The sequence below is a fragment of the Pan troglodytes genome, chromosome 19 (genome assembly GCF_028858775.2).
Source record: "Pan troglodytes isolate AG18354 chromosome 19, NHGRI_mPanTro3-v2.0_pri, whole genome shotgun sequence".
Lineage (NCBI taxonomy): Eukaryota > Metazoa > Chordata > Mammalia > Primates > Hominidae > Pan > Pan troglodytes.
Window position 1 is genome coordinate 49,411,213 of NC_072417.2, and position 278,506 is coordinate 49,689,718.

Consider the following 278,506-nt stretch of genomic DNA (forward strand, 5'->3'; position numbering starts at 1 on the left):
ACATTTTTCTGTTGTACATTTGGCTCATTTCATTTTGGCAATTATGAATAACGCTGTTAATATTGTTACACAAATCTTTTTGTAGATGTAGTTATTTATTTATTCATTACTTAAAGTTATTTCCTAGGGTAATAGGGTCAAAGAGAAGGTATAAGACTAACTGTATAAGAACTTGTCTAATAAATTTCCCAAGTAGTTACATCATTTTATACCTCCCACAAGCAATAAATGAGAGTTCTGTTGCTTCTTGTTCTCACCAACACTTGCTATTGTCAAATATTTTTATTTCCATTATTTTCATGGGTATGTGGTGACAGCCTGCCTTCCTGAAGACTGGATATGTTGAGCAGCTTTTTACATGTTTATAGACATGTGTTTATTGTACACTTTCTTTTTATAGTGTCTAAGTCTTTGTTCATTTTTATTTTTAAACTTTTTAAATTGCAGGCATTCAGGATACAGTTCTTTGTGAGATATATGTATTGATAATATTTTCTCGCAGTTTGTGGCTTGATTGTTTAATAATTTCATGGTCTTTTCTGTTAAGCAGAAATTTTAAATTTCTACAAAATCCAATTCAGTATTTTTTCCCTTATTGTTAGTGCTTTTTCTTTGCTGGCTATTAAATATTTCCTTACCCCAATGTTGTAAATATTCCTTTATATTTTCTTCATGCAGGTTTATGATTCTACCTCTTATTTTAGCTCTATTGCCCATCTTGAATAAATTTTTGTGTATCAGGTGTAGTGAGAATCAAGGCTTACTTTCTTCCATATAACTATTCAGTTCCTGCACAGTATGTTGAGAAAACTTTTCCCATTAAGTTGCCTTATTGGTCTTGTCAAACATCAATGACCATGTCCGTAGGAGTTTACTTCTGGAAGCCACATTCTTTTTATTGATATATTTATCTAGACTCACTGAAATACCACACTGTCATCACAACTATACTTTTGTATAGTAGAAATGATTTTATTAAAGCTAAAATTTTAGACACCTCAGCAAATATGGAAGCATGCCCAATGAGTTAAAGTTGGAATTCCACAACGCTTTCTGATAAAACTACTTTGTTTTTCCTGACGTTCTGTGACTTACTTCATATTCTTCCATAGAGTGTTTTTAAAAATAAAAGTTGTATATATTTAATGTGTACAGTGTGTTTTGATGTATATATTCATATTGAAATGATGACTGCATTGAAACAAATTAACATATCCATCTCCTCATGTAGCTATCTTTTTTTTCCCTTTTTTTTTTTTTTTTTTTTTTTTTGGTGAGAGCACTTGAAACCTACTCTCTTCACAAATTTCCAGTATATATTATGGAGTTATCAAGTGTAGTCACACTAGGTGTTAGAGTTCTAGGCTTAAAGACTCTTAAGTACCATCAGGACAAAATTCCATGATGATCTGGTCACCTGTTTCATTTCCAACGCTTTGCACAGGGTCTACAATATAATAAAAGCTTAATATTAGTTGAATAAACAATTGAAATGAACTGGGAAGAGGGGTATTGGCTATCCTCTCCTCCACATTCAGTATTTCCATAAGTCTAGGCAACAGCACTATATCTCAATACACAAGACTTACATGTCAAATAATTTCATGGGTTACTATCATAGTCATAGAAATTCTGAGGATGCCACAGCAGCTCTCTCCCCAGGTCACATCACTTTTTTGACTCCTGGTTTTTCTTGTAAAAGCAGTATCCTTCCATGTATCAGTGCAGTTATAACCATTTTGAGACTTTTCTTTAACTTATTTGTATTTTCATGTACTTTTTATATTAATTTTTTATATTTATGTATACACTACTATACAATATACTAGATATACAGTAAATGATTATGCATTCTATTTTAATTATCTAGATCCAGAATGTGGGTAAAACTGAGCACTATAATGAGAGTTTAGTAATCTGGCCTCTAGTTTTGTGTCTGCCAGTAACTTACTTTGTGAGGGAGTCTTATCTGGGCCTCAGTTTATTCATTTACAAACTTTGCGGATTTGAACTAGAACCAGATGCCCTGTGGCAGTCTCAGAATTCTCTCTCTCCAGAACTCTGCTGCCTGGAGGATGCATACTAGGAGAAAGACATCTCAGGATGAGATTGTGCTCTATTATATGTCATGTTTGCTTTGCACTGAGAGGCCTATTGTTAATACTGCCAATACCTACAGCATCTCAGACACAGTGAGAAGCAGCAATCACTTCCTTCTGAAGGACAGAGACCACATGTATCAAAATCCCTGTCTCTGGATCATCTGGCTGCTGATTGTATGATACTAACATCCACACTCAATTAAACTCGGCTCCCCTTAGGAAAACAAAGATCCAAAAGAGGCAATGTCAAAAGAATTGATATAATCCAAATCCTGATGCTACAGAGAGAAGCTGGTTGGGGAAGTTGAAGAAGGAAAAGACACAGGGGTGTACTTGTGATGTGGGCTGTCGATTCCACAAATAGTGAGAAGTTTTCTGAGATGTGACTTAGGAAGACAAAGGGGCCCAAAGAGTTTTGGGGAATTTCTCTGAATTCTAGAGAATCTTGGGTGTGAATGAAACAGTGAACATCTAAGAGGGAAGCAAGTACAGCCCCTCCTTGGTTCTGTAGTGGTAATGACATGGCAAGTAGGAGGTCTCAGGGATTGTTTTTTCTGGGTAGTGCAAAAAGATGTAAAGCCCAGGCTTGACGCAGCTCCTTATCCAGTAAAAAGGGGTCCAGCTCTCAGAGTGCCTTCCTGTAGAAATCAGAACAAGTGACTCTGATCTCTCACAGGAATTGCGGGCCATGTAAATTACTGAATTAAGGGTTTAACTCTGGTAGCTATTTGAGTTGTATTTTTAAATTTACATATAAATGTACATATATAAATACTCATATATAAATGTATATATCATATAAAATGTGTTTTAGAAAATACAATGAGATTGGTGCAAAAGTAATTGCGGTTTTTCCATTGTTTAAAATTGGCATTTGATATTAGAATACATTCTTAAATAAATGTGGTTATGTTACACATTCTCATGCATGTCTTGTTTGTTTGTTTTTTTTTTGCTAATGACTTATTACTTGCTGTTTATTTTATATTTATTTTAGACTACGGAAATGATGTTAGACCAAAAGTAAATTGGAGCTTTTCAAAATGGGTCATAAAGCATTGGAGACAACTCGCAACATAAACAACACATTTGGCCCAGGAACTGCTAATGAACATACAGTGCAGCGGTGGTTCAAGAAGTTTTGCAAAGGAGACAAGAGTCTTAAAGATGAGGAGCATAGACCAGGTGCGGTGGCTCACGCCTGTAATTCCAGCACTTTGGGAGGCTGAGGCGGGCGGATCACGAGGTCAGGAGATTGAGACCATCCTGGCTAACACGGTGAAACCCTGTCTCTACTAAAAATACAAAAAAAATTAGCCACGCAAGGTGGGGGCCGCCTGTAGTCCCAGCTACTCGGGAGGCTGAGGCAAAAGAATGGCGTGAACCTGGGAGGTGGAGCTTGCATTGAGCGGAGATCGCGCCACTGCACTCCAGCCTGGGTGACAAAGTGAGACTGTCTCAAAAAAAAAAAATATGAGGAGCATAGTGCCTGGCCATCAGAAGTTGACAACGACCAATTGAGAACAATCATTGAAGCTGATCCTCTTACAACTACATGATAAGTTGCTGAAGAACTCAACGTTGACCATTCTATGGTCATTTGGCATTGGAAGCAAATTGGAAAGGTGAAAAAGCTCCATAAATGGGTGCCTTATGAACTGGGTGAAAATGTAAAAAATCGTCATTTTTGAAGTGTTGTCTTCTCTTATTCTACGCAACATCAACGAACCATTTCTCAATTGGATTGTGACATGTGATGAAAAGTGGATTTTATATGACAACCAGCAATGACCAGCTCAGTAGGTGGACTGAGAGGAAGCTCCAAGGCACTTCCCAAAGTCAAATTTGCACCACAAAAAGGTCATGGTCACTGTTTGGTGATCTGCTGCCAGTCTGATCCACTACAGCTTTCTGAATCCTGGCAAAACCATTACATCTGAGAAGAATGCTTGGCAAATCAATGAGATGCACGGAAAACTGCAATGCCTGCAGCCAGCATTGGTCAACAGGAAGGACCCAATTCTTCTCCATGACAATTCCCAACTGCATGTCGCACAACCAATGCTTCGAAAGTTGAACGAATTGGTCTATGAAGTTTTGCTTCATTCGCCATATTCACCTGACCTCTTGCCAACTGATTACCACTTCTTCAAGCATCTAGACAACGTTTTGCAGGGAAAATGCTTTCACAACCAGCAGAATTCAGAAAATGTTTTCCAAGAGTTCGTCGAGTCCTGAAGGAAGGCTTGTTATACCTACAGGAATAAACAAACTTATTTCTCATTGGCAAGAATGTGTTGACTGTAATCGTTCCTACTTTGCTTAATAAAGATGTGTCTGAAATTAGCTATACGGATTTAAAATTCACAGTCTGAAACCGCAATTACTTTTGTACCAACCTAATATGTATATATTTGTGTGTGTGTGTATATCTAAAGTTATAGTCTTCTCTAAGTAGTAGGTAAAAAGAGTGAAATTATTTTCAGTTATTCTTCTGTTCTCTAGTCTTTACTCACTATCTCAACCTCAACATCCATGCCATTTTAGACTCAGCTTTTGTCTTTAGCTCCTTCACCTATAGCTTGAATATGAGTTTTCCGTATCCTGAGAATAAAACCCTTTGCACTGCTGGGAGTAGCATCTGGGCAGCACCTAAAACAAGGATCCCTATAAAGAAGGCCTGACCTGGGGAGACAGTTGACAGACAGAAAACCTGAGATAAGGGAGGCAAGACTTGCATATGGAAAATCTCTGGGAGACTCTGGAGAAGAGAGGACTAGATATGCTTAGACATACATTGTTTCTAAGGAAACTGTGTATGTCAGCATAATAAGCTTTTGATGATAGGTTAATTTGGCCACTTCTTTATTTATCTATTTTTAACTTTTAATTAAAAAGTAAACTTTAATGTAGAGAATGCAAACTTGGGGAAGGCAGAAAGATCACACACAAGGCTATCACTTCACAATTGGAAGGTTGCACAGCAGCCGGGCAGAGGTGTTCCTCACTTCCCAGACGGGGCGGCTGGGCAGAGGGCTCCTCACATCCCAGACAACGGGGGGGCCGGGCAGAGGTGCTCCTCACATCCCAGACAGGGTGGCCAGACAGAGGCGCTCCTCACATCCCAGATGGTGAGGGTTGGGGGACCAGGCAGAGGTGCTCCTAACTTCCCAGACAGGGCGGCAGCTGCGCAGCCGCTCCTCACATCCCAGACAGGGTGGTGGCCGGGCAGAGGTGCCCCTCTGCCAGACGGTGGGCACCCGGGCAGGGGCGCTCCTCACTTCCCAGACTGGGTGGCAGCCGGGCAGAGGCAATCCTCACTTCCCAGACGTTGGGCAGCCAGGCAGAGGCGTTCCTCACATCCCAGTCAGTTGGGCAGCCAGGCAGAGGCGCTCCTCACTTCCCAGACGGGGTGGCTGGGCAGAGGGGCACCTCACTTCCCAGATGGTGTGGCGGCCAGGCAGAGGTCACTTCTTTATTAAGAGGTTGACCAGAATTTGGATTCATGAGCAAATAGATGTTAAAGCAGCTATCCTACTGTAGAAAAATAAATAAATAAATAAAATAATACGTGTGTGTGTGTATATATATATAGAGAGAGAGAGATGGAGTCTTGCTCTGACGCCTAGGCTGGAGTGCAGTGGTGCAATCTTGGCTTACCACAACCTCTGTCTCCCGGATTCAAGCAATTCTCCTGCCTCAGTCTTCCGAGTAGCTGGGACTACAGGTGTGCGCCACCACACCCAGCTACTTTTTGTATTTTTAGTAGAGACGGGGTTTCACCATGTTGGCTAGGCTGGTCTCGAATTCTTGACCTCTGGTGATCCATCCGCCTCGGACTCCCAAAGTGCTGGGATTACAGGCATGAGCCATTGCACCTGGCTGAAAGACTATTTTTAATGATCCAGACCATCTGACCTCAGGCACAGCAGCTACCTTGGCTGTTACACACCTTTACCAACTTGGAATTAACAATGGTGGTATGACGTCTTGATCTCCTGGAAAAATCTAAGAATTAAAAACCACAGGTGCTAGTGCTGGTTCTGAAAGTTGAAGTTCATCCCTTCCCCTCTGTGACAGCATTTCACGATGTGTAAAGATATTTTTGTGCATGACAACAAACAGATACTGTTTCCCAGGATAATAGCTTACTGACCAAAGACAGTCATAGAACAGGCTTCAAGATGGCTCACTAGAGACATCTCAAACTCACTTTCTCCACAAAGAACCAAAATAGTGAGCAGATAGTAACACTTCAAATAGATCGTCTGAGAGAGAACACTGGAATTCAACAGAGAAGTGACAGGAAGCCCCAAAGCAGGGAAGGAAAGATAAATGAGGCAGCCTGCTGGGTTGAGACTGACTGGGGACCTGGAGAGTCTCCCCATTGTGAGGAAAGAGTAAATCAGAGACCCCCAGCGGTCCACATTTCCACCATAGACTCCTGCAAACATAGTCACTGGAGAGTCTCTTGACTATAGCAGGCCCTGAAGCTGATATAGGGAGCTTCCTGAAGACCACACAATGCTCCAGCAAGGAAGCTCACAGTGCGTCCCTCACAGCCCAGAGTCCTATGCAGTTACAGCAAGGTGCCATTTTAAGAGCTCATCCCTCAATAGACTGCAAAGAACCAAGGCATGGGCCACCAACAGTGACTCCATTGCCTCTGGCAGTGGAGCCACCATGCATTTTCACATGCCCAGATTCCCCTGCCTGCAGCTTCTGACACTCTGGGTTGCTGCCACCAGGGCTGAAGTGGCAAGTGGGAGGGAGGTTGCTGCTGCCGGGGCTGAGGAACAAGTAAAGTGAGGGCTGCCAGCACAAAGGCTGAAATATGAACAAAGTGCACGTTCCTCACCTGCCTGCCTGTGGCTGCCACTGAGAGCAACACTGCCCTCTTCAGTAGCAGCTGTTGCTACCCCCCAGTTGAACATTCTACCCAGATTCTGGGGACCACCCTGACTCTGCCTACCACAGCCAGTGCCTGCACTGCCAGGGAACTGAGGACAAGCCCCCGTGGCCTAGCTTCACTCCCTGCTCCCAGTGCCAGAGCATGTAATAAAGTGGCCTGGGGACCACCAAGGCCAGTCCACCACTGTCGGCCTGGCAGCATCAACCTCCCTCCCACTCACCACTTCAGCCCTGGTGGCAGCAACCCAGAGTGTCAGAAGCTGCAGGTAGGGGAATCTGGGCATGTGAGCACTCCTCCCAAGTGCCTGCAGTTGGACACACCCACCCTGCTACTACCACCATGGCTAGAATCCATCTGCGTGTACCACCTGTGGGCCTGGAAATTGACCCACCTAGCCCAACACAGCCACTGTGCAGTGTGCACCACTCAAGACTCGGAGAGTTGTCCCACCACTTAACTGCCATTACCTGTGCTACATTTGCTGTTCAGGAGCCCAATAACTTACCTACTTCCTCCATTATAAGCATCCAAGCAAGCTACCTAGAGACTCAAGAATTGGCCCACCTGACCTGCTAATACCACTGCCTGCATATGCCACCCTAGATCCCAAGGACAGGCACACTCAGGCCACCCTTGCCACCACTGGGTTCTGAAGACTGGCCCACCTGACATCCCTGTCTCAAGCAAAATTCACTGCAGCCTTCACTAACAATAACCCCTTAAGCCACCAAGAAAATCACAGACACCATTGATTTTGTTTACAGAGGAACTCATACAGAAACTACGCTACTGCACGCACCAAGAATCAAAACCAAAGTGTCCTACTCAACCAAGACCATAGATATATCTTCAAGAAAAATCCTCTCCTATGAAAGCAAATTCAAAAAAATTACAGGAAGCAATTGTTTCACCAAATATGCATATATCAACATAAGGACATAGGAAACAGAGAAGAGCAAGAAAATAAGGCATCTCCAAAGGAACACAACAATTCTCCAGCAACAGATCCTAATTGCAAAAATTACAAAATCCTAAAGAAAGGATTTAAAATATTGATTTTCAAGAAGTTCAGTGAGATACAAGAGAATACTACACAATACAAATTAATCATAAAAATAATGCAGAATATGAATGAGAAATTTGCCAGAAAGATAAAAATCATTAAAAAAAACCCAGAAATTCTAGAACTAAAAAATTGAATGAAATATAAAGTACATTTAAAAGCTTCAACAATACAGTGGATTAAGCAGAGGAAAGAATCTCAGAACTTGAAGACAGGTCTTTAAAAATAACCCAATTAGGCAAAAATAAAGAAAACAGAATTTAAAAGAATGAGCAAACACTATGTGATATATGGGACAACAAAAAGCCACCAAATATTCAAATTCTCTGAATACCAGAAGGTGAAGAGAAAACAAAAGAGTTCAAAAATGAATTTAATAAAAAATAGATGAAAACTTCCCAAGTCTAGCAAGATATTTAGACATTTAGATACAGAAAGCTCAGAGATTCCCAAACAGATACAGTGCAAAAAGGTATTCTCTATGGCACATTATAGTCAAACTGTCAAAAGTCAAAGGGAAAAATTTGGAAAATAGCAATACAAAAGCATCTAGCCACTTATTAAAAAAAAAAAACAAAACAAAACCCTAACAGATGATTTCTCAGCAGAAACCTAACAGACCAGAGGAGAATAGCACGATACATTCATAGTGTTGACAGAAAAATCTGTCAGCCAAGGATGACTCAGTAATATTCTTCTTCATAAATGAAAGAGAAATTAAGTCTATCACAGACAAGGAAAACCTGAAGAAATTGATCACCACCAGATGGGCCCTACAAAAACTGCATGAGTCTTACACCCGGAAGTGAAAGAACAGTATCTACAATCATAAAAACACATGACAACATAAATACTCCCGGTAGAGCAAACATATGAACAAGGAAGAGAAAAGACTCAAATATTACTACTACTGAAAACCACAATGACGAATATTAAGAGAGAAAAAAAGGAACAAAGTATATACAAAACAACCAGAAATGAATTAATAAAATGAAAGAAATAAGACCTCACATATCAATACTAACCTTAAATGTAAATAGATTGAAATTTCCTCTTAAAGAATATAGTATAGACTGAATGAAAGGATAAAAAAAGTCAGCAAACTAAGCCCAATGTTAGCAGAAGGAAAATAATAATAGAGATCACAGCAGAACTAAATAAAATAGAGACTTAAAAAAATACAAAGGTGAATGAAACAAAAAGCTGATTTTTGAAAATATAAACAAAATTAATCAACCAGTTGTGAGACTGGCCAAGAAAAGAAAGAAAGAAGACCTAAAAAAAAAAAAAATCAGAAATGAAAAAGGAAAGATTACAACTGATACCTCAGAAATACAAACGGTCATTAAAGACTATTATGAACTATTACACACGAACAAACTGGAGAACTGAGACAAAATGGATAAATTCCCGGACACATACAATTTACCAACATTGAGTCAGGAAGAAATAGAAAACCTAAACAGACCAATAATAAGTAATGAGATGGAAGCCATAATAAACGTCTCCCAACAAAAATCCAGGCTGAATAGCTTCACTGCTGAATCCTACCAAACTTTCAAAAAATAAATAACACCAGTTTTCCTCAAACTATTCCAAAAAATGAAAAGGAGAGAATTCTCCTTTCATAAGAATGTAACTCATTCTTACAAAACCAGTATTACATTGTTACCAAAAGCAGACAAGAATGCAACAACAACAAAAAAGAAAACTATAGGATAATATCCCCGGTGAACACAGATGCAAAAAATCCCAACAAAAATACTCACAAACCAAATTCTACAGCACATCGAATAAATAATAAACCATGATCAAGTGGGATTTATCCCAGGGATGAAAAGATGGTTCAATGTATGCAAATCAATAAATATAAAACATCACATCGACAGAATAAAGGACAAAAACCATGTAACAATTCTTCTCAATAAATGCAGGAAAAGCATTTCATAAATTTTAACATCCCTTGATGATAAAAATTCTCAACAAGCTAGGCATAGAAAGAACATACCTCAACATAATAAAGGCCACATATGACAAGCCCACAGCTAACATCATTCTGAATAAGGAAAAGCTGAAAACCTTTTCTTTAAGAACTGGAACACAAGATACCCACTTTCACCACTCTTATTCAACATAGCACTGCAAGTCCTCGCCAGAACAATCAAGCAAAAGCAAAAAATAAAAAGCATCTGGTTGTTTTGTGTGTTTGTTTGTTTTGTTCAAAAGGGCAGATTAGAGGCATTGCTAGCATACCTTTCCCACTTGGAGGGACAAAATAGCGTGTAGCGATTCACACTGTGAAATTTTTTTCAAGAAGCAACACAGGAACTGAACAGTAAAACTGAAGGAATTACATACCCTTTGAAGGAAGCAGGAGGCTGCAGCCCACACTGTGAGTCAGGTGAAGGCTTGCAAGTCCCCAGATTGTGAGAGAAGGAGAGACTGCCTCTGAGACATACACCCCCACTGGGGACCCTGAAAGTCCAGGCCACAGGGGAAGGCCCTAACCCCACCCAGCACAGGAACCAACTTTGGGAGGGTTGTGGAATATAAAAGTAGGAGCAGCAGTGGGAAGGCCCTTGCATGCATTCCCAGATCCCAGTGCGAGCTGGGGACAGCTATTCCTTACTGTTCTTCACAGGGGTTCCTGCAGAGGACTGCCAAAAAGTTCAGGAAGTGGTCACAGGTTGAAAGAAGTCCCCAGCTGGGTATCATGATGATGTAACCTCGGATGGGGATGAACTCCCTTGGTCAGGGCTGGAGTGAGGGGGAGAGTGAAAAGTAGGCTGCAAGTGTAGGAGTCATGAATGGAGGAGCCAGGCGTCCAGCTTTGCAGCGGATGGGGAGGGGCGTGGCCTGAAAGCCGCAATTTCTGTCTTCACAGGGAAAGCTTATGACTCAGGGTAGTTTCAGGCTCACTGGAACTCAGCTCGCTCACAGTAGTCTGGCTCCCAGGGACTCCCACTTCTAGGGGAAGGCAGAGTGCACCACACCAAGGAAACGCCCTGTGGGACAAAATAATCTGGATGGCAGGCCTTGAACACTGGATCATTTTGCTGGTGTAGTTTCTTTCAGCAGAGGCACAGTTGCAGTGCTGGACCCAGCAGAAAAAGTCTTCAGCTCTAACCCAATAGTCAGACAGCCCTGATGCACATGAGGGGTCTTGGAGAAGAAAAAATCTTTCCTCACTTGTCTACCACTGTATGCACAGTGGTGCTTCTTTCACAAGATCTCAGCATGAGTGCAACTATAGACAGCCTTTCTGGGATCTATCAGGGTGACTGCATCCCCACAAAAGGAGCACCCTCCAGGTTCAGGCTTGCATGAGAGACAGAGTCACAGTTCTTCTCTGCTTGGAACATCAACATTCCTACAGATGAAAAGGGGTGCCTATCTGATGTGAGTAGCCAGAGCACTGAGACAGGAGTGTGTCTGAGAGGTGGATACCTTTCCTGCTGACCCAGCTGGGGAGCTGAAGTAGCTCCAACTCTTTCCCCTGATAAGAACTTAGTGCTACAGACTGAGGCCTCCTCCACCCACCTCTGTCAAGGTTGCAACTTCATTTATCCACCTGCTTTATCTGCAACCAGTTCCTACCCAGGAATGAATCCTAAATCATCAAACCAGTAAATAAAACATTGAGGAAAAACAAATAAATAAAAAAAGTGCATGCCATGGGGGGATAAGATAAGCTTTAAAATACCTCGATCATTCCAACTCCCTAGAAGATAGTGAACTTGCTCATACATTTGGCACATTGCTACTACAGCCAGCATGTAAGAAAGCCATCATACAAAGACTTTCTGTAATCAAGGAGCTCTTATAAGAGTCATCACCCCTGAAAGCACCAATAACTGAATTAGACTATAATTAACTTTGTGCATTAAAGTCTTGTCCTTAAGGGGAAAAAAGCATTTAAAAACAAACAAGCAAACAAACTCAAAGAAACACAGTCAAATCATACGTACATTCAAGAATGAGAAGAAGACAGAAAACTAACTCTGTTAATGTAACAAAACAGGATGCTATAACACCCACAAAATCTCACACTAGCTCTCCAGCAATGGACCCAAACTAAGATGAAATCTTGAAAATACCAGATAAGGAACTCAGAAGGTCAATTATCAAGCTACTCAAGGAGATATCAGAGGAAGGTGAAACCATCATAGAGAAATTTAAAAAGCAGTTCAGGATATGAATAAAAAAATTTCTAGAGAGAGAAATATCATAAAGAAAAACCAAATCAGAAGTTCTGGAAATTAAAGACACACTGAGAGAATTACAAAATGCAGGGGAAAGTTTTAATGATAGACTAGAACAAGTAAAATAAAAATTTCAGAGCTTGAAGACAAGGCTTTTGAATTTAATCAATCAGGCAAAAATAAAGAAGAAATCAAAAGAAATTAACAAAGTCTCCAAGAAATAAGGGATTATGTAAAATGGCCAAACCTGAGAATAATCAGTGTTCCTGAGAGAGAAGAGAAAATAGTTAAGTCCAGAAAACTTATTTGAGGGAATAATTGAGGAAAACTTCTCTGGCCTGGATAGAAATCTAGATATCCAAATCCAGGACACTGCAAGACAGAGTTTCGCTCTTCTTGCCCAGGCTGGAGTGCAATGGCACGATTTTGGCTCACTGCAACCTCTGCCTCCCAGGTACAAGTGATTCTCCTGGGAAATTCATTGCATAAAGATCTTCAGCAAGTCATGTAGTCATTAGGTTATCTAAAGGCAATATGAAGGAAAGAATTCCTTCAGCAGTAAGAGAAAGGCATCAGGTAACCCACAAAGGAAAACCAATCAGACTACCAGCAGACTTCTCAGCAGAAATCTTACAAGCTAGAGGGACTGGAGTCCCATCTTCAACCTCCTTACACAACTGTCAGCCAATAATTTTGTATCCTGCAAAACTAAGTTTCATAAATGAAGGAAAAATAAAGTCATTTTCGGACAAATGCTGAGGGAACTTGTCACTACTAAACCAGTATTACAGCAAATACTAAGAGGAGTTCTAAACCCTAAAATGAGAGCCCAATATGCACCAAAATAGAACCTCTTGAAAACTTAAAACTCATAGGGTATATAAAACAATAACAATGAAATAAAACTATCTAGGTAAGAATTAACACGATGAAGAGAACAGTACCTCATATCTCAATATTAATGTTGAATGTAAATGGCCTAAACACTCCACTTAAAAGATATAGAATGGCCGAATGGATAAAAAAATCACAATCCAAGTATCTGCTGTCTTCAAGAGACTCACCTAACTTGGAAAGAGTCATATAAACTCAAGGTAAACGAATAGAAAAAGGTAGAAAGGTATTCCATATAAATGGAAACCAAAAAAGAGCAGAAATAGCTGTCTTTTTTTTTTTTTTTTTTTTTGAGATGGAGTTTCACTCTTGTTGCCCAGGCTGGAGTGCAGTGGTGTGATTTCTGCTCACTGTAACCTCCGCATCCCAGGTACAAGCGATTCTCCTGTCTCAGCCTCCCAATTAGCTCGGATTACAGGCGTGCGCCACCACACCCGGTGTACAGAAAAAATACAAATTTTTTTTGTATTTAGTAGAGACGAAGTTTCACCATGTGAGTCACGCTGGTCGCAAACTCCTGACCTCAGGTGATTCACCCACTTCAACCTACCTGGGATTAACAGGCATGCACAAAAATAGCTATTTTTATATCAGACAAAACAGACTTCAAAGTAACAACAGTAAAAAAAAAGACAAATTAGCCGGGCATGGTGGCAGGCACCTGTAGTCCCAGCTACTTGGGAGGCTGAGGCAGGAGAATGGCGTGAACCCCAGGGGTGGAGCCTGCAGTGAGCCGTGATTGCGCCACTGCACTCCAGCCTGGGTGACAGTGAGATTGTATCTCAAAAAAAAAAAAAGACAATGATAGTCACTATATAATAACAAAAGAATTAATTTAACAAGATATTATAATTCTCAATTTATATGCACCAAACACTGGAGATCCCAGATTCATAAAACAATTACTACTAGACCTGAGAAACAAAATAGACAGCAAAACAATATCAGTGAAAGACTTCAGTATACCACTGGCAGCACTAGACAGGTCTTCAAGACAGAAAGTCAACAGAGAAACAATAGACTTAAGTGACACACTAGAACAAATGGACTTAACAGATATTTACAGAATATTCTACTCAAGATCTGAAGAACATGCATTCTTCCCATCAGTACATGAAACATTCTCCAAGATAGACCATATGAGTGGCCACAAAACAAGTCTCAATAAATTTTAAGAAATCAAAATCATATCAAGTATCTTCTCAGGCCACAGTAGAATAAAACTAGAAGTCAACTCCAAAAACAATCCCTAAAATTATACAAACAAATGGAATTAAATAATCTGCTCCTGAATGATCTCTGGGTTAACAATGAAATCAAGATGGAAATTTAAAAATAATTTGAATTGAATGATAATAATGACACAAGTTATCAAAACCTCTGGGATACAGCAAAAGCTAAGAGGAAAGGTTATAGCACTAAATGCCTACATCAAAAAGTTTTAAAGAGCACACATTGACAACCTAATGTCACACCTCAAGTAACTGGAGAAACAAGAACAAACTGAACCTAGAGCTAGAAGAAGGAAATAAATAACAAAGATAAGAGCAGAACTAAATGAAATTCAAACAAAAAAATTAAAAGATCAATGAAAGAAAAAGCTGGTTATTTGAAAAAAATAAACAAAATCAATAGATCATTAGCTAGATTAGCCAAGAAAAGAAGAGAGAAGATCCAAAAAACCTCAATTAGAAATGAAACTGGAGACATTATAACTGACACCACAGAAATACAAAAGATCATTCGAGACTACTATGAATACCTTAATGTGCACAAGCTAGAAAACCTAGAGGAAATGGATAAATTCCTGGAAACATACAGCCCTCCTAGATTAAACCAGGAAGAAATAGAAACAGACTAGTAACAAGCAGCAAGATTGAATCAGTAATTTAAAAATTGCCAACAGAAAAAAAAAAGCCCAGGATCAGATGGATTCACAGCTAAATTCTACTAGACATTCATAGAAGAACTGGTGCCAATTCTACTGAAATTATTCCAAAAGATTGTAAAAGAAGGAATCCTCCCTAAATCATTCTATGAAGCTAGTATCACTCTGATACCAAAACCAGGAAAAGACACAACAACAACCACAACAAAAATGACAGAACAATTTCCCTGATGAACTTAGATGCAAAAATCCTTAACAAAACACTAGCTAACTGAATCCAACAGCACATCAAAAAGATAATTCATTATGATCAAGTGGGTTTCATCCCAGAAATGCAGGGATGATTTAACCTATGCAAGTCAATAAATGTGATACATCCCATAAACAGAATTTGAAAACAAAAACTATATTACCATCTCAATAGATACAGAAAAAGCATTAAAGAAAATTGGTAGCTTTTTTTGATAAAAAGTCAACAAACTCAGCATAGAATGGACATATTTGAAAATAATAAAAGCCAGGCCAGGAACAGCAGCTCACGCCTGTAATCCCAACATGTTGGGAGGCTAAGGTGGGAGGATCGCTTGAGCCCATGAGTTTGAGACCAGCCTGAGCAACGTAGCAAGACCCTGTCTTTTTCTAATAAATAAATAAAATAAAATAAAATAAAATAAAATAAGCCATATATGACAAACCCATAGTCAACATCATGCTGAACGGAGAAAAGTTGAAAGAATTCCCCTTGAGAAAAGTAACAAGACAAGGATGCCCACTTTCACCACTCCTATTCAACATAGTTCTGGAAGTCCTAGTCAGAGGAATTAGGCAAGAGAAAGAAAGAAAGGGCATCCAAATTGGAAAAGAGAAAGTCAAACTATCACCATCTGCAGATTATATAAATTGTATACCTAGAAAATTCCAAAGACTCCTTCAAAATATTTTTAGATTTGATAAATGAATTCAGTAAAGTCTCAGATTACAAAATCAATGTACACAAATCAGTAGCACTGCTATACGCCACCAGTAACCAAGCTGAGACTCACATCAAGAACCCAATGCCTTTTACAACAGCTGCAAAAAATATTAAATACCTAGGAATATACTTAAGCAAGGACATGAAAGATCACTACAGGGAGAACTACAAAACACTACTGAAAAAAAATTACACACGACACAAACAAATGAAAGTGCATCCTATGCTGACAAATTGGAAGAATCAATATTGCGAAAATGACCACACTGCTCAAAGTAATCTGCAGATTCAGTGCAATTCCTATCAAAATACCAATACCATTTTTAACAGAATTAGGAAAAACAGTTCTAAAATTCATAGGGAACCAAAAAAGAGCCCAAATAGCTAAAGCAATCCGAAGCAAAAAGAACAAATCTGGAGGCATCACATTACCAGACTTCAAATTATACTACAAGGCTATAGTTACCAAAACAGCTTGGTACTGGTATAAAAGCAGGCATATAGACCAATGTAACAGAATAGAGAACCCAGAAATAAAGCCAAATATGTACAACCAACTGATTTTTGACAAAGTATACAAAAACATTTATTGGGAAATGGACATCCTATTTAATACATGGTGCTGGGAAAACTGGCAAGCCACATGTGGAAGAATGAAACTGGATCCCTACTTCTCACCTTATACAAAAATCAACTCAAGATGGATCAAAGACTTAAATATAAGGCCTGAAGCTATGAAAATTATACAAGACAATGTTGGAAAAGCTCTTCTAGACATCGGCCGAGGCAAGAAATGTATGTCTAAGACCCCAAAGGTAAACACAACAAAAACAAAAATAAATAAATGATACCTAATTAAACTGAGAAGCTTCTGCACAGCGAAAGAAATAATCAGAAGAGTAAACAGAAAACCTACGGAGTGGGAGAAAATATTTGCAAACTATATGTCTGACAAAGGACTAGTAACCAGAATCAAGGAACCCAAACAAATCAGCAAGAAAAAACAAGTAAGTCTATTAAAAAGTAGGCAAAGGACATAATAGACATTTCTTAAAATAAGATACACAAATGGCCAACAAACTTAAGAAAAAATGCTCAATATCATTAATTATCAGGGAAATGCAAATTAAAACCACAATAAGATACCATCTTACTCCTGCAAGAAAAACCATTATTAAAAAGTCAAAAAAACAATAGATGTTGGTGTGGATATGGGGAAAGGGGAATGTATGTGACAAATACTCACATGTCCTCAATAAATATCTAAAATATTATATATCAATTAAAAATTATAGTTGGAAGATTCCAAATGGAGATAAAGGATTGTGGCTAACATTGCCAGTCCAGCTTCTCTGCATTGAGTTGACCACAGGCTGTGCTGGGTGCGAGCTCTCTCCTTATCCCACGGTCACAATCCCCATCGTATTAGCCAGGCTGGCTTCTGTCTCTTTCCTTGGTCCTGGTCCAAAGAACTCCAATTTTGTAGTATAAAAGAGGTTTAGATAACTTTCTACTGTCTCAGCAAGATTGTCAGTGTATACAAACATGGAAAACTGAAAACCAGGTTTTCAGGTTACTCACAAAATTGAACATCCTTTATGATATTTTATAGGGAAGAATTTTCATTCTTTTGAGTTGATGTTTATCACTGAAACCCAGCCCACTGAATGGCATCATTTTTCTGGAAAACTGTCTGCCAGTAACTTCCCCACTAAGATAAATCTATTATAAGTATTATTTAGAGTTTTCTTAAATTTATTTGCAGATGTAAGACATTGAGCATTTCTTGGGAAATGATCCAAAAAAAAAAAAAAATTCCACTCTATTGGAAAAAAATCCCAGCTCCATTGCTACAAATACGGGGCGATTTTGAGCCAGTCACTTCATTTCTTGGGGACTCAGTTAATACATTTGTAAAATGAAAGTGTTAAACTAAAATAACTGAGACTTCCCAGCTGTAGCATTCAATGCTTCTATGTTGTCAGCATTTGTTGATGTTTTAAATAATATTACTTCATTCCCAGAGGCTTCCTGATCTGCCATACCTCTCTCTCCAGATTCCTCCACAGATAAATAGTTCCAGGTGGGATTCGTTTAGATTTATTATTATTTTAATAGCTACCATATATCCAGTGCTTACTATGTGCAGAATATATGTTATCTGACATAATCCATATGTAATGCAAGTATTAGACTAGTCTTGCCTTTCCCCATATTTTGGGAAAGGGGAGTTTGTGTTAAAACTGTTTCTTGCTCCTCCTTGCAGCTGCTGCTTTGGGTTGCATGTTTCTCTCTGTTGCTCTTGGCTCCCTCTTGGACCATACTGGCTGTGCTGCCCACCATTGCCTAAAACTCTGGAACTCTGACCTCCCCCTCCAGGTGATGCTGTTTCTCCTGTGATATTAGCAGGAGATGAGGAAACGGGACAAGAAAATTTCCCTTGCTCTTGTATCTCTCACTTCTTCCAAGCCTACCATACCAGTCTCTATTTACAACAGATATTATAGAGATGGAAATTTCTATACAATAGAGGAAAGAATAACTTAAAACTGCATGTAAAATATGATTTTCATCGAGCCCCAAAGAAAAGGCAATAAATAAATAGAAGACAGTTGGGTGAATGGATGAATAAATAAAGTAGCTCTTCATCATAGCCTTCGGGAAGCAGCCTAGTTCAGACTCCTGTTCTCAGTCTCCCAAGCCTGGCCCAGTTCAAACTGTTCTCAGTCTCCCAAGTCTCCCTTCCTTCATGCTCAGAGAGGTATATTTTTTAATTATTGTTTCAAATCTCTGCTTGTCTTTTAAAAATCCACATCTGCAGTTTATGAGGATTGATATCACCTTGGATTTCATCATCTTTTTCTTCCAGGGCAAACCATAGGCCACACTATCCTACAGAAACATGTTTTCCTAAAAGCTAAGGCATTAAGTTGAGAAATACATCATACGTTGTTTCAGCAGAGAAATTCAGTTATGAGTCTCCAAAATATATTAGACAACTTCAAGGTTGGTTTTAATCCTTTGAATCCAATCCCATTCAAAGTCTCTTCTCTCTCATATGAAGTCTAGATATGTCTTTTTTATTCTTCGTATGATTTTCTTAACTATAAGGCTAAACACTTACACATATCTCCCAACAATAGACAATGTTTTCATAGAACATATGGTCTACATCGAAAATAAGAAACTTTTTTTCTGTAAATGCAGCATAACCTATATAGATTCCTTGGTTCACAATACTTTCCATATTATTTTCCTATGATTTTCTTAACTATAAGGCTAAACACACATATCTCCCAACAGCAGACGATATTTTCATAGAGCATATGGTCTACATGGAAAATAAGAAACTTTTTTCCGTAAATGCAGCATAACCTATATAGATTTTTTTTTTTTTTTTTTTTGAGACGGAGTCTCGCTCAGTTGCCCAGGCTGGAGTGCAGTGGCGCGATCTCGGCTCACTGCAAGCTCCACCTCCCGGGTTCACGCCATTCTCCTGCCTCAGCCTCCCGAGTAGCTGGGACTACAGGTGCCCGCCACCACGCCTGGCTAATTTTTTTGTATTTTTAGTAGAGACAGGGTTTCACCGTGTTAGCCAGGATGGTCTCGATCTCCTGACCTCGTGATCTGCCTGTCTCGGCCTCCCAAAGTGCTGGGACAATATAGGTTTTTTAGTCCACAATACTTTCCATGTTATATACAGCAGTGTCAGCAGTCTTTTATCTTTCCTTGAAACATTCCCAGAAGAAATGGGTGTGTATAAAATCATTCTCATTTTCTGCTTCCTTAAACCACAAAACCATCTATATCAGATAGTTGCCTTCAAGTAAAAAAAAACAAAAAAACAAAAAAAAAAACAACAACAAAAAAACAAAACCGAGAAGAAGCTTTGAAATCAACCTCTTTTTTCACTTTGTGAAATTTTTTCTTCAAATTTGTGGACTAAATATCATCTCCAATTATCTCTACGAACACAAGGGTAGCAGTATAAAGACTCATTATTTCCCTGTATTTGGTGCAGATTTCAAAGGATTAGGGGAAAGGGTTGGCCTAGACTTCCCTTTAAGTTATATTTATGATAAGCTTTGGGGTAGCAGTTACTATTCTAGACTTAGGGAAGTGAAGGTAAGAGTTAAAATGACACACCAAAATCATACATACGGTGAGTAGAATTGCTGAGATGTCACCAAAGTTAGTGAGTTGTTTAAGTCCATTCACTACAATATAGAGTTCAGATTGTTTAGGGACATCTTTTTCCTTCAAGAATGAAGTAAATTTTTTGTCTCTCTTTCCTTTTCTCTGATGTCTCCTTTTCAGCTCCTTCCTCCTATTTTATCCAGTCCTTGCTTAATGCTGCCTTACTATGATAACAATGTTAAATACATTTGTGTTGGTCTCTTTCTCTATGAAATTATTTTTTAAATCACATTCTGTCGAAATAATATTAGGATTTAACCATTAGACAGAGAATGATTTTGAGAAGAGGTAGTTATATGTCCCCCAAATGAAATCTGCCCTTTCTGCTTTTATTGAGAAATCATAATTCACCTCACTGATTTGGTTTACCTCAATATTTCAAATGACAGAGGTGCTTTGACCAAGAGTAGGGAGATTCCTGCTTATAAATTTACTAATTGGGGTATTTTTTACATACAGTATAATGCTTTGATTTTAAGCATATAGTTCAACAAATTTTGACAAATGTTCATACCCTTCTAACATCATTCAAATCAAGACACAGAACATTTCCATTGCCCCTGAAGCATTCCATGTGGCACTTCCAGTCAATATCTCTCTTCCAGAGAAATTGTTGTTCCAATTTCGGTAACCAGAGATTACTTTTGCCTGTTCTGGAACTTCATATAATGGAATCATATAGTATAGACTCATATTTGGCTTCTTTCATTCAACACAATATTTCTGAGATTCATCCATGTTTTTGTTTATTTTTTGCTTACTTCAAGTATATAAAAATATTCTTCCCATATTTTCATTATGAAGCTTTATAATTTTTAGCTCTTACATTTAGGTATATGTTTCATCAGATTAATTTTTGTATAGGACATAATAAAAGGGTGAAGATTAATTTTTTATAAAGATATCCAGTTTCTCTAACGTTACATGCTGAAAAGACTTTTTCCTCTACTGAATTTTATTAGCATCTTTTTAATAAATCAATAAACTTCACAAATATGAATACAATTCTAAGTTCTCTATTCTGTACAATGAATCTATTTGTCTATCCTTATGCCAATAACTAATTGCCTAATATATTGTAGTTTTACACTCTGTGTTGAAATCAGGCAATGTAAATCTCCTAACTGTATATCTTTAACCTGCTTCTAACTTTATATCTTTAAAACTTGGTCATTCTAAGCACTTTGCACTTCCGTATACATTTTAGAATTAGTTTGTCAATTTTTACAAAAATATCTGCTTGTATTTTGCTTGAGATTGTTTGAATCTATAGATTTTGATGGGGAGAAAAATAATGATTACAAGATTGAATCTTCAAATCCATGAACATGGTATATATCTCCATTTATTTAGAACTATAATTTCTCTATGTATAGATGCACATCTTTTGTTAAATTTATTTATTTGTACTTGGATTTTAACTATTAAGCTATTATAAATGATGTTGTTTACTTAATTTCATTTCCTATTTATTTCTATTTCTTGTGTATAGAAATACTTACACTTTTCATTCTAGCTTTTTTTAAGTAGATTTCCCTGGATTTTTACATTCACAATCATGCCATGTATGAATAAAGACAGTTTTACTTAATGTAAAATTTCTACTTGTTCCTGTTCTTTGTGCTTTCTTCTGTTTTATTGTTTGTTTTGTTTTTTTGGCTTACGGTACTTTCTGTACAATGTCAAACAGTAGTGGGAAGAACAAAGATTGTTGCCTTCTTCTTGATGTTAGGGTGTTCAATATTTTATGTTAAAGTATAATGTGCATAACACTTTATCAGATTGAGAAAGTCTTCTACTTTCAGTTTTCTGAAGGATTTTTTTTCCCCTCATAAATGGGCAGTGACTTTTATCAGATGTTTTTTCTATATCTATTACGCTGAGATGATTATGTAATTTAAACTTTATATTAATATGGTGAATATATTGATTGACTTTAGAATATTGAGACAACTTTGCATTCTAGAGACTACCACCACTTGGTTATAATGCATTATCCTATTTAATCTTAGTATTTTTTCCTCTAATAATTTTTTAGTTACATGGTTTACATTTCTTAAACAGTTGCTTTAAAAATTATCATATACACCCTTAAATTATAACTATCTCAAAAATATTTAATTACCTCACAATTTCAGATATTTATGACAATATATTTCCAATTATTACCCTCTGCCTTTTGAGGCCTTATTATTTTACTTCTACATATTGCATACAATCTATGTTCTTTTGGGGTTTTTTTTACCTTACATAGTCAGTACTCTTTAAGGGTATTTAATAATTTATGTGTAGAAAACAAAAAATAATTTCCAAAATATTTTTAAATGCACTCTATTCTTTCTTATAAAGCTGAGTTTTTATCTGATGTCACTGCTTTTAAACCTATGTAAATTATTTTATTATTTCTTGTAGGATAGTTTTGCTGGAGTTTAATTCTTTCAACTTTTGTCTGTTTGAAAATATCTCTATGCCACCATTAGTTTTTGAAGGATGTTTTTAGCAAATATAACAGTTAACTGTTCTTTCACACTTTAAAAATATTATTCTATTATCTTCTGGCTTCCATTATTTTTGATGAGGAGTCAAGTAACATTGTTATCATTGTTTTCCTGTATATTCAGTTTCTTTTTTCCCCCTCTCTGGCTACTTTTAAGTTCATCTTTTTATCTTTGTTTTTCCGCAGTGTGACTGTGATGTGTCTAGAAGTAAATGTCATCCTACCTTGGAGTTTTCTAAGCTTTTTGGATTGGTAGCCTTATTTTCCCATTTATACATAGCTAGATTCTATTTGCTAATTGTTAAGAACCTCTCTATGTTCATGAAAGATACTATTCAGTGATTTTTTTTTCCGTATTGTTTTTCTCTTGTATTAGTATTAGGGCTATCCTGCCCCCAAACCAGAAGACAAGAGTTCTGTTGTTGTTGTTTTTTAATTGTCTGAAAGAGTTTGTATAATATGGAAATTATTTCTTCCTTCAAGAAAAATTCACATTTATGCCATCTAGACCTAGCGTTCCTTGTGGAAAAGATTATATTTTGTTTAAGTGTATTTAAAAGACACAGGGATATTCAAATTTTCTATTTTGTGTCTGTGTGTGTGTGTGTGTGTGCCCAATTTAAAAAATCTGTGTTTGTCAAGGGATTTGTTTATTTCCTCCAAGTAATCAATATTGTTGGCACAAAGTTGTTAATAATACTCTATTGCAATCTTTTTAATAGCTAAAAAATCTGTGAGATGGCTTCTTTTTTATTCTTGATACTAGCAAATTATGCTTTTCCTCTTTTTCTGATGGCTTTTTCTAGGAGTTTATCAATTTTATTAATATTTTTACAAACAAATTTTTAGTTTTGTTAATGTTTTCTATTATTTACCTTGCCTTTTTTCATGATTTTTGCTCTTTATTTTTTTCATCTATGTTAATTTGTTCTTGTTATGTTAGTTGTTTTGGTAAACTAAATAATTGATTCTTATTATATATATGCCTTTTAAATTTGTCATATATGTGTGTATACATATATATGTCTTTAAACTTATAAGTTTGCTGCTAAGTACTGCTTACCTCCATTACACAAATTTTGATACTTTGCGTTCTTCTTACTGAGCTCAAAATACTTTCAAATTTCTATTTTGATTTTTTCTTTAATTAATGATGTGTGTGTGTTTTAATTTAGTTATAAATTTATTTCTGTTTTTAAAAAATTCTATTGGGTTTTCAGAACATATTCAGTAGGATTTTAATTTTGAAAATGTGTTGAGATTGTTTATAGCTAGAAATATTGTCTATCTTGGTGTATGTTCTAAGTACATTTGAAAAGACTCTATAATAAAAATATGGGGAAACAATTCAAAAATATCAATAAGACCAAGCTGGTTAAAAGTGATTTTCAACTATTCTATATCCTTGTGCTACTCTTTGATCTATTACTGAGAGAAAACTATTAAAACTTCTTTTATGATTAGGAATTTGTTTGTCTTTTCTGGTATATCACTGTTGGCTTCAAATATTTTGAAACTATGTTAGTCACAGCATATACATTTATGTTTGTTATGTTGTCATGACAAATTGATCCTTTTATTATTATAAAATATTCCCCGTTATTTCCTGCATTACTCATTTTTTAGTCTGATATTAATGCAGCTACAACAGCTTTTTTTGTAATTAGTGTTTTTAGGGTATGTATTTTTCCATCTTTTAGCTTCAGTGTATCTGTGTTTAAACTGTACCTTTTGTAAAGACCGTTAGATTATCATTCTTTTTTTACTCAGGCTGCCAGTTAATAATTTTTAATTAGACTTTTCAGTTAATTTATATTTGATGTATTTGTAGATATGGTTGAGTTTAATTCTACCATTTTGCTATTTGTTTTCTACTTGACTCACCTATTTTTTGTTCTGTTCTTCTTTTATTGCCTTCTTATGGTTAGATCACCACATGCATCTTTAACTTAATTCAGTCTATCTTAAATTGGTTTATATTACTTCACAAACATTATAATTTATAGTAATGTAATTCTATTTTAAATTTATTGCCTGTAATTCTAGCACTTTGGGAGACTAATGCAGGAGGATTGCTTAAGCATAGAAATTCAAGACCATCTTGGATAACATGGCAAGACTGTCTCTACAAAAACCAAAAAATTTAGCCAGATGGTGTGGCACACACCTGTGATCCCAGCCATTCAGGAGGCTGAGGCAGGAGAATCATTGAGCTCAGGAGGTCAAAGCTTCTATGAGCCATTATTGTGCCTCTTCATTCCAGCCTGATAACAGAGTGAGACTCCATCTCAAAAAAAAAATTTTTTTTCTTTCTTTTACATGGGATAATTTCCATTGCACATGTTTTTGAATTAATTTTTTGCTATGTCTAATCTGCTGATAAGCCAATTCTATAAATGTGTTAATCAACATCTATTTAATAAATCTTTTTCCTTTTGTATGGTAATAGATTTACAAATAATATGAGGATAATACAGAGAGTTCCCATATACCCCAGAAGCAATTTTTCCTATTATTAATATTTTACTTTAGTGTGGTACATTTGCCATAATTAATGAACCAATGTTAATACATTCATATTAACTAAAGTTTGTATTTATTTGGATTCCCTTAGTTTTTATCCAAGTTATTTTTCTATTTCAGAATTCCATGTAGGCATCCAGGAGACCATATTGTGTTTAGTGTATTGCCTTATGTTCCTTGTGGCTCTGGTAGTTTATCAAGAATTTCTTCATTTTTTATGTCCTCGAAGATTTTGAGGGATACTGGTTAGTTATTTTGTAAATATATCACAATCAGACAGGGTTATGAGTATCTGGGAGGAAAACCACAGAGGTAAAGTGCCACTTATCACATCATACCAAGGCTTAATACTATCAACATGACTTATCAATATTGATGTCAAAACTGGTCATTCGGTTGAAGTGATGTTTTTCAGATTTCTTTGCTGCGAGGCTATTTTTTTTCCTCTTTGTATACTCCATTCTTTGGAAGGATGTCACTGTGTACAGCTCTCAATATAGGAAGTTATGCTCCATCTCTTTGAGGATTATTTGAAATTCTGCATAGGAGATGTGTCTATTTTCCTCCATTTACTTTTTGTTCAATCATGTATCTGTATCAGCATAAACTCATGAACATTTATTTTATACCTTGGGTTATAATCTAATTCTACCTTATTTATAATATTTTGTTGCCCAGGTTGTTTTAGTTCTGGCTACTGGAAGTTATTTCATTTGGCCCTTTTATCCATTTAACATATTCCCATAATTGTGTGTGTGTTTGTTTGAAAGCACTTACTTCCTTTTTCAGCACTTTTTACTTTTACTATGAGATGCTCCAGGCTCATCTAGTATATTTCCTGCCTTAATCCTAGAATCACCAATTTCTCCAAGACTTGTTTTTTTGTTTTTTTTTTAAATTATTGGAGAATAGTACTGAAAACCAAAATCTGGGCCAGGCACGATGGCTCATGCCAGTAATCCCAACACTTTAGGAGGCCGAGGTGGGCGGTTCACTTGAGGTCAGGAGTTCGAGAGCAGCTTGGCCAACACAGTGAAACTTCATCTCTACTAAAAATATAAAAATTAGCTAGGCGTGGTGGCACATGCTTGTAATCCCATTTACTTGGGAGGCTGAGGTGGGAGGATCACTTGAGCTTGGGAGGTGGAGGTTGCAGTGAGCTGAGATCGTGCCACTGCACTCCAGCCTGGGCAACAGAGTGAGACTCCATCTCAAATTAAAAAAAAAAAAAAAAAAAAAGGAAGAAAGAAAGAAAAGGAAACCAAAATCTAGATGCTAGATGTGCTCATTCCATTGGAGTGGTATTGCATCTAGGCCTAGTTGATAAGTCAAGGAGATATATGTAGATGTATGCTAAGCCATGTGTGTGAAACATATCCATAAATATTTTTATATGTAACTATTTGTATCTATTTAAACTAAGCGTGAGTTTTACTGATGTCTCTCATTCTAATATGTTACCCTGTTGATCATTCTAATCTCCTCTCCTTGCTTAAATGTAACTTCCTATTCAAACAGTGAGAAATTTGTCTCCCACAATCCATCATCCATCCACTTAATTTTTAAATTCCACTATACATGTACAGTTGATCCTTGAACAACATGAATTTGAACTGTGTGGATCCGCCTATATTCAGATTTTCTTCCGTTTCTGCCATCCCTGAAACAGCAAGATCAGCTCCTCTCTTCTTCCTCTTCCTCAGCCAACTCAGTGTGAAGAAAATGAGAAGATCTTTATGATAAACCACTTCCACTTAATGAATAGTAAATATATTTTATCTTTCTTATGATTTTTCTAATAACATTATCTTTTCTCTAGTTTTTTTAATAAAATGGTATAGAATACGTATAACATACAAAACTTATGTTAATTGGCTGTTTATGTCACCAGTAAGACTTCCAGTCAACTTTAGACCACCAGTAGCAGTCAAAAGTTATATATGGATCTTTGCTGCATGGTGGTTGATGCCCCCAACCCCTGCATTGTTCAAGGGTCAATTGTATCGTGGTTTCTGAATTGTTAACCCATACTATTGTTGGAAAAGCTTAATCAAATAGAGTGCATTGCTTCTGCAGAGTTCCTTTTGCCTTTAGTGTTACAGATTCTATTCATGCCAAAAGTTAGTCCTTATTCTCCCATCCCATTCAGAGAGATTATTTCATATATTTGTAATACAGCTTTGTTTTTTGTTTGTTTGTTTGTTTTTAGAAAGAGTCTCACTCTGTCACCCAGGCTGGAGTGCAATGGCACAATCTTGGCTCACTGCAGCCTTGACTTCCTAGACACAGGCAATCCTCCCACCTCAGCCTCCCAAGCAGTTGGGACTACAGGCACATGCCACTATACCCAGCTAATTTTTTGTATTTTTAGTAGACCATGTTGACCAGGGTGGTCTCAAACTCCTGGCTTCAAGTGATCCACCCACCTCAGCCTCCCAAAGTGCTGGAATTACAGGTGTGAGTCACTGCGCCTCGCCATTGTAATACAGTTTTTCTTCTTCTTCTTTTTTTTTAATTGAACTTCATTTTATTGTACTTCGCAGAAACTGCATTTTTACATATTAAAAGTTGGCCTAGACCGAAGCCCAGAATAATTTGCTCTAGGTTTTATTCTAGTATTTTTATAGTTTTGGGTGTTAATTTAAGTATTTAATCAATCTGGAGTTCCAGGAGCTGCTGGAGTATGTAAAAACTCTTGCAGCTCAGTGCCTGCCTGAACAGCTGCTGACTGGAGCAGCTGCCATGGGTCTTCCCAGTTTTGTGCTAGGGATCCAAGGTCCTGGTAGTGTAGGCACACGAGGGAATCTTCTGATCCACAGATTGCAAAGATCTGTGGGGAGTGTAGAACCCTGGGCAGGTAGCACAGTGTCTCACCACTCTCTTGGCTGTGGGAGGAAGGTCCCTTTGCCCTGTGCAGTTCCTAGTTGAACTGTGGTCTCACCCTGCTTTTTCATTTCTCTCCCAATAAGAAAATACGGTTACCTCAGTTGGAAATGCAGAGGTCACTCACCTTTTGCATTTGTCTCAGTGGGAGCTGCAGACCAGCACTGTTCCTAAATGTCCACCTTGGACCCTCCCCCTACCTGTAATACAGTTTCTTTTGTCACATTCTATACTTCATTCTGGAATTTCCTTGACCTCCTAAATTTTTAAAAAATTTGCATACTTTAAGATTCCATGCTGTCAGGTAGTGTGACATGCTACCTGACTTCAAACTATACTACAAGGCTACAGTAACCAAAACAGCATGGTACTGGTACCAAAGCAGATATATAGACCAATGGAACAGAACAGAGTCCTCAGAAACAATGCCTCACATCTACAACCATCTGATCTTTGACAAACCTGACAAAAACAAGCAATGGGGAAAGGATTCCCTATTTAATAAATGGTGTTGGGAAAACTGGCTAGCCATATTCAGAAAACTAAAACTGGACCCCTTCCTTACACCTTATACAATAATTAACTCAAGATGTATTAAAGACTTAAACATAAGACTTAAAACCATAAAAACCCTAGAAGAAAACCTAGGCAATACCATTCAGGTCATGGGCATGGGCAAAGACTTCATGACTAAAACACCAAAAGCAATGGCAACAGAAGCCAAAATTGATAAATGGGATCTAATTAAACTATAGAGTCTCTGCACAGCAAAAGAAACTATCATCAGAGTGAAGAGGCAACCTACAGAATGAAAGAAAATTTTTGCAATCTGTCCATCTGACAAAGGACTAATATCCAGAATCTACAAGGAACTTAAACAAATTTACAAGAAAAAAACAAACAACTCCATCAAAAAGTGGGCAAAGGATATGAACAGACACTTCTCAAAAGAAGACATTTATGTGGCCAACAAATACATGAAAAAAAGCTCTGGTCATTAGAGAAATGCAAATCAAAACCACAATGAAATAGCATCTCATGCCAGTTAGAATGATGATCATTAAAAAGTCAGGAAACAACAGATGCTGGAGAGGATGTGGAGAATAGGAATGCTTTTACATTGTTGGTGGGAGTATAAATTAGTTCAACCATTGTGGAAGACAGTGTGGTGATTCCTCAAGGATCTAGAACCGGAAATACCATTTGACCCAGCAATCCCATTACTGGGTATATACCCAAAGGATTATAAATCATTCTACTATAAAGACATGTGCACATGTATGTTTATTGCAGCACTGTTCACAATAGCAAAGACTTGGGACCAACCCAAATGCTCATCAATAATAGACTGGATAAAGAAAATGTGGCACATCTACACCATGGAATACTATGCAGCCATAAAAAGGATGAATTCATGTCCTTTGCAGGGACATGGATGAAGCTGGAAACCATCATTCTCAGCAAACTAAGAGGAACAGACAACCAAACACTGCATGTTCTCATTTGTAAGTGGGAGCTGAACAATGAGAATACATGGACACAGGGAGGGGAGCATCACACGCTGGGGCCTGTCTGGGGGTGGGGGGCTGGGGAGGGATAGCATTAGGAGAAATATCTAATGTCGATGATGGGTTTATGGGTGCAGGAAACCACCATGGCACATGCGTACCTATGTAACAAACCTGCACGTTCTGCACATGTATCCCAGAACTTAAAGCATAATAATAATAATGATTCCATGCTTTGTGCTATAAGTTCTATGAAATTTGACGAATGCATAGTTTCCTGTATCTACTACTGTGATGTAATATAGAATAGTTTCACCATTCTAAAATAATTCCAGCTTCACCAATTCAATTCTTTCTTCTATCCCCAAACCCTTGGCAAACACTGAATTTTATGACTGCTACAGTTTTGACTTTTCCAGAATGTCATATAAATGGAATTTTGCTGTATGTATCCTCTTCAGACTGACTTCACTCACTTAGAAATATGCACTTATGATTCATCCATGTCTTTGCATAGCTTGTTGATAGCTCCTCCTTTTTTATTGCTAAGTAGGATCCCATTGTATGGATATACCATTGATTATTTACCTGTTGGAGGACATCGTAGCCACTTCTAAGGTTTTAGTGGTTATGAATAAAACTGCTATAAAAATCCTATACTTTTCTAGGTGAACATACATTTTCAAAACAGTTGGGCAAATACCTAGGATCAGTAAATTATGATAATACTATATTCAGCTTTGTAAAAAACTGCCAAGCCATTTTCCAAAGTGGCTGTACCATTTTGCATTCTCACCAGAAATGAATGAGTTTCCAAATGAAGTTTCCTCCAAATGCTCACCAGCAATGGTTATTGTCATGTTTAAAAAAAAATTAGACATTTTAATTAAAGTATTATATCACTGTTGTTTTAATTTGTATTCTCCTAATGGCAAATAATGTTGATCATCTTTTGGTAAGCTTACTTGCTATCTATCTTCGTTGGTGAGGTGTCTCTTAAAAACCTTTTCCAATTGTAAAATTTAATTGTTTGCTCCGTATCGTTGAGCTTTAAGAGTTCTTTATATATTTTGGATATAAATCCTTCATCAGATATGTTTTGCAACAATTTTCTCTCAGTCTTTGGCTTGTCTTTCCCTTCTATTAGCAGTGTTTTTTGCAGAACAGACGATTTTAATTTTACTAAAGTCCAACTAACAAAGATTTTCTTTCATATATTATGCTTTTAGTTTTCTACCTAACCTCTTCATCAAATGCATGTTTATCTAGATTTTTAAAAATATTTTCTTCTAGAAGTTTTAGAGTTTTGTACTTTACATTTCAGTCTATGATCCATTTTGAGATAACTTTTGTGAAATGTCTGTTTTTAGATTCATTATTTTTTACACATAGATGTTCAATTACTCTAGTTCCATTTGTTAAAAAGCGTTCTTTCTCCATTGAATTGACTTTGTGTCTTTGTCAAAGAACAGTTGTCTGTATTTGAGTCTATTTTGCACTCTTTATTCTGCTCTATTGATCCGTGTGACTATTCTTTTATGCTCTTTTGATTATTAAGTTTTCTTGGTTACTTTAGCAAGCATTGACTTGAGTAGTGAGATTATCCCAATTTGTCCATCTTATTCAGTATTGCATTGGTTATTCCAGGTCTTCTATCTTTCTATATTACCTTTAGAATAAAATATTTGGTATCTATAAAATAACGTAATGAGATTTTCACTGGAATTGCACATATTTATAGATCAAGTTGAGAACTGATACCTTAACAATATTGAGTCTTCCAGTCAATAAACCTGAAATATCTCTTGACTTATTTTTCCTTTGATTTCTGTCATTGGTGTTTTGTAGTTTTCTACATTCAGATCCTGTACATATTTTGTTAGATTTATACCTAAGTATTTCACTGAAGGAGGGGGATGATTTTTTCAATAGTATTGTTTTGTTTTATTTGAGTTTCAAATTCCAGCTGTTCATTGCTGGTATATGTAGGAAAGCATTGCCTTTTGTAAAGTTAATCCTTATTATTCTCAGATTCCATACTTTTGAATTTGTTTACTCACTAACATTTATTTGTAATTTCAAAATAAATATTTGCTATGCTTTCATGGTCATTCATGGGCATACACAGAAGAACAAAAAAATTGAGCCACCCAATATGCATACTCTAGCTGAGACTGAACAAAGCAATGCTGTTGTGCCTTCCTGTTAGGCTCCCATATTGTAAATGAATGTTCTTTATGCAGTCTACTGTCACTTTTTAAAAAAAAATTTGTGCTTTTATGTTGGTGATTTCACTTCCAAGTGTAGTTCTGAAATGTTTTCTACTGTGCATATTCTGTGTTAGATTTCATTCAAGCATAAGTTATACTGTAGTTGGCTGTGGGTTCAATGTTAGTGATTTAAAACTGTGGTACATCCAGAAAAGAAATGAAGAGAAAATTCACCTATTTTATATGGAAGGCTACTCTGGAAATTGCTAAAGTAACATCTATATAGTGTTTGATGAAGTTTTGAAAAAGGTGGAAAAGCAGCTACATTTCTGAATTTATGAAATGATGACTAATTTTTAAAAAGTGTAGTAGACAGCATTGTTGTGAGGCTGAAAGTCAAATAAATTTATGGTGACATTGCCCAGGGTCAGGAAAGTGCCAAAACCTTATCAGCTAGTGTTTTAGTACAAAGAAATGCTGCATATAATTAACTATTTATAAGAATTATGTATTAAATTAGGTATTTTAAAACAGAAACACACATAAAACACGGTTGTTATTGGTCAGTTTATGTAAGTATTGTCACCAGAAGTTTGTAGGAACCTAATTCTGCGTTTGTCCTAAGAGCAATAACACCGTATTCATTAATTCAATGTTCAAAATGACTTTATAGAAAATAACTACTGTGAATAATGAGACTTGACTCTATTATCAAGTCACATCCTTCAATGTTGCTATAATCACTTATTCATTCCAGGACATATTTCCATAGATTCTTTGAGATTTTCAACCTAGATGATCATGCTATATTTTTTTCTTTCTAATCTGTATATGTTTTATTTCTTTTTCTTGCCTTATTTCACTATCTAGGAATTCCAGCACAATGCTGAGTAGAACTAATGAGAGAGAACATCCTTGCCTCACTCCCAATTTTACTGGGGAAACATCCATTAAGTGTGATAGGTTTTTGTAATTGCTCTTGATAAAGTTGAGGAGGTTCCCCTCTGTTACTAGGTTATAGAGCTGTTATAAATGGGTATTAAATTTTTTGTCAAACACTTTTTCTGTGCACGCTGATATGATTATATAATGTGTTTCTTCTAAAACTGATAATATGGTGGATTGTATTGATTGATTTTTGAATACTGAATCAGCTTCACACATCTACAGTAAAGTCTACTTGGCCATGATGTACAATTCATTTTATACATAGCTGGATTTGACTTTCAATATTTTTTTGAGAATTTTTGTAGTTATTTTTATGAGAGATATTGATCTGTAGTCTTCCTTTTTTGTAATATCTTTATTTGGTTTTGCTATTGGGGTAATGCTGGCTTCATGGAATTAGTTAATTTCAAAAAGTATTATAAATTTTTTCAACATTTTTTGCAGAGCAGGTGCATTTTATAAAAATGTTTGACAGAATTGAAACATCAGCCTGGTGCTTTCTTCTTTGAATGATTACTAGTTATTGGTTCAAATTCTTTCATAGATATAGATCTACTCTGGCTATCTACTTCTCTGTGCCTGAATTGATAGTTTATATCACTCAAGAAATTGGTACATCCAATTTATCAGATTTGTGGCCATAAAGTTTTTCTTGGCATTCCTTTAGTATACTTGTGGTGTCCATGAAATTAATAGTGATGAGCCCATCCTTCATTTCTGATACTGATAATTTGTGTCTTTTCTTTTTATTTTCTTTGTTAGTCTGGCAAGAAGTTTATCCATTTATGGATCTTTACAGAGAACCAGCTTTTGGGTTTGTTGGTTTTCTATTTTGAATTTCATTGATTTCAGTAAAAATAATCTAATTTTTATTATTTCTTTCTTCTGCTAGCTTTAGGTTTAACCTGCTATTCTTTCTCTACTATCCTAAAGAAGAAATTGTGATTATGAATTTTAGGTCTTACTAGTTTTCTAATACATGCATTTGATGCTAAAAATTTTCCTGTAAGCACTGCCTTTGCTATATTCTAATTTTGATAAATTATATTTGCAATTAAATTTTTTTAGTTTGTCATTTTATGCATGAGTTATTTAGAACTGTGTCATTTAATTTCCACATGTTGGGGACTTAACTAGCTATTTTCTGTTATTAATATCTAGTTTAATTTCATTGTGGTGTAAGAACACACTGCATAATTTCTTTTCTTTTAATTTTCTTAAGGTTTGTTTTCTGGCTGGAATGTAGTCTATATTAGAAAATGTTCTACATGAGCTGCAGGCAAATGTTTATATTGCTGTTGAGGGCTGGTGTATTCTATAAATGTCAGCTAGATCAAGTTGATTGATAGTACTGTTCAGTTCAACCATATTTTTACTCATATTGTGCCTGTTTTATCTGCCAATTACTGAGAGAAGGTTGTTGAAGTCTTCAACTCTAATAGTCATTTTTCTATTTCTCCTTTCAGTTCTATCAGGCTTTAATTCATTTATTTTGACATTCTTTCACATTCGGGATCTTTTTTTGGCAAGTTGAACCCTTTATTATTATGTAATGCCTCTATATATTTCTGACAATCTTCATTTTTCCAAAGTCTGCTTTGTTTCAAATTAATATAGCTACTCCAGCTTTCTTTTGACTCTTGTTAACACGGTATATCTTTTCCATTTCTTTACTTTTAGCTTAAGTTTTTATATTTAAAGTGAATTTATTGTAGATAACATATAGTTAGGCTTTATTTCCATTCTGATAATTGCTGTGTATTAAGACCATTCATATTTAAAGTAACTTTAATTCACATTTAAAGTAATTATTGGTATAGTTGGATTAACATCTATCAGATTTATATCTGTTTTCTACTTGTTGATTTTGTTGCTTGTTTCTTTTCTTTTTCTTTTTTTCTTTTTTTGAGATGGAGTCTCACTCTGTCACCCAGGCTGGAGTGCAGTGATGCGATCTTGGCTCACTGCAAGCTCCACCTCCCCAGTTGACGCCATTCTCCTGCCTCAGCCTCCCAAGTAGCTGGGACTACAGGCGCCCACCACCACACCAGCTAATTTTTTTGTATTTTTAGTAGAGACGGGGTTTCACCATGTTAGCCAGGATGGTCTTGATTTCCTGACCTTGTGATCCACCTTCCTCGGCCTCCCAAAGTGCTGGGATTACAGGAGTGACCCACCACACCCGGTCTGCTTGTTTCCTTTTTTCCCACTCTTCTTCTGCCTTCTTTAGTTTTAATCAAACATTTTTTGTGATTCCATTTTATTTTCTCTCTTAGTATATAAATTATACTTATCTTTAAAGCTTTTTTGTAGTTGGCTTAGAGTATATAATACATAGTTTTCCAGCTTTATTTAAGTATAATTGATAAATAAAAATTGTATAAATTTAAGGCATGTAACATGATAATTTCATATACCTATACATCATGAAAGGATTACCACAGTCATTACAATCCACATTTTTAAACTAATTCAAGCCCTGCTTTAAATAACACTAATCTGTTGTACAAATAGTGGTGCAATATCATATTACAGAGTTTCCTATTTTTTTTTGTCCCATTGCTTTGTCCCATTGCTGTCATTCATTTTACTTATCCGTATTCTGCTCTGCTATCCACCAACAGAGACCAAGCTGAGAGTCAAATCAAGAACTCAACCTCCTTTATAATAGCTGCAAAATAAAATACTTAGGAGATGAGAGACCTCTACAAGGAAAACTACAAAATGCTGCTGAAAGAAATCATAGACAATACAAACAAATGGAAACACATCCCATGCTCATGAATGGTAGAATCAATATTGTGAAAATGACAATACTGCCAAAAGCAATCTACAAATTCAATGCAATTCCCATCAAAATACCATCATCATTCTTCACAGAACTAGAAAAAAATAATCCTAAAACTCACATGAAACCAAAAAAGAGGCCACATGGGCAAAGCAAGGCTAAGCAAAAAGAACAAATCTGGAAAAATCACATTACCCAACTTCAAACTGTACCATAAAGCCATACTCACCAAAACAGCATGGTATTGATATAATCATTCAGGAGCAGGTTAATCTCCATGTATTTACGTGGTTTTGAAGGTTCCTTTTGGAGTTGACTGCCAATTTTATTCCAGTGTGGTCTGAGAGAGGACTTGATATAATTTCAATTTTCTTAAATTTATTGAGACTTGTTTTGTGGCCTATCATATGGTCTATCTTGGAGAATGTTCCATGTGCTGATGAATAGAATGTATATTTTGCAGTTGTTGGGGAGAATGTTCTGTCAATATCTGTTCAGCCCATTTGTTCTAAGGTATAGTTTAAATCCATTGTTTCTTTGTTGACTTTCTGTCTTAATGATTTGTTTAGTGCTGTCAGTAGAGTATTAAATTCCCCCAGTATTATTGTGTTGCTGTCCATCTCATTTCTTAGGTCTAGTAGTGATTGTTTTATAAATTTGGGATCTCCAGTATTGGGTGCATTTGTTTTTAAGATTGCAATATTTTCCTGTTAGACAAGTCTTTTTATCATTATATAATGTCCCTCTTTGTCTTTTTTAACTGTTTTTGCTTTAAAGTTTGTTTTGTCTGATATAAGAATAGTTACTTCTGCTTGCTCTTGGTGTCCATTTGCATGAAATATCTTTTTCCACCCGTTTATCTTAAGTTTATGTGAGTCTTTATGTGTTAGGTGAGTCTCTTGAAAACAGCAGATACTTGGTTAGGGAATTCTTACCCATTCTGCCATTCTGTATTTTTTTTTAAGTGTAGCACTTAGGTCATTTACATTCAACATTAATATTGAGATGTGAGGTACTATTCCATTCATTGTGCTATTTGTTGCCTGAATACTTTTTTTTCCATTTGTTTTTGCTTTATAGGTCTTGTGAAATTTATGCCTTAAGGACACTCTATTGTGGTCTATTTCAAGGATTTGTTTCAAGAATTAAAGCTCATTTTAGCAGTTCTTGCAGTGCTTGCTTGGTAGTGGGAAATACTCTCAGCCTTTGTTTATCTGAAAAAGACTGTATCTTTCCTTCATTTACGAATCTTAGTTTTGCTTGATACAAAATTCTTGGTTGATAATTGTTTTGTTTAAGGAGGCTAAAAATATGGCCCCAGTCCCTTCTAGCTTGTAGGGTTTCTGCTGAGAAATATGCTGTTAATCTGATAGGTTTTCCTTTATAGGTTACCTGATGCTTTTGTTTCATGGCTCTTAAGATTCTTTCCTTTGTCTTGACTTTAGATAACCTGATGACTATGTGCCTAGGTGATGATATTTTTGTGATAATTTTCCCAGGTGTTCATTGAGCTTCTTGTGTTTGGATGTCTCGATCTCTAGCATAGGCCAGGGAAGTTTTCCTCAATTATTCCCTCAAATATGTTTTCCAAACTTTCAGATTTCTCTTCTTTCTTGGGAACACCAATTATTCTTAGGTTTGGTTGTTTAACATAATCCTAAACTTCTTAGAAACTGTTTATTTTTCAAATTCTTTTTTTTTTTTGTCTTTGTTGGATGGAGTAAATTTGAAAGCCTTGGCTTCAATTTCTGAAGTTCTTACTTCTACTTGTTTGATTCAATTGCTGAAACTTTCCAGTGTAGTTTGCATTTTTCTAAGTATGTTCCTCATTCCCAGAAGCTGTGATTATTTTTTATTTATGCTCTCTATTTCACTGAAGATTTTTACCTTTATATCTTCTATCTTTTTTTTTAATTTCATTAAATTGGACTTTACCTTTCTCTGGTGGCTTCTTTATTAGCTTAATAATCAACCTTCTGAATTCTTTTCCTGGCAATTCAGAGACTTCTCCTTGATTTGGATCCATTGCTGGTGAGCTAGTGTGATCTTCTGGGGGTGGTAAAGCAACTTATGTCATCATATTACCAGAATTATTTTTCTGGTTTCTTCTCATTTGGGTAGACTATATCAGAGGGAAGATCTGGGACTCAAGGCCTGATGTTCATATTCTTTTGTCTCATGGGGTACTCCCTTGATGTGGTGCTCTCTCCCTTCCCCTAGGGATGTGGCTTCCTGAGAGCCAAACTGCAGTGACTGTTATTTCTTTTCTGGATCTAGCCACTCAGCAGAACTACTGTGCTCTGGGCTGGTGCTGGGGGTTGTCTGCACAGAGCCCTGTGATGTGATCAGTCTTTGTGTCAGCTGTGGATACCAGCAACTACACTCATGGAGGTGGAGGGGAGTGAAGGGGACTCTGTGAGGGTCCTTGGTTATAGTATTGTTTATTGTGCTAATTTTGGGTTGGTTGGCCTCTAGCCAGGAGGTGGCGCTTTCAAGAGAGCATCAGCTGCTGTAGTATAACAAGGATCAGGGGGTGGGTGGGGCCATAGAGTTTCCAAGAGATTACGTTCTTTGTCTTCAGCTACCAGGGTAGGTAGGGAAAGACCATCAAGCATGAGCAGGGTTAGGTGAATCTGAGCTCGGACTCTCCTTGGTTAGGGCTTGCTGAGGCTGCTGTGGGGGATGGGGGTGTGGTTCTCAGGCCAAAGGAGTTACGTTCCTGGGGGAATTATGGCTGCCTCTGCTGCATCATGCAGGTTCCCAGGGAAGTAGGGGAAAGCCAGCAGTCGCAAGTCTCACCCCACTTCCACACAGCCCAAAAGGCTGGTCCCACCCCATCTGTACCCCCTACCCAACAACACCAAGTTTATTTCCAGGCAGTGGGTGAACAGGGCTGAGAACTTGCCCCAGGCTATCAGCCTCCCAGCTGAGAAAGCAAGTAAGGCTTTCAGGTTTCAGGCCTTCCCACCTGCTGTGGTTTCTGTGCTATGTCTGCACTCCTGATTCACCCACTCCTCCAGGTTCTGTCCAGGAAACTTCACATTTGGTCAAAATCATTACAAAGTTCAGCTGAAAGTTTTCTTCTTCCTGTGGTCTTTTCTCAGTTCCTCTGACAGTGCTTCCCAAAGGGCTTTTTCTCACTTTGTGGGACAAAGTCAGAAATGGCTTCCCTGAAGACCGAGAGAGCCCACAGGACTCTTTCTGCTGCTTCTTCTACCCCTGTATTTTTCTTGGCTCTCTAAATTAGTCTCAGTTCCAGGTAAGGTCAAATCCTTCTCCAGCGATCTGGACCTTCAGGTTCCCCAGTGAGAGTGTGTGTTCAGGGACTTTCACACTTTGGGCCCTCGTAGTTTTTCAGCTGTCTCCCAGAGCCTGCAGGAGCAATCCACTTCCTTCAAAGGGTCTGTGGATTCTCTCAGCTTTCCTGAGGTGGTTCTTGGAGCGAAAGTTCATGATGTGAGTCTCCACATGCTGTTCTGTCTGTCCAAGTGGGAGCTGCAAGTTAGTCCTGCCTCCTATCTGCCATTGTTTTTCCCCATGTATCCTCCTTGTATTCTATTTCACTTCTGCAGACAAGAAGTGTGAAGCCCTCAGGAGGAAGAGCTACTTGAATATAAAGCTTACCTGATTTTCTTCTCCTTTCATATTTCATGTTTCTTCATGATTCTGCCATCTTTGGATTGTTCTACAACACTATCAAACAGTATATATTGACATTTGGTCAGTAGTTTATAATTGCTGTTGGTAGGATGGTTGTCTCATGAAGTGGTTCACAAAGAGAGGAGGTGAGATATTTAATTCCAAGAAAATCTGGCATGAACTACTTGGGGAATAAACCAATATCCAGAATTTGGGCCTCCCCTTGGTAGACCCCAAAACCTGATTATATCAGGTGGATCTATTAATATTAACTAATCACAAGACTAACAGATAAAATTAGAAAGCCATTTTATTAATTTCCCAAGAAAAGTAATAATTGGACCAGAGTCCTCAGAGCTGCATCATTGGCAACTTTCTTTTCCTGTAGGCAAGCCTACATGGGAAGTGAAATTACAACCAGGAGTTTGTTTGTTGAGCATAAAATCAGAAAAAAGGCAGTTGTTTGGATGCTTAATATAATCAAGCTAATAAAGCCTCAGGTATAGAGCTTCACAGAATGGGTAGCCCAGCAATGGAACCAGGCTCCTCCAAGTTCACGAGCTGAGCTTTGTCTTCCTCCAATGGCACCTGTTTATCTCTGTACCTCTCCTTTTTATGAACTTTTGTTGCTGTCCTGTAACTTTATCTAATGACACTATTCTTTGGTAAGAATATTAATAATGTTAACATTATTGAAGATGGTTCTGGCCTAGATGCCATTTTACCCTTTTCTTGTAACTTTCCATACCAATATTTGCATTGGATTCTGTTTTTATTCATTCAAAGTTCAATTCTAAGAAATATATTCTACTTCCATAAAGTTCAAACTTTTAGGGATGGTTTCATAACATTTCTCAAGCAGGGACTACAGTATCTACCTCTTTGGCTTTGAGGATTAAATGGGATAACGTATGTAATGCTTCTGGCACTAACTTGATAAGCCTTGAAAAAAGCCTTTCGTTTCCTTCCCCTTACTTAATGAAAACAGGTGTTGAAGGAAACGCATCCATTTTTCTCCTGTATGTTCCCCATATGATAATCGTTTTCTTAAGTTTTGGCTGGCCAGAGAAATAAGGGTGCCGAAAGCATTTTTCAATCATAACTCTGGATGGAGATTAAAACAAAACAAAATCTTTAAGGCTTTTAATTACCAAGACTTATTCACAAGACACTGGTAAATCAGAACCTTACAGTACCTTAAATATCCGCATTGGAACATCATATGTTCTGGCTTATTTTAATCATTAGAACATCTAAGCCAAAGCTCTCCGTGTTTATCTTGCTGTGATCTTGGTGGTGAATTTTAAAAGTGAGCAGTCAACCCCATCAGCAGCACATGTAAATTACACATATGATAACTATATATATATTATGACTCACATCTTATTTTATATACACTGATATTTACCGTAATAGTTAAATGTCTGCCATATGGAAAACACTAGGATGATCGCTTTAAATGTCATTCCGTGTAATCCTCACAGTTCTATTCACTCAGGTTGGTTTTCATTTTCCAGATGAGGAAACTGGCACAGAGTAGGCTCTCTCTATAAGTGTTTGAATGAACACGTGGATGAGAGGGGTTGGAAACTTTCTCAAGATCACCTACCCAGCAAGTGTCAGGCCAGAATGTAGACCACTCATTTCTAGTTCTAAGGCCTGCATTCATTGCACTGCTTCACAATTTCTCTTAACATATTTTTATCTTAACCAAGGTTTACAAAAATCATGGCTAAATGAATGATTCTAATAGTGAAGATCTGGGGACCTGGAACAGATTCAGAAAGAGCTATTTGGAAAGAAGAAAGCTTTTGGTGATGTCCGTCAAAAATAAAACCCACCTCCTCTTTGTCCTGTTTCCATACCAGGAAAGATACATTTCCATGTGAACTTGTGTAATTTCATTGCTAACGCAATTATTATTTATACCATGGAAGAAAGAGTCTGGAAGCCTTGAGTCAATCATAGAGACTCTTTGGTCTTTAGTTTCCACATCAATCAGAGATGAGCATTAGCTCAGATTATCTTTAAGGTCTGAGAGTTCAGGGCTCCACACTTCAATCACATCCATTCTTTTCTGTGACTGGCTTTACCAGCTATGTTCTAATGGAACAGATTGACAACAGCAAACACAGAGTCAAATTTCCATTTAAAACGCAAGTCTTGTTATTTTGGTACCAATTACAAGGTTATGGATCATGCTTAAAGGTGTTTAATATGCTGTAATGTTTAGACACACTTGGCTCCAACATTTATGAGGGCTGTTTGTAGCAACAGGAAGCATGCCCTCATTCCATAAGTATGCAAGACTGCAGTAAAAACAGTACAGATGGGCCGGAAAGAAAGAACCTCAAACTGCCTACAAAGAAGGGCAACAAGTATTTTGGACTGCACTGTGTTTTTACCTACTGCCAAATCTCTCATCAGCCAGAGCCTGTTTTTATAGGGGCATATTTTGTTGTTGCTTTTTTAGTTTATTTCAATCCCTGATGTAGAGTATTTGTAAAAAATTGTGTGAAGGATTTTACGGCCTTGTATGACTATATTTTATTCAGGAGTTATATATATATATATGTATTTCTTAATGAGACCACAGTTTCTGGAGAGGGTTGCTGATTATCTCTTCTTACCAAACCAAGGTAACAGGTGGTAGAAAAGTGCCTAAGGATACTCAGTGATGCAATGGTCAAAGGATGGAAAGTGGTCTCTTGACTCCAAATATTGTAGATGTGTTGGGGTCCTGGAAGGGTTGGATTCCCTAGGCAACCTCAGCATATCTCCAAGGAAAAACTTCTATCCAGATATGCTTTTAAATACCAAGAAGGAAGTGAAATGTATAGTCCATTTAAGAACCAAATTCCTGGCTGAAGAACCAAATTAGATTCACAAGTAATGGGAATGCTAGGGAAAAAGACCAGCTTGCAAACGACCAGCCATGTGCATGTGCCTGTAACAGAAAGAAGGAAAGAGAAAGAAAGAAAGAAAGAAAGAAAGAAAGAAAGAAGAGAAAGAAAGAAAGAAGAAAGAAAGAAATAAAGAGAAAGAAAGAAGGAAGGAAGGAAGGAAGAAAGAAAGAAAAAGAAAGAAAAAGAAAGAAAGAAAGAGACAAAGAGAAAGAGAAAGAAGGAAGGAAGGGAGAGAGGGAAGGAGTGGGGCGGGGAGTGAGGGAGGGAAGACTGAGGGAGCCGGGAGAGGGAGTGAGGAAGGAAGGTAGCGGGGAAGGAGAAGACCCTCACTGGCTTGGTTGCAGGTGCTTGAGCTGAAGGCATCATGTTGGTGGAGAAGCATGCAGGCATACAAGGACTACTAGTTTAGCATAAAGGGACTAAAACATATAAAATGTCAGAGTGTGTGTGTGTGTGTGTGTGTGTGTGAAAGAGAGAGAGAGAGAGAAACAGCATCGTTAGAGGTGACAAAGATTGAAGGAAGCAGACGAAGTCAGCCTTAACATACAAGGTTCAATTTAATTCAGTTAAACCTTTTCAGCATGCTTCCAGGGATGGTGCTAGGCACTGGGGAGGCAACGCAAAACAAGGTATGATAAAGCAAGATAAGACGTTTATCTTGAGAGCAAGCAAATGTCAGCAAACTATGGCCAGTGGGGCCAAATGGCTTTTTTAAAATACTGCCAGTGAACTAATTTTTTTTTTTTTTTTTACATTTTTAAAGGGTTGTAAAAAAAATGAAAGAAAAATAAAACACAAAAGTTAAAAAGTAAAAGAGCATGCAAAACCATATGTGGCTTACAAAGCTTAAAAGATTTTCTGTCTGGCCTTTTACATAAAAAGTCTGCAGACTTCTGCTCCATAGAAAAGTCAGATTATTGGAAGTGAATTGCAAAAAGACAAGGGCTAGAATGGGGTGAACGTGTGGTTTATTAGGTCCAATAGAGAGATGATTTACCCAGAGGCTTCTCAGAGGAAGTGGCAACTCACCTGGGATCTAAAGAATGAGTAGAAAATAGATAAAGAAAGACGTGGACCTGAAGAAACAATATTCAAAGCAAATGAAACAGCATGGGCTAGGTATAGAGAATTGATGGGTGTCTCAGAAACATAGATGAAAAACGAGGAGTTGAAAGCAGTAAAGCTAGAAACTCAGATGGGTAAACTGGGATGTCATTTCTTCTTCCAGGTCCAGGTTTTATTATTCCTTGAGGACTTAACCCCCAGCTCACAATCTGCTAGCAGTCAAGACATGTGCCTTGTCATGATGTCAAGGGAGAGTACTGAAGCCAGCACAATGGTTGACTTAGAAAAGTGGGCCTGTAGATTTAGGTAGGCACAGTGTGTCCTTCAGTCTGTGACAGGCACTGGCCTCGTCAGCTTGCAGCAGTTTTTCTCCATTCATATTAGTCCACCACCCAGACCACAAGGCTGCCAAATCCCTGAGTCATGTGAGTTTTTTTCCCTCTACCTCCCAAACTCAAAACCTCATTATCCTCTCTTTCTTCAGCTTCCTCAAGGAGACTGAGCTGCTTCTCTTTTTTAAATCCCTAAAACACAAAGATCTGATGAAACCCTCTTTTCTGGACAAAGATACTCCCTATTACTTTGTTTGTCATCAGCCACATGAGGCTTAGACTTAGGAGATATTGGTGGAAATAGTAGAAGGTGAATATATTTGGAAGACTTGCAGCAAATTTACATGCCGTAGTGACTGACTTAGGCTGTCAAGAAAATGTATCTTTATTTTCAATAATTCAGCTGGAGATGTGGCTCCAGTCCAGTCTGCCAATTTATTGTAGGCATTTCAAAGGAAACTAAGTCACTTTTGGGATTACATGAGGTCATTTAATGAATGAACCTTGGTCAATCTGGGCTTCAACTAGGTTAACTGAGATTTCTCTTTCAAGGAGACAGGCTTATGTTCATCAACACTCACCTGCTGGCCTCCGCTTTAGTAATCTTTATCATTGCTACCTATTCCTGTAGCAGAAACATCCACATTCTCCACTCCACTCTGATCTGTAGCTCTTGAAGTCACTCCCTGACCACAAACACTAGCTCTCAGCCAGTTCCGAGCTACGCTTAGGGTATACAAAAAATATTCAGGGTTCTCCAGTGTCTCGTAGAAAAGTTTCAGACTCATTCTGTCCAAAGACATCTGATCATTCTTGCTTTCTTAAAAAATTGAGGTAAAATTTATACAACATAAAATTAACAACCTGTTTATGCAGTTCAGTGAATTTAGTGCATTCACAGCGTTATGCAGCCATCACCTCTTACATAGTTCCAAGGCATTTCATTACCTCAAAAGGAAACCCTATACCGATGAAGCAGTCACTCCCCATTTTCTTCCTCTCCCAGCTCCTTGCAAGCAGTAATCTGTGTTCCGTCTCTGTGGATTTACTTATTCTGGACGTTTCGTATAAATGGGGTAATATATGTAAACTTCAGTGTCTGGCTTCATTCACTCTGCAAGATTTTAGAAGTCGGTCCATGTTATACCACATGTCAGTAACTTATTCCTCTTCATGGCTGAATAATATTCAACTGTATGGATATTTTGTTTTATATTTAGGTTGTTTCCACTTTGGGCTATCGTGAACAGTGCCGCTATGGACATGTATGTACAGAAATTTGAGCAAGTTTTCCATTTTTTTGGCTATGTATTCAGGAGCGGAATTGCTGGGTTATGTGGTAATTCTGTTTAACATTTTATTTTTTTTGAGACAAAGTCTCACTCTGTTGCCCAGGCTGGAGTGCAGTGGCATGATCTTGGCTCACTGCAACCTCTGCCTCCCAGGTTCAAGTCATTCTTCTACCTCAGCCTCCTGAGTTGCTGGGACTACAGGTGCCCACCACCATACCTGGCTAATGTTTGTGTTTTTAGTAGAGATGGGGTTTCACCATGTTGGCCAAGCTAATCTTGAACCCCTGACCTCAAATGATCCACCTGCCTTGGCTTCCCAGAATGTGGGATTACAGGTGTGAGCCAACACTCCCCACCTTTTGTGTTTAAATTTTACTGAACCTTCATACTACTTTCTACAGTGACTGTACCATTTTATATTCCATTATTGTTTTTTCAGACCTAAAGACACTTTTCTTTCAATTTCCTGCCTCCTTGGGCTGCACCATTGAAACTGAAGCACGTTCTATTTTGTAAATTCAGCCGACCCATTGTCTATTGCTCTCAGAACCTAGAGCATAACGGAACAGCATGTATAGCATAGAGACCAATAAGAATTTACAATATAGTCATGTTCTTTGCATTTCTATTCAATTAGCTGGCTAAACTTCATCTCTTTGATAGGAAACACTAGACATGTCATTGTGGTTTTTTTCCTTCTCTATTTTTATAATACAGCTGACCCTTGAACAACAAAGGGATTAGGGGCACTGATCCCTGCCCCATGCAGTTGAAAATCTGAATATAAGTTTTGAATTCCCAAATGCTTAATTACTAATAGCCTATGGTTGAATGGAAGCCTCATTGATAACACAATCAATGTGCATTTTGTATGTTATATTTTTATACACTGTATTCTTACAATAAAGTAAGATAGAGAAAAAATGTTATTAAGAAAATTAAAAAGGAAAGGAAATATGTTTACTATTCATTAAGTGAAAGTGGATTGGCCAGGCACTGTGGCTTACGCCTGTAATCCCAGCACTTTGGGAGGACACACAAATAAATTGTCCGGTGCAAGTGCAGCGGCCATATGCGCTTCCTGTGAAAGAAGGCCGGTTTGACATCTATTAAACAAATCCATCTCAGCATTCTTAACAGCCTTTATATTGTTTGATATCAAGCTCAGTCACTTAAAAAATATGCCTCTGTCTTTGTAAGACTACCTAAGGGTTGGAGAAGACTTACGTAATATTCAACTCAGCAGATAATGTATATAAAAATTATTGCATATGATTTAATGATCTTGAATCAATTTTAACTGTTTATATGTCACACTTGGGAAAAAGCAGGACAATTATAAAATTTAATAATGGCATCTCCATAAAAAGCAATAATTCATATTCTACTTTAAAAATCCTTTCTCTTATGTAGAGGAGTAAGTGGCATCCTGGTGGCACCAGAAGGATGTACTGGTGAGCTTGTGTAGTGGTCACTAAGTTAACGCGTGTTGCTTTATTTGACTGATACTGATGTTGCCATCTTAGCTTCCGGCAGTTAGGTGGGCAGAAAACCCAAAGTTAGTAACTTTGGACAGTTGCATCAATGTTAGTAACTCAAGGGCCAAAGTGATGGATTAAACGGCCAGTCCAGGCAATCTCTGGTTCACCCTCATGATGACAGAGTGCTTTTAGGTAGTGAGGCAGTGCTTAGTCTCAAGGCAGCCTCCCTTCCCCTCATGCATTACCTGGTGTTTGTGGGCAGGAGTGTGGATCCTGTATACATGCCTGGGATTGTGGGTGTGGGGAGGGGCCTCCAGTGTGCTGGGGTATACCCTGGGGCCTCTGTAAGTGCCTGATCCATAGATGCTCCCTGTGGCCTGGTCACAGGGGTCACCAGGCCCCTGGTGGCTTACAGTGTGGAAGTTGGAGGCTTCACCATAATCTGTGGCCTGAGCTTGGCCTCAGGGAATATTTCCGGGTGGTGTCAGCTGTATCTCCTCCTTACTCAGTGTCGTAGGGGAGCAGCGACTCTCTGGAACAGTGGGATGGGTGGTAAAAGAATTTACCAAGACAGTTGTAGGTAAAGAAAGGCAGATTCATTGGACACCACAGAGCTTACATGTTTGTGGTGATGTGGGTGTGAACATACGATTATCGACAGTGCATAATGCTTGATGAAAATAATAGATGCTGATGTTATTGTTATATGTATTGAATATCCTATATTTTTTATTGTTATTTTAGAGTATATGCTTACTACTTTTTTTTAAGTTAACTGTGAAGCAGCCTCAGGCAGTTTCTTCAGGTTTCCAGAAGAAGGCATTCTTATCAAGGAGATGACAGCTCCATGCCTGTTACTGCCCCTGAAGACCTTCCGGTGGGACAAGATGTGGAGGTAGAGGACAGTGAAATTGATGATCCTGACCCTGCTTAGCCTTAGGCGAAAGTGTCTGGTTGTGTCTTGTTTTTTTAACAGAAAACGGTTTAAAAGTAAAATAAATAAATAATGAAAAAAGCTCGTAGAATAAGGTTAAAAAGAAATAAAATATTTTTGTATAGCTATATAATTTGTGTGGCTTTTTGTTTATTTGTTTGAGACAGGGTCTCACTCTGTCACCCAGACTGGAGGGCAGTGGCACAATCACAGCTCACTGTGCTCTCAACCTCTTGAGCTCCAGAGATCCTCCCACCTCACTCAGGAGGACGTCAGTCCTCCAGGTAGACATCAGTCCCCAGGTGGACCCTGGACTCAAAGTGTATACCAGGCCCCAAGTTGACAACCAGGCCCCAGATGGACACCAAGGCCCTAGGTGGACAGCAGGCCCATGTTGAACACCAGACTCATGTGGACATCAGGCCGCAGGTAGACATCACGCCTTAGGTAGATACGTAGGCTCCAGGTGGACATTAGACCCAAGGCTCCAGGTAGACATTAGATCCAAGTCCCCAGGTGATCATCAGGCCCAGGTGAAAACTCAGGCCTTAGGTGCACATCCGGCCTCAGGTGGACACCCAGGCCCCAGGTGATCACCAGACCCCAGGTGGACACAAGGCCTTAGGTGAACAACAAGACCCAGTAGGCCATCAGGCCTCAGCTGGATACAGTCCCCAGGTGAACATAAGGCCCCCAGAGGGACATAGGCCCAAGGCAGACATCAGGCCCTAGGTGGACATCAGGCCTGAAGACATCCGGCCCCTGGTGAACATCAGGCACAGGTGTCCAAGCAGACCCTGGGTGGACATAACAGTGTACAGGTAAGGAGTTGACCTGGGGGGACGGTGAGTAGTCAGCAGCCCAGTGGAGTCCTGAGTAGGTCTAGGGGACAGAACCGTAAAGAAGCGACCTCACTTCCTGGATGATGACCACACGAACAGAACTTAGAACTCTGGTAACCAGGCACCCATATCCTAGAGTCAGCGCTGTAAACAGCTCACTTGGTGGGAGACGCTCAAGAGAGCAAGATGTTCTCGTGTTGCTTCCCCACTTTGAGAGGTTGCTGCTTCAGGAACGGAGGGAGTGAGAGCCTTTTCCGACAATGCCGAAGAAGGCTCATCCCTCACCCCAGATGCCTGTCGCCCGTTGTAATAAGGCGCATCCAGGTACCACAGGACAGCCTGGGGCAGGCCCTAGCAGGCCAGGCCACACCAGAGATCCCATTGGGGCTGCAGCTGCACACTGTCCTTGTCCAGGAGATTCGGGAGCTCATTGAGGCACAGACATGTGGTGAGGTGGCCTGCAGCCTGGAAGACTTTGCGGGGGTGGTGCTTAGGGGCTGGAATTCCCTTAAATTCAGTGAGGTCGTTTCTGTGTTTGGAAATTCCAGTGGAAAGTGACTGATGCTGGTGACCCTTTCTCCTTTCTCAGCTCCTGGTCCATGTGCAGAAGTAAGAGCACTGCCAGCACCAGCGGTGGAGCCAGAGCCAGCATGGGAAGAGGCCCCTCCAGAGAGAGCGCTGGAGCTGCAGGGAGCTCCAGCCAAGGACCAGACCAATGAGGAGCTGCCTGAAATCACGGCACGTACTGTAGCCGCTAGCCCTAACCCTGGAGCTGAAAGCGTGGCTGGAGAGAGAAGTGGGAGGGAGGGGGTGACCAGCACAGCCCCAGCCAGCAGCTCCCATGCTGCCCCTAGTCCTGGGCACGGTGGCAAACATGCAGGCAGAGAGCAGGGCATTTGGCCTGGCCTCCTGTACCTCGCTGGAGAGAGGCTTCTCTCATTCACTAGAACCACAGCCCTGCTGCTGCAGGTCCGTTTATTCTCCTGATCCTGGTTTATCTGTGTGCAGGAGGTGCCGGAGAACATTAAAAGAAGGCTGGGAAGAAGAGTTCCAGCAGCTACTCCTGCTCCCAGAGGCAGCCTCCTCCTCCAGGCATGGATGCGTGTCCACAGCTGGCCATCCAGGCTGTTTGCCCCTAATGTGCTGCCCGGGACAGGCCCTTAACAGGCGGGCAGTGGGTGAGGGGACCAGGAGGTGGCTCCAAAGGGTAAAGCAAACAAAGCTTTTAAAGACAGCCGTTGTGCCCCAGGCTCTCCATGCCACCACCTGCCCTACCATTTATTAAAAGTGTTAGAATTACAAGTTGATGAAATGAGATTACAATAAAGTTTGATTTCTGAAACTTCATGCCTTTTTGAACTCCCTAATGTTAGATGGTGTTTTTGAGGCTATCCTGAAAATCTCTGATAGTTGTGTCTTTTGTTGTGGTTGTTTGTGTGGCTGAATTACCATCGAGTCATCTGTTATTGGAAACCTTTCAGGTATGGCTTTTAGAAGACCTTGACCCACTCTTGCCTGTTTTGACTCTCTGGTTTATTGTGGAAAGAGGGATGATGTAGGCTCATGTCTCCGGCAGATCATTCACCTTTTGCCATCAAGGATTTGGCATCAGAGTTTCCAAGAATTATGTGTGCAAATTGACATGCTGGTACTTTAGCTAATCTGGGTGTCAAAACAGAATGCCATAGACTAGGTAGCATAGAAAATTGATTTCTCACAGTTCTGGAGATGGTAAAATCCAAGGTCAAATTGTCAGCAGATTCCGTGGGGCTGACTTCCTGGTTCATAGACAGCCATCTTTTTCACTGTGTCTTTACATGACAGAAGGGATGAGGGAGCTTTCTGCAGTCCCTTTGAAGGGGCACCAATTCCATTCATGAGGTCCCTGCCTTCATGAACTGAATCACCTGCCAAGGCCCCACCTCCAAATACCATCACATAGAATTAGAATTCAACACATGAATTTAAGGAGGACAATCACATTTGCTTCACAGAATCAGGTCACCCCGCACCATATGCACTCACAAGAAATCTCTAATCTCCTGTTAAGTATTTGCTGGTCCCCTCTGGGTTTAGGGAATTATTTTCCTTTAAGAAAAATGATCTTTCATGTGATCCATGGTTTATTCATAGAAAGGGACTGTGAGTTCATACACTTGCTAAAAAGAAGGGCAATTGTGATACGAAAATGAGAGTGACCTCTCTCCCTCTCTTTTTTTCAACCAACTCATTGGACTGAGATGTTATAGGGTCCCTTGGCTGGGCAGTAGGACGTGAGTAGCCACAAACGGCAAATACAACTTCTTGGTCAGTTTGGAGTAGAAAAGGTGACATTTTGTCAATGAAAGAAAAAGTAAAGCAGATGGAGAAGTTCTTAGTTCGCATTCTAGCTATACCACCCCTTCCCTATCAAACCCCACCCCCAGCTACGGAACTAAGACATAAAAGAGTAAACACCAAGGCACTGGTAACCAACTGACTCTTCTGAATGCTCTTGCTATCTCCTACAATAATTCCAGGCTGAGTATAGCGGTCAGGAAAGTAGCAGGAACATGATGATTCACTGTGGAGGTCAGCCAGGGCTAAGACAGGGTTGCCCACTGGGGCTAGAAATTAGGAAGGGAGAGGCTAAGTGAAGACCAGCCCTAGCCTCCAAGTCAGCAAGCAATGAGACTGTAACAAAAGCAGGCAGAGAAAGGCAGGGGAAGAAAGCAAGTACGGGGTGAGAAGAGAACTGTGCAGTGAAAACAGCCAATCTGATGGCAGAGGGAGACTGGTGCTTAGAAGCTCATTTGGTGAGAGAGAATGAATAGAGGAGGCACAGAGATGGGGAACACTTAACTAGTGAGAGAGATGTAGACGAATGGGAAGAGAAATCTCGCAAAAAGGACACATTCATGCAGATCCTCAAAGATGGACACGCAGTCATCCCTACATGTAGAAATATGCTCAGTTACACATATAAAAACACAGATGCATGGAGAGCAAGCATACACACAGACACATATCTCTACACATGCACTCATGTGTTCCCAGATACACACACACTAAACATGCAAAACATGACAGCATTTACACATAGATATGCACCCTCACATGTGTGCAAATGTTACATCCTCACACAGAGACCCACATTCCAGTGTGCACATATCCACACAGGTACACAGCCATAGAACTGACATACATACACATCAACATATAATGTGCACATACAGACAGGCACGCGCAGATATATCTATGCACATAGACACATGTACTCAGTCATGCAGATACACACACTCTCTAACACAAAGGTGACCAGTGTAGATGAATATTGTGAGCTCAGTGGCTTCCCAGACCTTCATCTTTTCCCTGCTCTTGTTTCAAAGGTGCTCAGCAGACTCCTGGCGAGGCTGTGTGAGGCAGGGGCAGGACCTTCAGAGTCCTCACAGCTTTGTGAGGCAAAAGTCTGAGTCCAGTCCTGGCCTCTGCCGCTCACCCACCACTGGGCTATTAATGCCCTGTCTGTAGGCGAGAGATTCTGCATAGACTAGTCTTGGGATTTTTTCTAACTGTCCATTTTTCTCCTTGGCACACCCACTATCCCACTGATAACGGCATACACTCTGCAAGGGAAACCTGAGAAATGTTTTTGAGTCTCCTCAGACAATAAGCATACCCTCCCACCCACAGCTACCTCAAGTGCCCATCAAATCAGAATCAAAATTATAAATACTTACGACTTTACAGTAATTGGCAACACATATACTATAGTACTTAACAGTACCATAAATGCATCTGTTTCTCTGGTGAAGCAATCTCTGAGATGGAACAGTGTTCTGTGTTTGCCAAGGGAGACAGGGCCAATGCCCAGGACACTCAGGACATAGGGGCAGAAGGTGGCATATCGTGGGGGTTTCTGGTCGATCTACAAGGCCCAGTTTCTCCATGAACAGTGGGCTGTAGTGAGAAGCTTGCCAAGGTATGCATATCGACTGGAGTTGGACTCTCCCCATTCTTAGCCCTGTGATACTTTGGCCTCAGCCACAGGTGCTCAGAGTCCTCCCAGGGTGGACAAATGTTTCAGTGTTTTTGGCCTGACCTGATACTACCTGGGGACCCAGGCTGCCGGGCCGGTGAGCTATCTGCTTTCTCAGCCAAAGGGCTCTCGAACCAGCAGCATCAGCTTTTTCTTGCCTTTGTAGATCGTTTGTGGTTGTTGATGAACAGGGCAAATTGCAGGTAGCCATCCTAAGGCAGCAGGAGGGTCTCCCGAGCCTTGCTTAGAAACTCAATGAACTGTCCATACTGGCAATGGCTAATGTGTGTTAGGTGTAGTGTGTGGTGTTGATGTAAGCATTGCATCAGCAACTGGTGCCATGGAGCTCTGTCAGTGGAGATGAGCTTTCCAGAGCTGTGGTGGCCCGGGGTGCCGGCCAGGCCAGGTGCAGTCACCGTGCAGCCTCGCACACAGGATGTCTGAAAGCACCATGGCAATGTGCGCACTCTTCACCACCAGGGGGATGAGAACTGCCAGCTCATTCTTGCCCAGAGAGTGGCTGAGGGCACAAACCCAGAGCACATCACTGATGGCTGGGTGGGTATCCTGGTTATGAGCCACGTTAAGATGGCTCATGGCCAATGAGACCAGCTTGAAGGCGTGGAGCGTGTAGCCCCGGAGCTCCACGTAGCAGGCAATGGTGACACCACCAAAATCAACTCTGGCTAAGTCCAGCCAAGGCAAAGCAAGCAAGGAATGTGCCGGGAGATTCTAGGTTAGCTCACAGAACCAAAAGAAGAAGTAAAAAACCACATACTGGAAAGGACTGCTTTGGATATGAAATTTAGGTAGCCGAACTAATGGGAAGCCCTTGGATGAATGAATTCCCTCTGCTTCCATCCTCAAGTCACTCTACTCAAGATCCAAATTTCCTTAATATATAAAGAGTTCCTACAGTCAATAAGACAAATGAAACTGCAATCGAAAATATGAAATAGAAAAAATGTCCACGAGTATAGACATGAACAGATAGTTCACAGAGCAGGAAGTAGAAATGGCCCTTGAGCTGATAAACAATGTTTAGCCTAATATATAACCAGAGAAGTGCAAATGGAAACTATAGTTCAAGCCCATTTTTCACTTATCACATTGGCAATTATCCAAAACTGTGATAACACTGTGTCACTGTGGGTGTGGGAGACAAGCTCTCTCCTGCATTACTGGTGGGAGTATAAACTGGTAAGGCCACTATCAACATTTTTTTTAATGCACGTGCCTTTTGATCTGAAAACTTACTCCTAGAAATGTACAGGGACACTTGCAAATGTGCTGATGGCCCTAGTACAAAGATATTTATTGTGGTGTGTTTCTCTTGTAATAGCAAGATTGGAAACAATCTAAATACCCATCAATAGAGGTTGGTGAGCTCCATAATAATGTAGCCACTCAGTGAACTCTGCAACTGTGAAAAAGAAGAATGAGGTAACTTTACATACTGCAGCCTGGAATGATCTTCCAAATAGACTATCCCATGAAAAAGCATGGTGCATGCATATTTGTGAAAGCCTCCACTTCTGGTCTCTGAATTCAGAACGCTCACCTTTGTCTTGTGTGGCTACTGTCCACTCTCCACCGGCAGGTCACAGAAGTGTGACCCCTCGCACCTTTCTATGTGCCCCTTTCCTGGCCTGAATGGCCTTGGTTTCCAACTGTCCACACCTATGACTCTTTGCAGCAAGACTGTCATCAGGCTATTGGAGCCCCCTGGTCCTTTCTGCAGAGAGCTGGAAATGTCCCCCTGCCGCAGGATGGCCCTTCACTAATGACTGACATGTGTATCCTTAGCTCAGGCTGGGAAACGGAGATGTGACTCCACTCCACAGTCCCCAGAGGGACCTGCTTCTGTAGGATTTTGCCTGGGGCCACAGCCTTGCATGGCTTTTCCCCTCTCTGTCTGCTACCCCCGTTCCCTTACCGCTCTCCTTGGGTGCCGTCCTTCATCAGTCACTGCCATACAAATCAGGATCTACTTCTGGGGAACGTGACCCAGATAGCTGCCCCCTTACCCTGCTCCTTGCTTTTTGCAGGTAGGGTGTGCCTGTGTATGCATGTGTATGATGCAACATGGGCACCATGGTTCTTCCCGTTTCACAGGTGGGGGACCTAGAGCTCCACGGCTCGCCTTAGGTCCCAGGTAGGAAGTGGCAAGCGACTTTGAAGCCAAGTAGTCTGGCTCCAAGGCCAAACTCACATCCACTGTTATATAGAAAATAGCCTAGAGAAGGAAAGCTCCAAGTGCAAGGAAAATCTGCATTATCAAAGCAGGCTAAGCGGGGAAGACCATTTATTTTCCCAAAAGATTCTATTCTGTGGTCTTCCCTTCATAAACACACATCCCACTGTCAGATGCATATCCTAGAGCTAGAAATGGGGCATTCAAGGTAGACAGAGCTCCTGGGAACAGCACGTTTGCAGAGATGGGAAGTGACCCTCCCACTGGTTTTGGTTTCTCCATGGCTACGGGCAAAGCCTGCCTGCTCTGCATCCGGGGATCTTGGTCGGGTGTTGGAATCGGTGGGTGGATTGCCGGTACATTTGCACTGTGTCCTAGAGAGCCTCTATGCATTTCAACTCTGATTCTCCTTCACCATCTACGTGCAGCCCACAACCGCAGGACCCCGCCCCTGGCCCTGAATCTCCCATGTCCTGGCGCCAAGCAGGTGAGTCAGCCTAGGAGGAGGCAGGGCTCCCGGAAGCCAAGCCCACGCTGGGATGGTGAGAAACAACTTTCCTATGCAAGGAGGTGCCTGAGCACCCGCTGATGATCAAGCCGGAGCCCCCTCACCTCCCCGAAGTGTGGTGAAGGAAAGACAGGCTGGAAAGAGGCGGCAGTCTTCACCTGCTGTGGTTGAGTTTCTCACTCATGCCAAGTTTTACATAAGCTGGGGACCATGTGCTTCAAGGCTAGAGGTCTTGGCGGGCCCAGGGCCTTGGAGGGGCCTGGATGACCAAGGGGTCTGAGACTTAGGCCCTGGCTCTGCATGGGGAATCTTGGGAAGGTTGGAAGCCCACAGCCCCTACTGAGAATGGAGCCACGGGCCAGATCTTTTGCACAAATCCCACCTGTGCTCCTTGACCGCCCCTCCCCACCGGGGCCACGGTGACCAGGCAGGCAGAAGCCTCCATCCGTTCACAGGACCAGCATCCTGGGAGGACCCTGGCCTGAGCGAGCTGCTGCAGGGGACCCTCATGCTGGATGGTTGGCTACTTGGCACCCTTTTCTCTGTGGAGCAGGGATGACATTTGAGAGCCACCAAAGATGGGCAGGAAAAACAAAGGCCACCACAAAGGAAGCTGAAGGCAGAAAGAGATGCAGAGAAAGTGGGAGAAACTCGGCTGTGCTTTGTGGGGGCCCTGCAGGGACATCGGCTCCTGAAGGGATGAGAGAAAGGGTCCCCTGAACTTTGACACTCTGTTCTTCTCAAGGCCTGGCCAGCCCTGTGGCTCCTTAGAGGAATCTGGGTGCCTTCTGTCCCTAGTACCTGACAAGCCCCAGGTGAGAAGACCTGAGTTCACCTGCACTGCCACATGTAACCTGATGGCCCCGGCACCCTTGCAGGGTCCGAATAGCTGCCCTTTCCACCTGTTTCCCGGATTTTCCACACCACCCAGAGGCTCCTATTCAACCCCACAGCCTACAAGTCAGCCAGGGGCCTTTGGCCACATGTACTGATGATGAGAATCACTGGATTGTAAGCTGCAAAAGCTCAAGGATGGTGTTTTGTTCCCCGCTACCCCCTGCACCTGAGGCCCAGGGAGGATTGCTGCTCGGATGAAGGAGAGCGAGTGTTCGTGGAGCTCTTTGCAGAAGCCACGGGAAGCCCTTCCTGTACCTTCTCAGGCTTAGTTCTCAGACAGCCCCACTTTCCAGATGAGGAAACGGAGGCTAAGAAAGGAGAATAAACTTGTCCAGAATCAGTGGTGAGGCTGGGATTTGAACCCCATCCTGTTGGACTCAACACTTCCTCTGAAGAGACAGCATAAGGGAGCTGCCTACTTCTGGCTTCGGGAACTGGCAGAGAGGAGCAGAGCTGGGCCAGACGCGTCACTTCCCAAGCTCTGTTGCACCCAAGGGTTCCCAGGGTCCTCTTCCTCCATTTGGCTCTTTTCTTCTCTGGACTCTCCCACCTTCGAGGATTGGACTCCTTGCAGGGAGAGCAAAGGAGAGAACAGAGGAGGCCCATCTGAGGAGAGTGTGCTGGAGCAGATGGGGCACACAGAGAGCCCCCAAACCTGAGCCTCACCTGAAGAGTGGCAGCTCACCCAGGCAGCCTCCTCTTAGAGCTCCTGAATTCTGGAGCATCAAATAGAAATGTGAAAAACAGGCTGGGCGTGGTGGCTCACACCTGTAATCCCAGCACTTTGGGAGGCTGAGGCGGGCAGATCATTTGAGATCAGGAGTTTGAGACCAACCTGGCCAACACAGTGAGACCCTGTCTCTACTAAAAATACAAGTAAATAAGCCAAGCATGGTGGTCCACACCTGCAGTCCCAGTTACCTGGGAGGCTGAGGCAGGAGAATCATTTGCATCCAGGAGATAGAAGTTGCAGTGAGCTGAGATCGCGCTGCTGCACTCCAGCCTGGGCGACAGAGTGAGACTCCGTGTAAAAAAAAAAATGAGAGAGAAAATTAATGTGACAAAAGCAAAACATTTCCTGTAAAGGGCCAGACAGTTAATATTTTACAGCCTCTATTATAACTAATTAACTCTGCCACTGTAGTTTAAAAGTAGCCACAATTACATTACATTGTTATTGATTACATTAATCAAATGAATGTGGCTTTGTTCCAATAAAACTTTATTTATACAAGCAGGCATAATTTGTTGACCATTATATTAAATAATGATAAAATAAAGCTATCATGATTAAAAACCATCTAAAAATTATATCTGAAGATAAACTTTTATAATTTTTCTGTAGTGTTTAAAGTCCAAAGATATTCAATCCAGTGCTAAGAAGTCTCTTTATACATGTCCTGCTTAATAATGAAAAACAGGAACATATTATTGGCAAAACATTTATTCTTTCTTATTGCAATAATAAAGTGGATTAAATAGTACAAAGAAAAAAAATGTTAACAATGGGTGAATGTAGGTAAGAGTATGTGGCAGGGTGTTTTTTATTCTTGCAAATTTTGTGTAGGTTTGACGTTACCTCAGAATAGCAAATATAAGAATGATTCCTGCAGACACACGAGTGATTTCAGCTGTTCACAGGGCTCAGGCAGGAAGCAGATCTCTTGCCCTCCCTCTGATCCAGGTCACTTAGTCCAGTCCCTGAAAGCAGTGGATGGACAACCATGCCACCCTCTTTCTTCAAATACACCTTATTTTGTATCCTGCCCTTTTTGTGTAGCATTAGATCATGAGCATTTTCCTCTGCTATAAATGTCCCCTCAAATATGTTGTTTCTTGTGACTCCCTAGTGTTCTACCCATGATTTCCTCAGCTGCTCCACCTTGGTGGAATTCAGTGATTCTTCTGCCTTTTCACCACTGTAAGTGATGCTTTGATGAACAGCTTTGTAGGTTCATCTGTGCTGCACCTCTGACCAGTCTCTTCTGGAAGAGTCTAAGGAAGGAGACAGAGGCATGGACCACTGGCTTTTGAAGGCATTCGGTGGGTCCTGCCACGCCGCCTTCCAGCATTCCAGAAAGGTGGTCCCAGTGAACAACTCACCAGGGCGGGGCCCCACTCCGCGGCACCCCAGCAAGGCCAGCATTCGAGACCAGCCTGACCAACATGGTGAAACCCCGTGTCTACTAAAAATGCAAAAATTAGCCGGGCATGGTGGCGGGTGCCTACAATCTCAGCTGCTCAGGAGACTGAGGCAGGAGAATTGCCGGAACCTGGGAGGTGGAGGCTGCAGTGAGCCGAGATCACTCCATTGCACTCCAGCCCAGGTGACAACAGTGAGACTGCATCTCAAAAAAAAAAAAAAATTAGAATAATCTTGTACATGTTATTAACTTTAATTTTGCATGTAACTTTTTAAAAATGATTAAACTTTTCTCAGCATATTCTCATCATTAAATATTATTTAAGACATTATTTTAAGGCTAGATAGTATTTTATCATATAAATAATTCATATTTACTAGTCCCCTGTTGTTGAACATATATGTATTATTGAACCTTTATGTTCTTTCCAGTCTTTCAATATTCAAATACTTTTTTCATCTCTTTCTTATTACTTACTTAGGAGAAATTTCTAGATGTTGAATTACTGAGTCAGAGTATAAACATTTTAAAGACTTCTAACATATTCAGCCAGATTGCCCTTCAGAAATATTATACCAATTTGTTCCAGCAGTCATGAGAACACGCACTTCCCTGAGCTCTTGCCAACACTTGATATTATATTGTTATTGCCTTCCAATCTGTTAATCATTTCTTTTTCCTTCTTTTTACCCTTTTTGCTTGGAAATATCTTCCCTAGCCCAAGATCAAATAAACGATAACTTTTCTCATTTAAAAAAAATAATTATTTAATCAGTCTAGAATTTGGTTTTTGATTTAAGAATCGTGATGATTGTATGATATTCTGCCCACCAACCAGAGCAGTGCTGGAGAGGTGCAGAGATGGCCTCCTGTTTCCTGTTTCCTCCAAGTTCTGGGTCTGTGATTTAGGGATCTGCTGCTGAGAGAGGTTCAAAACATCTTCCCACCTTATTTCATGGACTGTCATTGTTTCAAGAAGCAAATTATACCATCAGCTCCAGGAAGATTTTCTCCACTGCTTCATCTGTTTTAAGATCAGTCCATTGCAACTTGATTCGGCATTCTGCCATCTGATGGGCTTCGTGGTGGGTCATGTGAGGAGTTTCTATTTTTGTCTGTGTTCTAAATTTGCAGGTATTTTATTTAAAGTATAAAAGTAATTTTAATAGAAGTTACTAGCCAGGCTTTGCATTCGGTTTTAATATCTTGTAGAATAAGAATAAGATTACTTTCTCTTTTTTTGCTTTAAGATTCCTCATTACACTTTTTTTTTTTTTTTTTTTTTTTTTGAGACGGAGTCTCGCTCTGTCACCCAGTCTGGAGTGCAGTGGCACCATCTCAGCCCACTGCAAGCTCTGCCTCCCGGGTTCACGCCATTCTCCTGCCTCAGCCTCCCGAGTAGCTGGGACTACAGGCACCTGCCACCATGCCCCTCCTCCCAAAGTGCTGGGATTACAGGCGTGAGCCACTGCGCCCGGCCTAGATTCCTCATTACTCTTTTGCATTATGTTTAATCTCCCATGTGGCCCTTTTTGAAGTTCTTCCCTAGTCACTCATCTGTCTCTTTTATTATATTTATATATTTATTATATTTATTTATTTATTACTTTGATTGGCATTTGCATTATATGTATTAACGAGAAGTAATTTTGCATCTTAAAAATGTCTTATTTTTTCCTCATCATAAAATTACATGTTCATTACAGAAGATTTAGAAAATACAGAAAAGTATAAAAAAGAAAAGTATTACCTTTAATCTTACCACTTGGAGGAAAAAAACTGCAAACATTTTACTGTCTGTCCTTTCAGATTTTTTCTTAGTTTATACATGTTTGAGCATGCATAAAACTTGCATTGATATGATTATGATATTTCATCTTCCTATCCAGAAGAATAGAGTATGTCTTTCCACATTCCATGACAAAGAACCAGTTGGATTCATTTATTTATTCCACTGTTAATCTGTTTTGATTAATTCTTGTATCCTACTTCTTGGACATTTCTTTGATTTCTCACTAGTTTCTTGAGTAAAATTGTTTGTTCGTTTCACTTTCTTCTTTCTTGATTGATAATGAAAGCATTTAAAGATATGAATTTGATTTTTCTTGTAGCTTTGGCTAAATAGAGACAATAAAATCTAGAAACTTCTGAAATAAATTAAACCTAATTTAGAGAAAAATGGAAAGTGTACATTTTCCATAGAGTACAAGGCACAACATAAATGTTTAAAATTAAGCTGTTATTAATATTATAAAATCAAGTTACTATTCATATATCGATATCTTATTGCATGCTAGCTAGAATTATCAAATACTAACAGCAGGACAAAAAAGTCCTCACTAGTAATTTAGGCGAGAGTTTGAGGTAAAGATGTGGGCATGATATCACATAGGGTTGCTTTCATATCTATCAAGACCTTAGGTCTGTGATTTTGTGCTTTCTCATATGCACAGAAACTGATTTGTAATTGCAGTGAACTTGTAACATACTAACCCTCCTGCCTTTTTACATTACCATAGAAAAAGCAAAACCCAAACCTCCTAATCAAACTGATAGCTTATTTTATCTCTACCTCAGAATATCAACTATAATGATATATATAATTTTGGGTCTGCCGCAGGGGCAGAGTCCTCATGGAGAACCTCTGCTAGAGCAGGGTAGAAGTGAAATGTGGGGTTGGAGCCCCCATACAGGGTCTCCGCTGGGGCACTGCCTAGCAGAGCTGTGAGAAGAGGGCCACCATCCTCCAGACTCCCGAATGGCAGATCCATCAACAGCTGTACCATGTGCCTGGAAAAGCTGCAGTCACTCAATGCCAGCCTGTAAAAACAGCCAAAGGGGCTATGCCCAGCAGTGCCGCAGGGACAGAGCTGCCCAAGGCCTTGGGAGCACACATCAGAATGCCCTGGATGTGAGATATGGAGTCAAAGGAGATAATGTTGGAGCTTTAAGATTTAATGACTCCCCTACCAGATTCTGGACTTGCATGAGGCCCATTGGCCCCTTTGTTTTGGCCAATTTCTCCCATTTGGAATGGGAACATTTACCCAATGCCTGTACCCGCATTGCATCTTGGAAGTCACTAACTTGCTTTTGATTTTACAGGCTCGTAAGTGGAAGGGACTTGCCTTGTCTCAGATGAGACTTTGAACTTGGACTTTTGGGTTAATGCTGGAATGAGTTAAGACTTTGGGGGACTGTTGGAAAGGCATAATTGGTTTTGAAATGTGAAAAGGGCATGAGATTTGGGAGGGACCAGTGTCAGAATGATATGGTTTGGCTCTGTGTCCCCACCCAAATCTCATCTTGAATTTTAATCCCCTGTGTCAAGGGAGGGACCTGGTGGGAGGTGATTGGATCATGGGGGTGGTTTGCCCCATGCTCTTCTCATGATAGTAAGTGAGTTTTCATGAGGTCTGATGGATTTATAAGTGGCAGTTTCCCCTGCTCTCCCCTCTCTCCTGCTGCCTTGTGAAGAAATTGCCTGCTTCCCCTTTGCCTTCCATCATGATTGTAAGTTTCCTGAGGCCTTCGCAGCCATGCAGAACTGTGAGCCAATTAAACCTCTTTTGCTTATATATCACCCAGTCTCAGGTATTCTTTAGAGCAGTGTGAAAATGAACTAGTATACGTGAATTCAAATGATAATAGTTAAGAGACTCATGTCCAAAAGATAACAGGAGCAGTTTTAGAACAAAACTATAATGAAGGATCTAAAGTGCTGTACTGGGTTCTCTTGACTTACCCAGTGTGCAATGTTATGACCTTGGGCAGCCCCTTTACACTGTGCAATGTGGAATTCAAATGCGATGGTGGATGGAACCTTGTCCTGAACCTAATTCCATGGGAAGCATTTAACATTTCATCATGACATATGCTTGTTGTAGGCATTTGGTACATACCTTTTATTACCTCATGGAAGTATTCTGCTAAGAGGGATCTGGTTTGTTTGTGGTTTTTGGTTTGTTTGCTTGCTTGTTTTTTAGAGAGACAGGGTCTCATTCTGTCACCTAAGCTGGAATTCAGTGTTGTGATCCTCACCCACTGCAGCCTTCAACTCCTGAGTTCAAGCGATCCTCCCACCTCAGCCTCCTGAGTAGCTGGGACTGCAGGCACATGCCACCATGCCTGTTAAATTTTTTAATTTTTTTTTTCAGAATGGGGATCTCACTCCATTGCCCAAGCTGGTCTCCAACTGTTAGCCTCTAGTGATCCTCCCACCTTGGGCTCCCAAAGAGCTGGGATTACAGGTGTGAGCCACTGTACCCAGGCAAAAGATAACTTTGGAACACCACCTGAGAATGTTACTTACAATGAATCCTGTCCTCATTCTCATTTACTTATTTGGATGGAGTTTCCTGAAATTTGTCTCACTATCATCTAGGATCCTTTTTCTTTCTCCAACTGGGAGATTGTGTCTGGTTTGGAAACTGCAAGCCCTGTTCAGGAAAAGGGAAAAGACCCAAGGCACACACCCAGTCCCCAGGTGATCATCAGGCCCAGGTGAAAACTCAGGCCTTAGGTGCACATCCGGCCTCAGGTGAACACCCAGGCCCCAGGTGATCACCAGTCCCCAGGTGGACACAAGGCCTTAGGTGAACAACAAGACCCAGTAGGCCATCAGGCCTCAGCTGGATACAGTCCCCAGGTGAACACAAGGCCCCAAGAGGGACATAGGCCAAGGCAGACATCAGGCCCTAGGTGGACATCAGGCCTGAGGACGACATCTGGCCCCTGGTGAACATCAGGCACAGGTGTCCAAGCAGACCCTGGGTGGACATAACTGTGTACGGGTAAGGAGTTGACCTGGGGGGAGGGTGAGTAGTCAGCAGCCCAGTGGAGTCCTGAGTAGGCTTATGGAAGGAAGGGGCCTAGGGGACAGAACCGTAAAGAAGCGACCTCACTTCCTCGATGATGACACACACGAACAGAACTTAGAACTCTGGTAACCAGGCACCCATATCCTAGAGTCAGCGCCGTAACCAGCTCACTTTGTGGGAGACGCTCAAGAGAGCAAGATGTTCTCGTGTTGCTTCCCCACTTCGAGAGGTTGCTGCTTCAGGAATGGAGGGAGTGAGAGCCTTTTCCGACGATGCCGAAGAAGGCTCATCCCTCACCCCAGACGCCTGTGGCCCTTTGTAAGAAGGCGCACCCAGGTACCACAGGACAGCCCGGGGCAGGCCCTAGCAGGCCAGGCCACACCAGAGATCCCATCGGGGCTGCCTCTGCACATTGTCCTTGTCCAGGAGGAGATTCGGGAGCCCACGGAGGCACAGACACATGGTGAGGTGGCTGCAGCCTGGAAGACTTTGCGGGGGCGGTGCTTTTGGGCTGGAATTCCTTTGAACTCAGTGAGGTTGTCTCTGTGTTTGGAAATTCCAGTGGAAAGTGACTGATGCTGGTGAACCTTTCTCCTTTTTCAGCTCCTGGTCCGTACGCAGAAATAGGACCACTTGCGGCACCAGCTGTCAAGCCAAAGCCAGCATGGGAAGAGCCCCCTCCAGAGAGAGCGCTGGAGGTGGAGGGAGCTCCAGCCAAGGACCAACCCAGCCAGGAGCTGCCTAAAATCATGGCACCTACTGTAGCCACTGGCCTTAATGCTGGAGCTGAAAACGTGGCTGGAGAGAGAAGTGGGAGGGAGGGGGTGACAAGCACAGCCCCAGCCAGCAGATCCCATGCTGCCCCTAGTCCTGGGCATGGTGGCAAACATGGAGGCGGAGACCAGGGTATTCAGACTGGACTCCTGTACCTCGCTGGAGAGAGGCTTCTCTCATTCACTAGAACCACAGCCCTGCTGCTGCAGTGCCTGTTTATTGTGCTAATGCTGGTGGGGTATATCTCTGTGCAGGTGGTGCTCAAGAGCATTAAAAGAAGGCTGGGAAGAAGAGTTCCAGCAGCTCCTCCTGCTCTCAGACGCAATCTTCTCCTCCAGGCATGGATGTGTGTCTGCAACTGGGCATCCAGGCTGTTTGCCCTTAATGTGCTGCCCCGAACGGGCTCTTAGGTGGGCAGGGGTTGAGGGGACCAGGACGTGGCTCCAAAGGGTACAGCAAGGAAAACTTTTAAAGACAGCCGTTGTGCTCCAGGCTCTCCATGCCACCACCTGCCCTAGCATTTATTAATAGTGTTAGAATTACAAGTTTATGAAATGAAATATAAATAAAGTTTGATTTCTGAAACTTCTCACCTTTTTGAACTCCCTAATATTAGATGGTGTTTTTGAAGCTATCCTGAAAATCTCGGATAGTTGTGTCTTTTGTTGTGGTTGTTTGTGTGGCTGAATTACCATCGAGTCATCTGTTATTGGAAACCTTTCAGGTATGGCTTTTAGAAGACCTTGACCCACTCTTGCCTGTTTTGACTCTCTGGTTTATTGTGGAAAGAAGGATGATGTAGGCTCATGTCTCCGGCAGATCATTCACCTTTTGCCATCAAGGATTTGGCATCAGAGTTTCCAAGAATTATGTGTGCAAATTGACATGCTGGTACTTTAGCTAATCTGGGTGTCAAAACAGAATGCCATAGACTAGGTAGCATAGAAAATTGATTTCTCACAGTTCTGGAGATGGTAAAATCCAAGGTCAAATGGTCAGCAGATTCCGTGTCTGCGGAGGGCTGGCTTCCTGGTTCATAGACAGCCATCTTTTTACTGTGTCTTTACATGACAGAAGGGGTGAGGGAGCTCTCTGCAGTCCCTTTGATAGGGACACCAATTCCATTCATGAGGTCCCTGCCTTCATGAACTTAATCACCTTCCAAGGCCCCACCCCCAAATACCATCACATAGAATCCAACGCATGAATTTGAGGAGGACAATAACATTTGCTTTATAGAATCAGGTCACCCCGAGCCACATGCACTCACAGGAAATCTATAATCTTCTATTAAGTATTTGCTGGTCCCCTCTGGGGATTTTCTAAACAAAATTGTCTAAACAAAAATTTAGACAATTTTTGTTTTCTTTAAGAAAAATGATCTTTCATGTGATCCATGGTTTATTCATAGAAAGCACTGTGAGTTCACACACTTGCTAAAAAGAAGGACAATTGCGATACAAAAATGAGAGTGACCTCCCTCTCTCTCTCTCTTTTTAACCAACCAACTGGGCTGAGACATTGTAGGGACCCTTGGCTGGGCAGTAGGACTTGAGTAGCTACATACGGCAAATACAACTTCTTGCTCAGTTTGGAGTAGAAAAGGTGACAGTTTGTCAACAAAAGAAAAAGTAAAGCAGATGGAGAAGTTCTTAGTTCGCATTCTAGCTATACTACCTCTTCCTTATCAAACCCCACCCCCAACTCAGGATCTAACATGTAAAAGAGTAAACACAAAGGCACTGGTAACCAACTGACTCTTCTGAATGCCCTGGCTATCTCCTACAACAATTCCAGGCTAAGCATAGGGGTCAGGAAGGTAGCAGGAACATGATGATACACTGTGGAGGTCAGCCAGGGCTAAGACATGGCTGCTCATTAGGGCTAGAAATTAAGAAGGGAGAGGCTAAGTGCAGACCAGCCCTAGCCTCCAAGTCAGCACGCAATGAGACTGTGACAAAAGCAGGCAGAGGAAGCTTGACGTAGAAAGGCAGGGGAAGAAAGCAAGTACGGGGCGAGAAGGGAAATGTGCAGTGAAAGCAGCCAATCTGATGGCAGAGGGAGACCGGTGCTTAGAAGCTTGTTTGGTGAGAGGGAATGAATAGAGGAGGCACAGAAATGGGGAACAAACATTTAACTAGTGAGAGAGATTTAAGACGAATGGGAAGAGAAATCTCGCAAAAAGGACACATTCATGCAGATCCTCAAAGATGGACACGCAGTCATCCCTACATGTAGAAATATGCTCAGTTACACATATAAAAACACAGATGCATGGAGAGCAAGCATACACACAGACACATATCTCTACACATGCACTCATGTGTTCCCAGATACACACACACTAAACATGCAAAACATGACAGCATTTACACATAGATATGCACCCTCACATGTGTGCAAATGTTACATCCTCACACAGAGACCCACATTCCAGTGTGCACATATCCACACAGGTACACAGCCATAGAACTGACATACATACACATCAACATATAATGTGCACATAAAGACAGGCACGCACAGATATATCTATGCACATAGACACATGTACTCAGTCATGCAGATACACACACTCTCTAACACAAAGGTGACCAGTGTAGATGAATATTGTGAGCTCAGTGGCTTCCCAGACCTTCATCTTTTCCCTGCTCTTGTTTCAAAGGTGCTCAGCAGACTCCTGGCGAGGCTGTGTGAGGCAGGGGCAGGACCTTCAGAGTCCTCACAGCTTTGTGAGGCAAAAGTCTGAGTCCAGTCCTGGCCTCTGCCACTCACCCACCACTGGGCTATTAATGCCCTGTCTGTAGGCGAGAGATTCTGCATAGACTAGTCTTGGGATTTTTTTCTAACTGGCCATTTTTCTCCTTGGCACACCCACTATCCCACTGGTAACAGCATACACTCTGCAAGGGAAACCTGAGAAATGGTTGTGAGTCTCCTCGGACAATAAGCATACCCTCCCACCCACAGCTACCTCAAGTGCCCATCAAATCAGAACCAGAATTATAAATACTTACGACTTTACAGTAATTGGCAACACATATACTATAGTACTTACAGTACCATAAATGCATCTGTTTCTCTGGTGAAGCAATCTCTGAGATGGAACAGTGTTCTGTGTTTGCCAAGGGAGACAGGGCCAATGCCCAGGACACTCAGGACATAGGGGCAGAAGGTGGCATATCGTGGGGGTTTCTGGTCGATCTGCAAGGCCCAGCTTCTCCATGAACAGTGGGCTGTAGTGAGAAGCTTGCCAAGGTATGCATATCGACTGGAGTTGGACTCTCCCCATCCTTAGCCCTGTGGTCCTTTGGCCTCAGCCACAGGTGCTCAGAGTCCTCCCAGGGTGGACAAATGTTTCAGTGTTTTTGGCCTGACCTGATACTACCTGGGGACCCAGGCTGCCGGGCCGGTGAGCTATCTGCTTTCTCAGCCAAAGGGCTCTCGAACCAGCAGCATCAGCTTTTTCTTGCCTTTGTAGATCGTTTGTGGTTGTTGATGAACAGGGCAAATTGCAGGTAGCCATCCTAAGGCAGCAGGAGGGTCTCCCGAGCCTTGCTTAGAAACTCAATGAACTGTCCATACTGGCAATGGCTAATGTGTGTTAGGTGTAGTGTGTGGTGTTGATGTAAGCATTGCATCAGCAACTGGTGCCATGGAGCTCTGTCAGTGGAGATGAGCTTTCCAGAGCTGTGGTGGCCCGGGGTGCCGGCCAGGCCAGGTGCAGTCACCGTGCAGCCTCGCACACAGGATGTCTGAAAGCACCATGGCAATGTGCGCACTCTTCACCACCAGGGGGATGAGAACTGCCAGCTCATTCTTGCCCAGAGAGTGGCTGAGGGCACAAACCCAGAGCACATCACTGATGGCTGGGTGGGTATCCTGGTTATGAGCCACGTTAAGATGGCTCATGGCCAATGAGACCAGCTTGAAGGCGTGGAGCGTGTAGCCCCGGAGCTCCACGTAGCAGGCAATGGTGAACAGCTGTGAATGGGTCATGCCACCGGCAGCAGCTTCGGTGGCAATCTGGCAGGCTGCCTCAAAGGCAATGTGGTCTTTCTCACAGAGTGTAAGGGCTGACAGGGCACAGCTCTGTGGATGCTTCGTAGCACACTGCAGGGCCAATGTGCAAGCACAGCTAGCCAGTGTGGATAGTCAAGACTGAGGCGCAGGATAGTGGTGTGGGATACGGCTGTGGCAGCTACAATACTAGCAGCCTCAGTAGGGGTGAAGAGTGTGTGCCAGCTCTGCAAGATGCTCCCTGAGGCCCACACACCTGTCGGGGAGAGCCTGAGCTCAGCTGTGGCCATCTCAGTCCTGATTCAGTTCGGCCCACATTACCGTGTGGGGTTTGAACTTGGCCTGCAGAGATGAGTTCTCCCTCCTCCTCAGCAACCTTGACACGATCTGAGGCAAACCAGGGCAAGAGAAGCATCCCAGATGGCCAAACCTTGTTTGGGGTCTCTTCCTATCCCTTCCTTACCCAGGTCAGAGGGTTGAAGGTTTCTGCAGGTGCTCTCAGCCCCTCACAAGGATGGAGCAGTAGATCCTGGGGTTTGCTTAACCCGAGGCCAGGGTTGCAGATCTGCCAGGGGTTCTAGCTGAAGTGGGGCCTGTCAGGGTAGAGTCTTGTGCTGGGGCTTTGGGCTTTAGAAAGGGTCCTGAGCCTCCAAGGTGTCTGGAGTTTCTCACAAGCATGGACAGGGACGGGGACCAAACCACCAGGCCCACTACCTCCCAAGGGCACACTTGAGTATTGGCAGCTGAAAATTCATTCTCTTAGACATGTCTCTGATGAGAGGGTCAAAGTGCTGCTGACATCAGCATGTGGTTGGTTTAAGCAGTGAGGACAGAACTTGGGCTGGCTGAACAGACGCTATCTTCTCCCACCAGCAGCCGCATCCTTTCTTAGGCCATCAGGAATAGGAATATGAGAGCTCCAAGGATTCGTTCTCCTGTCCCAAGAGTAGGGTATAGAAACTCCTTTCCCGTGGGAGTAGAGGGAGGTGGGCACTACCCACTTCTGTAGCACAGGTCACCAACCATCGTACCATCTCTCCGCGTCTCCAGTTAAGGGATGATAAGGTCATCGCATCACCTGTAACCCAGGTTCCAGGGCCACGTTGAGCAGGGTGCTGTCAGTACTACTGTTAGTGGGAGTAGCAATCTTGAACGCATTTTGGGCCAGTTTGAAGATGAGCGGGGAAGAACGAATGTGCTTCTGCATTGCTTCCGGAATTGTTCAGAGCCTCAGAGTGTCTCCTTTGGCAGCAGTCAGCATGGTGGAGGCCAGTTCCCACCGCTGTGATTCCAAGTGTCCAAGCGAGAACCAGGGAGGATAATGGCTGGGCACCAGAGACACCATACAGTGAGTGAGGGATGTGTGGCCTGCACAACCTGAATTTTCTGAAACAGGTAACCTTATACACGTAAGCCTAATTTATAGGCAGGGTCTGGATCACAAGACAGCAGAGCTGAGAACAAATACTTGGCAGAGGTATGCATGGAAACGCTCTCTCGGTGGATGACTTCTCCCAGATCCCTGAAAGGGTCCCCTTCCAGCAGCAAGATGCACTATTTTTGGAGTGTTTGCACTGGGTCATCATCCAATTGCAGCTCTTGGAGTTGGCTGAGGAGCTGCTCCTCATTACGGCACACCTTGTCCTGTGCATAGGAGCCTTCAGGCATTACCCTCTGTGACCCAGGCCCATCGATGCAGCCTCCAGGGCCAATGACAAGTAGGACTCACTGCTGTTTGGGGAGCTTACAGCCACAGGTACATGTTGGTACACAGGGGGTCTGCTTTCATTCGTATCTAGATACCTGTCATCATTCAGGAGGCAGGCCTCAGTCAAAGTGAGAAACAGGCAGCCGATGGGATCCAGGGGGTGGCCCACCCAGCCTTCCAGGTTTCTGATGGTTGTGGTTCCTCTCTGCAGCACTTCTTTCTTCTGATGCTTGTAGATTTTCAGTTGCCACCGCTGCTGAACCTCAGAGTATTAATAATGGCCACTGTGAGTCTGAGGGCCTCTTTTGGATAACCATGGGAATGTGGGGCATCAACCCGAGCACAGGCTGTTGCACATGCTCAAACCACAGTGGCTGGCCTTGGGAATTAAAGAGTAGTCTTGGCCAGGCGTGGTGGCTCATGACTGTAATCCCAGCATTTTGGGAGGCCGAGGTGGGCGGATCATGAGGTCAGGAGATCAAGACCAACCTGGCCAACGTGGAGAAACCCCGTCTCTGCTAAAAATACAAACAATTTAGCTGGGCGTGGTGGCGGGCCCCTGTAGTCCCAGCTACTCGGGAGGCTGAGGCAAGAGAATGGTGTGAACCCAGGAAGCGGAGCTTGCAGTGAGCCAAGATCGTGCCATTGCACTCTAGCCTGGGCGACAGAGCGAGACTCCGTTTCAAAAAAAAAAAAAAAATAGCTGGGCATGGCGGCACGTGCCTGTAATCCTAGCTATTCGGGAGGCTGAGGCAAGAGAATTGCTTGAACTCGGGAGGTGGAGGTTGCAGTGAGCCCAGATCGCACCACTGCACTCCAGCCTGGCAACAGAGCTACTAGACTGTCTCAAAAAAAAAAATATTGCACAGATCCCTGAAAATACAATTATATAGATTTTCTTTTTTGTTTTGTTTTGTTTTGGCTTGGTTTTTTGAGATGAAGTTTCGCTCTTGCGCCCAGCCTGGAGCAGTGGCGTGTTCTCGGCTCACTGCAACATCCACCTCCCGGGTGGATTCTCCCACCTCAGCCTTTCAACCAAGAAGCTACTTTTTGTTTGTTTGGTTGGTTGGTTGGTTGGTTGCTTGTTTGTTGAGACAGAGCTTTGTTCTTGTCGCCCAGGCTGGAGTGCAATGGTAAGTTCTCGGCTCACTGCAACATCCGACTCCAGGCTTCAAGCGATTCTCCCGCCTCAGCCTCCCGAGTAGCTGGGATTACAGGCTCCCACCAGCAAGCCCGGCTAATTTTTTTGTATTTTTAGTAGAGACAGGTTTTCATGATGTTAGCCAGGCTGGTCTCAAACTCCTGACCTCAAGTGATCTGCCCGCCTTGGCCTCCCAAAGTGCTGGGATTGCAAGCATGAGCCACCGTGCCCAGCCTGATTATATACATTTTCAATAAACATATATGAAAATGGTCTCAGGCATTTTAATAATTAGAAGACCAAAATCAATAAAAATGTAATAACATTACCCACTAACCAGAATATATAAAAGAAAGACTGACAAAATTAGGTATTGGAAAGAACATCTAATTAGAATGCTCTTAAACTTGTGGTTGGGTTGTATATTAGTCAAAAAAATCTTTGGAATTAAAAAAATTAATTGATAAATTGTGTGTATTTGTGGTGTACCACATTATACATATATACACACACACAGACAAGCATTGTAGAATAGTTAAATCTGTGTGTATCTATATAGCCACAGACATACATTATAGAATGGCTAAATCAACCGACATAGCATATCTGTTAGCTTAGATACTTATCTTTTTTTTTAAATTTTTTTATTTTTAGATGGAGTCTCCCTCTGTCACCCAGGCTAGAGTGCAATGGTGCAATCTCGGCTCACTGCAACCTCTGCCTCCCAGGTTCAAGTGATTCTCCTGTCTCAGCCTCCTGAGTGGCTGGGATTACAAGCGCCTGCCACCACGCTAGGCTAATTTTTGTATTTTTAGTAGAGATGGGGTTTCACCATCTTGGCAAGCTTCTGACCTCGTGATGCACCCACCTCGGCCTCCCAAAGTGCTGGGATTACAGGCATGAGCCACTGTGCCTGGCCAATCAATACTTATCTTTTTGCGTGTGTTTGGTGAGAACATTTAAAATCTGCTGTCTTAGCAATTTCAAATATTACCACATTTTTTTTTTTTTTTTTGAGACGGGGGCTCACTCTGTCTCCCAGGTTGGAGTACAGTGTCACGATCTCGGCTCACTGTAAGCTCCGCTTCCCAGGTTCACGCCATTCTCCTCCCTCAGCCTTCCGAGTAGCTGGGACTACAGGCGCCCACCACCACGCCTGGCTAATTTTTTGTATTTTTAGTAGAGACGGGGTTTCACTGTGTTAGCCAGGATGGTCTCGATCTCCTGACCTCGTGATCCACCCGCCTCGGCCTCCCAGAGCGCTGGGATTACAGGCATGAGCCACTGCACCTAGCCTAAAAGTACTCATTTTTTATTCATCAATAATTAGTAATCTGACTCGTTTCAAAAATTTGGTTATTATTGACAACCTCTTTGAAGATCCATTTCACAAACTCAACAGAGTGCCACGATTAAGAGCTAGGGATCCCCCAAACTATCTCAAGCATCTAAAAAATTGCCATTTTTTAAAGGCTTAAATTGTAGTAGTAAAGGGGGAAAAAACCCATAAATCATCTAAAAAATTGCCATTTTTAAAGGCTTAAATTGTGTGTGTGTACACACACACACACACACACACACACACACACACACATCATTGACCTTTCTTAAGACTTCAGAGGGTGGAACTTTCGGATGTGACCACAGAGAGGGAGAGACCGGGAACGCGGAGCGCGGCCGCCAGCACCCCCGAGCCGCCGCCGGACCCCCGCCGCCCCGGGCCGCCCCCCGCCCCCCGCGGTCCCAGGTCTGTGCGTCTGGGGACGGTTCGATTCCCCGCAGAGCCGGGGGAGGGACGGGGGCGCTCAGGGGAGGGGGCCTCGGGCGCCCCGCCCGCGCCTGCTGCCCCGTCCCGGCGGCAAGGCGCTCCTGGCCGTGACCCCCGCTGGGGGCCGGGGCCGGGGTCCATGCGCCGGGCCCCCATCCGGCCCGGCGCCTGCCGCTGACGGCGGCGGGGGTTGGGGGGCGCGCATCTGGCCTCCTGCCCACCCCCTGGCGTCGACATCACGGGCCGTCGGGGGCTGCGGCCCCGGGCTGCGCCCTACCCCGCGGCCAGGCTCTGGAGGGACCCTGGAGCTGCCGCCGGCCTCAGCCCATGGCCCGGAGGTACGATGAGCTGCCGCACTACCCAGGCATCACGGATGGCCCCGCAGCCCTGGCTGGCTTCCCAGAGGCAGTGCCCGCGGCACCAGGGCCCTATGGCCCTCACCGGCCTCCCCAGCCCCTACCCCCAGGCTTGGACAGCGACGGCCTCAAGAGGGACAAGGATGAGATCTGTGGACACCCGCTCTTCCCCCTCTTGGCCCTGGTCTTTGAGAAATGTGAACTGGCTACATGCTCTCCCCGTGATGGGGCCGGAGCTGGGCTGGGGACACCCTGCGGCGGTGACGTCTGCTCCTCTGATTCCTTCAACGAGGACAACACTGCCTTTGCCAAGCAGGTTCGCTCTTAGAGGCCCTTCTCCTCCAACCCAGAACTGGACAATCTGATGATCCAGGCCATCCAAGTGCTGCGGTTCCACCTGCTGGAGCTGGAGAAGGGAAAGATGCCCATCGACCTGGTCATCGAGGATCGGGATGGCGGCTGCAGGGAGGACTTCGAGGACTACCCAGCCTCCTGCCCCAGCCTCCCAGACCAGAATAATATATGGATTCGAGACCATGAGGATAGCGGGTCTGTACATTTGGGGACCCCAGGTCCATCCAGCGGGGGCCTGGCCTCCCAGAGTGGGGACAACTCCAGTGACCAAGGAGTCGGGCTGGACACCAGCGTGGCCTCTCCCAGTTCTGGTGGAGAAGATGAGGACTTGGGACCAGAAGGGGAAGGGGAGTGAGATCTCTCACCCGGCGGGAGCAGGAGCAATAGAAAGCAAGCAGGGAGGCGCTGCACACTTTTAAACAACCAGATCTCACAAGAACTCACTGTCGCAAGAACAGCACCAAGACAATGGTGCTAAACCATTCATGAGAAACCTTCCCCATAATCCAGTCACCTCCCACCAGGCCCCACCTCCACCACTAGGGATTACAGTTCGACATAAGATTTAGGTGGGGACACAGATCCAAACCATATGACCTTCTCTCTACTAAAAATAATAATAATAAAAGCCAGATATGGTGGCACCACCTGTAGTCCCAGCTACTCAGGAGGCTGAAGCAGGAGGATCACTTAAGCCCAGGAGTTCAAGGCTGCATTGAGCTATGATGGCACCACAGCCTAAACAACAGAGTGAGGCCCTGTCTCAAAACAAAAACAAACAAACAAAAAACCGATTTGGATTTGTATTTCAGTCTTCTGTTTTCTGTTCTTTAATACCCTTATTAAAGAAACCAGATGTGAGGTGGCGCAGCGGCGGTCAGGTGAGCGACGCGGGAGCGGTCAGCAGGTGGCAAACCCACGGCCAGGCTTCCGTGGCAAGCAGCCCTAGAGGAATGGCCGTCCTGTCCCTGCGAGCCCCTGGGCCCTGGCAGGCGATCCAGGTGGGATGCTATGGAATATGATGAGAAGCTGGCCCGGTTCCCGCAGGCCCACCTCAACCCCTTCAACAAGCAGTCTGGGCCGAGACAGCATGAGCTGGGGCCCTGGGGAGGAGGCCCCAGACATCACTCCTGAAGAGGCCCTGCCTGAGCTGCCCCCTGGGGAACCGGAGTTCCGTTGCCCTGAACGCGTGATGGATCTCGGCCTGTCTGAGGACCACTTCTCCCGCCCTGTGCTGCGGCAGGTGATCGAGGAGTGCAAGCAGGTGATTCTGGAGCTGCCCGAGCAGTCGGAGAAGCAGAAGGATGCCATGGTGTGACTCATCCACCTCTGGCTGAAGCTCCAGGAGCTGAAGGACCCCAATGAGGATGAGCCAAACATCCGAGTGCTTCTTGAACACGGCCTCTACGAGGAGAAGAGCAAGAGCGTCAAGCAGACCTGTGATAAGTGTAACACCATCATCTGGGGGCTCATTCAGACCTGGTACACCTGCACAGGGTGTTATTACTGCTGTCACAGCAAGTGCTTGAACCTCATCTCCAAGCCCTGTGTGAGCTCCAAAGTCAGCCACCAAGCTGAATACGAACTTAACATCTGCCCTGAGACAGGGCTGGACAGCCAGGCTTACCGCTGTGCTGAGTGCCAGGCGCCCATCTCTCTGCAGGGTGTGCCCAGTGAGGCCAGGCAGTGCGACTACACCGGCCAGTACTACTGCAGCCATTGCCACTGGAACGACCTGGCTGTCATCCCTGCATGCATTGTACACAACTGGGACTTTGAGCCTCGAAAGGTTTCTCGCTGCAGCATGTGCTACCTGGCGCTGATGGTGTCTCGGCCCGTGCTCAGGCTCCAGGAGATCAACCTTCTGCTGTTCAACTACGTGGAGGAGCTGGTGGAGATTTGCAAGCTGCGCCAGGACATCCTGCTCATGAAGCCGTACTTCATCACTTGCAGGGAGGCCATGGAGGCTCGTCTGTTGCTGCAGCTCCAGGATCGGCAGCATTTTGTGGAGAACGATGAGATGTACTCTGTCCAGGACCTCCTGGACGTGCATGCCGGCCACCTGGGCTGCTCACTCACCGAGACCCACACGCTCTTCACCAAGCACATCAAGCTGGAATGCGAGCGGTGCCAGGCCAAGGGCTTCGTGTGTGAGCTCTGCAGAGAGGGCGATGTGCTGTTCCCGTTCGACAGCCACACGTCTGTATGCACCGACTGCTCCACCGTCTTCCACAGGGACTGCTACTACGACAACTCCACCACGTGTCCCAAGTGTGCCCAGCTCAGCCTGAGGAAGCAGTCGCTCTTCCAGGAGCCAGGTCCTGACGTGGAGGCCTAGCGCTGAGGAACAGTGCTGGGCACCCCACCTGGCCCACCGGGACCCACCCTGCCAACGTCAAGTTGTTCGTTCTGCTCTGGAGACCCCTGGGTTGCAGCCCCTGGACCCCTCCACCCCTGCTGGGCCAGAGCGGGTGGGCAGTGTCAAGGCCCGTTGTCTCCCAGGTGCTTGCTGGGACTCAGGGTGGCCGCACCTGGCTGTCACCTGGGTGTGCTGCTGTGAGGGGTCCTTGCGTGGCCCCCATCCTTCCCCCAGTGCAGAACTCCATGGGCAGGGAGTTGGGGGGATATCTCACCTCCCCCATGGCACAGAGCCCTCCACACCCCTGGACCAGAGCATCCGGGCCCTAGAGATTCCACAGTTCCCATCCTGACCACCCTGGAAACTCATCAGGCCAAGACCCCGAGAGAGCTTCAGAGGAGTGTTGAGTAACACCTGAGGATGCGGCTGCACACACTCAGCCAAGGGCCGAGTCTCACCTGCAGTGGGGTTTCGGCTCTGCCTGGGGGCTCCATCACTTTCAGCCACTCATCGCCTTGGGGATTTCTGGTTGTCCCCAGCTGGGGCTGTTCACAGTTGTCACCTGTAGACCTGCCTCTCCCTGGCCTGAGGTTCAAAGGCCTCATTGGGTGGTCAGTCCAGTGGGGTCACCTGTTGTTTCTGTACAACAGCAAGGAAGGGGACCATGGAGCTTTTCCCTGCTGGGTGCTCCTGCTTTGGCCCAGCCCAGCTTTCCTGGTGCTCCAAGCTAGGAGGCCATGGCCCCAGCCTAAGGAGGGTGTCCTGGTCTCCAGGTGTGGAGCAGGGACTGTGCACTGGGGGAGGTTCCAGTTAGGTGATGGGATCCTGCAGTGGTCTGGTGGCATTTCTTGGAACCAGATTTACCCGAGGAGCTCTGTCCTGCTGCCTGTGGAGGGCTCCAGATAGCTCAGAAATGACCAGCCAATGGCCTTTTGTTTGGGGGCCTGAGATCAAGAGCTGAGAGTATTCACTCAACTGAGCCCATTCAGGAAGATCAGGGCAGGGGCGTGTGGGAGGTCCCTCACTCCACGGGACAGAGGCCCCTGGACAGCAGAGGAAACCTACAGCTCTGGGTGAGGGGATACTTGGCTTTGGTGTTTGCACTTTACAGATCCTGCGGTCCACGAGGGGCCTCAGGAGAGGACGTGTCAGGAGGTGGCTTCCCAGCCTTCTGCCTTGGGCAGTGGGGGTGCTCCTATCTGTCCTTTTCCCCTACACCCTGGACTGTGCTTGGCTGTTGGTGCACATGGTTGGCACACACGGTGGGCAGAGGGCAGAGAATGCCACTGCTTGGATATTTGTCCTCTTTGACCAGAAAACCCAAGAGGAGACACCTCAGTCAGCAGAAAGGCCGCCTGGCTCACTGGCTCATTCCAGGAGTGGGAGAGACGGCAGGGTCTCCTCTTTGCCCTCCACCATCAGGAAGGGGATGGTGTCCTCTCCCCACTGTGGTGGCTTTAGGCAAGGTTCTTACTGTCAGCTCTGCCTCAGTTTCCCCATCTGGAAAATGGGGGCAGGGGTACTGACCTACGTCAGGTGGAACAGTGAGCAGGGAGTCCTTTAGAGAGTGTGATGTGAGGTTGGATCAACAGTGTGGGTTCCTGTCCTGCTTCCCCTTCCTCTTTGAGGCTGAGGAGGGGGTTAAAGGCCAAATGCTGTTTCCCAACACCCCAAAGTCTGCACATGTCTCTTGAATGCATCACATTTCTGTCATATGGATATTAGCCATTCCGAAATCTGCGTAATCAACTTCACATTATTCAAGTTACAAATCACTGTGTGCATAGAAAAACTGTGCTGGTATTTGCTGGACAAAGGGTTGGGCCCCTTTTATTTTTACCTGCCACCCAGCATCTCCCCCACCTGCCCCTTCTGGGTGACACAATCTGTAAACAGAATCATGTATGGGTCTTTCTATGGGTCCGTAGCACAGCAGGAAGAGCCTGGCGCCGCCAGCACCTCATGGAAGACCACATATGGGTGGTCCCACAGCATGGGACCAAGCTGGCCTGAGGGATGCCCAGTTGTAACAATGCTGCTGTCACTGTCTCATTAAATATATGTCCTTTAAAAAAAAAAAAAAGAAAGAAAGAAACCGCACAGCTTATCTTCATTTTGGTACTCCAATCTCAATATCATTTTTTAAATTGCTTCAGCAGTGGGAAGAGATTCCCAGGGAGATATTGTGATATTCGCCAGCCAAAGCTTTATTACTAAGATTCCTGTTGAGGGAAAATTCAGATAGAGGAAAAGGCTCATATTTATTGTAAGAAAGTTTAAGGGTAGTTGCCAAAAAAAAAAAAAATCCCAAACTCAGTGCAAAATTACTGTTGCAGTATTTTTCCATTCTTATATCTGTAATAATAAGCAAAATGATCAATGAGCCACATTTCAACCCTTAAAATAAGTATACTTACCAATTACTCAAAGAAGCTCACAGTAATCTCCAGGCTATCTTGAACAACCAACCTGCTAAAGATGCCACAGGTGCCTCAACACTGAAGGAATCAGGTCTATGCCAGCTCAGCTACTTCCTAAAGTTAAACCTTGGAATACACACACATGGAGTTTCTCTACAGCTTTAGGGTGCACAGTGGTTGTTATTGTTGCTAGACAAGTCCTTGAAGATTATCCTCTGACTCAAAGCTTTAAAGAAAAATCTTACTGGAAAGGAATTCTTTGGTGAGATGTAGATCAGCATGGCACGCTGTAGGCAACATTTAGGAAAGAAGGCTGATTTCTTCTCTCTCATTCCAAATGCCTTTGTGATAGCTGCTTGGGCATTGCCCAGGGATTCCAGCGGTCAGAGGTTCTGTAGGATGGTTTTTCTTTTTTTTTAAATCCTGCCTCAGGTTTATTTGTACAAATAGCACAGGAGGACACCAGCCCCACACATATAGCAGCCCAGGGGTCACACCAGTCCTTCTGTTCTCAGATTGACAGAGACCTCTACTCTGAAGGCTTCGTGGGGGCCTGGACACCTTTGGAAGCCTGAGCTAGAACTGAAGCTGGAGCTGCAGACTGGGCCTTGGTTTGATCCTTGGCCTTTGGCCGGCAGAACCTGAAGGATGACATTTCTAGCAGAGCTCCAGGGAAGTCTTGCTGGACAGGGCATCTCCTCTGCCCCACCCTTGCTCCTCGAGTCCAGGCTCTTTTCATGGAGGCCCAGTGAACATGGCTGGAGCTCTGAACTTATGTGCTGGTGGACAAAGGTCAGTGACAATCACAGGACACTCCTCTTAACCTATGCATGTAACTTACCAGTGGCTCTTTGGAAATATGGCCTCACCTCTGCTGTCTAGTTCACAGTGACTTGAATGCTTGGGTGTCAGGTTTGGACAGGGTCCCCTGAATGCCTGGGTGTCAGGTTAGGACAGGGTCCCATTTCAGGAGCTAGCAAATGGAAGAAAGCAGGAGGGCAAGGCAGCAGGCAGGTGATAATGTAGACTGTGGCCAGATGGAGTAGGTTCCAACCTTGGACCACCATTCATCTGCTGTGTGAACAGAGGGTGGACACCTTTAAGTGGTAGGGGACTCTGGCTGGGCACAGTGGCTCACGCCTATAATCCCAGCACTTCAGGAGGCCAAGGTGGGTGGATTGCCTGAGGTCAGGAGTTTGAGACCAGCCTGGCCAACATGGCAAAACCCCATCTCTACTAAAAATACTAAAATTAGCTGGGCATGGTGACGGGTACCTGTAATCCCAGCTACTCAGGTGGCTGACTCTGCATCTGTGGCTGGGGTGGGTGAGGCTTTGTTTGGTATTTTTATTGCCTATTTTTCTTTTTTTATGCTCAAAGCTACTCCTGGGCAAGTTCCCTGACTCTTGAATCTTTTTCAAAATTTAGCTCTTCTGTAATATTTAAACTTAGCTAAGTTGGCCACTATGCAAGCCTCCTGGATTTCCTTCCTTCAAGATATTATAGCATGACTCTTTTGCTAAATTTGTATTCTCATGCAATATTAGCATGAGGAAAATTTATAACATTTTAAAAAGTGAATATAGCTACTGATAATGAATGTTAAGCTACATTGACATTCATTTTGGAATTAGTGATCACCTACTAAGTTGAACTACATGAAATTTCTGTGGTGTAAATCTAGTCGGTTGAGTACGGGTGACTTCATATGGTTGAACCTACAGGTGACCCTGGATCACTCCTCCACTCCTCATTTTGTAATCCAAGAAAAGGAGGCTCAGGATGTGAAGTAACTTACTCATGGTCACATAAATTATTAGGCGTTGACTTAGAAACATATAACGTATTTTCTTAACTAAGGGAGTGAAAAATTCTTATTACTACTCCATTTACGAATTGCCTTGGCTATTCTTGCATGTAAATAGATATACATATATATACACACACACACACACATATATATGTGTGTATATATATATATATATATATTTTTTTTTTTTGAGACAGAGTTTCGCTATTATTGCCCAGGCTGGAGTGCAATGGCTTGATCTCAGCTCACCGCAACCTCTGCCTCCCGGGTTCAAGTGATCCTTCTGCCTCAGCCTCCAAAGTAGCTGGGATTACAGGCATGTGCCACCATGCGCAGCTAATTTTTGTATTTTTAGTAGAGACAGGGTTTCTTCATGTTGGTCAGGCTGGTCTCAAACTCCCAACCTCAGGTGATCCGCATGCCTCAGCCTCCCAAAGTGCTGGGATTACAGGTGTGAGCCACTGTGCCTGGCCTCTTGCATGTAAATATTTTGAGATACAAATTGAATAATTTCATTTTACTTGAGGGATAATTTAGGGGAAAGTAACATCTTTGTAATAGTGAGTCTTGATACCCAAGGATGCAATGTATTTAAGTCTTCTATCATGCCCTTCAGTGGTGTTTTGAATATTTCTTCATGGAAAGCTTAGGACATTTTTAATTTTTTTGTTTCAGATTCAGGGGTCAATTTTTCCTTTATTTTGAATTAATTATGCATACATATGAACAATTGTTTTCTGAAGTTACTTTCACAGGGAAGACCTTTACTGAATTTTCTTAATGTTGTTTTTCAAGGTACTGGCTTATGTTTCCAAGAAACAAATAAAGATAATTTTACTTTGTTTTTAATGTTTATGCTTCTTGTTGTATTCCCTTCTCTAATTTAATGTGCCTGATAACTTTTGAAAGTAAGAATAGAGACACAGGAAAGAGGCCAGAAGGTTGGAATAAGGGCTAAAAAAAGAAACTTATTGCCACCAAAATAAAGACGAATCCAGGTTAATCCTCTCTGGTATTGACTTGTGAGAAAAGATGGACATCGGCATGTAGGACCTTAGAACGACAGGAAGAATGAAGAAAAGAGCCTCAGAGCACAGCCTGGTGATATCATAGAAAACATGTATTTAAGGCATTTCATCTCTCAGTGACGACTTGCTTCAGGTCCTTGCACATGCATATATGGAGAGAAGGGTGTCAAAGCACAATCTCATGTTTGCTCTGATTTTTCTCTCTATGAATTGTTTTTAATTTCCTTTTTTCAGAGACCAACAGATTTGTAGAAAATGAGGCAAGATTATTTACAGAACATTAGCTTCTGTATATAATGTTTATATTTATATTATGACATTTTGTTGACATGGCCAAAACGATTTTACCTTTAGGTAAATAGAAGAACTGCTTGATCGAAAAGATGCCCACTTTTCAAGAGCACAGTTGAAGGGAACAGTTGAAGGTGATAACCACAATAACATAATGGTAGGAAGAACAGAAATTGCTGTGTGCTTGCTTTATGCCAAGCATTGAGCACAGCTTTGAAATGGTTACATCTCATTTAATCCCCACAATAATAATGACTGTTTTATAGATGAGGAAACTAGAGTTTACAGAAGGGAAATTACTCAAATCTACAGTTTATAACTGGTTTTTATTTTCACAGCCAGGTCTGTAGGACTTTAAAGCCCCAGCCTAGGCACTACTTTTGTCCTAAAGATGTGCATTTATTGTCTATGATATGTAAGAGACCATAAATATTGGTCTCAATACAAATTAATTTTCAAAGATCTATCAACAAAAGTAAGCTTGGTAAAAGATGATTTTAAACAGAACATTCAGTAAAGATTAAACAAGACGCATAATCCAATCAAAGAAAATGTGTTAAGTCCTCACAGGGGCATTTTCTACAGATTTACACATAGCTTTTCCATGTTGAAAAGGAAACTATATAATTCTTGTTTAGCTTCCTCCATCTAAAATGACACAACGTACCAAATAACTTAAATTAATGGTTAGATTTGGTTAATTATCAAGGCTTCCTCTTTGAAAATCATAAATTTATTTTACTTTTTTTTTCTTTTTTTTTGAGGCAGAGTTTTGCTCTTGTTGCCCAGGCTGGAATGCAGTGGCGTGATCTCGGCTCACTGCAACCTCCGCCTTCTGGATTGAAGTGATTCTTCTGCCTCAGCCTTCCGAGTAGTGGGGATTACAGGCACCCACCACCACACCCAGCTAATTTTTGTATTTTTAGTAGAGACAGGGTTTTACCAGGTTGGCCAGGCTGGTCTCGAACTCCTGACCTCAGGTGATCCACCTGCCTCGGCCTCCCAAAGTGCTGGGATTACAGGTGTGAGCCACCGCACCTGTCTAAAAATCATAAATTTAACTTGGATATGGAATTAATTTGGCCCTCTCTTTATTTCAGTGAAAGACGTATGAAAAATTGCCCCCTTATCAACACAAAGGGTATCTCCTGACCATTATTTCCAGGTATGCACAGTCTCCTAACTATGCCTACAGAAATCATTCTGAACTCCATCCATTTCCCAGGGAGAAAACAGAAGCGCCTTGGGCAGAGTGAAAAAGAAACCACCTGGAGAGGAGGCCCTGCAACATGAACCCATCTTTAGGCCCAAGGGCATTCTGACATCTGAAATCAAAGTCATGATTGCCTCCATTTCTAGAAAATGTTCCAGAAATATTTCCAGGAAATATAATTATTAAAGCACAGGCTTTGTTGTCTTTAGGCTTGGAAAGGTCTTTGAAAGTTATTTGGATTAAATCATTAGAAATTTACTAACACTGATGTCAAGTTAATGGTTAAAAACAAAGCTTTGTCCACCCCCAGGCCCAGGAGAAATGTGTACATATGTTCACCAAGAGACGTGTACAAGTATTTTCACACCAATATTATGAGCCAAAAACTCAAAACAACCCAAATGTTCACCTAAAGTGGAATAAACACAGTATTGTGGCGTTCCTGTAACGAACTACTACTACGCAACGAGCACAAATAAACTCTAACTCCCAATAATGTGACCGGATCTCACAAACATTGTATTGGAATACGGAGGCCAGACCCAAAAGAGGATGTTCTACATGGGTGAAATTTATAGAAAATTCAAAAACAGGCAAAGCTGATACATGGTATTAGACAGGGCAATGATTATCCTCAGTGTAGAGGGAGACAGTGACTAGAATGATGCATGAGGGAGGTTCTGGGTTTCTGGGAATGTTCTGTTACCGTTCGTGTTAGGAGGAGGGGTGCAAAGGGTAGTGACGAGGCCCACCCTCTGGACCCTGCAGCATGAGAGAGAGCCTTGATCCTGATGGCAGAAACCGTCCCCCGAGCCCAGGGCCACCCATAGGACAGACACCACAAAGCCACATTCTGAGGCCAGTCTCAGCCATTCTTGCTGCCCTCCAACTCTGTCCCAGCCAAAGATGAACCTCCAGGGGTGGGGAAGGATGGACAGACAGCATCCAATGCATTCTGAGAGCCTCTGCACCTGGGTGGATGAATCTTTGTGTCCAGGGCTGGCTGTCAGTAGATCCAGGCTTTCATTCCTAGAAGTGGTTAGTTTCCAAGATTTTCAGAAAATAATGTCTAATTATAAAATTTTAAAAATATATAGAAGAGTTTTTGGCCAGGTATGGTGGCTCATGCCTGTAATCCCAACACTTTGGGAGGCCGAGGTGAGTGCATCACCTGAGGTCAGGAGTTCGAGACCAGCCTGACCAACATGGAGAAACCCCGTCTCTGCTAAAAAATACAAAATTAGTTGTGCGTGGTGGCACATGCCTGTAATCCCAGTTACTCAGGAGGCTGAGGCAGGAGAATCACTTGAACCTGGGAGGCGGAAGTTGCAGTGAGCCGAGATCATGCCATTGCACTCCACCCTGGGCAACAAGAGTGAAACTCTGTCTAAAAAAAAAATATATATATATATATATACACACACACACACACATATATATATATATAGAGAGAGGAGTTTTATAATAGCAATACAAAATGAAACCATCATGTATTTCACAGATAAATTTAAAAACTGAATTAAAAAGTATATCAAATCCCATATTTTTTCAGTTTGCTGTTCTGAAATAAAGTAATAATGTGAGGTTTAAGTAATGTCAATTATTTTCACAACTATAATACCATTCAGTGTTTATCCTGTGCTCTGTACTCTCTTTATAATTAAGGATCTATACAGATCATTACAAAACACTTGAGTGGGCTAAAACCATTAGGGTCCATTCTGGAACTATCGTTTTCAATTTGCTCTCCCAACTTGCATATTCTTATGTGTTCAGCATTTCTTATTAACCCTGTATTTTTGTCCACTCATTTTTCACTTCTTAAATTTCACTCTATCTTACTGATAATATTTCAGGCTTCTTCTGAGAAAACTAGAGGCTGGGCATGGGGGGCTTATGCCTGTAATCCCAGCACTTTGGGAGGCCAAGGCGAGCGGATCACTTGCATCCAGAAGTTCAAGACCAGCCTGGGCAACATGATGAAACCCCATCTCTACAAAAAATACAAAAAATTAGCTGGGCATGGTGGCACACTCCTGTAGTCCCAGCTACTCGGGTGGATCACTTGAGTGCAGAAGGTCAAGGCTGCAATGAGCCATAATCGCACCACTGCACTCTAGACTGGGTGCCAGAGTAAGACCTTGTCTCAAAAAAAAAAAAAAAAAAAAAAGAAAAGAAAAAAAGAAAAAAAAAACTAAATTGGAAATTGCTCAGTTTACTCCCTTATAACTGCTGTAGTATGGATGTTTTTATGCAACAAGAGAGCTAAGAAATCCTTCTAACAATTTCCTGAAGTAGATCACAAATATCTTACTACTCTACAAAATTTTTATTATTTCTTATACTTAATGATATCGTTATTGATATATCATTTCAAGGCAAGTAGTAACAGTTGTCACTGGAGAAGTTGTTTATATAAGAAGTGAAATAATCTGTTAAACCTCACTTTAAGTGTGCCAGTTTTGATGCTAGGACTAAGGCAATGTGTTTCCAAGTGTAGATCTGTGCCAGTTGTATCAGAATCAAGGATGCTTATTAAAAATGCAAACTCTCACATCTGTAATCCCAGCACTTTGGGAGGCCGAGGTGGGTGGATCACCTGAGGTCAGGAGTTCGAGACCAGCCTGAACATGGAGAAACCCTGTCTCTACTAAAAATACAAAATTGGCTGGGTGTGGTGGCACATGCCTGTAATCCCAACTACTTGGGAGGCTGAGGCAGGAGAATTGCTTGGACCTGGGAGGCAGAGGTTGCAGTGAGCCGAGATCACGCCATTGCACTCCAGCCCGGGCAACAAGAGCAAAACTTCATCTCAAAAAAAAAAAAAAAATGCAAACTCTCTTGGGCCCTTTCTCAAATGTGCAAACCATAATTCTGTGCCATGGCCTGGGACCTGCATTTTGACATGTCTCAAGTGATTTTCTTTCACACTGAAGTTTGAGAACCCTTGATTTAAGATTTCTACCATTAGCTACTACAAGGAGAAGAGGAAAATAATTGTTGATTTTAGCCAAAAAGAACAAATTTGTCTTTATAATGTGAGTCACTTACTCCTTGAAAATGGCTTAGAAATCCAGAAGACCTGGCCTCTACTCCTCACTCTGATTTAATGTGTGAACTTAAGAGTCTCATACATGTATTTTCTTTCTTTCTTTCTTTCTTTCTTTCTTTCTTTCTTTCTTTCTTTCTTTCTTTCTTTTCTTTCTTTCCTTTCTTTCTTTCTTTCTTTTTTTTTTTTGAGATGGAGTTTCACTCTTGTTGCCCAAGCTGGAGTGCAATGGCAATGGCACAATCTCTGCTCACCGCAACCTCCGCCTCCCGGGTTCAAGTGATTCTCCTGCTTCAGCCTCCCAAGTAGCTGGGATTACAGGCATGCACCACCATGCCTGGCTAATTTTGTACTCTTAGTAGAGACAAGGTTTCTCCATGTTGGTCACCCTGGTCTCGAACTCCTAACCTCAGGTGATCCACCCACCTCGGCCTCCCAAAGTGCTGGGATTACAGGTGTGAGCCACCGCACCCAGCCCAGACATTTATTTTTTCTAGGCTCTGCTTTCTCTGATCTGAAATAAGGTGGTTGGGATTTTATTAATCTATCAAGTACAAACATTTTCTTTCTTCCCTTGAGTCCACTTCCAGGCAGCAACAGGACTTGATTCTGCAGCAGATCCTGTCCTCATGAAAAGTGCTGGCTGAGAGCCCGGTGGCTCATGCCTATAATCCCAGCACTTTGGGAGGCCAAGGCAGGAGGATTGCTTAAGCCCAGGAATTGGAGTCCCAGCTACTCGGGAGGCTGAGGCAGTGAGCTGAGATTGTGCCAGTGTACTCTAGCTTGGCGACAGAGTAAGACTCTGTCTGAAAAACAAAACAAAACAAGAAAAACGAGAAACTCTTGGGAGCTTTATGGCCTTGCCCATCACCTAAGAAACCAAAATACTTACCCTGGCCATCTGAGGGCAAGCTTAGAGCCCCCTACTACTACCACAGCCGGTGCTCTCTTGAGAGCACCACCTCCTGGCTGGAGGCCAACCAACTCAGGTCATTACAGCAACTCATGACAGAACAACTCTGATCCCAGGAAGCAGAAGACAACACCTAATTCCACTGCCTGCAACAACTTGGCTAACCAGAGGTCTGGAGCGTGTCCACCTGACAACATCACTGCTAGCATAACAAGCATTCAGGAAAGCCAGCACACTAAACATATCTACAACCAGAGACTCTTCATAGAGTCTACTTCACTTCCATGCCACCTCCACCAGAGCAGGTGCTGGTACCCCTGGCTGGGACACCAGGAGATGGATCACATCACAGGACTCTTTGCAGACATCCCCCAGCACCTGCCCAGAGCCCGACAGCCCCGTTGGGTGGCTAGACCCAGAAGAGCAATAATAATCACTGCAGTTCAGCTCTCAGGAAGCCCCATCCTTAGGGGAAGGGGGAGAGCACCATCTGAAACGATCACCCTGTGGGACAAAAGAATCTGAACAGCAGGACTTGAAAGATCACAACGGCTTCCCAGCAATGGATCCAAACCAAGAAGAAATCTCTGAATTGCCAGATAAAAGTCTACACATTGGGTACAATGTATACTGTTTGGGTGACGGGTGCACTAAAATCTTAGTAATAACCACTAAAGAATTTATCAATGTAACAAAAAACCACCTGTTCCCCCAAAACTATTGAAATAAAAAATTCAAAAAAAAAGAAAATCTGTTCTCCAGCTACAACAGAAGAAAATTACCAGTTAAGTAAGTGAATTTGGTGAAATTCACAAATATGTGGAAATTAAACGACATAGTCCTAAGTTATCAATGGGTCAAAAAAAAGCACAAAGAAAATTCAAAATATGTTGAGATTACTTAACGTGAAGATGCAACGTACCAAAAAGTAGGGGATTCTGTGAAAGAGTGCTTAGAGGAAAACAGGTATCAGTCAATGTCTATAGTAAAAAAGGAAGAAATATATCAACAGCCTAATATTTGTTAAAAACATTTAGAAGCAAATGAACTACCTGCACAACCTGAGGCAAAGAGTGTATCTGTTGGGGGAAACAATATACATGCTGAAAAGCCTAAGTGGAAAGACTAGGGAATTAAATGTTATGAGATTAGGGCTTTGAAAAACATCCACCAATTCCTGGGAATTTACAGTTTCATGTCAATATTCAGGATGATGTATATAGTCTTACAACAGACCTAGAAGGTGAAGGGGTTCATCAACACTAGACTTGCCTTACAAAAAATGCCAAAGGGATTTCTTTAAGTTGAAAAGATAGGATGCTAATAAAAAACAAAAAGATATAAAAATATATATCTCACTGTTAAAGGTAAGTATGTAGACACAAACAGGATAATGGAATGCTATGTGATAGTGGTATGTAAATAATTTTAAGCAGAATGTAAACATTAGAAGGCAAAAAGCATTGAGAATATCTGAGGCCACAAAAATTTGTTAATGGATATACAATATATAAAAAATGAAATTCTGATCTAATTAACATAACGTGTGGAGGAAATAAAAGTACAGAGTATTTGTTGTTTGTTGGTTTGTTTGTTTGTTTTGAGTTGGAGTCTCACTCTGTCGCCCAGGCTGGAGTGGAGTGGCATGATCTCAGCTCACCGCAACCTCCACCTCCCAGGTTTAAGCAATTCTCCTGCCTCAGCCTCCCAAGTAGCTGGGGTTACAGGCGTGTGCCACCACACCCAGATAATTTTTGCATTTTTAGTAGAGACGTGGTTTCACTATGTTGGTCAGGCTGGTCTCAAACTCCTGACCTCAGGTGATCCACCCGCCTCAGCCTCCCAAAGTGCTGGGATTATAGGCATGAGCCACCACATCTGACCAAGTATAGAGTGTTTGTATGTGATTAAAGTTAAGTGGTTGTCCACTGAAAACTGATGACTATGAAGTATAAGAACTTTTATGCAAGCCTCATGGTAACCATAAAGAAAAACTTTTGGCTGGGCACAGTGGCTCATGCCTGTAATCCCAGCACATTGGGAGGCTGAGGCAGGTGGACCACGAGGTCAGGAGTTCAAGACCAGCCTGGCCAAGATGGTGAAACCCTGTCTCTACTAAAAATACAAAAATTAACTGGGCGTGGTGGCGGGCACCTGAATTCCCAGCTACTCAGGAGGCTGAGGCAGAGAATTGCTTGAACCCAGGAGGCAGATGTTGCAGTGAGCCGAGATCGTACCACTGCACTCCAGCCTGGGTGACAGAGCGAGACTCTGTCTCAAAGAAAAAAAAAAAGAGAGAGAGAGAAAAAGAAAAACTTTCACTAGATACATAAAAGAAAGAGAAATTGATCTATATAATCACTAAAAACAAAAAATCAAATCACAAAGGAAGATAGAAAGCAGAAAGTGAGGAACAAAAAAAAATTGCTGAACAGAACATCATTAACCAAGTGGCAATAGTAAGTCTTAAGTATAATTACTTTACATGCAAATAGATCAAATGCATCAATCCAAAGATACAGATTGTCCAAAAGGATAGAAAACCAAGATCCAACGATATGTTGTCAACAACACTCACCTTAGACTTAGTAGAAGGAAATAAATAAAAAGATTAGAGTAAAAATAAATAAAGCAGAAATGAAGTTGTATACTTTAAATACACATAAGGTTTGTCAACTATATCTCAATAAAGCTGTAAAAAGAAAATGAAAAAATGGTGCAAAATTTTATCCGTGCAAGAAGAATAAGTCCCAGAGATCTATTATACAACATAGGTCCTACAGTAAATTTTACAGTACTTTATACTTAAAAAACTTGGGGCTGGGTGTGGTGGCTCATGCCTGTAATCCCAGCACTTTGGGAGGCTGAGGCAGGCAGAACATGAGGTCAAGAGATTGAGACCATCCTAGCCGACATGGTGAAACTCCGTCTCTACTAAAGATACAAAAAATTAGCTGGGTGTGGTGGCACATGCCTGTAGTCCCAGCTACTCAGGAGGCAGAGGCAGGGAAATCACTTGAACCCAGGAGGCGGAGGTTGCAGTGAGCTGAGTGCGCACCACTGCACTCTAGCCTCGCAACAGAGCAAGACTCTGTCTAAAAAAAAAAAAAAAACACACAAAACACAAAACAAAACAAGACAAAACAAAACTTGCCTAGAGGTGTATTTTGTGTTGTGTTTTTATCACATAAAATATAAATAAGAGCACTAGGGAAAATTTTGGAGTTATTGGATATGTTTACAGAATAGACTGTGTTTATGGTTTTACAGATACATACTTATCTCCAAAACTATCCAACTTACATATTAAATATTTACTGCTTTTTATAAGTCAATCATTCTTCCATAAACTCATTTTGTAAAAGGCAGATAAATAATAGAAGGAAAAATAGAAACAAAGAACAGGTGCAATGAATAGAAAACAAATATGGTTGATATTAATCCAGTTATGCCAATAACTAATCAATGGTCTAAATTCATCTATTAAAAGACAGATGTAGAGTGAATCAAAAAACAAAATGCAACTATATGTCATCTTCAAGAAACACTCTTTAAATATAAATACACATATAGTTTAAAAGTAAAGGTATACGGAAACATATACTATACTAAGACTAATTTTAAAAAAGCTTGTTTTGAGACAGAGGGGACTTTAGAACAAGGAAATTCATCAGGGACAAACAGGAACATTTGTTAATTTTAAAAGGGTCAATTTTTCAATCAGTGATATCAATGTACATGTATATGCCTCAATGTATATGCCCAATGACAGAGCATCAAAACACAAGGCAAAAACTGACAGAACTGCAAAGAGAACTAGATACACCCAGTATTTTAGTTGAAGATTTTAATACCTTCTATCAGTAATAGACAGACATGGCAGACAGAAAAATCAGGACTGCCCTAGTTGAACTCCCCCAGCATAATTAATCAACTGAATATAATAGATATCTATAGAATACTTCCACCCAGCAACAGAATAAGGGAACGTCTACCAGGATACACCACATTCTAGGCCATAACATATACATTGAACAATGCAAAAAAAATAGAAATCACAAAACATATGTTCTATGTTTTCATACCCAATGGAATCAAACTAGAAATCAGTAACAGAAAGATCTGGAAAATCCCAAGATACTTGGAGATTTAAAGTATATGCTTGTAAGTAAAATATGGGTCAAAGAAGACAACACAAGATAAAATAAAATTAAAAATAGTGTGAGGGTCTCTCATAGGGGGGCATATTGTGATGGTAAGACAGAAATCAGTGGCATCCTTGAAACGGTTGCTGGGAACTGAACTGCACCATCAGCAGAGAGGGCATAGTAGGTCCATTGGTGGCTGAACTATTAGAGGAGATACTGCGAGTGAGGTGCAGCTGCAGATTTGAGGCAGACTCACCAAATGGTGAGGGAAGAGCAGCAAATGAGTCATAACCAGGGTCTGACTGTAAGGTGGCAGGATGTCAGCAAAGGCATGACTGGTGAGCTAAAAGGCTGGCTACTGGGTGGTGTCTGAAATGACCCTGTGATAAAAACTGTCCATGACCTGAGAGCCGAGTAATTGGTGAATAGGCCTGGAGAAGACACAATTATGTGAGGAACTTTGGGAAACCTGGGACAGCAAAAGCCACGGCACACTGAGGCTTGGAAAAATGGTTCCATGGGGATGTAAAAGGAGTTGAAAGGTCTGGGTGGTAGTAGGCTTGGAGTTGCTGCATTGTGAGCAATGGCAGGCTAGAATGGGACAGGACCGAGAGGACTCAGAACTAAGCAGTAAGGTCTAAACACACTGTGTGTGCTGGAGGTGATGTCATAGGCACAAAAACTTGATCTTGGAGGTGGCCCAATCAACCATTTTGGGTCCTATCCATCTCTAATGGCTGCGAAGCACAACTGAGATGCCAAGTGTCTCTAGGAGGCACAGGCTGCAGAAACAGTGATAAGGGTGGCCTAAGGGTTAAACTCAATGTGGCCTGAGGAGGGTGAAGAGCCTGAAGCCGACTGGTTGTAGATTTTGTCTGCCTTCCTTACTCTAAATATAGCCTCACAATTTGGACTCGGCGGGGAAAGTGTGGGAGCAGGGTGAGGGATAAAAGACTACCACACATTGAATACAGTATAGACTCTTCGGGTGATGGGTGCACCAAAATCTCAGAAATCACCACTAAAGAACTTATTCATGTAACCAAACACCACCTGTTGCCCAAAAACCTACTAAAAATTTTAAAAAGTAACAATAGCTTAACAGTGTTGAAAAGAATATAAGAATACAATAGTTCTTTCCTGATACAATTACATTTTCAATTTTATTAATTTAAGGGAGTATATTTGGGAATTCAGAAAGGTCAAGGGATGAGTACTCTTTAGATTTTTTAAAGGAAACATCAATTAGAATCATTTTGTTTTGCCATAAATAATGTCATATGCTGTTTAGTACACTGGAAATTTTTCTTCTATTATGTGACAAAAATCAAAGATGTATTCCAAAAACTAATTTTCACAACATCAAAATTTATAATATGAGTAAATTATAATTTTAAAATTTTCCCTTAGAAATTCATGCATTCACAATGTTGATCTCCAGAACAAGGATTGAATACATTAGTCAGACATCAGTTTCTTGATGTTTTGAATAATATAGTCTGGCAATTTCTTCTGTTTCTTAGCCTTCTGTATATAATACATGGATATTGTCCATATTATTGAAATGCAAATTTATTGAAAGGATACTAGCATGTCCACTGAGATTTATAGTGTATCAGTTTTGGAAAAATCCCATCTCATTATATGAAACTGTACTGAAATAAGAGCAAAACATTTGCAAACCATATAGCTTCAAGTAATTAGTGACTTGTTCAGGTCTGCCCCTTAAATTTTTCTGTTTTTGGAAGAAATCAATGAGTACAGACTGTTGAACTTGGATACTCCACATTTAAAGAATGCCATTTTAAATTCCATTCTTCCTGTAAAACTAACGTTTTACATCCAAAAAAATAAGTAAATATAGCCCCACAATTTGATGGAAATGGCAGGCTGTTGTATCATGTGGGATGATGGCTCATTCCCATTGAGTTGTGTGGTTAGTTGTCAATATGAGGGCCCATTGAACCTCTCCCTCTTTGTTATCAGGCAGAAGGACATTATCCACATAGTGCCACAAGTGGACATCAGGTGGCAGTCAGAGGGTAGCTAGATCTAGTCATTGCAACCTTGAGCCAGCAGAGGATTGTTGAGGTAGTCCATCAGATGCCTCCTAATGGTGTACTGTCAGCCTTCAAATCTGAAGGTGAACTGCACCTGATCTTCTTCACAAATAGACACAATAGAACATGTTTGCCAGGTCAGTAACAAAACCAAGAGGGAGAAGCATTCTGAACTTCTTCCAAGACAATGACAATGCTGGGTAAGGGGACTCTAAAAGGAAGTACAGCCTTGTTGAGGTTGCGGTTTTTAGCAATGAGCCTTCATTCCTTTCCCTGGCCTTGAGAAAGGGCCATTGGTGAGTTAAAAGGTGAGATGGTGGGTTTCAGAACACAAGCTCTATTAACTGGGCAGACCCCCTCTGTGCCTTGCTTGGGTGATATTATGAGGTACTGACCACCTGGAGGAGTCTGGGGAGCTGTAAAAGTTCCCAGTAGGCATGACCTACTTCCGTGCAAAGAACTTGGTGGGGTGAGACCCTCAGTTGGGGAACTGAAGTGCCAGAATGTCCAGGCCAATGATAGGAAACGGTCACTGAGAAATGGGCAGGAGAAACACTGGTGCTCAAGGGAGAAGGATGAGTCCTACCTTAACAGTGAGCATGACAGGCATCCTAAGGGCTCATCTTCCTCTCAGTCCATCAATGGGCACAGGAAGGCTGGTGCACTGCATGGGCAAAGCAGAGATAAGAATGACCCATTATCCAGTGTGTAATAAGACTATACACGTCTACAGGTTTGACCACCAGACTTGGATGTGATAATCTGATTGACACAGGAAAAAAAGCATTTGGCTAAATCCATCATATGATTAAAACCCTAACCAAACTAGAAATTGAAGAGTACTTCCACAATCTGGTCAAGTGCATCTAAGAAAACCTACGATAAACATCCTCAACTAAGTTAGTGGGTAAAGAATGTTTACTCCATAAGATTGGAAACAATACATAAATAATCACTTTGACCACTTTCATCAACATTCTACTGGAGGATTTTGCTCAAGAAATAATGCTAGGAAAAAAATCAGCCAATGGCTCTTCAAAACACTTAACGTGGAAAGGACACCCTATTCACTAAGTGGTTCTGGGAATAGTGGCTGACCATATGCTTAAGAATGAAACTGGACCCCTCTCACTCACCTGTACAAAAATTAACTCAAGATAGATTAAAGGCCTAAATGTAAGACCTAAAACTATAAAGATCCTAGGAGAAAACCTAGGAAAACTCTTCCAGACACGGGAATGCTCATACATTGTTGGTGGGTATGTCAATTAGTTCAACTTCTATGGAAAAAGTAGGGAGGTATCTCAAAGAACTAAAAGTACAACTACCTTTCGACCCAGCAATCCCACTACTGGGTATCTACCCAAAGGGAAAGAAATCATTATATAAAAAGGCACTGCACTCCCATGTTTATCGCAGCATAACTTACAACAGCAAGGTCATGGAACCAAGGTAAGTATCCACCAACGGTTCATTAAATAAAGAAAATGTGGTGCATATACACCACAAAGTACTAGGCAGTCATAAAAAAGAACAAAATCATGTCCTTTGCAGCAATACAGATGCAGCTGAAGGTCATTATCCTACGTGAATGCAGAAACAGCCAAATACTGCATGTTCTCATGAAGATGGAGAGAATACACTGTGGGGACTCAAAAAGTTGGGGGGAAGAGTTGAAAACGTACCTACTGGGTACAACCTCCAATATTTGGGTGATGGGTATGCTAGAAGCACACCCCCCCCCCATTGTGCATGTGATATACATATAACAAACAAGCACGTGTACCTTCTGAATCTAAAATAAAATAGAAAAATAAAAAAGCCATAGAAAAACATCCCGGGAATCCAGGGAGCAGCGGCTACTGCCTCCACTGCTCACTGCAGCCCGCAGGTTCCACGCCGGCAGCTCCTGCCTGCGGGCAGTGGAGCTGCGGAGAATGGTGGGATGGGTCTAGGTGCCAGGGCCAGAGCCCAGGAGGGGCGCTGGGTGGGGGTCTGGCCGGCTTCTGCCTTGCACCGGAGCAGGGGTGCCTGGTGAAACAGGCAACCTGATGCTCTCTGGGCCCTGCCCACGTTCCACTTCCATCCACTCTCCTTTGCATCTTTCTGTGCCTGGGGCCCCCATAGGAAGCGGTCACATCCAGACTCACCAGGCCTGAGATGCTGGAGGATGGAGAAGCGCTTGCCACGGGAAAAATCCTCCAGGAACACGTGAACAAAACTTCGCCTGCACCTGGGACATCCTTCTGTACGGCTGGCCTACGAGGCAAGTGTTCTGCACACGCTCCTTGGCTAACTCCAGTGCAGAGGAGCACATGAGCCCAACCTCCACGGCAGGTGCAGATCTTTGCCTCCCTTTTATAATGTCTGTATTCAAACGACATATCCTGGAAGCCTCTTTCTGATAGGATGAGAGCAGACTCTGTACTACAACACAGATTGGATAAGTCTCCAACTCCGATTAGTGAAGATTATCCAGTCAGAGATGGAGACTATTATCCAATAAAAGTTGTCAAAAAAAGTTCCTTCTCACCCAATCAGAACCAAGCTTACAAGTACAGCGGTTGCATACAGCCATGATAAAAGGGAGGCGAAGGCCCATTCCGCCATTTTCTTTTCGTGGAGGTTGGGCTCGCGTGCTGGTCTGCGCTGTGGTCGTCATGGACCGGAAGCGTGTGTGGCGCGCCTGCCTTGAGGCCAGCATCAGGGAAGGGTGTCCCAGGTGCAGAGGAAGCGTCCTTCACGTGTTCCTGGAGGACTTTCGGCTCGCAAGCGCTTCTCCATTCTCCCAATGTCTCGGGCCTGGTGAGTCTGGATGTGAGCGCATCCCACGGGGCCCAAGGCACAGAGAGAGAGAGAGGAACGGGGTGGAGGGAGGGAAGCGTGTGCAGGGGCCAGGAGCGCCAGGCTGCTCGGGCTTCCCGGCCCCCGCAGCCCGCCAGGAGCTGTGGCCCCGCTTGGGCCAAGGCAGAGGCCCGCCCTCCTGCTGCTGGCGCTGTCACCTCTCTGTGGTCCTGCCTTCTGGGTCCCTGAGGGCCTTCTGTCATCTGGAACTGGAAATAAGTTAGTGAAGCGAAGTTTTGTGAATATTTATTGGCCTTTGCGTCTGTGTCTTCATTTTCAGTGCTGGCTTTTCTGTTGGGTCATTTGTGTTCTTACGTTGATTTGAAGAATTTAAAAAGGTATTCTATAAATTAATCCTTTACGGGGTCATTTCTAGTGCAGATAGTTGTTTCTTAGTCTGGTCATTGTACCTTAATTTTATTTAACATTTCTTTCTTGCTGTACAGTATATTTACATATACTGTAAATCATATGTTTTTCTCCTATTTTTCTGCAAATAGGATATTTTACATGAGCTATTTTTGGATGTTAACCAATCCTGACTTTTTTAGTATATCCCACTTGGTATCCATGTGTTACATTTTCATATGTGGTTTAATTCATATGTTTTTTTTTTTGAATATTTGTATTTCTGTTAATGAAAGAGAGGGCCTATAATTTTTTTTCTAATGTCCTGTTCAGATTGTGGTGCCAACGTAATGCTGGCTTCAAAAAACAAACTGAAAAATATTTCCTGTATTTCTTCTCTTTAGAAGAGTCTGAGAAATTTAGGTGTTTTCTTCCTTAAATATTTGGAATATTTCTTTAGTCGAGGTATGGAATTTTCCATGTGGAACAGTATTTTTGTTGGCTGGTTTGACTTCTAATAATTCAAATCCTTTGGTATATGTAGGAGTTTTCTTGTTTTATGTTATTTCTGTGCCCATTTTACTAAGTTTATTTTTATTTTTATTTTTATTTTTGGGGGGACAGAATCTCGCTCTGTCTCCCAGGCTAGAGTGTGCAGTGGCACGATCTCGGCTCACTGCAGCTTCCGCCTCCCGGATTTCTCCAGCCTCAGCCTCCTGAGTAGCTGGGATTACAGGTGCGTGCCATCACGCACCGCTAATTTTTGTGTTTCTAGTACACATGGGGTTTCACTATGTTGGCCAGGCTGATCTCGAACTCCTGACCTCGTGACCCACCTGCCTCAGCCTCCCAAAGTGCTGGGATTACAGGTGTGAGCCACCGTGCCCGCCTGTATTTTTTAGTAGAGATGGGGTTTCGGCATGTTGGTCAGGCTGGTCTCAAACTCCTGGCCTCAGGTGATCCACCCACCTCAACCTCCCATAGTGCTGGGATTACAGTCGTGAGTCACCGTGTTCGGCCTAGGAAGTTTATTTTTCAATGTAATGTTATTTGAATCTCTGTTGTCAAACTTCTAGTCCTAAGTATTTCACAGAACCCTCCTAGTGTCTTAATAATACACTGCTCTATAGAGCAGGCTTCTCTTTTGGTTCCTGATAGTGATCTTTTGTGTCTTTTCTCTTTGCCTTAATTAGTTTCACTAGTGGTTTATTAAGTATATTAATATTTATAAACCAACTTTTTTTTTTTTTTTTGAGAAGGAGTCTTGCTCTGTTGCCCAGGCTGGAGTGCAGTGGTGGGGTCTCGGCTCACTGCAAGCTCCACCTCCTGGGTTCACACCATTCTCCTGCCTCAGCCTCCTGAGTAGCTGGGACTGCAGGTGTCCGCCACCACACCCGGCTAATTTTTTGTATTTTTAGTAGACACGGGGTTTCACCGTGTTAGCCAGGATGGTCTCTATCTCCTGACCTCATGATCTGCCCGCCTCAGCCTCCCAAAGTGCTGGGATTACAGGTGTGAGCCACCGCGCCCGGCCTTATAAGCCAACTTTTATCCTTGATTTGTTTCTGTTGCATTTTTTTCCCTATTTCATTGATGTCTGCTCTTCATTACTTTAATTCTGCATTCTTTCATTTTGACTGTTTTTAATTCTTCAGAAGGAGATTTAAGTGATTGATTGTCAATGTCTTTTTCTATTCTAACACATTCCCTTAAGGCTGTAAATTTCTCTCTAAGCAGGGATTTATCTGACAGCCCACATTTTCCGTCAGATGTTTCCAAACCCTGTGTCCGCCGCCGCATTGACCTCCCAGTGTCTCCACCCTGTATCGCCTACAGCCATACCAGGCCTTGTGTGTCTCCATCCTCGTGCCTGAAGCCTGTATCTTCTCACCAGTATCACCATCCCGTAATGACTGAAGCCCATGTCTGCCCTTGTGTATTGTCACCTGGTCTGTCCTCTGCCTGCACTTTATGCCTCTCCATTTCTTGCTCCTGCAGCCCCTGCCAGCCCTGTGAGTCTCTATCCTGTGTGCTTGCAGCACATTGCTTGCCTTGAATGTTGTCGTCTCCTTAGCCTTCAGGCAGTAGCAGTCCTCCAGTGCCTCGATCCCTGTGTTTGCAGCCCATTCCGATGTTTTTGTCTGTCTGTCCCCTGAGCTTCTGCCCATGCCAGCTTATGTATGCTACATTCTCTGTCCCCCTAATCCATGTCCACAGTCAGTGTTTTCATCCATGCTTTTTGGGCCATGTCTGCACTCGTGTGTCTCCTTCCCCTGTGCCTTCAGCCCATTTCTTTCCTTTTTCTGGATCATTTCTCCCAGGAGACTATGCCCCAAACTCCTATCCCCAGTGTTTGTACCTGCAGCCAGTCTCTTTCGTTGGGTATCTCCGTCTGTTGTTACTGCAGCAGAGGCCTGCCATTGAGTGTGCCTGCTTCCCATGCCTGTCTTCCTGTGTCTCCAGCCCTTGTCCATGCAGCCCACATTAGGACTCTTGTGACTCCACCCTTCAGCCTACAGCCACATCTCCCTTCAAGTGTCTTTATCTCTGTGCCCTCTGCCCACGCCAACCTTCACCTACTCCTCTGTCCTGCACCTGTACCCATGTCTGTCCCTGGTGTGCCTCTCTGCCATGCAGCTGTAGCCAGCGAGCTCCCTTTTTGTCTGGATCCCCTGTGACTGTAGCCCAGGTCTTCTCTCCTGTGACTACAACCCGTGTCTGCCCTTGAATGTCCCCATCCTCTGTGCTTGTCACCCGTTGGCCAGGCCTAGCATGTTTCCACTCTGTGCCTACACCCATGTCTGCCTCCAGGGTCTCCACTCATGGTGCCACAGTTTGGTTCCCGGTCCCTATCCTCCTGGGGTGGATTCTGGCATTGTGTTGGGAGGGAGAAGGTGACCCATGAAAGGGAAGCCTGGAATGATGTAATGGGCAAGGAGGCTGCCATTCAGCAGGCTGCACAGTGGCAGAGAAGACATGGCCAGTCAGAATCCTCCCTGCATCGGGGCACTCACGTGGGTCTGTGCCTGGTGTGGGGAGTAAGGGGAAGCTGGAGCAGGAGGTTTGGAGCCACCTGGCCCGCTTGGGCCTGAGACCCTCCCAACTACAGGGGCTCCGTCACTTCCCCGGTGGTCCTGCCTCCTGGGATCCTGCCCTGCAGTGTTTCTGCAGGGATCCTCTCACCTGGAACTTGCAGTGGTGGGTTTCATGTGAGGTAGAGTTTAGCAAATGTTTATTGGCTTCTGTGCCTTACTTTTCTTCATATGCTTTGCTCATTTTGTGTGTGTTTTTGTAGGGTCCTTTTTTAATATTGATTTGAAGGATTTATCTTAAATCTGCAAATTGATCCTTTATTGGCTCATTTTTGTCATAGATACTTGTTCTCTAGTTTGATCATTATTTTCTACTGGTTTCATACTAGTATATAGTAATCTGGTTGATAACAATAATGTATCCAGTAAGTTATTAATTGTAACAGTTTTGGGGTTTTCAGGGATTGTCTAGGCATGTAGTAGTGTCATATACACATAATGACAATTTTTTTGGTTTAAAAATTAATCCTAATGCCTTTTTATTTCTTACTGTATTGTTTCTCCACTACAATGCTGAGTAAAGAGCATCCTCGTCTGGTCCTGCACTGGGGGAAAAAGCTTCCCATAATTCTCTATTAATTATGTTTTTGTTATTGGCTAGTATTAGACTTCATCAGATATCAGATTTCATCAAATTAAGGAAGTTGCTTTTTTTTTTTTTTTTTTTTGAGATGGAGTCTCACTCTTGTCACCCAGGCTGGAGTGCAATGGCTCGATCTCAGCTCACTGCAACCTCCACCTCCCAGGTTCAAGTGATTCTCCTGCCTCAGCTTCCTGAGTAACTGGGATTACAGGCACCTACCACCATGCCTGGCTAATTTCTGTATTTTTAGTAGAGACGGGGTTTCACCACGTTGGCCAGGCAGGTCTTGAATTCCTGACCTCAGGTGATCCCCCCGCCTCTGCCTCCCAAAGTACTGGATTACAAGTGTGAGCCACCATGCCTGGCTGGAAGTTGCCTTCTTTTTTTTATTATTTTTAATTTTTTTGAGACAGAGTTTCACTCTTGTTATCCAGGCTGGAGTGCAATGGCACGACCTTGGCTCACCGCAACCTCCGCCTCCCGGGTTCAAGCGATTCTCTTGCCTCAGCCCCCCGAGTAGCTGGGATTACAGGCATGTGCCACCACGCTCGGCTAATTTTGTATTTTTAGTAGAGATGGGGTTTCTCCATGTTGGTCAGGCTGGTCTCGAACTCCCGACCTCAGGTGAACTGCCTGCCTCGGCCTCCCAAAGTGCTGGGATTACAGGTGTGAGCCATCGCGCCTGGCCAGTCCTCTTTTTATATTTTACTCAAGTTTTTTTGTGTGTTTGTGGTTCAGTTTTAAATTTTATTAAATGCTTTAAAAAACTTTTCAGCTAAATGATCTTACTATTTTCTCCTGTATTTTTCTGCTAATGGGATGACTTACACAATTCATTTTGAATGTTAAGGACCTTGCATTTTGGTGTATATTCCATTTAGTATTGATCTACTGTATTTTCATAGGTGACTTCATTCATATAATATTTTGCTTAGAATATTTGTAGCTCTGTTTTATTTATTTATTTTTGAGACAGAGTCTCACTCTGTCGCCCAGGCTGGAGTGCAGTGGTGCGATCTGGGCCCACTGCAAGCTCCACCTCCTGGGTTCACGCCATTCTCCTGCCTCAGCCTCCCAAGTAGCTGGGACTACAGGCGCCCGCCACCATGCCTGGCTAAGTTTTTTTTTTTGTATTTTTAGTAGAAACAGGTTTTCACGTGTTAACCAGGATGGTCTCGATCTCCTGACCTCGTGATCCGCCCACCTCGGCCTCCCAAAGTGCTGGAATTACAGGCATGAGCCACCACGCCCGGCCCCAGCTCTGTTTATTAAAAAGGAGATACATACTGTTTATGAAAGAGGTGACATAATGTGTCCTGGTCCAATTGTGTCCTCAATGTAATGCCAGCTACACAAAAAAATTTTAAAATATTATCTTTATTTTCATTTTAATGTTTTTCTTTGTATGGACTATTCTATAATTATGAGCTGGGAATTTTTCATTGTTCAGTTGTTTTTCTGATTTTTGGTAGACTGGACATTTTCCTGTGTTTCCTGACCATTTGCATCTCCTCTTCTGCTCTGTGCACTATCACCCTGCTCCAGCTGCTTCCCGGAGCCTCCCTCCTTCCTCTCCACCTGCCCGCATCCTCCTTGTCCTTCAGTTTCTTCCTAAGGGCCCATGGGCTTTCTTTGGTTTTTACGTTCCTCTCACTCCACCTTTGACAGTTGCTGGGCTTCCCATCCCCTGGGAGGTTTCAGAGGATGGGGCAGACAGAGGAGTGCAGTTGCCATGCAGTGCAATATGGGCCGTAATGTTCATCCTCCATGGCCTGTATTGAGGACTTGCTGTGTGCCAAGAATCTGCTCTAAGAATGTAACTGTGCTCCCTCACTTCATGCTCATAACCACCTGTGAGATGGGCAATGTTCTCATCCACTTTTACACAGAGAACACAGAGGCACAGAGGAGTTTCATAAATTGCTACCAAGGCCTTCCGCTGGTGTGCAGCAGGGTCAAGATTCAAACCCAGGCTGTCTGGCCCTGGGGTTCAGCCTCTCAAGTGCTCTGCTAGATGTTGGACAGGACAAACGAGACACAGAGAATGAACACCACCTGACTTGGGCTGGGGAAGTCAGGGATGGCTTCCTGGAGGAGGTGACACCTCAGTGGAACCTTGAAGGAGGAGCAGGAGGAGCTGACCAGGCAATTAATAAGTATGTCCAGGAAAAAGGAAAGGCCTGAGTGATGCTGGGAGGCTGGAGAGCTGGCCTTGGGTGTGTGGCGGAGGGGGGCAGGAGATCAGGACCAAGGGTTTGGCCAAGGCCAGATCTAGAAGACTCGGGCCATCCCATAGTTGATACCTTATCCCAGGGCCAGGCAGGCCTTCCACTGCTCTGTGCGCACTGGTGGGCAGTGCCTCATGGGATGCTAGGAGGCTACACCCCAGCCACCCACGTGGGCTCCTGAGACCCGAGGTGCAGGCACGGGGCTGGGAGGGGTTGCAGCTGATTTACATTCAACAGATTGAGGGGAAAACTGCAGGTGCCTCGCTGTGCAGATGGAACCCACCGCCAGATGGACCCCGGAGACAGCCTAGATTCACAGCCTTTCCCTGCTGCTCTGTCCCCACACCCCAGGCGGGGAGCAAATCTTTTCTCTGATCATCTTTTATGCTCACCACCCATATCCCAGACATGTACCCGACCAGGGGCTCAAATACATACAGTTTCTGAGCGAGCTGGATAAGGCAGTGACCAGAGGCTGCCTCGACACAGGATGAAATTGCCCAGTGCTCTGGCACCACGAGTCGGAACCCAGCCAGAACTGTGACCTGGCAGTGGCAGAAGCTGTCTGGTGCTGCCAAATCAGCTGTGGCCAATTGTTCATTGACCCCCTCTGGGACCTTGGCTGAGCCACTTCCCCTCAGCTGTAAAATGAAGAAGACTGTCTTTCCTATTAGATATCCCTCAAAAACACAAAAGTGCTTTGAACCTGCCAGACTCCCTCTTGAAGAGTCACAAGAAAAGGCTCTGAGAAGTCCTGCAGTTAAAAAAATTTTTTGACTTCCTTTAACCCAACATTTTTCAAGCTAATTGACCACAGAGCTCTTTCTTGGTGCAACACCTGTTAACCGGCCAAGTGTGTGAGGAGGCACAAGTAGAGAGCTCTGAGAATCACCCTCCTTGGCTGCTCTCTGGTCTCAGGGTGCAGGAAAGAGTCTCCGTGCTACATCCCAGTCTGCGGTAGTCCAGGGTGTGAGCCCAGCCCACAGAGCTAGTGTCAGAGAGGAATTCCCTTTCTTCCCTTTCTGTTAATGGAGCTTCTCCCTCAAGCTTCTACTCCGCCTGGCTGGTGTCAGTCTTAGGGTTTTCATGCTCCTCTTTGGGCTTGATGGGGGTTCTGGGATTTTATGTAGGTCGAGATAGCAGTAGAGGAGGAAGGGCATGGACAGCTTCTCTGATCAGTTGGGCATCTGCCATCAGGTCAGTCGGGCATTATCTCCCCCTCAGGTCCGGTGGCTTTGGTGGCTTCCAGGCCATGAATGGGCCCTGGAGCCTCCCCAAGGCTGCCCTTGTCACATAGGATCCACTGCCGGACTTTACTCAGCCACTGCTTCACACTATGGCAGGGTGGGTGGTAGCTCCCACCTTCTCCACTCCCCAGCCCAAACTGGGGGAGAATTAGGAGTCTGTTTTTAATTTTGTTTGATCCTTTGATTTTAGATTTGCTTTTGAATAGATAGTATAGTCAGATGGTTTGAAACTCAGAATGTATTGAAAGATTATTAATAAAGTCTTTTTTCCCTCTTTGTCCACCAACTGCTCCCTTCTCGCCTCCCCTCGAATAAGCAGTTTTCTTAAGATGTAATTTCCATGCCATAAAGTTCACCTGTGTAAAGTGTACAAGTCTGTTTTTTAGTGTATTTACACAGTTATGCAACAATCACCCTAACTAATTTTAGAACATATTTTTAGAACTAATTTAGAACTAATTTTGATCACCCCAAAAAGAAACCTTGTCAATCTTCATTCCTCCCCTACCCTAGGCTACCACTAATTTATTATCTGTCTCTATAGATTTGCCTGTTTTGGACATTTTCCATAAATGGAATCATACAATATGTGATGTATTGTGACTAGCTTCTTCCACTTGGCATAATGTTTTCAAGGGCCATCATGTTGTAGCAGGTATCAGTACTTGCTTCAGTTTTGTGGCTAAGTAACATTCCACTTTATGGATATGTCATATGGCTTTTCCAGTCATCGGTGGATGGACATTTGGGTTGTTTCTACTTTTTTGGTCACTGTGATTGTTAATAATGCCTCCATGAATAATAATGCCTCCATGAACTTTTGGGTTCAAGTTTTGGGTGAACATGTTTCATTTCTCTTGAGTAGATGGATACCTAGAAGTGGAATTACTGGGTCATATGATAATTCTACATTTAGCATTTTAAGGACCTGCCAAACTGCTTTCCAGAGCAGCTGCACTATTTTATAATTTACTTCGTGCACGAGGGTTCCGATTTCTCCACATCTTCACTGACACTTGTTGTTGACCATCTTTCTCACTCTAGCCTTCCCAGGGGTATGAGGTGGTATCTCAGTGTGGTTTGGGTTTGCATTTCCCTAGTGACAAATGATGTTGAGCATCTTTTCATGTGCTTGTTGTCCAGTCATATGTCTTTTATGGTAAAATGTCTCTTGAAATTTGTCTTTTCATTATTCTGTTATAAGCATTCTTTATATTAATATATTCTGGATACTAATATATTCTGGATACTCTTACTTAGCAATGAAGACTGTTTGCAGTATGGGTCCAACCTGCGTTCCAGTTGGAATGTCCTAGTCACCTATGCATCCACCCAACAAATACTGCCAGAGAGCCTACCATGCGTATATATGGCAGAGTCCCTGGCCTCAGGAAGCCCACGGTCTAGTCCAGACACACGACACCACCCACGTTCTTTGAACTTCCACTTCTCTCTAGATTTCTTGAGCCAACTAACAACTCTCAAGTACTTTGCCTATTCAGTATTGTTTTTTACAGCCCTTAATTTCATTTTGCACACTACTTACTGTTGAGTTTTAGGAGTTCTTTATGTATTCTGGATATCAACCCCTTAGCAAATATGTGATTTGCAAATATTTGCTTCTATTCTGTGACTTGTCTTTTTACTCTCTCAGTAGTATCCTTTGGTCCTATTAAAATTAAAACAAGTTATAATTTTCATGAAGTTCAATTTATCTAATTTTTTTCTTTCATTGTCTGTGCCTTTGTTGCCATATCCAAAGTATCATTTCCAAATTCAGTTGATGGAGATTTTTCTCCTGTGTTTTCTTTTAAAACATTTATAGTTTTAGCCTGTAGCCCATTTTGAGTTAATTTTTGTATATGGTGTCAGATAAGGATTCAGCTTCATTCTCACGCATATGGATAGCCAGTTTTTCCAGCGTAATTTGTTGAAGAGACTGTCCTTTTCCCCATTGAGTGGAATTGTTAGTGTTTTTTACATAGAAGATTATGTTGTCTGTGAACAGAGATATTCTTATGCTCTCCTTTCCAGTGTTTATATCTTTATTTCCTTTTCTTGCATAAGTGCTCTGGCTATGTTGAAGAGAAGTGACATGTGTGCATCCTGATCTTGTTCCTGATCTTAGGGGAAAGCTTTCACTCTTTCACCACTGAGAATGTTGTTAGCTGTGGGATTCTCAAATATGGCCTTTATCATGATAGGGAAGTTACTTTCTACCCTAGTTTCTTGTGTTTTTATCATGAAAAAGTATTGGATTTTTAAAATTGTTTTTTCTTCATCAACTGAGATGAACATAGTTTTTTCTGTAATTTTTTTTCCTTTTTTTTTTGAGATGGAGTCTCACTCTGTCACCCAGGCTGGAGTGCAGTGGTGCAATCTCGGCTCACTGCAACCTCTGCCTCCTGGGTTTGAGCGATTCTCCTGCCTCAGCCTCCCAGGTAGCTGGGACTACAGGCACCCGCCACCACACCCGGCTAATTTTTTGTATTTTTAGTGGAGATGGGGTTTCACCATGTTAGCCAGGATGGTCTTGATCTCCTGACCTCATGATCCACCTGCCTCAGCCTCCCAAAGTGCTGGGATTACAGGCATGAGCCACCATGCCTGGCCTTTTAATTTTTTTAATGTGGTGCATTTTACTGATTGTTTTTTTTATGTTGAACCATCTTTGCCCTCCAGGAATAAATTCCACTTGGTTATGGTGAATAATTTCTTTGATATGCTGTTGGGTTCACTTTGCTAATATTTTATTGAGAATTTTTGCATCTAAATACTTAAGGCATATTGGTCTGTAATTTTCTTTTTTGTGATGGCTTCATTGGGCTTTGGTATCAGTGTAATGCTGACTTTATAGAATGAGTTAGGAAGTGTTCCCTCCTCTTTGATTTTTGGGAAGAGTTTGAGAAGAATTAGAGTTGATTCTTTAAATGTTTTGGTGGGGTTCACTAGTAAAGCAATCTGGTCTTGTGCTTGTCATTTTTTTTTTTTTTTTTGACAAAGTTTTGCTCTTGTTGCCCAGGGTGGAGTCCAATGGTACAGTCTCGGCTCACTGCAACCTCTGCCTCCCGGGTTCAAGCGATTCTCATGCCTCAACCTCTTGAGTAGCTGGGATTACAGGCATGTGCCACCACACCTGGCTAATTTTTGTATTTTTAGTAGAGACAGGGTTTCTCCATGTTGGTCAGGCTGGTCTTGAACTCCCGACCTCAAGTGATCTGCCCGCCTCGGCCTCCCAAAGTGCTAGGATTAAAGGTGTGAGCCACCACACCTGGCCAGTAGGTTTCTTATTACTGATTCAGTCTCCTCACTTCCTCACCAGTTGTAGGTCTATTCAGATTTTCTGTTTCTTAATGTGTCAGTTTTGGTAGATTGTGTGTTTCTAGGAATATGCCCATTTTATCCAGGTTATAAAATTTATTGGTATACTGCTGTTCATAGTATTCTCTTATAAGCTTTTTTATTTTCATAAAATAAGTAATACTATTTCCAGTTTCACTTCTGATTTTAATAATTTGAGTCTTCTCTCTTTTTCTTAGTAAATTTCCTTTCTGATTTTGATAATTTGAGTTTTCTCTTTTTCTTAACAAATTTCATTTCTGATTTTGATAATTTGAGTCTTCTTTTTATTAGTCTAGCTAATGTGTTGCTAATTTTGTTGATCTTTTAAAGAGCTAGCTTTTGGTTTTGTTGATTTTCTCTATTGTTTTTCCATCTGTATGTTGTTTATCTCTGCTGTAATCATTATTTCCATCTGCTAGCTTTGGGTTTGGTTTGCTCTTCTTTTTCTATTTCCTCAAGGTGTATAATTAGGTTATGATCTGGTTATGTTTCTTCTTTTTCAGTGTATGCGTTTACATAAACTTCCCTCTTCACATTGTTTTATTGTATCCCATAACTTTTGGCATGTTGCCTTTTCATTTTCCTTTGTCTCAAGATATTTTCAAATTTCCCTTGTCATCTCTTCTTTGACCAGTTGAAGAAGAGTGTGTTTAATTTCCACATGTGTGAATTTTCCAGTTCTCCTTCTGTTATTGATTTGTAGTCTTATAACATTGTGATCAGAAAAGATACTTTGAATTATTTTAAATTTTTAAGAATGTGTTAAGGTTTGTTTTGTGGCCTAACATGTGGTCTATCCTGGAGAACGTACTGTGTGCACTTGAGAGGAATGTATATTCTCCTGTTGTGGGGTGGAGTGTTGTGTATATGTCTGTTGTGTCCAATTGGTTTGTAGTGTTGTTCAAGTCCTGTATTTTCTTATTGATCTGTCTGGTTGTTCTATTATTGAAAGTGAAGTATTGAAATATCCTCGTATTAGTGTAAGAGTATTTCTCCCTTTCATTCTGTCAATTTTTAAAAATATACTTTGGGATCCTGCCATTAGGTTTATATAAATTTATAATTGTTATATCTTCTTGCTGTGTTCCTTTTTATTTTTATTTATTTATTTTAGATGGAGTTTCACTCTTGTTGCCCAGGCTGGAGTGCAATGGCTCACTGCAGCCTCCACCTCCAGGGTGCAAGCGATACTCCTGCCTCAGCCTCCCAAGTAGCTGGGGTTACAGGCGCCTGGTACCACACCTGGCTAATTTTTTGTTTTTTGTTTTTTAAGACAGAGTCTCACTCTGTCACCAGGCTGGAGTACAGTGGCGCAGTCTCGGCTCACTGCAACTTCTGACTCCCTGGTTCAAGTGATTCTCCTGCCTCAGCCTCCCAAGTAGCTGGGATTATAGGCACATGCCACCATGCCCAGCTAATTTTTGTATTTTTGATAGAGACAGGGTTTCACCCTGTTGGCCAGAATGGTCTCGATCTCCTGACCAAGTGATCCACCTGCCTCGGCCTCCTAAAGTGCTGGGATTACAGGCGTGAGACACCGTGCCTGGCCAATTTTTTGTATTTTTTAGTAGAGACGGAGTTTTCACCATGTTGACCAGGCTGGTGTCGAACTCCTGACCTCAGGTGATCCACTCGCCTCGGCCTCCCAAAGGGCTGGGTTTACAGTCCTGAGCCACCTGCCTGGCTTCCCTTTGTTAATATATACCTTAACAATGTATATTTTCTCCCATTCTATAGGTTGTCTGTTTACTCTGTTGATAGTTTCTTCTGAAGACAGTGGAATACTGTGCAGCAACTAAAGTAGCCACCTAGCAGGATGTGTACCAGTATGGATACATTTTGAAAACACAGCTAAAAGCAAGGTGCAAGGGCATAATAAGCATAGATGGTGAGGGATAGAGCATATTACCATGTTACAAACCCAACACTCTAAAAGCACAATATAGTATATATAACATTGTGTAAAACACTCAAAACACCCAGAACAATACTAGGCATTATCATGGATACATACATATATAGTAAAAGTGAAAAACCATTCAAGGGATGACCACATAGCAATTTTAGGATAATGCTTATTACTCTCTGAGGTGGGAGGGTACATTGAAGCTTTAAAAAATTCTTCCTAGAATAAAAAGATTTTGCAAGTGTGGCAAAATTTAACTATTGTTAAGTCTGGGTACCTGTTTATCATTATTCTTGGTAGTTTCCTGTATATTTAGAATATTAACAATCAAAAATTGAACAGGTGGAAGGACTGTACTGTGCCACTTTTCTGCTTCTGGTATGTGTGTGTTTCAGTGCTCTGTGCCTTCCACTGTGGTTCTCTATCAGGTTCATAGTGTATTTCTCTAAAGAAACATTGTAACTTACTGCTAAGTATCTTATGGCTAAGGAGATTGAAGATCAGCCTTGCTTCAGGGGCGTTGTTCACAGCTCAGCAGCAGAGGGCGCCACCCCATAGCTGATGTGCGGTGGGGCGGCCACACCAGGCAGCCCTCTTGGTACAGGGCCAGTGCCTCCCAGGGAAGCACTGCTCCCTCAGCTGCAGGAAAGAGGAATATTTAAGTGCGTGCAGATTTCCCTTTCGCTTGTAGGAAGGGGTACAGAATCCAGCCATTTGGAAGCATACATCATGTTTCTCTGACTGTTCGTGGCCTCGGCTGTTTCTGAGGCTAATAATGCAAGAAACAGCACATGCCAAAGGCGTCTTTGCCACTGTGTCCATGAGCCTGCTGCTGACTTGCCAGGGGTTTTTTGTGATGTATTATTTTAGATTGAGGGGGTTCGTGTACAGGTTTGTTACATGGGTATATTGTGTCATGATGGGGCTTTGGCTTGTAGTGGACTGATCGCTGCGGGAACTTTGTTGTTAAACCGACCAGGGAACTTTCCTTTTATTTTAAGTGGAAAAAGATTATTCATACCTGAAGGAGATGTGTAATCACCAAGCAGAACAGCTAAACAGAACCAGCCTAAAGCTGCAAGAAGCATCATCAGAGAGTGATGCAGAGATCAAAGACATGAAAGAAACCATGTTTGCACTGGAAGATCAGGTGGAACAGCACTGGGTTATCAAGTTACACAGTACTCAACTTATCAGTGAGCTAAAAAATAAGTGGGGTCAAGCCCAGGTGAAATGTGGATTGGAAGTGAGTAGGACACTAAAGAACCCAGCAGCAGTGGGTGACTGTGGGAAGGTTTTTGACCGTGTGTTGGCTGGGGTTTATGAAGAGTCTTTCATTTGAGTGTGCTATAATCTCCCGGGAAGAATGTCACCTAAGAAACAATCATTAATCTCTTAAACTAAGTTGAAAACTGGATAACAGAAGAAAAGAGTAAGCAACATAAGTGACTGTGAAAAATAGCAAATGCTTTGTTGTTTGTTGTTGTTTTTGTTGTTGTTTTAGAGAGAGGGTCTCAGTCTGTTGCCCAGACTGGAGTGCAGTGGTATGACCATACTCACCACAGCCTCAAACTTGTGGGCTCAAGCGATTGTCCCAAATCAGTCTCCCAGAGCACTGGGATTACAGATGTGAATCACTGTACCCAGCCACAAATGTTTCTTGTCTGTGCTAGATGTGCTGTGTGTGAGCCATGCTGCTGCCACTGTCTCTAAGCAGCCTGATCGGCTTAGAGGCCACAAGTTGGGACACTTCAGCTGTGACTGTGTGAGAGTTCACAGGGACTTTTCCTAAGGACATTCTGTGGGGTAGGAATGGGTTATTCAGAAGAAATACCTTGCCAAGCATTGACACTGTGTTGTCGCCAAGCATTGACACTGTGTTGTCTCTTGGAGCTGATAGAGTTGGATGATAGGTGTCAGAGTGGATGAAAAATGTGTGCTCTTGGTCTAAGGGAGAAAACAATTCCTGCATGTGTGCCATTGATGGTAGGATAGCAAGTAACTTACAGATGTTGGCCACTTAGTTGCTGAAGAGGCATCATTATGTGGCTTATGAGCTCATTGTTTACTTTGACTTGGGAAAAGAAATTTTTAAAAGGGATTAAACGTTGCCTGCTTTGTCCAGATGACCCTTATCAAATTATCACATCTAATGTGCTTCGCTTTTGTGACAAAAGACTTAATGGACATGGCCAGGTGTGGTGGCTCACGCCTGTAATCTTAGTACTTTGGGAGATCGAGGTGGGTGGATCACCTGAGGTCAAGAGTTCGAGACCAACTTGGCCAACATGATGAAACCTTGTCTCTATTAAAAATACAAAAATTAGCCGGGTGAGGCGACGGGTGCCTGTAATCCCAGCTACTTAGGAGGCTGAGGCAGGAGAATCGCATGAACCCAGGAGGTGAAGGTTGCAGTGAGCTGAGATCACACCATTGCACTCTAGCCTGGGCAACAGAGTGAAACTCTGCCTCAAAAAAAAAAAAAAAAAAAAAAAAAAAGGTTTAATGGGCAAAGCATTTAGGTCACACCAATCATTACTAAGAATAGCCTGGTCAGTTGCCTGAGGAGTTCCCCACACCGTGCAGTTGATCCGCCTTATTCACAGATTCACAGATTGCACATTTGTGAATTCACCTGCTTGCTAAAAATTTCTTTTTTTTTTTGATGGAGTTTTGCTCTTGTTGCCCAGGCTGGAGTGCAATGGTGCAATCTTGGCTCACCGGAGGTTATCCTGCCTCAGCCTCCCGAGTAGCTGGGATTACAGGCATGCGCCACCATGCCCGGCTATTTTTGTATTTTTTTAGTAGAGACGGAGTTTCTCCATGTTGGTCAGGCTGGTCTTGAACTCCCAACCTCAGGTGATCCACCCGCCATGGCCTCCCAAAGTGCTGAGATTACAGGCATGAGCCACTGCGCCCAGCTGCTCAAATGTATTTTAACCCCCAAATCAACACACAGAGTACTTCCACTGAGTCATTTTTGTCATTTTTGGACATGCACAGAGAAGTGAAAACGTTGAGTCATCCAGTGCTTATGCTCCCCACTGAGGTCAGACAGACACTTTACCTTCTCATACTGTACATATGTCTTTTCCATGGTCTGTTTAGTACTGTGCTTTTAGCATTTTTTTGCTTGGTTTTGGTGACTTCGCTGTTTAAAATGGCCCCAAGTGCAGTGCTGCAGTGCTGTCCACTGTCCCTAAGCGCAGGGAGGCTGAGAGAGACCTGCAGAGAAGACACGTATGTTAGGGAAGTTTCTTGAAGGCATGAGCTCCTGTGCTGTTAAGCCTGAGTTACTGAATCGACAACACAGTACATCAGAGAAAGGGAGAGGAAGTTCGACAATATGTATGTAAAGCTGCCCTGACATGCTAAAGGGACATCTGTAGAGTGTGATGCAGCTGTGGAAAAGATGGAAAAGCAGCCAAATTTATGGATTCATGAGAAGACAGCCAATTTTAAAAAGCAGTGGGCAACATTATTGTGAGACTGAAAACCAAAGACACGTACGTGCACATCATCTCAGGTCAGGAAAATATTAAATCCTTCTTGGCTAGTGCTGGTCGGCTCCTAGGTTTCAAAAGGCTGTAAGGTGTGAGAATGGTTAACGTTGCAGGCAAGGCAGGTTGTGCAGATCAGGAGACTGAGGAAAAATTTAAAAATACTTGCTCAGTGTTAGGAAGAAGGAAATGGGAAGAATGAGTTTCCACTGCTGATGAGACTTGCTTGTTTTAGGGAGATATTGCCAGATGCAACTCTGTGCACGAACCTGAGAACTGACTGTGTATTCCAGATATTGATTAGTTGGTTAGAGTGAGAGTTGACAGCACCTGCCTCATTTCTTCTTGAACATGACACGCAGTAGAACTGTGGAACCTCAGCATTCAGTGTCGGTGCCATCCAGGCTGTTCTCAGGATACAGCTGAAAACCTGGACACCATTATCATCAGTGTATCCTTCCAAACCCAGCACCATGATTGTGAAGAAAAGTCAAAGAAGACAAGTTCTGTTCTGTTTTGTTTTTGTTTTTGTGATATTTTGCTGTTGAGAATGGGGTTGTATTGTCCCTAAATCCTTAAAAGTCAGCACAGACACACCAAGAAAACCAGTGTATAATTAATGTCCACAGCAAAATTTAGGCCCACCCCTGTGGTTATATCATCATATATCCAGGACTGACAATAACCCAAGCCATCTTTTGAAAAGCTGTTAAACTTTTTAAAAGGATTTTGAAGTATTATTCAGATATCTTTTTGCTCAGAGACCCCGAGACACACGGATCCAGCCCTAGACCGATCACTCTTTCCCATGAGATCCTGATGGGAGAGAAATGGACTGAAAAATGAAAGGAAATTAGGGGGTGTTTTCTACTCAGCAGAATAATCCCAGACGCAGACTCCCAGGCCCACTAGAACTAGAACTGCTGGGGTAGGACCTGCCCACAAGCATCTTTTTAGCCTTCTCTGGTGATACTGATTCACAGCCTTCATAGAAAACTGCTCTAGGTTAGAGCATGAGGACCTATTGAGGAATTTCAGCTTGGTGACTGACACCATCAGATTTAAACTCGAATGACTCTGATAGCCATATGGAGAGAATTGGAGGTGAGGAGAACGAGGGGCTGCAGGTGTCCTTAAGTAGGGAGAGGCAGGCAAGCCACCTGGGAAGATGTCAAATGCACACATCCTCGGGTTCTGTCTGCCCTTGGAGATTCTGCCTCCAGGTGTCTGGAGTGTGGACTAGAACATCGGTGCTTTTGAAAAGCTTCACCAATGATTCAGAGGCTTAACTGCCATTGAGACCCACGACTCTGGAAAGTGCTTTACAAACCACAGGAGGAATAAGCAGTCATGTGCTCTGTTATGTGAAAGCCTCTATCTCACAGCAATAAAGGACACTCAGGATGATTGCGTGTGAGTGCGAGGGAGGCCGGGCTCGGTGTGCAAGTGTGTGTGGCCAAGGAGGCCTCTTCCCATAGTGCTATTTGGTTGTGCATCCTGTCTGCTGAGACTGTAACCTCAATATGCACCATGTATTTTTCAGATCATCGTGTTCCCTATTTTGGAGGAACTTGCTGCTTCCAGCCCCTCTTTGCAGGGTAAATTGAAATTGCTAAAAGTTGCATTTAGAGTAGAATGCATTTAGAGTAGATTTGAACACCTGCTGTGGCATGTGGAGCTGCCCCTTTGCTACCTGACTTATCTTCTCTCAAGAGTCTCACAACTCTTCCAAGGCCTGTCTGAATTGTCTATTTCTAGGTAATGTGATCAAGCTGGAGAAACAGAAGTCAGATCTGGGGAGGCAGCTAAAGACTCTGACTGAGCAGATACAGGGGAGATGTGGCAGGAGCCTTCACCACCATCTTCCTATAAATTACCCCTCCAAGGTCTGGATCACTCTCTCTATCCTGCTTTATCTTGGAACATTTTCATGACATGGGCCCTGAAACTGTAAGTTCTTGCCAGCAGGAAGTAAAATCAAGCAGTCATTTGTTGTCAGGATGGAGAGCTCTCATAACCTGAAGGTGTAATTTCCACCAGTGCCTTTTCCTAGCAGCAAGACACCGTGAAAGCAGGGCCTCACTAAGCACTGCTGGCTGTTCTTTCTTGGTGACTGATACAGGGGCTCTGGAGTCTCTGCCCAGGCACCAGCCCTGGCAGGCATCTGACACAGGGTTGGGCTCTGGCATTTTCAGAAGAAGACCATGGAATGGAGGTGGTTCCAGCCGGATCTGCAGACTGCGGTGGCAGTGGCCAACAATGTCAGGTGAGAAGCCCAGCAGGAGCTGAGCACTGTGAAGAGGAAACTGCTGAACTGCTGGAGGAGGAGAAGGAGGAGGAGAATGCCTGGCTGCAGAAGGAGCTGGGGGATGTGCAGGGCTGCAGCAGGGTGGTTTCCAGCAGAGCTGCCCCTCCGTGAGTCTAGTGGGCACCCAGGCCATGCTTGCTTTTCACTTAATTACTGTGCATGGGGCTCCCTGGTAGGGATGAGACGCTTCATGTCTCTCTGTGCAAGGCTCTGCTGTTTCTTTTCTGGGATCAGTCTGCATTACCAGTGCTACCGCATCACTAGGAACATTCCATCCAGTGCCCAGTTTCTGCCATGCTTAGCAGCATAAGGGGCTGCTAAGCTTCTCACTTACATATGAAGGGCAAGTTCTAGCCAAGTATCCTGCTAGGCTTAAAGAATAGAAGTCCTGTCTAGGATGCTCCTTGAATCTTAGTATTTATTAGTGCAGGGAGTGCACACTGATAAATACGAGCCCACCACCTTGCACAGGTCACTCCCATGCAGTGGGAGAAGCTGGAATCACTCCTGAGGGGAGGAGCCACCAAATAAGGACACATTCCTCCCGGCCCAGGGATGTGCCTACTTATTTGACAACACCCATGGGCTACTTCAAAAGGCCTTGACATAACTCACTTTATTTTAAAAAGAGTGGAAAACATGCATTTGGCTGATGTATGACATTCCCCTCTGCTCTGGACGGGAAGAAACACATAGCCTATCAGCCCAGAGAGCTCTGCTAATAGTGACATTTAAGAGTATTTGGGACTACAGTTGCACCAGACAAGATCATTACTTTATAGCCGGACCTCTACCCTCTGGCCACCGAAGGATGTGGATTTTAGGAAAACTAGATTTTGCAGTGTTCCCTGTTGAAACAGCAGTGAGGCCATTCAGGGTGGCCTCTGTGTCTGCTGTTGTTTGTTTGCCTCTGTCTTGCTTCCCTATTGTCTGTCATTGGAAGAAGATCCCAGTCAGAACTTGTGTTGCTTCTCATGGACGCTATTTTAATGATAAATGGTAAAAGGTAAGTCCTAAGTTTCCATGGTAGCCCTGAATAACCAGGTTCTTGTATGAGCTGCTGCATTTCTTATGTATACTGTGAGACACGGGCCATACCATGCAGTGTGAACCCTGGTATTCTAGGAAATCTCCGCATGCATCCTGGCAGTTTAGGACTCCCTGTGCTGCATCCTGCATCTTCAATCTTAACGTCATTGTTTTTTTAAACACAGAATTTTCTTTTTTGATTTTCCAGTGTTTTGCAACATTACTTTCTCAATATAGCAGTTTAATCCCTTACCCCAAAACATTTCAAATTTTGGAACTGACACCAATGAGAACATGTCATGGTACTGAAATCAGGCATCATGATGATTTTGCCTGCCATTGTGTTTGGCAGGAAGTCAGACAAGTGCCAGTGATGGTTTCTTGTCTGATTTTGCACTTCTCTGGCAAGCTGTCACCTCTGAAGAGTTGACTACTGGGCAATTACTCGCTCATGGCTCGGTCACTTCTGGAACCTACCCCATGAGCAAGAACTAAAACCAACTCACACCCTCCAAGCTCCCGAAGCCAGCCAGTGTTTCCATCTTGGCTGAATGAGTTCTTGATTGAAACTCAATTTGACTTTGGCAGTCATCTAATGAGAACTCAAAAGTCATCCTTGGTTCAGCCACAGCAAAAGAACTTGCAGAACATTCTCTGATGAGATCTTCAAGTACAACTGAGAGAAGGTGAGAACACCCAAAAAGCACCTGGATCCTGACACGGGATTACCTGGTTCTTAAACTGTTTGCCCCCATGGGCACTCGCGGGGATGGTTGCAGCCATGCTGATAGGCATGAGATGAAGCACCCAGGCAGGAATGCAAATCAGCATTTATTGCCGGAACTCAGTGACTACACAGTGGGATATTATCTAACTCATCAATGATCTTCAGCCCTGTTACACTTTCAAAAATATTTTTATTTCAGAGTTAGAATAACTGATGTTAAGGTATATGGGGAAGGAAGGTGGTAGCCTCGTCTTTGCAGCCAACCAGCAGTATCTCATTCTCAGCCTCATCTTTGCAGCCAACTAGCAACATCTCATTCCCAGCCCCGTCTCCTGCCTCTGTTAAAAGAGGTGGGAAAAGTGAGTAGTTTTCAAGGTCCGTTTAAGCTCTGCTATTCTCTGGACTGGTTGTTCAGCTGACCTTTCCCTGGTGGGAGAGTCAGAAATTCCTGTGCCAGCCTTAGCATCTTTCTGATGCAATCCTTTGAACCTCTTTGACACAGTGGTTTCCCCATTGTTGATGAGCAGTGCATGACACAAGGCTTCTGTAACAGCAGCGGGGAAAGACCTCTGCATTTACTGTGTTTGTTTATTTCTCTTGTTCTGAAACAGTAAATGCTGTTATTTCAGGGTGACTTACCTAATTCTTACAGTGTTTATATAACACCAGTAAACATCCATGGAAAACATCTTTAAAAGAGATCATTAAACACACTTAACATCTGTGCCTAATTAATGCTATTGGTATCTAAATAGAATGTCTGTGATTCGAATGTGTTTTGCCTGCACCACCAGTTCTTGGGTTGTCCCCTCTCGGAGGTGAGCAGTGTGGCAGCACAGCATGTGCAGACTCCGCTGGAATTGGCTTAACTCCGTGTGTGCACATCAGTGTCAGCCCGAGCGTCACTGCATGTGCCCGCACTGCCCTCTGTGTTGCTCTGATGGCTCTAATGGGTCACAGCCGCTCAGCACATGTTCTCCAGCTGCTGCGGAGAGGGGAAGGGCAGAAGTTGGAGGTATAGATTCTTGGGTCCCTAAGGTCCCTTTTCAAGCTCTCTTGCTGCAGATGCTCTGGTACCGAGCCCCTGTCCCAGGTAGAGGGGGCCCATTCCGCTAAGGATTCCTAAACAGTTTCTGAACAGACTTCACCTTAGCACCCATGATGAACAGGGGCTTCTGGCATTTAATTTGGCCCTTAATGTAGAACCTGGTCCTCTCATATCCTCTTACTGTAGCCAGCCTTATCTGTTGACTCACATAGTACTTTTTTTTTATAGTTTACATTTATGACATAGATACACAGTCTATAATTCTAAATAGCTGTGTCTGCCTCCCTATTCCCTAATCCGCATCTTTACAGATTTGAACGGTGTGGACATAAGCTTCTCTTAGGCCTTTAGGATTTTTAGGTTGAAATTATGAAAGAAAAAAAGTTTTTTGGCCTTGACAGTAAAGGGAAGCACAAGCCTCTCTGTAAATTCTGGAGGGGCCTGTGGTGTTCATCATGGGCATCTCTGCTTCACCGCACAGTTCTTTGTTGGAGAAGTTCTGGTGGAGGAGCCTAGTACAGGCATTTGTAGTCTGACATTTTTTTATGTCCGAAAACCTTTGGCTTCCAAAAAATTGGAGCAGTAGGAATTAAAACCCATTGGCCTATCCTGGACATTAGCTTGTCCCTGTAGGACAGTGTAAGCTGGAAATTCTTGCGTTTGTGAACTAAGACCGTGTTGCCTTAGGGTAACTCCTTTACAGCCTCTCCCTCCCCATTTCTATTTTCACCTCTCCGTGGGCTCTGTCAGCTGGCAGAGCATTTGGTGGAAGAAAGTCAGCCCAGCTCTTCCCATGATTGGGAGCCGCAGCCATCTCTGTATGAAAGGGGGAATGTGTAGAAGAGAAATTACCTCTTTATAAAGAGCCCAGGTGTCTCCTTGTGACATTCACTGTTTCTCGGAATCATTGCCTTTGAGTCTGCTTTTTGTCCACATTTTGGAATCAGCTCACTGCATGATCAAAGATGATCCTTCACTCTTTTTTCTTTTTCTCAGAAGCTTCAGCAGTCTTTTATTTGGAGAATAAAATGAAGTTGTACTGAAAAAAGAAAGTACAGGTCTCATGAAGAAGAGTTATTTGCAGCTGGAATGTTGAGAGGGCACAGTGGCAGAGCAGATCTGAGTAATGCTTATTCCGCAGAAGTCAGAAAGTTTGGCTTCCTTCTGTGGGGTCTTGATTGTGCCTCTTCACACAGGGTCTGACTTCATTACCTCATCTGAAACTAAGTACCACTAAGCTTTGGTTTGATTTCCAGAATCTTGCTGGGCTAAACACAAGTAGATGTTTCGTTCATTGTTGGGAATAGGCCCCCAAAATCTGGCCATAAACTGGCCCCCAAACTGGCCATAAACAAAATCTCTGCAGCACTGTGACATGTTTGTGACGGCCATGACGCCCACGCTGAAGGTTGTGGGTTAACGGAATGAGGACAAGGAACACCTGGCCCACCCAGGGCAGAAAACCGCTTAAAGGCGTTCTTAAACCACAAACAATAGCATGAGCGATCTGTTTAAGGAGAGCATGCTCCTGCTGCTGATAACTAGCCAGAGCCCATCCCTTTATTTCGGCACATCCCTTTGTTTCCTGTAAGGAATAGTCTTAGTTAATCTATAATCTATAGAAACAATGCTTATCGCTGGCTTGCTTTCAGTAAATATGTGGGTAAATCTCTGTTTGAGGCTCTCAGCTCTGAAGGCTTGAGACCCCTGATTTCCCACTCCACACCTCTATGTTGCTGTGTGTGTGTCTTTAATTCCTCTAGGGCCACTGGGTTAGGGTCTCCCGACCAAGCTGGTCTCAGCAGTTGATCATAAAGGATGCTGTTAAGCCAGATAGGTAAGCATGGTGACAGTGGCAATAGAAATCTAATGGAAAACGGTTGAATGACAACTACACCAAAAGCCTCATGGATGAAACTCAGCCTGGAAACTTAGTGTTCAACTCAGAGCGATCCACAATTTTATGTGGATTTTAAACTTCCAGAAATGTGATTTTAAACGTCCAGAAATACCTGTGTTTGTGAAGATCCAAATCCATTTCAGCAACCTCCATCAGGCAGAAACCTCCTGCAGTTCTCAGCATGGAGCTATTAGCTATCCAAAGGAAAGCTAGTATCTGTTTTATCCAAAGGATGAGACAAGGCAAGAGTTACTGTCTAATAAAAGGAAAATTAGGAACAGGAATGCTCTTTAAACTCAGGAAGATGTTTTAGGGTGTCAAACCAGACAGCACAGAATCACTAGAAACATTAGCTTGGTGTGAGAAAGAAGAGACATTGATATCTTCTGTGTAAAAATAAATACTTGCGAGTAGGACTGCAGATTCTGGGAGCTCTTTATCTCGTATTCAGAGTTGTTGGGATGATTTAAAACTCATTTGCTGGATGTTTTTAAATATAAAGAGTAAGAAAACTGCAACCTCAACTTAAAAGGCACCACTGTATTTGCAGCCCACATTTTGTCCTATCCTTACTCCAGGTACTGCTGAGTATTTTTATCTGTAAGCATTTGTAAAATGCTAAATAATGTTGTTATACAGAAGCTCGTCTGCTGCTTAAGGTTTTTTTTTTTTTTTTTTTTTTTTTTTTTTTTGAGACGGAGTCTCGCTCTGTTGCCCAGGCTGGAGTGCAGTGGCACAGTCTCAGCTCACTAACCTCCATCTCCCGGGTTCACGCCATTCTCTTGCCTCAGCCTCCTGAGTAGCTGGGACTACAGGTGCCCGCCACCACACCCAGCTAATTTTTTATATTTTTAGTAGAGACGGAGTTTCACCGTGTTGGTCAGGATGGTCTGGATCTCCTGACCTTGTGATCTGTCTACCTCAGCCTCCCAGAGTGCTGGGATTACAGGCGTGAGCCACCGCGCCCGGCCTGCTGCTTGAGTTTTAATCACCAGCTATGTTTCTGCAGGGCCTTTATGTCATTTTGTTCTACATTTTTTCATGAATATAGTTTCAGAACTTCAAAGCCTCCTCAAATAATAGAATTTGAAGGAGAAACAAGCTGGACTTTAAATATAAGTTGTAAATAGAAGGTTGAGCTGGGATATGAATGATTTTATTATTAGAACAAGAGGACGTGGAGCAAAAACACTAGTTTTGCATAAATTAATTTTTAAGCAAAACTGTAGAATCTCAGAAAATATAGTATGGACTTTTTAGTCTAGATGTGTCTTGTTGAAATTTAAAAATGAATAGATTGGTGAATTAATGTATTGGATTTTCTCCTAATTATGAAGTAATATTTAGGTATACTGGTAGCAAAATGGAGATGTGTCAAGAAAAATACTAATCTTTCTCCTCCTTCAGTACTCACCCTGCAAGGTAATCACTGGTAACAGTGTGTATATTTTTTATTAATCATAAAATATATAGGCTTCATTTATATGTGTTTAAATATAAACAGGACTATGTTCTACACAGTATGCTGCACCTTCACTTTTTATTTCATGTAACATGGGCATCCTTCCAGGTCAATACATACAAAGAGAACTCATTTTAAGAGCTGCATGGCCTTCCACAGGAGGGACGTGCCCTGGAATATTCAAATATTGTCTTACTAATGCCAGCAAGGTTATAGTTTTCTTTGTTATGAATAATGCTATAATACGAGTCCTTATTCATATAGTCCTATATAGTTGTGATTTTATTTTTATAGGATGAATTTCTAAAACTATGACTGCCGCTCTAGAGAATATACACATTTTTATCTTAATAGATGTCTCCAGGTTACTCACTTGACTGCTGTGACATTTCACTTTCTTTTTTTGGTTTGTTTTTTTGAGACGGAGTCTCGCTCTGTCACCCAGGCTGGAGTGCAGTGGCACGATCTTGGCTCACTGCAAGCTCCACCTCCTGGGTCCACACCATTCTCCTGCCTCAGCCTCCCGAGTAGCTGGAACTACAGGCGCCCGCCACCACGCCCGGCTAATTTTTTGTATTTTTTAGTAGAGACGGGGTTTCACCGTATTAGCCAGGATGGTCTCGATCTCCTGACCTCGTGATCGGCCTGCCTTGTCCTCCCAAAGTGCTGGGATTACAGGCGTGAGCCACCGCACCTGGCCGACATTTCACTCTTGATGAACGTGCCCATCTCTGCATAGTCTGAGCAGCCACAGAAAGTGTTGATCTTATTTTTGCCAATAGGATAAGTGAAAAATACTATCTTATTAGATTTTAATTTGTATTTCTCTGAGCGTATTTTTATGTGTACTAACCAATTGCACTTTCTCTTCTAGAGTTGCTAGTTTAGCACTTTTGCCTATTTTTTCACTGAGCTGATTGTTTCTTTCTCATCAGTTTGTAAGTCAGTATTTTATTAGGGATGTCGGGGTTTTTTTGTTTCGTTTTGTTTTGGGGGGGTTGTTTTTTGTTGTTGTTGTTTTGAGACAGGGTCTTGCTTTGTCACCCAGGCTGGAGTGCACTGGCACGATCACAGCTCACTGAAGCCTTGACCTCCCAGGCGCAAATGATCCTCCTACTCAAGCCTCCCAAATAGCGGGGACTACAGGCGAACACCACCATGCCTTCCTAATTCGAATTTTTGTCCAGATGGGGTGTCACTTTATTGCCGAGGCTGGTCTTCAGCTCCGGGGCTTGAGTGATCCTCCCACCTTAGTCTCCCAAATCACTGGAATTATAATTGTGAATCACTGTGCTTGCCCAAAGATGTGTTTTTATCCCCAGTGCACTACAGGCCTTTGGCTTTAACATCCGTATCATAGAAAAGTTTATATTTTTATATAATGTTAACTGTTAGTGTTTTGTTATTTCTTTTTGTTTGTTTGAAGGTTTTCCCTCTCCAATCTTATTTGTTACAAATAAACTATTAAGTTTCATTCTCTGTTTTATGCACGTGCACACACAGACACACACAGATACATACACACACACACACACACACACACACACACACACGCAGGCGTTTGATCCACCTTTCTTTATTTAATCTGATGTGAGCTGTGCATCTTTCTCTCCCGGTTAGATAGCTGGTCATGCCAGCACTATTACCAGAACCATCCTTTGTCCACTGAATTGAAATCTCACCTTTACATGATTCATTTCGTCTGCATTCGGAGAGAACTGCCCTAAGTATGCCCCCATTTCTTTTTCTTTTGAGTTAGATCTGCTTTAAAATATTAATGAGTTATTAGATTGCTTATATTATTTTTAACTCACCTTTCATTTTAAATTGTCATCTTTAATTTATGTCTTCTTATTTTATTGAATTTTAAGGTAGATACTATCAGTGTCAAATTGTTTCTGGTCATGAATTTACAAACGTTGGTCCTCTCTTGAGTGCAGTTTCCCCTTCACTTTGTATTATGAAATATTGGCATCGGCTGGGCATCATGGCTCATGCCTGTAATCCCAGCACTCTGGGAGGCCTAGGTGGGTGAATCACCTGAGGTCAGGAGTTCAAGACCAGCCTGGCCAAAATGGTGAAACCCCGTCTCTACTTAAAAAAATACAAAAAATACCTGGGCGTAGTGGCACGTGCCTGTAATCCCAGCTACTTGGGAGGCTGAGGCTGGAGAATCTCTTGAACCCAGGTGGAGGTTGCAGTGAGCTGAGATTGTGCCACTGCACTCCAGCCTGGGCGACAGAGTTAGACTGTATCACACACACACACACAAAATAATAATAAAAATTTAAAAAAGAAATATTTGCATCAAGCAGGGCATTATTTTGTTCATCACCTTCTCTTGCTGAAGCAGATCCAGGTGTGGCAGGGCCTGACGTTTGGCCCAGGTCAGTGTCTGGATCCTGCTCAGTTCCACTGCCTTTACCTGACAGTGCTTAGGATCTTCTTATGACTGAAACGTGTTGGAAGGTTCTTGAAGGTGCATATATATTACATATTGAAAGGTACAGACGCTCAGGTAGAGTAGAAAAGGGTGAGTGCCTAACGGGGAAATTCACCTGTGCCCAGTTTGTTCTCTGCTTGGTGAGCCTGGAATACAGAGCCAACTCTCTGGGTCTACATTTGCATGCCCCTCGTCCATTTTAGATGCACACCATGGCTTTTCCTGCCCTGTCCCTTGTCACTACTGTCCTTTGTGTCTGGGGTAAACCAACCTTGGCCTCCTCAGATGTAAATTCCTCTTGTTCCTGATCCTTTGCCAGAACGCCCTGCATCTCTCTGGGCTTCTTGTGCTCCTCACCAGCCCTGGCCTTCTAGGGTGGGGGACATTAGTGGAGGGTTTCCCTTATCTCCATTTTCTTTGGAAGGGATTTGGGGGAAAGCTCTTGGTATTTTATTTTAATTTCCCCCCCACCACATACTCTCTATTAGCAGAAATTCTTCAAAATGTAGGCTTGTAGATGATACCTGACTACAAGATTTTTACTGTTTCTTTGATTCTTTTTGTTCAGATTTGTAGATGAAGATGCTTATGTTCAAATTGCCATCTTATCCTGTTTGATTTTATTGTTGAATATGCTTATATTGAAATTTGAAAGTGAAATTCAGAAGATACTGTTTTGACATCTGGAGAGAGAGTACTTCATAATTTCTGTCTCACAATAGAGGGACAAACTTCTCTTAGATTCGTTTTGTGTAAAACAATAATAAGTATTTAGAGAAAATTACGCTCCAGGCAAGGGCATAGAATGAGCAAAGGCACAGAGGCAGGACATAAAAGAAAAAAAACTTCAGGTGGCTGGGTGTATAGTCCAAAAACTAGACAGGTAGAGGGGACTCATGGGAGATCAATCGAAAGGCCTGGGGCTGGGCTTCATCCAGGTGTTCAGGAAAGATCCCAGCAGGCATGAGCATGTGGTTGGCACAACCTGCCCTCTTCACAAATATTAATCTGCCAGTTGTGAAGGTAGCAGTGGTGCCATGCAACGCTTCCCAAATGGAGTTACCCTTGAATACTTAAAAAATCATCATGGGCTGGGCATGGTGGCTCACGCCTGTAATCCCAGCATTTTGGGAGGCCAAGGTGGATGAATCACTTAATGTGATGAGTTCAAGACCAGCCTGGCCAACATGGCAAAACCCTGTTTCTACTAAACATTAAAAAAAAAAATCTTGTATAGGAGCTCACCTGTGCCTGGATCAGAATAAACAACATAAAGTGGTGTCTTGAGGAAGTAAAAGCTATAGACAATCACTGACAGTTGAAGACTCTGTTCTCTAATATAACAAAGAAAGCAACAAATTAGAGAGGTTAAATAAAAGTTTTAAAGGGAAATAATTACAGACATATATGTATGTGGTCTTAAATGACAAGGTAAGACGTAGAAGGCAGACCAACATTCGGTGAGGAGGGCCGTGCACCTTGTTGTGCTCTGTGGAGACGCTGCCTGCTTATAGGGTGCGTGCGTGTCACCTGCTGTGTGTGACACACCATCAGAAAGTCTGGCCTCCAAATGTTATTCACAGGTATGGGTTGCCACCTTGTAAGAACAGATTATTGTACAAAAATAGGAATGTTGAAAGAAATATTGGGAATGTTTTTTCTTAAATATTATTATATTTTAAGAAGAAATACCATCAGCATTATTTTTGGAACCTTGTATACCTCTCATAGAACACTTGTGCACAACAGAAAATTTGAGAAAGGCCTGGCCAGAGCTGGATTTGCATCCCAGATTTACCATTCATGAACCATGTGACCATCATCAAATTTTCCTCTAAAATAAGAGATAATGTGTGGAGGTTTTGTGGAAAATTAAATTAGATAACATTTTTAAGACACATGGTACTGTGCCTGTCATATACAGTGGAGTTATACTGTATTAGTTTGTTCTCACTTTGCTATAAAGAACTACTTTGAGGCTGGGCACAGTGGCTCATGCCTGTAATTCCAGCACTTTGGGAGGCCAAGGCAGGAGAATCACTTGATGTCAGGAATTCAAGACCAGCCTGGCAAACATGACAAAACCCCATCTCTACTAAACATACAAAAATTAGCCAGGCATGATGGCATGCACCTGTAATCCCAGCTACTTGGGAGGCTGAGGCAGGAGAATCGCTGGAATCTGGGAGGCAGAGGTTGCAGTGAGCTGAGATTGCCCCACTGTATTCCAGCCTGGGAGACAGAGCAAGACTTAGTCTCAAAAAAAAAAAAAAAAAAAAAAAAAAAAAAAATTGAATTACCTGAGACTGGGTATTTTATAAAGAAAAAAGGTTTAATTGCCAGGCACAGTGACTCACACTTGTAATTCCAGCACTTTGGGAGGCTGAGGCAGGCAGATCACAAGGTCAAGAGATCAAGATCATCCTGGCTAACACGGTGAAACTCCGTCTCTGCTAAAAATACAAAAATATTGGCCGGGCATGGTGGTGGGTGCCTGTAGTCCCAGCTACTCAGGAGGCTGAGGCAGGAGAATGGCATGAACCTGGGAGGCAGAGCTTACAGTGAGCCGAGATCACTCCATTGCACCCCAGCCTGGGCAACAGAGCCAAGACTCCATCTCAAAAAAAAAAAAAAAGGTTTAATTGACTCACAGTTCTACAGGTCACACAGGAAGCATGGCTGGGGAGGCATCAGGAAACTTACAATCATGGTGGAAGGTGAAGGGGATGCAGGTACATATTCACATGGCTGGCAGGAGAGAGAGTGAATGAAGCAGGAGGTGCTACATACTTTCAAACAACCAGATCCCTTGAGAACTCTTATCGCAAGACAGCACTAGGAGGACGGTTCTAAACCGTTAGAAACTGCCCCCATGAGCCAATCACCTCTCACTGGGCCCCACCTCCAACAATGGGAATTACAATTCAACATGAGATTTGGGTGGGGACACAGAACCAAACCATATTATGTATGTATATTTGTTTCAGTGAAATTTTCTGTTATTAACATAGTTTTATATGCTGGGGACAAACAGAACACATGCTTCATTTTGTTGTGTTAAATGTAGCCCCTAAACACAAAGCAACTATTTCATCAGTGATGTAACTAAAGAAAGAGCCAAACTCAGTGGCTCATGCATGTAATCCCAGCACTTTGGGAAGCTGAGGCAGACGTATCGCTTGAGTCCAGGAGTTCAAGAACATCCCGGGCAACGTGGTGAAAACTCATCTCTTAAAAAAAAAAAGAAAATTAGCCAAGTGTGGTGGTGTACATCTCTAGTCCCAGCTACTCTGGAGGCTGAAGTGGGAGAATCACTTGAGCCTGGGAGATTGAGGCTGCAGTGAGCCGAGGTGTTGCCACTACACTCCAGCCTGAGTGATCCACCTCGGCCTCCCAAAGTGCTGGGATTACAGGTGTGAGCCACCAGGCCTGGACACTAATAGTATTCTTTTTTTATTTTTATTTTTATTTTTTATTTTGAGACAGAGTCTTGCTCAGTCACCCAGGCTGGAGTGGGAGTAATCTCCACTCACTGCAACCTCTGCCTTCCGGGTTCACGTGATTCTCCTGCTTCAGCTTTCCAGGTAGCTGGGATTACAGATGTGTGCCACCACTCACACCGGGCTAATTTTTGTATTTTTAGTAGAGACGGGGCTTTATTCTGTTGGTCAGGCTAGTCTCGAACTCCTAACCTCAAGTGATCCACCCGCCTCGGCCTCCCAAAGTGCTGGGATTACAGACATGAGCCACCATGCCCAGCCACCAATAGCATTCTTAATAACGATTTTCTTTGGTTATTCAGTTCAGGCTTTGTTTTGTGAATGCCTCCTACACACATACACCTACACCTACACCTACACCTACACACACACACACACACACACACACACACACACACACACACACACAAAATTATATAACATGGTGAGTATTTAGTGAGTATTTCTCTAATCTGCTTAAATGATGCAGGGCTTTCTCATACTGACTCGTATTGTTCTAGCCAAGCAGACTGAGCATTTGAAATAACATTTTAGGATGCCCAAAGACAGGGGTACTGGAAATTAATTCTTGTGGCCTTGCTTTTTTCTTATACACTCTGAATGAGTCTATTTATCATTCAATATTTTGAATTGCAGAGAAACTTAGATAACTGAAAGGAATACCTCAGCAGAATGTAGGCTTCTCTATTTTGTTCTCATTAAATTATCAAAGAAGAAAATGAACATGAGTTATTTAAAATGATTGTCCTTGGAGGCCTTTGGGACCAAGTCATTTAAATGGACTGATAAGAAGGTGGCCCATTTTGTGTCTTGATGACCTTCCTGAGAATGGCTGGCACAGACAGAGATTTTTTTCTCCTCAGACCTAACCTGATTTCATTCTGTTTCTGCATATTTGCCAACCTGATTTTATTCTGTGTAACATAAAGGGGAAAATGTGAAAACCAGTTCCTGTCAGTAAACCTTTAAAAATTATTTAAAAACCCAACCCCTTACAATTTGTTAAGTTCCTAATGGTTTCTTCCAATGAAGTTTTCAGTTTACTGATTTTTTTTTCCACTCAGAAGCAGGGGCTGTGAAGTCAAGAGTGTAAGACAGTGTGGGTTAACTGTTTTAAGTTCTGTTTCTGTGAAATGTATTCTATTCATGTTTACAGAGCAACAGAGGAAAGCTTAGAGAATTAAGTACACCATAAATTCAACCACAGAAGCTTATGAGTAGCTAGATTAACTTCAAAACAATCAGTAAATAAATATTTTAAACTTCCACTGACCTTTTTAAAAATCTACTTCCAGATACGTTGTTTGAACTATTCTCATAAATTAGTCATCTTGCAAAACAGCTGTGACAATATGATGTAATGAAGAGAGCAATGATTTAGCAGTCAGAAGGCTGGGAGTCCTTGTCTTGGCTCATTCACAGGGAGATCGCATGACATGCAAAAGTCCCCTAGATAAGGGAGCCATACATGAGAGGATTGAGGATTGGGTCAATGATCTATCATAAAAGACTTTCTATGAGTCTGTGCTTACACTTAGAAACCTCACAAAGAACACACCAGGGAATTTGGGTGAGAGCAGGAGCTTCAGCTCATGCAGAATTGCAGTGTTATTTTAGAGTTGTGTTACGACTCTTAGGCTTAGAAGACAGAATGTCTGAGTCAGGATTCTGTTGTGTATAATGGATTGCACTCTCGTTGGCTTAGACGGAAAAGCGTTAAATGGCTTGCAGAATTGTTGGGAGGGCTGAGCTTCCAGGAGCAGCTCCCAAAGTCTCCACACAGAATTGGACCACCAGGGAACCTGCTCCCTCCACCAGGACAGGAGCCTTAACTTCAGAAAGCTGCCCACCCAGTTGGAAAGCTGCCACCACAGTTACCAGCACCAGAAGCATCTTGTCTCTGCTACAGTCTCTGTGCACATAGTGAACGCCCTGTGCCCTGCCTCTCTCCCCCTGACTCAGGTGCCACTCCGGGTCTCGCTCAAGTCTTTCTGATGATGGAACTTAAATCACGCCCAAAATCCCAGCTGCAGGAGAGCTCTGAGATTTCATCTTTCCAGCCTCTGTGTGCCACGTGGGGTTTGGAGCATTTGCCAACAAGCCAATCCACTGCATTCACCATTGACAATAAGCAAAATGTTTATGATCAGTAACATTTGCATTTTTTCACAATTTGCAGCATACAGACTTCTTAATTAGAGCTAATGTCAAGTCATTCTACATATAAAAATATCATTTTTGACCGTTTGTCAAGAAACAGCTTTTTAAAAAATCAAGAGCAATGCCTACATTATTTCCTGATGCAAAGCTGGTAGAGAAAATAGGATGTTAAATTTAGAATTTCCCTTCCGGCTTTGTTTATTTTCTCCACATCAGCTCTGTTTTCCTCTGTGTCTTTTTCTCCCATGGGGACGTCCTCCACCTTTTCAGTCTGATTTGACCTTTGCCATGCAGACCTGTGGATGAAGAGCCAGAGTCCCCCAAGGTCGATGCTGCTGGCCAGTGGCCTGGTGTGTGTGTTAACAGAACATCTCCAACGCCCTCAGAGCCCATGACCACCATAAGTCACTCATCAAGTCATTTGACTTGGGATGCCCTGGTATTTAATCATTTTTTTCTATAAGCAAAGTTCCACATTCAGACTTTGGCCCGGCATATCAAACGTTTCTTGACTGTACCCTGGCCCCACATTGTTACAACCACAAGGGCACTTTCCAGGTACTACCACATGGAGCTGCTGCAGGCAGGAGCCTGGCCCAGGCTCCGGGGAGGCACTGATGGAGAGCCTGACTCATGAGTAACACAAAAGCAGCCTCTTCCTCTCTACCTCTTCCTCCTCTCCAGTTCCTACCTTGCCTCATTTCTTTTCTGCCTCTCATAGCCATTAAATTCAGGTCACTACTATTTGCCATTTTCTTATTTCATGAGAAATAGCACGGTCAGCCAGAGGCTTCATCTCCAAGGAAACCAGGCGTCACAACTGTGCACCTGACCCTTTTGTAGGCACCCTTGGCCATCCCCATCTTGCAGCCTGCTAGACATTTTTCTACCTGGTCTTGTATGTGAGCACCTGTGTTGATCTGTCACTTCTGATCTTGGTGTGCTCCCAGGATTCCTGGAATTTTCTGATAGACTCACAATACCCCTTTAGTCATGTTTATCTTCATGTATGAGAAAGATGCATAGCTATACTTCATACATATACTGTACACATAAAGATAGCAAATAGAAGAAACAATATGCGTCTGTCCACTGTAACAGTATCTTTCTTCCTGGACTGCAATGAACATGCCATTGTATTGAAAGACTCTAGTAGGCTGGGCGCGGTGGCTCACGCCTGTAATCCCAGCACTTTGGGAGGCCGAGGCGGGCAGATCACGAGGTCAGGAGATTGAGACCATCCTGGCTAACATGGTGAAACCCCGTCTCTGCTAAAAATACAAAAAATTAGCTGGGCATGGCGGTGGGTGCCTGTAGTCCCAGCTGCTCAGGAGGCTGAGGCAGGAGGATGGCATGAACCGGGAGGTGGAACTTGCAGTGAGCCGAGATCGCCCCACTTCACTCCAGCCTGGGCAACAGAGCAACACTCTGTCTCAGAAAAAAAAAAAAAAAAAAAAAAAAGGCTGTAGTAAAAATTAATCCTAGAATGTACCCGGTTATTATCTCTGCTAAAATAGTTTGCAATTAAATTAAATGAAGATTAAACTACACGTATTGAAAGACATGAAAGCCCAGTGAGTGAGTCAGTGAAAATGGGAAATGAATTAACAGTCACAGTTTGTGCAAGAACTTTCCTGTTCCTTCCTCCCCTAGGCACCTCATTATTTAAACATACTCGTTTTACTCGGTTGTCCTACATCTAGGACTGGCCTCCACTCAGCTAACTCCTCCTCCCCTCTCATTTCTCCAATTCAGCTCTAGTCCAGAGGAGAAAAGAATAATAAATATCACACTAAACACCATGGAATACTTCTCAAGTCACCAAAGAGGTAAATCAAAAAGTATTATTTGCTATTTTGAACTGGAACAACATGTAAATGTTCCCATCTCTTTTCTTGGCAGATGGAACTGGACAGAATACTTCTGTCCATAAGGCCCTTAGAAGCCCCCTAAGCGAAATACCAATGAGGACCTCCCCAGCAGCTGCTGTCTCTCCTGCCAGGTAGATGAGCCCCAGGAATAACCACTGCTTATGGTTTGTTGTATATCCCTCTAGATGTTTTTCTTTATACATATGTGTGTGTGTGTCTGTGTCTGTGTGTGTAGAGAGAGGGTGTGTGTTGTGTAAATTGGGTTATACTACACATTAGTCCAACACTTACTCATTTCACTTTATCATTGGAATGTGAGCTCCGTGAGGACCAAGATTTTTGTTTATTTTGCTTGCTAACACATCTTTTGTCGGTAACAGGGAGTGAAACATGGTCACATCATGATAGAAGCTCAACAAATATTTGTTGAATGAATAAAGGAATATGTCTGAGACATCTTTACATTGCAACATTTGGAGAAATGATTCCTTTTTGTAAAGGTTATATAATACACATCAATTTATATAGCCATACTTCTACTGATAGATTTTAGGTTACTTGGGGTAAACAATAAAGTGAAGATCCTTATGCAATTTTTTGACCACTAAAGGGGCTATTTCTGCATAAGGGTGGATCAAGATTCATTTGCAAATATGAGAGATCACTGTAGTTAAGCAGAAAGGGATTTAATCCAGGGCATTTGGTACTGGAAGGGCTGGAGAAGGCAGTAGGCTCTGTCCACTGAGCTTCCAGGAAGGGTTCCCAGAGCATCTCAATGCTGGTCCAGTAAAGGAGCTTCTGTTCCTGCCAGAATCAGGAAGTCTTTCTGTAGGTACATGCCCAGGTCCACCACTGCTGCCAAGATCTAGGATCAGCCTTGGGACCACACAGCCACAGGTGCAGTCCATGCCAGCACACCATGCTCTGTGCCTGCCTCATACTGCCCAGAAGATGATGGAACAGACCTAAGAATCTCCACTTCCCTGCCACAGAACAGCAAATGCCTTCCCAGCCATGTTTGCCAGGAGAAGCTGCAGAAGGGCAGCCTTCTACTCCCTGTACCTTCCACATCCTCTGAGAAGGGGCCTGTTTGACAGAAACTAGGCCACTTAATGAGCCAAGCTTTAAGGACTTTGGCAAATACACCCCTTAGCTTTCCAGTCTCATATAAGTCAATAAGTCACCCTTCAAAGAGACGAGGATGGAATCAAGTGAGCCTGTCCTGAGATCTTCCACACATTGATTCCTAGAAAAGGAAAATGGAGTCCTAGAAAAGGAAGTGTATTTGACCTGTCTTGGCACGTTGAAAAACTTGATAGACACGTTGCCCTCAGTTTACCCTCCCACTCATAGCATGCAAGGTACCGTTTTCCCAGAATTTTCACACTCTATAAATTTTAAAGATTAAGTAAATGAACAATAATAACTTGATTTACTTTGTCCTTCAGTAAGGTTGAGCACTTCATATGTTTACAGACCGTTTATCTATCTTTTATATGTGTGAATGAAAACTTACATACTTTGCCTGTATTTATTTTGAGGTATTAGTCTTTTTCCTATTTGTAAGAAATCTTGATATATTGTGCTTTTTAACTTTTTTATATGTAATGCTATTATTTTCTTCATCTTTGAACTTTCTTTGGAGTTATATTTTACTGAAGAAAAATGTTGCATCTTGTATTCAGTGCTTTCCTTTATGATTTTAAGTGTTTTGTTTCCTGCCTTAAAAAGACCTTTCTAGCTATTAGATTATGAAAATATTCTTCCTTAACATCTTAAAGAAGTCTTTTATTTGTTCAGTCTTAAAACCCATAGAAACATGGGTTTGAATTTAAGTGATCTTTCCCTATCTTAACTGACTTCTGGACTCAGAAATAAATACTTTTTGAAGGAAGATTACATCATCCAGAACCTCAACTTATAGCCACATTAAAAAAATATATGGTGTCATAGTCAATTTTAAAAATACTAAGTATACAAATAGATAATACCAAATGATGAAAAAAACAAGAGAAAACTAGGCAACAGAAACAGACACAGGAGATCCAGATATTAGACACGGACTTTAAAACAACTGAGATTAATCCAGTAAAGAAAATAAGTAACAAGGTGGATAATTTCAGCAGAAAACCACAATCTATAAAAAAGAATCCATTAGAAATGTTGTAACTTAAAAATAAAATGCCTAAATTTAAGACTCAACAAAGTTTACCTGTAGATTAAACATTTTCAGAGAGGCTTAAGGAACTAAAGACAAGTTGATAGAAATATCTGAACTGAAGCGCAGAGAAAACAAAGAATAGGAAATAGAGAAAAGGACATAAGAGCTATATGGGATGGGGTGAAGAGCTATATGGGATGGGGTGAAAAGATCTAATGTGTAATTGGAGTCCCCAAAAGGGAAAACAAGAAAAACAAGACAGATAGGGCAGAAGCAGTATTGGAAGAGATAATGGCCAAGAATTTTGAAAACTAAACAGATGTTAAGCCCTAGATTCAAGAACAACATGAACCGAAAGCAAAGTAAGCGCAAAGAAAACCACCTAGACACATTAGGCTAAAACTGCTAGTAATGAAAGAGAAAGCATCGTAAAAGCACTCAAAGGGAAAAAAGAAACCTTAATATCAAAGGAGCAAGAGCTAAAACTGACATCTGCCTTCTCAACAAAAATGATGGAAGCCAGAAGACAATGCAGTGGCGTCTGCAAAATGCAGAAGGAATGCCTGCTTTCCTAGAATACCGTACTTGGTGAAAATACCCTTCAAAAGTGAACACAAAAGGAAGATGCTTTCAGTACAACAAAAACAGATTTCTTTTTTACCAGTGTACTTGTGATGAAAAGATTATCTTAAAAAGTTCTACATGAAGTTTGTTCTTTTAAAAGATTATTAAAATTGATGAACCTCTGACAAGGCTGATATAAAGAAAAGGCATAAATTAGCTATATCATTAATTTTTAAAGGGGTGTATCACTAAAGATCCCATAATTATGAAAACAGTGATGAGGAGATTACAGATTAGTGCTCTGTATAGTACTACTCTGTAAATTAGAAAATGTTGATGAGATGGTCAAAATCTTAGAAAAACATCACTTACTAAACTGACATAAATAGTAGTAGGAAATCCTGATAGTCTGTAATTTAAATAATTTTCTCAAAGGAAATGCCAGGAGGCCCAGATGGTTTCATCATGAAATCTCCCAAACATTTAAGGAAGAAATAACACCAATCTTATATATATTCATACAGAGACTAGAAAAAGACTAGAAAAAAAGGTAAACTTTCTTAGATCATTTAAGAGGCCAGTGTATCTTCGATACCTAATTCTTGCAAGGACATTAAAAGACAGGAAAATTAAAAGGTCAGTGTCTCTCATGAACCTCCATGCAAAAATCCAGAACAAAATCTTGGAAAACCTAATTCAGAGATACATTTATTTATTTATTTACTTATTTATTTTTGAGACGGAGTTTCACTCTTGTTGCCCAGGCTGGAGTGCAATGGCACGATCCTGGCTCACCGCAACCTCCGCCTCCCAAGTTCAAGTGATTGTCCTGCCTCAGCCTCCCGAGTAGCTGGGATTACAGCCATGCGCCACCACGCCTGGCTAATTTTGTATTTTTAGTGGAGGCGGGGGTTTCTCCATGTGGGTCAGGCTGGTCTCGAACTCCTGACCTCAGGTGATCTGCCCACCTTGACCTCCCAAAGTGCTGGGATTACAGGTGTGAGCCACTGCGCCTGGCCTCAGAGATACATTTAAAAGATCATGTTAAATTGGGTTTATTCGAGGAATGCAAGGTGGTTTTAACTACTGAAACCAACCAGAGTTAATTTACCACATTAACAAAGGTATAAAAAGTATAGTCATCTTAGTAGATGATAGGAAAATATGTTCAGTAAAGATTAATACCTTTCTTAATGAAAAGTCTTAGAAAACTAGGAATAGAAGGGCAATTCCTTAATCTGATGAAGGGTCTCTATTATGTATCTACATCATACGTCATACTTAATGGTGAAATATTGGATGCTTTCCCACAAGATTATGAATGAGATAGGAATGCCCCATATTGTCACTTTTGTTCAGCTCATTTCAAAAGCAAGATATAAAAGTACTTTTGAAAACTGTATACCATTATATTTATGTGAGACATGGATACATGGAATTGTGTTTAATGCGATGTGGAGTGGGACCTCTAAGGGAAAGAATGCTTTGGAAAACCTCACAATGGCCCTCGTCACTCATGTGCACAGACAGATGTACCAGGATATTCATTTCCTAATGCTTATATCAATATCAATGCCAGTATTAACAGAGAATCAATCAAATAAATTATGGTAATGAAAACAGCTAAAATCTACTGAATGTCTACTATGTACCAGGCCATGTTTTGATTGTTCTAACTGGATTTAACTCTTTTTTTTTTTTTTTTTTTTTTTTGAGACGGAGTTTTGCTCGTTGCCCTGGCTGGAGTGCAATGGCACCATCTTGGCCCACTGCAACCTCCACCTCCTGGGTTCAGGCAATTCTCCTGCCTCAGCCTCCCAAGTAGCTGGGATTACAGGTCTGCACCACCAGACCCAGCTAATTCTATATTTTTTTAGTAGAGATGGGATTTTACCATGTTGGCCAGGCTGCTCTTGAACTCCTGACCTCAAGTGATCCATCCGCCTCGGCCTCCCAAAGTGCTGGGATTACAGGCATGAGCCACCACACCCGACCAGATTGAACTCATTTAATCCCCCCCAACAATCCTCTGGGGTAGGTACTATTTATATCAGTGCCATTTTATAGATAAAGAAAATGAAGCACAGAGGATGAAGTAACCCAGAGTTGTGCAGCTGGTTGGTGGCTATGTGGCCCCAGAGCCCTGTGCTTGGCCTCTTGTGTAACACTTTCCATGAGAAGCCACCAAAAAGGTAGATAGAGAATGACCAGTAAGTGAAAGAAGCAAAACGGTATGCAAAGCAATGGAATCCTGTGATAACATTTGTGTTTTTAGAATAACAGAGGGTTTTTCTTCAAGGGTTTTCCTTGAATAATATCACTCTCACCTGCATTCTGAAATGCTTTTTTTTAATGGTGGTAAAACAAATACACCATGAAAACTACCCTCTTAACAAATTTTTAAGTACGGTTAACTATAAGCACAATGTTGTACAGCAGATCTCCAGAAACTTTTTCTAAAATTTCAACTTTATTTCAGATTCAGGGTACATGTGCAGGTTTGTTACATGGGTATATTGTGGGATGCTGAGGTTTGGGGTACAATTGATCCCATCATCCAGGTGGTGAGCATAGTATCCAATAGGTAGTTTTTCAACCTTTGCCCCCCTCCCCATTCTACCACTCTCCAATGTCTATTGCTGCCATCTTTTTGTCCTCTAGAACTTTTTTATCTTGCTTGACTGAAACTGTACCCACTGAACAACTCCCCACTTGCCCTCCCCACAACCTCTGGCAGCCATCACTCTACTCTCTGCTTCTGTGAGTTTGACTACTTTAGATTCTTCACTGATACGGTTTCGCTCTGTGTCCCCACCCAAATCTCATCTCGAATTGTAATCTCCATAATCCCCATGTGTCTAGGGAGGGACTTGGTGGGATGTGATGGGGTCCATTTCCCCCATGCTGTTCTTGGGATAGTGAGTGCTCACGAGATCTGATGGTTTTATAAGTGTTTGACAGTTCCTGGTTTTATAAGTGTTTGACAGTTCCTCCTCCACATGCACTCTGTCTTTCTCTGTCCCCGCCTTCCCCCACCTTCCTCCTGCCACCTTGTGAAGAAGGTGCCTATTTCCCTTTCTACCATGATTGTAAGTCTCCTAAAGCCTCCTCAGCCATGTGAAACTGTGAGTCAATTAAACCTCTTTATAAATTCCCAGTCTCAGGGAAGGTCTTTATAGCTGCTTGAAAACTGACTAATAGTGTAAATTTGTAGCAGTAGAGTCAGGTACTGCTATAAAGATAGCCTGAAAATGTGGAAGTGACTTTGGAACTGGGTAACAGGCAGAGGTTAGAACAGTTTGGAGGGCTCAGAACAAGATAGGAAGATGTGGGAAAGTTTGGAACTTGCTAGAGATTTGTTGAATGGTTTTGACCAAAATGCTGATACGATGTGGAAAATGAAGTCCAGGGTGAGGTGGTCTCAGATGGGGATGAGGAACTTACTGGGATCTGGAGCAAAGGTCACTCTTGCTGTCTTTTAGCAAAGAGACTGATGGCATTTTGCCCCTGCCTTAGAGATCTGTGGAACTTTGAACTTGGGAGAAATGATCTGAAATTGGAACTTATGTTTCAAAGGGAAGCAGAGCATAAAAGTTAGGAATATTTGCAGCCTGACAGTAGAATAGAAATGAAAAACCAACTTTCTGGAGAGATACTCAGACCAGCTGCAGAAATTTACATAACAAGGAGCCGAATGTTAATCACCAAAACAGTGGGAAAAAATGTCCCCAGGACATGTCAGAGATCTTGGTGGCAGCCTGTCCCATCACAGGCCCAGTGACCTAGGAGTTAAAAATGGTTTTGTGGCCTGGGCCCAGGGCCGCCCTGCTCTGTGCAGCCTTGGGACTTGGTGCCCTGTGTCCCAGCTGCTCTAGCTCCAGTGGTGGCTAGAAGGGGCCAATGTACAGCTTGGGCCATTGCTTCAGAGGGTGCAAGCCCCAAGTCTTGGTGGCTTCCATGTGGTGTTGGGCCTGTGGGTACACAGAGGTCAAGAACTGAGGTTTAGGAACCTCTGTCTAGATTTCAGAGGATGTATGGAAATGCCTGGATGACCAGGCAGAAGTCTGCTGCAGGGATGGAACCCTCATGGAGATCCCCTGCTAGGGCAGGGCAAAAGAGAAATGTGAGGTTGGTGCCCCCCACACAGAACCCCCCTGGGGCACTGCCTAGTGGAGCTGTGAGAAGAGGGACACCGTCCTCCAGACCCCAGAATGGTAGATCCACTGACAGTGTGTACCGTGCACCCAGAAAAACCACAGGCACTCAACACCAGCCCGTGAAAGCAGCTAGAAGGGGTGTTGTACCCTGCAAAGCCACAGGGATGGAGCTGCCCAAGACCATAGGAGCCTACCCCTTGGATCAGTGTGACCTGATGTGAGACATGGAGTCAAGGAGATCGTTTCAGAGCTGTAAGATTTGATGACTGCCCCACTGGGTTTTGGACTTGCATGGGGCCTGTGGCTTCTTTATTTTGGTCAATTTCTCCCATTTGGAACAGGAGCATTTATTCAATGCCTGTACTCCCATTGTATCTTGGAGGTAACTGACTTGTTTTTATAGCAGTGTGAAGTGGACTAATACACTCACATACATGGAATCATGCAACATTTGTCCTTCTGTGACCGGCTTCTTTGACTTAACATAATGTCTTCAAGGCTCATTTATGTTGTAGCATGAGACAGGATTTCCTTTTTATGGGTGAATAATATTTCCATTTTATGGGTAATAATATTCCATTGTATATTATGTACCATCTTTTCTTCATCCATTCATCTGGTGGTGGACACTTGGGTTGCATCCACCTCAGCTTTTGTGAATAACACTGCAATGATCATGAGAGTGCAAATATCTCTTTGAGATTCTGTTTTCAATTCTTTGGGATAAATACCTAGAAGTGGCATTGCTGGATCATTTGGTAGTTCTATTGTTATGTTTTTGAGGAACCTCCATACTGTTTTCCATAATGGCTACACCATTGTACGCTCTCATGAACAGTGCACAAGGGTTTCTCTGCCTCCTCACCAGCACTTGTTTTTTTCTGGGTTTTGATGATGGCCTTCCTAACAGGTGTGAGGTGGCATGTCACTGTGGTTTTGATTTGCATTTCCCTGATGATTAGTGATGTTGAGCATCTTTTCATATACTTGTTGGCCATTCAAAATAGAATGCTTTTACACACGTCCTTGAATATACAGAGAACATTCCAGGAAAGATATTCACAAAGCTGATTAGTAATGAGTACTCTTGGGAAGGAGAACTGGGGTGCAGGAGTGAAAGGGAGACTTTCTCTTCACTATTTGCCCTTTTTGTTTCTTTTGAGGATTGTGTCTATTGCATATATTACCTATTTGAATAAATGAGTTAATTAAAAACTCCCCCAGTTATTCCACTGTGTTTAAGAACTGTTGGACGCACACACACGTGCGCATACACACACACGCACCTGTGTTGGTGCTGTTCTTGATGTTACAAGCTCACCATTCTGTTGCCCCCCTGGTTTTTACAGAGGCATCTGGCTTAGAGCAGTGTGCGGTCGGCCAGCAAAGGGATGACTCAATGCTTGGACCTTCCTGATCTTCCCCTTACAGGTAAATTATATAAACATAAAAGACTTTTGACTTGCTGCAGTTTCAACCCCAGAATAATGGATGTGTCATGGACGTTAGATCCAGCAGTGCAGCTGACACAAGGAATAAGTGTCTTATCTCCTGCCAGCTGCACTTCTCAGTGTGCTTGTGCTAGGGAGACACAAACTTTGTTGCTGATTTTTTTTAAAGACATAGAGTCTTGCTTTGTTGCCCAGGCTGGTCTTGAACTCCTGGCCTCAAGCAGTCCTCTCACCTAAGCCTCCCAAAGCACTGAGATGTGAACTACCATGCTTGGCCAAAAAAACCAATCTTTTAATTGCCAAGATGCATACTAAAGTTGAGACCACAACAACTATTGCCCTGAAGTAAATACCTCATTGACAGTACTCCCCACTTAGCCCCCTCCAGGCACCTGTCTGCTTGGATGATTCTATTTACTGTAATAAAGGATCACAGTGACAATTGCTTGCTTCCAGCAATCCCCAGAAGTTGCTTGTCAACATTGAGATCATCAGAAGCTGCAGAAACAGGGATTAATGGGCTGTTTTTGTTGTTCTCTTTAGTGATGTAAATACTGTTTTTCTCTGCAATTTAGAGCTAATTAGCCCCACTCCCAACTTTAGTACCCATAATTGGTGGCTGTAAGCTGTAGAAGGATTGTTTTCTTCCGTGACTGTTTGTGGGTCGTGGGCAGCAACTGTGGGCCTGGTCTCTGGCTTGCTATGTAGCTCTAAACAAGGCACTTAGTTCTCTCAGCTCCAGTTTCCCCTATAACTATAAACTAGACAATCTTGAAAGGTTTATCCTGTTCTGTATTTTTATGGTCCTTTACGAAATATCATCTGACCAGGTATCATGGCATGCTCCTATAGTCCTAGCTACTCAGAAGGCTGAGGTGGGAGGATCACTTGAGCCCAGGAGGTTAAGTCCAAATCCAGCCTAGGCAACATAGCGAAACTCCATATCTAAAAAAGAAAAAGAAATACCATCTGGAGGATTCGGTCTATTTCATTATCTGTTTTGATTGTGACTAATATGACAGCAGAAAGAGCCTTGAAAGAATTAAGGGAGGAGACCACCCCTCATATTGTCTTATGCCCAATTTCTGCCTCCAAAGAAAGAAGTAAAAACTAAAAGGCAGAAATGAAATCCACAGACAGCCCGGCACCACACTCTGGGCCTGGTAGTTAAAAGATCGACCTCTGACCTAATCGGTTATTTGCATAAGAAAAGCACTGTGAAGATCCCTCTCCTGTTCTGTTCCGTTCTAATTACTGGTGTATGCAACCCCCAGTCAGGTACCCCCTGCTTGCTCAATCGATCACGACCCTCTCACGTGGACCCCCTTAGAGTTGTGAGCCCTTAAAAGGGACATGAATTGCTTACTCGGGGAGCTCGGCTCTTGAGACAGGAGTCTTGCTGATGCTCCCAGACGAATAAACCCCTTCCTTCTTTAATTCAGTGTCTGAGGGGTTTTGTCTGCAGCTCTTATCTGCTACAGAATGATTTCTGCTTTTTTATTGAACCGGGCCCTGTGGCTGGAATGGCCTTTCTCATGTAAAAAAGTTCTTCTTGGTTCCCAGTTTCCTTCCTGCCTGCCGCTGCCTGTGACCTGGTCATCACATGAGGCATTTTCCTGCCACTCTGTCTCTCTCTCTCTCTCTGATGTCTGTCAGTTAAAACATTACCTGGGGGCAGGTAATGTCTTTCCCCAGGTAAGGGCAATTTCATAAGGCCCTTAGAAAGGTGCATGCTGGGTTTAATGCTCTGATGACATCGTCTTGAAATTCACAATAATTTTTGAACAAGGGTTGATTTGCATATAGATCCTATAAAGGAAGTGGTGGTCCTGCCTGGAGAATCCACGTCCCTATTGCATTTTCATTACATCAGAAGCATATATATGTTTATACTTGAGGATAAAATGAGAACTGTGTTGTACTGGAGAATGATGTTTGATGGCAATCAAGAGCCTCTTCTTCAGGAATAGGTGATTATGTGGTCGTTCCCACAGATCTTCGAAAGGGAAGGACCTAGGAACTGAAGCCAGACCCCCACCTCTGCAAGAGTTCCTTGCTGGAGTCACTCAGCAGACCCCCACTCTCTGGACTTTGGGGACATGAGACTGCTTGAGCACCTCCACCAGAGGGAAAGTGGAAGTGGCCCCAAGAAAGAGGGAACCACGAAGCAGTTTCAGGTATCATGTCTCAAACAGTAAGAAATCAGAAAAACATAGGGCTGATCAGCTTTGATTGTTCCTTCTGTTTTGTCCTCCTGGACAATTGACTTCGACAAATATTTGCTGCATGAAAATAATTAAGATGCAGTGCCCGTCTTCAGTGAGTTTAAAAGGAGGATGCTGGACAGTAAGTAGTGTGCAAGATGAAATTAAGAGCTGTAAAAAAACCATACTAAATAGGCAAAGTACTTGAGAGTTGTTAGTTGGCATAAGAAGTGTAGAGAGAAGTAGAAGTTCAGGGAATGTGGGTGGTAATGTGTGTCTGGACTAGACTGGGCTTCCTAAGGCCAGGGACTCTGCCATATATATGCATGGTAGGCTCTCTGTTAGTATTTGTTGGGTGGATGGATAGGTGACTAGGACATTCCAGCTGGAAGGCAGGTTGGAGCCATATTGCAAATCTTCATTGCTAAGGAAGAGGTTTGTGCTTTATTTTGATAAAGCACTGAGGAGCCACCAAGTTTGTGGGATTTTCTTCCTGTTTTTGAGTTATGGTACAGTGAGATTGGACCCATATTTTAAGGAGGAGTCATGAGAAAACAGTGGCATGTAAGGATTAGAGAGGCATTTTGAAATCAGTGTTTAAGGAGGACTTTCGCAGGGATGTGAAGGAGGGCTTGGCAGAGGGCAGGACTGCAAGGCCAACAGGGTGGTCACTAAGAGCTGGTCTTTGCTGCCACAGCTCTGTCACCTCCTCCCTTTTCAGTGCCCCTGGTCACCCAGGTTACAGCAAACTTGGTCAACTGTTTCTTTCCTCTCTCATGTCTTCCTGCTTCTTCATGTTGGTTAATCTTCTAAGCACTGAGCACATCCTGCTGCAGACCTTGCAGAAATTTCCCATGACTCTGTCCTCTGCACTCCTCATCCTGATCTACTAGATGCTCCACTACTTAGCACCACCCCTGCCCACCTGCCAGAGTGGCCCAGCCTCTCCCTCCACCTGAACCTGTTTTAGTCCGTGCCTTAGCAATATTGCACAAGCATATTTGAGTGTAAGTCTTTGTGTATAAGGTTCTAACTTGAATTGTCCTCCTTTTGTCCTTTCACACTCTAAATACTGTTCTCTTTATTTAAAGGTCAAAACTTTCATGAAGTTATAGCTAACACCTGGCAGCATTGACAGCTCCCTTCTCCCTTTTCTTTTTCTTTTTCTTTTCTTTGTTTTTTTTTTTTTTTTTGAGACAGATCCTCACTCTGTCACCAAGGCTGGAGTACAGTGGCATCATCTGGGCTCACTGCAGCCTCTGCCTCCTGGGTCCAAGTGATTCTCATGCCTCAGCCTCCTGAGTAGCTGGGATTATAAAGGCATGCACCATGACACCCAGCTAATTTTTGTATTTTTTTTAGTAGAGACAGGATTTCACCATTTTGGCTAGGCTGGTCTCAAACTCCTGATCTGCCCACTTCAGCCTCCCAAAACGCTGGGATTGCAGGTGTGAGCCTCCATGCCTGGCCAACATCTCCCTTCTCTGACTTTGGTGTCTTACGCTATTTCAGGTGTTTAATTTCTGTACTGCTTTGTGGTGTGGATAACTTCTGCACAATATATGCCTTAATCTCCATTTATGCTGTAATTTAGTGGACAGTAAATGTTCAGCTTACCTTTGGTATCTCTCCCAGCCCCTTGCATTGTGCAACACACATAACATTTCACTCAGTAAAACTTACGAATGAGTATGCTCATTCATATACAATATGAATGTATTGTTTACTTATCAGTATACAAAATTGGCTACTTTTGGAGTAATAGCTTTTTTTTTTTTTTTTTTGGGAGACAGAGTCTCACTGCAACCTCTGCCTCAGGTTCAAGCAGTTCTCCTGTGTCAGCCTCCTAAGTAGCTAGTAGTAGCTTTTTAATACATATTATCATTACTAATAAGGGTACTATCAAAGGATTTATGAAAGTCTGAATGAATAAGCTAGGACTTATTGTTATACCTTTGGATTTGGCCTATATTTGCACCCAAATAGATGAAGTCATATATTTTAGAGGTTTAATTTAAAGCCCCAGATATTACATATTGTCCTGTTTATGTGCGCGAGATTTAAATAATCAAAAGAGGTTTTAAAAACCAGAATTAGTGCTATTCTAAAATTCTCCTTTTCATTATACCAGAAATGCATACAGGAAGGCTATGGGTATATTAATATGCTACTGATATTTTATCTTTCATAGTGAAAAGTTAAATTAGTAAAATCAATTTATTTCAATTTTACATTTATCTCATTGAGATAAAGCAATGGCAGGATATCTGGTATTTTTAATATGCCCTTCCAATATACCTTGAAAAATTTTTTTTTATTTTTTAGAGATGGGGGTCTCGCTCTGTTGCCCAGGATGGAGTGCAGTGGTATAATCATAATTCACTACATCCTTGAACTCCTGGCCTCAAGCAGTCCTCCCACCTCAGCCTCCTGAATAGCTGGGACTACAGGTGTGCGCTACCATGCCCAGCTTATTTATTTATTTATTTATTTATTTATTTATTTATTTATTTCAGAGTTGAAGTCTCACTATGTTTCCCAGGCTGGTTTCAAGCTCCTGGGCTCAGGTAATCCTCCTGCCTCAGCTTTCCAAAGTGCTGGGATTACAGGCGTGAGCCACTGTGCTGTGCCCGTCTCTACCTTTTAAATGTTATTTAGATACTGATGTAGTCTTGAAACCTGTAGAATGCTTTTGTATAGATATCCTTAATTCAAATGAGATTGAATTAAAGTTCTAGCCTGAATTATATTTACACAAATAAAAGACTAGATGGATGAGCAACAGATGGACTTTAAAACAAAATGTAGCAAAACTGTCCCCAGACTCATGACAGTCAGGAGGCACAATTTCATGTTTATTTCACACTGTGAGACATCAAATACATTATTAATGTAACTAATGTGGTTGTTTCTTCAGATTCTGGCTGAATAAACCAGACATTTGCTTTTCTAAAGTAGGTATTTATTTCTTGTGAATTTGAGGATTCTAAACATTAGCATCTTCTCCTTACCATGTGCTCTTCTCTCTAACCAGTGTGGAAAGAAGAAACCCTCTGGTGGCCTTGGCCCGGGAATATGGCGGTTTCAAGTGCAATGCTGTACTGAAATGGTACCAGAAGAAGACAGAAGGTTACATGGTAAGGGACAATGTCAGCCAGCTTCCACCAGCCCTGGGCAGTAGTGGGCCTGTGCCAGTACATGTTCTATGTGTGCCTGTGCTTGGTGGACCAATATGCATGTAATTATCATCTTTCTGTTCCCCTAGACAGGCATATGCAACGGGAAGCCAGTTTGCACTCCACCCACCAAACATATGGGTGCATGCAGACCTGCATCTCCCTAGGGAAGGGGGACCTTTTCCTTTGCTCAAAGTGTTACCGATCATGGGTTCTTAGGCTCTTGATGCAATAGAAATTCTCACCAGGCCAAAAGAGTTTTCCTAGCAAGGCTTTATTGGAGCATATGCCCAGGCACAAGGGAGGAAGCACAGGAGAGGGAGGATTCTCTGGCTGACTCCCTGAAATGAGCTGATAGGGATTTCTTTTATTAGGCAATGTGCGGAAATTGATGTCAAGGTAGGGAATGCGGGCTGGGCAGGGTAGAGAACGTGAGGGGGAGGGGACATGGGTCGGCTTATCTGCTGGCAATGGTTGTCTTGAGTAATGGGCCATCTGGTGCTCTGGTTAGTGGCAGCAAGGCTGTATGAATCAGTTGTTTAGCATTCCTTCCTGAGGTGGGATACTTGCAATCTTGGTTGGATATTTTGGATCTCCTAAGGCCAGTTCCTGTAATCCTTTAAGTAAAAGGCAAGGTTAAACATTATGAGAGCACCGAAGAACAATATAGAGTGGCTGTTTTCTTTGCGTGACTGTTAGTGGGGATGGCGTCAGTGAGGCAGTGGTGTGGGTTTGTGATCAGTGGGAATGCATGAAAGAATGCTGTAGCGGGGCCTCCACCCAGGGAGACAGCTTGTGCTAAGTTACACTCCCAAAGAAGAGTGCTTTGCCTAATTCATATAAAGGCCCTCCATAAATGAGCCTCCAAAACTTCTCCAAATATTTTCTTTCTGTTGCTTTCAGAGTTGTTTGCATTTAGTTTAAAGAGTTTTTGTTTACTAGGACAGTATCTGTTTTCTGTTCAGAAAAGGAATTAATACCTGGTATAAGTTTAAGTTTTTTGTGCGTGTGAAACACTATACACAAAGATAAAAATGCACAAAATATAAACTATAGTTTTTTTTTTGTTGTTGTTGTTTAAGAGACGGAGTCTTATTCTGTTGCCCAGGCTGGAATGCAGTGGCGTGATCTCGGCTCACTGCAACCTCTGCCTCCCGGGTTCAAGCAATTCTCCTGCCTCAACCTCCGGAGTAGCTGGGATTACAGTCGTGAGCCACCACACCTGGTTAATTTTTGTATTGTTACTAGAGATGGGGTTTCACCGTGTTGGCCAGGCTGGTCTCAAACTCCTGTCCTCAGGTAATCCGCCTACCTCAGCCTCCCAAAGTCCTGGGATTACAGGCATGAGCCACCACTCCTGGCCTCAAATGGTAGTCTCTTGAACTATGAGGAAGTGAAAAGTCACACAGTCACCACTCGCATCCAGAAGAAGAGCATCGCCAGCTCCCACAGACCTTTCCTACAACTTTCCCATCGTAACCTCTCACTACTCCCTAAGATAACCATTGTCCTCAATTATTCTCCTTATGGATTTTCACAAAGGTATGCAGCCCTGAATATTATGTTAGTATTGCTTGCATTTGAATTTTATTATAGATGGAATTTTAAAAACTATGTAATTTTGCATCTGTCTTTTTAATTTTTTTGGTTTTAGGGAGCGGAAAGTTTAATGGGCAAGAAGGATGGGAGAAGGCAGAAAATGGAGGCTCCCCTGTACAGAGACAGAGGGAGGGGAGCTTTTTTTACACAGTATTGAATCAGTGAGATTTATTCATGTTGTCACCTATACTGTAATTTGTTCATTTTCTTCACCATTTAGTAACCCATTGTAGGATTATAGCATTATTTAGTTACCCATTCTATTATTGATAGATCGTTGAGTCAAGTCCAGTTTGGGGCCAAGGTGAATAGCGCTGTTATGTTCTTGTCGATGTCTCTTGAAACACATATGTGCTTGTTCCTGTTGGTTACATCCTTCAGAATGGAATTCCTGGGCCTTAGGGTATGCATACATTCTAGGATAGTACCAAACAGATGCCTGAAATATTTGTATAATTTATGTCTTTTCAGCAATTTATGAGAGGTCAATTTCTGTGCATTTTCATCAACACTTGGTAGCATCAGTCTTTTTACTGGAGGTCATGTGGGTAATGTGTAGTAGTGTCTCATTGTGGTTTTGATTTGCATTTTTCTTTTGGCAGTGGAGATTGAGCACCTTTTCATATGCAAATTGGCCATGTGGATAGTCCCTTTTGGGATGCACCTGCTTAGGTTTTTTGCCCACTTTGTTTGTTTGGTGGTGGGGAGCGGGGGTATTGGCTCTGTAAACAGCATATGAACTTTTGTCCATTTTAAGAATCAGATGTCATTCTCTTCCTTATTGCTTTTAAGAATTCTTTATATAGTCTCCATGTAAGTCCTTTGTCAAATACATATATGGCAAATACCTTCTTCCAGTGTGCCTTAAATTTTCTTCTTTTGATGAACAAAGTTCTTAATTTTAATTAAGTCTAATTTATCAGTCTTTCCTCTAATGGTTAGTGCTTTTTGTATTCTGTATGAGAAATTGTTTATTCATGGCCTGGTGTGGTGGCTCACGCCTGTAATCCCAGCACTTTGGGAGGCCAAGGCGGGCGGATAACAAGGTCAGGAGATCGAGACCATCCTGGCTAACACGGTGAAACCCCGTCTCTACTAAAAATACAAAAAAAAAAAAGAAATTAGCTGGGCGTAGTGGCGGGCACCTGTAGTCCCAGCTGCTCGGGAGGCTGAGGCAGGAGAATGGCATGAACCCAGGAGGTGGAGGTTGCAGTGAGCTGAGATCATGCCACTGCACTCCAGCCTGGGCAACAGAGTGAGACTCCATCTCAAAAAAAAATACAAAAAAACCCCACCAAATAGCACATTTTTAAAGGGTATGTTTTGTGGTGTGTGATTTATGTACCAATAAGTTATTTATTTAAAAATAATAAATATAGTTTGAAGGGCTTAAATAGAGGGATGAGGAAGATGTTGGGAGGGAGTACATCGGGTGGAGTAGGAGCTGCCATTTAAATTATAAATATTATCAAACTATATTTTAAAAAATTTACATGTATTACTTTGTATATTAAAAAATAATTGAAGGCCAGGCACAGTGGCTCATGCCTGCAGTCCCAGCACTTTGGGAGCCCGAGGTGGGTGGATCCCCTCAGGTCAGGAGTTCGAGACCAGCCTGGCCAACATGGTGAAAACCCGTCTCTACTAAAAATATAAAAATTAGCCAGGCGTGGTGACGCACAACTGTAATCCCAGCTACTCGGGAGGCTGAGGCACTAGAATTGCTCAAACTCAGGAGGCAGTGGTGGCAGTGAGCCAGAATCACGCCACTGCACTGTAGCCTGGGTGACAGAACGAGACTCCATCTCACATAATAATAATAATAATAATAATAATAATTGAAGCAAAACAATAAAGTAGAAGAGATAGATGCAAGTTATTAGTAATCTAGTTTTTACTTGGGAGGCAGGATTCACAAGTATTTATTTTGTTATTATCATTCATAATCCAAGCATATTCTTTGTATCAAAGGTTATATTATGACCTACAATTTGGAGGTGGAAAATCTGAAGGAAAGGCCATGAAGAAGTATTGTGGTTAATAATTAAACCAGATGCTTTCGGAGAAAAGATTTAAAAGGGAGAAATAAAACCCATGAGGAGGGTGCTCTCCTGGGATGACAGCGTCAGGAATGGACCTGAGGGGCCTCTTGAGCTGGGCACAATCCACAGTGCTGCTATCCCACTTCACAGCCCTGTGACAATTCACAAGTCAGTTATTTCTTCCTAAACTGTTACTTTTTGAATTAAAATACACACATAAAAGAGTGATAAAAACATTTTTCAGAAAAATGGCATTTTTCCAAGTGGCTTACCTAAAAATGCCCTTAGCCTGAATTGCATATACTGTGTTATAACTCAGAATTTTCTCATTTTGACATGGTCCCTTCTTATTTTATAAAGATAATAAAAGTGATCATTTTATATCATGAAAGCTTTTGCAATTTGAAATAGTAATGATGTGAGTGATACTGTTAAACTAGATTTAACTCCTGAGTCAGATGAATGGCAAATCCAGCCCACCACATGTTTTTGTAAATAAGTTGCGTAAGCACACAGCTCCACACATTCATTTACATATTCTCTGGAACTGTTTTTTGCTGCAACTGCAGAGCTGAGTAGTTGCAACAGAAATTTTTCAGTTAGATGACCTACCAAACTGAAATTATTTACAATTTGACCCTTTATAGAAAAAATTTACTTAGATGAAGATATATATTAGGTTGGTGTAAAGTAATTGCGTTTTTTCCCATTAACTGCAATTACTTTTGCACCAACCTAATACACATGTTCCTTAGATGAAGATACATGCAAGTATCTCCTGTAGTTCAAATCCTATTTGGGGCCTGGCAGGGTGGCTCACACCAGTAATCCCAGCACTTTGGGAGGCCAAGGCAGACAGATCCCTTGAGCCCAGGAGCTCGAGACCAGGCTGGGCATACCAAAAAAGTTAGCTGATTGTGGTGGCGCATACCTGTAGTCCCAGCTACTTGGAAGGCTGAGGCAGGAGGATAGCTTGAGCTCAGGAGGCAGAGGTTGCAAAGTGAGCCAAGATCGCGCTACTGCACTCCATCCTGGATGACAGAGTGTTATCCAAACTGAATCTTGTTTTAAATCTGGAAAGAACACCCACGTTGCAGGCAAATTGTTTTTCTGTGTCTGAGTTCTCACAGACAAGCACTAAAATCTGCTTAGCCAATAGCAAGCAACCCCTGAAATATCAGCCCACCTGGGGCTCTGTTTCTTGTCTTTTTTGAGAGAGGTCTCTTGAGGGCTACATGCACAATTCAAAAAACATAAATCCTTTGACTTATTTATTGCCATCAGAGTGGTCCTTTCCCTGACTTCGTTGTGAAGATAGAGCCCCAATAGCAGATGCGTGGCACTGTGGGCTTCCACTCTATTGAGGCCTTTTCTACCTGCTCTCCCTGCTTCTGTGCCGTTTCTGACACAGTGGCTTCTGAAGTGGCACAGGCATTGTGCTACAACCTAACAGTGGAGTTTGTTTGAAAATAAAGACGAAGGGCTTTCCCGTGTTGTGGGAGACACAGTCCTCTCCTGATGGCCATGTTTCTGGTTGGTTTTCTGTCATGAGCCAGTGTGCTTTGGGGCACCTGCTCCCACTCTTACTGGTGTGTGCACTCCCAGAGGTATGAAACTTTGAGGAATAAAAATGGCTTTCTGAACAAAAATATCAAACAGTGTAGAGACCTGTCAGATTGTTCGCACAGCAGATGGGGAGGGACGCGTTCTCCCACTTTAATGTACACAAACACCAGAGAAGTAGCCCCAACAAGTCTAAGCTGGGCCCATCAGCCTCTTCCTTGGGAATTTTGGAAATAAAACTGAGTAAGATCACCTTAAAATACAAAGCCCAGATGCTGTTGGCAGGCATGTTTTTGCCTCTGTGCAGAAAATAGTTAACCCAGGAGGCCTGGGACGGCTCTCCTTAGCAAGGCTGCTTGCAAGGCTGGCCCTTGGCTGGAGTCTGAGAACTAGGATTACAGGAGGGTTCACACCATTCCCAGAACTGATGAGAGGGGCTCACGGTTCTGAAACTGTTTGTGCAAACACGTGGTTTGTGCTGAACAGCGGCTTATCTGTGAGGAGTCTGGAATGTGGTATATGCTGGGCAGAAGGGGCCCATGTGACCAGCCCCTGATAAAAACGCTAGATGCAGAGTCCCTAATGAGCTTCCCTCAATTAATTAATTAATTCCTTGGGGGAATTAAACGTGCCCGTGACTGCTGGAGAGGACTCTTGGAAGCCCATGCCTCTGGACTTAACGCCCTGCGCCTTTTCCCTTTCCGGATATGGCTTTGTGTCCTTTCACTGTAATAAATTTGTGCATAGCTGTGGCCATGACTTCATGCTGCGTCCTGTAGGTCCTCCCTCTGATCATTGAACATGGGCTTCTTATTGAGCCTTAAAAAGGAGTAAGGCACTGACACAGGCTGCAGTATGAATGTTCGCTGAAGACGTGATGCCAGGTGAAAGAGCTGGGTGCAAAGGCTACATCTTGTTCGAGTCCATTTATAAGAAAAATCCAGAATGGGCAAATCCACAGAAACAGAAAGCAGATGAGTGTTTGCCAGGGGCTGAGGGGAGAGGGGAATAGAGAGTGGGGTGGCTGCTTAGTGGGTACAGTTTTCTATTGTGTGATGAAAATGTTCTGGACTAGTGATGGTCGCACAACATTGGGAATGTACTAAAGACCACTGAACTATACACTTTAAACTGGTTTAAATATACAAATTTGGTTCCATTGGTCTTTTATACCAGTACCATGCCGTTTTGGTAACTAGTATAATTTGAAGTCCAGTAATATGATGCCTCCAGATTTGTTCTCTTTGGTTAGGATCGCTTTGGCTATTCAGGCTCTTTTTTGGTTCCATATGAATTTTGGGATTGTTTTTTCTAATTCTGTGAAAAATGATGGTATTTGGATGGGAATTTCATTCAGCAGATTGTAGATTGCTTTGGTCAGTATGATCATTTTCACAATGTTGATTCTATGAGCATGGGATGTGTTTCCATTTGTTTGTGTCATCTATAATTTCAGCAGTGTTTTGTGGTTCTTCTTGTACAGATCTTTCACCTCCTTGGTTAAGTATATTCCTAGGTTTTTGTTTTTGTTTTTGTTTTGCAGCTGCTGTAAAAGGGATTGAGTTCTTGATTGATTCTCAGCTTCGTCGTTGTTGGTGTATAGCAGTGGTACTTCTTTGTGTACATTGATTTTGTAACCTGAGACTCGACTGTATTTGTTTATGAAATCTAAGAGTCTCATGGAAGAGTCTTTAGGATTTTCTAGGTATATGATCATATCATCTGCAAATAGAGAGAGTATGACTTCCTCTTTACCAATCCGGATACCCTTTATTTATTTCTCTTGCCTAATTGCTCTGGCTAGGAGTTCGAGAACTATGTTGAATAGGATTGGTGAAAGTGGGCATCCTTGTCTTGTTCCTGTTCTCATGGGGAATGTGTTCAACTTTTCCCCATTTAGTATTACGCTGGTTGTGGGTTTGTCATATATCCACATATATATTATTTTGAGGCAAGTTCTTTTATGCCTAGTTGTTAAGAGCTTTTATCATAAAGAGATGCTGAACTTTGTCGAATGCTATTTCCACATCTATTGAGATGATCATATGGTTTTTGTTTTTAATTCTGTTTATGTGATGTCACATTTATTGACTTGTGTATCTATCACCTTATACAAAAAATCAACTCAAGATGTATCAAACACTTAAATATAAGACTTGAAACCATAAAAATTTTAGAAGACAATTTGGAAAACTCTTCTGGACTTCAGCCTAGGTGAAGAATCCATGACTAAGACCCCAAAAGCAAATGCAACAAAAACAAAAATAAGTAAATGGGACCTAATTAAACTAAAAAGCTCTTTACAGCAAAAGAAATAATAATCAGAGTAAACAGACAACCCACAGAATGGGAGAAAATATTTGCAAACTACAGTCCAACAAAGGACTAGTATCCAGAATCTACAAGGAACTCAAACAAATCAGCAAGTAAAAAACAAGTAATCCTATCAGAAAGTGGGCAAAGGACATGAATAGACATTTCTCAAAAGAAGATATACAAATGGCCAAGAAACGTGAAAAAAATACTCAACATCACTAATCATTAGGGAAATGCAAAATAAAACCACAATGAGAGACCACCTTACTCCTGCAGGAATGGCCATTATTAAAAAGTCAAGAAACAATAAATGTTGGCGTGGATGTAGGGAAAAGGGAACGCTTATACACTACTGGTGGTAATGTAAATTAATACAACCTCTTTGGAAAATAGTATGGATATTCCTTAAAGAACTAGAAATAGATCTACCATTTAATTCAACAATCCCACTACTGGGTGTCTACCCAAAGGAAAAGAAGTTATTATATGGAAAAGACACACATGCATGTTTATAGCAGCACATTCACAGTTGCAAAGATGTGTAACCAACCTAAGTGCCCATTGACTAATGAGTGGATAAAGAAAATGTGACTATGTATATATATATATACACACACACACACACACACATACACACACACACCATGGAATACTACTTAACCATAAAAAGGAGTGAAATAATGTCTTGTGCAACAACTTGGATGGAGCTGGAGGCCATTATTCTAAATGAAATAACACAGGAGTGGAAAATCGAAAATCGTACGTTCTCACTCATGAGTGGGAGCTAAACTATGGGTATGCAAAGGCATACAGAGTGGTATGGTAGACTTTAGAGACTCATAAGGGAAAGGTAGGGAGGGGGATTAATTTTTTTTAATAAAATAAAATTAAAATAGATGTATTTTACCCTATTTTTTAAAAGTGTCGTGGCTGGGCACAGTGGCTCACTCCTGTAATCTCAGCACATTAGGAGGCCAAGGTGGGAGGATTACTTAAGGCCAGGAGTTTGAAACCAGCCTAGGCAACATCATGAGACCCTGTGTCTACCAAAAAAATAAATAAATAATAACCAGGTGTGGTGGCATGAACCTGTAGTACCAGCTACTTAAGAGGCTAAAGATGGAGAATGACTTGAGCCCAAGAGTTCAAGGCTGCAGTGAACTATGATCGTGCTACCCTACTCCAGTCTGAGCAACAAAGAGAGACACCATCTCTGGGGATAAAAAATGGCCATAATGATGAATATCACTTATCGTGCCTTTTTATGCTTGTGCTAAATAGTTGTGAAATACTGCTAAATTTTTGTGAAATAAGTTCCTAGAAGTAAATTTGCTTTGCAAAAGGTTGTGTTATACTTTCCGTTTTAATATATATTCTCAAATTGCTCTCCTGTAAGGCTATTTAGTTTACACTTCTCTACGCAATGTGCAAGATTATACACATTCCCAATACTGGATACATGTTTGATCTTGTTCAGCCTAAGAGGAGAAAATGGCATTCCTTTTAATTCTTCATTGTAGATGAAAGTGAAGCACTTTTTATCAGTTTGTTAGTCATTTACATCTTTCTTCTGTGAATTACTAGTACAGTTGCTTTGCTTGCTTTTCTGTTTGCATGTTCTTCTTTTTTCCTCAAAATTTGCAACAGTTTTTTGTTTTGTGTTGTTTTTTATTTCTAAGAAAGCTCTGTGTTCCCATAATCAAGTCTGCAGAGATCCTGATGAGCAAAGCAGTCAGCCTGGCCTGAGAGCTCTGCTTCCTGCTCCCCAGAGTCAAGCGTTTTCAAGTCACCTTGCTGATTTTTTGGCATTTACCTCTACATTGCTAAATAGCATGCTTATCACTGCTGTTTCTAGTTTTTCATTTTAGATGTTATATTTTGATCTCCTACTGTGAAAGATGAGGATTTCTTTTCAGCCCCCAGCCTCCGTGCTTCCTGTCTTTGCATTCTCTCATTGTGGTTTTGTGTACCTGGAGTTCACATTAAGATACTGTGAGTGTCATTCATAGATTAGCCATGTAGTAGTATACACTGCTGCTGCTTTTTCTTTTACACAACCTTTTATTCACCCTCCACCTAAAATTATTTTTGTGTGTTTACTTAGTTTTCTTTTGCTTTTTTTTGAGACGGAGTCTCACTCTGTAGCCAGGCTGGAGTGCTATGGCACGATCTCGGTTCACTGCATCCTCCTACTCCTGGGTTCAAGTGATTCTCCTGCCTCAGCCTCCCAAGTAGCTGGGATTACAGGCACATGCCACCACACCCAGCTAATTTTTGTATTTTTAGTAGACGGAGTTTCACCATGTTGGCCAGGATGGTCTCGAACTTCTGACGTCAGGTAATCCACCCGCCTTGGCCTCCCAAAGTGCTGGAATTACAGGCGTGAGCCACCACACCCAGCCTGTTTACTTAGTTTTCTATGTAAATGTCACTAATTCCAACCCCAACTCTTTGTGAGATATCCCCACACATCACAGGGGTCAGGGATCACAGCAGTGTCATCTTGAGATCTCTCTGGAGCCTCTGACCTCCTCCATCATGGCTGCCCTCTGTGCCTGGTGCACAGATTACCTGTTAGTTCTTTGCCTCTCTCTTTTTTGATCTTCTGTGTCCTACATCCTATTCTTTTTCTTTTTCTTTTTTTTTCCTCCAGTATCTCCCTGAGAATGGGTTCATAGAAGGTAAAATTTTATGGCCTTGCATCTTTGTTTTACCCTAATGCTTGATGGTTTCCTTGGGTATAACATTTTAGGTCAGCAACTATTTCCCTTTATAACTTTGTGGGAATTGTTCCATTGTCTTCTATTTGCCAGTGTTGCAGCAAGAAGAAAATAATTCCAGTCCTTTGTGACTTTTTTCTCTCCAAAAGCTCACAGGAGGTTCAGGCTGTTTGCCAGGATTCTAAACTTTCAGTGTGGTTTGCCTTGCTGTATAGCTTAAGGTCTTTTTTTTCTTTCTTTCTTTCTTTTTTTTTTTTTTTTTTGTCATGTTAGTCACTCACTGCACCCTTTCAATACAGTAATTCATGTCTTTATTTTCTGGAATTATTTCATTGGTAATTTCTTCTACTCTGTTTTTTTCTGGAACTCCCTTTACCCTGGTCCCCTAATTATCATATTTTTTTCTCCTGTTTTCTATCTCTTTGCCTTATAGTTTTGTTTTCTGGGATTAAACTTGAGGCTTCCCTAAGTTTAATCTTCCAAATTCTATTAAATGCTTCATTTCTGCTATCTTTTTTTTGTTTTTGCATCACTTCAATTTTCTTACTTTAATTGTGGCAAAATATGTATAACATAAAATTTACCATCTGAACCATTTTTAAGTGTACAGTTCAGTATTGTTGAGTGTATTCACATTGTTGTGTAACCAATCTCCAGAACTTTTTCATTTTGCAAAACTGAAACTCTTACCCATTAAATACTGACCTGCCATTCCCCTTGTCCCCCAGCCACCATTCTACTTTGTATCACTATGAATTTGACTACTCTAGGTACCTCATATAAGTGAAATCATATAGTATTTGTCCTTTTTGTCTGGCTTATTTCACTTAGCATAATGACCTCAATGTTCATCCACATTATAGCATGTCAGAATTTCATTTCTTTTTAAGGCTGAATAAAATTCCATCATATATGTTTGCTATCATATATTTAACTTCTAGGATTTTTTTGTTCCCTAAATTTTTTTTAGCATCCTGTTCTTGTTTCCTAGATGTAATGTCACATATGAATTTCGCTGAAGATTGTAGGTTGATTCTATCACCAAATCTCCCTACCTGGGTTGTTTCCTACAGTCCCTTTGTTCCACTGGTATCTTTATTCTCTATCTTTATGCTTGAGGTTTGACTGCTCATGTTTAGGTGGAGGCTCTGCAAAGCTGACCCCTGCCTGGGCCTGTGTATGCAGCCTGCAACTATGGTCTTCATAGTAGAGAGCTGTTCCCGTGGCATGTCCATGACAAACTCCTGATGTCAGTGTCTTTAGGTCCTTCCTCTTGGGCTCATCCATTCCCCAGAGAAGGGCCTTCCAGTCTCCTGCTTGAGGGCTTAGACTTGGCAGCCAGGATTATGGGATCAGTCAGAGAAGAGGCCTGGGGGTGGAGAATGACTATCTCAGCCCTCACCTTGTAAATTCGTTTAATTCCCTTGTTTTCAGTGTATCACTTGTGCCTCAACTGCTCAATATCCACCCGGTCCAGAGGCTTCATTTTATACTCTGGTGTGCAGGGAAGAGAGAGTGTCTGGAGCTTTGGCTGCTCTGTGAACACATCTCTAACCCAGTCCTCCTGTTTTTAGCCACCTTCATCCCCCGACCTGAAGCACCTCTTGCCACAAATTTCCTGAGCCTTTGGGGGATTTTGTACCATAATCAGGTCTTTGCCCTTCCCCACTGCTGGCTTAGGATTTAGTTTGCTTAGGTCTGTTATGTTAGTTATTTCTTGTCCATCAACTTTTCAGCTGCCAAGTTTTATTTTCTTTGCTGTTTTCTTTTTCCTTGTCAGTTAATGCTTTTGGGGGAAAAAAAGAAATGCCTTTCTGTGGTTTGGTGGGGCTTCACAATGGAATGAGACTGTGAGTGCATGCGTTTCATTGCTATCTGCCTGGAGGCCTCAGAGCGCTTTATTCGTTTCTCCTGAAGGATATTAACCATATCTGTCACAGAGGTTCCAGATATCCTTTATATGTGTGTGTGTGTGTGTGTATATATACACACACACACACACACACACATACACACACACACACACATTATATAAATACACATACTCCTTTGTTCTGGATGGCCATTTATTTCAGCATCACTTATTTCATCATCTCTCTTGAACTACCTGATAGGCCTAGGTATGAATGGGAACTGAGTGGTGTCTGGACTTGTTGTTCCCTTCTGTGGCTCTGTGGGTCTGGTCCTCTGCCACAGGTTGCTGCTGGGCAGAGAAATGAGAGCATGATCTGAGTGCGGCACAACATCCTGGGTCCCAGCCAGGGCCCTGTGAGTGTCAGCCAGTGCTGTGATGTGCATTGTCGTCATGATTTTTATGCCCTGGCATTTTTCATTATTTCATTATACTTGTTGGTGTTCCAGATAAATTACTACAAATAATTATATTTCTTCTTTCCAATATTTATACCTCTTGTACTTTTTTGGGTTTATTGCATTCATGACAGTCTGAAACAACTAATACTTATTAATGCTGGACATTCTTGTTTTATTTTCCATTAATAACAATATCTCACTTTAAGATTTTTGTATTGTTTTCTGATGAATAGTTTATCAATTAAGGGAAGCTTACATCTGTTTTGAATTTACTGAGTTTTTTTAAATCCAGAAATAGATAAGAATTATAGCAAATTCCTTTTTGGCAGTTAATGAGCTATTCATATGGTTTCTTTTTAAACTTATTAATGTAATTAATAACATAAATAGATTTTCTAGTAGGAAAAAATTCTTACATATCTGGGGGCAAAATTCCAGTTTGGTTATGGTGTATTACTGTTGTGGGAACTCTCTACTTGATTATGGTTAATATTTAATATGAAGCATATTATTTTTTATACTCTTATTGATGAGACATTTGGCTTGTGGTTGCTTGCTTTAAGTATAAATAAAGTTTTGTGTTAATAAGGCCTGATTTTTTTAGTTATGATGTTAGTGAGCTCTAAAACCCTGTATCATCTTTTTATGTAGTCAAAAATGCAATAAGGGCCAAGTGCAGTAGCTCACACCTATAATCTCAGGGCTTTAGGAGGCCAAGGTGGGAGAATCGCTTGAGGCCAGGAGTTTGAGACCAATCAGGTCAACATAGCAAGACCTCCTCTTACAAAAACGTTTTAGAAAAATAGCTTGGCATAGTGGCACATGCCTGTAGTCTCAGGTACTTGTGAGGCTGCGGTGGGAGGATTGCTTGAGCCCAGGAGTTCAAGGTTGCAGTGAGCTGTGATCATGCCACTGCACTCCAGTGTGGGCAACAGAGTGAGTCCCTGACTTTTTAAAAAAAAAAAAAAAAAGAAAAAGTAATAGATATTTATTTTACTGCCTTCTCTAGTAGTGTTGGTGACAGAATTAATTCTCAGCCAAAGTTTTTTTTTTTTTTTTTTTTTTTTTTTTTTTTTTTTTTTTTTTTTTTTTTGAGACGGAGTCTCGCTCTGTCGCCCAGGCTGGAGCCCAGTGGCACGATCTCCCCTCACTGCAAGCTCCGCCTCCTGGGTTCACACCATTCTCCTGCCTCAGCCTCCCGAGTAGCAGGGACTACAGGCGCCCGCCACCATGCCCGGCTAATTTTTTGTATTTTTAGTAGAGACAGGGTTTCAGCATGTTAGCCAGGATGGTCTTGATCTCCTGACCTTGTGATCTGCCTGCCTCGGCCTCCCAAGGTGCTGGGATTACAGGCGTGATCCACCACACCCAGCCAAAGATGTTTTATACTCTGGGTATAAGACTCTGACTCTCCAATCTGACAAACGAAAACTTGAAGCTTTAAAAAAAAAAAATTGGTTGGAAGTTGGGAAACTTCTCATTTAAAAGTTCCAGACAATTTTTGTGTTCTCTAACAGTGAAGACTGAAGTTTTCCCTGGGACTGATACCCTTGTTTTGGTGAAAGTCTTCTGAAAGGACCTGTTAGTTGTACAGAAGTAAGGCTAGGCCTCCTCCTGTTCTCAGGGCTCAAGGTGTGAGTGGTCTGAGGCCCGTCATCGACCCCTGTGCCTCAGTGGTAGATCGAGTGTCTCTCATGCCTTGTGGCCACTTGATCTGCTGAATTCTGAGTCAGATGTGTTGAAGTCTCTTAACTGTGGTTTGTGTAAAAAGCTTTGATTTCTAAGAGATTATGTCGAACCATACATAAAGGTTTCTAGCCCTATCTTCTTGGTGGTGGCTTTTACCTTTAATTTTAGTTAGTCCTTTTAATCTTGAAGTATACATTTTACAATACTAATATTACTGTTTCCATCTGTGTTTTGAGGTTAGAAATCAGAGTTGGAGGCAGGGCCTGGGCCCAGGTGCTCTTGCCAGGGCTGCTTTCTAGGGTAGAATGGAGGAAGAGCATTGGGCAAGGGCCAAGACCACTGGCCACTGTCGCCAGGAGAGCACTCAAAAGTCAGGGCTGTGCCTGGGAGCAAGAGGGACTCCAAAGACCCAGAGCAGATCTGGAGCACTGTGAGTTGGAGGAGTTGGGGTCGGACAGCAGCCTACAAGGGTGAGGGTGGCGAGAAAGCAGGGTGAACAGAGAAGGACAGATGCGGCCCGCTCAGGGATCCACACCAGCGTATGGAAACTGAGGCCCAGAGACCACCAGCCAGTAAATAGCTGGACCCAGGGAGGCCAACTCCACAGTACGCACCCTTAACTACCATGCCAGGTAGCATCCTTACTGTCCCAGAAGCATGCTTGCTTCCTCTTTACACAAACCATCCCACTCTACACCTCTTCCCCTGAGCGCACAGGACAGGACAGGACAGCTCAGTCAACACTGTCAAACCCATGACGCATGGGAGGAGCATCCCTCCAGGCATGAGTGAGCTCAGCATGGCACAGGTGTGCCAGGATGACCCCTACTGACATTTCTTCCCTGCTTGTGTTCTCTTTGGGATGCTCCCACCCCTATCTCCTGCCACCCTCAGAGCCCCATAACTGTGTCCCCCTGGCTGAGGCAGCACTGTGCCCACGGCCCTGGAACTCACTGGGCTCAGATAGGGAGCCTGGGAACCGCTGAAGGCCATCTCTCCACCGCCTCTGTGGCCACCGCTGCCTTTCACACCTGCCAGGCAGTCCTTTGCAGAAGGAATGACTTAACAAAGAAATAGAAACCAAAGCAACTTGGCTGTTATTCAATGGGGAGGAGCCGGCAGCAAGAGGAAGTGGGTCCAGAGAGAGAAAGGTACGGTGCTGGGTGAACTGGGGTGACACTCATAGAGGGAAGTAGGCACTCCCAGCCCCAGTGACCTTTCCCTCCTCCCTCTCCTGTGCTCAACCCGAGCCTGAAGCATATTTGGTTTATAGAGGTCTACAATGCTTGACCACACTGACATGACAGTGAGTTGCCAGATGACACTGCCCAGAAGTATGTGGCTGGGTGTCCTAAGCATGCTTGGCCACGGGTTCCAGAAAATAATGGGGCTGGGCATTGCCTGTGCACAGGGTGCTTGTGGGGAAGGGCGGCTTCAACCCATTTTACATATAGAGAAGCTGAGGCTCAGAGTCTAAGGGAGATGCCCCAGGTCACACAGCTAATTCGCAGCAGCCTGAGCTATATGAAGATTCTCAGACTCTTCAAAAAGTATTTCTCCTCTTTAAATTTCTATTCTTCATGTAAAAACATAATTATGTAGAAGGGAATATTTTGCATGAAAAACACTATAATGAAGATTTTTATTCTAGAGTATGGGGTGCCCAGGAGCTTCTGATCCTCCTTCTCAGTGAATCTCTTTTTTTTCTCTTCTCCATCCTTATTTTCTGAGCTTTAGGATGGGGAGAGAAGTCTTGGACATAATAGAACATTTCAAGCGACATGGGAGTGAGAAGGAACATATGGCATGAACTGCCTTTAATTGGCTTCAGCACCTAGTTAGGGGAAATAATTGGCTGAAACAGAGAATAACAGGATAGGCTGCAGAAGGGAGAGGGAGCCATGAAATAAACTTACCTGAAGTTGACCAGGTCCCAACGATGTGCTGGCGAGAAGGCCCAGAACTCAAGCTGGGGATGGGCGGGTAAGGACCATACAGGCTCGAGGGGATGGCAGGTGCCCCAGGGCCATACGTGAGTCTGCACCTCTCTTCCTTCCTGTGCTCTGCCTAGATGCACTAGAATTTGCAGATGAATTCCTTTGAGATGCTCCCATAGACTGAGGCCGTGTGTGTCATCTGCACTCTCCATCCCATTATGTTCTGGATCAAGTAGAATCTGACCAAGTTAAGGAGTAGACAGTACAGGGGGAGCAGAAAGGAGAGAAAGGAAGGGAAATTCTTTGCAATCCTCTCGAACACCAGGAATATTTTCATCACGTCACGTCATTTGTAGGCAATCACCAATTGATTGGGATATGGAACAACTGGAACTATCATTCATAGCAGACTTGAGTGTAAAATAATCCAACTTAGAAAAATGGGCAGGGCGTGGTGGCTCATGCCTGTAATCCCAACCCTTTGGGAGGCTGAAGCGGGAGGATCACTTGAGTCCAGGAGGTTGAGACCAGCCTGGCCAAGATAGGAAGACCCTGTCTCTACATATAATTTAAAAGGCAAATTAGCCAGGTGTGATGGTGCACACCTGTGGTCCCAGCTATGTGGGAGGCTGAGGTGGGAGGCTCACTTGAGCCCAGGAGGCCGAGGCTGCAGTGAACCCTCATCACGCCACTGAGCTCCAGCCTAGGTAATAGAGCAAGACTCTGTCTCAAAAAATTAAAAAAAAAAAAAAAAGAAAGAAAAACTGCTTGGTGAGTTGTAATACAGTCAAATATCTACTTTTATGTTCTGGCTTTTCTACTTCTAAAAAATTACCCAAGAGAAAGGAAAACATATTTGTCTGTTTTTAAAAGCTTTACTCATCGTAGCCCCAAGCTGGTAACAATGCAACTGGTCACCAACAGAAGAAGGGAGAAATGAATTGTTTTCACACTACAGGGTGGCCCTCAGCAATAAAAAGGAGCTAGGCCACAGGAAACGTCAATGAGCCTTGCAACGGAGCGGAAGAAGCCAGATCCAAACAGACACATGCTGTGAGAATTCCATTCGAGTCAAGTTGAACAACAGGCCAGAGTGGCGTTACCCTGGGGAGTCACTGACTGGGAGGGGCACGAAGGAGTCTTCGAGAGGCTGGAAATGTTCTGGATCTGGTTCTGGGTGGTGGTCCCACAGGTGTTTACATCCATTAACAACAGGCTGAGGCTGGGTGCAGCAGCTGACACCTCTAATTCAGCACTTTGGGAGACTGAGGCAGGAGGATTGCTTGAGTCCAGGAGTTTGAGACCAGCCTGGGCAACATAGCAAGACCTTCTGTGTACTAAAAATCAAAAAAATTAGTGAGGCATGGTGGTGCATGCCTGTAGTCCCAGCTACAGGGAGGCTGAGGCAGGAGGATTGCTTGAGCCTGGGAGGCTGAGGCCACAGTGAGCTATGATCACACCACTGCACTGCAGGTTGAGTGACAGAGCAAGACCCTGTCTCAAAACAAAACAAAACAAAACTCAAACAGAAAACCAGGATCTGTACATTTTACTCTACCTAGACGATATCTCCGTAAAATACTGCTAAAAGAAAATATCTCCCAGAGCCCAAGGAGACACAGGCACAGCTTAGAGTTCCAGCAGTTTAGCACCTTAGCATCACCTTGAGCCTTGGAGGTGAGTCACAGTTAAGCAGCTTCACTAGTGAGTCCAGCCCATAAAGGAGGGCCCTCTGCTCCACACCCTGTCTGGAGGTGCCCCAGTAAGGTCATACCCAAAGGCTGACATGTTTTTAGACTAATCAACACAGTACAGTAGGGAAGCACTTCGAGGCACAGTGCCAGGCCACTGAGAGTTCTTACTTCGGCACCCTTCAGTCACCACAATCCATTCCCAGTGGTTAGCTCTGGTCTTCAGGAGACTAGAAGCAGCCCTCGGGAATGTTCCTGCTCAGAGCTCTAGTGTTCAAAGTCACAGACCCTTCTCGGAGGCTCTCTGTTCTCTGCCCTATTGACTGAGGGAGTCTGCCACCTCACGCTCATTAGGATGCCTATGATTAAAAAAAAAAAATCCAGAAAATAACAACTGTTGGCTAGAATGTGAGTAAACTGGAACCCTGTGAAAACAGCATGGCTGTTCCTCAAAAACCTCATCATAGAATTACATCCAGCAAGTACATCCAGCAATTCCACTTCTGGGTATATCCCCCAAATAACCAAAAGCAGGAACTCAAAGAGACATGTGAACACCCATGTTTGTAGCAGCATCATTCACAAAAGCCAAGAGGTGAAAGCAACACGTGTCCATCAATGGATGAGTGGTCAACAAAATGTGGGCCAGACATACATTCAGCCCTAAAAAGGAAGGAAATTCTGGCACATGCCACAACATGGATGGTCCTTAAGAACATTAAGTGAAATAAAAGTCATAAAAGAACAAGCACTGTAGGCTGGGTGCGGTGGCTCACACCTGTAATCCCAGCATTTTGGGAGGCAAAGGTGGGAAAATCACCTGAGGTCAGGAGTTCAAGACCAGCCTGGCCAACATGGTGAAACTCCGTCTCTGTTAAAAATACAAAAAGTAGCCGGGCGTGGTGATGAGTGCCTGTAGTCCCAGCTACTCGGGAGGCTGAGGCAGGAGAATCGCTTGAATCTGGGAGGCAGAGGTTGCAGTGAGCTGAGATCGCACCACTGCACTCCAGCCTGGGCAACAAAGTGAGACTCTGTCTCAAAAAAAAAAAAAAGAAAGAAAGAAAAAGCACTGTATGATTTCACTTGTCTGAGATACCTAGAGTGGCCAGAATCAACAAAAGAAAGTAGAACGGTGGTTAGGGGCTGGTAGGAGGGGGAATGAAGACTTGTCATTTAATAGGTATAGAGTTCTGGTTTTACAAGATGAAAAGAGTTTTGCGGATGGATGGTAGTGATAATTGTATAACAGCATGAATGTTCTTAATACCTCTGAACTGTATACCTAAAACTGGTTAATATGGTACATTTTATATTATGTGTTTTACCACAATTAAATTTTTTTTTTTAATGGGGTCTAACTCTGTCACCCAGGCCGGAGTGTAGTGGTGTGATCTCATCTCACTGCAACCTCCGTGCCACCCCCACCCCTTCTCACCACCCTTGGACTCAAACCATCCTTCCACCTCAGCTTCCTGAGTAGCTGTGACCACAGGCTCATGCCACCATGTTCGGCTAATTTTTTGTACTTTTGGTAGAGACAGGGTTTCGCCCTCTTGCCCAGGTTCATCTCAAACTCCTGAGCTCAAGTGAATCTGCCCACCTTGGCATCCCAAAATGCTGGGATTTACAGGCATGAACCACTGCACCTGCCTGCAATTAAAATTTTTAAAAATGTGGCCGGGCACAGTGGCTCATGCCTGTAGTTCTAGCACTTTGGGAGGCCAAGGTGGGAGGATCACCTGAGGTCAGGAGTTCGAGACCTGCCTGGCCAACATGGTGAAACCCAGTCTCTACTAAAAGAACAAAAATTAGCCGGGCGTGGTAGTAGGTGCCTGTAATCCCAGCTATTTGGGAGACTGAGGCAAGAGAATCGTTTGAACCCAGGAGGCAAAGGTTGCAGTGAGCCGAGATCGTGCCATTGCACTCCAGCCTGGGCAACATGAGTGAGACTTCATCTCAAAAAAAAAAAATTTTTTTTTAAATGTAAGTATGATGGTCTCTATGAACCAGACTGAGAATCTACCACTGCCAGGTTTATTCTGTTCCCTGTCCCCCCACAGGGCCTTACCCGAGGCACTTCCTTCAGGGTGTTTAGGACAGGCTGGTCTCTCTGCTTGACAGGTGCTATGATTTGAATGTGGTTTGTGCCAACCAAAACTCATGTTGAAATTTACTTGCCAACATGATGGTGTTTGGAGGCAGGGTCTTTAAGAGGTGACTGGGTTATCAGGATGGATGAATGACTTCCTCTGGGTGAGTTATCAAGAGAATGGATTAGCTCTCCTGAGAGTAGGTTGTTATAAAGCAGGTCAGCCTATTTTGTTCTCTCTCTCTGGCACACGCTTGCTTGCCCTTCTGCTTCTCTGCCATGTTAGGACACAGGTCAAAGGCCCTCACCAGAAGCTGACCAGATGAGCTGCCCAATCTTGGACTTCCCAGCCTCTAGAACTGTGAACCAAAGTAAATCTCTTTTCTTTGTAAATTACCCAGCCTCAGGGTGCATTCCTAAGGTATATCGGATAACTCTGGGTGACAGGACTTAGGCAGAACTTCATTATCAGCCTCTCAAGCCTGAGTGAAATGTTTTCATTTTAGACATTCTAATAGTTGTGTAGTGGTGTCTCATTAATGGTTTTAATTTGCATTTCCTTAAAGAGTGATGATGTTGAACATTTATTCAGCTGGTTATTTATGCCTGTGTCTCTTCTTTTTTTGCATTGTCTGTTTCAACGTGTTGCCCATTTATAAACTTAGATGGTTTTCTCATTATGTAGTTTTGAGAGTAATTTACATATTTTGGATGAGAGTACTTTTTTGTTGTTGTTGTTGGTATTTAACAAGACTTGACAGATGCAAGCACTTTATCAGAAATCTGATTTTCAAATATTTTCTCTTAGCCTGTGACTATCTTTTCATTTTTTCAACAGTGTCTTTCAAAAGCAGTCCTTAAATTTTTTTGAATGTGCCAAACAATTCATATTTATTTTATTTTTTAAAAGTAAATAATAAACAGCAGTTTATCGGTTTGTTAAACAAAAAAAATGACAGGCTGAGTTAAGTCTCCATCAGCCAAAGTTTATTGAGTCCAAGCTTGAGGAAGTGCCCAGGAAATACACAAGGCACAGAAAGAGTCTGTGGCATGGATTCTCTGAAGAAGTTTTAAAGAGATTTAGTATTTATACATATCCTTAAAAAGGGGAAGGCATGGCCAGGCACGGTGGCTCAAGCCTGTAATCCCAGCATTTTGGGAGGCCGAGGCAGGCAGATCACCTGAGGTCTGGAGTTGGAGACCAGCCTGACCAACATGAAGAAACCCCGTCTCCACTAAAAATACAAAATTAGACGGGCGTCGTGGTGCATACCTATAATCCCAGCTACTTGGGAGGCTGAGGCAGGAGAATCGCTTGAACCCAGGAGGCGGAAGTTGCAGTAAGGCAAGATCACGGCATGGCACTCCAGCCTGGCCAACAAGAGCGAAACTCTATCTCAAAAAAAAAAGGGGGGGTGGGGAAGGCATGTAGGATGAGGGGCAGGTAGGTAGTGAGACAGGGAATAGTTATATTCTTGTGAGACTTTAGTTAGTGCCCAGTAGATCTGCATTTTACATAAGATGAGGTGAACTTCTGAAGGAAAAAAAGGGAGTAAAGGAAGAATTAATTGTGCAGGTGTCTCCGGGTAGGTGGAAGAATGATTAATCTCATCTTCGCTTTGTTCTGCACCTGGAAAGATAAGCTTGGAATCAACATTATCTGTGTAGAAAGGAACAGCATTGGTTTTAGGAGCTAGATTTAGATTGCAGACCTAAAGTTACAATCAACATGCCCTCATTTTATGGGCGGATATACATCTTGAAAGTTTCTGAGGCAGCAAAATATTTAAGCGTGACTGATTTGTGGGGCAAACATCTGGAGCTGCCTGAGGCCTTTTGCATCCTGTGGAGGTCTGGCTAATGCTTCATGCTTTCACACAAGGTTGTGAAGTAGCAGCTTTGCACTTGGCAAAAGCATGGCAGTGTTGTGTGGCACAAGCTCCAGGCTTAACTTTCTCTTTGGCATAAGGAGTTTGGGGATCCTGAGATTCTTTTTATTTTCCTTTTTAAGTTTTACTTTTTTAAAACCTAAGCTTAACATTACGTATTTAAACAACTGTCAAAACGTACTAAGTTGCCAGCCAGCATTCATGCACAACTAGAAAACATGCTTAATTTATATTAAGCCACCAATAGATTACCATTAATATCTTTCAGTATTAAATACTGGGGAAAAAAGCAATTATTTCTGTGGAAGATTCATCCTGACAGTGTTATCTTATCAGCAGGCTGACACCACTTGCATCACATCTCAAGCAAAATTGAAAATCAGATACATTGGTAGTGTACAATGTTGTACACTACCAAAGAAACATAGCTGGATGGGTGCAGTGGCTTCCACCTGTATTCCAAGCACTTTGGGAGGCTGAGGCAGGAAGCTTCCACGACAGTTAAACTCTGCCTGTTGAAAAAAAGAAACCGGGGATGGTGGCAAAGTCACACCTGTAATCCCAACACTGTGAGAGGCCGATGCAGGAGGACTGATTGAGTCCAGGAGTTTGAGACCAGCCTGGGCAACATGGAGAAACCGTGCCTCTACAAAAAATAGAAAAATTAGCTAGGCCTGGTAGTGCATGCCTATAGTCCCAGCTACTCGGGAGGCATAGGTGGGTGGGAAGATTGCTTGAGCCTGGGAGGTTGAGGCTGCAGTAAGCCAAGATCGAGCCACAGCCTGGGTGACAAAGTGAGACCCTGTCTCAAATAAATAAATAAATAAATAAATAAATAAATAAAGTCACAGCTTACTTTGGATTATGTTTAATTAAGAAAAGCAAAGTACATACAGAGATTTATAACTTTAAAAACAAAAAAAGTCTTACTATGTGATCAAAAGAATAAACTCATAAGTCCATGACAAATAGAAGTTCTAAACAATTGTTTACAAACACTTCAGGTATAATTACAGTAAAAGTCAAGTTCATCTGAAATCACCAAAAAAAGTTTCTGGTTGGGCACAGTGGCTCACCACCTGTAATCCCAGCATTTAGGGATTTTCTTACAATAAAAGGCATGCAGGTTGATTATTATCAAACTGTTCCTATTTTAAATGACATGATTGCCCCTATATAAAATTTTAAGGAATCTAAAAACAAAAAACAGCTTCCGAAACTAGTGAGTTTAGAAGTGCACAGCATGCAACATAAATATATGAAAACCGATTGTATTTCTATATAGTAATAAAAAACAAGTAGACACTAAAATTAAAACTGCTATGTTGTTTATAATCACTCAAAAAATTAAATACTTAGCTATAAATCTCACAAAACATGGACAGAACTCATAAGCTGAAATCTACACAGTGCTGAGGAGAACAAGTTCCTGCATCATCCTGCAGCCTGGAGGGGACAGCCTTGGCGGCCTGGCTGACTCTCAGGGCCCTGGGGCTTTCAGGGTGGAGCGTGAACAGGCCTCCGGGAAACATCTTCCATCAGCCAAACCCTCCTGCTGCCTTATTGAAGAAGTCCCTCTTCAGGCTCTTCTGCTCACGTCTCTGAATCTCTCCTTGGCAAAGGCTCACGTGGGCTCTGGCACCGGCGTCATGCGGAGGACAATGAAGGGCAGCCAGGCGTCTTGGGGTGACTCCCGGAGCCCCGCCTGCACCCAGGCCGGCTCTTCCTGTGCAGTGGCCCTGCCTGAGGCTGCTTTCCACCAGCAGGAATCGAAACTGATCTGGATGAGAACACGTGTGTGGAGGGAGGAGGCTTGGCTAGAAATGAGAAAGAGCAAGAACACCTTTATGAGGCAGAGAAGGGACAGTGACGAGGATTAGGGTTCAGGGCTGCAGGCTGCCCCCTAGCTGGTCCCCCAGCCCAGGCCCCTTCCCACCCCTCCCTCTAGCCGAACTCTCATCAGCAGGACCAGGCAGCACAGTGCTTGGCCCAAAAAGAACAAATTGAAGTTATTCAGAGAGCTCAGGAAACCCCTCTTACAGGCATCAACTGGTTTCCAGGAAAAGAGAGAGGTTAAAAGCTGACCCCACCACTGCAATGACTCTCTTTTGAGCCCTAAAGCAAACAGAAAAATCACTGGGGTACGGAAGAAACATTTAGCATAGTGGTGCCCAGGCTTTGGTAAGAGAAGAATCTTCCAAGATTTGTGTGCTTGGGAGTAGGGCTAGAAATGTGCATTCTCTTTTTATTTTTTTGAGATAGGGTCTCGGTCTGTCGCCCAGGCTGGAGTGCAGTGGTGTGGTCTCTGCTCACTGCAAGCTCCGTCTCCCGGGTCCACGCCGTTCTCCTGCCTCAGTCTCCCGAGTAGCTGGGACCACAGGCGCCTGCCACCGCGCGTGGCTAATTTTTTGTATCTTTAGTAGAGACGGGGTTTCACCGTGTTAGCCAGGATGGTCTCGATCTCCTGACCTCGTGATCCACCCGCCTCGGCCTCCCAAAGTGCTGGGATTACAGGCGTGAGCCACCGCGCCCGGCGTATATTTTCTCTCAGCATAAACAAGTTTCAGTCTTACTGATGTGTGTTAAACTGTTCCCCCATTTATACTCAGCTGGTTTGTGGTTTTTAATAATGTAGATACAAATGTAAGGAATATTTATATGTACATAACTTTTCGCTTCTAAAACGTTGTTAGGCCAAGCGCAGTGGCTCATGCCTATAATCCTAGCACTTTGGGAGACTGAGGCGGGCGCATTGCCTGAGCTAAGGAGTTCAAGACCAGCCTGGGCAACACAGTGAAACCCCGTCTCTACTAAAATACAAAAAACATCAACTGGGCGTGGCGGCATGCACATGTAGTCCAGCTACTCAGGAGGCTGAGGCAAAAGAATTGCTTGAATTCGGGAGGCGGAGGTTGCAGTAAGCCAGGATCGCACCACCGCACTTCAGCCTGGGAGACAGAGTGAGACTCCGTCTCTTAAAAAAAAAGAAACAAAACAAAAAAACAAAAACAAAAAACTGTGATAAGGTCGGGTGTGGTGGCTTATGCCTGCAATCCCAGCACTTTGGGAGGCTGAGGCAGCCGGATCACCTGAGTTCAGGAGTTTGAAACCAGCCTGGCCAACACGGTGAAACTCTGTCTCTACTAAGAAAAACACAAAAATCAGGGGCCGGGCGCGGTGGCTCACGGGTGTAATCCCCAGCACTTTGGGAGGCCGAGGTGGGCGGATCACGAGGTCAGGAGATCGAGACCATCCTGGCTAACACGGTGAAACTCTGTCTCTACTAAAAATACAAAAAATTAGCCAGGGATGGTTGCAGGCGCCTGTAGTCCCAGCTACTCGGGAGGCTGAGGCAGGAGAATGGCGTGAACCCGGGAGGGGGAGCTTGCAGTGAGCGGAGACCGTGCCACTGCACTCTAGCCTGGGCGAGGAGCTAGACTCGTCTCAAAAAAAAAAAAAAAAAAAAGAAAAAAGAAAAATACAAAAATTAGCCAGGCGTGATGGCAAGTGCCTGTAATACCAGCTACTCGGAAGGCTGAGACACCAGAATAGCTTGAATCCGGGAGGCGGAGGTTACAGCGAGCCGAGATCGCACTACTGCACTCCAGCCTGCGGGAAAAAGTGAGACTCAGTCTCAAAAAAAAGAAAAAAAAAAGAAAAAAAAAAAAAGGAAGCAAGCTGGGTATGTGCGTTTAGAGGTGCTGTACATTTTCAGCATTACAAATGAATAGAGAGGAGTGGCAATAGTTTTTTTGGTCCATAGGTTTTTGGTATCTTAACTAGTTTTGGATCTCTTCCACTAAAGGGACTGCCTGTTGAACGTTGTTAGGAATGTAAGTACTGAAGGCAAACTGCCTGGGTTTGAATTTTGTTCTGTCCCTTGCACCCTGCCTGGCTTCAAATCCTAGCTCTGCTTATTAAAGTTCTTTTAAGGGATGATCTTTGAGCAAATGTCTTAGCTTCTGTTTTCCCAAGTAAATGGACACAATAGTTGCCACCTTGTGAAAGATTCATGTAATTGACCAGTGTTTACCAAGTAGCATCAGTGTTCAGTTTCAGTCATTGGTGATTCTGCAGTTGGATTGTGAGGTGGTGCTGGGGTGGGGGGTGGTGTGTGTGTAGCACTTAATTGCACGCAGAAAGGAAAAAATACTTTTTATAACGGAGAGGCAGCTTTTCTCTTCCTTTTGTGTCAAAAGGGAAGAAGGGAGTTTGGAGAGGGAAACCAATTCTCTGTAATACTAAGCTCTCTTCCTCAAAATCAGAGGTAGATAGAATGTGTAATAATTTACAGAATTTCTAGACTGAAACAATCTGATTTTTTAAAATGTATTTTTATTTTTTCAGGTTGAGACTGAGCTACAGTTAATCTGTGGCGACCTGCTGGATGCACTGGACAAGCACCTCATTCAGCAGCTGACACTGGCAAGTCCAAGGTTTTCTATTATGAAATGTAGGTTCTATACTAGAAAGGAAAATGCAAAATTAAAAGTTGGCCTTTTTAGAATCATGACTTCCTTCTATGTAGGTTTCCAACTTTTTTAAAAAAATAATTGTTTAATGTTGGAAGGATAGTTAATGTTGGAATAAAAAGATGGTCAGGCTATTATAAAAATGCATTAGCTTTTGCTTTACTTATTTATATTCTTTTGCTTTCATGGGACCTATCTCATTCCCCTCCCCTAAACGGCCACACATTTCACAGTGCTGGCTGAAAGTTTCATGTAGAAATTTTATTTTATGATTAATACACTTGTGCCATTTCTTGGAACCACTTGCTTGTTTAATTCTAGTCTATCAAGTGATAATTTTGTTGATATTTAGAGGCTCCTCAGTTAATTTCTGTGGGATTTTTGGTTATATTTAATAAGGAAAATAATAGGAAATAGATCTAAGAAAAAAGAAACAAAGCCAATTATTCCTGAGCGTGTTTAAAATTATTGAAGTACACTTGTTAATTTTTAGTATAGAACCTACATTTCATAATAGAAAACCTTGGACTTGCCAGTGTTAGCTGCTGGAATAAGGTGTTTGTCCAGTACATTCAGAATGTCACCACAGATTAACTTTAGCTCAGTCTCAACCTGAAAAAATAAAAATGAATTTTAAAACATTCAGATTGTTGAAGTCTAGAAATTCTGTAAGTTATTACACATTCTATGTACCTCTGATTTTGAGGAAGAGAGCTTAGTACTGAACAGAATTCATTTCCCTCTCCAAACTCCCTTCCTCCCTTTTGACACAAAAGCAGAGAAAAGCTGCCTCCCGGTCATCAAAAGTATCTTTTCCTTCCTGCGTGCAATTAAGTGCTACACACACACACCACCCCCACCCCAACACCCCATCACAGTCCAACTGCAGAATCACCAATGACTGAAACTGAACACTGATGCTACTTGGTCAATTACATGAATCTTTCACAAAGTAGCAACTATTGTGTCCATTTACTTGGGAAAGCAGAAGCTAAGACATTTGCTCAAAGATCATCCCCTTAAAAGAACTTAATAAGCAGAGCTAGGATTTGAAGCCAGGCAGGGTGCAAGGGACAGAACAAAATTCAAACCCAGGCAGTTTGCCTTCAGTACTTACATTCCTAACAACGTTCAACAGGCAGTCCCTTTAGTGGAAGAGATCCAAAAAGTTAAGATACCAAAAATCTATGGACCAAAGTAACTATTGCCACTCATCTCTATTCATTTATAATGCTGAAAACGTACAACACCTCTAAAGGCAGATACCCAGTTTACTTCCTTTTTTTTTTTTATTTTGAGAGGGGGTTTTGCTTTGTTGCCCAGGCTGGAGTGCAGTGGCGTGATCTCAGCTCCCTGCAATCTCCACCTCCCGGGTTCATGCCATTCTCCTGCCTCAGCCTCCCGAGGAGCTGGGACCACAGGCGCCCGCCACCATGCCCAGCTAATTTTTTGTATTTTTAGTAGAGACGGGGTTTCACCGTGTTAGCCAGGATGGTCTCGATCTCCTGACGTTGTGATCCAACTGCCTCGGCCTCCCAAAGTGCTGAGATTACAGGCATGAGCCACCACGCCTGGGCTATTTTTTGGTTTTTAGACAGTCTTGCCCTGTCACCCAGGCTGGAGTGCAGTGGCCCTGTCTCGGCTCACTGCAGCCTCTGCCTTCCAGGTTCAAGCAGTTCTCATGCCTCAGCTCCCTGAGTAGCTGGGATTACAGGGGCGTGCCACTATATCTGGTTAATTTTTGTATTTTTAGTAGAGATGGGGTTTCACCACGTTGGCTAGGCTGGTCTTGAGTTCCTGGCCTCAAGAGATCCACCTACCTCGGCTTCCCAAACTGCTGGATTATAGGTGTGGGCCACGTGCCGTGGCCCAACTGTACTATTTCAATGAAGCTCCTGTACCCTAGGTCATCACTGACTTCCCAGTTGCTGAATCCAGTTGTCTTTACTGAGTTCATCCTTAATTTAACTTTCTTTTGCATTGAAGCTACTGACCACAGCATTCTGAAACTCTATTCCTTTCATTACTGTGATTCTACTTTCCTTGTTTTTCATCTTATCTCTTTGTCTGTGGCTTCTCAGACTTCCTCACAATTGATTGCTTATTTTAAAAATTCAAAAATTTAAACCTCCTGAGCAGTTCAAAAATAATATACTTTTGCAATTTTTAAAAACTTTTCAAAGAGTTCCAAGGATAGGTCGGTGATCACCAGTTGATACCATTTTGCCATATTTTCTTTGTCTGTGTGTCCCTCCCTTTCTACCTGCACCCACATATATGTATATCTATGAATATTCACTTTTTTAACTTTAATAAATTTTCTTGCTGTACAATTTGAGAGTTAACTGCAGATTTCATAGCACTTCACCCCTAATTTCTTCTATATATCTCCTAAGGGCTTTTTTTTTTTTTTTTAGGAGGAGTCTCACTCTGTCACCCGGGCTGAAGTGCACTGGCGATCTTGGCTCACTGCAACCTCCATCTGCTGGGTTCAAGCAATTCTCCTGCCTCAGGCCCACAAGTAGCTGGGATTACAGATGCCTGCCTAATTTTTGTAATTGTAGTAGAGACGGGGTTTTGCCATGTTGACCAGGCTGGTCTCAAACTCCTGACCTAAGGTGATCCGCCCTCCTCGGCCTCCTAAAGCGTTGGGATTACAGACATGAGCCTCCATTCCCAACCTCCTTTTCCTTTTGTAATTAACAAGTGATCTATGGAATGATAGAAACTGTGTGAATATTCTGTCCCATAATAATCTTTACTTAATGGTTTTATCTGGATTGCTTCTTGCCAAATCAAATATTACTATGATTATAAAATGGAGACTTTTCTATTTTTTCTATATTGTCATTCTTCTCTAAAGATTTTTTTATGCTCCTTTTTTTTTTTTTTTTTTTTTTGAGTTGAAGTCTCGCTTTGTCACCAGGCTGGAGTGCAGTGGTGTGATCTCAGCTCACTGCAACTTCTGCCTCCCGGGTTCAAGCAATCCTCCTGTCTCAGCCTCCAGAGTAGCTGGGACTACAGGCATGCGCCACCGCGCCCAACTAATTTTTTGTATTTTTAGTAGAGATGGGGTCTCACCATGTTGGCCAGGAAGGTCTCGATCTCTTGACCCCGTGATCCAGCCACCTCGGCCTCCCAAAGTGCTGGGATTACAGGCATGAGCCATCGCGCCTGGCCCTATACTCCCTTTTTAAATTTTTTTTTTTTTTTGAGATAGAGGTTCACTCTGTTGCCCAGGCTGGAGTGCAATGATGTAGTCTTAGCTCACTGCAACCTCCACATCCCAGGTTCAAGCAATTCTCCTGCCTCAACTTCCTGAGTAGCTGGGATTACAGGCGCATGCCACCACACCTGGCTGATTTTTGTATTTTTAGTAGAGATGGGGTTTCACTGTGTTGGCCAGGCTGGTCTTGAACTCCTGAGCTCATGATCTGTCTGCCTCAGCATCCCAAAGTGCTGGGATTACAGGTGTGAGCCACTGCACCTGGCCCCCACCCCCTTTTTTTTTTTTTTTTTGGAGTCAGGGTCTTCCTCTGTTGCCCAGGCTTGAGTGCAGTGGCGTGATCGTGGCTCACCACAGCCTTGGACCCCAGGCTGCCTCAGCTCACTGCAACCTCTGCTTCCCAGGTTCCATGATTCTCGTGCCTCAGCCTCTGAAGTAACTGGGAGTACAGGTGCACGCCACCACACCTGGCTAATTTTTGTATTTTTAGTAGAGATGAGGTTTCACCATGTTGGGTAGGCTGGTCTCAAACTCCTGGCCAACATGGTGACCCACCTGCCTTGGCTTCCCAAAGTGCTTCATATTGTTAGCCCTAATTCTAGTCGAATTCCATAGCGTTCTACTTCTTTATTTTTATTTTTTTATTTTTGAGGCGGAGTCTCGATCTGTACCCCAGGCTGGAGTGCAGTGGTGTGATCTCGGATCACTGCAGCCTCCACCTCCTGGGTTCAAGCAAGTCTCTGCCTCCGCCTCCTGAGTAGTTGGGATTACAGGTGCCTGCCCCCACGCCTGGCTAATTTTTGTATTTTTAGTAGACACGGAGTTTCATCATCTTGGCCAGGCTGGTCTTGAACTCCTGACCTTGTGATCTACCCGCCTCGGCCTCCCAAAGTGCTGAGATTACAGGCGTGAGCCACCGCGCCCGGCCACATTCTTCTTTCAGGTCATATTTGGATCTCCATTTTTTCTACAGTGAGAACTCTGGTAACAACATAAATAAATGCATTCATTTGTTCAGTTGTACAATATATGCATAATGAAAATTATAATACCAATAGTATTTCCAGCTACAAACCTACTAAGTTTGATTTAACATTTCTTTGCAATTTTTTTGTGTGCTTACATATAGGCTACTAACGTTGTACAGTTTAAAATTACTTAAGTATCTTTTTCTCGCCAGGAGCAGTGGCTCACGCCTGTAATCCCAGCACTTTGGGAGGCCAAGGCAGGGGGATCACGAGGTCAGGAGTTCGAAACCAACCTGGCCAACATGGTGAAACCCCGTCTCTACTAAAAATATAAAAATTAGCTGGGCGTGGTGGCGGGCACCTGTAGTCCCAGCTGCTTCGGAGGCTGAGGCAGGAGAATGAACCTGGGAGGTGGAGGTTGCAGTGAGCCAAGACCACACCACTGTACTCCAGCCTGGGTGATAGAGTCAGACTCTGTCTTAAAAAAGAAAAATCTTTTCCTTTTATATCTTTTTTCTCTTTCTCTTTCTGTGGTAAAATTATTGGTGTAATAGTCAATTAAATTTATGTATTCTTATTGTATTCAGTTCTACTTCCCACCCCTCATCGTTGTTGATTTTATTTTATTTTTAGAATATATTAAACATTAATATGGTTCAAAAAGAAAAATCTACATTTTATAATTGCAGTAATATTTGATTTAGGAAAGAAAAAAATGGATGATAAACCCATTGAGTTTTTACTCAGAGAGTATACTCAAAAGTCTGAGTTCTTGTCCTTCCCTTCCATTATCATTAGCTTTTAGTTTGTCTTAGTTGTCTTCATTTTTGCAGGTATAAGCAGATACATATTATATATATAATATATTATATTATATATTTTTTATATATTATATATATATTTTATATATTATATATTATATATTATATATATATAATATATAATATACTCATTTCCCCTTTCTTGTATAAAAGATAGCATAGTATCCATGCTGCTGTACTTTTAAATACTCTTTTGTATCTTGTTTTTATAGAGATGTTTCTTATTTTTATAGCTTTGTTACATGTTGTGTAGATTCCATAGGTTTTTGGCCAATATCCTATGTCTGAGCATTTAGGCTGTTTCCAGTGTGTCAGTTTCACAGATAATGTTGCAACCAGTAACCTGTGTATTTGCTTTCCATATTACTTATGGAGATGTACCATTGGGTTAACTTCCTGGAACTGATACCTGGCATGTCTAAAACAGGGCATCGTTTTCCCAAAACTTTTTCACTTTCATTTGCCAGTATTGAATGGCACCATTATCTATCCTATTACTTATGCAGAAATAAAGATATCTTCATTTCCTCTCATGTCTAGTTTGTCAGCAAATGCAAATTATGTATTCTTAGCCTTTCATTTTTTTCTACCTTCATTTTCTTAACAGATCTTCTTAGTTGGTTTATTATACTAGCCTGCAAATTATGTATTCTTAGCCTTTCATTTTTTTCTACCTTCATTTTCTTAACAGATCTTCTTAGTTGGTTTATTATACTAGCCTCCTAACTAGTCTCATTTGTCTCCTAATACTCCCTACTGCTACTAGACGTGTCTTTCATAAAGCCAAAGGTTTGTTCATTTCACCCAGACCTTCCTTTGTCCAGACCTTCCATTTCCTGGCCTCTACCTACTTCTGTAGCCTAATCTCTAACCACTTCTAACCATACTGAACTACTTGTAGATTCCCCAGACATATCCTGTCCTATCAAGCCTCTTTTGCACTGGAATGCCTTTTTTTTTTTTTTTACCTTCTACATTTCTTTCTTTCTTTCTTTTTTAACCATTTTTGTGGAGAATGGGGTCACGCTTGTTACCAGGCAGATCTCAAACTCCTGGGCTCAAGCGATCCTCCTGCCTCTGCCCACCTAAGTGCGGGGATTACAGACATGAGCCACCGCATCCAGGCCACATTTCATTTTAATAACCTTCAAGCAAGACTTTTTGCTAGGTCAGATGTAGTTCCCCTGTTTACCCTTACCATCCTGCACTTACCTACATTGACTTGTCTTTTTTTCCCTGAGACTTTGGGCTCCTGTGGACTTTTGGACTCCTATGGACAGGGCATTCCTTCAATTCTGCTTTCTTGGCACAGCCTGGAGCATGGTAGACACTCAATAGTTTGTGAATATGTGAATAAATGTGATCTGATTACCGATATCTTTTTTAAAAAGTCTCTTTAGGTATTCATTTACATGTTCACTGCAAAAAATCCAAACTGCACAGAGGCATATATAAAGTGAACGTTTTCCATTACCCCATCTCAGTGTCTAGTGGGAACTATGGTTAATAGTTCAATATTGGCAAGAAAAACACAAAATAGATTTTCCAGTTACTATAGAATAAAAATGTTCACTATTTTGTTCTTACAGATCATCTCTTTTCCCTTTAGGCAATGATAGTAAGAAATGCTAAAGATATAGCTCATACAAAAGCAGAATGGAATATTCTGGAAGAAGTAAAGCATCCCTTCATCGTGGATTTAATTTATGCCTTTCAGACTGGTGGAAAACTCTACCTCATCCTTGAGTATCTCAGTGGTCAGTACACAGAGTTTGGTGTAATTATTTGCATTTGCTCCAGAAACTGGGTCAAAATGTTATTTTTCAATGGAAAAATACTTTTTCCCATTATCATCAAATAGTGCTTAAAATTGATGAGTACGCTGAAGTGCAAAATTCAGATATGACCAAATGTTTCTTTTGGCAGACAAATATGGAGGAAACTGAAGATTTTTTTCCCCCATCTGTAAAATTTTATGTTAATTCCTTTATAATCAGTCACTTAACAGAAAAACAAATACCTAAGTGATGTAGAGCCATCAAATTGTACTGGGGTAAGATACTGTAATTTAAATAATTGGGAGGATTATTTAACATACTGACTATTTTTGGAATTGGGTCTTTAAACAAGAGTTTTTAGTTTATTGTATCCTTAGTGATGGGGTGTGTAGCTTATAATGGAAATCATCCACATTTGCTAGGGCCTACCACCTCATAGGAACTTGTTGCTTCCATATCATTTCTAGATCACTGGTATCTATTTCTTTTTTCTTTTGAGATGGAGTTTCGCTCTTGTCGCATAGGCTGGAGTGCAATGGTGTGATCTTGGGTCACTGCAACCTCTGCTTCCTGTAGTTCAAGCGATTTTCCTGCCTCAGTCTCCCGAGTAGCTGGGATTACAGGCATGTGCCACCATGCCCGGCTAATTTTTGTATTTTTAGTAAAGATGGGGTTTCACCATGTTGGTCAGGCTGGTCTCGAACTCCTGACTTCAAGTGATCCACCTGACTTGGCCTACCAAAGTGCTGGGATTACAGGTGTGAGCCACTGCACCCGGCCACAGGTATCTATTTCTAGCAAACACAGTTCAGTTCTCTGAGAAAGATTTTGCAGTAACATGTAACATGGAACAGAAAGGTGCAGAATGTAGCAACTTTTTTGTGACTATTGCCATTGGAAAACCTTTTTTTTTTTTTGAAGATGGAGTTTCACTCTTCTCGCCCAGGCTGGAGTGCAGAGGCGTGATCTCGGCTCACCACAACCTCTGCCTCCCAGGTTCAAGTGATTCTCCTGCCTCAGCCTCCCATTTAGCTGGGATTACAGGCATGCACCACCACACCAGGCTATTTTTTTGTATTTTTAGTAGAGCTGGGCTTTCACCATGTTTTGGCCAGGCTGGTCTTGAACTCCTGACCTCAGGTGATCTGCCCGCCTTGGCCTTCCAAAGTGCTGGGATTACAGGTGCGAGCCACCGTGCCCACCCAGAAAAACTTCATTTTGACATAATTTCATATTTAAAAAGTTTTAAGAGTAGTATAACGAATTCCTATGCTAGGCTCAGTGGCTCATGCCTGTAATCCCAGCACTTTGGGAGGCCAAGGTGGGTGGATCATGAGGTCAGGAGTTTGAGACCACTCTGGTCAACATAGTGAAACTCTGTCTCTACTAAAAGTAGAAAAGTTAGCTGGGCATGGCGGTGTGCTCCTGTAATCCCAGCTCTTTGGGAGGCTGAGGCAGGAGAATCGCTTGAACCTGGGAGGCGGAGGTTGTGGTGAGCTGAGATCGCACCACTACACTCCAACCTGGACAACAGAGCGAGACTCAGTCACACACACACACAAAAAAAGAATTCCTATATATCTCTCACCTGGATACCTGGGTTCCCCAAATGTTACCATTTCACCACATTTATTTTGTTTTATCCTTCTATGTATATGTATATATGTGTATACATATATACATGCATGCATGCATAATTTTTTGAACTGTTTGAGAGTGTTACAGACATGATTTCCCTTTACCCCTAAAATTTCAGTGTATGTTTTCTTTCTTTTCTTTTCTTTTCTTTTTTTTTTTGAGATGGAGTATCACTCTGTCGCACAGACTGGAGTGCAGTGGCGCAATCTCAGGCTCACTACAACCTCTGCCTGCCGAGTTGGGATTACAGGCACCCACCACCACACCCGGCTAATTTTTGCATTTTTAGTAGAGATGGGGTTTCACCATGTTGCCCAGGCTGGTCTCGAACTCCTGACCTTAGGTGATCCACCCGCCTCAGCCTCCCAAAGTGCTGGGATTACAGGTGTGAGCCACTGCGCCCAGCCTATTCAGTGTATATTTTCTAAAATCAAGGACAGTATCTTACATAACTATACTAAAATGATCAGAAATAGGAAATTAACTTTGATGCAATTATAACTCTCCTTAGTTTCCTTTAATCTGGAACATTTCCTCAGTCTTTCTTTGACTTTCATGATGTTGACATTTTTGATTAGTACAGGCCAGTTAGTTTGTAGAAATGCTTTGGGTTTAGCTGATGTTTTCTTAGTATTAGATTCAGGTTATGCAATGTTGGCAGGACCATTGAACTGACATTGTGTACTCCTTAATGCATCAGATCAAGAGGTACATGATTATTTATATCTTTGTCCCATTACTTGTGATGTTAACTTCAGTCACATGTATAAGGTGGTGTCTGCCGGTTTTTTCCCTGGTGACATTTTTGCCTTTGTATTTAATAAGTATCTTTTGAGGAGATACTTTGAGATTATTTAAATATCTTCCATCAAACTTTCATGTTCAGTTTTGTTCTTGTTGCTGTTGTTGTTTTTTGAGACGGAGTCTCACTCTGTCGCCCAGGCTGGAGTGCAGTGGCAGGATCTCAGCTCACTGCAACCTCCACCTCCCAGGTTCAAGTGATTCTCCTGCCTCAGCCTCCCGGGTAGCTGGGATTACAGGCAGGCACCACCACACCCAGCTGATTTTTTTAGTTTTAGTAGAGATGGGGTTTTGCTATGTTGGCCGGGCTGGTCTTGAACCCCTGACCTCAGGTGATCTGTCTGCCTTGCCTTCCCAAAGTGCTGGGATTATAGGCGTGAGCCACTGCGCCCAGCCCACATTCAGTTTTGACATCCATTGATTCTTGCCTGCAACAATTAATTGTGATGTTTGCCAAGTGATTTTTCTTATTCCGTCATGCCTTCTTCATTTATTACTTGGCATTCTACCGTAATAAAGAACTTTCTCTTCTTCCCCATTTAAAAAATTTATGTATTCATTTATTTATGTCATTGTGGGCTTAGGGATTCTAATACCATTCAATGTGATATAACCCTTTATTATCATTATTTATTTTGATACTCAAATTGTGCCATGTTTTTTACTAGGCCACTGCCAGGTTCATACTGTTTATTTAAGGGTTCTGAAAATACGAAATATGAGCATTCACTAAAATTAGTGAGGGTGATTTAATTGTAGACTATCATTTTTCTACTTATGGGTAAAATGTTAAAGAGTTTTTAATCAAGATTTTTTTTTTAACCTCAGGTCTGGAATCTACAAATATTTCAAAGTTTCTAGATATAAAACCTGGAATTCCAAGGCAGTTCTAGTTTTTAAACATATGTGTGTCACAGAAGAATAAGAATGCTACTAAAAATAGAATCCTGAGGACTTAGTTTTAAAACCTATAATTTTTAGGATCTGTTTTTCATGTTTAAGGGGCTGATGTCTTTTAATTATGGTTAGAAGGAAAGCACAAACTCTCTCATTAGAAGTGGGTTGGGAATAAATACTGTTTTATTTCTTTTTTTTTTTTTTCCTTTTTTTTTGAGACGGAGTCTCGCTCTGTCGCCCAGGCTGGAGTGCAGTGGCGCCATCTCGGCTCACTGCAAGCTCTGCCTCCCGGGTTCACGCCATTCTCCTGCCTCAGCCTCCCGAGTAGCTGGGACTACAGGCGCCCGCCACCACGCCCGGCTAATCTTTTTTTTTTTTTAGTAGAGACGGGAGTTTCACCGTGTTAGCCAGGATGGTCTTGATCTCCTGACCTGGTGATCCGCCCGCCTCGGCCTCCCAAAGTGTTGGGATTACAGGCGTGAGCCACCGCGCCTGGCCATATTGTTTTATTTCTAATGTTTTTTCTTTTTCTTTACAGGAGGAGAACTATTTATGCAGTTAGAAAGAGAGGGAATATTTATGGAAGACACTGCGTGGTAAGTGAACTTTTTGTGGTTGCAAAGATTCAGGTAATTACAAGCAAAGCCCCATTCCCACTATGGGCAGCCACATGATTCAGTAAATTGATCTGGAGCCAGTCACTCACTCAGGATTTCACGGTCGAGAAGCAGTTTTGGGACTGGGCGGCTATAGAGGTCACATCACTTCTTTGCCGTTAGGCTTGAGTGGAGCGCTCTTCACACCAGTTGTTCCTAACAGAACCATTCTCATTGCTGCTTTCTTTCCTTGAATTGGTGAGCTGCCTGCCTTGACTGTGGGTGAGTGTGGTTTTCCAGTGAACCTTTATGTGTGGAACAATGGAAATTATCAGAAATCATCTCCTTTTTTTTTTTAGGCTTTCTATTTCTCAAGGTGCAGTCTTAGGGAGCTGATAAGCCTGGCATATCATCTGTGGTCTGATTATATAGTCAGGATGGGATTTACCCTCCTATTTCTAAACATGTCATCTGCTTCAAATTAAAAATATGCACATCATTTTGTGAAGCAACAATATTGGATCACAATAAATCAGTTTATCCTACACATTAATTTAATAGAAAACAACACTTAAATGTTTTTTCTACCTTAATTACCAAAACTGCATTCCATTGTTTAATTTCAGGCCTTTTCTAACACGGAAGCTGCATTTAAGAGCCTTAGGGATGAAGTGCCCTTTTGTGGAGGAGGCTCACTGAGCGGTGTTGGAGGCTGTGTTTGTGGTCGTGCTGGCTGTGAAACTGCCTCAGTCCTTCCTCTAGGACACATCCTCTCCATCCTGGAATAATCTGCAGGATTGCAACATTGTTAAGCAGCCAGTATTGTGGTGCCTTGTGCTTTTCACATCCAGACAGGGTTGATTGAGCCCTTTATTCTTTTGAGGTAGATAAATTTGGGTGTCACACAGTTTATAGTTGTGGGCTGGCTGGCTGGAGGGAGGGCAGATACTGTGGGCCTTAGCTGTCTATAAATATGTAGCTGTATTAAGTAAGGGATGAGTGGGCTTCTAAGGGTCAGGTTATAAGATACCTTTTGAAATCAAGATTTGATCTGTAGAATAACAACGTTCCTATTTCCTATGGGATTTTAAAGTTGAGTGTGGATGGGAGAAATTTGTTTTGAAATGAATGACTATTAGCTTAATTCCTACAGACAGAACAAAACATGACCAATGGCAGTTTAGCATATTCTGGACATCTTTGCAATTTTAGCAGTATGTTCTAATGGCAAAATAAAGCACTTTATAGTTTCACTAAAATGAGTGAAACATAAATGTCCCCATGCCTTTTGGCAGCATCCTGTGCCATCTCTTCTTCCCATACATCCCTGTACCCCACTAATTTGGTCTTTGGTGCATATCTGTTTCTTTCAAGGAATTTTGTTCCATACATAAACTGTTTTGGATAGATTACACTCTTTTTAATTTTATTAAATCACTTTTGTTTCCAGCTTTTACTTGGCAGAAATCTCTATGGCTTTGGGGCATTTACATCAAAAGGGGATCATCTACAGAGACTTGAAGCTGGAGAATATCATGCTTAATCACCAAGGTGGAGACATACCGTAAACAATTCTATAGTAAATAATCATCTTAAAATCCTCCCACACAGGTCATGGCCATTTTCAAAGCCCCATAGTCATCTCTCTATTTTGTATATTTCCTCCCTCAGAATTTATGGCATCATAGTACTTGCTGATGTTTTAAGTCTTTAGGTAATTACACTTGGTGAGAGTAAAAGAAGTTGAGGATAATAGTTGCTCAATTGCCTTTTTTAGTTTAATCCTTACTCTATAGTTTTTCATGTTTTTGGAATCCTTACATAAAATGTTGTGTAATGTTTTAGACTATAAAAGCCAGTCTAAACATTAATTTTGGCTTGTTACTTAAATTGAAAAGTGAATCTTAATTATATAAGTTGAGTTTTAGTAATGAAAATATGTAATTATTGGCTGGGTGCCGTGGCTCACACCTGTAATCCCAGCACTTTGGGAGGCTGAGGCGGGCAGATCACCTGAGGTCAGGAGTTCAAGACACCTGGCCAACATGGTGAAACCCCATCTCTACAAAAAAAAAAAAAATTGCCGGGCATGATGGTGGATGCCTGTAATCCCAGCTACTCAGGAGGCTGAGGTGGGAGAATCGCCTGAACCCAGTAGGCGAAAGTTGCAGTGAGTCAATATCGTGACATTGCACTCCAGCCTGGGCAACAGAGCGAGACTCCATCTCAAAAAAAAGAGAAAAGAAAAAGAAAATATGTAAATATTAGAAGCTATGCTTCTTACAGTAGGTTTTATTAATGCTGGAAAAAGGATTGAAATTGAACCAAAGTATTTGATAAAACTTTGGGAATATGATGTTTAATAGGCATCAGGTTACTCTTTTTTTTTTTTTTTTTTTGAGATGGGGATCTCACTCTGTCACCCAGGCTGGGATACAGTGGCATGATTACAGCTCACTGCAACCTCCGCCTCCCAGGCTCAAGTGATCCTCCCACCCCAGCCCCTCAAGTAGCTGGGGCCACTGTGGCACACCACCACGCCTGGCTAATTTTTGGTATTTTTTGTAGAAATGGGGTTTCATCATGTTGCCCAGGGTGGTCTCAAACTCCTGAGCTCAATTGATCTGCCTGCCTCGGCTTCCCAAATTGCTGGGATTACAGGCATAACCCACCTCCCCCACTGCCAGAATCAGTTTATTCTTGCTGTTTGCAACAACAAACATAAACATCAGAGAGACCGATAATCTATACAACTATAGATATAACACCGTGAGCCTTGACTACAACTGCATGCTGCTACAGACAGCTCAATTTATGCTAATCTGGGCTGTGGGTAGACTTGGCAATTCACTCATACCCCAAAGGAGCAACCAGATGACCCAGGGTATCTAGAAGGTGGTAGCAGCTGCTAATCCTTAGATGTCTACAGAATAATCCATGAGGTAGTTAATTGTTTCAAACTCTTAGAGAATGATGTATGAACAACTGAGGCTCATATAAACATTCCAGATTATACTCCTCCACCCACCTGTTTTTTTTTTTTTTAAGGAGAAATGATATACTTAACTGAATAGATCATGGGAATCAGCGTCTCTTCCTTCCTCTCATCAACACCTCCTCACTCCCCAAAACCTGGTTCTGATCTGAATTCTAAGTCACAGGATAGAATAGGGGAGTGATAGAATAGTTGACTTCTCCTTTCATTTATAAGGTTGAGTGTATCAGATGGTTCTGTGAAAATAAAGGCCATACTTCTGTATCAGAGTGTAGTATATGTTTACATTTGAATCAATAGGTCATTGTGCCTTTTCTGTGAAATGAACCTCAAATACTAGAGCCCCTGAGGTTGTTGAACCACTTGTTATGACAGTCCAGTAAAGAAAGCTAAACTTGAACTGAAATGATCTTTGTATAAGGTGGTAAGTTTTTTACTTTCTGGATCAGCGATGATTGATTCATACTATCTAGCAATTTTCTTTCTTTCCCCTAATTGGTAGCATTGGGCAGAATGAGCTACCTTGTTATAGTGACTTTCTGAGACCATTTTAAGAACTCTTCACAGTTCAGTGTGATAAAAGCTATATATTTGAAGTACTATCTCACACCTTTGTTTAAAAGGTACAGAATATGTTTATTAGGGTCCGTGTACTTAAACTAGACTTCATAAAACAGTTTTTCCAGGATTTTTCTTTTTCAGGATGGTAGAGGATTCTGTGTATACTTAAAGCTAGAGCCTTAAACAGGTTATTTCACTTTTTTCTCTATCTTTATTTTCTCTTTACCAGATAGATTGTATCTTTGGCAAATGTGACTTTGCCCTAGCCTTAAACAGTTAGCATCCCATTTTATGGATGGTACCTTGTTCTTGACATCTGCAAGAAAAGTTTGAGGCAAGAAAAGTTAAATGGAAGGATAGATTAAGGTGTTATATGACATGTTCAAACACTGCACATACTTAGAATTCTGAGAATAATCATGCTGTAATCTTTCATTGCAGGTCATGTGAAACTAACAGACTTTGGACTATGCAAAGAATCATTCATGACGGAACAGTCACACACACATTTTGTGGAGCAATAGAATACATGTGAGCTGCATGTTAAACATAATTGGTTTGGAGGTAATAGCTAATTTTACCTGTTTTAAGGAATAGTATCTGTTTTCTGTACCCTCATTGACTCTGTATATTGTTTTTAAAATTCTAATTCACATGATATGCCAATGGGGGCATTTTTAAGCATATTATTTTCCTCATTGTACGGCCCCTGAAACCTTGATGAGAAGTGGCCACAATTGTGCTGTGGATTGGTGGAGTTTGGGAGCATTAATGTATGACATGCCAACTGGAGCAGTAGGTGCACAGTTAAAAGCTGCATGTATTATGGTCTATGCTGAGTCACTGTAGCAAGAGACCTGTCCTGTGCTTTCTGAAAATGTTACCAATGGAGTTTTCAAAGCCCAAAGATTTGTTATTAGCAGTTTAACACTAATAATGCTGTATGATTATATGGGATCCCATACTTTGAGAAACATTTTCGTTGAAATGATCTGTGTCATGGCAGGCCTGTGAAATAGATGTTGAACAGATAATGCTCTTATTTTTATAAATGGAGAAATTGAAGCATAAAATCACATAGCTCACTTATTATCACACAGCAAGTTAATGGTGGAAACACAGGCTTCCTTCCAGGACACTGCTACTTCCTCTGTCCTGTTGCTTAAAAACTGCACGTCTGCCAGGCACAGTGGTGCATGCCTGTAGCCCAAGCTACTCAGGAGGCTGAGGTGGGAGGATCATTTGGGCTAAGGATTATTAATAGAATCTAGCCTTGACAAGAGACCCTGTCTCTAAAACAAAATAAAGGTCTTTAGCAGTTAGCCCATTTCACAGCATACATTTCTGATCTCCATGCATAACTAATTCAGGAAATGGATATGGTTATTTAAAATTTGTTTCTTATATACTAATACTTTTCACTCCCTGCTAATATTTTTCACTTGTCTTCTACTCTTAGCCTCCATTTACTGGGGAGAATAGAAAGAAAACAATTGACAACATCCTCAAATGTAAACTAATTTGCCTCCCTACCTCACACAAGAAGCCAGAGATCTGCTTAAAAAGGTAAGGTTCTTAAATGGTCACTGACAGTATAAAATTCAATGACTAGGATTTAACTAGATAGAATTTAATGTATATTTTGAATAATATATAGTGAACAAAAAAAGTCTTCAATTTTTGAAGGCGAAGTACAGATTTGTTTAACGACTTTCTTTTCATATTCTTTTTTTTTTAATTCTTTTTTTTTTTGAGACAGAGTCTCGCACTGTCGCCCAGGCTGGAGTGCAGTGGTGCGATCTTGGCTCACTGCAGCCTCAGTCCCCCAGGTTCAAGCGATTCTCCTGCTTCAGCCTCTCGAATAACTGGGATTACAGGCGCCCGCCACCATGCCCCGCTATTTTTTATATTTTTAATAGAGACAGGGTTTCACCATGTTGGTCAGGCTGGTCTGGAACACCTGACCTCAGGTGATCCACCTGCCTTGGCCTCTCAAAGTGCTGGGATTACAGACCCTTAAACAATTATTCAGTAGTAATTAGTAAACTATATCTTTTTTTCTTTTCTCTTTTTTTCTGAGACGGAGTCTTGCTTTGTCCTCCAGGCTGGAGTGCAATGGCATGATCTTGGCTCGCTGCAACCTCTGCCTCCCAGGTTCAAGTGATTCTCCTGCCTCAGTCTCCCTAGTAGCTGGGATTACAGGCGTGCGCCACCACGCCAGGCTACTTTTTGTATTTTTAGTAGAGAAGGGGTTTCACCATGTTGGCCAGGCTGGTCTCAAATTCCCAACCTCAGGTGAACCACCTGCCTCAGCCTCCCGAAGTGCTGGGATTACAGGCATGAGCCACCATGCCCGGCCAATAAACTATATTTTCTCAAGGCAAAGTAGACAAGCAGAGTCTAAAAAGGAAAAAAATCAGTTTGACTAAGGTTCTTTATCCAGGCTTTTTTATCCTCTTTAAAGCTACTGAAAAGAAATGCTGCTTCTCATCTGGGAGCTGGTCCTGGGGATGCTGGAGATGTTCAAGTAGGTATTGGCATCTTTGGTGTTCTGTGGGGGAGATAATGCTAGTTTTATGTATTTCTGAGGGTTATATGTAGTTGCTTATAAGTTAGCTTATTTTGTGACTTGTAACTTCAAAAAGGTGATTAATTTATCAATCCAGCAAAGTCTATTCCCCTCAACTTTTCTTTCTGCTTTTTTTCCCCTAGGCTCATCCATTCTTTAGACACATTAACTGGGAAGAACTTCTGGCTTGAAAGGTGGAGCCCCCATTTAAACCTCTGTTGTAAGTATACATGAAAGCTTATAATTGGGTGCAGTGGCTCAAGCCTGTAATCCCAAAACTTTAAAGGGCTGAGGTGGGAGGATTGTTTGAAGCCAGGAGTTCAAGACCAGCATGGGCAACATAACAAGACTCCATCTCTACAAAACATTTAAAAGTCAGCTGGGTATGGTGGCATGTGCCTGTAAGTCCCAGCTACTTGCGAGGCTGAGGCAGGAAGATCGCTTGAGATTTTTTTAGAGTAAGAAAAATCTCAGAGCAGACAGAAACGTTATTTTTATTAGCAGTTCAAAGATCTCTGGTTTATCCTCTCTTCAGCATCTTTGTTTTTATTATTTATTTATTTTATTTTGAGACGGGCTCTCACTCTGTCACCCAGGATGGAGTGCAGTAGCACGATCACAGTTCAATGCAGCCTTGACCTCCCCAGGCTCAGGTGATTCTCCCACCTCAGCTTCCTGAACAGCTGCGACTACAGACACATGTCACCATGCCTGGCTAATTTTTTTGTATTTTTTTGTAGAAACGGTTTCACCATGTCGCCCAGGCTGGTCTCGAACTCCTGGGCTCAAGTGATCCACCCACCTCAGCCTCTCAAAGTGCTGGGATTACAGGTGTGAGCTTCTGCACCCAGCCAAGCATCTTTTATTTTTGTACTATCTTTTAAAGAACTAAAGCCAGTGGCAATTGACTGTATTAGCTATTTTTAAGTCAGTTACCTAAGACAATTAAATATTTCGGGTAGTTGGGACCTTTCTTTTTTTGGTTTGTTTTATTTTGCTTAATTTAACCATTTTAAATATGATTCTTTGGGAATTTTTTCTTCAAAATATAGAATATACGTGCATTAGTTTGCTAGGCTTGCTGCAACGAAGTACCACAAACCGGGTGGCTTAGACAACAGAAATTTATTATCTCATAGATTTGGAGACTAGAAGTTCTAGATCACGTTGTTAAAAGTTGGTTTCTTTGACAACCGTGAGAAACTGTATGTTCCATGCCTCTCCCCTGGCTTCTGGTGGTTTGCTGGTAATCGTTGTCATTCTTTGGCTTGTAGGTGCATCACCCGGATCTCTGCCTTCACGTTCACATGGTGTTCTACCTGTGTGCGTATCTGTGGCCAAATTTCCCCTTTTTCTAAGGATACCAGGCATATTGGATTAGGGCTCCTCTCTACTCCAGTAGGACCTCATCTTCGCTCATTACATCTGCAATAACCCTTTCCAAATAAGGTCACATTCTGAGGAACTAGAGGTTAGAGTTTCAACATATGAAATTTTTTGGGGGGTGGGTAAGGCACACGATTCAATCCATAACAATATGTTTATAAGTAAATGAGTTAGTGTGTTAGTTATTGTCTTTCTCCCACTTCAGAATCTGAGAAAACAGTTTCTTTTTCCATTCCTTGGGATGTAGGTGGAGGAGGAGGAGGAGGATGATAGTGATTATTTTTTGGTCATGGAGCATAATGTGACCCACTTTAAAAAACAACAAACAATTGTAAGGAGGATGACTGTCATACACCTACTGCACAGCTTAAAAATGATTAGGTCATCTTGTTTAAACATAACTGCCATCCCACCATCACACCTAAGAAGTTGAGTTTCCCCAGTTTTTTTTTTTTTGAGATAGGGTCTTTCTGTGTTGCCCAGGCTGGAGTGCAGTGGCATGATAGTGGCTCATGGCAGCCTCAACCTCCCAGGCTCAAGGGATCCTCCCATATAGCTGGGACCACAGGGGTGCATCACCACACCCAGCTAATTTTTTGAATTTTTCTAGAGATGAGGTCTCCCTGTGTTGCCCCCCCTAGTTTTTTTTTTGTTGTTGTTCCATTCTTTTTTTTTTCTCCTGTTTGTAAGGATCTAATCAAGGTCTGTATATAGTTTGATTACTATGTCTCTTAAGTCTCTTTTCATTTATAGATTCCCCTAATGATTTATTGAAGAAACTGGGTCATTTGTCCTGTAGAATTCTCAAATTTTGATTTTGCTGATATTATCCCCATAGGTGTCATTGCCCATGTTCATCTGTTCCCTGAATTTCCAAAAACTGGTAGTTAAATTTAGGTGGTTGATTTGATTCAGATTAAACTCTCGGTATTGCATATGCTTTGATCAGGAGGCATAATGTGTAGTTGTGTGTGTGTGTGTGTTTAGTGATGTTAGTGGTCACTGATCATTGCCTGTGTCAGCATTTCACTACCAGGGTAATTTGGCAATGTCTGGAGACACACTGATTGTCACAACTTGGGGGAGGGAATGCTATAGGTACCTTCAGGGGTAAGAGTCAGCACAGCACAGCCCCCTACAGCAAAGTATTAATAGGCCTAAAATGTCAGTAGCCCTGAGGTTGAGAAACTCTGGCCTACTTTTATAATTTCATCAGGTGTTTGTGAAATGGTTTTATTCTGTTATTTCTTCTTTCTTTGTTAGCTGGAATTCTTTCATAAAGAGAAACTCTTTGAACAGTTAGTTACACAAGGTATAGTTCATACAGGAAAGGCAGGATGTATGTTTGATTCTTTCCTAGTTTTCAAAATAATGAATTAGTTCCCTAGCATCTTCCAAAATTGACCAATGAACTTTGTGTGTGTGTTTTTTCTTTTTTAGTATATTATGAACTTACACGTTTTAACATATTTGTGTTTCATTTGATTGCAGTTATTTTTATTTTTATTTATTCATTTATTGTTTTGAGGCAGGGTCTTACTCTGTCACCCAAGCTGTAGTGCAGTGGTATAATCTCTGCCCACTGCAGCCTTGACTTCCCGGCCTCCAGCAATCCTCCCACCTCACCCTCTTGAGTAGCTGGGACCACAGGTACACCACCACGCCCAGCTAATTTTTGTGTTTCTGGTAGAGACAGGGTTTTGCCATGTTCACCAGGCTGGTCTTCAAATCCTGAGCTCAAAAGCAATCCACCTGCCTCTGCCTCCCAAAGTGTTGGGATTATAGGCGTGAGCCACCGCACCTGGCCGTTATTTTTATTGATGCTCATTTTTTCCCTTCGTTGAATGCTGGGTGCGTCTTCATATTGGGTTCTGAGTCCTTTTGACGAGCACGTTGTCTGGTGTTGGACGAGAGAGCAAAATAAGGAAACTGCTGTTCTCTGCTTATCTTTTACATTTTCCCCACACTTGGAATCAGCCATTCCTCCAGGGAGTGCAAGTTCACAGTCTGGGCTCTAAGAGAATTATCAAGTCAATGTGGTCATCTTTTAGTATTAAGTCAGATATTCTAAATTATTATTTACTTCCTAGATTTGGCCCAAGAGTCTAACCAGATATTTTGGGAAAGAGACAAGGAATTACATAAATCAATCTCATGGTTAGAACTGAAGTGATAACTACACTTACACAAGGGAATATAACTTATAACCCATGCAGAATAGAAAATTATTTTTGCTCCTTTAGATTTCTAAAGGAATGAAATAAGCTGTGGGAAGAAACTTTAACTGGAGCATCTTACCAGTATTATTCATGTTTTAACTCTGCTTCAGTAGTTTTTCAGGTTTATTACAAACCTGCAGTAGCCAACTGAACTAATGATCTCTAAACAGGGATTTAGCCAGTGGACTAAGCACACTGAAGCTTTGTGAGAGAGGAAATTGATATTCACATTTTTTCCAACTCGTTTTGAGCTCAATATATTCACTTTTTTTGTTTTGTTTTGTTTTTTTGTTTTTTTTTATTCAGACAGACTCTTGCGCTGTCACCTGGGCTGGTGTGCAGTGGCACAATCTGTGTTTGCGGCAACCTCTTCCTCCCGGGTTCAAGCAATTCTCCTGCTTTAGCCTCTCAAGTAGTTAGGATTACAGGCGCCCACCACCACTCCCGGCTAATATTTTGTATTTTTAGTAGAGACGGGGTTTCACTATATTGACCAGGCTGGTCTCGAACTCCTGACCTCATGATCTGCCCGCGTCAGCCTCCCAAAGTGCTGGGATTACAGGCATGAGCCACCATGCCCAGTTGATATATTCACATTTTTAATAGGAATAACAGTATACTAAAATCTATTTTAATGCATGTTTAAGATTTGAAGATGTAATTTGACTCAGTACTTTCCACCTGCATTTTTTTCTTCATTCTGTGCCTGCTAAGACTATTCTAATACTTTATTATAGTTAACCCCTGCGAAAAGAGCTCCCAGAGCTTACAGTGCATTTGATTGATGTAATATGGACTATTCATTATTTTCTAAATTATTTTGTTTGTATAAAGCAATCTGAAGAGGATGTAAGTCAGTTTGATTCCAAGTTTACACGTCAGACACCTGTCGACAGCCCAGATGACTCAACTCTCAGTGAAAGTGCCCATCAGCTCTTTCTGGTAAGTGAAAGAATTTCCATATAGTTGTGGGAAATTTTAAGTATGAGGATGGGCTCTTCGAGAAGAAAATTCAGTTTGCTTGCTTTGCAGTTCATGTAGGTAACCTCGCCCGCTTTTTTTTTTTTTAATAAGCCATGCTCTTATAACTTACTGATATGTACAAAATTGATTTTCATAATCCAACATTTTATTTTAGCAATTAGAGTGGGAATGTACAATTCTTTGGAGAGTATGATTCCCTTTTTCGGTTGGGCCACAGAGTTAAAATGATGTTTGGCTTAGCATCTCAACCAAAAATTAAGTCATAGCAGTGGGGGAGAAAAACCTCACTAACTACATGTATTTTATTCCTGAAACAGCTATAGATTTTTGGTACCTTTTTTTTTTTTTTTCTGAGACAGGGTCTCACCTTGCCCAGGCTGGGTGTAGGGTGCAGTGGTGTGATCACAGTTCACTGCAGCTTTGACCTCCCAGGCTCAAGTGATCCACCCATTTCAGCCTCATGAGTACCTGGACTACAGGTGTGTGCCACATCCAGCTAATTTTTAATTTTTTTGTAGAGACAGAGTCTGTTTTACTCCTGGACTCAAGCTGTCTTCCCACCTTGGCTTCCCAAAGTGCCAAAATTATAGGCCTGAGCCATCATTCCTGGCCCTATTTTTGGTACTCTTAACATAAGTAGGGTTTTTTTTTTTTTGAGTCAGAGTCTCGCTCTGTCGTCAGGCTGGAGTGCAGTGGTGCGATCTCAGCTCACTGCAAACTCTGCCTCCTGGGTTCAAGTGATTGTCCTGCCTCAGCCTACTACAGGCACGCACCACCACTCCCAGTTAATTTTTGTATTTTTAGTAGAGACAGGGTTTCACCATGTTGGCCAGGATGGTCTCGATTTCTTGACCTCGTGATCCACCCGCCTTGGCCTCCCAAAGTGCTGGGATTACAGGCATGAGCCACCGCGCCTGGCTAAGTAGGGGATTTTTTAACATTAATTGTGAATATTTGACATCAAAATATGTTGGATCATATGTAATAGTGAATTCTCATTGTAGAAATATCTGTATAGATTTATAGCTTGTCTCTTCAGAAAAGTAAAGGTTTTAGATGTTGGCCAACAGAAATGATGGATTTATATCAGATGACCATCAATGCATATTATTTTGCTTAAATATCATATATGCTTATTTTATTACTGTACTTATATGTCACATGAACATGTATCTCATTTTGTATCCTTTTTTTTCTTTTGTCATTCCTTTTTGGACTACCTCTAGGGAGAATAGAATATGGGGAAAGCAATTGTTTCAGAGTGTTTTTTTCCCTCTTTTTGAGTACACTGGATTTGTCACTAACTTAATTCTCAAGCTTTTCTTCCCCACACTGCTCACTATGTAACACAAGTAGTGTTGTATCTTATGGGATGGGAAATAAGCTCTAATAATAAGCTCATGGGGCATGGTGGCTCACAGCTATAACCCTGAGGTCAGGAGTTCGAGACCAGCCTGGCCAACATGGTGAAACCCCCTCTCTACTAAAAATACAAAAATCAGCCGGGTGTGGTGGCATGTACCTGTGGTACCAACTACTTGGGAGGCTGAGGCAGGAGAATGACTTGAACCCAGGAGGCAGAGGTTGCAGGAGCCAAGATCGTGCCACTGCACTCCAGCCTGGGTGATAGAGTGAAAACTGCTGTACCAAAACTGCCTCCTAGCATCATTCAAAGGTGTCACAGGAACTTTTCCTTTTAGAAGGCAAAAGCAGAATCTCCCTCTGAGACTTAATCTGAGATGTCCCTTCTCCATGTCCTTTCCTGTCCCCTGGCTGAATTCCCATGGGAACAAAATACCTCTGCCGTCCTGGGAATCACATTTGGATACACACCCTCCAGAATGATTAAGACCTGGAGTCCCTGACCTACTGATCAGGAATCCTGGCCTTCAGGACAACTTGTCCAGATCACTCACATCGTCTCCCCTGACACCATCATAGTGACTGGGAGTGGACACTCAGATCGGTTGGATAATGTATGGCCTGTCCCTGGAGCTGCAGCTGGCGTTAGTCATATGCTAACCACGTGGCTGGGTGTTTTGTGGTCCTGACAGGAGAGGAAAACAACAGGTTTGCCTAAGTGGCCCAGTATGTGTATCACTGTGGCCCACACCTGCCCCCTTAGCTCATGATGAGTGTTGTCCTGTGGATGCTGGGACGTGGGTAGGGACACAGGCCAGGCTGTTTCTATCACAGAAAGTTACAGTTCTGGCTTCACAACCTTTCCAATATTCCTTCAACAGCAACCAGGTCAAGGCACAGCCACTCCCATGTACAAAACATCAATCTGAAATTCAGGCAGTCTTGGGAAACAAGGGAAAAAATACCCTTGTCATGGCCTTCTCATCCCAGAGGGGAAAGAAAGGAAAAGAAGTTCAAGGAGTTACAAGAGTGGCCACTGTCCACCATCATCTGGGTACCTGCCCTCCACTTGCCCCTCCCTCAGGTGAAGACCAGGTTCACAGGCCAGCACCTGCACCTCTTCCTGTGTCCACGTGCCCCACATGGGGGCTCTTCCTCCTCCCATCCTAAGACCACTGCTCCCCCAGGTCACCTCTGTGTCATTGCTGAGAGTCCTGGTCACAGGGATCTGGGTCAGTGTCAGCCTGACTCTGATTCAGCTGGGTGACTGCCCCTTCAGGACACAAAACCAATTACTGGAGCCCTGAGTGAACTCCCCTGGATTTCCCACACCCTGAACTCCCATTCTCAGTGTTCTCCTAGAATGTTCTGCCTCTACCCAGTAATGTCATGTTACGTTCTCAGACCTGCAGCCATTTATGTTCCCAGTTTCTACACTGTCTCATGTTCTCATCCCATTTCATGGCTCATTTTCTAGTAATCATCCAATGACTCCAAACATTCATCTACAGCTCACTGTCACATGAGCTGGGCAACATGGCAAAACCCCATCTCTACCAAAAAAATTAGCTGGGCTCAGTGTTACACCTGTGGTCCCAACTACTTGGGAGGCCGAGGTGGGAGGATCACTCAAGCCTGGGAGGTGGAGGTTGCAGTGAGCTGAGATTATACCACTGCACACCACTGCACTCCAGCCTGGGTGACAAAGTGAGACCCCATCTCAAGAAACAGACCAGGCGCAGTGGCTCACGCCTGTAATCCCAGCACTCAGGGAGGCCAAGATGGGTGGATTACTTGAGGTCAGGAGTTCGACATCAGCCTGGCCAACATGGTGAAACCCCGTCTCTACTAAAAATACAAAAATTAGTTGGTCATGGTGGTGTGCACCTGTAATCCCAGCTACTCCGGAGATTGAGGCAGGAGAATTACTTGAACCTGGGAGGCAGAAGTTGCAGTGAGCCGAGATAGCGCCACTGCACTCCAGCCTGGGTGATGCAGAGAGACTTTGTCTCAAGAAAATAAAAGAAACTAGTTTGGAAGGATAACCCAGACTGTGGCCCGGTGTGGGTTTCACTTTGAGCACTTTTGGGAGTGTTGAGTCCACGTGGCAGAGAGCTTGCTGTTCTTGGGTAAGGAGTTTACACAATGCTGCAACCTCCCCAGGAAGGCCCCCCCTTGCAGCCAGGGGACATTTCTTCCTAAGATTCTCCAGGCTTCCTTGCTATTTCAGGAGCTTCGCCAGAATACCTCCTGGAGTTGTTGACATTGGGCCCTACTGGAACCTTCCTGAATGATCAGGTGAGCTGGGCATTATTACATCTGCTTCAGGGATGAGGAAACCAAGGCCCAGAAAGTTATGTAGTCTAAGATCACAGAGCTGGTCAGTAGAGGAGCCAGGAGGGGAACCAGCTTGTCTGAGCCCGGGTCTGTCCACACCCTTCTCCGCCTCCGTCCCAGCCACTGCTCCTGCGCTTGCCTCACCTCCCTCAAGTGTGAGCACCAGGGCCGGGCCGCTTCTCATCGCAGCCGCCTCTTTCCGCCGCTCACCCACCTCGTGGCTGTGGATGTGGCCCTCCAGGTCCTCCAGGGGCGTGGTGCGGCTCAGCTGGGCCCGTGCCCAGGCCAGCACCTGCCTCTCTATCTGTCCCAGGTCTCCATCCAGCCGGGTCATCTGTGTCAGGAGCTTCTGGGCCTGTGGGTTGGCCAGGGCCAAGCCAGATGCAGCTGGGGGCAGAGGTGCTGGTGAGGGCCCAGGGCCCATCTCCAGACTGGCAGATGGGTACCCCCACCAGGTGCCCACAGAGGGTCCTGTCGGGGTAGGGTGGAGGGGATGGGCAGGGCCACCCCAGAGATGAAATCCCCAGAGTGATGGTCCCTAACCCAAGGCAACCCCTGCCCATCACAGACCAGTTGGAAGTCAGAATCTACTCCTTCCAGCCCCACAGCCACCCCTCCCCGGGCCACCCTGGGTACCCTGCTGGCTGGGCTGAACAGACTCCACAGTGCTGGCCTTCAGGCGGCTCTGGACTGTGGCCCATTTCTGCTTCAGGGCCTGCAGCTCCGAGGCCAGCCTAGAACGAAGAGGTGATCGGAGAAAGAGGTCCTTACTCTGCCTCTCACCCTCCCCAGCCGCAGTAGACGCAGCTTCAGGTGAAGGCCGGCCTTTCAGCAGGGGTCTGCCGGGCCATGGGCTTGGACAGCACAGGGCCGGTCTGCTCTGCCCACAGCCTGCCCCTGAGTATCCCGACACAGACCTACCGGGAGGCACTGGCCACGGCATCAGGGTATGGTGCTGGGATGTAGAAGCAGGCGGCGGAAGCACACTTGTTCTCCCCACCAGGGCCCTGCGCGACCCAGGTGTGCGGGTCAGTGTTATCTATCAGCTTATACCGCTCACCCCGCAGCAGCTGCACCTGCGAGCACAGAAAGGGAGCGGCTGCTGTGGGCTCAGGGGGCAGGGGTCCAAGGCCAGGGCAGAGTAGGGGCTGGGGACAGAGACAGATGGGGACAGCAGCTGGAACAGGGACAAGAGTAGAGTGGGAGGTGCTGGGGTAGAAAAGAGGCAGGACAGGACTTGGAGAGAGGAGGGTCTGCGTCAAGGGAAGGAGTAGGGCAAAAGTGGGCGCAGGAGACAGCTGGGGATGGAGCAGGGATGGGCTTGGGCAGGGGCAGGGGATGGGCTAGGTGGGGCTGGATGGTGGCAGGGGTGAGGTGGGGGAGTTCGCACTTCTCCTGGGTCCCAGTCACAGATGCTGTCCACGTGCAGGGGCTGCTAAGGCAGGTTTTTTCGCTGTGGCAGGGGGACCACATCCCGGCTTCGCCGCTGCAGGTCCCCAGTGGCCCTCTCAGTGATGGCCAGCTGTTTCTCCTCTGCCTGCCAGGGGCCCAGGCAGAGGGGACTCAGGCCAGGCTGCACTGGAGGCTGGCCACACCATACCCATCCTTCAAAAGGACTAGAGGCTGGCCTTCAAGAAGGCAGGGGTCTCTAAATCAGCAAAGTAAAAGGAGCCCCTCTCTGGGGGCCTAGGATCCTGGGATCTGCTAGTTGCAGGGAGGGGGATGGCACAGCATCACCCAGGCCTCCGAGCAGAAGCTAGACGGGCCTCAGAGCTCTCCCAGGCTGCCCTTGTCCCACTGCAAATGAGAAAACTGATGTCCAGAGGTGGGAGGAGCTTGCTGGTACCTGGCCAGCCTCCTGCTAAAGCAGACCCCCCGCCAGCACCCAGGCCAGGGCTTGGGACAGGACTAGGTACCGAGGCAGAAGGGCTGAGGCCCAGAAAGATGGACAGGACTAATTCCCAGAGGTGGGGTGCAGATGGCCTGGTGGGGCTGTCTCACCTCCAGCTGTTGCAGCAGCTCTGTGGGGGTGCCAGGGGGGCCCCTAGGTGCAGGGCTGGACTTGGCATCCAAGTTGGAGTTGAGCTTCTCCAGGGTCTGGCTGACTGAGTCGGCCTCTTCTGGAACTAAGTTCACTGGGTGGTCAAGGGCAGAGCCTGGGGCAACCTGCTGCCCACTAACTCTACAAACCAGCTGAACTTAAGCCAGCTAAACCTAAACCACCTAAACACACAGCAGCTAAACCTAAACCAGAAAAACCTAAACCAGGTAAACCTAAACCAGCTAAACACACAACAGCTAAACCTAAACCAGAAAAACCTAAACCAGCTAAACCTAAACCAGCTAAACACAAACCAGATAAACCTAAACAAGATAAACCTAAGCCAGCTAAACTTAAACCAGCTAAACCTAAACTGTCACTCTCCCCTACTCTGGTCGGTCTTTCTTTTCCCTACCCAGGCGGCAGGACCTTTTATCACCGGTGTGCTCTTGCAAATGGGGTCTTATTCGTGCACTGAACTTAATTTTTTTAAGTGGGTCATAAAACACTTGGTCTTCATCCTTCCTGCACAAATGAAGGGCACCGTCACCTGCCTCCCTCCAGCACCTGAAGTCTTTCTTGCTGGGACAGAGGGTATTGGAGCTGCACTTGTCCCAGCCCCGGAGAAGAAGCTATGCTTTAAAGAAGCATTCCAAATGTTTTTACGGAATTTTTGTCAGTGTGTGATCATAGTTTGTGGTTCTATAGGAAAATGTATGAAACATTATCTGCCCCCAAATCCCAGTTGTATATTATATCAGGGTTTCTCAACCGTTTTTTTTTTCATTATTATTCTCCTAAAGAGCCTTTTAAGAAATCTTTTCTTTATTTTCCCCCACCTCATCCCCATAAAATTTTATTTACTTATTTATTTTGATAGAGATTTATCTGTTTGTATAGAGACAGGGTCTCACTATGTTGCCCAGGCTGGTCTGGAACTACTGGGGTCAAGCAATTCTCCTGGCTCAGCCTCCCAAAGTGCTGGAATGACAGGTGTGAGCCACCACACCTGGCCCCCACGAAAGTTTTATACCACAGATATGCTGTATACAGCTTAGGTGCTGTATGTGGATCTGTACTTCATGCATAAGAAGAGTTATTTTTCTGCCATTAAGAACCAATTTTCACCCCCCTGGGAACCGCTTCACCCTGTTGAGAATGTGCCCATGCCTTTCCTTCCCTCTGGGACCGAGTGGCAACCACACAGCTCTATTTTATTTTATTTTTGAGGTGGAGTCTCTTTGTCACCCAGGCTAGAATGCAGTGGACCAATCTCGGCCCACTGCAACCTCCACATCCTGGGTTCAAGCGATTCTCCTGCCTCAGCCTCCTGAGCAGCTGGGATTACAGGCGTGCGCCACGTCTGGCTAATTTTGGTATTTTTAGTAGAGACAGGGTTTCACCATGTTGGCCAGGATGATCTCGAACTCCTGACCTCAAGTGATCCGCCAGCCTCGGCCTCCCAAAGTGCTGGGATTACAGGTGTGAGCCACTGCGCCCTGCCAGCTCTGTCTAGTTGAGAGGTGCAGTGCCTCTCCTGTGGGCAGGAGTGCTGTGGGACCTCCCGCCCCTGCCGCCCCTGCCGCCTGCCCGAGGGCTCACCGGCTGTAGTCCTCCACGTGCTGCAGCTGGGTCTCCTGGCAGATACACAGGTTCAGGAAGTTCTGCCACTCCATCTTCAGGGCCTCCTGGTGGGCCTGGGTACCGCAACACGCAGCCCTCGGACCATGCCCCGCCCCCCAACCCACGTCCACCCCACCTCCCCGCCTTCCCCGCCCACCATGTCCCTTCTCACTCTCGCCCTGCCCCCAGCGCTCCTGGATGGGCCCCACCGCGGGGTGCCGCAGCTCCACCATGTGCTCGCCGTCGTCCTCCAGCTGGTTTACGCTCTGCTCCTGGCTCAGCAGCTCGTGCTGCTTGAAGTCTGGGGGCGAGTCGGGTGAGAAGCGGCGGTGAGGACCAGGATGGCCCTGGTCGCCCCCACCTGGCCCCAACCTCTGCCAGCCGACCTCGTACTCCCGCCGCACGCCCGCAGGGTCGGCCATGAGGTCGCTCCAGTCCTGCTGCAGGATGCGGCACTGCTGCTCTGCCAGGGCGCTCAGCTGCCGCGTGCAGCCCTGCAAGTGCGTGTACAGGCTGACCAGGCTCTGCCCGCGCCACGACGCCGCCTTCTGTGCTCAGGACCCGCCGCCAGCAGCAGGGTGGGGAGAGAGACAGTGGGGGGCAAAAGGCGCCATTGGGCCGCGCTCAGGAACACTGGCCCCGGGCAGGGTCCAGGCGGCCACCCAGGCCCACCCGCAGCCACCCTGCCCGACCCTCCCTCCTGCTCACCAGTAGGTCTCGGTATTGGCTCCGGATGGTGGCTGCATCCTGCCTCGACCAAGGGGAGAAACAAACCCGTGAGAGGTGGGGCGCGGGGAGACGGCCCCCTAAGATCTGGACCAGCCATACCCCACCCACCCCTATCCCCAGGGCCCAGCCGATCTAGCTCCGGCTCTGACTGGAAAAACAGGGGCTGGGGCTGGCCCCGGATGTGACATCCTCCCGGCTCACCCACCGGCCCCACGAGGCTCCCCAGCTGCTCTCCTTGGTCGTCGATCTCGTTCTGCAGGATGTTGAGCTCCGCGATCTGTTCCTCCAGCTCCGCCATGCCCGGCCCTTACTGGCCTGCGCAGACCTGCTTCTGCAGGAGAGCCGGCGGCTCAGTCACCGCAGGACCGCGGTGGGGAGCCAGAGAACCCCACACGTCTCCCACCCAGAGAAGTGGACTTGGTCATTTGGGCAGAGCGTGGACGAGCCTGGGAGCAGCCCGGGTGCACGCCCTGCAGCTCACCCAGGGGCGAGGCCATTCTGCAGTGGCCCCTGAGTCCCACTGGTTCCCAGACGCTGGGCTCAGCCTCTGAGAAGTCTCCAGCTCCATCCTGCCTTGTCTGTGACCCAGCCTCAGTGCTTCCTGTCTGGACACCTCCAGCCAAGCTCTAGGGCCCTCAGAACGCCCTGCTCCACCCGGGCCCTTCCCCACTGTCCCTCTATTGTCATGATGACACCCCTTCTGTGTGGCATCAAAGCACAACTCCTCACCCAGGGATCAGAATGCCCCATGACCTGGCTCTGCCCACCTGCCCAGAAATCCCCAAGTCCCATCGAACCGTAGGCTTCCTCCTGGCAGGTGCCTTTGCTCCTTCTTTCTGGAATTGTCCTCTCCTCACTACTTCACCCTGATCCAACCGAGCCCTCTCACCCCTCTGAGGTCTCTTCATGTGCCTCCTCCTGCAGGAAGTCTTCCCTGACTGCACTGTCTCCTCTGCTGTCTCCCTGCCCAGACCCCTGAGCCACCCCTACACCCTGACTGTTGAAGCCTACAGTCAGGCCCTGGGTTAAATGCAGTTCCGTATCGCTCTCTGATCACACTGGGGTGTGACTTTGAGCTCCTGACCTGTTTCTGCTCCAGCACGTGTGCCCAGTTGACCCTGGATCCCACGTCTGGGCGGCAGCACCATCTTCTCGTACAGGGCACGGTACTCGGCACACTCCTGGGTCACCTGCTCGTGCAGCTGCTCGATGCTGTCAAGAAGCCGACCCAGGCCGGCAGGTCAGGGCTGGGCCTGGGTCTTCCCCAGGGACCCCCAGCCCTGCCGCAGCCCCACTCACTCCTTCTCAGTCTCCTCAGCCTGCGGGTGCTTGAGCCGCCGGGCCTCGTCCTCGTCCAGGAAGAGGTCCTTGAGCAGCACCTCGGCCTCCTTCAGGCTGCCGCCCGTCTCCTGCTGGTGCTGCAGGGCCTGGCTCTGCTCACTGTTCAGCCGGTCCTGTGGGCAGGGGATGGGCAGACTCGCCAGGGCCCAGAGCCCCCACACCCCAGCTGCCCATCACTGTGCGCCTGAGCCCCACCTTTGGGACCCCAGCTATGCTGGCCAACCTCGAGGCCCACGCCAGGCACAGGGTCAGGCCCAGGGCGTCCGTGGGGCAGGTGACAAGGACACAGGGGAGCCCAGCAAAGAAGGAAGCTGAGCCCTCTCTCCCACCGTGTGTTAGGGGACAGGCGGTGCAGGACAAATGTCATCTGTCCCATCTTCACCATCACCAGGGGGCACTCAGGGAGTGCCAGGCCTGATGATGAGCCTCCCATGTCACCCAGCCTGCCCACGCCCTGCCAACTGCTGCCATGCCCGGGGCCTCACCTGCTGCAGCCTCTTCTGCGTCTCCAGGATGTCCCGCTCCACCTGGTCGGGGTTGGCTTGCATGCGGGAGATGAGCAGGGCCAGCTCCTGGGTGGCAGCCCTGGTGGGTGGAGGGGACAGTGGGCAGCTCGGTGGAAGAGGCCCCTCTGTGCCCCATCCAGGTGGCATCCCCTGCCCTCCCTCCACCCCATACTGCCCCCAGAGCCTAGCTCACTGCCCTGACTTTGGGGTCTCTCTCTGAAGGAGGCTCTGTGAGCTAGTCCTGGTTGGGGGTGTTAGCACTGCCCCGCCACATGAGGGGTCAAAAGGTGAGGGTCTCAGGTCTGTGTGGTGCTGAGGGGGCAGGCGGCCTTGGTGTCCCAGCCTCAGCCAGCTGTGCTGGCAGTGAGTTCCCGACCCCACCCAGCTGCCTGCCACTTCCCCTCCACGAGCCGGTGAATCACCGGCTCAGCCACTAGTACCTGAGCCAGCCTGGCTGGGCCCTGGGAGGGGCAGTTGGGCTGGCTGGGGCAGGGAGGCAGCAGCATGCCCCCCACCCCCACCTCCTCCCACTCCAGCCCTGTGTTCCCCTATACCTCCTCCACCCCGGGGAGCTTTGCCAGAGTGCTGGCTTCAGTAGCCGTCTAGAGGAGCCTCACACTGTCAGAGCCGGGGAGGGGAGGCAGGCACAAGAGACTGCTGGGCACCCTAACATTCTCCAGAGTTGAGGGTTCAAAGCCCAGATTGGGCCCTGACTTGCTCTGAGTCACATGGTCAGGGACGGAGGGGAAACCTTGCTTCCACCCCAGGGCTTTTTCTGTGCATTCGCCCTGCAGCCTCCATAGAGCACCTGCTGTGTGCATGCAGTCACTCTGTGGAGGTCACAAGGTCAAGCAGACCTAAAAGAGGGCAGATTGGTCCAAGCCTCATGAGCACAGTGCCTTATAGGGGATCATTATCCTGGGGCAGGGGAAGCCTTGAACTGGGTCAAAGGATGCCCCCCCCCCCACACCTCAGGCAAAGGGACAGTGCTGGTGAAGGCACAGCAGTCTGGAAGAACTCTGTGGCCAAGACAGCCTGGTTTCATCTTTCTCCATCATTAATGCTGTGTGACCTTGGGCAAGTTACTCAACCTCTCTGTGCCTGAGGTGCCTCACTCGTAAAGCGGGATTTTAATAAAAATATCTATGCCTTAGGGCTATTGTGAGCATTAACTGAATTTATCCATCTGAAACATCCAGTGCAGGCCTGGTGCAGGGTCAGCACCCAGCACGTGTTAGTTTTTATCCCACTAGAGGGCTAGTGCCTTGAAGGCAGGGGCCTGTTGGTTCTGTCTACATCGACATCTGCAGTGCCTAGAACAGTCCTGGCATGCAGTAAGTGCTCAGTAAGTTCATGTCAAACGAGTGGATCACATGTGAGGTGATCCGGAGCCAACAGGGCCCTGAGGACCGAGCTGCCCCAGGCCAGGAGCGCACTGCTGGGGAGCCTGCCTGGACAGTGGGAGCTGTAGGTGCTGGGCCCCGGGCGCTCCTGCTCAGGTCCCGCCTCCTGGGATGGCTGCTCCCACCAGGAGCTGCACACTCCATCCTGGGTGGGGCTCAGGTGCCCCAGGGAGGACAGGTCACTCAGCGAGAGTGTTAGCTGAGAGTCTTAACCACTGTCTTTCCCATCCGCCCGGACGCCCGGCCTCGGTGTCTGTTGGTGCCTTGATCCCTATCGGGGTAATGGGCACCCCCACTCCCACACCAGCTTTTCATCCCTGAGCTTATCTCGACACCCTGGACCCAGGCGGGCTGCCGCCTCCTCTGCAGACGAGCTGAAGCCAGTGAGTGGGAAGAGCGCCACCCAATCCATCCACAGAGAGCTGGGGCTGGGCCCCAGAGAACCGGGTGGTCCAAGGGAGGCCCAGTGCCCCCTGCACCACACCCACTGGAAAAGGAAGCCCCAGCTCTATTTTGTTCTGTTTTAACAGACAGGGTCTTGCTCTGTCACCCAGGCTAGAGTGCAGTGGAGTGATCACGGCTCATTGCAGCCTCGACTTCCCGGGCTCAAGTGATCCTCTCACCTCAGCCTCCCAAGTAGCTCTGACTACAGGCATGCGCCACTACATCCAGATAATTTTTGTATATTTTTTGTAGAGACGGGATTTCATCATGTTGCCCAGCCTGGTCTCCAACTCGTGGGCTCAAGTCATCCACCCGCCTTGGCCTCCCAAACTGGTAGGATTGCAGGCATGAGGTATTGCACCAGGATTTTTTTTTTTTTTTAAGACAGAGTCTCAGTCTGTCACCCAGGCGGGAGCGCAGTGGTGTGATCATGGCTCACTGCAGCCTCAAACTCCTGGGCTCAAGCAATAGGCACGAGCCACCATGCCTGGCTAGTTTTTACTTTTATTTTTTTATAGAAACGAGATCTCCCTATGTTGCCCAGGCTGGTCTCAAACTCCTGGGCCCAAGGAATCCTCCCACACTGGCCTCCTGAAGTTCAGGGATTATAGGCATGAGCTACCGCGCCCAGCCATGAACCCCTAACTCTTCAATACCACAAGGCCCTGGGTGAGAACTCTGGGGAGGGCTCTGGCTTAGGCAGGAGGCAGCACAGCCCCTGCGTCCCTACCCCAGGGATCCCACCCCGCCCGCTCAGTCCTCATGCCCTGCACCCAGGCTCCAGGGGTCATTCCAGCCAAGGAGAGCCTTGGGGCAGAGCTGCCGTCATACAGCCAGGCTCTCCTGTGTCCCAGCCTCTGGCAGAGGAGGGCATCGGTGCAGGCTCCTGTCCAGCACTTCTCCCGCTGAGCGGCCTCAATCCGTGGCCCGCAGGCCCCCTTAGAGGATGTAGGGAGCCCCAGGCCATCCCCTGCCTCCTGCCAGGGCTGAAGTTCGGCCTGGGCCTGCGGCTCCCAAGGCAAGGAGAGAGTCCACCCCTGGGCCCTTTAGCCTCAGGACACCAAATGCCAGCACGGGGCTGGTCCTGGGCTCTGGGCCACCACCAGGTGGCTCAAGGACCTGGGCTTGGCACCACCCCCACCCCAGCTCCCCAGCTCCCCATCCCCCAGTCCCACTCACCGGCTGTGCTTGCTGGGGGAGCCTTTGGGGGACCCCTTGGCTGGGGAACCCTTGGGGGACCCCTTCCCCTGGGAGCCTTTGCTCAGCCCCTTGAACTTGGTCGTTAAAGGCAGGTGCTGGCTCAGGTTGGGCTTGGCTGGCGATGGAGGGCAGGAGGGCAGGTGGGAGGCAGCGGGCATCCTTGCTGGCTGGTCACCTAAGTCTGGCAAGGTGGGGCGGCTGGGCACTGGGGAAGGGAGTTTCTGGGAGGCCCCTCCTTGCAGGTGAGGCAGCAGGCGGCCAGGCCCCAGGCCTGCCGCGCATGCACCCACAACGACCACACTCATGCCTGCTCTTGCGTAACCAATCTGGGAGGAAAGGGCACAGACTTGAGGGTGGGGCCGAGCCTGCCCGACTCCCACAGAAGGTTTGAACTTGTTACATCCACATGCCCAGGGGAGTGCGGCGGTGATCACACCCAGATAGGCAAGGAGCTGGGCCAGGACAGACAGGGCTGGAGACAGACGTGCACATGCAGGCGCAGGCTCAGCGGAGAGGCCCCAGCCCTGGAGCTCAGGATTAATAAACACCTCCAGCCAGCTCAGAGGCCCTGCTGCCGGGCAGACCCCCACCCACAGCTCTCAATCCCCCAGGAGAGGAGGGGGTGTCCTGCCAGCCCAGGGCCTGGCTCTCTGTTCTCCACTGACATGATGGGGCAGCCAGGGGACGTTCACTCCAGACAACTGGCACAAGGTCCATTTTTTTTTTCTTTAAGAGACAAAGTCTCGCTCAGTCACTGGAGTACAATGGCATGATCTCAGCTCACTGCAACCTCTGCCTGCCGGGTTCAAGCGATTCTCCTGCCTCAGCCTTCCGAGTAGCTGGGATTACAGGTGCCCATCACCACACCCAGAAAATTTTTGTATTTTTAGCAGAGAAGGGGTTTCATCTTGTTGGCCAGGCTGGTCTCGAACTCCTGACCTCAAGTGATCCACCCGCCTTGGCCTCCCAAAATGCTGGGATCACAGGCATGAGCCACCGCACCCGGCCCCATTTTATAAAGTGTGCACAGTGCAGCAGCACCAGGGCTGGCTTCAGGTGCCACTAAGCCTAGGCTCTGGCTGAGGCCCGGGAGCCCGATGCACTTGGCTTTTCCTACCTGCCTCTTCCCCCACCCAGAAATGGCCCCTGGTGGCTTTTATGAAGTCAGATTGAGCGGCAGACAGTGATGCCAGCTTATTGGTCTTTTCCTCACACTGGGGACCAGGGCTGCTGCCTTTTCCTTCTGTGGTGGCCCTGAGTGTCTTCAAGAAAGGGGCGATGGCACCCCCCTTTCCAGGCGCTCATTTCACTGGCCCAGCGTAACAGGCCCCTCCTGCAGAGGTGGCGTCGCTTTCCAGGTCATTCCTGAAATCCCCGTGGTTTTAGTGGAAGGAGGGCTTGAGGGGGAGCCAGGGGATGGAACAGGCGGACTGGGTGACATCACCTGGTCATCCTGGCAGGCCTCACTGAGGACAAAACACAGCCTGGCAGGAGAGAAAGGTCCCAGCAGACGGGGGAGACCAGGGACCGATGCCTGATACTGGCCTCAGGCCCCCATGGGATAGAAAAGGCCTGTGCCCTTTTTGGCTGAATCTCATGGGAAGCCCCTGAGCTTGGCCTTGGAGAGGGGATGCAGGAAACCCCCATTCCTAGAGGTGGAGGAGCTGACAGGGGCAGTGTGGGTGGGGAGGGCAGCAGTGGCCCCTGACAGCAATGAGGAAACAAAGTGGTCTCCAGTGTCCTCAGCTCCCGGCCCATGTCTTGAGTGAGATGCCACCAGAGATGACTGGCCACTCAGCCTCTGCCCCAGCCTGCTCCCACTTTATTCCTGGTGACATTGTTTTCTAACCACTCATTGTACGCCTGCAATCAACTGTCTTCAGAAAGGAGCTGTTTGTGTGAATGACTACGGGAGCCAACGCCAGCCTCACCCCTGGCCTCCCTGACTCACCTTTTCTTTTCTTTTCTTTTTTTTTTGAGATGGAGTCTCACTCTGTCTCCCAGGCTGGAGTGCAGTGGCACCATCTCAGCTCACTGCAACCCCTGCCTCCCAGGTTCAAGCGATTCTCCTGTCTCAGCCTCCTGAGTAGCTGGGACTACAGGTGCACGCCACCACACCCAGTTAATTTTTGTATTTTTAGTATAGATGGGGTTTCACCATGTTGGCCAGGCTGGTCTCAAACTCCTGACCTCAGGTGATTCGCCCACCTCAACCCCCCAATGTGCTGGGATTACAGGCGTCAGCCACTGAGCCCGGCTGCTTCACCTTTGAGCTTGGCCCCTCCCTGGAGGTGGCAGTCATTGGAAGTGGGGCCCTGGGGAGAGGTGTCCAGACTCCAGAGAGCAGCCAGGCGAGGCCCCTGAGCTGTGCAGGGGGAGGTGCCCTGGGCGGAGGGCAGTGAGTCTGAGGTCTGGAACACTGGAGCTTCGACCTCTCTGCAGAAGCCCTCCAGGAAGGAAATGAGCACTGCAGGGGGCCCCCACACGCCTGGGAGATTAAGGGCTAACTATTTACTGCAAGAAAAACAAGAGCTGACTTCCTGGCGTGATCTTCTCATGCCAGATCAAATCAGGCCCAGCTCCTCCGACAAGGGCTGCCAGGCAGCAGGCAGGAACACCCTGAGCCCCGAGGCAGTCTGTCACGTGGGATGCTCCTGTCCGATGGCAGCAACCCTGGCCCCAGAAGAAAACAGGAAAGGACAGGGACACAGAGTGGGGCATGGCTGTCTTTGCGCTTCACCTCTGGCCTCACACTTTGGAGAGAAAGGAGCCCTTTATCTAAAAGGTCAAGATGGGGCTGACTGCCTGGATCAAGACCCTCAGCGTCTGTTTCTGCAACCACAAGTCCTGCTGTGTGTGGCTGTAGTGCATTTGAAGGTGCCCGGACTGAAGTGAGATGTGTTATACGTGCAAAATTCGCACCAGATTTCAAAGACGTACTATGGAAAAAGAATGTAAAATGGCTGGCTGCGGTGGCTCATGCCTGTAATCCCAGCACTTTGGGAGGCTGAGGTGGGCGGATCATGAGGTCAGGAGTTCAAGACCAGCCTGACCAACATGGTGAAACCTCGTCTCTACTAAAAATAAAAAAATTAGCTGGGCATGGTGGCACATGCCTGTAGTCCCAGCTACTCGGGAGGCTGAGGCAGAAGAATCACTTGAATCTGGGAGGCGGAGGTTGCAGTGAGCTGAGATTGTGTCACTGCACTCCAGTCTAGGAGACAGAGCGAAACTCGGTCTCAAAAAAAAAAAAAAAATGTAAAGCATCTCATTAATTTTTTCTATTGATTACATATTGAAATATTTTGGATATGTTGAATTAAATGAAATGTATTTTTAGTTTTATTTATTTTTTTTTTTGAGACAGAGTCTTGCTCTGTTGCCCAGGCTGGAGTGCAGTGGCACAATCTCGGCTCACTGCAACCTCCACCTCCCGGGTTCAAGTGATTCTCCTACCTCAGCCTCCCGAGTAGCTGGGACTACAGTCTGGCGCCACCACGCCCGGCTAATTTTTGTGTTTTTAGTGGAGACGAGGTTTCACCATGTTGGTCAGGCTGGTCTTGAACTCCTGACCTCATGATCCGGGACTACAGGCATATTTTAAATTTTGACCTGTTGCTTTTTACTCTTTAAAATGTGGCTACCAATAAATCTAAAGTGACAAATGAGGCTTGCATTTGGGGCTTATCAGGATTCCTTCAGACAGCTCTGGCCTGGAAGTTAGATAGGATGCCCCGACCTTCAACCCTCCTAAGCCCTGGCTTCTGCCATGTCTTTTTGCTTGCAGTTAAAAAAATTTTTTTTTGGCCAGATAGGCTGGCTCACGCCTGTAATCCCAGCACTTTGGGAGGCCAAGGCGGGCAGATCACCTGAGGTCAGGAGTTTGAGACCAGCCTGACCAACATGGAGAAACCCCGTCTCTACTAAAAATACAAAATAACAAAACCAGGCATGGGCGTGGTGGCGCATGCCTGTAATCCCAGCTACTTGGGAGGCTGAGGCAGGAAAATCACTTGAACTCAGGAGGTGGAGGTTGTGGTGAGCCGAGATCACGCCATTGCACTCCAGCCTGGGCAACAAGAGCGAAACTCCATCTCAAAAAAATTAAAAAATATATATATATATATATTTTTGGCCAGGCACAGTGGCTCACGCTTGTAATCCCAGCACTTTGGGAGGCCAAGGAGGGCGGATCACTTGAAGTCAGGAGTTTGAGACCAGCCTGGCCAACATGGTGAAACCCCATTTCTACTAAAAATACAAAAATTAGCCAGGCGTTGTGGTGGGTGCCTGTAATCCCAGCTACCTGGGAGGCTGAGGCAGTAGAATCACTTGAACCCAGTAGGTGGAGGTTGCAGTGAGTCAAAATTCTGCCACTACGCTCCAGCCTGGGTGATGTGGGTGACAGAGTGAGACTTCGTCTCAAAAAAAAAAAAAAAAAAAAGCAAAACCCCGTCTCTACTAAAAATACAAAAACAACAAAATTAGCCAGGCGTTGTGGTGGGTGCCTGTAGTCCCAGCTACTCGGGAGGCTGAGGCAGGAGGATCGCTTGAACCCAGGAGGTAGAGGGAGGTTGCAGTGAGCCGAGATTGAGTCACTGCACTCCAGCCTGGATGACAGAAGAGACTCCATCTCAAAAAAAAAAAATTTTTTTTTGACCAGGCATGGTGGCTCATGCTTATAATCCCAGCACTTTGGGAGGCCAAGGTGGGTGGATCATGAGGTCAAGAGTTCAAGACCAGCCTGACCAACATGGTGAAACCTCGTCTCTACTGAAAATACAAAAATTAGCTGGGCTTGGTGGCACGCACCTGTAATCCCAGCTACTCAGGAGGCTGAGGCAGGAGAATCGCTTCAACCCGGGAGGTGGAAGTTGCAGTGAACCAAGATCTCATCACTGGGCTCCAGCCTGGGTGACAGAGCGAGACTCTGGCTCAAAAAAAAAAAAAAATGTTTTTAAAAGGCATACATACAAAGATAGCCTCTGCCCACTTTGAAGGGCCTGGTGAGTCCTTTCCCTCGCCTGGCCCTGGCTTGTGCCTTGGTGGATTGAGAGGTTAGAGATGAAATGATCCCTGGGGCTGCTCAACCCTCTGCCAGCCATGACTTTGCGTGGCAGCTTACTCACTCCTTGTGCCTGGAGCTCCACGCTGATGTGGGCAGCTGGCAGCTCACCTGGCCTAGGACCTAAGCAAGAGGCCTGATCAGACCAAACACAGTGAGACTTTCGGCTCCGAGACTGCCAGACGCAGCTGGACACATGTGCAGCCCAGCCACAGGGTGGCCGCTTGGCAAGTGTGCCAGCAGTTAAGCCCTCTGGTGCCCACTCTCTCCTCCAGCTCCGGGGCTCCTGTGGGGAGGCATTCTTCTCCCTGCTGAGGCTGATGGTAGTAATTGCCTCCTTTGCCCCAGGAGCCGTAAGCTACCAGGCGCCCATGTGTTCCTGATGAGGTGAGGCTTTGCTGTCTCAGGAAATTGCCCTGTTTGTACAAAAGCTCCGCTGCCAGACCCTTTGACTGAAGTTGAGTGATGACCTCTTCCCTTCACTCCCTTGGCCCACTGAGCAAAGCAGAGGCACCCTCCTCCAGCTGGGCCTAGAGGAGCACAGTCAGGTGGACTGGGGGTCCAAGGGACCAGCCTCCTTCCATTGTCTGCAGGTATAGGGTTGAGGGTTAGAGGCTGTGGCCCAGGAATCTGCAGGGCCACCAGGAGGAGGCTCTTTTGGCTGTTTGGCTGTGAGTCTGCCTAGCAAGTCCGATAAAAAGAACTGAAATGCCAAGGTCAGCCTAGAGAGAAGCAAAAGGTGGCACAGCTTGCTTAACCAGACAAGAGTGGGGAGGAACAGGTGCTAGTGATTCCTTTTGGGACTTTTACGGGGAAGGTTTAGAGGAAGCAACTACAAAAACTCCAAAAAACAGAAAACAACCAAATCTTGTGTGTGTTAAGAGAGCAGGCAGGATTCCTCATACTAAATGGCAAGAAAGAGAACATAGAGGGAACCCCTGGAATCCTCAAAACCAAGGCTGCCTTAGGCTAACTGTCCCTCCCTCTGAACCATCCCCTTTCCCTGGAAGAAAGGGGACCCACAGCACCAGCCCCAGTTCAGCTGTAGGACTGGTGCTGGTGCAGCCCACTCCCCAGCCCCTGCAGCCACCTGGTGCATGAGCCATCCCTGCATTCCAGAAGTCTGCAGCCCGCCAGTCTTACTCAGGAACTGGTAGGCCCAAGAGCCCTGGGCCTCTCTGCCACCTTGAAGATAATAGCTGTCCTTACTAGCTAGGTCTGGGGACCTGCAGCCCTATTTTGGAGAGGTGCAGATGTGACGGAGGCAGCCAGCTAACTGTGCACGCCAAGATAACGACCCGTGTGGCCGCTTGAGAAAATGTTCCACCGGCTGCACCACAGCAGCAGGGGTCTGGTGGCATCTGGCACTGTTCACTGGTCAGAGGGAGAAAAAGGTTTATAAAACAGACAAACATGAAAACGAAGGAACAAGCAGTTCTTATAGCTGCCTGATTTGTCTCTATTGTCAGGAAGCTGGAAAGGGGAGGTTAAACCACCCAGCACAAACAGCAGCTCGTCAGACCCAAACTATTGTCTGAATGGCATTGCATAGACTTAGGAGGACTTCCTGGGAAGGGGAAGACAAGGACGCAGGCTGGCTGAGTGGAAGGCTCTGTCAGCTATGTGTGCCCATTGACTCAGGGTACAGCAGCCCACACTGTCTTGGGGTCTGGGCTCAGAACATTTTGGGGGAACCTCCTCACTGTCTCCTCCCAGCAACTTTGAGATGCAGCCGCCCCTGTTGTACAGGAGCTGGAGCGTGCTCAGAGGCAATGGACTAGTAAGTGTGGGGCAGGGATCCACCAGCTCGGAGGACCCTGGGCACCTGCTGTCTCTCTGCCTCACACCTCTTCTTAGGCAGCATGAGAGGCACTGCCTGGCGAGGCCTTTGCACAGCCACACCCATCTCCATTCCACAGATGAGCCACAGCTAACGTTACTCAGCTTTCACTGGCCCAGGTACCTGCCCATCATAGCTGGATTGCTAGGTCAGAAGATCCCTGGGGAAGAACTTTGGGAGGCCGAGGCTGCGGATCACCTGAGGTCAGGAGTTCGAGACCAGCCTATCCAACATGGTGAAACCTCATCTCTACTAAAAATACAAAAATTAGCCGGGCTTGGTGGCGCATGCCTGTAATCCCAGCTACTCAGGAGGCTAAGGCAGGAGAATCACTTGAACCCAGGAGGCAGAGGTTGTGGTGAGCCGAGATTGTGCCATTGCACTCCAGCCTGGGCAACAAGAGTGAAACCTCATCTCGGAATAATAATAATAATACCTCTAGTGGACGCTTGTAGAGCCCCTCACTCTGTGCCAGATGGTGCTTAGAGCAGAGGGTGGACCCAGAGGCCAAGGCCTATCTAATGTGTGCAACCTGCACAGCCTGCCACCACAGCTGGTCCTGGGCGGTGCCCCCAGCCACGGCCCCTCCCAGGTCCTGCTCCCAAGTGTCTCTAATATCTAACAGAATAACAGGTTGGATTCTTCCAGTTGGTGGTGTCAGGATGCAGACAATTTCCAATTTATTCTCTTTGCTTTGGAACATCGATAAATTTTACAGCTAAATCTGCTTTCCGTCTCCTCTGTAGCAACAAGTGTCTTCAAACAAAAAATTAGAACCAACACGTATTTTTGCTATCTTTGGATACTTTCCTAGACCTCTAAATGTCCCAAGCTTTTCAAGGCTGCAGACAGAATTGTGCTGTTTAGAATTCTGTGATCAGTTAGCTGTTTTGTGTGTGACTAACGACACCTCGTATGTGAAAAATTAGCGCTGCCACAGCGATGACAGTGAACAGAGCACAGTCCCACCCTCAAAGCCCCTGGTGTCGGCCTTCCTCTCCTAGGGGGGTGAAGCCTCTGCCTCGGCTTTTGGGAGGAAAGTCCTGGCTCTGGCCCAGGGCTGCTATGGGTTGAGGGTGCCCTGTCATCACAGGCTGTCACCTTGTGGTCGTGGTGACAGGCTCAGGTTGCCACCAGGGGAAGGGGTTGGCACAAAGCCCGGCACCGTTTCATTCCAAAGAGGGAATCTGAGAGTTCTCACTGATTTAATGTAAAACCAGAGAGGAGACAGCACATCCAAACAACATTTGGGAAGAGAGGAACAGGCCAGGAGACCCAGCAGCGAAGGCCAGTGCCATCCTCAGCCACCTCGAGCTCCTGACCCTCACCCAGCAGGCCTGGTGGGGCTTGCCTGCAACAGAGAATAGAAACCATGATCACATAGGCCGGGCGTGGTGGCTCACACCTGTAACCCCAGCACTTTGGGAGGCCGAGGCGGGTGGATCATGAAGTCAGGCATTTGAGACCAACCTGGCCAACATAGTAAAACCCCATCTCTACTAAAAATACAAAAAATCAGCTAGGCGTGGTGGCGCATGCCTGTAATCCCAGCTACTCGGAAGGCTGAGGCAGGAGAATCGCTTGAATGGGAGGCGGAGGTTGCAGTCAGCAGAGATCACGCCACTGCGCTCCAGCCTGGGTGACAGTGTCAGACTCCATCTCAAAAAAAAAAAAAAAAAAAAAAGGCCAGGTGTGGTGGCTCATACCTGTAATCCCAGCACTTTGGGAGGCTGAGGCAGGTAGATCATGAGGTCAGGAGTTTGAGACCAGCCTGGCCAAGATGGTGAAACCCCCATCTCTACTAAAAATACAAAAATTAGCTGAGCGTGGTGGTGGCCACCTGTAATCCCAGCTACTCAGGAGGCTGAGGCAGGAGAATTGCTTGAACCTGGAAGGTGGAGTGAGCCGAGATTGTGTCACTGCACTCCAACCTGGGTGACAGAGCGAGACTCCGCTGAAAAAAAAAAAAAAAAAAAAAAAAGAAGAAAGAAACCACGATCACAGCCACAACAGACCAACAGACCTCGGGCAGGCTTTAAAAGTATGAGACTGGGCCAGGCGTGGTGACTCACGCCTGTAATCCCAGCACTTTGGGAGGTCGAGGCAGGTGGATCACTTGAGGCCAGGAGTTTGAGACCACCCTGCCCAACACGGTGAAACTCCGCCACTACTAAAAATACAAATATTAGCTGGGCATGATGGCACGCACCTGTAGTCCCAGCTACTTGGGAGATTGAGGCAGGAGAATCGCTTGAACCTGGGAGGCAGAGGCTGCAGTGAGCTGAGATCATGCCACTGCACTCCAGCCTGGGTGACAGAGTGAGACTCTGTCTCTAAATAAATAAATAAACAAATAAAAGTATAAGGGACTGAATGGAGCTCTCTTCGTCCTCTCTTGATGTTGGAGACAGAAGCCTCCTCCAGGCTCAGAGCTTGCTGACAACACCAGAGTCCATTCTGGAGGAGGGACTAGAGCCAGCACAGCACGGGAACACCCACTTGGAACAGACCCATTCGCGGCCCCCGGGGCCTCATCTGCAGGTCCTGCTCCTTGGGAAGGCAGGACTGTGTGGCCTCCGAAGTGTCTTTCTGTGAAAACCCCCAGCGAACAGCCTGCAGGGCCCAGGGGCAGTGAGGTCCTGACTTGAAACCTGCTCCCATCTGAGGCAGAGCCACTTCCCAGGAGGACAGGAGGGGGTCCTGCTTCTGGTGCTCTGTCCCCCACAACACAGCCTGCTTAATGTCCAGGAGTCCCACGTGAAGGGATGTGAGAGCTCGCCAGAGACTTTGGCCCTGCCAGATCTGTCTTCTTATGTAAACACCTGCTTTTAATACTAAACAGCATCACTGGCCGTTAACAGCCAATGCTGCTCAGAGCGCCTGGCAGGAGCACCGGGAGGAATGGAATTTGTAGTGTGGCTGCGAGACAAAGCATTAGGCAACCTGAGAAGGAAAAGGTGCAGTTGGGATTCGCCTCCATCTGTAGTTTAGAGGTCCTGGGTCCCCACTGAGGCCAGCACTCTAGAGTGGGAGGGGCTGGGAGGGCTGTGGGAAGGACAAAGGGACATCTTCCAGGAGGATGAGCGGTTCCCCATGCCCGTCCCCCTCACGATGCTGCAGGCAACGGCCTGAGGCAGGCCTGAGACTGCAGCACAGCAGGGCCTGCAATTGGATTCTTGGAGCTGGAGGACAGCGTGGCTGTCAGCACAGAGGCGAGACAAGGGAGGTGCAGAATCTTGGCCCATGGCCCTGGGAGGAGGATGAGGACATGGATGAAGACCCCCTAACTCCCAAACCGTGGTTCCTCAGCCTGCAGGGACACTGACCTGATCAAAACCCAGGACCTCAACCTGAGACCAGTCATCTGTGCTATATATATTTTTCTTTTAAAAAAGTTTTTTTTGGTAGAGACAAGGTCTTGCCACGTTGCCCAGGCTGGTCTCGAACTTCTGGCCTCAAGTGATCTGCCTGCCTCGGCCTCCCAAAGTGCTGAGATTACAGGCATGAGCCAGTGTGTCCAGCCTATCTGTGCTATATTTCCAGAAGGAGGGGTGAGGATAGTTCTAAATTTGTATGGCATAGATGATGAAACTTTCAATTAAAAAAAAAAAACCCAGCTTCCTGAGGCTCTCCAACCCAAAACAAACCCCAGGGGATCAGGGCCCCTCTGCGAGCATCTCAAGGTTCTAAGCCACCACACCATTCTAACAAGAAGTCTGATTCGTGTCTCACCATCTTTTCTAGCTCTTAGGCTTCCCTCCCTGCAACTTACTGGGAAAATGAAAGGCACAGCCAAGCCCACAGTGGCATTCTAAAACCACCTTTACAAAAATTCTAACGGTGAGATTATTAGAGTGAAAAAGGTCTAGCCTAACCCACTCCATCTTGCTTCTAACCTCCACGCTGTCCTTGTTCATTCCTGGGAATAAGCCGAACTCACTTTGGGAGAAGCTTACAGTTTACTGTTTAACTTTGAAACAAAGATGGTAACAGCACTTTCTGGAAATAAACCGCCTTCTTGCCTGGGGACCAGACTGCCTTTGTAGGACTAACAAATTAGCCGCAAGAATCGAAATTATGGTTTAGGAGTCATGCAGCCAGAGGCCCAAGATTCTGAACCTTCCCAGTTGCTCCTAGGGATGACACCGCTGTTGTAAAACCTAAGAATGGTGCTCAAGATATTTTTCAGACCCTGCACTTTATGGATCGGCTGGCACCATCCATCCAAACTGGCTCATCTGGTCTTGTGGCCCCCACCCAGGAAACCGACTCAGCACAAGAGGCCAGCTTCAACTCCCTATGACTTCATCTCCAACTCCCTATGACTTCATCTCCAACCTGACCAATCAGCACTCCCCACTTCCTGACCCCCTACCCACCAAATTATCCTTAAAATTCCCAGTCTCTGAATTTTCAGGGAGACCAATTTGAGTAATAAACTCCAGTCTCCTGTTTAGCCGGCTCTGTGTGAATTAAACTTTCTCTCTATTGCAATTCCTCTGTTTCGATGAATCAGCTCCATCTGGGCAGCGGGCAAGAACCCTCGGGGGTTACAATGCCATCCTGAAACAATGCTTTTGGATTTTTAACCAGTTGGCCTTTTCTTCAAGCCACCGGGTTTGCTCAAAAACTGAAAACATCTAAGCCAACATTTCTCGTGGCAAATTTTCTTTCCTATGTGACAGGTGAGTTTTGATTTCCAAAGGGAATCATAAGTGTCAGGTACATGTTTAAATCACTTTTATTCCTTGCTTTCTTACATTGTTTCTGTGACTTCTATTATTGATGTTATAATAGAAGTGAAAAGGGAAGTCTAAGAAAAAACGGGGGGTAACGAAGGGGATTAAAATGTAATAGCATCTAAAAATTACACATTGGGAAGTCCTGAAAAATAGTGCCTCTAACATGTGTATTCGGCATCAGTCTCACCTAGTTGCCAGTAAGTCAGGTTACACTTGACCTCACCGGCTTCACACAACCAGGCTCCCAAGGAGAGAACAGGGACTGGACATGAGGGAGGGCACATAAGAAATGGGCACATTCTCTGTCATCTTTGCCTTTTAATATAAGATGTGGTTTCATCATTTCTGAGTGTAACATATTTCTTCTAAAAATAGAGCTCTCTGCTTGTCTGAAACTTCTTAACGTTCACTGGGAGGTGAAGGGGAATAAGGCTGACCATAATTCTGGGGTGACGTTGCCAGTTTCATAGTCATAAATAAACTTTTCAAGGGATCCTGGATGCTCACAGCAAGGATGAGTTCATTTCAAATCATGACATGACATGACATGACATGACTTGAAGCATGACAAAGCGTTTCAAGGCCCCATCTGTGCCTGGTGTGGACTCCTGAACACATTACTGACCAAAGGCAATCAATCACAGCTCACAGGGCACCAGAGAGCAGCGGCCCCTCTCCCAGGAGGTACAGGAGACAGGATTACCCCGCACACATTTACCAGAAGACAACAGGCTGCTCTCCTAACTCACTGCTTAAGAATGTGTACAGACACAGGCTGTAGGAATGCAGGGCTGAAGATGTTAAACTCTTGCCCCAGGCCAATGCAGACCTGGATTTAATATCATGGAACTTGCTGGGATTTTCTCACAATACAGATTAACAGTCAGAATCTCCCCTGCCCCCGAGGAAGAGCCTGGTTAGCTCCTGAATCCAAAGATGCCCTTGATGTATCCAGTGAGGCCACTCTTGGTCTTCTGTTCCAACTTGTCCTCAAGGGGTGGGAAAGCCACATGGTTGAGGGCCAGGTCAAAGAACAAAGGCTTGCAGGGGATGGGCTGGAAGCCTGGTGGGAAGTGCACAAGGTTGGCTTGCTTGGTGACAAGGGAAGGGTCCAGGCAGAATGTCTCAAACCGTTCAACCAGAGGCTGGAAGTCAAATCAAAGAGACGTATGTAGCATCGGTCACAGAACACCCTTGGTGAACATTCCTGAGTGCCGACTGCTTGGTTCAGAGCTTTACAGGGGCCATCTCCCTCAATCACTCAATCCCGACAGCCTCCTATGAGGAGGGGCTACCACATCCCTGCCTTGTAGTCAGAGTCACTGAAACCCAGAGAGGCTAAGAGAGAGCCAGGGTAAGACTGGGGTGCAGGTCTATTGGCCATGTTATGAGTTAGAGCTCTTACCTACGGGTGCTACTCTGCACAGCAACAGGTTCCTCAACCCTCTTCCCAGGGATGATCTGACATCTAGGAAGCTTTGTGCAGGAAGCTTTGAGGTTGGGTAAGAGAAGGGAGGGAGGTGGGGGGTTTCCTTAGAAATTTAGGGTTCACTGCTCTACAATGAGCATGCATTCCTACTTTGTTGCTAATCCTGCTTCGTATTCCTCAAAAACCATGGCCCAGACTTACCTTATTGTCCTTGACTTGGGAGGAGGAGGTCTCTGTTTGGTGAGCATCATTTGCATCTGAAAGTTTCACAGGGAATCAGTAAGAACAAGGATTTACAATAGCACACTAGTCACAAATGAGGCCTATCACACAGGTGGCCCCTACATCCCAAAAGCAAAAGGAGCCAGCATGTGGGGAAGCCAGTCCTGTCTCCTGCTGAAAAGTGGTGGAGATAAACAGATCAATCCCAGATCCAACGCCGTCGGCCCAGTGAAGCCAGCACAGTTGCATGAGGACAGTAACAGGGAGAAGGGCCAATGTAACAGCACATCTCGAAATGCTTCTACACGATCTGATGCCCAGCTGGCACAAGTAAAGGCCAGGAACATCTTACAGATGAACCGAGACAACCCTTTCAACCTTAAAACAGCAGTGTGGGGTGTGAGAGAGAAGGGGAGTGGCAGGAAAGGAAGTCTGGGGATACAAAGGCCAGGCAGGGGGCTCACCGAGGATGGCTGCGGCCTGCAGGGAGCACTTCTCTGACCACACTTGAGTGATGAGCTCTTGCATGTCAGGCAGGTCCTGTAAGATTCAGAAAACGTGTACTCCCGAGCCAGGGCCAGGTCAGAGAAGCATACCAAGCTAACCTGAGTTAAGCGAACCCACTGGTATTTTCACTGGACTTTAGACTTTCTAAATGGTTCTCCGTATTAGAACAAAACAAAACAAAACAAAACAAAACACTAGCCTATTTCAAATGGGAAAAGCTACGCCACGGCTTAAGTAATAATGCCTGGAAATAAAGATGATGTTGATAATATTAATAAATTTATCATACACAAAACAGTGTGCCAGGCATTGTTCTAAGCAGGTTACATAATCACTAGCTTAACTTTCTCAATAATCCTGAGGCAGTTTGCACTCCCATTTTACAGATGAGAAAATGGCAGCATGGAGAGGTTAAGCAATGTGCGGGCCATGCCCCCAAGCGGCAGCGGGCTGGGGTAAAGGGCTGGGCCATCTGGCTCAAGGGCATAAGCCCCTTGGTCATTACATCTCACTGCTTCATCGAGGGTGATGAATTTTCCTGGCCTCGGTCTCTTGCTTGGCATACGGGGAATGACCCGAGAAGGTCTGGATGCCACAGAATCCGTCATGCCTCCATTCTCTGACACTTCCTCCACAAAACAATTCAGCACATGAAATCAGGTCCACACTGATTTGCACCGCCTCCCAAGATGATATTCCACGGTGGTGATGCTGCCATGCCCGTCACCCCCACCCGCCCACATCCCTCTGCTCTTTCCTAGCTCTGCCTTTGCTTGGGGTCTCTTTTACTTCTTCTGCATCCGTAGGTGGGCTCCTGCATGCCAGTCTGTGGCTACAACAAAACTACAAGCTCTCTGAAGGCAGAGAGCTTCTTCTCTACCCCTCTGAGCTTGCACAGGATCCAGCAGCTCCTACACTGGTGTGACTCCATCAACAAGAGGAACTTTTGCTTGCTTTTCTTTTTTTTCTTTTTTTTTTGAGATAGAGCCTTGCTCTGTCACCCAGGCTGGAGTGCAGTGGCACAATCTTGGCTCACTGCAAGCTCCGCCTCCCGGGTTCACGCCATTCTCCTGCCCCAGCCTCCCGAGTAGCTGGGACTACAGGTGCCTGCCACCACGCCCGGCTAATTTTTTGTATTTTAGTAGAGACGGGGTTTCACCGTGTTAGCCAGGATGGTCTCCATGTCCTGACCTCGTGATCTGCCCTCCTCGGCCTCCCAAAGTGCTGGGATTACAGGCGTGAGCCACCGCGCCTGGCCAAGAGTCACATTTTTATCACGACGTCTGTAATGTCACTGACTCGGTTCATTGCTGGGCTCCAAGGGTCACTCATTGTATGAGCTTGGGCAAGTTGTAATCTCCCTGAGCCTCATCTTTAAAATGGGGGAAATATTAATATCTCATGAGATTCTTGTGAGTTTTAAATAAGCCAATACACTTAACATACTGAGAATGTGGCCAGCATGTAATAAAACTTCCATAACTATGATTATTTTGTTAATAAAGACTTTTGCCATCTCTCCTTCCACTCACAAATTGCCTGATTTTTATTCTTTTCAATGCTGTTTTTACATACTTTACAAAAATGTATATATTTAGTGGTTTTACATGTGATCTTGGTTCTCCACAGATTCTAGTTTTTAAAATTTATCCTAAGAATAAAAGCACTTTCGAGCTCAATTATAGGAATGTATATTATCTGTATCTCTCAGGTTAGGCTTGGAATGGATACATTTTTCATGTTAAATAATTATAACCAAATGCGTATCTTCAACTCTCTTTAGAGAATAAGCTGTGGTTCCCAAGGGATGGCATTGTAAAGCAGAATTGGACTGATAAATTTGTCAATGAAATGTAAACTATTACATTTTATTCAAGAAGTTTTTTTAAAAGTACAAGATGATACATATTACTTTTACTTATTCAACAATCATTTAAAAAATTTAGAGTGGGGTTGGGCCAGTGGCTCACGCCTGTAATCCCAGCACTTTGGGAAGCTGAGTCGGGTGGATTCCTTGAGGTCAGGAGTTCGAGACCAGTCTGGCCAACATGGGTGAGACCCCATGTTGTGGTAGCGCACACCTGCAGTCACAGGTACTTGGGAAGCCGAGGCACGAGAATTGCTTGAGCCCAGGAGCCGGAGGTTGCAGTGAGCAGAGATTGTGCCACTGCACTCCAGCCTAGGCGACACAGAGAGAGACTCTGTGTCTCTCTCTTTATTTATTTATTTATATTTATTTATAAATAAATAAATAAAAATAAAAATTTTGATTGGGGTACAGAGGGCTGCAGAGGCATATCGAGAGATTCAGCTGCAGGAGATATATGGATGACCTTGAGGAAATAACCAGAAAGAAGCAAAAATTTTAAAGATAATTTTAAAAATTCTACGTATACCTATATGTGTATTTTGAAATGAAATCATGTTTATTGCAGCAACTTGGATGGAACTGGAGGCCGTTACCTTAAATGAAACAACTCAGACACAGAAAGACAAACACCCCACATTCTCATAAGTGGGAGCTAAATAATGTGTACACATGGACGTAGAGTGTGAAAACATGGAGACTTGGAAGGGTTGGGGGTGCAAGATGCAAAATTACTAATGGGTACAATGCATGTTATTCCAGTGATGGATATTCAAAAAGCCCAGGCTTCACCCCATGCAGCAAAATATCCGTGTAACAAAATTACAATTGTGCCCCATAACTTTATACAAAATTTAGAAAAACCAAATGTGTATAATATATATTTTCTCAGACAAAACTAAAAGTGGAACTAGAGGCGAGCAATCTCGGTGGCACCAGGCATTCCCCGACCCGCCCGGGTCGCCAGCTGCACGGACCCTGGGCAGATGCACGCAGCGGCTGCGGCACAGGGCGGGGAGCGGCTGCTCGGCCCCATCCTAAGGCAGCAGAATGCCCAGAGCTGGTCCCTGGCTCCGGGCGCAGGCCGAGTAGGAGCTGGGCGGGCAGCGGCGTTGGGCAGGCCCTTCCAGCCAGGCTGACAGGCCGCTCTGACCCAGCCATCAGACTCCGCTTGCGTCCTGGCAGCGCGGACCCTAGGGCAACTTCGCTGCAGTGGCCAAGCCGGGGGCGGAACTGGCCCGTACCCCTGAACCGAGCAAGCCTAGGAGCAGGTGCGCCGGCGGCGCTGTGAAGCGGCACTCATGACAGGCAGGCTGGGTGCCGCCACCCCGAAACCTCCGAGGGAGGACCAGCCAGCCCAGGTTGGCGCTGGAGCTGCAGCGCCACCTGCAGGCCAAGGAGTCTTTTTCTGGGAGGCTGGAGCCGCAGCGCCACCTGCAGGCCAAGGAGTCTTTTTCTGGGAGGCTGGAGCTGCAGCGCCACCTGCAGGCCAAGGAGTCTTTTTCTGGGAGGCTGGAGTGGCAGTTGCAGTGAAGTCACAGGTTCCGTGACGTCACAGGTGGGCAGGTGCACTGGTCTGTAACGGATTGGCTTGGCCTTACCCGCGAGGCTTTGCGGTGGCTGCTTGGCTTGGCGGTGGTCGTTTGGCTTGGCGTGGCAGTGATCGCTTGGCTTGGCATTTCTGGCTTGGCGGTCCTCCTTTCGCAGATTGGAAACCGCGGTATATCCTGCTGGGCTCCTGGAGACACTGGCGTGGACAAGAGGGATAGGAAGAAGAGGTAACGGCCAGGCGAAGGATGCGGGCGCGCCGTCATGTCGGGGACGGCGCTAGCCTAGTACTAGCACTAGCCCTCGCATTCGCCCTCGCCCTCACCCTGGCCTTGGCCCTGGCCCAAGCCCAGCCCTAGCCCGGCCCTGGCCCTACCCCGGCCCTAGCCCTAGCCTGGCCCTGGCCCTGGCCTAGCCCTAGCCTGGCCCTGGCCCAGGCCTAGCCCTAGCCTGGCCCTAGCCCTAACCGGCCCTAGCCCTAGCCTGGCCCTAGCTCTAGCCTGGCCCTACCCCTAGCCTGGCCCTAGCCTGGCCCTAGCCATAGCTTGGCCATAGCCCAAGCGTGGCCCAGCCCTAGCCTGGCCATAGCCCTAGCCTGGCCCAGACCTAGCCTGGCCCTAGCTCTAGCCTGGCCTAGCCTTAGCCGGGCCCTAGCCCTAGCCTAGCCTAACCCTAGCATGGCCCTAGCCCTAGCCTGGCCCTAGCCCAAGACCGGCCCTAGCCCTAGCATGGCACTAGCCCTAGCATGGCCTAGACCTAGCATGGCCCTAGCCCTAGCCTGGCCTAGCCCTAGCCTGGCCCTAGCCCTAGCCAGGCCATAGCCTGACCCTAGCGCTAGCCTGGCCTTAGCCCTAGCCTGGCCGTAGCCCTAGCCTGGCCCTAGCATGGCCCTAGCCCTAGCCTGGCCCTAGCCCTAGCCTGGCCTAGCCCTAGCCTGGCATAGCCATAGACTGGCCCTAGCCTGGCCTAGCCCTAGCATGGCCCTAGGCTGGCCTAGCCCTAGCATAGCCCTAGCCAGGCCTAGCCATAGCCTGGACTTAGCCTTAGCCTGGCCTAGCCCTAGCCTGGCCCTAGCCCCAGCCTGGCCTAGCACTAGCCTGGCCCCAGCCCAAGCCTGGCCAAGCGCTAGCCTGGCCCGAGCCCCAGACTGGCCTAGCCATAGCCTGGACCGAGCCCCAGCCTGCCCTAGTCCTAGCCTGACCCTAGCCCCAGCGTGCCCTAGCCCAAGCCTGGACCTAGCCCTAGCTGGCCCTAGCCCTAGCATGCCCTACCGCCAGCCTGGCGCGAGCCCAAGCCTGGCCCGAGCCCCAGCCTGCCCTAGCCCTAGCCTAGCCCGAGCCCCAGCCTGCCCCAGCCCTAGCCTGGCCCGAGCCCCAGCCGGCCCTAGCCCTAGCAAGGACTGAGCCCTAGCCTGCCCTAGCCCTAGCCTGGACCTAGCACTAGCCTGCCCTAGCCCTAGACTGGACCTAGACCTAGCCTGGCCTAGCCCTAGCATGGACCCAGCACTAGCCTGGCATAGGCATACCCTGGCCCTAGGCTGGCCTAGCACTAGCCAAGCCCTAGCCTGGCCTAGCCCTACCATAACCATAGCCTGTACTAGCCCTACCATACCCCTAGCCTGGCCTAGCCAGAGACTAGCCTAGCCCTAGCCTGGCCCTAGCCCTAGCCTGGCCCTAGCCATAGCCTGGCCCTTGTCCTAGCCTGGCCTAGCCCTAGCCTGACCCTTGCCCTAGCCTGGCATAGCACTAGCCTGGCCTAGCCCTAGCCTGGCCTAGCCCTAGCCTGGCCAAGCTCTAGCCTGGCCCTAGCCTGGCCTTAGCCCTAGCCTGGCCCTAGCCTGGCCCTAGCCTTAGCCTGGCCCTAGCCCTAGCCTGGCATTAGCCATAGCGTGGCCTAACCCTAGCCTGGCCTAGTCGTAGCCTGGTTCTATCCCGAGCCTGGACCTGGCCTGGCCCTAGCCTGACCCTAGCCCTAGCCTGGCCCTAGCCTGATCCTAGCACCAGCAGGGCCCTAGCCATAAACTGGCCTACCCTAGCCTTGCTCTAGCCCTAGCCTGGCCTAGTACCAGCCTGGCACTAGCCCTAGCCTGGCCCTAGCCCTAGCCTGGCCCTAGCCTGGCCCTAGCCTTAGCCTGGCCTTAACCCTATCCTGGCCCCAGCCCTAGCGTGGCGTAGCCCTAGCCTGGCCCTAGCCCTAGCCTGGCCCTAGGCCTAGCCTGGCCGAAGCCCTAGCCTGGCCCTAGCCTGGCCCTAGCCCTAGCCTGGCCATAGCCTGAGCCTAGCCCTAGCCTGGCCCTAGACTGACCCTAGCCCAAGCAGGGCCCTAGCCCTAAACTGGCCTACCCTAGCCTGGCTCTAGCCCTAGCCTGACCTAGTACCAGCATGGCACTAGCCCTAGCCTGGCCCTAGCCCTAGACTGACCCTTGCCCTACCCTGGACCTAGCCCAAGACTGGCCCTAGCCCTAACCGGGCCTAGCCCTAGCCTGGCCGTAACCCTAGCCTGGCACTAGCCCTAACCTGGCCTAGCGCTAGCCTGGCCGTAACCCTAGCGTGGCCCTAGCCCTAGCCTTGCCCTAACCTGGCACAAGCCCCAGCCTGGCCCTAGCCCTAGCCTGGCCCTAGCCTGGCCCTAGCCCTAGCCTGGCCCTAGCCTGGCCGTAGCCCTAGCCTGGCTCTATCCTGACCCTAGCCCTAGCAGGGCCCTAGCTCTAAACTGGCCTACCCTAGCCTGGCTCTAGCCCTAGCCTGGCCTAGCACTAGCCTGGCAGTAGCCCTATCCTGGCCCTAGCCCTAGACTGGCCCTTACCTTACCCTGGATGTAGCCCTAGACTGGCCCTAGCCCTAACCTGGCCTAGCCCTAGCCTGGCCCTAGCCCTAGCCTGGCCCTAGCCCTAGCCTTGCCCTAGCCTGGACCTAGCCTTAGTCTGGCCCTAGCGTGGCCCTAAAACAAGCCTTGCCCTAGGCTGGCCCTAACCCTAGCCTGGCCCTAGCCTGTCCCTAGCGCTAGCCTGGCCCTAGCCTGTCTCTAGCCGTAGCCTGGCCCTAGCCTGGCCCTAGCCCTAGCCTAGCTCTATCCTGGCCTAGCCCTAGCCTAGCCCTAGCCTAGTTAGCCCTAGCCTAGCCCTAGCCTTGCCTAGCCCTAGCCTAGCCCTAGCCTGGCCTAGCCCTAGCCTGACCCTAGACTTAGCCTGGCCTAGCCCTAGCTTGGCCTTCGTCTTGGCCTGGCCTAGCCCTAGCCTGGCCCTAGCCCTAGCCTGGCCCTAGGACTAGCCTGGCCGTAGACCTAGCCTGGCCCTAACCTGGCCCTAGCCCTAGCCTGGCGCTAGCGTGGCCCTAGCCCCAGCCTGGCCCTAGCCCGGCCATAGCCCTAGCCTGGCCCTAGCCCTAGCATGGCCCTAGCCTGGCCCTAGCCTGGCCCTAGCCCTAGCCTGGCCCTAGCCTGGCCCTAGCCCTAGCGTGGCCCTAGCGTGGCCCTAGCCTGGCCCTAGCCCTAGCCTGGCCCTAGCCTGGCCCTAGCCCTAGCCTGGCCCTAGCCTGGCCCTAGCCCTAGCCTGGCCTTAACCCTATCCTGGCCCTAGCCCTAGCCTGGCATAGACCTAGCCTGGCCCTGGCCCTAGCCTGGCCCTAGGCCTAGACTGGCCGAAGCCCTAGCCTGGCCCTAGCCTGGCCTTAGCCCTAGCCAGGCCCTAGCCTGACCCTAGACCTAGCCTGGCCCTAGCCAGACGGTAGCACCAGCAGGGCCCTAGCCCTAAACTGGCCTACCGTAGCCTGGCTCTAGCCCTAGCCTGGCCTAGTACCAGCCTGGCACTAGCCCTAGCCTGGCCCTAGCCCTAGACTGACCCTTGCCTTACCCTGGCCCTAGCCCTAGCCTGGCCCTAGCCCTAACCTGGCCTAACCCTAGCCTGGCCGTAACCATAGCCTGGCACTAGCCCTAACCTGGCCTAGCGCTAGCCTGGCCGTAACCCTAGCCTGGCCCTAGCCCTAGCCTTGCCCTAACCTGGCACAAGCCCCAGCCTGGCCCTAGCCCTAGCCTGGCCCTAGCCTGGCCCTAGCCCTAGCCTGGCCCTAGCCTGGCCCTAGCCCTAGCCTGGCTCTATCCTGACACTAGCCCTAGCAGGGCCCTAGCTCTAAACTGGCCTACCCTAGCCTGGCTCTAGCCCTAGCCTGGCCTAGCACTAGCCTGGCAGTAGCCCTATGCTGGCCCTAGCCCTAGACTGGCCCTTACCTTACCCTGGATGTAGCCCTAGACTGGCCCTAGCCCTAACCTGGCCTAGCCCTAGCCTGGCCCTAGCCCTAGCCTGGCCCTAGCCCTAGCCTTGCCCTAGCCTGGACCTAGCCTTAGTCTGGCCCTAGCGTGGCCCTAACACTAGCCTTGCCCTAGGCTGGCCCTAACCCTAGCCTGGCCCTAGCCTGTCCCTAGTGCTAGCCTGGCCCTAGCCTGTCTCTAGCCGTAGCCTGGCCCTAGCCTGGCCCTAGCACTAGCCTGGCTCTAGCCCTAAACTGGCCTACCCTAGCCTAGCCCTAGCCCTAGCCTCGACCTAACCTTAGCCTGGCATAGGCATACCCTGGCCCTAGCCTGGCCTAGCCCTAGCCTAGCCCTAGCCTGGCCCAAGCCCTAGCCTGGCCCTAGCCTGGCCCTAGTCCTAGCCTGGCCCTAGCCTGGCCCTAGCCCTAGCCTGGCCGTAGTCTGGCCCTAGCGCTAGCCTGGCACTAGCCCTAGCCTGGCCTAGCCCTAGACTGGCCTAGGCCTAGCCTAGTCCTAGACTGGCCTAGCCCTAGCCTAGCCCTATCCTGGCCTAGCCCTAGCCTAGCCCTAGCCTAGTTAGCCCTAGCCTAGCTCTAGCCTTGCCTAGCCCTAGCCTAGCCCTAGCCTGGCCTAGCACTAGCCTAGACCTAGTCTGGCCTAGCCCTAGCCTAGACCTAGCCGGCATGGCCCTAGCCCAGCACTAGCCTGGCCTAGCCCTAGCCTAGCCCTAGCCTGACCCTAGACTTAGCCTGGCCTAGCCCTAGCTTGGCCCTAGCCCTAGCCTGGCCTTAACCCTATCCTGGCCCTAGCCCTAGCCTGGCATAGACCTAGCCTGGCCCTGGCCCTAGCCTGGCCCTAGGCCTAGACTGGCCGAAGCCCTAGCCTGGCCCTAGCCTGGCCTTAGCCCTAGCCAGGCCCTAGCCTGACCCTAGACCTAGCCTGGCCCTAGCCAGACGGTAGCACCAGCAGGGCCCTAGCGATAAACTGGCCTACCGTAGCCTGGCTCTAGCCCTAGCCTGGCCTAGTACCAGCCTGGCACTAGCCCTAGCCTGGCCCTAGCCCTAGACTGACCCTTGCCTTACCCTGGCCCTAGCCCTAGCCTGGCCCTAGCCCTAACCTGGCCTAACCCTAGCCTGGCCGTAACCATAGCCTGGCACTAGCCCTAACCTGGCCTAGCGCTAGCCTGGCCGTAACCCTAGCCTGGCCCTAGCCCTAGCCTTGCCCTAACCTGGCACAAGCCCCAGCCTGGCCCTAGCCCTAGCCTGGCCCTAGCCTGGCCCTAGCCCTAGCCTGGCCCTAGCCTGGCCCTAGCCCTAGCCTGGCTCTATCCTGACACTAGCCCTAGCAGGGCCCTAGCTCTAAACTGGCCTACCCTAGCCTGGCTCTAGCCCTAGCCTGGCCTAGCACTAGCCTGGCAGTAGCCCTATGCTGGCCCTAGCCCTAGACTGGCCCTTACCTTACCCTGGATGTAGCCCTAGACTGGCCCTAGCCCTAACCTGGCCTAGCCCTAGCCTGGCCCTAGCCCTAGCCTGGCCCTAGCCCTAGCCTTGCCCTAGCCTGGACCTAGCCTTAGTCTGGCCCTAGCGTGGCCCTAACACTAGCCTTGCCCTAGGCTGGCCCTAACCCTAGCCTGGCCCTAGCCTGTCCCTAGTGCTAGCCTGGCCCTAGCCTGTCTCTAGCCGTAGCCTGGCCCTAGCCTGGCCCTAGCACTAGCCTGGCTCTAGCCCTAAACTGGCCTACCCTAGCCTAGCCCTAGCCCTAGCCTCGACCTAACCTTAGCCTGGCATAGGCATACCCTGGCCCTAGCCTGGCCTAGCCCTAGCCTAGCCCTAGCCTGGCCCAAGCCCTAGCCTGGCCCTAGCCTGGCCCTAGTCCTAGCCTGGCCCTAGCCTGGCCCTAGCCCTAGCCTGGCCGTAGTCTGGCCCTAGCGCTAGCCTGGCACTAGCCCTAGCCTGGCCTAGCCCTAGACTGGCCTAGGCCTAGCCTAGTCCTAGACTGGCCTAGCCCTAGCCTAGCCCTATCCTGGCCTAGCCCTAGCCTAGCCCTAGCCTAGTTAGCCCTAGCCTAGCTCTAGCCTTGCCTAGCCCTAGCCTAGCCCTAGCCTGGCCTAGCACTAGCCTAGACCTAGTCTGGCCTAGCCCTAGCCTAGACCTAGCCGGCATGGCCCTAGCCGAGCTCTAGCCTGGCCTAGCCCTAGCCTAGCCCTAGCCTGACCCTAGACTTAGCCTGGCCTAGCCCTAGCTTGGCCCTCGTCCTAGCCTGGCCTAGCCCTAGCCTGGCCCTAGCCCTAGCCTGGCCCTAGGACTAGCCTGGCCGTAGCCCTAGCCTGGCCCTAGCCTGGCCCTAGCCCTAGCCTGGCCCTAGCCCTAGCGTGGCCCTTGCCTGGCCCTAGCCTGGCCCTAGCCCTAGCCTGGCCCTAGCATGGCCCTAGCCCTAGCCTGGCCCTAGCCCTAGCCTGGCCCTAGCCTGGCCCTAGTCCTAGCCTGGCGATAGCCCTAGCCTGGCCCTAGCCCGGCCCTAGACCTAGCCTGGCCCTAGCCTGGGTCTAGCCCTAGCCTGGCCTAGCAGTAGCCTGGCACTAGCCCTAGCCTGGCCCTAGCCCTAGACTGACTCTTGCCCTACCCTGGCCCTAGCCCTAGACTGTCCCTAGCCCTAGACTGGCTTAGCCCTAGCCTGGCCTAGACCTAGCATAGCCCTATCGTGGCCTAGCCCTAGCCTAGCCCTAGACTGGCCTAGCCCTAGCCTAGCCCTAGCCTGGCCTAGACCTAGCCTAGCCCTAGCCTGGCCTAGACATAGCCTGGCCCTAGCCATAGCCTGGCCCTAGCCCAAGCCTGGCCCTAGCCTGGCCCTAGCCCTAGCCTGGCCCTAGCCTGGCCCTAGACCTAGCCTGGCCCTAGCCTGGCCCTAGCCCTAGCCTGGCCTTAACCCTATCCTGGCCCTAGCCGTAGCCTGGCGTAGCCCGAGCCTGGCCCTAGCCCTAGCCTGGCCCTAGGCCTAGCCTGGCCGAAGCCTTAGCCTGGCCCTAGCCTGGCCTTAGCCCTAGCCAGGCCCTAGCCTGACCCTAGACCTAGCCTGGCCCTAGCCAGACCGTAGCACCAGCAGGGCCCTAGCCCTAAACTGGCCTACCCTAGCCTGGCTCTAGCCCTAGCCTGGCCTAGTACCAGCCTGACACTAGCGCTAGCCTGGCCCTAGCCCTAGACTGACCCTTGCCCTACCCTGGCCCTAGCCCTAGCCTGGCCCTAGCCCTAACCTGGCCTAGCCCTAGCCTGGCCGTAACCCTAGCCTGGCACTAGCCCTAACCTGGCCTAGCGTTAGCCTGGCCGTAACCCTAGCCTGGCCCTAGCCCTAGCCTGGCCCTAATCTGGCACAAGCCCCAGCCTGGCCCTAGCCCTAGCCTGGCCCTAGCCTGGCCCTAGCCCTAGCCTAGCCCTAGCCTGGCCCTAGCCCTAGCCTGGCTCTATCCTGCCCCTAGCCCTAGCAGGGCCCTAGCTCTAAACTGGCCTACCCTAGCCTGGCTCTAGCCCTAGCCTGGCCTAGCACTAGCCTGGCAGTAACCCTATCCTGGCCCTAGCCCTAGACTGGCCCTTACCTTACCCTGGATGTAGCCCTAGACTGGCCCTAGCCCTAACCTGGCCTAGCCCTAGCCTGGCCCTAACCCTAGCCTGGCCCTAGCCCTAGCCTTGCCCTAGCCTGGACCTAGCCTTAGTCTGGCCCTAGCGTGGCCCTAACTCTAGCCTTGCCCTAGGCTGGCCCTAACCCTAGCCTGGCCCTAGCCTGTCCCTAGCGCTAGCCTGGCCCTAGCCTGTCTCTAGCCATAGCCTGGCCCTACCTGGCCCTAGCCCTAGCCTGGCTCTAGCCCTAAACTGGCCTACCCTAGCCTAGCCCTAGCCCTAGCCTCGACCTAACCTTAGCCTGGCATAGGCATACCCTGGCCCTAGCCTGGCCTAGCCCTAGCCTAGCCCTAACCTGGCCCTAGCTCTAGCCTGGCCCTACCCTGGCCCTAGTCCTAGCCTGGCCCTAGACCTAGCCTGGCCGTAGTCTGGCCCTAGCGCTAGCCTGGCACTAGCCCTAGCCTGGCCTAGCCCTAGACTGGCCTAGCCCTAGCCTAGCCCTAGACTGGCCTAGCCCTAGCCTAGTCCTAGCCTGGCCTAGCCCTAGCCTAGCCCTATCCTGGCCTAGCCCTAGCCTAGCCCTAGCCTAGTTAGCCCTAGCCTAGCCCTAGCCTTGCCTAGCCCTAGCCTACCCTAGCCTGGTCTAGCACTAGCCTAGACCTAGTCTGGCCTAGCCCTAGCCTAGACCTAGCCGGCATAGCCCTAGCCCAGCCCGAGCCTGGCCTAGCCCGAGCCTAGCCCTATCCTGACCCTAGACTTATCCTGGCCTAGCCCTAGCTTGGCCCTCGTCCTAGCCTGGCCCTAAGACTAGCCTGGCCCTAGCCCTAGCCTGGCCCTAGGACTAGCCTGGCCGTAGCCCTAGCCTGGCCCTAGCCTGGCCCTAGCGTGGCCCTAGCCCTAGCCTGGCCCTAGCCTGGCCCGAGCCTGGCCCTAGCCCTAGCGTGGCCCTAGCGTGGCCCTAGCCTGGCCCTAGCACTAGCCTGGCCCTAGCGTGGCCCTAGCCCTAGCCTGGCCCTAGCCCTAGCCTGGCCCTAGCCTCGCCCTAGCCCTAGCCTGGCGATAGCCCTAGCCTGGCACTAGCCCGGCCCTAGACCTAGCCTGGCCCTAGCCTGGGTCTAGCCCTAGCCTGGCCTAGAAGTAACCTGGCACTAGCCCTAGCCTAGCCCTAGCCCTAGACTGGCTCTTGCCCTAACCTGGCCCTAGCGCTAGACTGTCCCTAGCCCTAGACTGGAATAGCCATAGCCTGGCCTAGCCCTAGCCTAGCCCTAGCGTGGCCCCAGCCCTACCCTGGCCATAGCCTGAGTCTAGCCCTAGCCTGGCCCTAGACTGACCCTAGACCTAGCAGGGCCCTAGACCTAAACTGGCCGACCCTAGCCTGGCTCTAGCCCTAGCCTGGCCTAGTACCAGCCTGGCACGAGCCCTAGCCTGGCCCTAGCCCTAGACTGACTGTTGCCCTACCCTGGCCCTAGCCCTAGCCTGGCCCTAGCCCTAACCGGGCCTAGCCCTAGCCTGGCCGTAACCCTAGACTGGCACTAGCCCTAACCTGGCCTAGCGCTAGCCTGGCCGTAACCCTAGCCTGGCCCTAGCCCTAGCCTGGCCCTAACCTGGCACAAGCCCCAGCCTGGCCCTAGCCCTAGCCTGGCCCTAGCCTGGCCCTAGCCCTAGCCTGGCCCTAGCCTGGCCGTAGCCCTAGCCTGGCCCTAGCCTGGCCCTAGCCCGGCTCTATCCTGACCCTAGCCCTCGCAGGGCCCTAGCTCTAAACTGGCCTATCCTAGCCTGGCTCTAGCCCTAGCCTGGCCTAGCACTAGCCTGGCAGTAGCCCTATCCTGGCCCTAGCCCTAGACTGGCCCTTACCTTACCCTGGATGTAGCCCTAGACTGGCCCTAGCCCTAACCTGGCCTAGCCCTAGCCTGGCCCTAGCCCTAGCCTGGCCCTAGCCCTAGCCTTGCCCTAGCCTGCACCTAGCCTTAGTCTGGCCCTAGCGTGGCCCTAACACTAGCCTTGCCCTAGGCTGGCCCTAACCCTAGCCTGGCCCTAGCCTGTCCCTAGCGCTAGCCTGGCCCTAGCCTGTCTCTAGCCATAGCCTGGCCCTAGCCTGGCCCTAGCCCTAGCCTGGCTCTAGCCCTAAACTGGCCTACCCTAGCCTAGCCGTAGCCCTAGCCTCGACCTAACCTTAGCCTGGCATAGGCATACCCTGGCCCTAGCCTGGCCTAGCCGTAGCCTAGCACTAGCCTGGCCCTAGCCCTAGCCTGGCCCTAGTCCTAGCCCGTCCCTAGCCTGGCCCTAGCCCTAGCCTGGCCGTAGTCTGGCCCTAGCACTAGCCTGGCACTAGCCCTAGCCTGGCCTAGCCCTAGACTGGCCTAGCCCTAGCCTAGTCCTATCCTGGCCTAGCCCTAGCCTAGCCCTAGCCTAGTTATCCCTAGCCTAGCCCTAGCCTTGCCTAGCCCTAGACTAGCCATAGCCTGGCCTAGCACTAGCCTAGACCTAGTCTGGCCTAGCCCTAGCCTAGACCTAGCCAGCATGGCCCTAGCCCAGCCCTAGCCTGGCCTAGCCCGAGCCTAGCCCTAGCCTGACCCTAGACTTAGCCTGGCCTAGCCCTAGCTTGGCCCTCGTCCTAGCCTGGCCTAGTCCTAGCCTGGCCCTAGGACTAGCCTGGCCGTAGCCCTAGCATGGCCGTAGCCCTAGCCTGGCCCTAGCCTGGCCCTAGCGTGGCCCTAGCCCTAGCCTGGCCCTAGCCTGGCCCTAGCCTGACCCTAGCCCTACCCTGGCCCTAGACTGGCCTAGCCCTAGCGTGGCCCTAGCGTGGCCCTAGCCTGGCCCTAGCCCTAGCCTGGCCCTAGCGTGGCCCTAGCCCTAGCCTGGCCCTAGCCCTAGCCTGGCCCTAGCCTCGCCCTAGCCCTAGCCTGGCGATAGCCCTAGCCTGGCCCTAGCCCGGCCCTAGACCTAGCCTGGCCCTAGCATGGGTCTAGCCCTAGCCTGGCCTAGCAGTAGCCTGGCACTAGCCCTAGCCTGGCCCTAGCCCTAGACTGACTCTTGCCCTACCCTGGCCCTAGCCCTAGACTGTCCCTAGCCCTAGCCTGGCCTAGCCCTAGCCTAGACCTAGCCTGGCCTAGCCCTAGCCTAGACCTAGCCTGGCATAGCCCTAGCCTAGACCTAGCCGGATAGCCCTAGCCTAGACCTAGCCTGGGGTAGCCCTAGCCTAGACCTAGACTGGCCCTAGCCCTAGCCTGGCCTAGACCTAGCCTGGCCCTAGCCCTAGCCTGGCCTAGACATAGCCTGGCCCTAGCCATAGCCTGGCACTAGCCCTAGCCTGGCCATAGCCTAGCCCTAGCCCTAGCCTGGCCCTAGCCTGGCCCTAGCCCTAGCCTGACCTTAACCCTATCCTGGCCCTAGCCCTAGCCTGGCGTAGCCCTAGCCTGGCCCTAGCCCTAGACTGGCCCTAGGCCTAGCCTGGCCGAAGCCTTAGCCTGGCTCTAGCCTAGCCTTAGCCCTAGCCAGGCCCTAGCCTGACCCTAGACCTAGCCTGGCCCCAGCCAGACCGTAGCACCAGCAGGGCCCTAGCCCTAAACTGGCCTACCCTAGCCTGGCTCTAGACCTAGCCTGGCCTAGTACCAGCATGGCACTAGCCCTAGCCTGGCCCTAGCCCTAGACTGACCCTTGCCCTACCCTGGCCCTAGCCCTAGCCTGGCCCTAGCCCTAACCGGGCCTAGCCCTAGCCTGGCCGTAACCCTAGCCTGGCACTAGACCTAACCTGGCCTAGCGCTAGCCTGGCCGTAACCCTAGCCTGGCCCTAGCCCTAGCCTGGCCCTAACCTGGCACAATCCCCAGCCTGGCCCTAGCCCTAGCCTGGCCCTAGGACCAGCCTGGCCGTAGCACTAGCCTGGCCCTAGCCTGGCCCTAGCCCTAGCCTGGCCCTAGCCCGGCCCTAGCCCTAGCCTGGCTCTATCATGACCCTAGCCCTAGCAGGGCGCTAGCTCTAAACTGGCCTACCCTAGCCTGGCTCTAGACCTAGCCTGGCCTAGTACCAGCCTGGCACTACCCCTACACTGGCCCTAGCCCTAGACTGACCCTTGCCCTACCCTGGCCCTAGCCCTAGCCTGGCCCTAGCCCTAACCTGGCCTAGCCCTAGCCTGGCCGTAACCCTAGCCTGGCCCTAGCCCTAACCTGGCCTAGCGCTAGCCTGGCCGTAACCCTAGCCTGGCCCTAGCCCTAGCCTGGCCCTAACCTGGCACAAGCCCCAGCCTGGCCCTAGCCCTAGCCTGGCCCTAGCCTGGCCCTAGCCCTAGCCAGGCCCTAGCCTGACCCTAGCGCTAGCCTGGCCTTAGCCCTAGCCTGGCCGTAGCCCTAGCCTGGCCCTAGCATGGCCCTAGCCCTAGCCTGGCCCTAGCCCTAGCCTGGCCTAGCCCTAGCCTGGCATAGCAATAGACTGGCCCTAGCCTGGCCTAGCCCTAGCATGACCCTAGGCTGGCCTAGCCCTAGCATAGCCCTAGCCAGGCCTAGCCATAGCCTGGACTTAGCCATAGCCTGGCCTAGCCCTAGCCTGGCCCTAGCCCCAGCCTGGCCTAGCACTAGACTGGCCCCAGCCCAAGCCTGGCCAAGCGCTACCTGGCCCGAGCCCCAGACTGGCCTAGCCATAGCCTGGACCGAGCCCCAGCCTGCCCTAGTCCTAGCCTGACCCTAGCCACAGCGTGCCCTAGCCCAAGCCTGGACCTAGCCCTAGCTGGCCCTAGCCCTAGCCTGCCCTAGCCCTAGCCTGGACATAGACCTAGTCTGCCCTAGCCCTAGCCTGGACCTAGCCCTAGCCTGGCCCTAGCCCTACCCTGGACTGAGCCCCAGCCTGCCCCAGCCCTAGCCTGGCCCGAGCCCCAGCCTGCCCTAGCCCTAGCCAGGCCCGAGCCCAAGCCTGCCCTAGCCCTAGCCTGGCCCGAGCCCCAGCCTGCCCTAGCCCTAGCCAGGCCCGAGCCCAAGCCTGCCCTAGCCCTAGCCTGGCCCGATCCCCAGCCTGCCCTAGCCCTAGCCAGGCCAGAGCCCTAGCACGCCCTACCGCCAGCCTGGCGCGAGGCCAAGCCTGGCCCGAGCCCCAGCCTGTCCTAGCCGTAGCCTAGCCCAATCCCCAGCCTGCCCCAGCCCTAGCCTGGCCCGAGCCCCAGCCGGCCCTAGCCCTAGCCAGGACTGAGCCCTAGCCTGCCCTAGCCGTAGCCTGGACCTAGCACTAGCCTGCCCTAGCCCTACAATGGACCTAGACCTAGCCTGGCCTAGCCCTAGCCTGGACACAGCCCTAGCCTGGCATAGGCATACCCTGGCCCTAGGATGGCCTAGCACTAGCCAAGCCCTAGCCTGGCCTAGCCCTACCATAAACATAGCCTGTAGTAGCCCTACCATACCCCTAGCCTGGCCTAGCCATAGACTAGCCTAGCCCTAGCCTGGCCGTAGCCCTAGCCTGGCCTAGCCCTAGCCTGGCCCTAGCCATAGCCTGGCCCTTGTCCTAGCCTGGCCTAGCCCAAGCTTGGCCCTAGCCTGGCCCTAGCCCTAGCCTGGTCCTTGCCTGGCCGTAGCCCTAGCCTGTCTCTATCCTGACACTAGCCGTAGCAGGGCCCTAGCTCTAAACTGGCCTATCCTAGCCTGGCTCTAGCCCTAGCCTGGCCTAGCACTAGCCTGGCAGTAGCCCTATCCTAGCCCTAGCCCTAGACTGGCCCTAGCCCTAACCTGGCCTAGCCCTAGCCTGGCCCTAGCCCTAGCCTGGCCCTAGCCTGGACCTAGCCTTAATCTGGCCCTATCGTGGCCCTAAGACTAGCCTTGCCCTAGGCTGGCCCTAACCCTAGCCTGGCCCTAGCCTGTCCCTAGCGCTAGCCTGGCCCTAGCCTGTCTCTAGCCGTAGCCTGGCCCTAGCCTGGCCCTAGCCCTAGCCTGGCTCTAGCCCTAAACTGGCCTACCCTAACCTAGCCCTAGCCCTAGCCTCGACCTAACCTTAGCCTGGCATAGGCATACCCTGGCCCTAGCCTGGCCTAGCCCTAGCCTAGCCCTAGCCTGGCCCTAGCCCTAGCCTGGCCCTAATCCTAGCCTGGCCCTAGCCCTAGCCTGGCCGTAGTCTGGCCCTAGCACTAGCCTGGCACTAGCCCTAGCCTGGCCTAGCCCCAGACTGGCCTAGCCCTAGACTAGTCCTAGCCTGGCCTAGACCTAGCCTAGCCCTATCCTGGCCTAGCCGTAGCCTAGCCCTAGCCTTGCCTAGCGCTAGCCTAGACCTAGCCGGCATGGCCCTAGCCCAGCCCTAGCATGGCCTAGCCCGAGCCTAGCCCTAGCCTGACCCTAGACTTAGCCTGGCCTAGCCCTAGCTTGGCCCTCGTCCTAGCCTGGCCTAGCCTTAGCCTGGCCTGGCCCTAGCCTAGCCCTAGCGTGGCCTAGCCCTAGCCTAGCCCTAGACTGGCCTAGCCCTAGACTAGCCCTAGACTGGCCTAGCCCTAGCCTAGACCTAGCCTGGCCTAGCCCTAGCCTAGACCTAGCCTGGCATAGCCCTAGCCTAGACCTAGCCGGATAGCCCTAGCCTAGACCTAGCCTGGGGTAGCCCTAGCCTAGACCTAGACTGGCCCTAGCCCTAGCCTTGCCTAGACCTAGCCTGGCCCTAGCCCTAGCCTGGCCTAGACATAGCCTGGCCCTAGCCATAGCCTGGCACTTGCCCTAGCCTGGCCCTAGCCTGGCCCTAGCCCTAGCCTGGCCCTAGCCCTAGCCTGGCCTTAACCCTATCCTGGCCCTAGCCCTAGCCTGGCGTAGCCCTAGCCTGGCCCTAGCCCTAGACTGGCTCTAGGCCTAGCCTGGCCGAAGCCTTAGCCTGGCCCTAGCCTGGCCTTACCCCTAGGCAGGCCCTAGCCTGACCCTAGACCTAGCCTGGCCCTAGCCAGACCGTAGCAGCAGCAGGGCCCTAGCCCTAAACTGGCCTACCCTAGCCTGGCTCTAGCCCTAGCCTGGCCTAGTACAAGCCTGGCACTAGCGCTATCCAGGCCCTAGCCCTAGACTGACCCTTGCCCTACCCTGGCCCTAGCCCTAGCCTGGCCCTAGCCCTAGCCTTGCCCTAGCCTGGACCTAGCCTTAGTCTGGCCCTAGCGTGGCCCTAACACTAGCCTTGCCCTAGGCTGGCCCTAACCCTAGCCTGGCCCTAGCCTGTCCCTAGCGCTAGCCTGGCCCTAGCCTGTCTCTAGCCGTAGCCTGGCCCTAGCCTGACCCTAGCACTATCCTGGCTCTAGCCCTAAACTGGCCTACCCTAGCCTAGCCCTAGCCGTAGCCTCGACCTAACCTTAGCCTGGCATAGGCATACCCTGGCCCTAGCCTGGCCTAGCCCTAGCCTAGCCCTAGCCTGGCCTCAGCCCTAGCCTGGCCCTAGTCCTAGCCTGGCCCTAGCCTGGCCCTAGCCCTAGCCTGGCCGTATTCTGGCCCTAGCGCTAGCCTGGCACTAGCCCTAGCATGGCCTAGCCCTAGACTGGCCTAGCCCTAGCCTAGTCCTAGCCTGGCCTAGCCCTAGCCTAGCCCTATCCTGGCCTAGCCCTAGCCTAGCCCTAGCCTAGTTAGCCATAGCCTAGCCCTAGCCTTGCCTAGCCCTAGCCTAGCCCTAGTCTTGCCTAGCCCTAGCCTAGCCCTAGCCTGGCCTAGCGCTAGCCTAGACCTATTCTGGCCTAGCCCTAGCCTAGACCTAGCCGGCATGGCCCTAGCCCAGCCCTAGCCTGGCCTAGCCCGAGCCTAGCCCGAACCTAGCCCTAGCCTGACCCTAGACTTAGCCTGGCCTAGCCCTAGCTTGGCCCTCGTCCTAGCCTGGCCTAGCCCTAGCCTGGCCCTAGCCCTAGCCTGGCCCTAGGACTAGCCTGGCCGTAGCCCTAGCCTGGCCCTAGCCTGGCCCTAGCGTGGCCCTAGCCCTAGCCTGGCCCTAGCCTGGCCCTAGCCCTAGCGTGGCCCTAGCGTGGCCCTAGCCCTAGCCTGGCCCTAGCGTGGCCCTAGCCTGGCCCTAGCCCTAGCCTGGCCCTAGACTGGCCCTAGCCCTAGGGTGGCCCTAGCGTGGCCCTAGCCCTAGCGTGGCCCTAGCGTGGCCCTAGCCCTAGCCTGGCCCTAGCCTGGCCCTAGCCCTAGCCTGGCCCTAGCCTGGCCCTAGCCCTAGCCTGGCCCTAGCGTGGCCCTAGCCCTAGCCTGGCCCTAGCCCTAGACTGGCCTAGCCCTAGCCTGGCCTAGCCCTAGCCTAGCCCTAGCGTGGCCTAGCCCTAGCCTAGCCGTAGACTGGCCTAGCCCTAGCCTGGCCTGGCCCTAGCCTAGCCCTAGCGTGGCCTAGCCCTAGCCTAGCCCTAGACTGGCCTAGCCCTAGCCTAGCCCTAGCCTGGCCTAGCCCTAGCCTAGACCTAGCCTGGCCTAGCACTAGCCTAGCCCTAGCCTGGCCTAGCAGTAGCCTGGCCCTAGCCCTAGCCTGGCTCTAGCCCTAAACTGGCCTACCCTAGCCTAGCCCTAGCCCTAGCCTCGACCTAACCTTAGCCTGGCATAGGCATACCCTGGCCCTAGCCTGGCCTAGCCCTAGGCTTGCCCTAGCCTGGCCCCAGCCCTAGCCTGGCCCTAGTCCTAGCCTGGCCCTAGCCTGGCCCTAGCCCTAGCCTGGCCGTAGTCTGGCCCCAGCGCCAGCCTGGCACTAGCCCTAGCCTGGCCTAGCCCTAGACTGGCCTAGCCCTAGCCTAGTCCTAGCCTGGCCTAGCCCTAGCCTAGCCCTATCCTGGCCTAGCCCTAGCCTAGCCCTAGCCTAGTTAGCCCTAGCCTAGCCCTAGCCTTGCCTAGCCCTAGCCTAGCCCTAGCCTGGCCTAGCACTAGCCTAGACCTAGTCTGGCCTAGCCCTAGCCTAGACCTAGCCGGCATGGCCCTAGCCCGGCCCTAGCCTGGCCTAGCCCGAGCCTGGCCCTAGCCTGACCCTAGACTTAGCCTGGCCTAGCCCTAGCTTGGCCCTCGTCCTAGCCTGGCCTAGCCCTAGCCTGGCCCTAGCCTTAGCCTGGGCCTAGGACTAGCCTGGCCGTATCCCTAGCCTGGCCCTAGCCTGGCCCTAGCGTGGCCCTAGCCCTAGCCTGGCCCTAGCCTGGCCCTAGCCCTAGCGTGGCCCTAGCGTGGCCCTACCCTAGCCTGGCCCTAACCTGGCCCTAGCCTGGCCCTAGCCCTAGCCTGGCCCTAGACTGGCCCTAGCCCTAGCGTGGCCCTAGCGTGACCCTAGCCTGGCCCTAGCCCTAGCCTGGCCCTAGCGTGGCCCTAGCCCTAGCCTGGCCCTAGCCTCGCCCTAGCCCTAGCCTGGCGATAGCCCTAGCCTGGCCCTAGCCCGGCCCTAGACCTAGCCTGGCCCTAGCATGGGTCTAGCCCTAGCCTGGCCTAGCAGTAGCCTGGCACTAGCTCTAGCATGGCCCTAGCCCTAGACTGGCTCTTGCCCTACCCTCGCCCTAGCCCTAGCCTGGCCCTAGCCCTAAACGGGCCTAGCCCTAGCCTGGCCGTAACCCTAGCCTGGCACTAGCCCTAACCTGGCCTAGCGCTAGCCTGGCCGTAACCATAGCCTGGCCCTAGCCCTAGCCTGGCCCTAACCTGGCACAAGCCCCAGCCTGGCCCTAGCCCTAGCCTGGCCCTAGCCTGGCCCTAGCCCTAGCCAGGCTCTATCCTGACCCTAGCCCTAGCAGGGCCCTAGCTCTAAACTGGCCTACCCTAGCCTGGCTCTAGCCGTAGCCTGGCCTAGTACCAGCCTGGCACTAGCCCTAGCCTGGCCCTAGCGCTAGACTGACCCTTGTCCTACCCTTGCCCTAGCCCTAGCCTGGCCCTAGCCCTAACCGGGCCTAGCCCTAGCCTGGCCGTAACCCTAGCCTGGCACTAGCCCTAACCTGGCCTAGCGCTAGCCTGGCCGTAACCCTAGCCTGGCCCTAGCCCTAGCCTGGCCCTAACCTGGCACAAGCCCCAGCGTGGCCCTAGCCCTAGCCTGGCCCTAGCCTGGCCCTAGCCCTAGCCTGGCCCTAGCCTGGCCGTAGCCCTAGCCTGGCTCTATCCTGACACTAGCCCTAGCAGGGCCCTAGCTCTAAACTGGCCTACCCTAGCCTGGATCTAGCCCTTGCCTGGCCCTAGCCCTAGACTGGCCCTTACCTTACCCTGGATGTAGCCCTAGACTGGCCTTAGCCCTAACCTGGCCTAGCCCTAGCCTGGCCCTAGCCCTAGCCTGGCCCTAGCCCTAGCCTTGCCCTAGCCTGGACCTAGCCTTAGTCTGGCCCTAGCGTGGCCCTAACACTAGCCTTGCCCTAGGCTGGCCCTAACCCTAGCCTGGCCCTAGCTTGTCCCTAGCGCTAGCCTGGCCCTAGCCTGTCTCTAGCCGTAGCCTGGCCCTAGCCTGGCCCTAGCACTAGCCTGGCTCTAGCCCTAAACTGGCCTACCCTAGCCTAGCCCTAGCCCTAGCCTCGACCTAACCTTAGCCTGGCATAGGCATACCCTGGCCCTAGCCTGGCCTAGCCCTAGCCTAGCCCTAGCCTGGCCCCAGCCCTAGCCTGGCCCTAGTCCTAGCCTGGCCCTAGCCTGGCCCTAGCCCTAGCCTGGCCGTATTCTGGCCCTAGCGCTAGCCTGGCACTAGCCCTAGCCTGGCCTAGCCCTAGACTGGCCTAGCCCTAGCCTAGTCCTAGCCTGGCCTAGCCCTAGCCTAGCCCTATCCTGGCCTAGCCCTAGCCTAGCCCTAGCCTAGTTAGCCCTAGCCTAGCCCTAGCCTTGCCTAGCCCTAGCCTAGCCCTAGCCTGGCCTAGCACTAGCCTAGACCTAGTCTGGCCTAGCCCTAGCCTAGCCCTAGCCTTGCCTAGCCCTAGCCTAGCCCTAGCCTGGCCTAGCACTAGCCTAGACCTAGTCTGGCCTAGCCCTAGCCTAGACCTAGCCGGCATGGCCCTAGCCCAGCCCTAGCCTGGCCTAGCCCGAGCCTAGCCCTAGCCTGACCCTAGACTTAGCCTGGCCTAGCCCTAGCTTGGCCCTCGTCCTAGCCTGGCCGTAGCCCTAGCCTGGCCCTAGCCTGGCCCTAGCGTGGCCCTAGCCCTAGCCTGGCCCTAGCCTGGCCCTAGCCCTAGCGTGGCCCTAGCGTGGCCCTAGCCCTAGCCTGGCCCTAGCCTGGCCCTAGCCTGGCACTAGCCCTAGCCTGGCCCTAGCCCTAGACTGGCTCTTGCCCTACCCTGGCCCTAGCCCTAGACTGTCCCTAGCCCTAGACTGGCCTAGCCCTAGCCTGGCCTAGCCCTAGCCTAGCCCTAGCCTAGCCCTAGCGTGGCCTAGCCCTAGCCTAGCCGTAGACTGGCCTAGCCCTAGCCTGGCCTGGCCCTAGCCTAGCCCTAGCGTGGCCTAGCCCTAGCCTAGCCCTAGACTGGCCTAGCCCTAGCCTAGCCCTAGCCTGGCCTAGCCCTAGCCTAGACCTAGCCTGGCCTAGCCCTAGCCTAGACCTAGCCTGGCATAGCCCTAGCCTAGACCTAGCCGGATAGCCCTAGCCTAGACCTAGCCTGGGGTAGCCCTAGCCTAGACCTAGACTGGCCCTAGCCCTAGCCTGGCCTAGACCTAGCCTGGCCCTAGCCCTAGCCTGGCCTAGACATAGCCTGGCCCTAGCCATAGCCTGGCACTAGCCCTAGCCTGGCCCTAGCCTGGCCCTAGCCCTAGCCTGGCCCTAGCCCTAGCCTGGCCTTAACCCTATCCTGGCCCTAGCCCTAGCCTGGCGTAGCCCTAGCCTGGCCCTAGCCCTAGACTGGCCCTAGGCCTAGCCTGGCCGAAGCCTTAGCCTGGCCCTAGCCTGGCCTTAGCCCTAGCCAGGCCCTAGCCTGACCCTAGACCTAGCCTGGCCCTAGCCAGACCGTAGCACCAGCAGGGCCCTAGCCCTAAACTGGCCTACCCTAGCCTGGCTCTAGCCCTAGCCTGGCCTAGTACCAGCCTGGCACTAGCCCTAGCCTGGCCCTAGCCCTAGACTGACCCTTGCCCTACCCTGGCCCTAGGCCTAGCCTTGCCCTGGCGCTAACCAGGCCTAGCCCTAGCCTGGCCGTAACTCTAGCCTGGCACTAGCCCGAACCTGGCCTAGCGCTAGCCTGGCCGTAACCCTAGTCTGGCCATAGCCCTAGCCTGGCCCTAACCTGGCACAAGCCCCAGCCTGGCCCTAGCCCTAGGCTGGCCCTAGGACTAGCCTGGCCGTAGCACTAGCCTGGCCCTAGCCTGGCCCTAGCCCTAGCCTGGCCCTAGCCTGGCCCTAGCCCTAGCCTGGCTCTATCCTGACCCTAGCCCTAGCAGGGCCCTAGCAGGGCCCTAGCTCTAAACTGGCCTACCCTAGCCTGGCTCTAGATCTAGCCTGCCCTAGTACCAGCCTGGCACTAGCCCTAGCCTGGCCCTAGCCCTAGACTGACCCTTGCCCTACCCTTGCCCTAGCCCTAGCCTGGCCCTAGCCCTAACCGGGCCTAGCCCTAGCCTGGCCGTAACCCTAGCCTGGCACTAGCCCTAACCTGGCCTAGCGCTAGCATGGCCGTAACCCTAGCCTGGCCCTAGCCCTAGCCTGGCCCTAACCTGGCACAAGCCCCAGCCTGGCCCTAGCCCTAGCCTGGCCCTAGCCTGGCCCTAGCCCTAACCTGGCCCTTGCCTGGCCGTAGCCCTAGCCTGGCTCTATCCTGACACTAGCCCTAGCAGGGCCCTAGCTCTAAACTGGCCTACCCTAGCCTGGCTCTAGCCCTAGCCTGGCCTAGCACTAGCCTGGCAGTAGCCCTATCCTGGCCCTAGCCCTAGACTGGCCCTTACCTTACCCTGGATGTAGCCCTAGACTGGCCCTAGCCCTAACCTGGCCTAGCCCTAGCCTGGCCCTAGCCCTAGCCTGGCCTTAACCCTATCCTGGCCCTAGCCCTAGCCTGGCGTAGCCCTAGCCTGGCCCTAGCCCTAGGCTGGCCCTAGGACTAGCCTGGCCGTAGCGCTAGCCTGGCCCTAGCGTGGCCCTAGCCCTAGCCTGGCCCTAGCCCTAGCGTGGCCCTAGCGTGGCCCTAGCCCTAGCCTGGCCCTAGCCTGGCCCTAGCCTGGCCCTAGCCCTAGCCTGGCCCTAGACTGGCCCTAGCCCTACCGTGGCCCTAGCGTGGCCCTAGCCTGGCCCTAGCCCTAGCCTGGCCCTAGCGTGGCCCTAGCCCTAGCCTGGCCCTAGCCCTAGCCTGGCCCTAGCCTCACCCTAGCCCTAGCCTGGCGATAGCCCTAGCCTGGCCCTAGCCCGGCCCTAGACCTAGCCTGGCCCTAGCATGGGTCTAGCCCTAGCCTGGCCTAGCAGTAGCCTGGCACTAGCCCTAGCCTGGCCCTAGCCCTAGACTGGCTCTTGCCCTACCCTGGCCCTAGCCCTAGACTGTCCCTAGCCCTAGACTGGCCTAGCCCTAGCCTGGCCTGGCCCTAGCCTAGCCCTAGCGTGGCCTAGCCCTAGCCTAGCCGTAGACTGGCCAAGCCTTAGCCTGGCCTGGACCTAGCCTAGCCCTAGCGTGGCCTAGCCCTAGCCTAGCCCTAGACTGGCCTAGCCCTAGCCTAGCCCTAGCCTGGCCTAGCCCTAGCCTAGACCTAGCCTGGCCTAGCCCTAGCCTAGACCTAGCCTGGCATAGCCCTAGCCTAGTCCTAGCCGGATAGCCCTAGCCTAGACCTAGCCTGGGGTAGCCCTAGCCTAGACCTAGACGGGCCCTAGCCCTAGCCTGGCCTAGACCTAGCCTGGCCCTAGCCCTAGCCTGGCCTAGACATAGCCTGGCCCTAGCCATAGCCTGGCCCTAGCCCTAGCCTGGCCCTAGCCTGGCCCTAGCCCTTGCCTGGCCCTAGCCTGGCCATAGCCCTAGCCTGGCCTTAACCATATCCTGGCCCTAGCCCTAGCCTGGCGTAGCCCTAGCCTGGCCCTAGCCCTAGACTGACCCTTGCCCTACCCTGGCCCTAGCCGTACCCTGGCCCTAGCCCTAACCTGGCCTAGCCCTAGCCTGGCCGTAACCCTAGCCTGGCACTAGCCCTAACCTGGCCTAGCGCTAGCCTGGCCGTAACCCTAGCCTGGCCCTAGCCCTAGCCTGGCCCTAACCTGACACCAGCCCCAGCCTGGTCCTAGCCCTAGCCTGGCCCTAGCCCTAGCCTTGCCCTAGCCTGAACCTAGCCTTAGTCTGGCCCTAGCGTGGCCCTAACACTAGCCTTGCCCTAGGCTGGCCCTAACCCTAGCCTGGCCCTAGCCTGTCCCTAGAGCTAGCCTGGCCCTAGCCTGTCTCTAGCCGTAGCCTGGCCCTAGCCTGGCCTAGCCTTAGACTGGCCTAGCCCTAGCCTAGTCCTAGCCTGGCCTAGCCCTAGCCTAGTCCTAGCCTGGCCTAGCCCTAGCCTAGCCCTAGCCTGGCCTAGCCCTAGCCTAGCCCTAGCCTAGTTAACCCTAGCCTAGCCCTAGCCTTGCCTAGCCCTAGCCTAGCCCTAGCCTGGCCTAGCACTAGCCTAGACCTAGTCTGGCCTAGCCCTAGCCTAGACCTAGCCGGCATGGCCCTAGCCCAGCCCTAGCCTGGCCTAGCCCGAGCCTAGCCCTAGCCTGACCCTAGACTTAGCCTGGCCTAGCCCTAGCTTGGCCCTCGTCCTAGCCTGGCCTAGCCCTAGCCTGGCCCTAGCCCTAGCCTGGCCCTAGGACTAGCCTGGCCGTAGCCCTAGCCTGGCCCTAGCCTGGCCCTAGCGTGGCCCTAGCCCTAGCCTGGCCCTAGCCTGGCCCTAGCCCTAGCGTGGCCCTAGCGTGGCCCTAGCCCTAGCCTGGCCCTAGCCTGGCCCTAGCCTGGCCCTAGCCCTAGCCTGGCCCTAGACTGGCCCTAGCCCTAGCGTGGCCCTAGCGTGGCCCTAGCCTGGCCCTAGCCCTAGCCTGGCCCTAGCGTGGCCCTAGCCCTAGCCTGGCCCTAGCCCTAGCCTGGCCCTAGCCTCACCCTAGCCCTAGCCTGGCGATAGCCCTAGCCTGGCCCTAGCCCGGCCCTAGACCTAGCCTGGCCCTAGCATGGGTCTAGCCCTAGCCTGGCCTAGCAGTAGCCTGGCACTAGCCCTAGCCTGGCCCTAGCCCTAGACTGGCTCTTGCCCTACCCTGGCCCTAGCCCTAGACTGTCCCTAGCCCTAGACTGGCCTAGCCCTAGCCTGGCCTAGCCCTAGCCTAGCCCTAGCGTGGCCTAGCCCTAGCCTAGCCGTAGACTGGCCTAGCCCTAGCCTGGCCTGGCCCTAGCCTAGCCCTAGCGTGGCCTAGCCCTAGCCTAGCCCTAGACTGGCCTAGCCCTAGCCTAGCCCTAGCCTGGCCTAGCCCTAGCCTAGACCTAGCCTGGCCTAGCCCTAGCCTAGACCTAGCATGGCCTAGCCCTAGCCTAGACCTAGCCGGATAGCCCTAGCCTAGACCTAGCCTGGGGTAGCCCTAGCCTAGACCTAGACTGGCCCTAGCCCTAGCCTGGCCTAGACCTAGCCTGGCCCTAGCCCTAGCCTGGCCTAGACATAGCCTGGCCCTAGCCATAGCCTGGCACTAGCCCTAGCCTGGCCCTAGCCTGGCCCTAGCCCTAGCCTGGCCCTAGACTGGCCCTAGCCCTAGCGTGGCCCTAGCGTGGCCCTAGCCTGGCCCTAGCCCTAGCCTGGCCCTAGCGTGGCCCTAGCCCTAGCCTGGCCCTAGCCCTAGCCTGGCCCTAGCCTCGCCCTAGCCCTAGCCTGGCGATAGCCCTAGCCTGGCCCTAGCCCGGCCCTAGACCTAGCCTGGCCCTAGCATGGGTCTAGCCCTAGCCTGGCCTAGCAGTAGCCTGGCACTAGCCCTAGCCTGGCCCTAGACCTAGACTGGCTATTGCCCTACCCTGGCCCTAGCCCTAGACTGTCCCTAGCCCTAAACTGGCCTAGCCCTAGCCTGACCTAGCCCTAGCCTAGCCCTAGCGTGGCCTAGCCCTAGCCTAGCCGTAGACTGGCCTAGCCTTAGCCTGGCCTGGCCCTAGCCTAGCCCTAGCGTGGCCTAGCCTTAGCCTAGCCCTAGACTGGCCTAGCCCTAGCCTAGCCGTAGCCTGGCCTAGCCCCAGCCTAGACCTAGCCTGGCATAGCCCTAGCCTAGACCTAGCCGGATAGCCCTAGCCTAGACCTAGCCTGGGGTAGCCCTAGCCTAGACCTAGACTAGCCCTAGCCTTAGCCTGGCCTAGACCTAGCCTGGCCGTAGCCCTAGCCTCGCCTAGACATAGCCTGGCCCTAGCCATAGCCTGGCACTTGCCCTAGCCTGGCCCTAGCCTGGCCCTAGCCCTAGCCTGGCCCTAGCCTGGCCCTAGCCCTAGCCTGGCCTTAACCGTATCCTGGCCCTAGCCCTAGCCTGGCGTAGCCCTAGCCTGGCCCTAGCCCTAGACTGGCCCTAGGCCTAGCCTGGCCGAAGCCTTAGCCTGGCCCTAGCCTGGCCTCAGCCCTAGCCAGGCGCTAGTCTGACCCTAGACCTAGCCTGGCCCTAGCGAGACCGTAGCACCAGCAGGGCCCTAGCCCTAAACTGGCCTACCCTAGCCTGGCTCTAGCCCTAGCCTGGCCTAGTACCAGCCTGGCACTAGCCCTAGCCTGGTCCTAGCCCTAGACTGACCCTTGCCCTACCCTGGCCCTAGGCCTAGCCTGGCCCTAGCGCTAACCGGGCCTAGCCCTAGCCTGGCCATAACTCTAGCCTGGCACTAGCCCTAACCTGGCCTAGCGCTAGCCTGGCCGTAACCCTAGCCTGGCCCTAGCCCTAGCCTGGCCCTAGCCCTAGCCTGGCCCTAGGACTAGCCTTGCCGTAGCACTAGCCTGGCCCTAGCCTGGCCCTAGCCCTAGCCTGGCCCTAGCCTGGCCCTAGCCCTAGCCTGGCTCTATCCTGAACCTAGCCCTAGCCTGGCCCTAGCCCTAACCGGGCCTAGCCCTAGCCTGGCCGTAACCCTAGCCTGGCACAAGCCCTAACCTAGCCTTGCGCTAGCCTGGCCGTAACCCTAGCCTGGCCCTAGCCCTAGCCTGGCCCTAACCTGGCAGAAGCCCCAGCCTGGCCCTAGCCCTAGCCTGGCCCTAGCCTGGCCTTAGCCCTAACCTGGCCCTAGCCTGGCCGTAGCCCTAGCCTGGCTCTATCCTGACACTAGCCCTAGCAGGGCCCTAGCTCTAAACTGGCCTACCCTAGCCTGGCTCTAGCCCTAGCCTGGCCTAGCACTAGCCTGGCAGTAGCCCTATCCTGGCCCTAGCCCTAGACTGGCCCTTATCTTACCCTGGATGTAGCCCTAGACTGGCCCTAGCCCTAACCTGGCCTAGCCCTAGCCTGGCCCTAGCCCTAGCCTGGCCCTAGCCCTAGCCTTGCCCTAGCCTGGACCTAGCCTTAGTCTGGCCCTAGCGTGGCCCTAACACTAGCCTTGCCCTAGGCTGGCCCTAACCCTAGCCTGGCCCTAGCCTGTCCCTAGCGCTAGCCTGGCCCTAGCCTGTCTCTAGCCATAGCCTGGCCCTAGCCTGGCCCTAGCCCTAGCCTGGCTCTAGCCCTAAACTGGCCTACCCTAGCCTAGCCCTAGCCCTAGCCTCGACCTAACCTTAGCCTGGCATAGGCATACCCTGGCCCTAGCCTGGCCTAGCCCTAGCCTAGCCCTAGCCTGGCCCTAGCCCTAGCCTGGCCCTAGTACTAGCCTGGCCCTAGCCTGGCCCTAGCCCTAGCCTGGCCGTAGTCTGGCCCTAGCGCTAGCCTGGCACTAGCCCTAGCCTGGCCTAGCCCTAGACTGGCCTAGCCCTAGCCTAGTCCTAGCCTGGCCTAGCCCTAGCCTAGCCCTATCCTGGCCTAGCCCTAGCCTAGCCCTAGCCTAGTTAGCCCTAGCCTAGCCCTAGCCTTGCTTAGCCCTAGCCTAGCCCTAGCCTGGCCTAGCACTAGCCTAGACCTAGTCTGGCCTAGCCCTAGCCTAGACCTAGCCAGCATGGCCCTAGCCCAGCCCTAGCCTGGCCTAGCCCGAGCCTAGCCCTAGCCTGACCCTAGACTTAGCCTGGCCTAGCCCTAGCTTGGCCCTCGTCCTAGCCTGGCCTAGCCCTAGCCTGACCCTAGCCCTAGCCTGGCCCTAGGACTAGCCTGGCCATAGCCCTAGCCTGGCCCTAGCCTGGCCCTAGCGTGGCCCTAGCCCTAGCCTGGCCCTAGCCTGGCCCTAGCCCTAGCGTGGCCCTAGCGTGGCCCTAGCCCTAGCCTGGCCCTAGCCTGGCCCTAGCCTGGCCCTAGCCCTAGCCTGGCCCTAGACTGGCCCTAGCCCTAGCGTGGCCCTAGCGTGGCCCTAGCCTGGCCCTAGCCCTAGCCTGGCCCTAGCGTGGCCCTAGCCCTAGCCTGGCCCTAGCCCTAGCCTGGCCCTAACCTCGCCCTAGCCCTAGCCTGGCGATAGCCCTAGCCTGGCCCTAGCCCGGCCCTAGACCTAGCCTGGCCCTAGCATGGGTCTAGCCCTAGCCTGGCCTAGCAGTAGCCTGGCACTAGCCCTAGCCTGGCCCTAGCCCTAGACTGGCTCTTGCCCTACCCTGGCCCTAGCCCTAGACTGTCCCTAGCCCTAGACTGGCCTAGCCCTAGCCTGGCCTAGCCCTAGCCTAGCCCTAGCGTGGCCTAGCCCTAGCCTTTCCGTAGACAGGCCTAGCCCTAGCCTGGCCTGGCCCTAGCCTAGCCCTAGCGTGGCCTAGCCCTAGCCTAGCCCTAGACTGGCCTAGCCCTAGCCTAGCCCTAGCCTGGCCTAACCCTAGCCTAGACCTAGCCTGGCCTAGCCCTAGCCTAGACCTAGCCTGGCATAGCCCTAGCCTAGACCTAGCCGGATAGCCCTAGCCTAGACCTAGCCTGGGGTAGCCCTAGCCTAGACCTAGACTTGCCCTAGCCCTAGCCTGGCCTAGACCTGGCCTGGCCCTAGCCCTAGCCTGGCCTAGACATAGCCTGGCCCTAGCCATAGCCTGGCACTAGCCCTAGCCTGGCCCTAGCCTGGCCCTAGCCCTAGCCTGGCCCTAGCCTGGCCCTAGCCCTAGCCTGGCCTTAACCCTATCCTGGCCCTAGCCCTAGCCTGGCGTAGCCCTAGCCTGGCCCTAGCCCTAGACTGGCCCTAGGCCTAGCCTGGCCGAAGCCTTAGCCTCGCCCTAGCCTGGCCTTAGCCCTAGCCGGGCCCTAGCCTGACCCTAGACCTAGCCTGGCCCTAGCAAGACCGTAGCACCAGAAGGGCCCTAGCCCTAAACTGGCCTACCCTAGTTTGGCTCTAGCCCTAGCCTGGCCTAGTACCAGCCTGGCACTAGCCCTAGCCAGGCCCTATCCCTAGACTGACCCTTGCCCTACCCTGGCCCTAGCCCTAGCCTGGCCCTAGCCCTAACCGGGCCTAGCCCTAGCCTGGCCGTAACCCTAGCCTGGCACTAGCCCTAACCTGGCCTAGCGCTAGCCTGGCCGTAACCCTAGCCTGGCCCTAGCCCTAGCCTGGCCCTAACCTGGAACAAGCCCCAGTCTGGCCCTAGCCCTAGCTTGGCCCTAGGACTAGCCTGGCCGTAGCACTAGCCTGGCCCTAGCCTGGCCTAGCCCTAGCCTAGACCTAGCCTGGCCTAGCCCTAGCCTAGACCTAGCCTGGCATAGCCCTAGCCTAGACCTAGCCGGATAGCCCTAGCCTAGACCTAGCCTGGGGTAGCCCTAACCTAGACCTAGACTGGCCCTAGCCCTAGCCTGGCCTAGACCTAGCCTGGCCCTAGGCCTAGCCTGGCCTAGACATAGCCTGGCCCTAGCCATAGCCTGGCACTAGCCCTAGCCTGGCCATAGCCTGGCCCTAGGACTAGCCTGGTCGTAGACCTAGCCTGGCCCTAGCGTGGCCCTAGCCCTAGCCTAGCCCTAGCCTGGTCCTAGCCTGGCCCTAGCCCTAGCCTGGCCCTAGACTGGCCCTAGCCCTAGCGTGGCCCTAGCGTGGCCCTAGCCTGGCCCTAGCCCTAGCCTGGCCCTAGCCTGGCCCTAGCCCTAGCCTGGCCCTAGCCCTAGCCTGACCCTAGCCTCGCCCTAGCCCTAGCCTGGCGATAGCCCTAGCCTGGCCCTAGCCCGGCCCTAGACCTAGCCTGGCCCTAGCATGGGTCTAGCCCTAGCCTGGCCTAGCAGTAGCCTGGCACTAGCCCTAGCCTGGCCCTAGCCTGGCCCTAGCCCTAGCCTGGCCTTAATCCTATCCTGGCTGGCCCTAGCCCTAGCCCGGCGTAGCCCTAGCCTGGCCCTGGCCCTAGACTGGCCCTAGGCCTAGCCTGGCCGAAGCCTTAGCCTGGCCCTAGCCTGGCCTTAGCCCTAGCCAGGCCCTAGCCTGACCCTAGACCTAGCCTGGCCCTAGCAAGACCGTAGCACCAGCAGGGCCCTAGCCCTAAACTGGCCTACCCTAGCCTGGCTCTAGCCCTAGCCTGGCCTAGTACCAGCCTGGCACTAGCGCTAGCCAGGCCCTAGCCCTAGACTGACCCTTGCCCTACCCTGGCCCTAGCCCTAGCCTGGCCCTAGCCCTAACCTGGCCTAGCCCTAGCCTGGCCGTATCCCTAGCCTGGCACTAGCCCTAACGTGGCTTTGCGCTAGCCTGGCCGTAACCCTAGCCTGGCCCTAGCCCTAGCCTGGCCCTAACCTGGCACAAGCCCCAGCCTGGCCCTAGCCCTAGCCTGGCACTAGCCTGGCCCTAGCCCTAGCCAGGCCCTAGCCTGACCCTAGCGCTAGCCTGGCCTTAGCCCTAGCCTTGCCGTAACCCTGGCCTGGCCCTAGCATGGCCCTAGCCCTAGCCTGGCCCTAGCCCTAGCCTGGCCTAGCCCTAGCCTGGCATAGCCATAGACTGGCCCTAGCCTGGCCTAGCCCTAGCATGGCCCTAGCCTGGCCTAGCCCTAGCATAGCCCTAGCAAGGCCTAGCCATAGCCTGGACTTAGCCTTAGCCTGGCCTAGCCCTACCCTGGCCCTAGCCCCAGCCTGGCCTAGCACTAGCCTGGCCCCAGCCCTAGCCTAGCCAAGCGCTAGCCTGGCCCGAGCCCCAGACTGGCCTAGCCATTGCCTGGACCGAGCCCCAGCCTGCCCTAGTCCTAGCCTGACCCTAGCCCCAGCGTGCCCTAGCCCAAGCCTGCACCTAGCCCTAGCTGGCCCTAGCTCTACCCTGCCCCAGCCCTAGCCTGGAAATAGACCTAGTCTGCCCTAGCCCTAGCCTGGACCTAGCCCAAGCCTGGCCCGAGCCCCAGCCTGCCCTAGCCCTAGCCTAGCCCGAGCCGCAGCCTGCCCCAGCCCTAGCCTGGCTCGAGCCCCAGCCGGCCCTAGCCCTAGCCAGGACTGAGCCCTAGCCTGCCGTAGCCCTAGCCTGGACCTAGCACTAGCCTGCCCTAGCCCTAGACTGGACCTAGACCTAGCCTGGCCTAGCCCTAGCCTAGCCCTAGCCTGGCCCTAGCCCTAGCCTGGCCCTAGTCCTAGCCTGGCCCTAGCCTGGCCCTAGCCCTAGCCTGGCCCTAGTCTGGCCCTAGCGCTAGCCTGGCACTAGCGCTAGCCTGGCCTAGCCCTAGACTGCCCTAGCCCTAGCCTGGCTTTATCCTGACCCTAGCCCTAGCAGGGCCCTAGCTCTAAACTGGCTTACCCTTGCCTGGCTCTAGCCCTAGCCTGGCCTAGCACTAGCCTGGCCCTAGCCCTAGCCTTGCCCTAGCCTGGACCTAGCCTTAGTCTGGCCCTAGCGTGGCCCTAACACTAGCCTTGCCCTAGGCTGGCCCTAACCCTAGCCTGGCCCTAGCTTGTCCCTAGCGCTAGCCTGGCCCTAGCCTGTCTCTAGCCGTAGCCTGGCCCTAGCCTGGCCCTAGCCCTAGCCTGGCTCTAACCCTAAACTGGCCTACCCTAGCCTAGCCCTAGCCCTAGCCTCGACCTAACCTTAGCCTGGCATAGGCATACCCTGGCCCTAGCCTGGCCTAGCCCTAGCCTAGCCCTAGCCTGGCCCTAGCCCTAGCCTGGCCCTAGCCCTAGCCTGGCCCTAGCCTGGCCCTAGTCCTAGCCTGGCCCTAGCCTGGCCCTAGCCCTAGCCTGGCCATACTCTGGCCCTAGCGCTAGCCTGGCAGTACCACTAGCCTGGCCTAGCCCTAGACTGGCCTAGCCCTAGCCTAGTCCTAGCCTGGCCTAGCCCTAGCCTAGCCCTATCCTGGCCTAGCCCTAGATTAGCCCTAGCCTAGTTAGCCCTAGCCTAGCCCTAGAATTGCCTAGCCGTAGCCTAGCCCTAGCCTGGCCTAGCACTAGCCTAGACCTAGTCTGGCCTAGCCCTAGCCTAGCCCTAGCCTGGCCTAGACCTAGCCTGGCCCTAGCCCTAGCCTGGCCTAGACATAGCCTGGCCCTAGCCATAGCCTGGCACTAGCCCTAGCCTGGCCCTAGCCTGGCCCTAGCCCTAGCCTGGCCCTAGCCTGGCCCTAGCCCTAGCCTGGCCTTAACCCTATCCTGGCCCTGGCCCTAGCCCTATCCTGGCGTAGCCCTAGCCTGGCCCTAGCCCTAGACTGGCCCTAGGCCTTGCCTGGCCGAAGCCTTAGCCTGGCCCTAGCCTGGCCTTAGCCCTAGCCAGGCCCTAGCCTGACCCTAGACCTAGCCTGGCCCTAGCCAGACCGTAGCACCAGCAGGGCCCTAGCCCTAAACTGGCCTACCCTAGCCTGGCTCTAGCCCTAGCCTGGCGTAGTACCAGCCTGGCACTAGCCCTAGCCTGGCCCTAGCCCTAGACTGACCCTTGCCCTACCCTGGCCCTAGCCCTAGCCTGGCCCTAGCCCTAACCGGGCCTAGCCCTAGCCTGGCCGTAACCCTAGCCTGGCACTAGCCCTAACCTGGCCTAGCGCTAGCCTGGCCGTAACCCTAGCCTGGCCCTAGCCCTAGCCTGGCCCTAACCTGGCACAAGCCCCAGCCTGGCCCTAGCCCTAGCCTGGCCCTAGCTGTAGCCTGGCCCTAGCCTGGCCGTAGCCCTAGCCTGGCTCTATCCTGACACTAGCCCTAGCAGAGCCCTAGCTCTAAACTGGCCTACCCTAGCCTGGCTCTATCCCTAGCCTGGCCTAGCACTAGCCTGGCAGTAGCCCTATCCTGGCCCTAGCCCTAGACTGGCCCTTACCTTACCCTGGATGTAGCCCTAGACTGGCCCTAGCCCTAACCTGGCCTAGCCCTAGCCTGGCCGTAGCCCTAGCCTGGCCCTAGCCCTAGCCTTGCCCTAGCCTGGACCTAGCCTTAGTGTGGCCCTAGCGTGGCCCTAACACTAGCCTTGCCCTAGGCTGGCCCTAACCCTAGCCTGGCCCTAGCCTGTCCCTAGCGCTAGCCTGGCCCTAGCCTGTCTCTAGCCGTAGCCTAGCCCTAGCCTGGCTCTAGCACTAGCCTGGCTCTAGCCCTTAACTGGCCTACCCTAGCCTAGCCGTAGCCCTAGCCTCGACCTAACCTTAGCCTGGCATAGGCATACCCTGGCCCTAGCCTGGCCTAGCTCTAGCCTAGCCCTAGCCTGGCCCCAGCCCTAGCCTGGCCCTAGTCCTAGCCTGGCCCTAGCCTGGCCCTAGCCCTAGCCTGGCCGTATTCTGGCCCTAGCGCTAGCCTGGCACTAGCCCTAGCCTGGCCTAGCCCTAGACTGGCCTAGCCCTAGCCTAGTCCTAGCCTGGCCTAGCCCTAGCCTAGCCCTATCCTGGCCTAGCCCTAGCCTAGCCCTAGCCTAGTTAGCCCTAGCCTAGCCCTAGACTTACTTAGCCCTAGCCTAGCCCTAGCCTGGCCTGGCACTAGCCTAGACCTAGTCTGGCCTAACCCAAGCCTAGACCTAGACGGCATGGCCCTAGCCCAGCCCTAGCCTGGCCTAGCCCGAGCCTAGCCCTAGCCTGACCCTAGACTTAGCCTGGCCTAGCCCTAGCTTGGCCCTCGTCCTAGCCTGGCCTAGCCCTAGCCTGGCCCTAGCCCTAGCCTGGCCCTAGGACTAGCCTGGCCGTAGCCCTAGCCTGGCCCTAGCCAGACCGTAGCACCAGCAGGGCCCTAGCCCTAAACTGGCCTACCCTAGCCTGGCTCTAGCCCTAGCCTGGCGTAGTACCAGCCTGGCACTAGCCCTAGCCTGGCCCTAGCCCTAGACTGACCCTTGCCCTACCCTGGCCCTAGCCCTAGCCTGGCCCTAGCCCTAACCGGGCCTAGCCCTAGCCTGGCCGTAACCCTAGCCTGGCACTAGCCCTAACCTGGCCTAGCGCTAGCCTGGCCGTAACCCTAGCCTGGCCCTAGCCCTAGCCTGGCCCTAACCTGGCACAAGCCCCAGCCTGGCCCTAGCCCTAGCCTGGCCCTAGCCTGGCCCTAGCTCTAGCCTGGCCCTAGCCTGGCCGTAGCCCTAGCCTGGCTCTATCCTGACACTAGCCCTAGCAGAGCCCTAGCTCTAAACTGGCCTACCCTAGCCTGGCTCTATCCCTAGCCTGGCCTAGCACTAGCCTGGCAGTAGCCCTATCCTGGCCCTAGCCCTAGACTGGCCCTTACCTTACCCTGGATGTAGCCCTAGACTGGCCCTAGCCCTAACCTGGCCTAGCCCTAGCCTGGCCGTAGCCCTAGCCTGGCCCTAGCCCTAGCCTTGCCCTAGCCTGGACCTAGCCTTAGTGTGGCCCTAGCGTGGCCCTAACACTAGCCTTGCCCTAGGCTGGCCCTAACCCTAGCCTGGCCCTAGCCTGTCCCTAGCGCTAGCCTGGCCCTAGCCTGTCTCTAGCCGTAGCCTAGCCCTAGCCTGGCTCTAGCACTAGCCTGGCTCTAGCCCTTAACTGGCCTACCCTAGCCTAGCCGTAGCCCTAGCCTCGACCTAACCTTAGCCTGGCATAGGCATACCCTGGCCCTAGCCTGGCCTAGCTCTAGCCTAGCCCTAGCCTGGCCCCAGCCCTAGCCTGGCCCTAGTCCTAGCCTGGCCCTAGCCTGGCCCTAGCCCTAGCCTGGCCGTATTCTGGCCCTAGCGCTAGCCTGGCACTAGCCCTAGCCTGGCCTAGCCCTAGACTGGCCTAGCCCTAGCCTAGTCCTAGCCTGGCCTAGCCCTAGCCTAGCCCTAGCCTAGTTAGCCCTAGCCTAGCCCTAGACTTACTTAGCCCTAGCCTAGCCCTAGCCTGGCCTGGCACTAGCCTAGACCTAGTCTGGCCTAACCCAAGCCTAGACCTAGACGGCATGGCCCTAGCCCAGCCCTAGCCTGGCCTAGCCCGAGCCTAGCCCTAGCCTGACCCTAGACTTAGCCTGGCCTAGCCCTAGCTTGGCCCTCGTCCTAGCCTGGCCTAGCCCTAGCCTGGCCCTAGCCCTAGCCTGGCCCTAGGACTAGCCTGGCCGTAGCCCTAGCCTGGCCCTAGCCTGGCCCTAGCGTGGCCCTAGCCCTAGCCTGGCCCTAGCCTGGCCCTAGCCCTAGCGTGGCCCTAGCGTGGCCCTAGCCCTAGCCTGGCCCTAGCCTGGCCCTAGCCTGGCCCTAGCCCTAGCCTGGCCCTAGACTGGCCCTAGACCTAGCGTGGCCCTAGCGTGGCCCCGGCCTGGCCCTAGCCCTAGCCTGGCCCTAGCGTGGCCCTAGCCCTAGCCTGGCCCTAGCCCTAGCCTGGCCCTAGCCTCGCCCTAGCCCTAGCCTGGCGATAGCCCTAGCCTGGCCCTAGCCCGGCCCTAGACCTAGCCTGACCCTAGCATGGGTCTAGCCCTAGCCTGGCCTAGCAGTAGCCTGGCACTAGCCCTAGCCTGGCCCTAGCCCTAGACTGGCTCTTGCCCTACCCTGGCCCTAGCCCTAGACTGTCCCTAGCCCTAGACTGGCCTAGCCCTAGCCTGGCCTAGCCCTAGCCTAGCCCTAGCGTGGCCTAGCCCTAGCCTAGCCGTAGACTGGCCTAGCCTTAGCCTGGCCTGGCCCTAGCCTAGCCCTAGCGTGGCCTAGCCCTAGCCTGGCCCTAGACTGGCCTAGGCCTAGCCTAGCCCTAGCCTGGCCTAGCCCTAGCCTAGACCTAGCCTGGCCTAGCCCTAGCCTAGACCTAAGCTGGCATAGACCTAGCCTAGACCTAGCCGGATAGCCCTAGCCTAGACCTAGCCTGGGGTAGCCCTAGCCTAGACCTAGACTGGCCCTAGCCCTAGCCTGGCCTAGACCTAGCCTGGCCCTAGCCCTAGCCTGGCCTAGACATAGCCTGGCCCTAGCCATAGCCTGGCACTAGCCCTAGCCTGGCCCTAGCCCTAGCCTGGCCTTAACCCTATCCTGGCCCTAGCCCTAGCCTGGCGTAGCCCTAGCCTGGCCCTAGCCCTAGACTGGCCCTCGGCCTAGCCTGGCCGAAGCCTTAGCCTGGCACTAGCCTGGCCTTAGCCCTAGCCAGGCCCTAGCCTGACCCTAGACCTAGCCTGGCCCTAGCCAGACCGTAGCACCAGCAGGGCCCTAGCCCGAAACTGGCCTACCCTAGCCTGGCTCTAGCCCTAGCCTGGCCTTGTACCAGCCTGGCACTAGCGCTAGCCAGGCCCTAGCCCTAGACTGACGCTTGCCCTACCCTGGCCCTAGCCCTAGCCTGGCCCTAGCCCTAACCTGTCCTAGCCGTAGCCTGGTCGTAACCCTAGCCTGGCACTAGCCCTAACCTGGCCTAGCGCTAGCATGGCCATAACCCTAGCCTGGCCCTAGCCCTAGCCTGGCCCTAACCTGGCACAAGCCCCAGCCTGGCCCTAGACCTAGCCTGGCCCTAGCCTGGCCCTAGCCCTAGCCAGGTCCTATCCTGACCCTAGCGCTAGCCAGGCCTTAGCCCTATCCTGGCCGTAGCCCTAGCCTGGCCCTAGCCTCGCCCTAGCCCTAGCCTGGCCCTAGCCCTAGCCTGGCCCTAGCCTCACCCTAGCCCTAGACTGGCGATAGCCCTAGCCTGGCCCTAGACCGGCCCTAGACCTAGCCTGGCCCTAGCCTGGGTCTAGCCCTAGCCTGGCCTAGCAGTAGCCTGGCACTAGCCCTAGCCTGGCCCTAGCCCTAGCCTGGCTCTAGCCCTAAACTGGCCTACCCTAGCCTAGCCCTAGCCCTAGCCTCGACCTAACCTTAGCCTGGCATAGGCATACCCTGGCCCTAGCCTGGCCTAGCCCTAGGCTAGCCGTAGCCTGGCCCCAGCCCTAGCCTGGCCCTAGTCCTAGCCTGGCCCTAGCCTGGCCCTAGCCCTAGCCTGGCCGTAGTCTGGCCCCAGCGCCAGCCTGGCACTAGCCCTAGCCTGGCCTAGCCCTAGACTGGCCTAGCCCTAGCCTAGTCCTAGCCTGGCCTAGCCCTAGCCTAGCCCTATCCTGGCCTAGCCCTAGCCTAGCCCTAGCCTAGTTAGCCCTAGCCTAGCCCTAGCCTTGCCTAGCCGTAGCCTAGCCCTAGCCTGGCCTAGCACTAGCCTAGACCTAGTCTGGCCTAGCCCTAGCCTAGACCTAGCCGGCATGGCCCTAGCCCAGCCCTAGCCTGGCCTAGCCCGAGCCTAGCCCTAGCCTGACCCTAGACTTAGCCTGGCCTAGCCCTAGCTTGGCCCTCGTCCTAGCCTGGCCTAGCCCTAGCCTGGCCCTAGCCCTAGCCTGGCCCTAGGACTAGCCTGGCCGCAGCCCTAGCCTGGCCCTAGCCTAGCCCTAGCGTGGCCCTAGCACTAGCCTGGCCCTAGCCTGGCCCTAGCCCTAGCGTGGCCCTAGCGTGGCCGTAGCCCTAGCCTGGCCCTAGCCTGGCCCTAGCCTGGCCATAGCCCTAGCCTGGCCCTAGCCTCGCCCTAGCCCTAGCGAGGCCCTAGCGTGGCCCTAGCCTGGCCCTAGCTCTAGCCTGGCCCTAGCATGGGTCTAGCCCTAGCCTGGCCTAGCAGTAGCCTGGCACTAGCCCTAGCCTGGCCCTAGCCCTAGACTGGCTCTTGCCCTACCCTGGCCCTAGCCCTAGACTGTCCCTAGCCCTAGACTGGCCTAGCCCTAGCCTGACCTAGACCTAGCCTAGCCCTAGCGTGGCCTAGCCCTAGCCTACCTGTAGACTGGCCTAGCCGTAGCCTGGCCTGGCCCTAGCCTAGCCCTAGCGTGGCCTAGCCGTAGCCTAGCCCTAGACAGGCCTAGCCCTAGCCTAGACCTAACCTGGCCTAGCCCTAGCCTAGACCTAGCCTCGCATAGCCCTAGCATAGACCTAGCCGGATAGCCCTAGCCTAGACCTAGACTGGGGTAGCCCTAGCCTAGACCTAGACTGGCCCTAGCCCTAGCCTGGCCTAGACCTAGCCTGGCCCTAGCCCTAGCCTGGTGTAGACATAGCCTGGCCCTAGCCATAGCCTGGCACTAGCCCTAGCCTGGCCCTAGCCTGGCCCTAGCCCTAGCCTGGCCCTAGCCTGGCCCTAGCCCTAGCCTGGCCTTAACCCTATCCTGGCCCTAGCCCTAGCCTGGCGTAGCCCTAGCCTGGCCCTAGCCCTAGACTGGCCCTAGGCCTAGCCTGACCGAAGCCTTAGCCTGGCCCTAGCCTGGCCTTAGCCCTAGCCTGGCCCTAGCCCTAGACTGACCCTTGCCCTACCCTGGCCCTAGCCCTAGCCTGGCCCTAGCGCTAACCGGGCCTAGCCCTAGCCTGGCCATAACCCTAGCCTGGCACTAGCCCTAACCTGGCCTAGCGCTAGCCTGGCCGTAACGCTAGCCTGGCCCTAGCCCTAGCTTGGCCCTAACCTGGCACAAGCCCCAGCCTGGCCCGAGCCCTAGCCTGGCCCTAGGACTAGCCTAGCCGTAGCACTAGCCTGGCCCTAGCCTGGCCCTAGCCCTAGCCTGGCCCTAGCCTGGCCCTAGCCCTAGCCTGGCTCTATCCTGACCCTAGCCCTAGCAGGGCCCTAGCTCTAAACTGGCCTACCCTAGCCTGGCTCTAGCCCTAGCCTGGCCGTAGACTGGCCCTAGCGCTAGACTGGCACTAGCCCTAGCCTGGCCGAGCCCTAGCCTAGTGCTAGACTGGCCTAGCCCTTACCTAGCCCTATCCTGGCCTAGCCGTAGCCTAGCCCTAGCCTAGTTAGCCTGGCCGTAGTCTGGCCCTAGCGCTAGCCTGGCCTAGCCCTAGCCTGGCCCTAGCCCTAGCCTGGCCCTAGGACTAGCCTGGCCGTAGCCCAAGCCTGGACCTAGCCCTAGCTGGCCCTTGCCCTAGCCTGCCCTAGCCCTAGCCTGGCCCGAGCCCCAGCCTGCCCTAGCCCTAGCCAGGCCAGAGCCCTAGCACGCCCTACCGCCAGCCTGGCGCGAGCCCAAGCCTGGCCCGGGCCCCAGCCTGCCCTAGCCCTAGCCTAGCCCGATCCCCAGCCTGCCCCAGCCCTAGCCTGGCCCGAGCCCCAGCCGGCCCTAGCCCTAGCCAGGACTGAGCCCTAGCCTGCCCTAGCCCTAGCCTGGACCTAGCACTAGCCTGCCCTAGCGCTAGACTGGACCTAGACCTAGCCTGGCCTAGCCCTAGCCTGGACCCAGCCCTAGCCTGGCATAGGCATACCCTGGCCCTAGGCTGGCCTAGCACTAGCCAAGCCCTAGCCTGGCCTAGCCCTACCATAACCATAGCCTGTACTAGCCCTACCATACCCCTAGCCTGGCCTAGCCATAGACTAGCCTAGCCCTAGCCTGGCCGTAGCCCTAGCCTGGCCTAGCCCTAGCCTGGCCCTAGCCATAGCCTGGCCCTTGTCCTAGCCTGGCCTAGCCCTAGCCTGACCCTTGCCCTAGCCTGGCATAGCACTAGCATGGCCCTAGCCCTAGCCTGGCCTAGCCCTATCCTGGCCAAGCTCTAGCCTGGCCCTAGCCTGGCCTTAGCCCTAGCCTGGCCCTAGCCTGGCCCTAGCCTTAGCCTGGCACTAGCCTGGCCCTAGCCCTAGCCTGGCATTAGCCATAGCGTGGCCTAACCCTAGCCTGGCCTAGCCGTAGCCTGGCTCTATCACTAGCCTGGACCTGGCCTGGCCCTAGCCTGAACCTAGCCCTAGCCTGGCCCTAGCCTGACACTAGCACCAGCAGGGCCCTAGCCCTAAACGGGCCTACCCTAGCCTGACTCTAGCCCTAGCCTGGCCTAGTACCAGCCTGGCACTAGCCCTAGCCTGGCCCTAGCCAGGCCCTAGACCTAGCCTGGCCTTAACCCTATCCTGGCCCTAGCCCTAGCCTGGCGTAGCCCTAGCCTGGCCCTAGCCCTAGCCTGGCCCTAGGCCTAGCCTGGCCGAAGCTCTAGCCTGGCCCTAGCCTGGCCCTAGCCCTAGCCTGGTCATAGCCTGAGCCTAGCCCTAGCCTGGCCCTAGACTGACCCTAGCCCTAGCAGGGCCCTAGCCCTAAACTGGCCTACCCTAGCCTGGCTCTAGCCCTAGCCTGGCCTAGTACCAGCCTGGCACTAGCCCTAGCCTGGCCCTAGCCCTAGACTGACCCTTGCCCTACCCTGACCCTAGCCCTAGCCTGGCCCTAGCCCTAACCGGGCCTAGCCCTAGCCTGGCCGTAACCCTAGCCTGGCACTAGCCCTAGCCTTGCCCTAGCCTGGACGTAGCCTTAGTCTGGCGCTAGCGTGGCCCAAACACTAGCCTTGCCCTAGGCTGGCCCTAACCCTAGCCTGGCCCTAGCCTGTCCCTAGCGCTAGCCTGGCCCTAGCCTGTCTCTAGCCGTAGCCTGGCCCTAGCCTGGCCCTAGCCCTAGCCTGGCTCTAGCCCTAAACAGGCCTACCCTAGCCTAGCCCTAGCCCTAGCCTCGACCTAACCTTAGCCTGGCATAGGCATACCCTGGCCCTAGCCTGGCCTAGCCCTAGCCTAGCCCTAGCCTGGCCCTAGCCCTAGCCTGGCCCTAGTCCTTGCCTGGCCCTAGCCTAGCCCTAGCCCTAGCCTGGCCGTAGTCTGGCCCTAGCGCTAGCCTGGCACTAGCCCTAGCCTGGCCTAGCCCTAGACTGGCCTAGCCCTAGCCTAGTCCTAGCCTGGCCTAGCACTAGCCTAGCCCTATCCTGGCCTAGCCCTAGCCTAGCCCTAGCCTAGTTAGCCCTAGCCTAGCCCTAGCCTGGCCTAGCCCGAGCCTAGCCCTAGCCTGACCCTAGACTTACCCTGGCCTAGCCCTAGCTTGGCCCTCGTCCTAGCCTGGCCTAGCCCTAGCCTGGCCCTAGCCCTAGCCTGGCCCTAGGACTAGCCTGGCCGTAGCCCTAGCCCGGCCCTAGCGTGGCCCTAGCCCTAGCCTGGCCCTAGCCTGGCCCTAGCCCTAGCCTGGCCCTAGCCTGGCCCTAGCCCTAGCCTGGCCTTAACCCTATCCTGGCCCTAGCCCTAGCCTGGCGTAGCCCTAGCCTGGCCCTAGCCCTAGCCTGGACCTAGGCCTAGCCTGGCTGAAGCGCTAGCCTGGCCCTAGCCCTAGCCTGGCCCTAGCCTGAACCTAGCCCTAGCCTGGCCCTTGCCTGACCCTAGCACCAGCAGGGCCCTAGCCCTAAACTGGCCTACCCTAGCCAGACTCTAGCCCTAGCCTGGCCTAGTACCAGCCTGGCACTAGCCCTAGCCTGGCCCTAGCCCTAGACTGACCCTTGCCCTACCCTGGCCCTAGCCCTAGCCTGGCCGTAGCCCTAACCTGCCCTAGCCCTAGCCTGGCCGTAACCCTAGCCTGGCACTAGCCCTAACCTGGCCTAGCGCTAGCCTGGCCATAACCCTAGCCTGGCCCTAGCCCTAGCCTGGCCCTAACCTGGCACAAGCGCCAGCCTGTCCCTAGCCCTAGCCTGGCCGTAGCCTGGCCCTAGCCCTAGACTGGCCCTAGGCTGGCCCTATCCCTAGCCTCGCTCTATCCTGACTCTAGCCCTAGCAGGGCCCTAGCTCTAAACTGGCCTACCCTAGCCTGGCTCTAGCCCTAGCCTGGCCTAGCACTAGCCTGGCAGTAGCCCTATCCTGGCCCTAGCCCTAGACTGGCCCTTACCTTACCCTGGATGTAGCCCTAGACTGGCCCTAGCCCTAACCTGGCCTAGCCCTAGCCTGGCCCTAGCCCTAGCCTGGCCCTAGCCCTAGCCTGGCCGTAGTCTGGCCCTAGCGCTAGCCTGGCACTAGCCCTAGCCTGGCGTAGCCCTAGACTGGCCTAGCCCGAGCCTAGTCCTAGCCTGGCCTAGCCCTAGCCTAGCCCTATCCTGGCCTAGCCCTAGCCTAGCCCTAGCCTAGTTAGCCCTAGCCTAGCCCTACACTTGCCTAACCCTAGCCTAGCCCTAGCCTGGCCTAGCACTAGCCTAGACCTAGTCTGGCCTAGCCCTAGCCTAGACCTAGCCGGCATGGCCCTAGCCCAGCCGTAGCCTGGCCTAGCCCTAGCCTAGCCCTAGCCTGACCCTAAACTTAGCCTGGCTTAGCCCTAGCTTGGCCCTCGTCCTAGCCTGGCCTAGCCCTAGCCTGGCCCTAGCCATAGGCTGGCGCTAGAACTAGCCTGGCCGTAGCCCTAGCCTGGCCCTAGCGTGGCCCTAGCCCTAGCCTGGCCATAGCCTGGCCCTAGCCCTAGCCTGACCCTAGCCCTAGCGTGGCCCTTGCCTAGCACTAGCCTGGCCCTAACGTGGCCCTAGGCTAGCCTGGCCCTAGCCTGGCCCTAGCCCTAGCCTTGCCCTAGCCTGGCCCTAGCCCTAGCGTGGCCCTTGCCTGGCCCTAGCCCTAGCCTGGCCCTAGCGTGGCCCTAGCCCTAGCCTGGCCCTAGCCCTAGCCTGGCCCTAGCCTCGCCCTAGCCCTAGCCTGGCGATAGCCCTAGCCTGGCCCTAGCCCGGCCCTAGACCTAGCCTGGCCCTAGCCTGGGTCTAGCCCTAGCCTGTCCTAGCAGTAGCCTGGCACTAGCCCTAGCCTGGCCCTAGCCCTAGACTGGCTCTTGCCCTACCCTGGCCCTAGCCCTAGACTGTCCCTAGCCCTAGACTGGCCTAGCCCTAGCCTGGCCTGGCCCTAGCCTAGACCTAGCGTGGCCTAGACCTAGCCTAGCCCTAGACCGGCCTAGCACTAGCCTAGCCCTAGCCTGGCCTAGCCCTAGCCTAGACCTAGCCTGGCCTAGCCCTAGCCTAGACCTAGCCTGGCATAGCCCTAGCCCATACCTAGCCGGATAGCCCTAGGCTAGACCTAGCCTGGCCCTAGCCCTAGCCTGGCCTAGACATAGCCTGGCCCTAGCCAGACCATAGCACCAGAGGGCCCTAGCTCTAAACTGGCCTACCCTAGCCTGGCTCTAGCCCTAGCCTGGCCTAGTACCAGCCTGGCACTAGCCCTAGCCTGGCCCTAGCCCTAGACTGACCCTTGCCCTACCCTGGCCCTAGCCCTAGCCTGGCCCTAGCCCTAACCTGGCCTAGCCCTAGCCTGGCCGTATCCCTAGCCTGGCACTAGCCCTAACCTGGCCTAGCGCTAGCCTTGCCATAACCCTAGCCTGGCCCTAGCCCTAGCCTGGCCCTAACCTGGCACAAGCCCCAGCCTGGCCGTAGCCCTAGCCTGGCCCTAGCCTGGCCCTAGCCCTAGCCTGGCCCTAGCCTGGCCCTAGCCCTAGCCTGGCTCTATCCTGACCCTAGCCCTAGCAGGGCCCTAGCTCTAAACTGGCCTACCCTAGCCTGGCTCTAGCCCTAGCCTGGCCGTAGTCTGGCCCTAGCGCTAGCCTGGCACTAGCCCTAGCCTGGCTTCGCCCTAGCCTAGTCCTAGACTGGCCTAGCCCTAACCTAGCCCTATCCTGGCCTAGCCGTAGCCTAGCCCTAGCCTAGTTAGCCTGGCGGTAGTCTGGCCCTAGCGCTAGCCTGGCCTAGCCCTAGCCTGGCCCTAGCCCTAGCCTGGCCCTAGGACTAGCCTGGCCGTAGCCCTAGCCTGGCCCTAGCCTGGCCCTAGCATGGCCCTAGCCCTAGCCTGGCCCTAGCCTGGCCCTAGCCCTAGCCTGGCCCTAGACTGGCCCTAGCCCTAGCGTGGCCCTAGCGTGGCCATTGCCTAGCCCTAGCCCTAGCCTGGCCCTAGCCCCAGCCTGGCCTAGCACTAGCCTGGCCCCAGCCGAAGCCTGGCCAAGCACTAGCCTGGCCCGATCCCCAGACTGGCCTAGCCATAGCCTGAACCGAGCCCCAGCCTGCCCTAGTCCTAGCCTGACCCTAGCCCCAACGTGCCCTAGCCCAAGCCTGGACCTAGCCCTAGCTGGCCCTTGCCCTAGCCTGCCCTAGCCCTAGCCTGGCCCGAGCCCCAGCCTGCCCTAGCCCTAGCCAGGCCAGAGCCCTAGCACGCCCTACCGCCAGCCTGGCGCGAGCCCAAGCCTGGCCCGGGCCCCAGCCTGCCCTAGCCCTAGCCTAGCCCGATCCCCAGCCTGCCCCAGCCCTAGCCTGGCCCGAGCCCCAGCCGGCCCTAGCCCTAGCCAGGACTGAGCCCTAGCCTGCCCTAGCCCTAGCCTGGACCTAGCACTAGCCTGCCCTAGCGCTAGACTGGACCTAGACCTAGCCTGGCCTAGCCCTAGCCTGGACCCAGCCCTAGCCTGGCATAGGCATACCCTGGCCCTAGGCTGGCCTAGCACTAGCCAAGCCCTAGCCTGGCCTAGCCCTACCATAACCATAGCCTGTACTAGCCCTACCATACCCCTAGCCTGGCCTAGCCATAGACTAGCCTAGCCCTAGCCTGGCCGTAGCCCTAGCCTGGCCTAGCCCTAGCCTGGCCCTAGCCATAGCCTGGCCCTTGTCCTAGCCTGGCCTAGCCCTAGCCTGACCCTTGCCCTAGCCTGGCATAGCACTAGCATGGCCCTAGCCCTAGCCTGGCCTAGCCCTATCCTGGCCAAGCTCTAGCCTGGCCCTAGCCTGGCCTTAGCCCTAGCCTGGCCCTAGCCTGGCCCTAGCCTTAGCCTGGCACTAGCCTGGCCCTAGCCCTAGCCTGGCATTAGCCATAGCGTGGCCTAACCCTAGCCTGGCCTAGCCGTAGCCTGGCTCTATCACTAGCCTGGACCTGGCCTGGCCCTAGCCTGAACCTAGCCCTAGCCTGGCCCTAGCCTGACACTAGCACCAGCAGGGCCCTAGCCCTAAACGGGCCTACCCTAGCCTGACTCTAGCCCTAGCCTGGCCTAGTACCAGCCTGGCACTAGCCCTAGCCTGGCCCTAGCCAGGCCCTAGACCTAGCCTGGCCTTAACCCTATCCTGGCCCTAGCCCTAGCCTGGCGTAGCCCTAGCCTGGCCCTAGCCCTAGCCTGGCCCTAGGCCTAGCCTGGCCGAAGCTCTAGCCTGGCCCTAGCCTGGCCCTAGCCCTAGCCTGGTCATAGCCTGAGCCTAGCCCTAGCCTGGCCCTAGACTGACCCTAGCCCTAGCAGGGCCCTAGCCCTAAACTGGCCTACCCTAGCCTGGCTCTAGCCCTAGCCTGGCCTAGTACCAGCCTGGCACTAGCCCTAGCCTGGCCCTAGCCCTAGACTGACCCTTGCCCTACCCTGACCCTAGCCCTAGCCTGGCCCTAGCCCTAACCGGGCCTAGCCCTAGCCTGGCCGTAACCCTAGCCTGGCACTAGCCCTAGCCTTGCCCTAGCCTGGACGTAGCCTTAGTCTGGCGCTAGCGTGGCCCAAACACTAGCCTTGCCCTAGGCTGGCCCTAACCCTAGCCTGGCCCTAGCCTGTCCCTAGCGCTAGCCTGGCCCTAGCCTGTCTCTAGCCGTAGCCTGGCCCTAGCCTGGCCCTAGCCCTAGCCTGGCTCTAGCCCTAAACAGGCCTACCCTAGCCTAGCCCTAGCCCTAGCCTCGACCTAACCTTAGCCTGGCATAGGCATACCCTGGCCCTAGCCTGGCCTAGCCCTAGCCTAGCCCTAGCCTGGCCCTAGCCCTAGCCTGGCCCTAGTCCTTGCCTGGCCCTAGCCTAGCCCTAGCCCTAGCCTGGCCGTAGTCTGGCCCTAGCGCTAGCCTGGCACTAGCCCTAGCCTGGCCTAGCCCTAGACTGGCCTAGCCCTAGCCTAGTCCTAGCCTGGCCTAGCACTAGCCTAGCCCTATCCTGGCCTAGCCCTAGCCTAGCCCTAGCCTAGTTAGCCCTAGCCTAGCCCTAGCCTTGCCTAGCCCTAGCCTAGCCCTAGCCTGGCCTAGCACTAGCCTAGACCTAGTCTGGCCTAGCCCTAGCCTAGACCTAGCCGGCATGGCCCTAGCCCAGCCCTAGCCTGGCCTAGCCCGAGCCTAGCCCTAGCCTGACCCTAGACTTAGCCTGGCCTAGCCCTAGCTTGGCCCTCGTCCTAGCCTGGCCTAGCCCTAGCCTGGCCCTAGCCCTAGCCTGGCCCTAGGACTAGCCTGGCCGTAGCCCTAGCCCGGCCCTATCGTGGCCCTAGCCCTAGCCTGGCCCTAGCCTGGCCCTAGCCCTAGCCTGGCCCTAGCCTGGCCCTAGCCCTAGCGTGGCCCTTGCCTAGCCTTAGCCTGACCCTAACGTGGCCCTAGCCCTAGCCTGGCCCTAGCCTTGCCCTAGCCCTAGCCTGGCCCTAGCCTGGCCCTAGCCCTAGCCTGGCCCTAGCCTGGCCCTAGCCCTAGGATGGCCCTTGCCTGGCCCTAGCCTGGCCCTAGCCCTAGCCTGGCCTTAGCGTGGCCCTAGCCCTAGCCTGGCCCTAGCCCTAGCCTGGCCCTAGCCTCGCCCTAGCCCTAGCCTGGCGATAGCCCTAGCCTGGCCCTAGCCCGGCCCTTGAACTAGCCTGGCCCTATCCTGGGTCTAGCCCTAGCCCGGCCTAGCAGTAGCCTGGCACTAGCCCTAACCTGGCCCTAGTCCTAGACTGTCCCTAGCCGTAGACTGGCCTGGCCCTAGCCTGGCCCTAGCCCTAGCCTGGCCCTAGCCTGACCCTAGACCTAGCCTGGCCCTAGCCAGACCGTAGAACCAGCAGGGCCCTAGACCTAAACTGGCCTACCCTAGCCTGGCTCTAGCCCTAGCCTGGCCTAGTGGCAGCCTGGCCCTAGCCCTAGCCTGGCCCTAGCCCTAGACTGACCGTTGCCCTACCCTGGCCCTAGCCCTAGCCTGGCCCTAGCCCTAACCTGGCCTAGCCCTAGCCTGGCCGTAACCCTAGCCTGGCACTAGCCCTAACCTGGCCTAGCGCTAGCCTGGCCATAACCCTAGCCTGGCCCTAGCCCTAGCCTGGCCCTAACCTGGCACAAGCGCCAGCCTGTCCCTAGCCCTAGCCTGGCCGTAGCCTGGCCCTAGCCCTAGACTGGCCCTAGGCTGGCCCTATCCCTAGCCTCGCTCTATCCTGACTCTAGCCCTAGCAGGGCCCTAGCTCTAAACTGGCCTACCCTAGCCTGGCTCTAGCCCTAGCCTGGCCTAGCACTAGCCTGGCAGTAGCCCTATCCTGGCCCTAGCCCTAGACTGGCCCTTACCTTACCCTGGATGTAGCCCTAGACTGGCCCTAGCCCTAACCTGGCCTAGCCCTAGCCTGGCCCTAGCCCTAGCCTGGCCCTAGCCCTAGCCTGGCCGTAGTCTGGCCCTAGCGCTAGCCTGGCACTAGCCCTAGCCTGGCGTAGCCCTAGACTGGCCTAGCCCGAGCCTAGTCCTAGCCTGGCCTAGCCCTAGCCTAGCCCTATCCTGGCCTAGCCCTAGCATAGCCCTAGCCTAGTTAGCCCTAGCCTAGCCCTAGACTTGCCTAACCCTAGCCTAGCCCTAGCCTGGCCTAGCACTAGCCTAGACCTAGTCTGGCCTAGCCCTAGCCTAGACCTAGCCGGCATGGCCCTAGCCCAGCCGTAGCCTGGCCTAGCCCTAGCCTAGCCCTAGCCTGACCCTAAACTTAGCCTGGCTTAGCCCTAGCTTGGCCCTCGTCCTAGCCTGGCCTAGCCCTAGCCTGGCCCTAGCCATAGGCTGGCGCTAGAACTAGCCTGGCCGTAGCCCTAGCCTGGCCCTAGCGTGGCCCTAGCCCTAGCCTGGCCATAGCCTGGCCCTAGCCCTAGCCTGACCCTAGCCCTAGCGTGGCCCTTGACTAGCACTAGCCTGGCCCTAACGTGGCCCTAGGCTAGCCTGGCCCTAGCCTGGCCCTAGCCCTAGCCTTGCCCTAGCCTGGCCCTAGCCCTAGCGTGGCCCTTGCCTGGCCCTAGCCCTAGCCTGGCCCTAGCGTGGCCCTAGCCCTAGCCTGGCCCTAGCCCTAGCCTGGCCCTAGCCTCGCCCTAGCCCTAGCCTGGCGATAGCCCTAGCCTGGCCCTAGCCCGGCCCTAGACCTAGCCTGGCCCTAGCCTGGGTCTAGCCCTAGCCTGTCCTAGCAGTAGCCTGGCACTAGCCCTAGCCTGGCCCTAGCCCTAGACTGGCTCTTGCCCTACCCTGGCCCTAGCCCTAGACTGTCCCTAGCCCTAGACTGGCCTAGCCCTAGCCTGGCCTGGCCCTAGCCTAGACCTAGCGTGGCCTAGACCTAGCTTAGCCCTAGACCGGCCTAGCACTAGCCTAGCCCTAGCCTGGCCTAGCCCTAGCCTAGACCTAGCCTGGCCTAGCCCTAGCCTAGACCTAGCCTGGCATAGCCCTAGCCCATACCTAGCCGGATAGCCCTAGGCTAGACCTAGCCTGGCCCTAGCCCTAGCCTGGCCTAGACATAGCCTGGCCCTCGCCAGACCATAGCACCAGCAGGGCCCTAGCTCTAAACTGGCCTACCCTAGCCTGGCTCTAGCCCTAGCCTGGCCTAGTACCAGCCTGGCACTAGCCCTAGCCTGGCCCTAGCCCTAGACTGACCCTTGCCCTACCCTGGCCCTAGCCCTAGCCTGGCCCTAGCCCTAACCTGGCCTAGCCCTAGCCTGGCCGTATCCCTAGCCTGGCACTAGCCCTAACCTGGCCTAGCGCTAGCCTTGCCATAACCCTAGCCTGGCCCTAGCCCTAGCCTGGCCCTAACCTGGCACAAGCCCCAGCCTGGCCGTAGCCCTAGCCTGGCCCTAGCCTGGCCCTAGCCCTAGCCTGGCCCTAGCCTGGCTTAGCCCTAGCCTAGTCCTAGACTGGCCTAGCCCTAACCTAGCCCTATCGTGGCCTAGCCGTAGCCTAGCCCTAGCCTAGTTAGCCTGGCGGTAGTCTGGCCCTAGCGCTAGCCTGGCCTAGCCCTAGCCTGGCCCTAGCCCTAGCCTGGCCCTAGGACTAGCCTGGCCGTAGCCCTAGCCTGGCCCTAGCCTGGCCCTAGCATGGCCCTAGCCCTAGCCTGGCCCTAGCCTGGCCCTAGCCCTAGCCTGGCCCTAGACTGGCCCTAGCCTTAGCGTGGCCCTAGCGTGGCCCTAGCCAGGCCCTAGCCCTAGCCTGGCCCTAGCCCCAGCCTGGCCTAGCACTAGCCTGGCCCCCGCCCAAGCCTGGCCAAGCACTAGCCAGGCCCGAGCCCCAGACTGGCCTAGCCATAGCCTGAACCGAGCCCCAGCCTGCCCTAGTCCTAGCCTGACCCTAGCCCCAGCGTGCCCTAGCCCGAGCCTGGACCTAGCCCTAGCTGGCCCTAGCCCTAGCCTGCCCTAGTCCTAGCCTGGCCCTAGCCCTAGCCTGGCCCGAGCCCCAGCCTGCCCTAGCCCTAGCCAGGCCAGAGCCCTAGAACGCCCTACCACCAGCCTGGCACGAGCCCAAGCCTGGCCCGAGCCCCAGCCGGCCCTAGCCCTAGCCTGGACCTAGCACTAGCCTGCCCTAGCCCTAGACTGGACGTAGACCTAGCCTGGCCTAGCCCTAGCCTGGACCCAGCCCTAGCCTGGCATAGGCATACCCTGGCCCTAGGCTGGCCTAGCACTAGCCAAGCCCTGGGCTGGCCTAGCCCTACCATAACCATAGCCTGTACTAGCCCTACCATACCCCTAGCCTGGCCTAGCCATAGACTAGCCTAGCACTAGCCTGGCCCTAGCCCTAGCCTGGCCTAGCCCTATCCTGGCCCTAGCCATAGCCTGGCCCTTGTCCTAGCCTGGCCTAGCCCTAGCCTGACCCTTGCCCTAGCCTGGCATAGCACTAGCATGGCCCTAGCCCTAGCCTGGCCTAGCCCTAGCCTGGCCAACCTCTAGCCTGGCCCTAGCCTGGCCTGAGCCCTAGCCTGGCCCTAGCCTGGCCCTAGCCCTAGCCTGGCCCTAGCCCTAGCCTGGCCTAGCCCTAACCTGGCATAGCCATAGACTGGCCCTAGCCTGGCCTAGCCCTAGCATGGCCCTAGGCTGGCCTAGACCTACCATAGCCCTAGCAAGGCCTAGCCATAGCCTGGACTTAGCCTTAGCCTGGCCTAGCCCTAGCCTGGCCCTAGCCCCAGCCTGGCCTAGCACTAGCCTGGCCCCAGCCGAAGCCTGGCCAAGCGCTAGCCTGGCCCGAGCCCCAGACTGGCCTAGCCATAGCCTGGACCGAGCCCCAGCCTGCCCTAGTCCTAGCCTGACCCTAGCCCCAGCGTGCCCTAGCCCAAGCCTGGACCTAGCCCTAGCCGGCCCTAGCCCTAGCCTGCCCTAGCCCTAGCCTGGACATAGACCTAGTCTGCCCTAGCCCTAGCCTGGCCCTAACCCTAGCCTGGCCTAGCCCTAGCCTGGCCCTAGCACTAGCCTGGCGTAGCCCTAGCCTAGCCTAGCCCTAGCCTGGCCCTAGCCCTAGCCTGGCCTAGCCCCAGCCTGGCCCAGCACTTGCCTGGACATAGCCCCAGCCTGGCCAAGCCCTAGCCTGGCCCGAGCCCCAGCCTGCCCCAGCCCTAGCCTGGACTGAGCCCCAGCCTGCCCCAGCCCTAGCCTGGCCCGAGCCCCAGCCTGCCCTAGCCCTAGCCAGGCCCGAGCCCAAGCCTGCCCTAGCCCTAGCCTGGCCCGAGCCCCAGCCTGCCCTAGCCCTAGCCAGGCCAGAGGCCTAGCACGCCCTACCGCCAGCCTGGCGCGAGCCCAAGCCTGGCCCGAGCCCCAGCCTGCCCTAGCCCTAGCCTAGCCCGATCCCCAGCCTGCCCCAGCCCTAGCCTGGCCCGAGCCCCAGCCGGCCCTAGCCCTAGCCAGGACTGAGCCCTAGCCTGCCCTAGCCCTAGCCTGGAGCTAGCACTAGCCTGCCCTAGCCCTAGACTGGACCTAGACCTAGCCTGGCCTAGCCCTAGCCTGGACCCAGCCCTAGCCTGGCATAGGCATACCCTGGCCCTAGGCTGGCCTAGTATTAGCCAAGCCCTAGCCTGGCCTAGCCCTACCATAACCATAGCCTGTACTAGCCCTACCATACCCCTAGCCTGGCCTAGCCATAGACTAGCCTAGCCCTAGCCTGGCCCTAGCCCTAGCCTGGCCTAGCCCTAGCCTGGCCCTAGCCATAGCCTGGCACTTGTCCTAGCCTGGCCTGGCCCTAGCCAAAGTCTGGCACTTGTCCTAGCCTGGCCTAGCCCTAGCCTTGCCCTTGTCCTAGCCTGGCATAGCACTAGCCTGGCCCTAGCCCTAGCCTGGCCTAGCCCTAGCCTGGCCAAGCTCTAGCCTGGCCCTAGCCTGGCCTTAGCCCTAGCCTAGCCCTAGCCTGATCCTAGCACCAGCAGGGCCCTAGCCCTAAACTGGCCTACCCTAGCCTTGCTCTAGCCCTAGCCTGGCCTAGTACCAGCCTGGCAGTAGCCCTAGCCTGGCCCTAGCCCTAGCCTAGCCCTAGCCTGGCCCTAGCCCTAGCCTGGACTTAACCCTATCTTGGCCCTAGGCCTAGCCTTGCCGAAGCCGTAGCCTGGCCCTAGCCTGGCCCTAGCCCTAGCCTGGCCATAGCCTGAGCCTAGCCCTAGCCTGGCCCTAGACTGACACCAGCCCTAGCAGGGCCCTAGCCCTAAACTGGCCTACCCTAGCCTGGCTCTAGCCCTAGCCTGGCCTTACCACCCTGGCACTAGCCCTAGCCTGGCCCTAGCCCTAGACTGACCCTTGCCCTACCCTGGCCCGTGCCCTAGCCTGGCCCTAGCCCTAACCGGGCCTAGCCCTAGCCTGGCCGTAACCCTAGCCTGGCACTAGCCCTAACCTGGCCTAGCGCTAGCCTGGCCGTAACCCTAGCCTGGCCCTAGCATGGCCCTAGCCCTAGCCTGGCCCTAGCCCTAGCCTGGCCTAGCCCTAGCCTGGCCCTAGCCTGGCCCTAGCCTGGCCCTAGCCCTAGCCTGGCCCTAGCCTGACCCTAGCCCTAGCAGGGCCCTAGCCCTAAACTGGCCTACCCTAGCCTGGCTCCAGCCCTAGCCTGGCCTAGCACTAGCCTGGCATTAGCCCTAGCCTGGCCCTAGCCCTAGACTGGCCCTAGCCTGGACCTAGCCCTAGTCTGGCCCTAGCCGGGCCCTAAAACTAGCCTGGCCCTAGCCTGGCCCAAACCCTAGCCTGCCCTAGCCTGGCCCTAGCGCTAGCCTGGCCCTAGACTGTCCCTAGCCCTAGCCAGGCCCTAGCCTGACCCTAGCGCTAGCCTGGCCTTAGCCCTAGCCTGGCCGTAACCCTAGCCTGGCCCTAGCATGGCCCTAGCCCTAGCCTGGCCCTAGCCCTAGCCTGGCCTAGCCCTAGGCTGGCATAGCCATAGACTGGCCCTAGCCTGGCCTAGCCCTAGCACGGCCCTAGGCTGGCCTAGCCCTAGCATAGCCCTAGCCAGGCCTAGCCATAGCCTGGACTTAGCTTTAGCCTGGCCTAGCCCTAGCCTGGCCATAGCCTGGCCCTAGCCCTAGCCTGGCCCTAGCCCTAGCCTGGCTCTATCCTGACCCTAGCCCTAGAAGGGCCCTAGCTCTAAACTTGCCTACCCTAGCCTGGCTCTAGCCCTAGCCTGGCCTAGCACTAGCCTGGCAGTAGCCCTACCCTGGCCCTAGCCCTAGACTGGCCCTTACCATACCCAGGATCTAGCCCGAGACTGGCCCTAGCCCTAACCTGGCCTAGCCCTAGCCTGGCCCTAGCCCTAGCCTGGCCCTAACCTGGCACAAGCCCCAGCCTGGCCCTAGCCCTAGCCTGGCCCTAGCCCTAGCGTGGCCCTAGCCTGGCCCTTGCCTGGCCCTAGCCCTAGCCTGGCCCTAGCGTGGCCCTAGCCCTATCCTGGCCCTAGCCCTAGCCTGGCCCTAGCGTGGCCCTAGCCCTAGCCTTGCCCTAGCCCTAGCCTAGCCCTAGCCCGGCCCTAGACCTAGCCTGGCCCTAGCCTGGGTCTAGCCCTAGCCTGGAATAGCAGTAGCCTGGCACTAGCCCTAGCCTGGCGTAGCCCTAGCCTGGCCCTAGCCCTAGCCTGGCCCTAGGCCTAGCCTGGCTGAAGCCCTAGCCTGGCCGTAGCCTGGCCCTAGCCCTAGACTGGCCCTAGCCTGACCCTAGCCCTAGCCTGGCCCAAGCCTGACCCTAGCACCAGCAGGGCTCTAGCTCTAAACTGGCCTACACTAGCCTGGCTCTAGCCCTAGCCTGGCCTAGCACTAGCCTGGCAGTAGCCCTATCCTGGCCCTAGCCCTAGCCTGGCATAGCCCTAGCCTGGCCCTAGCCCTAGCCTGGCCCTAGACTAGCCTGGCCCTAACCTGCCACTAGCCCCAGCCTGGCCCTAGCCCTAGCCTGGCCCTAGCCTGGCCCTAGCCCTAGCCTGGCCTTAGCCTGGCCCTAGCCCTAGCCTGGCTCTATCCTGACCCTAGCCCTAGCAGGGCCCTAGCTCTAAGCTGGCCTACCCTAGCCTGGCTCTAGCCCTAGCCTGTCCTAGCACTAGCCTGGCAGTAGCCCTATCCAGGCCCTAGCCCTAGACTGGCCCTTACCTAACCCTGGATCTAGCCCTAGACTGGCCCTAGCCCTAACCTGGCCTAGCCCTAGCCTGGCCCCAGCCCTAGCCTGGCCCTAACCTGGCACAAGCCCCAGCCTGGCCCTAGCCCTAGCCTGGTCCTAGCCTGGCCCTAGCCCTAGCGTGGCCCTAGCCTGGCCCTTGCCTGGCCCTAGCCCTAGCCTGGCCCTAGCCTCGCCCTAGCCCTAGCCTTGGCCTAGCCCTAGCCTGGCCCTAGCCCGGCCCTAGCCCTAGCCTGGCCCTAGCGTGGCCCTAGCCCTAGCATGGCCCTAGCCCTAGCCTGGCCCTAGCCTCGCCCTAGCCCTAGCCAGGCCCTAGCACTAGCCTGGCCCTAGCCCGGCTCTAGACCTAGACTGGCCCTAGCCTGGGTCTAGCCCTAGCCTGGCCTAGCAGTAGCCTGGCACTAGCCCTAGCATGGCCCTAGCCCTAGACTGGCTCTTGCCCTACACTGGCCCTAGCCCTAGACTGTCCCTAGCCCTAGACTGGCCTAGCCCTAGCCTGGCCTGGCCCTAGCCTAGCCCTAGTGTGGCCTAGCCCTAGCCTAGCCCTAGACTGGCCTAGCCCTAGCCTAGACCTAGCCTGGCCTAGCCCTAGCCTAGACCTAGCCTGGCCTAGCCCTAGCCTAGACCTAGCCTGGCATAGCCCTAGCCTAGTCCTAGCCGGATAGCCCTAGCCTAGACCTAACCTGGGGTAGCCCTAGCCTAGACCTAGCCTGGCCCTAGCCCTAGCCTGGCCTAGACATAGCCTGGCCCTAGCCATAGCCTGGCCCTAGCCCTAGCCTGGCCCTAGCCTGGCCCTAGCCCTAGCCTGGCCTAGACATAGCCTGGCCCTAGCCATAGCCTGGCACTAGCCCTAGCCTGGCCCTAGCCTGGCCCTAGCCCTAGCCTGGCCCTAGCCTGGCCCTAGCCCTAGCCTGGCCTTAACCCTATCCTGGCCCTAGCCCTAGCCTGGCGTAGCCCTAGCCTGGCCCTAGCCCTAGCCTGGACCTAGGCCTAGCCTGGCTGAAGCGCTAGCCTGGCCCTAGCCCTAGCCTGGCCCTAGCCTGAACCTAGCCCTAGCCTGGCCCTAGCCTGACCCTAGCACCAGCAGGGCCCTAGCCCTAAACTGGCCTACCCTAGCCAGACTCTAGCCCTAGCCTGGCCTAGTACCAGCCTGGCACTAGCCCTAGCCTGGCCCTAGCCCTAGACTGACCCTTGCCCTACCCTGGCCCTAGCCCTAGCCTGGCCGTAGCCCTAACCTGCCCTAGCCCTAGCCTGGCCGTAACCCTAGCCTGGCACTAGCCCTAACCTGGCCTAGCGCTAGCCTGGCCATAACCCTAGCCTGGCCCTAGCCCTAGCCTGGCCCTAACCTGGCACAAGCCCCAGCCTGTCCCTAGCCCTAGCCTGGCCCTAGCCCTAGCCTGGCCCTAGCCTGGCCCTAGCCCTAGCATGGCTCTATACTGACCCTAGCCCTAGCAGGGCCCTAGCTCTAAACTGGCCGACCCTAGCCTGGCTCTAGCCCTAGCCGGGCCTAGCACTAGCCTGGCAGTAGCCCTATCCTGGCCCTAGCCCTAGACTGGCCCTTACCTTACCCTGGATCTAGCCCTAGACTGGCCCTAGCCCTAGTCTGGCCCTAGCCCTAGCCTTGCCCTATCCTGGACCTAGCCTTAGTCTGGCCCTAGCGTGGCCCTAACACTAGCCTTGCCCTAGGCTGGCCCTAACCCTAGCCTGGCCCTAGCCTGTCCCTAGCGCTAGCCTGTCCCTAGCCTGTCTCTAGCCCTAGCCTGGCCGTAGCCTGGCCCTAGCCCTAGCCTGGCTCTAGCCCTAAACTGGCCTACCCTAGCCTAGCCCTAGCCCTAGCCTCGACCTAACCTTAGCCTGGCATAGGCATACCCTGGCCCTAGCCTGGCCTAGCCCTAGCCTAGCCCTAGCCCGGCCCTAGCCCTAGCCTGGCCCTAGCCTGGCCCTAGTCCTAGCCTGGCCCTAGCCTGGCCCTAGCCCTAGCCTGGCCGTAGTCTGGCCCTAGCGCTAGCCTGGCACTAGCCCTAGCCTGGCCTAGCCCTAGACTGGCCTAGCCCTAGCCTAGTCCTAGCCTGGCCTAGCCCTAGCCTGGCCGTATCCTGGCCTAGCCCTAGCCTAGCCCTAGCCTGGCCCTAGCCCTAGGCTGGCCCTAGGACTAGCCTGGCCGTAGCCCTAGCCTGGCCCTAGCCTGGCCCTAGCCCTAGCCTGGCCCTAGCCTGGCCCTAGCGTAGCCTGGCCCTAGCCTGACCATAGCCCTAGCGTGGCCGTAGCGTGGCCCTAGCCTGCCCTAGCCCTAGCCTGGCCCTAGCGTGGCCCTAGCCCTAGCCTGACCATAGCCCTAGCCTGGCCCTAGCCTCTCCCTAGCCCTGGACTGGCCCTAGACCTAGCCTGGCCCTAGCCCGGCCCTAGACCTAGCCTGGCCCTAGCCTGGGTCTAGCCCTAGCCTGGCCTAGCAGTAGCCTGGCACTAGCCCTAGCCTGGCCCTAGCCCTAGACTGGCTCTTGCCCTAACCTGGCCCTAGTCCTAGACTGGCCTAGCCCTAGACTGCCCTAGCCCTAGCCTGGCCTAGCCCTAGCCTAGCCCTAGCCTGGCCTAGCCCTAGCCTAGACCTAGCCTGGCCTAGTCCTAGCGTAGACCTAGCCTGGCATAGCCCTAGCCTAGACCTAGCCGGATAGCCCTAGCCTAGACGTAGCCTGGCCCTAGCCCTAGCCTGGCCTAGACCAAGTCTGGCCCTAGCCCTAGCCTGGCCTAGACATAGCCTGGCCCTAGCCATAGCTTGGCCCTAGCCCTAGCCTGGCCCTAGCCTGGCCCTAGCCCTAGCCTGGACCTAGCCTGGGTCTAGCCCTAGCCTGGCCCTAGCCCTAGCCTGGCCCTAGCCTGGCCCTAGCCCTAGCCTGGCCTTAACCCTATCCTGGCCCTAGCCCTAGCCCTGCGTAGCCCTAGCCTGACCCTAGCCCTAGCCTGGCCCTATGCCTAGGCTGGCCGAAGCCCTAGCCTGGCCCTAGCCTGGCCCTAGCCCTAGCCTGGCCCTAGCCTGGCCCTAGCTCTTGCCTGGCCCTAATCTGGCTCTAGCCCTAGCCTAGCCTAGCCCTAGCCTTACCATAGCCCTAGTCTGGCCCTAGACTTAGTCTGTCCCTAGCCCTAGCCTGGACCTAGCCCCAGACTGCCCAAACCCTCGCCTTGTTCTAGCACTAGCCTGGCCTGGCAATAGCCTGGCCCCAACCCTAGGCGCGCCCTATCCCTAGCCTGGTACTAGCCCCAGGCCGCCCTAGCCCTATCCTGGACCGAGCCCCAGCCTGCCCTAGCCCTAGCCTGGCCGTAACCCTAGACTGGCCTAGCCCTAGCCTGGCCCTAGCCCTAGCCTGAGCTAGACCTAGCCTGGCCCTAGCCCTAGCCTGGCCTAGCCGTAGACTTGCCCTAGCCCTAGCCTGGCCCTAGCCTGGCCGTAGCCCTAAACTGGACCTAGCCCTAGCCTGGTCCTAGCCTGACCCTAGCCCTAGCAGGGCTCTAGCCCTAGACTGGCCCTAGCCCTAACCTGGCCTAGCAATAGCCTGGCCCTAACCCTAGCCTGGCCCTAGCCATAGCATGGCCTAGCACTAGCTTGGCCCTCCTCCTAGCCTGGCCTAGCCCTAGCCTTTCCCTAGCCCAAACCTGGACCTAGCCCTAGTCTGGCACTAGCCCTAGCCAGGCCCTAGCCCCAGACTGCCCAAACCCTAGCCTGGCCCTAGCCCTAGCCTGGACTGAGCCCCAGCCTGCCCTAGCCCAAGCCTGGTGCGAGCCCCAGCATGCCCTAGCCCTAGCCTGGACCTAGCCCTAGGCTGCCCTAGCACTAGCCTTGCCCTAACCCTAGCCTGGCCTAGCCCTAGCCTGGCCCTAGCCCTAGCCTGAGCTAGCCCTAGCCTGGCACTAGCCCTAGCCTGGCCTAGCCGTAGCCTGGCCCTAGCCCTAGCCTTGACCTAGCCTGGCCCTAGCCCTAGCCTGGCCCTAGCCTGGCCCTAGCCCTAGCCTGGCCCTAGCCTGTCCTAGTCCTAGCCAGGCCCTAGCTCTAGACTGGCCTAGCCCTAACCTGGCCTAGCCCTAGCCTGGCCTAGCGGTAGCCTGGCACTAACCCTAGCCTGTCCTAGCCCTAGCCTGTACCTAGCCCTAGCCTGGCCCTAGCCTGGACCTAACACTAGCCTGGCCCTAGCCTGGCCCTAACCCTAGCGTCGCCCTAGCCTGGCCTAGCCCTAGCCTGGCCCTAGCCCGAGCCTGGGCTTAGCCCTAGCCTGACCGTAGACCTAGCCTGGCCTAGCGCTAGACTGGCCTATCCCTAGCCTAGTCCTAGCCTGGCCTAGCCCTAGCCTAGCCCTATCCTGGCCTATCCATAGCCTACCCCTATCCTGGCCTAGCCATAGCATAGCCCTAGCCTAGTTAGCCCTAGCCTAGCCCTAGCCTTGCCTAGCCCTAGCCTAGCCCTAGCCTGGCCCTAGCCTTAGCCTGGCCTAGCCCTAGCCTGGCCCTAGCCTGGCCCTAGCCCTAGCCTGGCCCCAGCCTGGGTCTAGCCATAGCCTGGCCTAGCAGTAGCCTGGCACTAGCCCTAGCCTGGCCCTAGCCCTAGACTGGCTCTTGCCCTAACCTGGCCCTAGCCCTAGACTGACCCTAGACCTAGCCTGGCCTAGCCCTAGCCTAGCCCTAGCGTAGCCCTAGCCTGGCCATAGCCCTAGCCTGGCCCTAGACCTAGCCTGGCTCTAGCCATAGCGCGGCCTAGCCCTAGCCTGGCCCTTGCCCTAGCCTGGCCTTAACCCTATCCTGGCCCTAGCCCTAGCCTGGCGTAGCCCTAGCCTTGCCCTAGCCCTAGCCTGGCCCTAGGCCTAGCCTGGCCGAAGCCTTAGCCTGGCCCTAGCCTGGCCCTAGCCCTAGCCTGGCCCTAGCCTGGACGTAGCCCTAGCCTGGCCCTAGCCTGACGCTAGCCCTAGCAGGGCCCTAGCCCTAAACTGGCCTATCCTAGCCTGGCTCTAGCCCTCGCCTGGCCCTAGCCCTAGCCTGGCCTAGCACCAGCCTGGCACTAGCCCTAGCCTGGCCCTATCCCTAGACTGGCCCTTACCCTACCCTGGATCTAGCCTTAGACTGGCCCTAGCCCTAGCCTGTCCTAGCCCTAGCCTGGCCCTAGCCCTAGCCTGGCCTTGCCGTAGCCTGGCCCTAGCCCTAGACTGGCGTAACCCTAGCCTGTACCTAGCCCTAGCATGGCCTACCCCTAGCCTGGCCCTAGTCGTAGCCTGGCCGAGCCCTAGCCAGTCCCTAGCCACAGCCTGGCCCTAGCCCTAGTCTGGCCCTAGCCCTAGCCTGGCCCTAGCCCCAGACTGCCCAAACCCTAGCCTGGCTCTAGCCCTAGCGTGGCCTAGAACTAGCCTGGCCCTAGCCCTAGCCTGGCCCTATCCCTAGCCTGGCACTAGCCCCAGCCTGCCCTATCCAAAGCCTGATCCGAGCCCCAGCCTGCCTTAGCCCTTGCCTGGACCTAGCTCTCGCCTGCCCTAGCCCTAGCCTGGCCCTAACCCTAGCCCGACCTAGCCCTAGCCTGGCCCTAGCGCTAGCTTGGCCTCGCACTAGCCTGGTACTTGCCCTAGACTGGCCCTCGCCTTAGATTTTCCCTTGCCCTACCCTGGCCCTAGCCCTATCCTTGCCCTATCCCTAACCAGGCCTAGCCCTAGCCTGGCCCTAGCCCTAGCCTGGCCCTAGCCCTAGCCTGGCCCTAACCTGGCACAAGCCCCAGCCTGGCCCTAGCCCTAGCCTGGCCCTAGCCCTAGCCTGGCCTTAGCCCTAGCCTGGCCCTAGCCCTAGACTGGCCCTTGCCCAACCCTGGCCCTAGCCCTAGCCTGGCCCTAGCCCTAAGCTGGCCTAGCCTTAGCCTGGCCCTAGCCCTAGCCTGGACCTAGCCCTAGCCTCGCCCTAGCCTGACCCTAGCCCTAGCAGGGCCCTAGCCCTAAATTGGCC

General features: G+C 48.2%; 5 protein-coding genes, 2 long non-coding RNA genes and 4 pseudogenes across 14 annotated transcripts; 5 read left to right on the top strand and 6 right to left on the bottom strand.

Annotated features, from left to right (window-relative positions):
- The first annotated feature begins 48,082 nt into the window (after window positions 1-48,082).
- LOC129137684 (CMT1A duplicated region transcript 15 protein-like) lies at window positions 48,083-49,426 on the top strand. 2 transcript variants are annotated; one of them, XM_054670986.1, is made up of 3 exons: window positions 48,086-48,527; window positions 48,669-48,817; window positions 49,088-49,426. In XM_054670986.1, exons 1-3 carry the CDS (start codon window positions 48,266-48,268, stop codon window positions 49,241-49,243), a joined length of 567 nt encoding a protein of 188 aa, XP_054526961.1. In that variant the 5' UTR covers window positions 48,086-48,265; the 3' UTR covers window positions 49,244-49,426. The 2 variants fall into 2 exon arrangements, with proteins under 2 accessions (XP_063655546.1, XP_054526961.1); XM_063799476.1 differs by lacking the exon at window positions 49,088-49,426 and having other exon boundaries at window positions 48,083-48,527; window positions 48,669-49,071.
- Window positions 49,427-59,575: 10,149 nt separating this feature from the next.
- On the bottom strand, window positions 59,576-62,236 carry LOC129137689 (uncharacterized). Its single transcript, XR_008540431.1, has 3 exons — window positions 62,153-62,236; window positions 61,743-61,968; window positions 59,576-59,900 (listed from the first exon to the last, which is right to left on the bottom strand). It is a non-coding gene; the product is annotated as an uncharacterized LOC129137689 (long non-coding RNA).
- A 622-nt stretch (window positions 62,237-62,858) lies between these two features.
- On the top strand, window positions 62,859-64,023 carry LOC129137682 (CMT1A duplicated region transcript 15 protein-like protein). The gene is made up of 2 exons (XM_054670985.2): window positions 62,859-63,123; window positions 63,264-64,023. The coding sequence occupies exons 1-2, from the start codon at window positions 62,859-62,861 to the stop codon at window positions 63,842-63,844; spliced, it is 846 nt and encodes a 281-aa protein (XP_054526960.1). The 3' UTR covers window positions 63,845-64,023.
- Window positions 64,024-66,409: 2,386 nt separating this feature from the next.
- Window positions 66,410-69,584, bottom strand: LOC129137680 (zinc finger SWIM domain-containing protein 5-like; annotated as a pseudogene).
- A 2,677-nt stretch (window positions 69,585-72,261) lies between these two features.
- LOC129137683 (putative homeobox protein Meis3-like 2) lies at window positions 72,262-73,448 on the top strand (annotated as a pseudogene).
- Window positions 73,449-73,682: 234 nt separating this feature from the next.
- LOC129137681 (differentially expressed in FDCP 8 homolog) lies at window positions 73,683-75,249 on the top strand (annotated as a pseudogene).
- A 69-nt stretch (window positions 75,250-75,318) lies between these two features.
- On the bottom strand, window positions 75,319-94,708 carry LOC107969231 (uncharacterized). The gene is made up of 3 exons (XR_008540432.2): window positions 94,223-94,708; window positions 92,659-92,736; window positions 75,319-75,779 (listed from the first exon to the last, which is right to left on the bottom strand). It is a non-coding gene; the product is annotated as an uncharacterized LOC107969231 (long non-coding RNA).
- Window positions 94,709-94,720: 12 nt separating this feature from the next.
- LOC129137687 (ribosomal protein S6 kinase beta-1-like) lies at window positions 94,721-202,174 on the top strand. 6 transcript variants are annotated; one of them, XM_063798893.1, is made up of 17 exons: window positions 94,721-94,877; window positions 129,495-129,568; window positions 129,642-129,741; window positions 137,842-137,923; window positions 139,938-140,120; window positions 143,182-143,284; window positions 176,268-176,415; window positions 180,311-180,368; window positions 181,819-181,919; window positions 184,366-184,455; window positions 185,384-185,490; window positions 186,389-186,451; window positions 186,637-186,713; window positions 187,768-187,964; window positions 190,933-191,040; window positions 194,675-194,742; window positions 195,494-196,936. In XM_063798893.1, the coding sequence occupies exons 6-10, from the start codon at window positions 143,282-143,284 to the stop codon at window positions 184,446-184,448; spliced, it is 393 nt and encodes a 130-aa protein (XP_063654963.1). In that variant the 5' UTR covers window positions 94,721-94,877; window positions 129,495-129,568; window positions 129,642-129,741; window positions 137,842-137,923; window positions 139,938-140,120; window positions 143,182-143,281; the 3' UTR covers window positions 184,449-184,455; window positions 185,384-185,490; window positions 186,389-186,451; window positions 186,637-186,713; window positions 187,768-187,964; window positions 190,933-191,040; window positions 194,675-194,742; window positions 195,494-196,936. The 6 variants fall into 6 exon arrangements, with proteins under 6 accessions (XP_063654963.1, XP_063654960.1, XP_063654962.1 ...); XM_063798890.1 differs by lacking the exon at window positions 139,938-140,120 and having other exon boundaries at window positions 94,730-94,877; window positions 184,366-184,488; XM_063798894.1 differs by lacking the exons at window positions 94,721-94,877; window positions 129,495-129,568; window positions 129,642-129,741; window positions 137,842-137,923 and adding an exon at window positions 172,061-172,261 and having other exon boundaries at window positions 140,042-140,120; window positions 184,366-184,488.
- LOC134808877 (envoplakin-like) lies at window positions 187,958-195,724 on the bottom strand. Of its 2 annotated transcripts, XM_063798887.1 has the most exons (3): window positions 195,418-195,724; window positions 194,996-195,168; window positions 187,958-189,893 (listed from the first exon to the last, which is right to left on the bottom strand). In XM_063798887.1, the coding sequence occupies exons 1-3, from the start codon at window positions 195,722-195,724 to the stop codon at window positions 189,387-189,389; spliced, it is 987 nt and encodes a 328-aa protein (XP_063654957.1). In that variant the 3' UTR covers window positions 187,958-189,386. The 2 variants fall into 2 exon arrangements, with proteins under 2 accessions (XP_063654957.1, XP_063654958.1); XM_063798888.1 differs by lacking the exon at window positions 187,958-189,893 and having other exon boundaries at window positions 194,717-195,168.
- LOC129137685 (envoplakin-like) lies at window positions 199,482-204,359 on the bottom strand (annotated as a pseudogene).
- A 12,089-nt stretch (window positions 204,360-216,448) lies between these two features.
- LOC129137690 (signal recognition particle subunit SRP68-like) lies at window positions 216,449-221,569 on the bottom strand. Its single transcript, XM_054670989.2, has 4 exons — window positions 221,342-221,569; window positions 217,831-217,906; window positions 217,346-217,401; window positions 216,449-216,860 (listed from the first exon to the last, which is right to left on the bottom strand). Exons 1-4 carry the CDS (start codon window positions 221,552-221,554, stop codon window positions 216,633-216,635), a joined length of 573 nt encoding a protein of 190 aa, XP_054526964.2. The 5' UTR covers window positions 221,555-221,569; the 3' UTR covers window positions 216,449-216,632.
- Between the last annotated feature and the right edge of the window lie 56,937 nt (window positions 221,570-278,506).

Bases quoted from the DNA above. Each gene is read 5' to 3' on its own strand.
- LOC129137684 (XM_063799476.1), top strand. From the start codon at position 48,266: ATGTTCTCGTGTTGCTTCCCCACTTTGAGAGGTTGCTGCTTCAGGAAC. The intron at 48,528-48,668 runs GTGAGGTGGCCT...CTCCTTTCTCAG, and splicing joins CATTGAGGCACAGACATGTG to CTCCTGGTCCATGTGCAGAA.
- LOC129137682 (XM_054670985.2), top strand. From the start codon at position 62,859: ATGTTCTCGTGTTGCTTCCCCACTTCGAGAGGTTGCTGCTTCAGGAAT. The intron at 63,124-63,263 runs GTGAGGTGGCTG...CTCCTTTTTCAG, and splicing joins CACGGAGGCACAGACACATG to CTCCTGGTCCGTACGCAGAA.
- LOC129137687 (XM_063798893.1), top strand. The intron at 176,416-180,310 runs GTCAGTACACAG...TTTTCTTTACAG, and splicing joins CATCCTTGAGTATCTCAGTG to GAGGAGAACTATTTATGCAG. The intron at 180,369-181,818 runs GTAAGTGAACTT...TTTTGTTTCCAG, and splicing joins TTTATGGAAGACACTGCGTG to CTTTTACTTGGCAGAAATCT.
- LOC134808877 (XM_063798887.1), bottom strand. From the start codon at position 195,724: ATGCCGTGGCCAGTGCCTCCCGGTAGGTCTGTGTCGGGATACTCAGGG. The intron at 195,169-195,417 runs GTACCCAGGGTG...CTCTGCCCCCAG, and splicing joins TGTTCAGCCCAGCCAGCAGG to CTGCATCTGGCTTGGCCCTG. The intron at 189,894-194,995 runs GTGGGTGAGCGG...TAATTCTCTTAG, and splicing joins GCCACATCCACAGCCACGAG to AGCCCAGACTGTGAACTTGC.
- LOC129137690 (XM_054670989.2), bottom strand. From the start codon at position 221,554: ATGACGGCGCGCCCGCATCCTTCGCCTGGCCGTTACCTCTTCTTCCTA. The intron at 217,402-217,830 runs GTGAGCCCCCTG...TGAAACTTTCAG, and splicing joins GCAGGCCGCAGCCATCCTCG to ATGCAAATGATGCTCACCAA. The intron at 216,861-217,345 runs GTAAGTCTGGGC...TTTGACTTCCAG, and splicing joins CCCAAGTCAAGGACAATAAG to CCTCTGGTTGAACGGTTTGA.